Source organism: Rhinatrema bivittatum, chromosome 2, assembly GCF_901001135.1.
Source record: "Rhinatrema bivittatum chromosome 2, aRhiBiv1.1, whole genome shotgun sequence".
Taxonomy (NCBI): domain Eukaryota; kingdom Metazoa; phylum Chordata; class Amphibia; order Gymnophiona; family Rhinatrematidae; genus Rhinatrema; species Rhinatrema bivittatum.
In genome coordinates, this window is record NC_042616.1 from 376,407,168 (window position 1) to 376,695,525 (window position 288,358).

The window sequence follows — 288,358 nt, forward strand, 5'->3', positions numbered from 1 at the left end:
AAACCTTAGGTTTATCCCTTCACACTTCAACTCATCCTCCTCTCTTGAATTTGCTGTCTTTAAATCTCCTCACCTGCAAATAGGTCTCATATATGCTCCCCAGGCCGTTTAGATTCAGACCGATTGCTATCTCGAATGCCGGTATATAATCTCGAATGCCGTATATAAAAATCCGAAATAAATAATAAATAAATAAATAAATAATTGAATATATCGCCAACACATCAACACAGACACTCCAGCCATACTACTGGGAGATTTCAACCTTCATGTAGATGCTGCACCTCGTTCCCCTAATTGCGAAATATTCTTCAACACTCTAAACCTCATAGGATTTCAACAATTAATAAATGAATCCACTCACAAAGCAGGACATACGCTCGATCTTATCTTCATCAATCAATTTCTCACCATCTCTTCTCAAGTAGTGTGCTTACCAATCCCTTGGTCGGATCACAAATTAATCACTACTTCTTTATCCATCTTCCATCAAAACCCTAAAACCTCACAGAAAACTTCAATTCAGTTCAGAAAATTATGCAACCAGGAAACCCTCAACTCACATCTATCGGAAGAACTAAAACTCCTCAATATAACAGATGCTGACTCAGCCCTCTCTTCCTGGTCCACTATAAACAAAAAAAGTTGCAGACGTGACTTGCCCTCTTGTAATTAAAACCATTACTCTAACAAAGAAAAGAAAAAAGCCATGGTACACACCAGAACTGAGACACTTAAAGCGGGAGCTCAGAAACAAAGAACTCATTTGGAGAAAAACCCAACCAGTGCTAACATCTCAGCATTCAAAACCATCATGCACCAATACAGGATCTCCATCCTTCAGACAAAAAGATATTTTTATTCTCAAAAAATACCCATTTCATTTATGACCCAAAAGCTCTTTTCACCTTGGTTTCTTCCCTCACCAAACCACCTTCTACTGTCATTCCAGAAGAAAATGCTGCAAACAAAGCCGAGGAACTGGCCATTTTCTTTAAGGAAAAAATATCCAACCTACTTAACCCATTTAAAAGACCTTAAAATCCTCCCCCCCATAATTTTCTCCCTGCCTCTCCAACTCTAGCCACAAGTCTGGAAGCTTCGACCTAACATCCCTCCCTAGAGGTTGAAAACATCCTCAAGAAACTTAAACCAGCTTCCCACCCCCTTGATTCAATTCCTGTCAACCTTCTCATAGCATGTGCCAAAGTTATGTCTAAACCAATAGCTCAAATTGTTAATGCCTCCTTAATGCAGGGCTTAGTGCCTACCCCTCTCAAACTAGCCATTCTGAAACCTCTTTTAAAAAAACCTAATCTATCTCCTGAAAATTTATCTAACTTCCGTCCAATAGCAAATCTCCCTTTTATTGCCAAAATCCTTGAAAGAATAGTAAATCATCAACTTTCTGAATTTTTAAAACGACAACAACATTCTTGCACCATCACAATTTGGCTTCCGCAAAAACCGAAGTACTGAATCTCTACTAATTTCCCTTGCTGATAATCGCGAGAAAAAACAACCTTGCCTTCTCATCCTCCTTGATTTATCAGCTGCATTCGACACTGTGAACCATGACACGCTCCTTGTCCGACTAACAGAGATTGGAATCAAATCCACCGCTCTCAATTGGTTTAAATCCTTCCTCCATGACAGATTTTATAAAGTCAAAATTAACAACAATGAATCACAGCCCATCCGTTCCACTTTAGGAGTCCCTCAAGGATCCTCCTTGTCTCCAACTTAACATTTACCTACTCCCCCCTTTGTCACTTATTATCTAAGCTGAATCTAACCCATTACCTATACGCGGACGATGTCCAAATACTTATTCCAATTACCAAATCTCTGCAAGATACTCTTCATTTTTGGAATTCATGTTTACCTCCATTTCCAATCTCCTTACAGACCTTTGTTTAATTCTTAATACTAATAAAACTGAATTCCTCCTCATTACCCACGATGGCAACTACCAAATTTCTAACTCTCACCCAATTCCACCACCTTCATTTTCTCCTATGGTCAGAAACTTAGGAGTCATCATGGACAACCAGCTCAATTTCAAAAGCTTCATCAGCAATACAGTGAAGGATTGCTTCTTCAAACTTCAAGTTTTAAAACGACTCAGACCCCTACTTCACCCCCATGATTTCAGATCAGTTCTGCAAGCGATAATATTTTCCAAAATTGACTATTGCAATGCCCTTTTAATTGGTCTCCAGCGATTCCCCTTAGACCTCTACAGATGCTGCAGAATGCCACAGCTAGGATTCTGACAAAATAAAAAAAAAGTGACCACATCACTCCAATTCTGAAGAAACTCCACTGGCTCCCTATTAAATATAGAATTCTCTATAAAACCTGTTCTATCATTCACAAATCTATATATAAATCCTCCCCTCTTGACCTCCGGATTCCTTTACAACTATATTCTTCCTCCCGCCCTTTGAGATCTGCCCAAAAAGGCTCTCTAAAAACACCTCCAATTAAATCATTTTCAAATAAAAGAGCCTTCTCTACAGTCGGGCCCGAATCATTGGAAACTCTCTCCCTTCTGAACTTAGACTTGAACAATGTCCAATTACTTTCAAAAAAGACTCAAGACTTGGGATCTTCTCCTTAGCTTACGCCTAATTCGTTCTTATCCTTCCTACCCACTGGATGCAAATTTTTTTATGTTTTTCATTACCAAACAACCACAGATAATATCTCATTTTGCTCTTTTTTTCTCATACAATCACCTGTTAACATGTTTTATTACCATTCTTTTACTATTTTCTGTTATTTAAAGGCTCTATGTCATTTTTGAGTTTAATTGTATATCCAAGTTCTGTATTTCCTGTTCCTTGTAAGACTCAAGTCAGTCATTTCAATAGTTACATGTAAACTGAAGTGCTTAGTGATTCTGTCTCTAGAACCTCGGTATATAAAAATGTTAAATAAATAAATAAATAAGGGCCATTGCTTCAGGTAGTGAGGAATTGTTTTTCATCAGAAAAAGCCTCACTCAGACTTCAATAAAATCTACAGTACATTGGAGATTTTGTATGTAAAAACCAAAACAAGAGAGAGCAGATCCAGAGAGAGCAGACTTTCTCTCTCTCTCCAGTTCTTTGTCCCACCCTCAATAAAACATGCATCTGTTTCTTTGCTGCCTTTCATCTATGAGTCTTTGTTTGTATTGTAGCAACTATAAAAGCTGACATTCCCTTCCAGGACTGAGTCTTACTGCTAATTCTGATTTATACCTTCCAAAATGAATCATGCAAATCCCTGCCAAAAACATAAAAAATAAGAAGGTTGGAGGGAAATGACTTTCTTTATTCCACAAATGCTTGCCATTAGGCTCTTTTATCACAGACTATGATAATAAGTAAGAGTGCCACTACTAATTTACATGGTTACACAGAAAGTAGACCAGAGGTTTATCAAGTCCAACTTTGATGGGGTTAGAATAAATAAATAGGGAACATTACTCTTTAAATAGTACAAGGACAAGGGGATAATCCATGAACTAAGTCAGGGGTGCACAAACTACTTTGTACATGTTTGCTATTGGATCGGACTGCTGTGCCGCCAGTGTCCTGCTGCAGCTTGCCCTACCTCATCAGTGATGGCCCACAATGACATGTTGATCCATGTGATGTCAAGCCATCACTAATGACATCAGGCTGTTGCTGAATGGCGACATCATGGGGAAAGTGAATGGGTCGGTATTGATGTCTTCTCCACTTGGCGCAATCGTTTGCTGGTGGCTAAAGAGAAGGGGAATGCCTGGAGGCCAACAACAGAACTCATCCCACGATTGGTCAAAGAGGGTCACCAGTAATGGAGGAGTAAAAGTGAGAGAGATAAGGTGTATGAGTGGGAGTGTATGTGGAATGTGAGATAGGAGAAAGGAAGAGAAAGAAGGAGAAAGAATGTATAAGTGAGGAAGATAGATATTCAACAGAGCAGCACCAAAAGGGACCCCTCCCTACCTCCCACTCAAGAAGCTCCAAGGAGCACACCCCCCTCCTTCAACCCCTATTACAAACAAAAGCCAATAATGTGTGGTCCCAGTTAGAAAAGAAGGTTTGCCCACCCCTGAACTAACTGATAGGAGATTTAAAACAAATTGGATGAAGTATTTTTTTTTACTCCCATACACATTATGCTGTAGAATTTTATGTTGGAAGATGGTGCTTAATACATCTAGTAAGGTGGAAATTAAAAGTGGTTTGGGCAAGGTCCTGGACGAAAACGTCATATACAGTTATTAACCAGGTAGACCTTGGTAAGCCACAGCTTATTTCTAGGAGTAAGCAATAAGAAATTGATCTACTCTTTGAGATCTATCATCTAACAGGTATGTCCTAGAAGTCCAGGCTGGCCACATTCCGAGGTAGGATGCTGGGCTCAATGGATCCTTGACCTGATCCAGCATGGCATTTGAACAGTAATTTTATAATTGTGCAGGTAGGGTTAAAAGCCTACATGCAACTTGTACACCCAGACTTTAGCCAGCATTTTCCAAAAGAATTTATGTGCATAAAGGGGTCATTTATCAAAGTGCTATATGGCATTAGAGAGAGCAAGCGAGCGAGAGCGCACCTAGCAGCCATAATTCCCTCACACTAGAGGTATTTATATCTCTATGGGAGGCCCACCTAGTAACTCGAGGTGAGGTTAGGTATAAGTGTAGGGGTTAGGGGCCACTTTGACATTCAAAAGGGAGCCGTACGAACAGAACAGGTACTCTCTTTGTGAAGATTTGATGACCTTCGGAGAGAAGAAACTCACCCAAAGATGAGATTTGTGCAATGTTCTCAACCTAGCTTGATGTTACCCAGGTAGAGAGTCCATCATTTTCCTTCATAATAGCCCTAAATTTTGGGATTATAATATTTAGCATTTAGCTACAAAATGTTCCAGAATGTTTAGATCACATCTTTCTAAGGTTTACAACGTGAAGCTGAGAGTGATGGAGGCTTAAAAAAAGAATTAAACCATGAAATCTCAAATATAAAATTCTTTTGATCATAAACTTTTAAAATTGTTTTGTGGGTTTTATAATAACAAAATGTTCATTCATCTATTTTTTATCTATATTATATGTGTACCCTTCAACTATGAGAACTGTTTCCCCTCTTCACAAGAGATGGAAAATAGCAATATTGCTTCCATTCATGGAAGTACTGAGGTATTATTAATCTGCTGTCCACTTGCATGGTGAAAAGATAGCTGGGAAGCACATGATTTAATATCATAATTCATAAAAATAAATACGATTGAACATTGCCACCCTGTGGCACAGAAGAAAAAGACTCAACAACATTATTGGTGTATGTAGGAAATTATCTTTTTAACAAAAGCTGTATCAAATTTACATGGGGAATATGTCGTCAGGTTCCACAGTTTACTGTATATTTTAGGTTAATCTTACATTTAAAAATAAAATTGTGAATGATTTTCTATTTTTTTTCAAATGGGAGCAAAATGAATGATGCAGGTTTAACAGTGATATTTCCATTCCAGTATACTGTGTTACCCAGTAATTATTCCAACAAAAGAAATCCCTAAACAACTTATGGTTTATCTGGTTCATCTCATGGATTCCTACAGGAACACTTCTGTTAATGTGCTAATATAAACCCATTGGGGCCGATTTTCGAGGATTTACACGCGTAGGGGGCTTACACGTGCTGGGCCTATTTTCAAAAGGTCTGGCGGCTCGCATAAAGCCCCAGGATGCACGTATGTCCCGGGGCTTTTCTGAATGGGCGGGCAGGGGGCAGGACAGGGCGGGGGCGAGGACTCCAGCACAGCGGCCAGGGGATCGTGTGCTGGCACAGCACTCGGCCGGCAGGCATAACTTCGAAAACAAAGGTACGGGTTGGGGGTTTTTTTCGGGCTGGGGGGCGGGACAGGTAGGGGAAGGTGATGGGGGGTAAAGGAAAGTTCCCTCCAAAGCCGCTCCGATTTCGGAGCGGCCTCAGAGGGAACGGGGAAAGCCAGCTGGTCTCCCAGAGGGCTTATTAGAGAGGAAATGTCAAATCTGCAAACAACTAAATCTGTTTCTTGCAAGCTAAATTGATTAACAAGCTCTTCAAAGGGAAGAATCTTATTATATTGGCAAAGCTGCTTCTTTTGCTTTAAACCCCTTAATGCCTACATCTTCCCTTGGGGGAATGGGGTCTCTTCCAATCTGACACATTCGCTCATTTCATCGGAGGTAAGAGGGGAAAAATGCATAGATCTAGTCAAAACCACTCTGTTTCTTTCCCATATCTGACAAGTATGAGATATGAAGGGATTAGATATTCATCTCCACCAATTTCTTGGGTGTGGTAGCCATATTATAGTTTGAAAAGAACATTATAATGGAGAAATTACTTACCTGATAATTTCATTTTCCTTAGTGTAGACAGATGGACTCAGGACCAGTGGGTTATGTGCTCTTCTGCTAGCAGATGGGAGACTGAGTCAGATTTCAAAGCTGACGTCACCTTAGATATACCCCTGCAGTGAGCTCAGCTCTTCAGTATTCTCTTCGAAAAAACCATTGTGGATATATATTTGCTTAATTAACTTGATTAAAATACCAGATCGAGGTTCCATAGGGGCACCAGCCACTTTAGGGGTGGCCGAAGTTGCTTAACCCCTTTTAGGAAGCGGGTCAAATCTGGATGAGCTGATAGATGGATTCCATTCTCTTCGGGTCTGAAGCAGGAGAGGGCTGCCACTTGGACCTTGAGGGAGTTGAGTGACAACCCCTTCTTCATACCGTCCCTGTAGGAACTCCAGAATCATGGGGATCTTGGCCGTCCACGGGAGTATCACGCAGTCCTTGCACCAGGCTTCGAATATTCTCCAGATCCGAATGTATGCCAGAGATGTTGAGAACTTGCGCGCGCATAGCAGGGTGTCAATCACGGCCTTCGAGTAACCGTGCTTCTTCAGGCGAGTCCTCTCAAGGGCCAGATGTAAGAGAGAATGGAGATGGATCTTCGTGAAGAATCGGGCCCTGCTGGAGATGGTCCCTGTGTGGAGGTAGGCACAAAGGGCTCCCCCCGCAAGGAGTCTTTGCATGTCTGCGTACCATGGGCATCTTGGCAAATCCGGGGCCACTAGTAGAACTAGATCCCTGTGATGTTCTGTCTTGCGGATGACCTTGCCCAGTAGTGGCCTTGTGGGGGGGGAAGGCGTACAGTAAGTCTTCCTCTGGCCGGGTCTGGACGACAGCGTCGATACCTTGGGAGTGTGGCTCTCATCTGTGGCTGAAGACCCTGGGGACTTGGGCACAGAGAGGTGGCCAGTAGGCCCCAGCAATTTACTATCATTTGGAAGGCTGAGGTCGACAGCGTCCATTACCCCATGTCCAGGATCTCTCTGAGGACGTTTGCTGAGACGGTGTGTTTCCTGTGATGTGGGAGGCAGAGATCCCTTGTAGGTTTATCTCCGCCCATGCCATGAGAGGGTCTATCTCCAGAGACACCTGCTGGCTCCTGGTTCCTCCTCCTTGGCGGTTGATGTAGGCAACCGTTGTAGAGATATCAGACATTACTCGAATCGCTTTGCCTCGGAGTCTGTGGCTGAATTGCAGGCACGCTAGTCTTACTGCTCAAGCTTCTAGGAGGTTTATGTTCTATCCCACCTCTTCCTTGCTCCATTGTACCTCGGCTGTCAGTTCCTGACAGTGGGCTGCCCACCCTCGTAGGCTCGCATCCTTGGTGAGCTTGATCCAGTGCAGTGGGGATAGGATTACTCCTCTGATTAGGTGGTCTTCCTGTAGCCACCACTGAAGCTGAGAACGAACCTCTGCTAGGAGCTGGAGGTGAATTGAGTAGTCCTGGGACAGTGGGTTCCAGCGTGACAGTAAGGAGCACTAGAGTGGTCGCATGTGGGCCCTTGCCCACGGAATGACCTCCAGGGTTGATGCCATGAACCCGAGGGCTTGAAGGTAGTCCCATACCTTGGGATGTGCAGTCATCAATTGTCGTAATTGTTCCATCAGCTTCCTTCTCGGGGGAGAGAGGAAGACTTTGTTCTGTTTGGTGTCGAAACAGGCCTCCAGGTACTCTAGAGACTGAGAGGGCTGCAGACTGCTCTTGATTGTGTTCACGACCCAACAGAGATCCTGCAGTAGGTTCTTGACTCTGCTGGTCACCTGCCGGCTCTCTTCTGAAGACTTTGCCCTGATCAGCCAGTCGTCCAAGTAAGGGTGTACCAAGATCCCTTCTTTCCTCAGTGTTGCCACCACGACCACCATAATTTTGGAGAATGTTCTGGGGGCGGTTGCTAGGCCGAAGGGTAGCACTCTGAATTGATAAAGGTGACCCAGTATCACAAAGCATAGAAAACACTGGTGATCTTGATGGACTGGAATGTGAAGGTAGGCTTCGGAGAGTTCCAGGGAGGTTAGGAACTCTCCTGGTTGTACTGCCATTATTACGGTCCGAAGAGTCTCCATGCGGAAGTGTTGTATCCGCAGATGACTGTTGATGTTCTTGAGATCCAAGATGGGTTGGAATGATCCTTCTTTCTTGTGAACGATAAAATAGATGGAATAGTGCCCCATATTTTGTTGGGGCGTAAGAACCGGACTTATTGCCTTCAGACTGAGTAGTCTTGTCAGAGTGGCTTCCACTGCCAGTCTCTTGGTGTGGGAGTGGCAGGGTGACATCATAAATTTGTCTTGAGGGATGCTGCAGAACTCCAGAGAGTAACCTTCTTGAATGTTTATTACCCATTTGTCTGACATGATCTCAACCCATCCTCTTCCTGTGGATGAGTCGTCCCATTCTCATTGGGGAGTATGGCCGGAATCTGCCCCCGGGCCTGTTCCTCTCTTGGTTTGTCTGTTCTGAAAGGGCTGAGACCTTCCTGAGGGACGAGGTGCCTGGAACTGCGAGTTCCTGTAGGAGCGAAATCGTTGAGAGCCTCTGCCCCTAGTTCTTCTGGGGGAGGGGTGCTGGGATCATTTACCCCTGTCCTCCGGTAGCAGAGGCACTGGAGTTCTTCCCCCTCCAGCAGTCTCTACATCAGACCCGTCGGCAGCATGTATTTTTTTTTATCCGGGTAGCCGCCATGTTGTGATCACAGCCCTGCTTTGAGCCAGCAGTGCTCCCTGTATACGAGAGCTCATGAAGATCCATTGCTTTCTTTTGGTTTGCCATAGCCCCACAGTATTAAGGTAATCAGCACTGACCTTTTTATCGCTATTGTGCACTGAGAGAATTCATATTTATGTCAGCAGAAAGATGAGCTCATCAACTATACAGCCTTCATGGTCAGGCGACATCACTTCTTCTCGCAGAACTGCCTTTTTATAAATAGGGTTGTTTGAGTCTTGAGATTTAGTGCTGTTATGGTATGGAAGCTTTGCTATATAGATTTTAAGTGACTTTCTTGTAGGGTTTTGTTTACTTCACACAATGCCTGCTCCTGGAGGGAATTTACCTTTTTTTCTTGTTGTAAGAGAATATCTACTACTTCTGCTCTATACCCATTGTTGCTGGGGCTAGGTCAGATAGGGATTGGGCTAAGTGGCAGAGGGGAGGCAAGATCATTGAAGAGGCTGCAGGTGGTGGTGCAAGTGAAGCCAGTATGTTTTCACATAAGATGCCATTAGCCTAAAGCTGGCCCTGCCCACCCATACATGCTTGAATTCTGATACTATTTTGACTGCTATAACCACCACTGGAAGTCTGTTCCAGATGTCCACTACTCTCTCAGTAAAAATCTATGTTCTCATATTGCTCTTCCCCTCAGTCTCATGATAAACCTTTGTGCTTGAGCTTTTCAGTCTATGGAAAATGCTACTTTCTGGTACTTTATTGAACCCTGCTAAATATTCTTTGTAGCGTATCTTCCCTGTCCCCTCTTTCTTCATCTTTAGCTCCTGTCTCTCTGTATGTGACTTATATTATGCACCAGTCTGGTGACCTTCCTTTGAATTACCTCTACCTTGTCAACGCCCTTTGTAGAAGGTCTCTCCAGAAATGAATAAAGTTTTAAGGTAGGGTTGCATTAGCGACCTGAAAAGAAGTACTATTACATCTTCTTTCTACTGTCAATACATCTCTTAGTATCAAAGTATATTATTAGTTTCACTTCCAAAGAGACATTGGGCCCTTGGATTTTTGCATCCGAAATGTATAATTTTTAAAATTCTATTAAACCCTATTTGACATATCATTTTTCAAAGTCTTTAGTCATCTTTAATTTATCTAGCCATTCTAGCATGAAGTGGCATGTGATCAGAGCCTTCATGGGATTCGGTGAATTCCCAGCCCTGGACCTTTTTTCATTTTAATTTTTTTTTCAGCTGCAGGTCTGTGCTGCCAATAAAAACAGTAGCCTTTGGCTGCCTGCAAGCTGCACCTAAGAGGGAGCCAATAAAAAGGTTTGTGAGCTGCAGAGCAGATAGTGGATGGGACCAATCAAGGGGAGTGGATGCAGGCAAGTGGTAAATCAAGCACTGATGGAAGCAGCAGCAGGAGGTAGAAGGCAGGACTTTGCTTCGGCTGGAAGAAGGTCCCACCTTCTCCACCATGTGAAAAACAGGCCAGCAGGGAGTGTGTAAATGCACTTTCTCACAGGACAAGCAGGATGGTAGTCCTCACATGTGGGTGACATCATAGGATGGAGCCCAATCATGGAACAATTTTGACTGGCCCCTATTGGGCATGCCCAGCATGGCACCAACCCTGAAGCCAACAGGGGTCCCCCTTCAGTCTTATTTTATTCTCGCAGCAGTAGCCATGCAGTTAAGGAGCTCCACAGAGATTCCTGACAGGAATTTTCGTCACGGAATTACTACAACTTTTCTTACCCCCCAGAGGTCCCCTCCTTCAATTTTTTCAAGCTGTGGTACTCCGGTAACTTTTCTACCCATTTTCGGTCGATTCCCGTCGAGTTTGTCCCTCGCGGCCTACTGGCTGTCGACTGTACTGCGGCTCAAATCTTTCATGGCGTCGGGGTTCCTTTTGTGCCCGGACTGCAATCGCACCATGTCCATAAGAGATCCTCATAAGGTCTGTGTAATGTGTCTCGGATGTGAGCACGATGTCCTGACCTGCACCAAATGTGCCCTAATGACACCAAAAGGTCGCAAGGCCAGAATGGAGAAGATGGAACTTATCTTCCATGCTCAAACCCCGACGCTGTCTATTGCATAGACGGTCAGAACTGGCAGAGTCAACTTCGCGCCAGTATCGACCACCGACCGGTGACCATCCGGCATCGATGACTTCTCGGCCTTCAACCACCTCTACTCTCCCTCAGGACAGAGGGGATCGCAGAAACATCGCCACTGACAGCGGAGGTCTCGGACCATCGAGGGAGCAAAATCATCGACCTCACCATCGTCCGAGCCGCCCGTCGAAGAAATCCCATCCAGAAAAGGCACCAACCTTTTCGGCGACCAGGTCACTGAGGCAACCCTCACCCGAAAGGGGATTGGGAGCCACGACTCCACCTTTAACGGTGGTCCCTCTGGCTATGCCTCTGCCTCCTTCTTCTGTTCCGGAGCCGGGGCTGCTTGCTCCAGGGCTCCGAGAAGAACTGCACCGGCTGGTTCAGGAGGCCATCGACAAGGTGATGCATCGACTCCAAGTTCCTCCGGCACCAACACTGGTACCGACCGTGGAACAGACCACTGACCCAATTCTGGCAGCGTTGGCACTAGAGATGTGAATCGGAACCAGAATCGGATCCGATATCAGTTCCGATTCACATCTCTATAGATGTGAATCGGAACCAGAATCGGATCCGATATCAGTTCCGATTCACATCTCTAGTTGGCACCGCTGCTCTCGAGGATGGAAGCACTCATTGCCGCTTTGCCACCGATGGATCCCAGGTCACTGATGGCTCCGGTGCCCTCTCCGCTTACCTTATCATCGGGAGGAGAAACACCGTTCCGCATCCCTCCACTGGGAGTCCTACCGATGCCTCAGCCATCAATGCCGATACGTCCATCGACGCCAACGATACATTCATCAATGCCCTCGATGCCTGCACTGGTGCCTTCGATACCTTCATCGGTGCCTCCAATTATTCCTTCGATTCCTTCGGAGCATAGACCAGGACCTTCAGGGATTACACAGTCCTGTTCCCCTCTGGCTCCTAGAGGGGCAGGTGCTGATCCCTATGATACCTGGACTGATGATTCTTCACAAGACACCGATGACCTGCTTTCACCACCTTCTCCTACTGAAAGCAGAAAGCGTTCTCCTCCAGAGGAACTTTCCTTCATAAATTTTGTGAAGTAGATGTCTGAATTGGTTCCCTTCCAATTACAGACTGAACAAGATGACAGGCATCAAATGATGGAGCAGTTGCAATTCCTGGATGCTCCCAAGGAAATAACCTCCATCCCTATTCACCAAGTTCTTCTGAATCTCCTCAAAAAGAACTGGGAACACCCTGGCTCTGTTGCTCCAGTCAACAGGAAGGATGACACCACTTATTTGGTACAGTCAACCCCAGGTTTTCAAAAACCTCAATTGGATCACCAATCTGTGGTTGTAGAATCTGCCCAAAAGAGGGCAAAGAGATAAAAAAAAAACCCCCACACTTCCTTTTCCCCAGGCAAGGAGCAAATATTTCTAGATGCCATTGGGCTCTGGGGCTTCCAGGGCTCAATGCTCATCTCCTGAATCACCTCTTATCAGCTCTATATGACCCAATATAACAGGGTCTTATTTAAGCAGATACAAGACTTGACAGACTCCCTGCCTCAGCAATTTCAAGATGAGCTCCAAACCCTAGTAAACAAGGGTTTTTGAGGCGGGCAAGCATGAGATAAGATCATCTTACGATATCTTTGACACTGCTACCAGGGTATCTGCAGCTGCTATCTCGGCAAGAAGATGGGCCTGGCTCAAGTCTTCGGATCTTTGCCCTGAAGTGCAAGACAGATTATCTGACCTGCCCTGTGTAGGAGACAATGTTCGGCGAGCAGATTCAACGAACGGTGGCAGAACTCAAGGACCATCATGAGACCCTGAGACAGCTCTCTCTGATGCCTTCTGAGTACTCCTCAAAACAGCCTTTCCGAAAAGACAGTAAGAAGTCCTTCTTCTGTCCGAAAAAAATCCTACCCGCCACCGGCTAGAACTCGCTCTAAGAGACCATTTCAAAAAACCCAGTCTCGTCAGATACGAAAACAAAAGCTGCAAGCAGCTCCTCAGCCGGGCCCTGCTTCCGGTTTTTGACTCCTGCATAGAGAGCAGCAGCCAGCTTCCACTGCCTCCCATACCAGTGGGAGGTCGATTGTGCCATTTCAACAACAGGTGGCACTCAATCACCTCAGACCAGTGGGTCCTAGTGATAATCGCTCAAGGTTATCATCTCAACTTTCTCTCCATCCCACCAGACTCCCCACCTCTACTGACATGGAGAACATCTAATCACTCCATCTTTCTGGAACAGGAGGTCGCCCTCCTTCTCCAGTCCAAGGCAATAGAACCAGTACCCTACTCTTAGCACGGCCTAGGGTTCTATTCCCGGTACTTCCTAATCCCCCAAAAAACGGGAAGCGTTCGTCCAGTTCTGGATCTACGTGCCCTCAAACAAGTACCTCCATTGAGAAAAGTTCAAAATGGTAACCTTGGGTTCTCTTCTTCCTCTTCCACAAAGAGGAGGCTGGCTCTGCTCTCTAGACCTCCAGGACGCATACACTCATATTGCGATAACTCCATCTCATTGCAAATACATGGGATTTCTGGTAGGCACCAAGCACTATCAGTACCGAGTACTTCTATAAGGCCTCGCGTCTGCACCACGAGTCTTCACAAAATGTCTCGTAGTAGTTGCAGCCTTCCTCAGGACTCAAGGTGTTCACGTCTACCCCTATCTAAACGATTGGTTGATCGGGTCTCCCACTCAGCAAACTGCTCTGTCATCCCTACATCTTACCTTACACACTCTGATTTCGTTAGGATTTCTCGTCAACTACGACAAATCCTACTTAGTCCCATCTCAAACTTTATTCATAGGGGCAGACTTGGACACCTTGCAGGCAAAAACTTTTCTACCTCGACAATGAGCTCTCACTCTAGTCTCTCTCGCACACCAGCTTCCAACCTCGGCTGGGGAGCCTATGTGGCCAATCTGCAGACACAAGGAACTTGGTCTCCAGAGGAAGCCAAATACCAAATCAATTTCCTGGAGCTTCAAGCAATCAGATATGCTCTCAGAGTATTTCAAGATTGCCTCTCCAACCAAGTCATCCTGATTCAGATGGACAACCAGGTGGCCATGTGGTACATCAACAAACAGGGAGGCACATGCTCCTAACTCCTGTGTCAGGAAGCTACGCAGATATGGGAGGAGGCCCTCTCCCACTCGATGTACCTCAGGGCCACCTACTTGCTGGGAGTGGACAATGTGTTGGCAGACAAGCTAAGTCGCACCTTTCAACCGCACGAGTGGTCTCTCAACCCCTCAATAGCGGACTCGATCTTCCAACAATGGGGTAACCCTCAAATAGACCTCTTTTGCATCACCTCAAAACCGCAAAGTAGAGAACTTCTGCTCTCTCACTCGCAGCCAACGCTATCAGCCAAGAGATGCGTTCTCCTTCTCATGGGCAACCAGTCACCTATATGCATTCCCTCCACTTCCACTTCTCTCAAAGACTCTCGTGAAGTTACGTCAGGACAAGGGAACCATGAATCTGATAGCACCTCACTGGCCACGCCAAGTGTGATTTCCAATACTTCAGGATCTCTCCATTCGCAGACACATTTCCTTGGGAAAGGACCCGCTTCTGATTACGCAAAACGACGGGTGCCTGCGCCATCCCAATCTTCAAGCCTTGTCCCTGACGGCATGGATGTTGAAAGGTTAATCCTTCAGCCACTTAACCTTTCTGAATCAGTTTCCCGTGTCCTGATTGCTTCATGGAAGCCTTCCATGAGAAAATCTTATTCTTACAAATGGAACAGGTTTCAGTCATGGTGCTCTTCTCAATCCCTTGACCCCTTTACCTGTCCAATCACGAAGTTTCTGGACTATCTCTGGTACTTGTTTGTGCCAGGTCTAAAAACTTCCTCCATCAGAATGCATGTTGATGCGGTGGCTGCCTTCCATAAAGGTGTCGGGGATGTTCCCATATCAGTACAACCCCTTGTAACACGTTTTCTGAAGAGCTTACTTCACCTCAAGCCTTCACTGCGTCCTCCGGCCCCCTTCTTGGGACCTCAACCTGGTTTTGGGTTGGCTCATGAAGCCACCATTCGAGCTTCTCCAATCCTGTGAACTTCGCTATCTCACATGGAAAGTGATTTTCCTTTTAGCAATCACTTCGGCTCGCAGAGTTAGTGAGTTACAGGCCCTAGTTTCCTATCCGACTTACACTAAACTTCTGCAGGACCAGGCAGTACTCCGCACTCATCCTAAGTTCTTGCCTAAGGTAGTATCAGAGTTTCATCTCAATCAATCCATTATACTACCTACCTTTTTTCCCAGGCTCCATTCCAATCCAGGAGAGCAGGCTCTGCATACCCTTGACTGTAAACGGGCTCTAGTGTTCTACCTAGACCGTACAGCTGCCCACAGGAAAAGCACTCAATTGTTTGTCTTTTTCCATTCCATCAAATTGGGGCAGCCTGTGGGTAAGCAGACTCTCTCTTCCTGGTTAGCGGACTGCATATCCTTTTGCTATCAGCAAGCAGGCATTTCACTTCAAGACCGTGTTAAAGCACACCTACGCTCGGTGCCACTTCCTGACATTTGCAGGGCTGCCACCTGGATTTCTCTCCATACCTATTCAGCCCACTATTGCTTGGACAAGGCTGAAAGACAAGATTCCATCTTCAGCCAATCTGTCCTGCGTAACCTATTCACAACTTGACGTACCAACACTTTTTCGCCTGCCCGGTAGGGTTCAGGATGCCCTCGGCCAAATTTCACCCCAGTCCTAGTGCCTTGCACACCTGGGTACATTTGGTGCATACTCTGACATCCTCAGCTCGGTACTCGCCCATATGTGAGGACTACCATCCTGCTTGTCCTGTGAGAAAGCAAATGTTGCTTACCTGTAACAGGTGTTCTCACAGGACAGCAGGATGTTAGTCCTCACGAAACCCGCCTGCCTCCCCATGGTGCTGGGTTCATTACGTTTCTTATTTTATTTTTCGGCACTTCCTGTAGCTTTTTAAACAAGACTGAAGGGGCAACCCTGCTGGCTGCAGGGTTGGTGCCATGCTGGGCATGCCCAGTAGGGGCCAGTCAAAGTTCTAGAAACTTTGACAAAAATGTTCCGTGATTGAGCTCCATCCTATGATGTCACCCATATGTGAGGACTAACATCCTGCTGTCCTGTGAGAACACCTGTTACAGGTAAGCAACATTTGCTTTACCTGTAAGTTGTTTTTTGAAAATTGCTTCAATGCGCGTATACTATCAGTTTTGTGTATCTACCTTGTAAAAAATAGTTAGAGGTGTCTTTTTGCATTTTGTTACATAATGTTTTCCACCATCTCTATTTTTTTGGGGGTGGTATTTGAGGTTATGATTTTCTCTGTTGTGAGGCATTTAATGCACACTGATGCATATGTTACTCATAATGTCGGTATATAAAACTAAAAATAAATAAATGTTCTGTAGTTAATAGATCCCATAATGAAAAAGTGATAGTTCCTACTGAAAATGCCCTCTGTGCGGCTTAGTGGGGAGGGAAGAGGGAATGATTCCCCCCCACCCCCCGAGTTTGAAGTGATCACACTAGAAGACTCATTTGATCTCCTATGTTCAACTCAAGTAATCATCCTGCCATGGGGTAATGCTCTTTGCTTCATAAACTTTGTTTCTGAGAGGCTCTTATTTCTAATTTATCCTGAGTTTCACAAAGGAAAAGAATAACTAGGGAGATTAACAGAGCAGTGTTGGCTTTTTCAGAGCATCTTCTGAAATTGAGTACTAGTGTCAGATACTGTAACTAGTGAGTGTTTTAGGGATACCATCTGCTCCTCTCTAGGACTTGTACTAAATGTCAGGAACATTTGAACCATGACCAGTATGGCTCTCTGACCATTATCAGACTGCATCAAGACCTGCACTGAACAATGCAGCACAAAGAGTTATGTTACTATAAAAATCTCAACTGCACACAGGTTTACACTCTAGCCAGTCTTATTCTCCTTGGAGGTCCACCTGCTTCTAGGCTGATTTCTCTCCTAGCTTCAATGCATCTAGCTGAAGAACAATAATCACAATGGGCTGTAGTTCAGCCCTCAGGACTCTAAATGTATGTATCCCTTCACAGCCATGGTTTTCACAAGAGGTTGCCAAGTAGGGTGACAACCCTAACTGCCAAGCTTCGGAGATGAAGTACAGCAAGCCACCCTTTTGCGTCAATCTGCAAGCAAGCGAGCCTCAAAGGAAAGTGGTGGGCAAAAGGCAGGGGCAAAAGCAATTCTTGCCTTGGGCTGTTTTGTCCAGTAACTGCCCTATTCACAGCACTGCTCAAAGCTGATGGGAATTGCATCTGAGGATGCTTCAACTCATTTTTTTCCAAAGGATTCCAAGTTATTTTTATAGTTTGCAGACGTTAGAAGGGCCCAGGGTATCTTAAGTCTCCCGAAATATGTGGAAAAATGTGAAATATGCCTGTCCATCTATTCTTAGATACAATCAATCATGAGAATGCTGCAGCTTCTAGCTGAATTCAGGGCATTGTCACTACTACTTAATTCCTGGATATCTGCTGTACATTATACTTCTACTCACCATACAGTACAGTTAATATTTATAAATGAAATGGAAGCTAAAAAATAGCCCATATGTATGCAGAAAAGGAACAGAAAAAGAAACATTTGCAAGCGTAATTTTAAAAATCGCCAAAAGGAACAAGACTATGTAAATGGACAATATAAATTTTAATTTTGCTAACATTCACTTAATTTTCCTATATAAACCTCCATATACAGTTATAAGGATCACAATAGTTCAATAGTTCATGTCCAATAATATAAATGGATGTCTGAGTAATATAAATAAGTCTTCTCCAGTGTTTCATGAATATTCATGCATGTTATCCAAAACTCCTGAAAATCAAGAAACATTTCTATATATATTCTCCTAGACCACTTCACCTCTCCAAACATACACATCTTTAAATGACAGGTCACACATTACAGTCCATGACTTAGAAATGATAGGCACATATTTTGGAACATCCACAACAAAAAATGCAAATCTTTTTTTTTATTTATTTAAAAAAAATTTTCTATACCGTCGTTAAGTTAAATACCATCACAACGGTTTTACAGAAAGGCACGATAAAGAGAAATATGGGTGGTATAGATTACAAATTACTCGTGTGCCATCATAGTTCGGTAACAATTTAAAATAATAAACTAAGTGTGTAAGTTAAACCTGATTGTTAGGAACAAATTAGGCAGATTGATTTTAACATTAATATGCTTATGTAGGTTACTAAAAACTTCTAGCCTGGTGCATTCCTTATCGCTCAACTGATCAATCTCAAATAAAAAAGAACAAGAAAACATAGTGAAAAATACCATTCTATTTCATATAAATAGTGTGTGTGTAAAAATATATATATATATACAAAAAAAACCCCAAAACCAAAATCTTTGGGGAGAAAAGGAAAGCACTATTACTTCTTATATACTTCAACCAAAAAACTACATCATTCAGTTAAAAATTATTATGCTTTATTGAAAGTATAACAGTGTCAATTTTACTTTTTTTGTAAAACATACCATCATCTAATAAAATTTTTTTTTACTATTTAAGTTAAACCTCAATATCAGTATCCACAAACGTACAGTTTTAAATCCAACTGATATTTTCCTCAACTCTATACTACCTCTAATCTGAATCTGTCCCTCAATTACCCAAATAACACCAAAAATTAATCTTTTTACTAATATAACTGTTGGTCTTCTTTGGTGGGAAACACCTCTGTGTTTTCAAACCTTTATGCTAGGAATCATCACTAATGTTTCAAGATGTTATAATGCAATAGAGACTAAGTCATAAAACTTAGTCTCACTTAACTCTTTTGAGTATTAACATAGATAATACTCAAATCTTCTTAGCGGTGTGTCCCACTTATAGACTGTTTTCTTGTGTCCCAACAAGGGCCTTGTTTCGCCAGTCAGGCTTCTTCAGGGGAATTAACTCAAAAAGACCAGACACCATATATAAAATGGTGTCACAACTGAGATTTTAGTGTTGGTGACTATCCATATAGCAGCAGGGCAGGTTTTATTAAGGTTTTTTTCATCAATTATTCAGTGTGGTTTTAGACATTTCTAGTGCAAAGACAAATGCAACATAACACTAAAAAAAATACTGACATTGGGGTTAATGATAGAGAGGACTGGCGTTGGCTATAAGTTACAACCAGATGGCCTTTACCAGTTTGCTAAACCCCCCCTTCATTTATATGACAGAATGGCATTGTTCATTATTCTTTTTTCTTGTTCTTTTTTATTCAAGTACAAATTTTGGAGTCAGATGAGTGTGTTCAGAACTATGGACTATCAACCAAAACACGTATGCTTCAGTTCCAGTTCAGACAAGCATGCCAAGAGAGGTCAAGTACTACTTTTAGATGCCTGATAAGCAATGGTCACAGCAGCAATGGAAATGGTGCATCCAGGTTGCCTGAAATGTTCCAGTCTATACTGCTCCAGCTGTCAAGCATACAAGCTTGACACCTGCAGGATATTGTTTCTAATCCAAGTCACTTCTGCTGTCTTCATTTTTGGTCTTCTATCAGGCCAATGCAGAAAAACGTGCGGGAGAGCCGGCGAGCGCACGCTCTCCTGGCGCGCGCATAGGCCACTCTTCTGGGCGCACGATTCAGGAGGGTGGCCTATAGAAATTAGGGCCCATGGTAAAAAGAGGCACTAGGGACACTAGCGCGTCCCTAGTGCCTCTTGACAGGAGCGGCGGCTGTCAGCAAGTTTGACAGCAGACGCTCAATTTTGCCGGCGTCGGTCCTCAAACCCGCTGACAGCCATGGGTTCGGAAAACGGACACCGGCAAAATTGAGTGTCCGTCTTCCGACCCGGGGCCGATTTAAAATTTTTTTTATTTTTTGTCCAGAAAAGCAGTTTTTTCTGCTTTTCTGTACACGTCCCCAGCGCCGGCAGAAATTAACACCAGCCTTTGGGCAGGCGTTAATTTTTGAAAGTAAAATGTGCGGCTTCGCTGCACATTTTGCTTTCTGGATCGCACGGAATAACTAATAGGGCCATCAACATGCATTTGCGCTATTAGTTTCGGGGGGGAGGGGGGGTTGGCCGCGCATTTTTACCCCTTACTGAATAAGGAGTAAAGCTAGCGCGGCGGCCCTCACCCCCCATGTCTTTTACCCAACATTTCAATTCTGTTCTGACCACAGCTCCAAGCATTCTTACATTTTTACATGCTATTGGTTCCCATTATATCTGTTAGCAGGTTATTTCACACATCTACCATCCTTTCAGTAATATTTCCTCCAAAACACTGTCCCTACAAAGTCATTTTATAACCCCTTCCTCCTTGAATTTTTCTATAACAAATTGTACCTGTATGTACTTTATTGTAGCTTTTTAAAGATTTGAATGTTTCTAATCATATTTACTATTCGTCTTCCTCTTAGTCAGTATATTCTGAATACCCAAAACCTGTGTAAAAGTCCTGTATTATTTATAGTATGTCTTCTCTGAACTGCTTCCATCCTCTCAATGTCTTGCAAAGATATAGCCTCCAGAACCGATATATAGTATGTAAGGTCAGGTCTAATTAGTGATCTGTACATGGACAGCACTGTTTCCTTTTTCATGCTGAATCCTTTCCTTAAGCACATGGAAAGTGATAGCTTTATCTATGCTTTATTAACTGACACAAACCATTCTCCAGATTTTTAAGTCCCTTTTCATTTTTTCTACATGCACCCCCCCAGAGTTTAACCTGTTAGATTTTTATGTCATCTGCAAACAAGCATATTTTCTCCTTAAATCCCTTCTGTAATGTCACTAATAAAGACAGTGAAAAGAACTGACCACCCCTTTGGAATGTTCTTGCTCATCCAGTTCCTTACCCAACAGTTTTTTTCAGCCCTAGTCCCATACTGGCTAGTTGGCCTATTAGTCTTATATGGAACAGTTACAAAGTCCTTACTTGAAAGCCAGAGAGGCAACATACACTGTACTCCTGACTCATTACCTTTGTCACCTTGCCACTTCTTTAAAAAACTGAATCAAAATTTGTCCAACAGGATGTTCCCTTTCTCAAGCAGTTTTTCATTATCTTTTCCTTTAGTAGTGTTTCCATAGCTTTGTACACTACTGTAAATTGATAGCTCTGTAAACTCCCTAACTTCTCCTTCCTCTGCTTTTTTTTTTTTTTTTAATCTGTTCCTCTCTAGTCTGTGGAACCATGTGTATCCAAAGAGAAACTGAAAAGAGCTGTGAGGGATAAAGACTGCACTTGCAAGTCTTTCATATATATTCATTGTGGGGATGCTGAAAACCTGACTGGCTTGGTGTGCCCTGGAGGACTAGGTTAGAACCACTGCCACAAAGGACCAGATTGATTTTTTTTTATCTTCCTTTTGCTAACCTACCTTACAAAGATTTGCTGCCTTCTCAATGCTCCCTTTTATTGCAGCACAGTTCTACAGCACCCTTCATATCGTGGATTGACAGGGTTTCTTCAACAGTACCACTTAGCACCCTGAAAGTCTGTGAGCCTAGCCTAAGTATGGTTTGGCTGAAATCGGAGTTTAGTATTGAACCATCATTAGACTCTAAATTTTTCCTTACCTTGAAGTCAGTGTCTTTATTCTTTAGCACCAGATCCAGTCATCTTTGAGTTGTCTTTAGTTGCTTGAGTACTCTTTATAGGGCATCCAGGACATATCTAAACTGATGCTGCTGCCAACTGAGGTTGGCTCCAATATACATCCAACAGATTGTAAACCCGTCCAAGCAGAACTTTCCCATGTATGAATCTACCTATTTTCCCTATACTAAAGGTCTGTATTTTATACCCATGTATGTAGAAATCTTCCAGGGCAACCAATAATTCAATTTCCTAATATAAATGAGTTCCTCCTTTTCCTGATTTGGTTCTTCTGAAGAAATATCATGGGATGGTCACCTCAATCTGGATTTCTATTCCACTGGTACTTGGCAATTTCAACCACATCCAAAGTCTACTTCTTATGATTTTGATAGACTTAACCATCTGTTCACTTGACTAGTCAAGATAATGCCCTTTCAAGCTCTATTTCTTTAGTTTATTCATTATCTATTTTATCATCTATCCCTCCTCTACTTCTGATTGTCTCTCCATATATCAGATGGCTGATTTTGAGCTTCTGATTCTTCAGAGCTTATATTATTTATTTTATGTATTTATCGAGTTTTATATACTGTTTGGTTTCGCCATCACAATGGTTTACAAAGTTTCAATGTTTAACAGAGTGTTCAAAAATTCATATGCTTGTTAACGGTTATCTTATTCGTTATACACATAGCTTGGTTGTATATTGTACAGGTTAAATTACATGTTTTGGATTCGGTCTGCATGTTTATATGGGTCGATTGGGAGGGAAGAAGTATCAAAGAGTTATTTTGGTAGGCTCTGGTGAACATCCAAGTTTTTAGTTCTTTTTTTGAAGGTTTTTACATTTTGTTGTGTTCTCAGTTTGGTTGGGAAGAAGTTCCATAGTTCGGGGCTTCCAAGAGATATGGCTCTTTTCCGAGTTGAGGTAAGTTTGTGATGAGCAGGTGGAATTTTTAATACACCTTTGTTAGCTGAACGGAGATTTTGGTTTCGTGAGTGTAGTTTTATGGATGCACTTAGCCAATTTGTTTTTCATATATTATTTTGTGTATTATGGATAGCAAATGTTGCTTACCTGTAACAGGTGTTCTCACAGGACAGCAGGATGTTAGTCCTCACATATGGGTGACATCATCAGGATGGAGCCCAATCACGGAAAACTTCTGTCAAAGTTTCCAGAACTTTGACTGGCCCCTACTGGGCATGCCAAGCATGGCACTAACCCTGCAGCCAGCAGGGGTCCCCCTTCAGTCTTATTTGATAGCTACAGGTAGTGCCGAAAAATAAAACAAAACGTTACGAACCCAACACCGTGGGGCGGCGGGCGGGTTTCGTGAGGACTAACATCCTGCTGTCCTGTGAGAACACCTGTTACAGGTAAGCAACATTTGCTTTCTGACAGGACAAGCAGGATGGTAGTCCTCACATATGGGTGAGTACCGAGCTAAGGATGTCCGAACATGCACCAAATGTACCCAACGGTGTGCAACAGGCACAACAACTGGGGTGGAATTTGGCAGAGGACATCCTGAACCCCACCGGGCAGGCGGAAGGGTGTTGGTACGTCATATTGGAAATAGGTTACGCAGGACAGATTGGCCGAAGATGGAATCTTGTCTTCCGGCTTTGTCTAGGCAATAGTGGGCTGCGAAAGTGTGGAGAGAACTCCAGGTGGCAGCCCTACAAATGTCAGGAAGCGGCACCGATCGTAGGTGTGCTACTGAAGTCGCCATGGCCCTCACAGAGTGTGCTTTAACATGGTCTTGGAAAGGAATGCCTGCTTGCTGATAGCAAAAAGATATGCAGTCCGTCAACCAGGAGGAGAGAGTCTGCTTACCCACAGGTTGCCCTAAGTTTGTTGGGATGGAAAGAGACGAAAAACTGAGTGCTCTTCCTGTGGGCAACTGTACGGTCTAGGTAGAACGCTAGAGCCCGTTTGCAGTCAAGGGTATGCAGAGACTGTTCCCCTGGGTTGGAGTGGGGCCTGGGAAAGAAGATAGGTAGTATGATGGATTGATTAATGTGAAACTCCGAAACTATCTTAGGCACAAACGTAGGGTGAGTGCGGAGTACCGCCCGGTCCTGCAGGAGTTTAGTGTAAGGCGGATAGGTAACTAGGGCCTGTAATTCACTAACCCTGAGAGCTGAAGTGATAGCCAAAAGGAAAATGACTTTCCATGTGAGATATTTTAGGTCACAGGAGTGAAGAGGTTCAAACGGTGGTTTCATGAGCCACCCGAGAACCAGATTAAGGTCCCAAGAAGGATGTAAAGGAGGCTTGATATGGAGTAAGCCTTTAAGAAAACGAGTTACGAGGGGTTGTACTGATATAGGGACATCCCCGACACCTTTATGGAAGGCGGCTACCGCACTGACATGCATTCTGATGGAAGAGGTCTTTAGACCTGATTCCGATAAATGCCAGAGATAGTCCAAAAACCTTGGGATTGGACAGGAAAAAGGATCAAGGAATTGCGAAGAACACCATAATGTATACCTTTTCCATTTATAGGAATAAGACTTTCTTGTGGAAAGCTTCCGTGAAGCAATCAGGACATGAGAAACCGAATCTGAAAGGTTAAGTTGTTGAAGGATTAACCTTTCAACATCCATGCCGTCAGGGACAAGGCCTGAAGATTGGGATGGCGTAGACATTCATTGTTCTGAGTGATCAGAAGCGGGTGCGTTCCCAAAGGAATGTGCCTGTGGATGGAGAGATCCTGGAGTATGGGAAACCACACTTGGCGTGGCCAGTGAGGTGCTATCAGGATCATGGTTCCCTAGTCTTGATGAAGCTTCACGAGAGTCTTCGAGAGAAGAGGAAGTGGAGGGAATGCATAAAGCAGACCGGTTGCCCACGAGAGGGAGAATGCATCTCTGGGCTGAGAGCGCTCGCTCCGAATGAGGGAGCAGTAATTGTCCACTTTGTGGTTCTGAGGGGACGCAAAGAGGTCTATTTGGGGATAACCCCATTGTTGGAAAAGAGAGGTCGCTACCGAGGGGTTGAGCGACCACTCGTGTGGTTGGAAGACACAACTCAGTTTGTCTGCCAAGACATTGTGTACTCCCGGCAAGTAGGTGGCCTGAGGTACATCGAGCGGGAGAGCGCTTCCGCCCAAATCTGCGCAGCTTCCTGACACAGAAGGAAGGAGCCTGTGCCTCCCTGCTTGTTGATGTACCACATGGCCACCTGATTGTCCGTTTGAATCAGGATAACGTGATTTGATAGAGAATCCTGAAAAGCTCTGAGAGCATATCGCATTGCTCGAAGCTCCAGGAAATTTATCTGGTGTTTGGCTTCCTCTGGAGACCAAAATCCTTGTGACTGCAGATCGTTCACATGAGCTCCCCAGCCAAGGTTGGAAGCATCGGTGGTGAGAATGAGTTGAGGATCTGGCAGACGAAAAGGCAGTCCCTGGAGGAGATGGTTCTGATCTTTCCACCAGGTGAGAGACAGACGGAGTGAGTCGGTGATGTGGACAATGGTTGACAGAGGCTGAGTCGCTTGAATCCATTGTGACCTCAGAGTCCAATGCGTGACTCTCATGGCCAGGCGGGCCATTGGTGTGAGATAGACTGAGGACGCCATGTGTCCGAGAAGGATAAGGAATTGTCGAGCTGTTGCTGTATACTGAGACTGCAACTGGTGAGCGAGAGATACGAGGGTTTGCACTTGATGAGGTAGAAAGACTTTTGCCTGTAAGGTGTCCAAGTCTGCCCCAATGAATGACAAGGTTTGAGATGGGACTAAATATGATTTCTCGTAATTGACGAGAAATCCTAGAGAAATTAGAGTGTGTAGGGTCAAATCCAGGAACGATCGAGCGGCTTGCTGGGTTGGGGCCCTGATTAACCAGTTGTCTAGATAGGGGTAGACGTGAACACCTTCTTTCCTGAGAAAAGCTGCGACCACCACGAGACATTTGGTAAAGACTCGTGGTGCTGATGCTAGGCCGAATGGAAGCACTCGGTATTGATAGTGCTTTGGGCCTACTAAAAACCTGAGATACTAGCGATGAGCTGAAGCTATCGCAATGTGGGTGTACGCGTCCTGGAGGTCCAGAGAGCAGAGCCAGTCTCCTCTTTGTAGAAGAGGTAGAAGCGAGCCCAAGGTTACCATCTAGAACTTTTCCCGCTGGAGGTACTTGAGGGCACGTAGGTCCAGAATTGGACGAAGCCCCCCGGTTTTTTTTGGTGAATCCGGTGGAAGAGCAAGAAAGTGCAGGTGGTAACCCTGAGCAATGATTGCTAGCACCCATTGGTCGGTTGTGATTGATTTCCACATGCTGTGAAAATGGCACAATCGACCTCCCACTGATATGGCTGGCAGAGGGATCAGGCTGCTGCTCTCCAAGGGAACATCAAAAACCTGAAGCAGGCCCCGGCTGGGGAGCTGCTTGTGGCTTTTGCTTCTGGGGCTGAGATTTCTGATAAGGCCTCGTAACTCGGGACCTTGTTGGTGGAGGATAATACTTCCTTGGGCGGAAGAATGACTTCTTAGAGTCCTTCTTGAAGGGCTGTCTAGAAGGGAAGTCAGAAGGTATCGATGAGAGCTGTATGAGGGTCTCATGATGGTCCTTTAATTCAGCCACTATTTGCTGAATCTGTTCACCGAACAGATTATCTCCTATACAGGGCAGGTCAGAGAGCCTGTCTTGTACTTCTGGGCGAAGGTCAGAAGACTTGAACCAGGCCCAGCGTCTTGCCGAAATGGCAGTTGCAGACACTCTAGTGGAGGTGTCGAAGATATCGTAAGCTGTTCTTATCTCATGCTTTCCTGCCTCAAACCCCTTGTGGACAAGGGTTTGAAGATGCTCTTGAGATTGGTCAGGCAGGGTTTCAGAGAAGTCCTGTATTTGCTTGAAAATGACCCTGTTGTATTGGGTAAGAAGCAATCCTGGAGATAAGCATGGCCCCTTGGAACACTTGACGACCAATATTGTCGAGGAACTTGTGTTCTTTGACAAGAGGGGTAGAAGAGTGTGGTTTTGTCCTTTTTGCTTTCTTTTGAGCCGATTCCACCACAACTGAGTGGTGGTCAAGCTGAGATTTTTGAAAGCCAGGGGCTGACTGTACCAGATAAGTAGTGTCAGCCTTTCTGTGTACTGGGGCAATGGATCCAGGATTTTCCCAGTTCTTTTTGAGGAGGTCAAGAAGAACTTGATGAATGGGAATAGAAGTGATCACCTTAGGGGCATCCAGGAATTGGAGAAGCTCCATCATCTGGTGCCTATCATCTTGCTCCGTCTGAAGCTGGAAAGGGACTAATTCTGACATTTCCTTCACAAAATTAATGAAAGAGAGGTCCTCTGGAGGAGAACGCTTTCTACTTTCAGTAGGAGAGGGAGGTGAAGGTAAGTCATCGGTGTCTGTGGAAGTATCATCACCCCAGGTGTCATAAGGATCAGTAGGCTGACTTGTAGGACGAGAAGGGGGTTGAATACCCAAAGGCCCCGGCTGAGGCTCTGAGAAAATCGAAGGAATCGCCGAGGGCACCATGGACGGCATCGGTGCCGGGATCAAAGGCATCGATGGCGCCGATGTGCGTATCGCTCCCGATGAATGAATCTGTGGCGAGGGACGACATGGCATCGATGGCTGAGGCAGAACTCCCGAAGGAGGGATGCGAAACGGCGTTTCTCCTCCCGATGAGGCTGTCATCGGGGAGCGCACCGGGGCCATCGGAGACCTGGGAATCACCGGTGGAAGGGCAGTCATGAGCGCCTCCATCCGGGATAGCAGCGGTGCCAGCGCTGCTGGAATTGGGTCGGTGACCGGTTCCACTCTCGGTGCCGATGTCAGTGCTGGAGGGACCTGGAGCCGTTGCATCGCCTTGTCGATGGCCTCCTGGACCAGTCAGTCCAGTTCTTCCCGGAGACCTGGGGCAATCAGCTCCGGCTCCGTGACAGAAGAGGGAGGCAGAGGCACAGTTGGAGGGACCACCTTTACAGGCGGAATCGCGACTCCCAAACCCCGATTGGGTGAGGGTGGCCTCAATGTCCCGGTCGCAGGAGTGGTTGGTGCCGTTCCTGGACGGGGCTTCTTCGATGGTGGCTCGGATGGTGGTGAGGTTGATGATTTCGCTCCCTCGACGGTCCGAGACTTACGATGCCAATGGTGATGTTTCTCCCTTCGATCCCCTCGATCTTGAGGGGGAGAAACGGGAGTCGATGGCCGTGAAGACATCGATGGCGGGCAGTCACCGGACGGTTGTCAATGTTGGTGCGACTTCGACGGTGCCGGTTCCGATGACGTTGATGCGATGGACGGTGTCAGGGTGTGAGCACGGAAAAAGGAGTCCCATCTTCTCCATTCTGGCTTTGCGACCTTTTGGTGTCATGAGGGCACATTTGGTGCAAGTCAGGACATCATACTCACGGCCTAAACACATTACACAGACTCTATGAGGGTCTGTGATAGACATGGTGTGAGTACAGTCCGGGCACCGCCGAAAACCCGATGTCATGGCCATAGAAAAAAATTGAGCCGCAGTACGGTCGACAGCCAGTAGGCCGCGAGGGCCAAACTTGACGGTAATCGATGAAAAAATTTACCGGAGTACCGCGGCCAGAGAAAGTTAGAGGAGGGACCCCTGTGGGGCAAAGTTATTTTAAATAAGTCCGTGAGGAAAATTCCTGCCAGGAATGTGTTCAGAGCTCCTAAACCGCGAGGCTACTGCTGCGCGGAAAAAAGAAGACTGAAGGGGGACCCCCCTGCTGGCTGCAGGGTTAGTACCATGCTGGGCATGCCCAGTAGGGGCCAGTCAAAGTTCTGGAAACTTTGATAGAAGTTTTCCATGATTGGGCTCCATCCTGATGATGTCACCCATATGTGAGGACTACCATCCTGCTTGTCCTGTGAGAAAGTATTTTATAATCTATCCTGTATTTTATTGGGAGCCAGTGTAGTGATACAAGAGTCGGGGTAATGTGATCGTATTTTTTCGTTCCTGTGAGTATTCTGGCGGCTGTATTTTGAAGGATTTGGAGTGGTCGGATGGTGGTGAGAGGTAGGTTGAAAAGCAGGGTGTTGAGGTAATCCAGGTTGGAGAAGATGAGTAGTTGGAGGACTGTTCTGAAGTCATTGGGGGAAAGGAAAGGTTTTAGGTGACGTAGGTTTTGGAGTTTGTGATATCTGTCTTTGATTTTTGCGGAGATGTGGTTCTTGAATGATAGTTCCTTGTCAATTATAACTCCTAAGTTGCGGGCATGGGTGCCAGGGGAGATTGCTGACTTGATTCGATATGTTGAGTGGTGGTATATGCGTAGGGTTATTCTTTCTATCCAGCATGATTATTTCTGTCTTATCAATGTTTAGGATAAGTCTCATGTTGGTTAGTAATTGTTTTATTTTGGTGAGGTAGTTGGCTGGTTTTTTTTGTAGGTGTCTTCCAGGGATTTGTGTACTGGGATAAGTATTTGGATGTCATCAGCATATATGAAGTGAGTCAGTTTAAAGTTTGAGAGAAAGTGGCATATCGGGAGAAGATAAATGTTGAAGAGTGTCGCCGATAGTGCAGAGCCTTGGGGAACTCTAGTATCAAAGTTTATTTTCTTTGAAAGGGTATCGTTGATTGACACCTGGTAGGTCCTTTGTGATAGGATGTGAACCATTGTAGCTCTTTTACACCGATTTCGGATAGACGTTCAATCAGAATTGAATGGTTTACAGTGTCAAAGGCTGCTGATAGGTCTAGTAGGACTAGAAGGAAGCTGTGGCCCTTTGTCAAATCCTTTGAGCACAGTGTCGTTTAATGATAGTAGTAGTAATTCAGTGTTTGTTTCCTGAAGTCGAATTGCATGGGAAGTAGGGTATTGTTCTGTTCCAAGTGGTCACTTAGTTGGGAGTGGATGATTATTTCAATGATTTTGGCAATGAATGGTAGGTTTGATATGGGTCGGTAGTTTAGTGGGTTTTCTGGGTCCAGGTTGTTCTTTTTCAGTATGGGTTTAATAATTGCTGATTTTAGGCAGTTGGGGTAATTTCCTTTGGTGAGGGATAGGTTCACAATGTCGGTTAATGTTTTAGTTATTGATGGCTCAATGTCTTGATCGTATTATGGGTAATGCTATCGATAGGGTGTTTAGCCGGATTCATTTTTTTTTTTTTTTTTTTAATGATTTTTGGATTTCCAGTGATGTTACTGATTCAAAGTTGGACCAGTTTGTTGATTGCTTGATTTGTATTTTTGGGTCTTGCGTGTTGAGGTTGTTGCTTATGAGGTTTTTGATTTTTTTGTTGAAGTCTGCAAAGTTGTTGCTTGAGAGCTTGGTGATGTTTGGTCATTGGAGGATTTGGTTAGGCCATGTATGATATTGAAGAGCATTTTTGGGTTGTGTTGGAATTTATTTTTTTTTGAGTAGAAATCTTTTTTTGCGTTGTGGATAGGTTTTTTGTAGCATACTAAGTGTGATCGGTATGCTACTTAGTTAAATGCTGGTCTAACTAGAACTTGAAACCATAACTAATGACTAGAGTACATTTTCTGGATGTATGAAAAATCATCCCTTCTATATAGATCCAATTATTGATATACCTATAACCACTTTCTCTGCACCAATATTTCAGCCATGAATGAAGTTCCTGAGATAATTCTTCCTGTTCCCCTGCTATAGATCAGAATTTATTTCTTCTGGGTACACCTCTGCAATACTTTTCAAGCACCTTTGATTTAGGGGACCCCCTCACTGACTTTAAAACCCTTTTCTGGCTGTCCCCAGAGGATGTAACTGCATAAGAGTATGGTAAAATCTTTGCAGAAGAGCAGGACATAACAGGTATTTGCCATCATAGTCACAGTTCTCTCATCACCAGCAGTAGCAGAACAATTTGGAGTCCCCTGTGCCAGCAATACTGGATAAAATGGTCCCAGAGTTGCTTTTATAACCCACTTTAGTTGAGTCCTTGGGCTGGTAATTTCTAACGCAGCACCATAAATGGGGCAACATCAAAACTGGAACCCAGTAATATAGCACTACACTATTTCTTCCATCCTTCCATTTACTGTATAGCAATTACCCAAAATATATCAAACGTTTGCTTTCCCTCAATGAAGAGGTACCATAGATGTTTCTAAGCAGTGTGGGGAGAGGGAAAGATCTACCATGAAATCAGAATTTACTTACAGAAGCAGAAAGAACAAAGACTTACAATGAATTATAAGCAATTTAGGTTTAAAAAAAATGCTAGAAATTGGAGCTCAAATTCTCTAATAAGAAAAAAAAAATCATGTAACATAGCTCCAGTAAGACTTTTGACAAATCTTAATTTATTCTTCTCATTTTGACAAAATATGAATGTTCGTAAAAAAATAATTTTAACTTAACAGGTAAAAATCAACTGACCATCATGTTGGGTAAATAAGTTCCAGTAACCACAATGGTCCTGGATTCTTTGTAGTATTATGATACCTTGTAATGAATCAACATAAAACTTATCCAGAGATGATGCACATGAGCTTTTGATATTACATAGGTCTATCATTCTTGGTTACATCAAAGAAAGAAACTTGAGCAGTCTTACAATAGTTCAGTTAGTTTTTACAACCTATTATGAATCCAGCTACAAAAATGATAAAATCAAACATTTGGCAAAAAAGTAATTCAAAACCTATAAAACAATTTGTAAGCACATTCATTTTTGGCACAGAACTCAATTTTTGTGCAGGGACTGAACAACACATTTTAAGTCTCAAATTTTTAGGAGCAAGAGAACCTCCTTGGAAAATTAGTTCTATCATTTTTTGTTTCCTGTTTTGCTTTATTTTTGCTCTTTGCATTTATTGTTTCTCACTGTCCATTTTCTTCTCATTTCTATACTTGCTCCCTTTCTTAGCCTCTTTTTCCTCCCCCCAGCCTCTTCTAATATATAACCATTAGTAGCTATGGGCTGAGGTAGTTCCCCCTTGGCTTCAATAGCTCTTCTCAGGTCTGGTTCGGCACTGAATTTAGGCACCTAGGCAAGCTGCACCCAAGATTTTAACAATCCTGTCAGGATGTGTGCTCACTTGAGGGGATAGGTATTCATCTACAGCGTGCGGTAACTTTTTACACATTGGGCGTACTAGCTAATAGCCTTATCAACATGAATTTACATATGATGAGCGCTATTAGCTACATGCTGGTTTGGATTCGTGTTTTGGACGCGCTAATCCCGGTATTTCATCGGGCTTAAGTCTAGCATGTCCAAAGGCGCACTGATCTTTGTGTCCAATATTGCATCGGCTTGTATGTTAGCTGCACAGTATACCTTAACTTTTAAAACACAGGTATATACATATAATAAACATGCCTACCTCAATGTTTGACTTTTTATATCTCTAAAATAAAGAGGTAACATAGCATTAAAATGTGTTTTAAATAGCTGGTATACAAAAAGATTAACACTAACAAACTTGGATTTTTGCTTACAAAAAGTAAAATGCAACTGAATCTCTGTTTGCTGGATTTAGTGGAAAGACTTCAGGTGTGATTAGGTTAGGAATTGAAATTGGTTACTATTAAGCCCTGTTATTACTGTGCTAATAGTTGACTCATTACTCAGTGTAAGATTAGTCAGGCAAGTAGTAACCTCTAGTTTCATGCCTGATTATCAAACAGGTTCTCAGACTGTTTTGTTACTTTCACATAGTGAGAAGACAACTGATATTCTGCTCTTATCTCAAATCTGATGCCTGACCTTATGCCCAAAATCCCAGGGCCTTTGATTGAACAGTGAAAGAGCATTTGTTCCTGCAATTAACTCGTATTAATGGGGTGGACAGTAAAGAAGTCCCACTGAAGCCACTTGAGAATAGTGGATCAATACAGAGAACTGGTTTGGATTATAAGTTCAGGGCAGTTTTGAATTTGAGAAGAAAATTGTATCCATTTCAGTTACAGGAGTGTTGTATTACTAGAAATAAGGGGCCATCACCTCCCTGAGTTATTATTAATTTCAAGAACTTGGGAGGCAGAGAGGGAAGAGAAATCAGGACAACTGTGTGTGCCTTAATGACTGAAATCACAATGTGCCGGGTAATGCTCATGGAAATCTGTATTATAACTGTATAGCCAGCTACAAAAACCACCAAGATTCTGTTACTGCTTTATTGAGTTTTGTACTTGGTTATTGAAGCTCTTAAATGCTAATAACGATGATTCATAATTATGTGATTACTATGACACTTAAACCTTTAAAATCCAAAGGAGGAGGGAATTCACCTTTGTTGGAAAGAAAAGGCATAGGGTCACAAAATGCAGCAATATTTTACTAACAAAAATGTACAAAGATTAAACTAAGTAGGATTTCTACATATGAAAAGTTTGTTTACAAAGTTAAAACTTGTTAAAGAAACTGGCACATTATTTTTTGGCAATGGATATTCAATAAAATAAATTAAAGTAACATGTCAGTATGTACATTGTCACAAATTCTTTTCTTAACCAATGTAAGTGCTGCTATTCTGAACTACAAACCTTAAGAGCAGCTAATTCAGTGCATACCAATTAAAGCCTTTACTTTGAAAGGCTAGAAAACTAAAATCCCCTGGCTGTAAACAACCCTACAATGTGAACAGCAATAACGCGTTTAAAAAAAACAAACAAACAAAAAAAAAACACCCACTTGCAATTTCTGTAATGAAATGCCAAAACTAGTAACAGTATATTACAGATTTATGTGAAATACAATTCTATGTTCAAGACTGAAATATTAGTATAACACCAAAACCTAACAGATTCCAGCATTCTGTAACAGAAAGTATCCCCAGCGGCTGCAACCATGATCGCTAGCGTCATTATTGCAACATCTCAGGCATCTAAGGAAAGAAAGATAAATTTATATAAGACATTTCACAATAGCAAGCAAGTTAGCATACTTCTAAACAAGGCTCTCTGTAAAAGCAGTATGAATCAGCCATAATGCGTGGCTGTTATCTGACATGGACCCAGCTCTCAGAGCTCAGTAAACGCCTTACTGAACATGCACAGGAGTTCGCATGTGTTGCTTCATGAGCCCAGTCTCTTTTCAGAGATTATATATAAGCCAAGTAGTCAACTCTCCAGGAAGGCATATGGGTATAAGTTTGGCTGATTCATTCTTACTGTCTATAGAGAATCCTGCTTACAGGTAAGCAAACTTGCTTTCTCCACTGACAAGCAGGCATGAATCAGCCATAATGCATGGGGAGTCCCTTACCTGAGGGTTGCATTGTGGAGCAGCTACTGAAAAGACAACCTATTACCCCCCACCAGTGGGCTACCGGGTGAACAGGGTGCGCAAAACTGCTTATCCAAAGCTCCTGTTATGTTAGACATGTTGCTAGACAGTTGTGGGTCAAAAGGTGTAAGTGAATACCAAGTAGCAGCTTTGCATATGTCTTCACTATGCAAAGCTGAAGACATATGAGCCACTGAAGTTGACATGGCTCTCACTTGATGAGCTTTGACAGTCCATAATCTGTAAACCAGCCAACTTCTGGGCTACTGGAAGACATATCCAATAGGGTTTGCCACAGCCTCATTTGCAGATCCTTTAGAAGACTATGTATCAGGATGGATGTGGAACCTGTTGAAGAAACTGTGACAAACCAAAAACAGCCATTATCCGGTCATGTTTCTTCTTCACACTGACAGACATTTCTTTGCTAACTTATCCAGAAAGTAAGAGTATCTGAAGTCTTCTGGAATGGATGTATACTGGGGCAAGTGAGGAGGGGGACCTGAAGGAATACTTACCTGAACACAGAGAGATGCTTAACTAGGTTCTCAGGGCTTAAGGAGTAAAGACATTTTTCACTAACTAAGACAGCTGAGCTTCCACCGATTGTGGAACCCTTAACTGCTAGAGTTAGACAGACATCCTCCGCAGGGACGCATCTAGGCTCATCCTCAACTGTTGATGCTAGCTGCACAGACAGGAACCTGGAGCCACAAGAGTAACAATTGTTGAGGCAGCAGGAATTGGCACACACTGTGCCAACTTCAGAGTGTCCCACTGACTGATACAGGACTGGTCGCTGGTGCTAGCAGGGCTGCCTTTTGCATTTAAGCTCTATCCTCCACAAAAGGATTGCCTTTGTTCACTGAAGTGATCCAGAAATTGAAGGCATCATAACTTTCTGCACAGAGGGAGCAAACTGAGTCTTGGAATAAATGTTCCATGCCAGAGCAGACTGTGCCTTGGTTAGCATCGGCTCTGGATACAATAGATAGCTTGGCACCATGGAGATCTTCCACACCATGAAAAACTAAGGCATCTGTGCTGAGGACAGAACTGCACCGGCAGAGCCCTTTGCCAATGATGCTGGCTTCTTCAGTGCCGAAGGAGATGACTCCTTGTGCCCCTTGGTTGATGTTCTTGGCACTTCTGATGTCATGGTCTTCCACACCACGTTCAATCGGACTTGTGATGAATCTGGGAACTAGTACTATGGGGGAGGGGAGGGAGCCTTCCATGGTCAGCAGGAAAGATGGGAAGAAGAATACCAACTTGACTTCTTGCAGCACTGAGAATTTGATGCTGAACCTGAAAGAGGAGTGACTTTTGTCCTACCTTGAACCAAGGCTTTGGGCTCTTAACTGATGGTGCCTGCCACAGAACCTCCATTTTCCAGGCATTCTAATGCTGCACCTTCAGAGACATCTGACCATAACTAACAATTGAAATCATCATGATCCAGCAGAAAACAAGGCTGATAAAGGCTAGAAAACCAAAACTGTAGACAGACTGGAACAAGTCTGTGCAGTAGCTTAGACAAAAAGACTGAAGGGCTCATGAGGCAGCATGCATGCTGAACTTCCTCTCACGCTCAGTAAAGCTTTAACTGAGCTCTGGGTCCATGCTCATGGTTGATCCATGGCTGCCTGTCAATGAAGAACATCAGTCACTGAACTCAGTGAAGCCAGTCCCCATCTTAGCCACACCACTGAGGAGTGATTTGCAAAGATGCAAACCTCTGCTAACAAGCACCAACAAAACATATCTATTAAAAGCAAGAAAACCATTATGGGGGTAATCAAGTTTTTATGAGAGTAAACAAGTATTTACCCACGTAAAAATTTTATTGCACATCACCCGCCCTCAGAGTGCAGGTAAAAACTACTTAGCCCCTGGGGAAAAAAGGGGTAGCAATTTCAAATCCTCTGCATACTTTTGTGTTTTGTACTTTGTACTGCTCCAACGAACATGCAAAATACTTGGGTACAAGAGTGCCTGCATTGTGCATACCATCTGCATTTTCATAGGGAAAGCCCATGATGTGTTTCCCTTTGAAAAATTGCTTGCAGACCCACCTGCAAGCTGCCCACAGGCTTTCAAAATTGCCCTCTATAAACTTACTCTCAATTTATAAGCCAATAAACCATGAAGGCTTCTGTTAACTGGCTATATATTACATATCTCATCCAAAAAATATACTTCTGGTACTTTTAAGTATGGGCAGACAGAACCAATCTGCGCACACTGCTTGCCCTGTGATCCTTTGTCCCAAACAATTGTGCAAGGTTTTGTGTCACAAAGTATATATAGGGAGAGTAATTTTGAAAGCCATTTCTGTAGGTAAAACCAAGCTTTATCTACAGAAATGGTCTTTAAAAAACTGCTCTTCCTGTGCATGGGTAACCTTACTTGCAGTGCATGACTCCACATGTAATTTTACCCACAGAGAGAGGCATTTCCGGAGGCGAGGATGGATATGGCCTTGCACTTAGATTCACACCTTTGAATTTTCAAAGGTACATTATTTTTCTTGGATAACTACTATTAATTCTTCTGGGAACATCTGCATAGAAAATTATTTCACTCAATGCATAATTAAGCTTTGCATGCTGGTCCTCCCTAACCCATTCCCTGGCAGTGGCGGAGGGACGGGCTCAGGCTGTTGTCAGCCCAACTTTTCACTGCTGTCCCTCCCCAGTTCCCTCCCCCTTCCCTGGCGTCGGAGGGACGGGCTCACGTTGTAGGCCCGTTTTCACTGCTGTCCCTCCCCCCTTCCCCGGCAACGGACAGACGGGCTCAAGTTGTCGGCCTGACGTGCTCTCTGGGGGTCTCTCTCGTTGCTGGCCCACCCGCCACTGCTCCTCCCTGCCACAAAACGCTGCGTCCGTCGCTGCTCCTCCCTGCCGCAAAACGCTGCGTCCGCCGCTGCTCCTCCCCCGCACCCGCTGTGACTGGCGTGCAGCGGGGGTGTTCCTATTTCTTACAATGAAACATAATAAACATCTCCAAAAGGAGTTTTAGGAAATTTCTCTGATGAAGTCTTTCCTGAGCAGACCAGAGGCCCTGGGTGCAAAGTTCCTCAGCCCAGGCGGGATGCATTTGTAGTAAGGACAAATTGCATTGGAGAAATTTGGTAAGAGATTCCTTTGTCCAGATTTGACTGATTCAGTCAATAAAAAAAGAGAATTCTTCAGTTGCAAGATGGTATGGATGCTGTCTCAACAATCTGGCGTGGCCTGGCTCCACAGGGCCCATCTCATATGAAGACATGCCAGGGAACAGATAAGTATTGTTAATTTCATAAGGTTCAACATCCTCAGCATGTCCCATGCTGATATCTGCAGGTCTTTTGGATTGAGCCTCTCCCCCACACACAATTATTTATATTCTTCTCTTGGGGACACTCGTGGATTGGATCTCATTTTTTGTTGAACTGAGTTCAGCAAAAAACAATAAGAATTGTTTTTATCTTCAGATTTTCTTGGCATATGACTGTTTGTTATTTCTAAACAAGATTTCTTCTTGCAATTATATGAAAAGTCAAATACAAACAACAAAAAAGCAAGTTTGATTTCTACAAATGTTATCCCATAGATAACAGGATGAAATAGCCATAACAAATGGTGACTGTAAACTGGCGGAACTGAACAGACCTCTCTCAGCTAGCAGATTTCCCGCTCAGGTGTCGCCTCGCCAGCCCCCCACTTAGCAAAAGATCTACTAGCTAAGAGAAAGAGGCCGGATCAATGTTGGCAGATAACATCACCTACAAGTAATGGCAAATTCAGCCCTGCTTATTGATGGAAAAAATCTCTTCCCTCTTTCCCTGGAACAGGTTCGATCTCGCTGGCAAAGAGAGTGAGGAGAAAGCAAAATTGCTTACCTTGTAATAGGTGTTATCCCAGGACAGCAGGATGTAGTCCTCACATATGGGTGACATCAGTAATGGAGCCCTATGTACGGAAAAACTTCTTTCAAAGTTTCTATGAAACTTTTGACTGGCACCAGAGTGCCTACTGAGCATGCCCTGCATGCCATGATATTCCCTGCCACAGGGGTCTCCCTTCAGTCTGTTTGTAGCAATTAGCATTAGCCAAAAATCTACTAGATAAGGGAGCCCTGACCGACGTGCTGCAAATGCGGCACGTCGGTCAGAGCGGAGTGTGCCCGAAAAAAGAAAATGGCGCCTGCTCCTTAAGAGCAGGAGCGGCGGCAGCAGCAACGAGCAGGAGGAGCAGTAGCCGTGGCGGCGACAACAAGCAGGAGCGGGAGGAGCAGCGGCGGCGACACGCACGAGGGAGGAGCAGTAGCTGCGTGCGCGCGAGGGAGGGACACCCCCTGTCTGTCGGGTGTGGATGAGCTGAAAGGGGAGGGGATTGAGAGAGGGGGAGTGAGGGTAGGAAGGAGAGAGTGAGCTGAGAGGAGGGAGGAGAGAGTGGGGGAGGGGTGAGAGTGAGGTGGAGGGAGAGGGAGGGGGTGGGGGTGAGAGTGAGGTGGGGAGAGAGGAGAGGGAGGGGGGGTGAGAGTGAGGAGGAGGGAGGAGAGGTGGGGGGAGGGAGGTGGGGAGAGGGAGGTGAGAGTGAGGTGGGGGGGAGGGAGGAGAGTGGGGTGGAGGGGGGAGGGAGACTAGAGGGGGGAGGAAGTGGGAAGGAAATGGACCGAAAATTTTTTTTTAAATGTAGCCCGTTGTTACGGGCTTAACGGCTAGTAAAATAATAAAACGTATCAGACCCAACTCCGCGGGGTGGCGGGTGGGGTTTCGTGAGGACTACATCCTGCTGTCCTGGGATAACACCTATTACAAGGGTAAGCAATTTTGCTTTATCCCAGGACAAGCAGGATGCTAGTCCTCACATATGGGTGATTAGCAAGCTAGAGGCTGAATCATTTGTAGTGAAGCAAACTTGCTGTCTTGTTGATGGAAATGAGTCAGCCGAAGATCACAGCAGGTTGGATGTAGAAGGAGTTGGGATTACACTGGAAACAAGTTCTTTAAGACAGATTGTCCATAGGCTGAATCTTGTCTTCCTTCCTTGTCTAAACAGTAGTGAGCTGCAAAGGTGTGAAGAGAACTCCATGTTGCTGCTTTACAGATGTCTAGAATAGGTACAGAGTGAAGGTGTGCTACTGAGGTTGACATGGCTCTGACTGAATGTGCTTTTACTTGGTAAGGCCTGCTTTCTCATAACAAAACTGTATGCAATCTGCTAGCCAGTTTGACAAGGTATGTTTTCCCACTGCTTTACCTGGCTTGTTTGGATCATAAGATACAAATAGTTGACTGGATTTCCTTTGGACTGTAGTGCGGTTTAAGTAGAAGGATAGTGCACGTTTACAGTCCAAGGTATGTAAGGCTCTTCTCCCTGGTGAGAGTGAGGCCTTGGAAAGAATGTCGGTAAAAACTATAGATTGGTTTAGGTGGAATTCCGTTACTACCTTAGGAAGGAATTTGGGATGAGTACGGAGGACCACTCTGTCATGTAGGAACTTTGTAAAGGGTTCGTATGTGACAAGTGCTTGTAGTTCACTGACTCTCCTAGCTGATGTAATGGCTATGAGGAAGACAGTTTTCCATGTAAGAAATTTAATGTCACAGGTGTCTATGGGTTCAAATGGGGAACGCATGAGCCTGGTTAATACTACGTTCAGGTCCCACTGAATGCTTGGGGAATGAATTGGAGGTTTAAGGTGAGTTAAACCTTTCATAAACTTACCGACGAGAGGCTGTGTAGAGATAGGTGTGTCTCCTAGCTTGTCATGATAAGCTGAGATTGCACTCAAATGTACTCTTACAGAAGAAGTCCTAAGGCCAGAGTCTGAAAGATGGTATAGGTAATCTAGTAGAGAGGTAGTGGGGCAGGTGAAAGGATCTAAAGACTTCTGAGTGCACCACAAAGTAAACCGTTTCCATTTGTAGGAATAATTCTTTCTAGTGGAAGGTTTACGTGAAGCTATAAGCACCTGAGATATAGTGGTTGGAAGGTTGAGTGGTTGTAAGATCAAGCTTTCAACATCCATGCTGTCAGGGACAGGGATTGAAGGTTGGGATGGCGCAACTGACCCTGATCCTGAGTTATATGATTGGGAGCTATTCCCAGGCGAATGGGATCCCTGACTGATAGATAGTATGGGAAACCATACTTGCCGAGGCCAGTGTGGGGCTATGAATATCATGGTCCCTTTGTCCTGTTGTAGTTTCACCAGAGTTTTGGTTACGAGCGGTATCGGTGGATACGCATATAACAGGCCTGAGTTCCAACGGCGAGCAAAGGCGTCCTTTGGTAGGCTGTTCTCTTGCTGGAGCAGAGAGCAGTAATTGTTCACTTTGTAGTTCAGGTGAGATGCAAAGAGGTCTATTGTTGGTTGACCCCAGCGTTGGAAGATCTTGGTTGCTATCGCTGGATCCAAGGACCACTCGTGTGGTTGGAACTGACGACTTAGGCGATCCGCCACTATGTTGTGGATGCCTGCTAGGTAAGTGGCTCATAGAAGAATGGAATGTGCTAGGGCCCAGTCCCAAATCTGAGCTGCTTCTTGACATAGGAGGTAGGAACCTGTTCCCCCTTGTTTGTTGATGCACCACATGGCTACTGTGTTGTCTGTTTGGATCAGAGCAGTCTTGTGTGAAAGGCAGTCCTTGAACGCATGTAGCGCATAACGTATAGCTCGAAGCTCTAGGAAGTTTATTTGAAAAGAGGCTTCGAGTTTTGTCCATGTTCCCTGTGTCTTTAGATGACCAATGTGTGCTCCCCAGCCCAAGGTGGACACATCTGTAGTTAAAGTCACTTGGGGAACTGGTTGCTGAAAAGGTAGGCCTTTGAGCAAGTTGTTCACTGATGTCCACCAGAGGAGGGAGGAGTGTAGTTCCTGCGTTATCTGAATGGGAGTGGACAATGGTTGAATGGCTTGAATCCACTGAGATTTGAGTGTCCATTGCATTAGTCGCATGGTCAGTCTGGCCATGGGAGTGACGTGAACTGTGGAGGCCATGTGACCGAGTAGGGTGAGGCACTGATGAGCTGTAACTTGAGATTGAGTTCGGAAAGAGTGTGCCAGGAGAGTGAGTGTTTGAGCACGGTCTCTTGGAAGAAAAGCTTTTGCTGTGATGGTGTTTAGGTCTGCACCTACGAATTGTAATAGGTGAGATGGTGTGAAATGGGATTCTGGTAATTGATGAGAAACCCCAAGGAGTGAAGCAAGTTGACTGTGAGCTTGAGGGAATTGAGAGCTCCTTCCTGTGTCTGACTCCTGATGAGCCAATCGTCCAAGTAAGGGAATACATGCACTCTTTGTCTGTGAAGATGTGCCACCGCTACTGCTAGACACTTTGTGAACACTCGAGGTGCTGAGGCTAGGCCGAATGGGAGTACTCGGTATTGAAAATGTTGTTCTTCGACCAGAAATCGCAGGTATTGGCGATGAGGAGGAAAGATGGGAATGTGAGCGTAGGCGTCTTGAAGATCCAGAGAGCAGAGCCAATCCCCTTTTTGAAGTAGAGGTAGCATGGTGCCTAACTATACCATCCTGAATTTTTCTTTTTTGAGAAATTTGTTGAGATTTCTGAGATCCAGGATTGGACGTAGGCCTCCAGTTTTCTTTGGAATGAGGAAATAGCGGGAGTAGAATCCTCTGCCCTGCTAAGGCCTGGGAACTGGTTCTATGGCCCTGGCTCTCAGAAGGGTGGATAATTCTGTTCTTAGGATTTTGGAGTGGTGGGTCACTGTCCAAGATGTGATGGGTGGAGTTTCTTTTGGCACAGTGAGAAAATCCAATCGGTACACTTGAGCTGTAATTGAGAGTACCCATTGGTCTGTTGTTATGGAGGTCCAGGTGTGATGGAAATAGGTTATGCGACCTCAGACTGGTATTTGTGGAAGTGGATTGTGGGAGGGTCTCTGCTCTCTGGTTGCATTTCAAAAGCCTGAGGTAGATGCAGTCTGAGCAGGTGGTTGAGGCCTAGCAGGCCTTTGCCGAGACTGAGGACGCTGAGTTGGACGAGCTTGTCTTGCCCGGCTTGTTAGTGGGTAGTAGCGTCGTTGGCGGTAGTAAGGCCTCCTGACATCTCTTCTAGGAAGTCTTCTAGAAGGTGGTTGTGACTCGAGGAATCCGTGATAATTGCTTGAGAGTTTCCGTGTGGTCCTTTAAGGTGGCCACTGCCTCCTTAACCTTGTCTCCGAATAGGTTCTCACCCAAACAAGGAAGGTCGGCTAATCTCTCTTGAACTTCTGGCCGTAACTCAGAAGCTTTCAGCCAAGCCCATCTACGAGCCGTGATTCCTAAGGCTGACAATCGAGAAGCGGTCTCAAAGCTGTCGTATGTAGCTCTGACTTCGTGCTTGCCTGCTTCTAGGCCCTTATGCACGAGTTGTGAGAAAGGTTCTTGAAATTGCTCTGGAAGATCCTGGGTAAAGCCTTCGACCTGCTTCCAGATGTTGCGTTGATATTGGTTCATGAATAACTGGTATGAATTTATTCTTGAAACCAACATAGCACCTTGAAATACCTTTCTGCCTAGACTATCCAGGAATCGACTTTCTTTTCCTGGTGGTGTGGAAGCATGTGTTTTAAGCCTTTTAGCCTTTTTCTGGGCTGACTCAACTACCACAGACTGGTGTGGTAGTTGAGATTTTTGAAATCCAGGAATTGGCTGGACTAAGTATGTAGCATCTGCTCGCTTATTAACTGAAGCTACTGATCCAGGGTGCTCCCACAATCTGTACATGAGCTACTGCAGCACCTCATGTACTGGTACAGCCAGTATTTCCTTGGGTGGATCTACAAACTGTAGCACCTCTAATGTCTTCTGTCTGGAGTCAATTTCAGAGAGAAGCTGAAAAGGTATAGTCTCCGACATGTCTTTTACAAAATTGGAGAAAGAAAGATCTTCCGGAGGTGACTTTCTCCTATCTTCTGGAGGTGAAGGCTGAGATAAGATGTCCTCGTCTGTAGAGACATCTGTGTCAGAATCAGTTGCAGTGTCTCTTGGATGACCTGATGGCCTAAGAGGCATCGATGGAATGGAAGGAAATCCTGGAGATTGTGGTCTCCGAGGTGGGACAATGCCAGAAGGACCTGGTATTGGTTCTGGCATCGTGTCCTCATCCATATCTTGGGGCTTCTTGGATACAGCCTGGATTAGGGTGTCCAACTTCTCCATCAGAGGCTGAAAAATAGAGGCCTCTGGAATCGGCATCGATGGTTTCATCGGTGCTGGCGGTGGAATCGGCATAGAGGGCATCAGTGTTGGAACCGGAATAGGCATCGACGGCATCAGTGCCGGAATAGCCGGTGACATCGGTATAGAGGACGGAATATCCATCGGTACCAGAATCGGCATCGATGGCATCGCTGGTGTCGAAGGTTGTGGCCTCGGTATCACTTCGAGGAATGCGTCCCGTACCGCTTGACGTATGTAAACATCAAGTTCCACCCGCATGGATGGTGAGATCAGAGCAGCCATGGGGGGAGGCGGTAGTGGCGATGCCAGTACCTCCTCAGAGCCCTGAGAAGGTACGGTTCCCTGCACCGGTATCGGCGGGGATCGCCTTGGTACATCCAACCGAGGTTTCTTAGCCGTCGATTCCATCTCCGATGGCACCACGGGTATCAGGTCGGTGGTCGACGTGTGCGGCCTTCGATGCCGATGGCGATGCTTTTCTTTTTCTTTGGCCTTTTCGCTTCCCGATGTCGATGGATAGGGGGAGGAAAGAAAAGCATCTCCCGACTCACCTGGGACTCGCTTCTTTAACACCACCTTACGAATCGATCCAGCCGGAGACAATTGCATTGAGGATGATGCTGCAGGTAAAAGCTGAATTTTGAACAGCTGTTCCAACTGAACTGAACGGGACATGGAATAAGGAAGAAGCATTATAGGCTGTCTTAAAAAAAAAAAAAGAAGATGCAGCTTCCATTTACACTGGTGTGGTCTACAGGCCAATGACTCAAACAGAAGAGCTAGATAGAGATCTGGTTGAAAACACCCAAAAGGTGGGAATGAAAGGAAGAGTGTTGCTCAATGGAGATTTTAATCTGCCGGATGTAGTTTGAAGTATCCCCTACTGCAGAATCTGCAAGTAGTCGTAAAATAGTGAATGCCCTTCAAGGAGCTCTGCTCCAACAAATGTTACTGGAACCCACAAGGGAGGGAGTGACACGACCTAGTGCTCACAAATGGGGATAGTGTCTCTGATGTCCAGGTAGGGGCTCACATGAGCACAAGTGTTCAATAGATGATATTCTATATCGCAAACAGAAGAAAGAAGTCACACGAAGATCCAGACTTTGAACTTCAAAAATACAGACTTTGTCCAAATATGGATGTACCAGGAGGAGGAACTAGAATATTGGGAGGAAATGGGAGAGATGGAACAGTGAGCCAAATTAAGAGGAGCTATTACAAAGGCAACAAAATCTATATGTTCGAAAATTAAGCAAAAGTAAAAGGATAAAGAAAATTATTTCATTCTCACAGGAGGTGGCTGAAAAATAAAGGCAAAAAGAACAATATTCGAGAAGTACAAAGGATCCTAAACAAATGAACACAGGAAAGAATATCTGGTGAAGCCAAAGGAGATAAAGAAAGAAATCAGGAAAGCAAAAGATTAGGTGGAAGAAAGGATTGCCAAAGAGGTAAAGTGAGGAAACAAAACATTTTTCAGATACATAAGAGAAAGGCCTGAGGTAGTATATAGTGAAACAAAGGTGAAAAAGAGCAATATGGTGGAAAAAGACAAAGATATATCAGAAATATTAAGCAAATACTTCACTTCAGTGTTCACTAAAGAAAACCCTGGGGACTGTTGCTGGTTGACAAGACCATGGATGTGACTGGGGTACATGTAATCCCATTTACAGAAGAGAGTGTCTGGGAGGAACTAGGAAATCTGAAAGTGGACAAGGCCATGGGGCTGGATGAGGTACATCTCAAGGATACTAAAGGTCCTCAAAGATATGCTGGTGGGTCTCCTGAAAGACCTGTTCAATACATTCCTGGAAATGGGAATGGTGCCACAGGACTGGAGAAGAGCAGTTGTGGTCCCATTCCACAAGAGCAGTAGCAGAGAGGAGGCTGGAAACTATAGGCCGGTCAGGCTCACTTCGTGGTGGGAAAATAAATGGAGACTCTGCTGAATGACAGGGATAGTGAACTATCTTAAATCCGGTGGGCTGCTGGGCCCAAGACTGCATGGATTCACCAGGGGAAGGTCCTGTCAGACAAATCTGATTGACTTTTTTGATTGGGTGACAAGAGAACTGGATCAAGGAAGAACACTTGATGTGATTTACTTGGATTTCAGCAAAGCTTTTGATATGGTCCCACATAGGAGGCTCATGAATAAAATGAGAAGCTTAGGACTGGGTGCCAAGGTGGTGGAGGGTTTACAAACTGATTGACTGAGAAGACAGCGTGTAATGGCAAATGGATCTTACTCTAAGGAGAGAACAGTGTGTAGTGTCTCAAGGATCAGTTTTAGGACCAATTCTATTCAATACCTTCATGAGCAACATTACGGAAGGGACAGAAGGTAAACTTTGTCTTTTTACGGGTGATACTAAGATCAGCAACAGAGTAGACATGCCTGAAGGAGTTAAGAGAATGAAAATTGATTTAAGAAAGCTTGAAGAGCGATTGAAGATTTGATAGCTGGGATTCAATGCCAAGAATTGCAGAGTCATACATTTGAGGTGTGGTAACCTGAAAATCGTATGCAATGGGTTGGGGGAGGCGAAAGACTGATGTGCATGGACCAAGAGAAGGACCCTGGGGTAATATTGTATGGTGATCTGAAGGCAGCAAAGCAATATGATAAAGTGATAGCTAAAGTCAAATGCTTGGCTGCATAGAGAGAGGGATAACAAGTAAGAAAAAGGAGGAGATAATGCCCCTGATACAAGTCCTTGGTGAGGCCTCACCTGAAGTACTGTGTTCAGTTCTGGAGACCTAATCTCAAAAGAGCTCGAGAAAGGATTGAAGTAGTCCAGAGATAGGCAACCAAAATGTTGTGAGATCTATATTGGAAGAATATGAAAAGAGGCTGAAAGATCTTGGTGCAAGGGAAATATGATACAGATCTTCAGATACCTGAAAGGTATTAATGATGCACAAATTGCAAACCTTTTCTGTTGGAAAGCAAACTACGGGGGAGGGGGGGGTGATGACTCTGAACCAACATTAGGAAATGTCTTCACGGAAAGGGTAGAGGATGCCCGTGAAGAGGTGGTAAGGACGAAATCTGTAAATGACTTCAAAAGGGCATGGGATAGATATTGTGGATCGGTAAATACTAGATATTGGAAATGAAGAAAAGCAGAACATGGGGGTAACCTGTACAGAACTGAAATTGCTACCTTTAACAGAAGGCATGGGGGTAACTTGAATGGAGCAGTAGTTACTATCATAAGCAGCTTACTGAGCAGACTGGTTGGACCATTTGGTCTTTATCTGTAATTCCTTTTGTACTAGTTCCTAATGTTAGAAGCAAAACAAGAGCTTCTCACTGTCAGGCAGATACAGCACTGTTAACCGACATTTGGACGCGCGTTTTCGACGTGCTAGCTTTACCCCTTATTCTGTAAGGGGTAATAGTGCGTCGAAAAAATGTGTCCAACCCACCCCCCGAGACTAATAGCGCCCGCAACGTGCAAATGCATGTTGATGGCCCTATTACTCATTCCCGCGCGATACAGTAAGTAAAATGTGCAGCCAAGCTGCACATTTTACTTTAAGAAATTAGCGCCTACCCAAAGGTAGGCGTTAATTTCTGCTGGCGCCGTGGAAGTGCACAGAAAAGCAATAAAAACTGCTTTTCTGTGCACCCTCCGACTTAATATCATGGCGATATTAAGTTGGAGGTCCCAAAAGTTTAAAAATAAATAAAAAATTTTAAAGCAGCCTGCGGTTTGAAAACCAGACGCTCAATTTTGCCGGTGTCCGGTTTCTGAACCCGTGACTGTCAGCGGGCTCGAGAACCGATACCGGCAAAATTGAGCGTCGGCTGTCAAACCCGCTGACAGCCGCCGCTACTGTTGAAAAAAAGGCGCTAGGGACACGCTAGTGTCCCTAGCGCCTCTTTTTACCATGGGCCCTAATTTAAATATTATAGTTTACTGAATCGTGCGCACAGGACACTGGCCTGTGCGCTCGCCCGCTCTCCCGCGAAATTTACTGTATCGGCCCGTGTGTGATTTGGCAGAGTTTCAAATAGATGTAATCTGAATCCATTCTACACTATGCTAAGACTCTGAAGTTACTCTAGGTCAATTATGAAAATCTCAGCCTTCCCCCAACAGGAAGGTTCTCTGGAACAGACACTAGGATCTTGGCTGTGTCTTCCTTTATCCAGTGAAAACCCTAAGGTTTTGGTTGAGATACAGATTGTGGTTTTGGTGCTCTCTGCTAGCTGGAATACGAAGGCAGAAGATATCTCCTTGGTGCTCCATTTTAAAACCTCTTGGATGAAGAGGATGGGGTTTGGAGTGGCAGTGGTCTTCCATTTGAGCCACTATTTCCTTTACCTTACCTCCAAAAAGATTCTTCCTATTACAAAGCACATCAGCGAGCCTGTCTGAAACCCACAGTCATGCAAGTCTGCGGGTGGCAATACCCACTGCAGAGAGACTCTTTAGGTCATCTCAGAAACAATGAATCAACTGGACCATGCGTTTTCCACACTCTGTCAATCTGTCCAGTAGTAACTCCCATTCATCAAGGCAATACTTTGTCAGACCCCTAACATCTTTTAGGATGTTTCGAATGTATTGATTCATAAGGAGCTGGAGGAAGCTTTGTGGGCCCCGAACATGGTTCTCTAGGTCAAGGGCAGAGAAATCATTCCTTGGGTCCTGGACATTTTCCCTTCTTTAAAGTGGAATCAACCGCAACAGATTGATGAGGCAGTGGCTGTTTCCCAGGAATCTTCCAGATGCAATATATTGTGGTCGCCTTCTTATTCACCGAACACACAGAGATAAGAACATAAGAAAATGCCATACTGGGTCAGACCACGGGTCCATCAAGCCCAGCATCCTGTTTCCAACAGTGGCCAATCCAGGCCATAAGAACCTGGCAAGTACCCAAAAACTAAGTCTATTCCATGTTACCATTGCTAATGGCAGTGGCTATTCTCTAAGTGAACCTACTAGCAGGTAATGGACTTCTCCTCCAAGAACTTATCCAATTCTTTTTTAAACACAGCTATACTAACTGCACTAACCACATCCTCTGGCAACAAATTCCAGAGTTTAATTGTGTGTTGAGTAAAAAAGAACTTTCTCCGATTAGTTTTAAATGTGCCCCATGCTAACTTCATGGAGTGCCCCCTAGTCTTTCTACTATCCGAAAGAGTAAATAACAGATTCACATCTACCTGTTCTAGACCTCTCATGATTTTAAACATCTCTATCATATCCCCCCCCTCAGCCGTCTCTTCTCCAAGCTGAAAAGTCCTAACCTCTTTAGTCTTTCCACATAGGGGAGCTGTTCCATTCCCCTTATCATTTTGGTAGCCCTTCTCTGTACCTTCCCCATCGCAATTATATCTTTTTTGAGATGCGGTGACCAGAATTGTACACAGTATTCAAGGTGCGGTCTCACCATGGAGCATTATGACATTTTCCGTTTTATTCACCATTCCCTTTCTAATAAATTCCCAACATTCTGTTTGCTTTTTTTGACAGCCGCAGCACACTGAACCGACGATTTCAATGTGTTATCCACTATGACACCTAGATCTCTTTCTTGGGTTGTAGCACCTAGTATGGAACCCAACATTGTGTAATTATAGTATGGGTTATTTTTCCCTATATGCATCACCTTGTACTTATCCACATTAAATTTCATCTGCCATTTGGATGCCCAATTTTCCAGTCTCACAAGGTCTTCCTGCAATTTATCACAATCTGCTTGTGATTTAACTACTCTGAACAATTTTGTGTCATCTGCAAATTTGATTATCTCACTCGTCGTATTTCTTTCCAGATCATTTATAAATATATTGAAAAGTAAGGGTCCCAATACAAATCCCTGAGGCACTCCACTGTCCACTCCCTTCCACTGAGAAATTGTCCATTTAATCCTACTCTCCGTTTCCTGTCTTTTAGCCAGTTTGCAATCCACGAAAGGACATCGCCACCTATCCCATGACTTTTTACTTTTCCTAGAAGCCTCTCATGAGGAACTTTATCAAATGCCTTCTGAAAATCCAAGTACACTACATCTACCGGTTCACCTTTATCCACATGTTTATTAACTCCTTCAAAAAAGTGAAGCAGATTTGTGAGGCAAGACTTGCCCTGGGTAAAGCCATGCTGACTTTGTTCCATTAAACCATGTCTTTCTATATGTTCTGTGATTTTGATGTTTAGAACACTTTCCACTATTTTTCCTGGCACTGAAGTCAGGCTAACCGGTCTGTAGTTTCCCGGATCTCCCCTAGAGCCCTTTTTAAATATTGGGGTTACATTTGCTATCCTCCAGTCTTCAGGAACAATGGATGATTTTAATGATAGGTAACAAATTTTTACTAATAGGTCTGAAATTTCATTTTTTAGTTCCTTCAGAACTCTGGGTTGTATACCATCCGGTCCAGGGGATTTACTACTCTTCAGTTTGTCAATCAGGCCTACCACATCTTCTAGGTTCACCGTGATTTGATTCAGTCCATCTGAATCATTACCCATGAAAACCTTCTCCATTACGGGTACCTCCCCAACATCCTCTTCAGTAAACACCGAAGCAAAGAAATCATTTAATCTTTCCGCGATGGCCTTATCTTCTCTAAGTGCCCCTTTAACCCCTCGATCATCTAACGGTCCAACTGACTCCCTTCACAGGCTTTCTGCTTCGGATATTTTTTAAAACGTTTTTATTGAGAGTTTTTGCCTCTACAGCCAACTTCTTTTCAAATTCTCTCTTAGCCTGTCTTATCAATGTCTTACATTTAACTTGCCAATGGTTATGCTTTATCCTATTTTCTTCTGTTGGATCCTTCTTCCAATTTTTGAATGAAGATCTTTTGGCTAAAATAGCTTCTTTCACCTCCCCTTTTACCCATGCCGGTAATCGTTTTGCCTTCTTTCCACCTTTCTTAATGTGTGGAACACATCTGGACTGTGCTTCTAGAATGGTATTTTTTTTTAACAATTACCACGCCTCGGACATTTTTTTTTTTTTACTTTTGTAGCTTCTCCTTTCAGTTTTTTTTCTAACAATTTTTCTCATTTTATCAAAGTTTCCCTTTTGAAAGTTTAGCACGAGAGCCTTGGATTTGCACACTGTTCCTCTTTCAGTCATTAAATCAAATTTGATCATATTATGATCACTATTGCCATGCGGCCCCACCACCGTTACCTCTCTCACCAAGTCCTGTGCTCCACTGAGAATTAGATCTAAAATTGCTCCCTCTCTTGTTGGTGCCTGGACCAATTGCTCCATAAAGCTATCATTTATTCCATCCAGGAACGTTATCTCTCTAGTGTGTCCCGATGATACATTTACCCAGTCAATATTGAAATGACATGTACCAGCGCACCCAGGATACTGTATAGGCGCTGTATTAAGCGCCTATAAAGTAAAATGGGTTGCGCGGGCCTAACGCTTCGCCTAACGCTTCGCAGACGCGGCTTGCATTTGCAAGTAATTTAAATAGAGTATCGAGCGGTATGTGATCAGAACAGTGCGTGGGGCAAACGAGGGTGCGCCGGGCACTGCCGCACTCTTTGTAACGCGGCCTTACTGTATCGATCTGTAAGGGATGCTGGCAGCACTGAGGAAGAACTCTGCGCACTATGGTGGCTGCAGAAGAGAACATTAAGTCTATTGGATGATATCAGCCCACATGTGAAAATGTCACATTCTGCTTGTCCTTGGAAAAATTGCATAACCCCTTAAAAGGAGCCCACCCACCTCTGTTTAAAACACTCTTAGAACCTATTTAAAAGCACAATATTTCTGTTGCTGGTAGGAGCTCCTCTGAATGGCCCCTAACCCAGAATTGTTGCTGTATTGTCTGGACTACAGTACGTTGGGAGGGGGACAAAATTGCACCAGAACCCAGCCCAGTTTCTGATTGAACTGGAAGCCCAAAGGAGAAGGAGGAAACTACCAGATTAAAAAACAAACACACAGAGGACTAGTAAAATGTCAAATACTGGGGAATTCTGCGATAATTTTTGTGAAAATTAGATTTGGAAACAGAAAAAAGAACCATCTCCTCAAGCAAACATGTGGCTAACAGAAAAATCATATCTGACATGTTCAGAGAACAAGAAGGAATCAAGGGGAACCACAGGGCCTCTCCAGGGCAGAAAGCTCTGCAAAATTACATGTCCATTCTGCACAATGCATGGTGATGTACTCATTTGTGTGACAAGTAATCTGTTCATCTTCGGAGAAAGAGATATTTTAGATATTACATAAAGTATGGAAAATAGAAAAACATTTTTAGGTACTTCTCCTTTAAACAGATTTCTGGTGCTATTTAAAATATACAATTTTATAAGTGATTGTACTCTCAACAATAAAGTAAAGTTGCTTACCTGTAACAGGTATTCTCCAAGGACAGCAGGATGTCAGTCCTCATACATGGGTGACATCATCGGATGGAACTTTGATCTCAAATTCTTGAGCTTTCAAACATGCTCTACTGAGCATGTGCAGCTGTAGTTATCACTCTGCCCCCTAGGCAAAGTCCCTCAATCCATGATATAGATAATTCATGGAGAAACCAACTCCCAGGGGAGGTGGGTGAGTACCAACATCTTGCTGTCCTCAGAGAATGGAGAACACCTCTTACAGATAAGCAGCTCTGCTTTCTCCGAAGACAAGCAGGATGGCAGTCCTCACACATAGGTGATTCCCAAGCTATAGGCTTCCCGCACAGGACCCCAAAGTGCTGAAAGCACCATCTTTCTCCCATTTGCCTGTGAGGCAGCTAACCTAAAAATGGGTCTAGGTGGGAAAACAGTTGGGTTCTACAAAATAAAAGCAAAGAACAGACAGATACAAATACCCTGATGTATAGCAGAGGTGCCTAAGGCAGGATCGGTATGATGCAAAGTCCAGCAAGAAGCATACTTTTCCTCACAGGACTATTATAGTCAGGATTTTGGATCAGTGAACCCTGACAAGCAAGGAGGTCTAGATCCTCCTAGATATAGGAAAAGGCCTAGAGAATCAACTAAGAGAAGAACTCTTGGACTAAGACAGCGCAGTTTCCTTCGGTGTCACAAGACAATTGAAAAACCAACTGGGGCCAGAAAGCCCTCCAGAAAGAAAATGCAGGCCTCTAGCATCTGAAGGACAGAGTGCATTTGCAGAAGTGCACCCAATGACTGGCTGACAGACACAATGGGCAGAAAAACCCAAGCAACACTTAGAAGAAGCAGCAGCAGCAATAATGGCCAGGTCTGTGGCAGATCTTACTTCCCAAACTACCAGATGGACCTGACTCCCAGGACGGATGTCAAAAGTGTCAGGGGGATGAAAGGCAATCCCTTAAACGATATTGCTAGCCCAAAAACCTCTGAGTAGGGCGTTAAGCTAGGCCTGAAGCTCACCCACGCTCCACCATGAAAAGTGTAAGCCTATTCATCCTGTACACGGGATAACTCAAGTAAGCAGGGAGGCACTCTGGTCAACACAGTTAAACATGAAAGGCTGAAGGCAGTACTGGCGAGAAGTTGGTGAAAAAACAGGGAAAAGGTGGTATACTAATCCCTGCAAGTATACCCTAAAATATACCACAAATGTTCTAGCTTTTTTCCACCACCCCCTCCCGACAAAGTAAGACGGAGTGAAAAATACAAGGAGGCAGACCCTGGGGCTACAGGGATAAGAAAAAGCCATTAGGCTATATTTATCAATCCCAAACAAACAACTCATTGATCATTCCGTTGCGCACCCCCCACCCCCTGATAAGCAGCATGATAAGAACAGCCAAAACAGACAGCAAAACTCCTGGGGAAGAAATCCACTATGAGACAGAAAGCAGGGTTGCCGCAAGTGCAAACCCCTGCAGAAACATGATTTCTTTACCAACCTGGCACCTGACCTCAGAATAGACTGCCCATGAACCTGGACTAGGTATCAATATCCAAGTCCACGATTATGTATACTTTCCCCTAGGAATCATGTGGTTCAGTAAGTGGAACAATGGTTGCATGAACCAGGACCTCTCTGACTACTGACAGTGTTATCCCTAAAAAGGGGGGGGGGGGGGGGAGTATAGCTCGCAAGCCACCGCAACAAAACGTGTAGCACCTCTGTTGTGGTATCCTTCATCCCCTAAATCATGCTGCCAAGGATATGGCGAAAGGTTGAAAGACATACTTGCCAACTGGGATACATATGGACCAGAACTCTCTTCACTAAGGTAAGATCCAGCATGCGAGAATGACTGGCAAGAGCTGTCATGTGCGAAAAATGCACATCGTGCTCAGCAGATATCAAAAAGGTGACTTGTGTGAGAGAAACCCCTAATCTTTGCCGAGGAGCTGCCCAGAAGGGGAGAACCTGAGTACGACAAGGAGACAATCTGGAATAACTCTCTCACGAAATAGACCTGTTGTGCCCTTAGCTGACCTAGGAAAGAGTGCTAATCCCTGTCTTGCTTTCGAATCCTGTAGGGAACAAAGAGCAACTGCCAGTCAGAAGTAATGAAATCCCTTTTTCAGGAAACTGAGAATGAATGCCACCCCCTTGTAGAGGTGGACAAACTGGCGTCCAAGAGAGAACCATTAAGGCTCCGTGTCTCCCTTTTCCGAAGGGTGAGGAAAGTAACGTGAATCAGGGCCTCCCAATCCCAAAAAACCGTTCTACTCTCCAGGAAGCGTGGGTTATTGTCACTGATTGCTGAGGTTCTTAAGGACCAAATCTGTCACAGGTGGCCACTCCATCAAACAGGGAAGGCCACCACAATAATCCATGGATCAAGTAAGAATGGTTCAATGATCGCCACTTCTATCCTTACAATGCTCACAGGTCCTGGTCTACAAGGAGGTGCACTGATACAAAAGAATCGAGGCTCCAGCTTGGCAACAGACCTCTTTATATATTTAAAAATTTTTCTGTACCACTATCTACGATGCACAAAGCGGTTTACAATAACACATAATAAATAAAACACAGAACATGTCATTAAACATTAGGTTAACACTTCAAACACACCATATAATAAAGCATTGCAGTAGCAGACCTGCACGAGATGGAGCCCCAGAAGCTTCTGCTCTAAGAGGTTCAACATAAGCTAACATGGGAAGAGTTGAAAGACATACCCCTCTTCTGTGGAAGGGAAAGACTCTTCCACAGTACCCTTCTGGTATTTACACCACTAGTGGTTTGACCAGAAATGCAGTCTTAGGTCAGTCTTGTGGCAGATGCACACAACCTATTGGGCTCGTCATGAAGCAAACACATACACAACCACACTAGAGGGCAACTGGAACCCCCTGCTTTTAAAAGTGCGATGACCAGTACCTCATCCAGTGGTACCCCCATCTTACAGATGGTGGCGCACATTTAAGTCACACTTGTGGGTAGAATTCTACAGCACAGCAGGCACCATTTGTTAGAGTCAGTGGTTGCGCACTGCCAAAAACAATCCAAGAGTGTGTGAGGGCTCCCTCCTTGCTAAAGTCCAATTGTACTCTAAGGTACGAAACAGACGAGAATGCTGATACTTTGGCGCAATGATAGCGGTCCTGCTATCTCTGGTACGGCTGCGCAAGGCAACAGACAATGCCGCCCACCAACATCTAAAGCACTTGAAGTAGGAGACCCCTGCCATAACCAACTGTTTATGAAGTGTTCCACGGTTGCACTAACTTCTAATGGAGTCAGCATATACAGTGTAATAACAGCATCTCCAGTGCCATTGGGGTTCTGACTATCGCCGTCCCTGGTGGTGGGCAGAATTGTCCCCATACCTATGGCACCTGACAATGCTCACCACCCTTTCCATCGCAAAACGGCATAAGGGAAGCCCATAGTAATTAATGGTGCCCATGGTGCTCTGTGGTGGTGCCTTGCAGCATCCTACCATGTCCACTGGTGACACAGTGACAATGGCAAACTTGGCATTCACTAGCAATGGATCATATCAATGGCACTAATGATGCCACGCCCAGGACCCCGACGGTGCTCAACTGCGCCACTGGTGCCCGGCATGCCCAATGGAATGTGGCGCCTGTAGATGACAGTGGGTGGCACCCATGTACATGGCGCCCGAAGGTGCTGATGACTCACATAATGAAAACGTTCATGGGTCTGTGCCACCGATGACGCCTGAGGTGCCCAAGAGCGGAGGCCCCTCGGCACCAACACACCACTTGTTGCCCCACGGAATCAACATGCCAATCAGTGCCCAAAAGAGCCAATGACTGCTGGTGTCCTCACCAATAAACCTCGGCTCAGCTATGTACACAAAGGCATCAATGCATCACGTTCGATGGCATCTATGCCAGTGCCAATAGCCGATGCTAGCCTCGATAGCAACTCTGGTACTTGGCAGCACTGATAGTGCTCAGAGCCCCACAGGGCCTGATGCCTCAATCTAAGTGCATTTGCCGCTGTACAGTGGCTCTGAACACCTTAGAATGTTAGCAGCTAGGGGACCAGACAGACTTCCGCCATCAATGGCATACCTCAATCCCCCTTGGTGTCCCTTCCTGGACACCACCAAGGGAGCTTATCTGTGCCCCCAACGCTCGATATCCTTGAAGGCACTGGCCCATGATGCACCCTTGATGCCTTAGCACTCCAGGGTACCTCAGGTCAATGGTGACCCCGGCACTTGACAGCACCATGGTCACCCCATGCCCAAAACCTGTCAGCCAACAGTTTCCATGGCGCTCAAGGACTCTCAGGACCCCCATGCTCTGGCAGTTGATGATCTCGAGGGTGACCAAGTGCTCAATAGCGACCCCCGGTGCCTCCTGGCAGCGATGGTGCTTGACAGTGTCAAGAGCAGCCATGAATGGCATTGCTGGCAAATACACCCAATAGCCTCAATGGCAATGGCGCTCGAGGGCATCCCCCACCTCAATGGCCTCGAGGACGGCTCCAATGGCGGCGAGGGTGACCATGGCGCACAATGGCAGTCCTGGTCCCTGATGCAGTCAGACCATGATACTAGAGGTCGGGGATGTTACTCCATGGCGCTCGATGACGCTCTGGTCAATGCCGTTCCTCTGATGCATCAAGAGCCCTTGGTGCACGATGACGTCTACAGCACCTGCTGACACCTATGGCACAGAAGACCCAGCTAGGGCAATCGACAGCATGTGCACAACACTCTATGGCACCCATGGTCAATGGCCCTTCAGCACTGAGGGTGGTTGAGGGTGGTTATGCACCAGGGCACTGGCACCTCAAAGGCATCAAGGGTGACCATGGTGCTCAATGGCAGTCCTGGTCACTGACACGGCCCTGACCGACTCGTCAGACCACTGGTGCGCTGGCACAGGTGTGCACGGGCAACCATTACCTGGCATGACCTCAAAGATGCAGCAGCAATGCTGATTACGCAGGCTCCTGCTCACCATCCCAGAAGGAGGCTGCACTGCCATCGCCAGCAAGCAGAAGGAGAGGTTGTGTCATCCAGGGCTCCTGCCCGTGGAGACTAGTTCCTTAAAATGTGGGAAAGAAAAGCTCTCCCCCCTACAGGAACGGTGCGGTCCTCAATCCCTTCACTGTCCGTGCCTCCATCGATGCCAATTGATTGGTGAAATGACAAACTCCTGCCTGGGTAGAGCTCAGGTGAGTCCCTAGGCTCAGTGGCTTACATGGATCACCCACGGAATACATTCTGTCAGTCTCGTCAGCAAAAGACAAAGGCACCAAAAACAGAAAGAACAAGGAGAGGACACAAACTAAACTGCAGATGCAGTATTTATTAAGGAATAGAATTAGACTCTGCCAGGTTGTATAGCGACTAAGGTCAGCCATGCAGCTGTCAGGAAGTTGAAAGGAAGAGAAAAACAAAATAAGAAAAAAAAAACCCCTACCATAAGGAAAAGAAAAAGAAAAATAGCTGCAGCTCCAAAAAAAAAAATCACAACAAAAACTGTAGAGAGCGCAAAGCTGAATACCATGACCACATGGCTCCATGGAAAAAAAAAAAGGACTGAAGGAATCTGCCTAGTGGGCTGGGTGATAACTACAGCTGCACATACTCAATAGGGCATGTTTGAAAGATCTAGAATCTTTGAGATCAAAGTTCTGGGCTGGGCTCCATCCAATGTCACCCAGGTGTGAGGACTAACATCCTGAAGTTGCCATACTGGGTCAGACCAAGGGTCGATCAAGCTCAGCATCCTGTTTCCAACAGTGGCCAATCCAGGTTACAAGTAACTGATGCAATTACCCAAACATTAAATAGATCCCATGCTACTAATGCCAGTAATAGCAGTGATTACTCCCTAAGTCAACTAGATTATGGATCTCCTCTAGGAAATTATCTAAACCTTTTTTAAACCCTGCCACCCTAATTGCCCTAACACATCCTCTAGCAACAAACACCAGAACTTAATTGTGTTGAATGAATTTTTTTATTTTTTTTTAAACTGTGCTACTTGCTAACTTCATGGAGTGTCCTAGTCTTATTATCTGAAAGAATAAATAACCAATTTACATTTACCCATCCTCGGCCTCTCATGATTTTATAGATCTCTATCATATCCCCCTCAGCTGTCTCTTCTTCAAGCTGAACAGCCCTAACCTCTTTAGCCTTTCCATTTTCCTTTATCATTTTGGTCACCCTTCTCTGTACCATCTCCAATGCAACTATATATTTTTTGAGATGCAGCAACTAGAAATGCACACAGTATTCAAGGTGTGGTCTCACCATGGAGCGATACAGATGAATTATGACATTCTCTATTTTATTCACCATTCCCTTCCTGATCATTCCTAATATTCTGCTTGCTTTTTTGACTGCCACAGCTGTTTGTAATAGTTTATTCTTTCTCAGCAATGTTATGCTATCTTCCATGGCATAATTTTTTTTATATAGAGAGGAGTAGTACAGCTGATGGCAGAATAGGGTCACCTAGATAAGATTCTAGAGTGCTGGGGAGGAGCAGAGTGCCATGGTCCATATGGGTACCAATAACATTTTATTTTATTTATTTGTGTTTTTCTATACTGGCATTCACGGAAATTCGTATCATGTCGGTTTACATAAAACAAGGGGTGAGTAATACATTATAACGTACATAACTAAAACATAAGAGTATACATTACAAAGTATAACAAGTGCATGGAAGAAAAAGTTACAATAAAACAGGGGTTATTCTAACTGGGATTGGAGTTAGAGGAAAGATAAAAAGTTTAACAAGAAGTAAAACATTGTAGTGATTGGTTGGTAGTGTCTGTTTCAGTTTAATAGAAAATGTTCTATTAGATAAATGTTCTATTAAATAAATTTTCTATTTGATAGAAAATGTTCAGTATTGCTGCATTTGATGGAAGTGAATCATTAAGGGTCTGGAAATGCTTTCATGAACAGCCATGTTTTCAGTCTCTTCCTGAAGGTTGGGAGACATGGTTCCTGTCTTAATTCTAAGGGGATTGAGTTCCATAGTGGGGGACCTGCTGTGGAGAAGGCCCGATCTCTCAATGTTATATGTTGGGTGGTATTGTTGTGTGGTACCTGTAGATATTCTCTATATGCTTCTCTGATGGGTCTGTTGGAGGAGTGTTTTTTGAGAGCTATTTGTAGATGGAGTGGAGCCAGTCCATGGATATTCTTGTAGATTGTGGTGAGGGACTTATGAATTATTCTGTAATGGATTGGTAACCAGTGAAGGTCTTTAAGGACTGGTGTAATGTGATCTCTTCTCCTTTTGTTTGTTAGAATTCTTGCTGCAGTGTTCTGTATCAATTGGAGAGGTTTAGTATGTGATGATGGGAGGCCTAGTAGGATCGAGTTGCAGTAATCAATTTTCGCAAATATTATTGCTTGGAGCACTGTTCTATAATCATGGAAGTGAAATAGGGGTTTTATTCTTTTTAATACGTGCAGTTTGTGGAAGCAGTCTTTGTTTGTTTGGTTGATAAACGATTTTAAATTTAGCCGGTTGTCTATAGAAACTCCTAAATCTCTTACTTTTGAGGTTTGCAAGTTGGCTGGCGGGTTTGTGGTGATTTTGCAATTGTCTGGAGAGATTAGCATGAATTCGCTTAGAATTAGATTTAAACTGGATAAGAGATCGTTAATTTCTTGAAAACAATTTTCCCAAAGTTCTAGAGCTTTAGTGATGGATTCTTTGATGGGGATCACAATCTGGACATTGTCGGCAAATATGAAGTGTTTTAGGTTCAATTTGTTTAGCAGTTGGCAAAGCGGGAGAAGGTATAAGTTGAAAAGTGTCGGTGAGAGAGAGGAACCCTGAGGAACTCCTTGTGAAGATGGGTATCTGGGGGATTCTTTGTTGTGGATTTTAACTTTGAAACCTCTGTTTTCTAAGAATGTCTTGAACCATGTTAGTGCTGATCCTGCAATACCGATGTTCGCCAGTTGTTTTAGTAATATGGCGTGGTTAACAGTATCGAACACTGCCGATAGATCCAATAAGATCAGTAGGAAGGCTTGTCCTTTATCGAGGCCCAATATAATGTAGTCAGTCAGTGAGATGAGAAGGGATTCGGTGCTTGATGCCTTTCTGAAACCGAATTGAGTAGGGAATAGAATTCCGTGTTCCTCTATGTAATCCGATAGCTGTGTGTTAACTAGTTTCTCCATCACCTTGGCAATGAAAGGCAGATTGGAGATTGGACGGAAGTTGTTAGGATCTTTGGGGATCCAAGTTAGGCTTCTTAAGGAGCGGTTTGATGGATGTTAGTTTGAGGTCGTCTGGATAGAAACCCTGGGTGAATGAGCAGTTTATGATGTCCGCTAGGGTTTTGGTTATGGTGTCTGGGATTAGCAGTAGTAATTTAGACGGGATCTGGTCTAGTGGATGCGATGAGGGTTTCATTTTTTTAAGAAGTGTTTGGATCTCTGAGGAAGTGGTGAGTTCAAGAGATTGGAGGGAGATGTCTTTATTATGGAGAACGTAATTGCTGGCTGGTGTGCCTGTATTGGGCTTTAATTGTGTTAGCAGGTTCGTGATTTTCTTACTGAAGAAGAGTGCCAGCTCATCAGCTTTTGTTTGAGCTTGGTTAGGTGGTATGTCAGGAGGGTTTGCCTGAGTTAGATTGGAGACAAATGTGAATAGCGCTTTGGAGTCGAATATAATGTTATGAATCTTATGTGCGTAGAAGTCCCTTTTTGTTTTTAGAGTGGAGCTCTTGTATGATTGGAGGGCGAGTTTGTATGTAGAAAGTGTGGAGGGGGAAGGGGCTTTACGCCATTTACTTTCTCTTTGACGCAGGTTAATTTTAAGGTTTTTAAGTTCGTTAGTAAACCATGGCTGCCTTTTTGACGCACCTTGTTTGACTTTTTTTGTTATCCACGGGCACAGTTTGTTTGCCACAGTTTCTGTTATGGTGGACCAGGAATTTACGGCTGCATTAGGTGATGTGACGTCTATGTGTGAGAGTTCCGTGATTAGATGATTGCTGAGTTCATCCGAGGCGCATACTTTTCTGTAAAGAAATGAGTGTTGAGGGGAGTGTTTATTGTTCATTTGGGTCATTGAGAAGGTGGTGGAGATTAAAGAGTGGTCTGACCAGGGAACTTTTTTGCATGTGGGTTGTACTGAATGTGTTATACCTGAGTTCACAAAGATTAGGTCCAGTGTGTGACCTGCCTTGTGGGTAGGTTCATTGATTATTTGTTTGAATCCCATTGCAGACATGGCTGAAAGAATGGTTTCGCAGCTGGTTGAGAGTGTGGGGTTATCAACGTGCAAGTTGAAATCTCCTAGGATTATCGTTGGGAAGTCTGGTTTTAGATAAGATGCTAAGATTTCTAGGAAGGGTGATGGATCTGCTTCTAGAAATCCTGGGGGGGCATATACTAGAAGGATTTGTAGAGAGTCTGATTTGAAAAGACCTGTTTCCAATTTCGAGTCAGATTTGATTGGGTGATGAGAGAATCTAAGATCTTTCTTAGCTGCTAAGAGAATGCCCCCACCCCTTTTTTTTCTGTCGTGGGATAGAGAAAAAGTCGTATGTCTGAGTTGGTAGTTGATTAATTAAAGCTATATCTGTAGATTTAAACCACGTTTCTGTTATAGCACAGAGGTCTGGGTTTGCATCTAGGAGAAGATCATTTAAAATCAGAGATTTCTTGGATAGTGATTGAGCATTAAATAATATCAGTGAGAACAGAGTGAATCCTAGAAGTTGTGTGATTGGAGTAATCATGATGGGGATAAGGGATTTGTAGGTGCGTTGATTGTAGAGTATGTTTGGTTTTCCTGCGAGTAGCGTAACATAGAAAGATGCAGGACAGAGTTTCTTGAGGCTAAATTTAGGATCTTAAGTAGGAAACAAATCCAGAACCTCCAGAGTTGCATTCTCAGAAATGCTTCCCATCCATGCACACGACCCCAGAGGCAGGCTGAGCTCCAGAGTTTCAATGCTTGGAGGTTCAAAAAACCTGGAGGAACAACAAAACCACCACACTACTGAACGCCTACCGATCACATTTAGCATACTACAAAAAAACCTTATCCACAACGCAAAAAAAATAAATTCCAACACAACCCAAGAATGCTCTTCAATATCATACATAGCCTAACCAAACCATCCAATGACCAGACATCACCAACCTCAAAGCTCTCAAGCAACGACTTTGCAGATTTCTTTAACAAAAAAATCCAAAACCTCATAAACAACAACCTCAACAACAACAAGCAAGACCCGAAAATACAGATCAAACAAACACCAAGCTGGCCCAACTTCGACTCAGCATCATCACTGGAAATCCAAAATATCATCAAAAAAATGAACCCAGCTAAGCACCCTATCGACAGCATACCCATACAGATGATCAAAGCCATCGAAGCATCAATAACAAAAACGTTAACAGACATCGTGAACCTATCCCTCACAGAAGGAAACTACCCCGACTGCTTAAAATCAGCAATTATCAAACCCATACTGAAAAAGACCAACCTTGATCCAGAAAACCCATTAAACTACGGACCCATATCAAACCTACCATTCATTGCCAAAATTATTGAAAAAATCGTCCACTCCCAACTCAGTGATCACCTTGAAACGAACAACATCCTACTCCCCACTCAATTCGGTTTCAGGAAATAACTAAACACTGAATCACTACTATCTTGAAATGACAACATGCGCAAAGGATTTGACAATGGCCAAAGCTACCTTCTAGACCTACTAGACCTATCAGCAGCCTTCGACACGGTAAACCATTCAATACTGATTGACAGTCTATCCGAAATTGGTGTAACCGAAAAAACCCTTCAATGGTTCTCATCCTATCACAAAGGACTTATCAGGTGTCAACCGACACCCTATCAAAGAAAATAAACCTTGACACTGGAGCTCCCCAAGGATCAGCACTATCAGCGACACTCTTCAACATCTATCTTCTCCCGATATGCCATTTCCTATCCAACCTTAAACTGACTCATTTCATATATGCTGACGACATCCAAATCCTTATCCCAATACACAACTCTCTGGAAGACACCTACAAAAAAAACAGCCAATTACCTCACCAAAATAAAACAAGTACTAACCAACTTGAGACTTATCCTAAACATTGTGTGATGTAGCGCAGCCCAGCCGCAGGCAGGAGCTGACAAGCTACTATAAGTGCAGCAAGAATACCAGAGCCAGACAGCAGGGGGCGCAGGGGAAGAGAAGGACTACGAATCCCAGCTTCCCTGAAACACCACCAGACAAGGGAAGAAAGCCTGAAGGCGAACAGGTGGCAGGCATAGACCTTAATGAGGCAGACACAGATGAGCCCATGGAGGTGGAGAAAGAGGGCGTGCCCCCTTGGTGGAACTGGCCACAAAAACCCAGCTCTTCGGAGTCAGAGATGGAGGTAGGTTCAGGGGGAGAGGAGTCCTCCAGTTCATATATGGATACTGAGTAAGCTGTGCGGGGTAAAGGATACTCCTTAGCCTAAAGGGGAAGCCCGGGAGGAGGGCTCTAAAGGGGCCTGTGGGTTAGCTCCTGTGATAGAGCTAAGCATAAGAAGTAAGAGGGTTACTCTGTAATAGCACTGCTTGTAAGAGAACCGGAGGGTTGGAGGGGGATGGGACAACCCTCATGTAATGTTTCCAGGTGGTACTTGATAAACTGCTTTGAAGGAACTAGCACTCTCTCTCTCTGTGTTGTCTTTGGGGGGGGATCGGGGGCTTGCTTACCCCCAACCCTGCTTGAAGTGAACTTAGGAGCCCAGTCAAACCAGGGCCAGCGGAGGCCCAGACCCCGGGATTTACTCGAGCCTGGCGAACTCCAGGAACCTTGGCCGCGGGTGGCGGCACAGGACGGACGACGGAAGGGCGACGCCCAAGGCCTCACGGACGGTGAGCCATCACACATGGTGGCAGCAGTGGGATCGATGGAACTCGCTGTCCAGAGGACCTGGAAGGAGCAGCTGGACATACCAAGGCATTCATTAGCCTGGGGGAAGGTAAAAGTACCTCGGCAACACTAAAAAAATAAAAAATAAAAATTTGTGTTTTGTTCTCTCTCACTCTCTTCACCTGGCTGTTTTCCGGCGGTATCGCCCTGCTTGGGGACTGGGGGGGGGCTTGAGTGTTGAACGGCCACACTTGGGTCTTGCTGTTGTTGTCTTCCAGAGATGGCGTCGGAGGAGGTGTTAAAGTGGCTAACTGCACAGATGCAGCAGCAACAGGAGGGCATGCAACAACTGATGAAACAGATGATGGAACAGCAGCAGCAGCAACAACGACCCCTGCTACAACTTCTTGATGAGCAGCGGAAGGTCACGCAGCTATGGGCGGCCCAGCTTACCACAGGACCCTCAGGTACCTCCCAGCATGTTCCGGGAGCAATGGGGCTTGCACGGATGGAAGCTCCCTTGAACATTCATTTAGAAAAGATGGGGCCTGGTGATGATCCCGAGGCCTTTCTCGTGACTTTTGAGAGGGTGGCCAGCGTTGCGGGTTGGCCCCGCGAACAGTGGACTGCCCGATTAGCACCCTGTTTAACAGGAGCAGCCCAGGCGGCCTACAGGGCCCTGGCACCGGACCAAGCTGCCAATTACTCGGTCTTGAAGGCTGCTATATTGGACCAGCTGGGAGTGACCCAAGACTGGTATCGCCGGCAATTCAGGGCTACGTGTTTTCAACCCAGGGATCGACCTCGGGCCCTGGCTCAGCACCTGAAGGACTTAGCCTATAGGTGGCTAGAGCCCGAGGGTAAGACGGTAACAAAGATTATGGAAATGATTATTCTGGAGCGTTATATAGAAGCGCTACCTGCTCAGATGAGGAGTTGGGTGGTACGTCAGGGGGTAACTGGGCTCGAGAGGGCCATTGTGAATGCAGAGAGGTACTTAGAGGCCGAAGCCACAGTGGCCGCTAGCCCTGCCTTAACAAAAATAAAAGCCCCTAGGGAGTTAGCTCGGGAAAAGGGAGAGGGCTTGGTAGGCCCTGTAACCGTGCGAAACCGATCCCCAAAGCCAGAGGGGCAAGGCCGGGGCTGGGAACCCCCTAGGAGGTCTGGGACCCTCAAGTGCTTCCATTGTGGGGAACCGGGGCACTTCCAGAGGGAATGCCCTCACGTGACGGTAGGCTATGTGCAACCCCCGAAGTCAGGTGGAGGGGAAGCCTCCCGGGAAAAGACCCCCTATTTTCAATGGGTTAGGGTCAATGGCCATAGAGTGCAAGCTCTCCTAGACACCGGCACAAGTCAATCCTTAATTTCGGGAAGAACCGCAGCGCAAGTGGGGCTAAATGCATCTCGGGTCCCAAAGGGAGAAGCTCAGGTACGTTGCGTACATGGGGACGTAAGAAAGCATCAGGTGTATGAGGTCCTTTTACAGTGGGGCCCTTATGAGGATATGTTGGAAGTCGCCCGGGCCGAAGCATTACCCGTACCCCTCCTATTGGGGCGCGACTGGAAGCCTCTCGCGGAGGTATTAGCCGACAAACAAGCCCTGGTGACTACTAGAGCCCAGACCCAGGTGCAGGGCGCTTCAGACGCTGAACCCGGGATTGGGGAGGTTTTTCCCTTCGGGGAGGGGGGAGTAGTGGAGGAACCAGGGCCGAGTCGCAAACCACGCGCTGAGAGAAAGAAGGAAAAGCGAGGTCAGGTAGACTTTTGGGAGGGAGAAGAGGAGCCCCGCACGAATCAGATAGTGGGGACATTGCTGGGACGGTTTCCCGAATTCAGGGAGGAACAGCTCCAGGATCCGGCCCTTAAGGAGGTGTGGAAACAGGCAAAAATGCCCACTCCTCCTATTACTAATAAAGGAAATACATTATACCCTTATTTCATGGTGGAAAAAGGTTTACTCTATAGGGTAGAGGAAGGATTGGTAGGGCAGGGTGCTCACAAACAGCTTTTGGTGCCCCTGTGCTTCCAGAACGATGTTCTGGCCCTAGCCCACGAACATCCCCTGGCGGGCCATTTGGGCATACATAGTACTCTAGCTCGGCTTAAGAGGAGGTTCTTTTGGCCGGGCATATACAGGAACGTTAGGAAATATTGTTCTTCATGTCCCAAATGCCAATTAGTCTCAACAAGAGCTCCGGCTCGCACGCCACTGGTACCCCTCCCCACAGTACAGGCACCCATGGACCGCATAGCGGTAGACATGATCGGACCGTTAGAAAAGACCAAGAGGGGACACCAGTACATTCTAGTGGTGCTGGATTACGCCACTAGGTATCGCTGGGCCGTCCCCTTGAGGTCCACAAGAGCCTCAGTGGTGGCGCCCGAGCTAGTAAAAATCTTCTGTGAGTTCGGGTTCCCCAGGGAAGTATTAACAGATCGAGGCACCAACTTTATGTCCCGGGAGTTGGCGAACTTGTGGAACCAGTTTGGCATAAAGCACACGCGCACCGCTGCGTATCATCCCCAAACTGATGGCTTGGTTGAACGCTATAATCAAACCCTGAAATCTATGATGCGGGCTTGTTTGGAGAGGGATTCGGGGGATTGGGACAGGCTTATCCCCTTCTTATTGTTCGCCTCGCGGGAGGTACCCCAGGCCTCTACTGGGTTCTCCCCATTTGAACTAATCTTTGGGCGACAACCCCGGGGTATGCTGGATGTCATTCAGGAGAAATGGAGTGGGGTAGAGGCAGAGCCCCAAGACGTAATAAGTTACGTGGATGGTTTGAGGCAGCATGCAGAGGTTGCTTTGGGGATAGCCCGAGATAACTTAAGGCAAGCCCAAGAGAAGCAGAAGCAGTACTATGACCGAGGGGAGAGGGAGCGGGAATTCCAGGAAGGGGATCAGGTCCTGGTACTGGTACCCATGTCCCCCAATAAGCTCCTTGCCAAGTGGAAGGGCCCAGGGGTCATAGTAAAACGTTTAGGACCCCTGAACTATCAGGTTAAGGTTGGTCACAAACGCCCGCAGGTTTATCACATCAATTTGCTCAAGCCCTGGATAGAGAGGGAAAGTCTGTCAGCAGGTCGGGTACCCGAGGACGACGGGGAGCTGGGCCCCCAGGTAAGGGATCTTGATCTTAAGGAAGGAGTAAAAATAGGAGCAGACTTGACCCCATTGCAAAGGGCCCAAATAGAGAAGGTAGTGAGCCAGGTGGGGGATGTGTTTTCCCCATTACCGGGCCGTACAACCTTAGTCACCCACACCATAGAAACACAAACTGGGAAGGTGGTCAGGAGGAGGCCGTATCGGTTGCCTGAGGCTATGCAGACAGAGGTCACAAAGCAAGTAGAGGAGATGTTGCAGTTAGGGGTCATTGAGGAATCTAGCAGCACATGGTGTAGCCCCATAGTCCTGGTACCCAAGCCCAATGGCACCTTGCGCTTCTGCATAGATTTTAGACTTGTAAATGCCATCTCTAGTTTCGATGCATATCCTATGCCCCGAGTGGACGAGCTAGTGGAAAGGCTGGGGACAGCCCACTATCTAACCACCCTAGACCTCACAAAAGGGTATTGGCAAATACCTTTAGATCGGGGGTCGCGGGAAAAAACAGCATTTGCCACCCCGTCGGGCCTATATTACTTCGTACGCATGCCTTTTGGGTTGCAGGGCGCTGCTGCCAGCTGTCAGCGCCTTTTGAATATAGTGCTACGCCCCCACATGAACTATGCCGCTGCGTACATGGACGACGTCATAATTCACTCTACTGATTGGGCCTCCCACCTGGTTAAAGTCAAAGCAGTGCTCTAGTCATTAAGGGAAGCAGGTTTGACGGTCAACCCGGCGAAATGTCGCCTGGCGCAAAGAGAGGTCAAGTACTTGGGGCATGTAGTGGGGAAGGGGGTGGTTAAACCCTTGCTGGACAAGATACAGTGTATTCAGGATTACCCTAGACCTGAGACGCAGAAGCAATTGAGGGCCTTCCTGGGTCTGGTAGGCTATTACAGACGCTTCATACCGCGGTTCGCCGACCTAGCATGTCCTTTAAATGACATGCTAAGGAAAGGAACACCGAATCGGTTAGGCTGGGAGCACCCTGCGGCAGCCGCGTTTGAGTACCTTAAGAGAGCTCTATGCCGAGATCCAGTATTAAAAGCCGTTGATTTTGCCCTGCCCTTCATATTGCAGACAGATGCATCGGGGACGGGATTAGGGGCCGTTCTCTCGCAAAGCGAATACGGGGAAGAACACCCGGTACTCTACCTTAGTCGTAGGCTGCATGAGCATGAACGCAAATACGCCACCATCGAAAAAGAATGCTTGGCGGTGAAGTGGGCGATTGATTCCCTGAAATATTATTTGGCTGGGCGTCCCTTTGTCCTAGTTACTGATCATGCACCCTTGAAATGGCTCCATGTAATGAAAGAATCCAACGCAAGGCTGACCAGATGGTACTTGGCGCTACAGCCGTACTGTTTTGAGGTCCGTCATAGGGCAGGTAGGGACCACGTAAATGCAGACTTTCTTTCACGCCTGGGGGAGGGAGCTGGAACTCCGGTACCCAAGAGTTCCAGGGTTTTTAAAAGGGGGGGGGGGGGGTGTGTGATGTAGCGCAGCCCAGCCGCAGGCAGGAGCTGACAAGCTACTATAAGTGCAGCAAGAATACCAGAGCCAGACAGCAGGGGGCGCAGGGGAAGAGAAGGACTACGAATCCCAGCTTCCCTGAAACACCACCAGACAAGGGAAGAAAGCCTGAAGGCGAACAGGTGGCAGGCATAGACCTTAATGAGGCAGACACAGATGAGCCCATGGAGGTGGAGAAAGAGGGCGTGCCCCCTTGGTGGAACTGGCCACAAAAACCCAGCTCTTCGGAGTCAGAGGAGGAAGAGATGGAGGTAGGTTCAGGGGGAGAGGAGTCCTCCAGTTCATATATGGATACCGAGTAAGCTGTGCGGGGTAAAGGATACTCCTTAGCCTAAAGGGGAAGCCCGGGAGGAGGGCTCTAAAGGGGGCCTGTGGGTTAGCTCCTGTGATAGAGCTAAGCATAAGAAGTAAGAGGGTTACTCTGTAATAGCACTGCTTGTAAGAGAACCGGAGGGTTGGAGGGGGATGGGACAACCCTCATGTAATGTTTCCAGGTGGTACTTGATAAACTGCTTTGAAGGAACTAGCACTCTCTCTCTCTGTGTTGTCTTTGGGGGGGATCGGGGGCTTGCTTACCCCCAACCCTGCTTGAAGTGAACTTAGGAGCCCAGTCAAACCAGGGCCAGCGGAGGCCCGGACCCCGGGATTTACTCGAGCCTGGCGAACTCCAGGAACCTTGGCCGCGGGTGGCGGCACAGGACGGACGACGGAAGGGCGGCGCCCAAGGCCTCACGGACGGTGAGCCATCACAATTGATAAGACAGAAATAATCATGTTAGATAGAAAGAACAACCCTACAAACTTACAGCCACAACATAATAAATCAAAAGACTGCAATCTCCCCTGTCACCCATGCCCGCAACCTAGGAGTCATAATCGACAAGGAACTATCCTTCAAGAACCACATCTCCGCTAAAATCAAAGACGGATATCACAAACTCCTAACCCTATGCCATCTAAAACCTTTCCTTTCCCCTAATGACTTCAGAACAGTCTAACTACTCATTCTTCTCCAACCTGGATTACTGCAACTCCCTGCTATTCAACTTACCTCTCACCACCATCCGACCTCTCCAAATCCTTCAAAATACAGCTGCCAGAATACTCACAGGAACGAAAAAATATGATCACATTACTCCAACTCTCATCTCACTACACTGGCTCCCAATAAAATACAGGATAGACTACAAAATACTATCCATAATACACAAAATAATATATGAAGAACAAAAACTGGCTAAGTGCATCCATAAAACTACACTCACCAAACCGAAATCTCCGTTCAGCTAACAAAGGTGTATTAAAAATTCCACCTACACGCCACATACAACTTACATCAACTCAAAAGAGAGCCATTTCCCTAGGAAGCCCCGAACTCTGGAACACCCTCCCCACCGAACTGAGAACACAGCAAAACTTAAAAACCTTAAAAAAAAACAAACTAAAAACTTGGATGTTCATGTTCACTAAAGCATACCAAAACATCCAATGACTCTATGCTACATAAAAACACGAAGAACCAATCCAATGAACGTAATTAACCTGTTCAGTTTATCAAATGAATTATGCTTATAACGACTACGATAATAATGTTAACAAGCACGTGAATTTCTGTACACTCTGTTAAACATCGATACTTAGTAAACTGTTGTGAAGGTGAAACCGGACGGTATATAAAACTCGATAAATAAAAATGGATGAAACAAAGGTGGAAGGAAGGTGGGGAACAGTTTGGGGCAAGGGGAGCTTAGTCCAATGGGATGTGCTCCACCTTATCCAGAGTGGATCCAGGCTGCTGGCATTAACTTTTAAAAAGGAGATATACCAGCTTTTAAACTAGATTGGCAAAAGCTGACAATCACTCAGAATCGCATAGTTTGGAATAACGTATCTTTGAAGGATACTAACAAAACAGGAAAGTTAGGGCATCCCAATAGAGAGCTTGCAATAAATGCTAAATAGCTCAGGTACCTTTAAGTAAAGAGCAGACAGAGCAGAAAATTCCAAAATACCCCTGTCCATTAATAAACAAGTTAATACAAACAAAAAACATTTTGAAATGGCTATATACAAATTACTCCTGGGGGAATTTTGCGCAAAAAAATTTAAAATTCTGTGCACAAAAACGTAAAATTCTGCAAACTTTATATTGGTCAAAATAACAATTTACATGGCAGTCTTTAAGTAATTACATTTTAAATTAATACAGAAAAAAGTTATTAATTGGAGATGCAGAATTTTAAATATTTTGAGCAGAATTTCCCTAGAAATTCACTGTAAGAATGTCCATTCCACTCGCTCTCCCTACTCCCCTGGCCACTTTGTCCTCTTAGGCCCCAATTCCTCCACCTGCCAGTATCTCTCCCCTCCACATCTTGGCTCAACCCCTTCCACTCTATCGCCAGTCCCAGTGTTTGACCCCGTTCCCAGTACTGCCTCTCACACAGGCTCCCCTCTGTCCCTCCCTCTCTCACACATGCTCCCTTCTCTCTAGTACACATAGTGTCATACAGGCTCCCTCACTCTCACACACACATCTCCTCATACAGGGTCCCTCTATCTTGCATACACACCCACACAAGCTCCCTTTCTCTCTCACACACACATCCTCACACAGGCTACTTGTGTCTCTCTCTCATGCACCCCTTCACACAGGCTCTCTCACATATACACAATCCCTACACACAGGCTAGCACCCTCACATACACATGATCCCTTTTTCATACACACGCACTCCCAATCTCACATATACACACACACACACACCTTCACAATCTCCTCATATAGGCTCCCTCTCTCTGGCACCCATACTCAAGCATCCCCCTCACCTCCCATGCTCTCACACTCTCCTGCTCACCCCCCTTGCTCTCTCTCTCACACCCCTTTCCGCTCCCCCACACCCCCTCCCCGCTCTCACACATTCACACTCTCTCTGGGGCCTTCATCTTTGCCACAAGCGGAGCGCTTCCCACAGCACATGGGGGCCTTCATCTTCGGTGCGAATGGCGCACCAGGGCTTTCATCATTTCTGTAAACGGAGCGCATCCCGCAGCACATGGGGGCCTTCATCTTCGCCGCAAACGGCGCATGGGGTCTTCATCTTCGAGCGCTCCGTTCGCGGCATGCCAGTGTTTACTCTGCCATTTTCTGCATGGGGGCGGGGATTCTGCGCTCCACAGTAGCACAGAATTCCCCCAGGAATAACAAATGCTAGAAGTCTTTAGAGAATAAGAAAAATTAGAATGTATAGTACTGAAGAGACAGATATAATTAGCATCTCAGAGACCTGGTGGAAGGAGGATAAACAATGGAACAGTGCGATACCAGGGTAGAAATTATATCGCAATGATAGGATGGACCAAATTGGTGGAGAGGTGGTGCTTTATATTACCGAGGTCATACAGTCAAACAGAATAAAAGTTCTGCAGCAAACAAAATGCAATGTAGAAACCTTATGGCTAGAAATTCCATGTGAGAAGGATAACAGAATAGTAGAGTGGGTGTACTACTACTATCCACCAACCCAGAATGATCAAATAGATGATGAAATGCTAACAGAAATTAGTGAAGCTAACACAATTAGCAACACAATAATGATGGGTGATTTCCTTTATTCCATTATTAACTGGATAAATATCATATCAGGACAGGCTAAGAAGGTAACTTTCTAGATAAAATAACTGATGTCTTCATGGAGCAGCTGGTACAAAAACTGACAAGGGAGGAGCTATTTTAGACCTAATTTTTCGTGGAATGCATGACAATGTGAGAGGCAACGGTGTTGGGGCCACTTAGCAATAGTGATTATAACATTTTATTTAATTTTTATTATTTAAATACCTTTTTTCAGGCTCTTCACCATGATCAAATTTGACTTGATAACTGGAGAGAGGATACTAAAGAAATGTACTGCAATAGCATTTAACTTTCAAAAGGGAAGCAATAAGAAAATGAGAAGTCGTTAGGAAAAAAACAAAAGGAGTAACTGAGAAGGTGAAGAGTTTCCATCAGGCATGGACACTGTTTAAAAATATCATCTTGGAAGCCCAGATAAGATGTATTTCATGTATTAAAAAAGGTGTAAGGAAGGCCAAATGACTGCAAGAATGGTTAAAAGGTAAGGTGAGAGAAGCTATTCTACCCAAAAGAACATCTTTCAAAAAAATGGAAAGGGGACCTGAATAAAGAAAAAACAGCAAACAGCATAGGCAATAGCAAGTTAGATACAAAACATTAAGAAAGACTAAGGCAGAATTTGAAAAGAAGCTTGTTGCGGAAGCAAAACTTTTAATAAAATCTTTTTCAGGTATACTCAAAGCAAAAAGCCTGCAAGAGAGTCAGGCAAAAGGGGCACTAAGGGATGACAAGGCCATAGCAGAGAGATTAAATGAATTCTTTGTTTCAGTCTTCACTGAGGAAGATTAAAGCAGATACTCATGCCAGAAGTGATATTTAAAGGTAATGATTCAGAGGAAATGAAACAAGTCTTAGTGAACTTGGAAGATGTAATAGGGCAAATTGAAACTAAATCACCTGGATCAGATAGTATACAACCCAGAACTGAAAAAATGAAATTGCGACCCTACTATTAGTAATCTTTAAACTATCGAAATCACGAACAGCAGCTGAAGACCTGCGATGGCAATGTAACGTAGGTTTTTAAAAAGAGATCTGGGGTGATCCAGGATACTACAGACCAGCGAGCCTCATGTCAGTGCTGAAAAAAAACTGTTGAAAATATTATAAAGAACAAAATTACTGAACACAAAAAATCATAATTTAATGATACAAAGCCAACATGAATTTAGCCAACAGTCTTGCCTCACCAATCTGCTAGGTTTTTTTAAAGGCATGAACAAGCATGTGGATAAGGTAAGAGTTAATATTGTCAGACAGCTTTTGCAAAGTACCTCATGAGAGATTTTTGAGGAAATTAAAACATCATGAGATAGGAGACAATGTTCTATTGTTTGGTAACTGGTTAAAAGATAGAAAACAGAGTAAGACTAAATGTTCAATTTTCTCAATAGAGAAAAGAAAATTAGGTTCTTACCTTTTGGCTAATTTTCGTTCCTGTAGTACCGAGGATCAGTCCAGACACCTGGGTTTTGCCCCCCCTCTAGCAGATGGAGACAGAAGTTTACAAACAAAACTCCGCCTATATCTAGGCTGGTGCCACCTACAGTCTGGCAGTATTACGGAATGTCAAAGCAGCAGGACAACTTCCAAAATATAAAACTTCAAACTCTTACAATTTTCTCCTCAAACTATGCAAAACTAAGCATAACTCCACCCAACTGGGTACCGAACTCGAGGTAATCAACAACAATTCTTCCTGATTTTATTTAACGCACACACAGACCACACATCCTCTCCCAGCAGAAAATCCCAACACTGGGCGGGACTCTGGACTGATCCTCGGTATTACAGGAACGAAAATTAGCCAAAAGGTAAGAACCTAATTTTCTTTTCCCTGTACGTACCAGGATCAGTCCAGACTCCTGGGATGTACCAGAGCTTACCTTACATAGGGTGGGAGCCGGAGAGGCCTGCTCTAAGCACCCCTTCTCCAAACCCCGTCGACCCTGGCGCTTTCACATCCAAACGATAGTGCCGGGCGAAAGTGTGGACCGACTTCCAGGTGGCTGCCCTACAGATCTCTTCTGTAGGAATATGATGACATTCCGCCCAGGAAGCAGCCTGGGCTCGAGTAGAGTGGGCTCGCAGCCCCGCGGGCAACGACCTCCCCTGCATAAGATACGCTGAACGAATGGTTTCTTTCAACCACCGCGCAATCGTAGTCTTGGAGGCCGCCTTACCCCGCCTTGAACCACCATAGATCACGAATAGGTGGTCGGATTCTCTAAAGGCATTTGTGACTTCCAAAAACTGTAGCAGCGCGCGACGCACATCTAACTTACGAAGATCCTTAGCCATAGGATCCGAAGCCTGCACCTGCCCAAAAGATGGCAACTCTACCGTCTGATTCACGTGGAACGAGGAAACCACCTTGGGTAAAAAAGACGGTACCGTTCGCAACGAGATACCCGAATCCGAAATCCGTAAAAAAGGCTCCCGACACGACAGAGCCTGGAGCTCCGAAATCCGTCGCGTCGAGACCATGGCCACCAAGAACACCACCTTTAGAGTTAAATCCTTAAGCGTGCTCCTACGAAGGGGCTCAAAAGGTGCCGCACACAATGTTCTAAGGACCACATTTAAATTCCAGGACGGACAAGGCTGCCGAAACGGAGGCCGCGGCTGCCTCGCCCCTCGAAGAAAACGCACTACATCCGGGTGCGCCGCCAACGATGTGCCATGAATCCGACCTCTCAATGAGCCTAACGCCGCCACCTGCACCCGCAATGAACTACAGGAAAGACCCTTGGACAATCCCTCCTGAAGAAAAAGAAGTACGTCCGTTATAGCAGCCCGGGTAGGCACCACCCCGTGCTCAATACACCAGGACTCAAAAACTCTCCACACTCGCACATACGACAGCGACGTAGACTTCTTCCGCGAGCGCAGTAGGGTAGATACCACCGTATCCACGTAACCCTTGGCTCTCAACAGTCGTCTCTCAAAAGCCATGCCGCTAGACAAAAGCGATCCACCAGGTCAAAACAAACGGGACCCTGGTGCAGGAGGTCCGGAACATACGGAAACCGGAGAGGTCCTTCAACCGCCAGATTTAGCAGGTCCGCGAACCACGGCCTCCTCGGCCATTCTGGGGCGACGACTATCACTTCCGCTGGATGCTTTTCGATGCGCAGTAGCACTCTTCCTATGAGTGGACACGGAGGAAACACATAGAGTAAGACATCCGTCGGCCACGGCACTACCAGCGCATCTACGCCTTCCGCTGCCGTCTCCCGACGGCGAGCAAAAAACCGGGGAGCTTTCGCATTCTTGAAGGTCGCCATCAGATCCATAGCCGGCGTGCCCCACCGAGCGCAAATGAGTTGGAATGCTTCCTCCTCGAGCTCCCACTCTCCGGGATCTAGCCAATGGCGACTGAGAAAATCCGCCTGGACGTTTTCTACCCCAGCTATGTGGGAGGCAGCAATGCTGCTCAGATGGGACTCCGCCCAAACCATCAACGCCCGAGCTTTGGACGCTACCGGCTGACTCCTGGTTCCCCCCTGTCGATTGATATAAGCCACCGTAGTCGCGTTGTCAGACAGTATCCTCACTGACCGCCCGCGGATCAGCGGAAGGAGCCTCAAAAAGTGCCAGGCGCACCGCTCGAGTTTCAAACCGATTGATGGACCACAACGCCTCCCGGGCAGACCATTTCCCCTGTACTGACTGCCCGAGACAGACTGCCCCCCAACCGAGCAGGCTGGTGTCCGTGGTAACCACCGTCCATGAAGGCGTTTCCAACGAAACTCCTCGACTCAAATTGTCCGGGCAGAGCCACCAAGGCAAACTGTCCCTGGCGTCCTGGGTCAGCGGCAATGGGAGGAAATATTCCTCCGATAGTGGGCGCCATCGGGAGAGCAATGCTGACTGTAAAGGACGCATATGAGCGAACGCCCATGGAACCAACTCCAGCGTAGAGTTCATAGACCCCAATACCTGCAAGTAATCCCACACTATCGGTACTGGCTTGCTTAACAACCGTTGAATCTGAGCTTGCAACTTGATCATACGATCCTTCGTGAGGGACACCGTGCCTTGACACGTGTCGAACAAAGCTCCCAAATATTCCAGGAACTGCGACGGCTCCAGATGGCTCTTGGCTTCGTTCACCACCCAGCCCAGGGAGTGCAGCAGCCGCAGCACCCTCTGGACCGCTAGGTGACAAAACACTTTAGACTTGGCCCGAATCAGCCAATCGTCCAAATACGGATGCACCAACAGTCCCTCTTCGCGGAGCCTCGCCGCCACCACCACCATAATCTTGGTGAACGTGCGAGGGGCCGTTGCTAGGCCAAACGGCAACGCCTGGAACTGGAAATGCTGTCCCAGCACCGCAAACCTGAGGAACCGTTGATGCTCCTGACGAATACCGATGTGAAGGTATGCTTCCTTGAGATCCAGGGAGGCTAGGAACTCCCCCTTCCTTACGGACGCGATCACCGAACGCAACGTTTCCATCCGAAACCGAGGGACCCGCAGACACTTGTTGACTCTTTTCAAATCCAGAATGGGACGAAACGTTCCTTCTTTCTTAGGTACCACAAAATAAATGGAATACCGGCCCTGCCGCAGCTGGTCGGGAGGAACCGGTACAATTGCCCCGAGATCGCGCAGTCGAGCTAGGGTCGATCGCACTGCTCTGCGCTTCTCTGAAAAACCGCAAGGCGACACTAGAAACCCCTGGGGTGGCCGGCGTGAAAAATCTAAGGCATAGCCGCGTCTTATCACCTCTAGCACCCACTGATCCGACGTGATTCTGGTCCATTCCTCGTAAAACCGGCTTAACCTGCTGCCAATCTTGGGCACGAAGGAATGGACCGGCCTCACATCATTGTGCTGGCTTCCCTGCCTGCACACCTTGACCGGCTCCCGGACGACCGAAACAGCGCCCGCGAAAGGACTGAGAATAAGCTTGTTGACGAGTAGCACTGTGGCGAAAAGAAGAATTGGATCCTTGAGACGTTCTTGACCTGCAGCCGCCGCGAAACAGAGGACGAGCGGCCGGAGCCCCCCTATACCGCGGTCTATCCTCTGGCAACCGATGCACCTTATTCTCTCCTAACGATTCAATCAGGTCTTCCAATTCCTTGCCAAACAACAACTTCCCCTTAAAGGGTAAGGAACCCAACCGAGCCTTGGAGGTCCCATCCGCCGACCAATGACGGAGCCACAGCAGGCGTCGCGCAGCCACCGCTGACACCATCGTTCTGGCGGAGGTGCGCAAGAGATCATAAAAGGCATCCGCACTATAGGCAATGACTGCTTCTAAACAACTTGCTTGCCGTACCTCATCAGAAGACAGGGACTCATTAGCCAACAGTTGCTGTGCCCAACGCAGACCAGCCCTCAGTGAAAAATTACTGCAAACGGCCGCCCGAATTCCGAGCGCCGAGACCTCAAAAATTCGCTTAAGTTGAACCTCCAACTTCCTATCCTGAATATCTTTAAGAGCAGTCCCGCCAGTTACCGGAATAGTGGTCTTCTTTGTTACCGCTGCCACCGCCGAATCTATCCTCGGCAAACTCAACAGCTCCAGAACGTCTTCTGGCAGGGGATATAACTTATCCATGGCCTTTGCTACTTTCAGCCCCAGCTCCGGAGTATCCCACTCCTTAAATAACAAATCTGAGGCCGAGAAATGTAACGGAAAGGCCGAAGGTGGTCCCCGAAGACCTAACACGACGGGATCCGTCTGACCGAGCCGAGACTCAACCTGCGGGAGAGGAATCCCGAACTCCCCTAGGATTTCCGGAATGAGGGGTCCTAACTCGTCCTTCCGGAACAATCTGACCACTTTTGGATCATCCCCCTCCGCTCCGTGCAACGTACCGGAACCCTTGGCTCCCGGCTCCCCGTCCCCCTCAACCCCCCCTCGGGGGTTGGGACGGGAACTCCGGATCCTCTGATTGCTCCTCCGGCTCCTCGGAGTCTGAAGAGGAGTCCTGACGACCCCCGTCCCCTCGGGACCGCAGGGGCCTGGACCTCGGCGGGCCCCCCGCCCCCGGACCGGACCTCGGCCTTTTCTCCCCCGTGGGGGTTATCTCTGAGGGTCCCTCCGAGGGTGGGGTCCCTTGGGCCCTTTTTCGAGCCATGCGGCGGGCCTTAAAGGCCTTGTGCATCAAGAGCACAAACCGCGAATTAAACGAATCTGACGAGTCCTCCTCGTCACTGCCTTCCCCAGAGTCTCTAGGTACTGTGGGGCCTGTCCCCCCCATGGAATCTCCGCTGGGGGGACAAACGCGGCAGGCGAACCCGTTCCCCGCCTTCCTGTAGGCCCGCGTTTGCCTCGGCCCCCCGAGGCAATAAAATGGCCGCCGTTCCCGCCAAAATCGCCCCTCCCGGGAGCGGCAAAGACGACCTCCCCGGAGAAGCAGCGGGCGCCGCGGCAGACCCGAACCGAGGCTTCCTATTTCCCCGGGTCCCCGACGCCTCCGACGATCCTCCCTCTCCCCCTTCCACGCAAGCGGAGCAAAGGCTGTCCCGTGACAGCCGCGCTGCCGCGGACTCACAGGCCCGGCAAGCAGCTTGCCGCAGCATGGCCTGCCGCGCACAGTAGAGCAGGAGCCCGCGAACGAAAAAAACAAGCAAAATTCACCACGAACCCCCCTCAAACCGCCGCGCAGAGCCGGCCCTGAACGAGAGAGAGAGAGAGAAAACGGCAGGAAAAACAGCACACAGGCACAAGACTTTTTTCTTTCAGTAAGAATCCAGAAAAACTGTACCTCTGATCCGGATTCAGCTGGGGGGAGTGAGCCGGTTTTCCCGGTATCACCCCCAGGACGGGTACGCCGGTACGTGGGGCTCCCCCACTTCTCGGCGGCCTCAATCAGGGGGAATGGTCCCCTCAGGACCTAAGCGTCCCCTGGGAGGCGGGGATTAGGACTCGCAGGGAAGCCTCTGCGGTCCTTCCCCTACACTAAACACCACCTACTTTACTTTTTTTTTTTTTTTTTTTTTACTTCTAGCACCTCTAAACTAGGTTCAATACAGACTGTAGGTTTTGCATCCTCTCCACTTGCTAGGAGACAGAAGAATACTGGCAGACTGTAGGTGGCACCAGCCTAGATATAGGCGGAGTTTTGTTTGTAAACTTCTGTCTCCATCTGCTAGAGGGGGGGGGGCAAAACCCAGGAGTCTGGACTGATCCTGGTACGTACAGGGAAAGGTGAATGGTAGAGTACCCCAGAGATCTGTACTGAGACCACTGCTTTCTAACATTTATAAATTACCTAGGGATGGGAATAATGAGTGAAGTGATCAAATTTGCTGATAAAAAATTATTCAAAGTTATTAAATATCAAGAGGATTATGAGAAATTGCAAGAGGACCTTGCCATATTGGAAGACTAGGCATCCAATATGGACAAATATGGACAATTCCAAAAGGATGCATGTAGGGAAGGGCAACCCAAATTATAGCTATACAATAATAAGATTCCACATTGGAAGTCAACACCCTATAAAAGGATCTAGGCCAGGGCTTCCCAAACCTTTCCTGGGGACCCCACAGCCAGTCGGGTTTTCAGGATTTCCACAATGAATATGCCTGAGATACATTTGCATACCATGGAGACTCGGTATATGCAAATTTATCTCATGCATATTCATTGTGAATATTCTGAAAACCCGACTGGCTGTGGGGTCCCCAGAACAGGTTTGGGAAACCCTGATCTAGGCGTCATTGTGGATAATACTTTGAAATCTTTTGCTCAGTGTGTGGCAGCAGCCAAGAAAGCAAATACAATGCTAGGAATTATTAGGAAAAGAATGGAGAATAAAACAGTGAATATCATGCCTCTGTATCGTCCCATGGTGAGACCACTCCTTCAGTACTGTGTGCAATTCTGGTCATTGCATTTTTGAAAAAATATATATAGCAGAATTAGAATATAGACAGAGAAGGGTGACCAAAATGGTAAAGGGGATGGAACGATTCCCCTATGAGGAAAGGCTAAAAGAGGTTGGAGAAGAGATCATAAGAACATAAGAAATTGCCATGCTGGGTCAGACCAAGGGTCCATCAAGCCCAGCATCCTGTTTCCAACAGAGGCCAAAACCAGGCCACAAGAATCTGGCAATTACCCAAATACTAAGAAGAACCCATGCTACTGATGCAATTAATAGCAGTGGCAATTCCCTAAGTATAATTGATTAATAGCCATTAATGGACTTCTCCTCCAAGAACTTATCCAAACTTTTTTTGAACCCAGCTACATTAACTGCACTAACCCACATCCTCTGGCAACAAATTCCAGAGCTTAATTGTGCGTTGAGTGAAAAAGAATTTTCTCCGATTAGTCTTAAATGTGTTACTTGCTAACTTCATGGAATGCCCCCTAGTCCCTCTATTATTCGAAAGTGTAAATAACAGAGTCACATCTACTCGTTCAAGACCTCTCATGATCTTAAAGACCTCTATCATATCCCCCCTCAGCCGTCTCTTCTCCAAGCTGATCAGCCCTAACCTCTTCAGCCTTTCCTCATAGGGGAGCTGTTCCATCCCCTTTATCATTTTGGTTGCCCTTCTCTGTACCTTCTCCATCGCAACTATATCTTTTTTGAGATGCGGCAACCAGAATTGTACACAGTATTCAAGGTGCGGTCTCACCATGGAGCGATACAGAGGCATTATGAAATTTTCCATTCTATTAACCATTCCCTTCCTAATAATTCCTAACATTCTATTTGCTTTTTTGACTGCTGCAGCACACAGCCGACAATTTTAAAGTATTATCCACTATGATGCCTAGATCTTTTTCCTGGGTGGTACCTCCTAATATGGAACCTAACATTGTGTAACTACAGCAAGGGTTATTTTTCCCTATATGCAACACCTTGCACTTGTCCACATTAAATTTCATCTGCCATTTGGATGAGATATGAAAGGGGAGATATGAAAGGGATCTTTAAAATGAGTAGGAACAATTATTTATTCAAAGTATAAAACTAGGGGACATAAACGTATTACCTAGTAACTAAATTGTAAGACAAAAAGGAAAAAATATATTTTTACTTTATGTATAAATTTGGAATTTGTTGCTGGAGAATGTGGTAAAAGCTGTTAATATAGCTGGGTTTAGAAAAGGTTTGGGCAAGTTGCTGGAAGAAAAATCCATAAACCATTATTAAGATGGACTTGGGGAAATCCACTGCTTATCCTTGGGCTAAGCAGAATAGAATCTATCAAACCATTGAGATCCTGCCAGGTACTTGTGATCTGGATTGACCACTGTTGGAAATAGAATATTGGACTTGGATAGACTTGGTCTGATTCATAATAAATATTATGTAAAAATTTCAATAAACTTATTTACAATGAAAATATTAATATTAGAAGTTCTATACTCACCATATCAACAAGAGCTACATACATGAATAAGCCCGCAGTAAGTGCAAATATCCATAAGGTAATATTCTCTGCATAGTGGCCAACAAGAATTCCAGTAATCATTCCAAAGTATGCTAGCATTGTAGACAATAAATTATAGAAAACTGCTTGCTTTACAGTCATGCCGGCGTTTAGAAGTACAGCAAAATCACCTGCAGAGAAAGAATGCAAATTAAATATCTGCATTTTTATGAGTCATTAAAAAGAAGACAACCTAGAAAAATATTTTAGATAATTCTGCAGACAATCATTTAGCTCTCTTTTGTTCTGTTTTTTTATTATTGGAAATGTCAGTGTTTAAATTATTTCAAAGCTGCTTCCAAGTCAGTCCTATCACTCCTAAGTAAACTAGAGAACTAATGTGCTGATCATGCATGTAAAGTCCATACAGGAATCACACTGATACCAGTAAAACAAGAATATAACATGACCAAGTCAAAAACAGATTTGGGGAATTTTTTTTTAAACAGATATGGTCAGAAAGACCATTATTTTTCCATTAAATCTGAATAGTCGGGACTATTGAGAAATGCCTGTATTTGGGAGCATAACAGACGAGGGCCACTGCTAGAATGCAGAACTCAACTATGCCTCAAGCAGCCAGCAATGTAGCTCTTTCCTGTGCTACACATATATAGAAAAAAAATTCAATGAGAGAGTCTATGTAGATAATACACTGAAATCCACAGCTCAGTTTACATTAGTCAAAAAAGGATGTTAGGAATAATCTAGCAAGGAATAGACCATAACATAGTAAATAACGGTAGATAAAGACCAAAATGGTCCATCCAGTCTGCCCAGAAAAGTATTGTAACTGCTGTACTATACAGGTTATCCAGATACACCACAAGTTACCTTGCTTTTTTCCTTTCCTTCCTCTAACCACTAGACATCTGTTTATTCCATGGCCTTTTGAATTTAGTTACCATTCTTCTCACTTACATCTGTCTTTTATGCATATTCCTGTTGTACCTCCCTCACCCACCCTACATTTCTCTTGCACATCCTTATACCTCCCTCTCACTCTCCTAACTTCCCTCAGATATCCTTACACCTCCCTTCTCATCTTCCTTCACATACCCATAATAACCCTCTCTTCCCATTTTTTTTCTGCTCTCTAATTTTCGATTTTCCCTGATCCCCTTTCACTGATGGGGATTTCAGCAATGCCTTTCTTCCCAAGGAATAATGGCGCTAAGTCTTGTGTGTTCATTATTTACCTGATGCTGCTAGACCACCAAGTTCATCCTGAAGTCCACTCTCTCCCACTGTACAGCAGGTTTGCTTACTGTAAATGTTCTCCATAGAGAGCAGGATTATTAGCTATGACATGAGGGTGACATCATTCAGCGGCATCAAATGGATTCTTCTTTTTAAGCTCGTAAAGTTTTGCTGTACTGAGCATGTGTGGGAATTCCCGCATGGGCGTTGCCTCAATCCTCCTCAGTCAATTTTAGAGCTAATCCTAGCTAAGTAGTCGACTTTCTAGGTAGGCAGGCATTTACCATGGCAAGTTCATCCTATCTACAAAGAACACCGTTTATGGTAAGCAGCCTTGCTTTCTCCATTGACAAGAAGGGCTGATTAGCTATGACATGTGGGAGTCCCAAACAGAGTTGCAGTGCAGTGTTTACCGAATAAGCAACCCAGAACCCTCATGGAGAGTAGACTACCAAAACTGTCCAAATTTACTGTCACTCTTTGAAAGACTGTCCACACAGTAATGGGATAAAGGTTTGTACTGATGACCAAGTAGCAGTTTTGCAGATGTCTACGAGAGGTATAGCTCATAGATGAGCCACTGATATAGCCATTGCTCTAACTTGATTATTTATTTATTATTTTTTATATACCGACATTTGATCTGAGATATCACATTGGTTTACATTCAGGTACTGTAGGTATTTCCCTATCCCCAGAGGGCTTACAATCTAAGTTTGCACCTGAGGCAATGGAGGGTAAAGTGACTTGCCCAAGGTCACAAGGAGCGACAACAGGACTTGAACCCTGGTCTCCTGGTTCGTAGCCCACTGCTCTAACCACTAGGCATGCAGCAGTGCGCTATACAATCTGCTAGCCAGTTAGACAATGTATGTTTAGCTACTGCTATGCCTAGTATATTAGGATCTTAAGAAAGGAATAGTTGAGAAGTATGACAATGGGATGAGTTTTTGTTTTTTGGTTGTTTTTTTTTAGTAAGCCAAGGCTCTTTTATAGTCCAAGGTATGAAGGATTTTTTTCTCTCACCTTCATAGCTCGTGTGGCCTTGGGAAGAACATAGCCAACACGATAGTTTAATAAATAAGGAAAGCTATTACTAGTTTAGGCAGAAACCTTGGGTTGAACTGCATATAAGGAGAATAATGAACCAAAGCCTCAAGTTTGTTGACTTCTGGCTGATGAGGGTGAAGGAGAGAGAATTTTTTTATTTCCTAATGCTACATCTGATACTAAACTGAATTTTGATAAAAAGAGCTGAAGATTTGGGAGTTTCTGCATATGCTCACATACAAGACAATGAACCAGCAAAATGCTAAAAATTGATAAGAATTGATAAGAAGCTGAACAGCAGGAAATATGCTGACTTCAATGAAAATAAATGCAGACACCTGACTAACAAAAATGCTATAGAGGGTCACCTGTTGAGTACTGCATAAAAGCCATGATTGTATATGGTCAACATTGTATAGCCTAGCTATTTATATAGGATGTTGTTTATACAGTCCTTTTATGAGAAAGAATTTGAACATACATCAAATCAGACAGACAAGTGTTAACTACATTTTCAAGGCAATTAAAAAATAAAAAAAAGGCATTACTGAATGTATAATCGGAGACAGAAAAGAACAAAAAGAAGAAGAAAGAAGAAATTCTGTATCTCAGGACCAGATACTTCCCACTGAATTTCTAGTCTGGCCAACTGATAAAAAGTTTAGATAGCATCTGATGCAGAATTAAAGCTACAGGAATTTATTCTCTATTTCCCTTAAGGTTCCCAGAAGATTATGAAATATACAAATATTGTTTAATAGTATTATTTAGCTCAGATGAGAGATATTGTAAATGTTCTTTTGACGAAGTAGTTTCACCCATTATATTTGGTTGTAAACAGGTGCCATCTAACACCCTGAGAAAATGTAGCAACTAAACTATTTAAATAAAAGACATTGTACAATTTGATTATATCTATTATAAATTAATTCTTTACAATATTACTGCTTCAAATGGTGGCTTCATCAGTTGTGCCAGAACCATGTTTTAGTATTCTATAATTCCTTCATGAACTTGGATACTAACTTACCCTCAATTTGAGTATAGTAAGCAGCGATTACACAGAGATAAACTCTCCGATGATGTAGTAAGACCTGAAGAAAAAAGAGCAAATAGGTCAATAGCACTTTGGGTTTGCATGTGAATGGATCCAAGGAACACGGACACCATGTAGAGAACAGTTTCTATTTAAATCCGTAGGTTCTCCTTGTTGATGGTTTCCTGGTAGACACCATTATGTCCTCAAGTTCCTTACAGAGGAACAATTCAGGAATTGACCACTCAAAATCCAAGCCATCGAGTTGAGGGAGGGAAGGTTCCGCTGATACAGATGCCCCTCTTCTTGCATTAATAAAGGATGGATCTGAGCAGATAGGGATCGGAAGACTGCTGGAGGATCAGCCGGGCCCAGTCTTTGAGAACTTTTTGCAGAATCTTTGAGTCTTGGATATTGCCAGATACAGCTATATGATGGTTTCTCTTCCTTTCCTTCTCTAGCATATTTTTTCTTTGGCTTGAGAATTCCTCAAGACCTTTAATTTCCTTAAATCCCAGTTCATGAACCCTTGTTAATTGTAACTGCTTCTCTTCTCCACGTTTATTTATGTTTTCGGTTAGATTTTTGCACCCCTGTTTTCTGTAAACCGACATGATGAGAACGAGTTCTTGAATGCCAGTATAAAAAAACCTTAAATAAATAAATAAAAATAAATAATGTTCCCTGCCTTCCTCACAGACTGTCTAGTGCCTGAACGAAGAGTGGGCAATGAGCCCAATTCCCTAGGAATAAAGACTCTTGGGATATATTACAACTGTTTAATCCCCAAGAAATCTTGGAACTGAGGTCTTTGAATCTCCATCATATTTTTGAGAATTGTAAAGATTGATGCAAGTTGTTACTAATTTTGTGAATTTCTCTGATGAACTGGCACATTTTCCAGTCAATAAGCAGGTTGAATTAGCCATGCTTTCTGGGTGACATCCTCTGGCAGCACCCGGGGGGGGGGGGGGGGGTGTTACTCAGTGTACAGAGCTTTGCTCTGCACTCATGCGTGGTGGTTACCTGCGCGAATCCATCTTCTCTTCAGTTTTTTTCTTTCCGTGAAAAGTTGGATGGCAGCGCGGCCAACTCTCTTCAGTCTCGTCACTTACAGTGATCCACAAAACAGCACTTTTAAGTACTAAAATGGTCCCAAAAACACCGGGGTTCAAGTACTGCCAATGCGGTAAGATTATGTCCTTAACAGATGGACATAACTATTGCTTCCTCTGTCTAGGCCCGCATCACCAGCAGGAGTCTTGCCAGGACTGTGGACAGATGTCCCTGAGAGCCAAGAGACAGAGGGCAGCCAAAATTGAGAGACTCCGACAAGGTCAGTGGGACCCATTGACACCTGTTTCAGGCACGGCCAGTTGGAATTAACTTCCACAGAGCCAGAACCAAGGCCAGGGCAAATGGAGGGCAAAGCTGAAGCATCGTTTAAGCTTGGCCCGTGGCCCTTGAAGCACACAGAGTCAATGGCGTCATGCACAACTAATGACACGCCGTCTGAATGAACCACGAAGAAAGCATCGAAGCAAACTGCATCGACACAAGTCGAAGCTGATGTACACACAGAGACCAATGCATAAGTCAAAACTGATGCATGATACAAAGTCAACGCTCAAGACAAAACCAAAGCAGTCAAAGGCAACTCAAACCTCCAGTCAATTGATGCAGAAGACTCATTGCACGAGGAAAAGGGCAGACAAGATTCCATCATCACTCTTGATAGAAACTTATTCCTCCAAACCTGACGTTGACCCTCAAATAGTGTTTCACCCGAGGAGCTCGTGGGAGTTTGCCTCTCGGATGAGGAAGTCAGGTCTTCTTGATCGGAAGTTGAGAGATCTCTGAGATCTCCCTCAGAAGATCTCTGAGATCTCCCTCAGAAGATCTCTGAGATCTCCCTCAGAAGATCTCTGAGATCTCCCTCAGAAGATCTCTGAGATCTCCCTCAGAAGATCTCTGAGATCTCCCTCAGAAGATCTTCCCTCAGAGTTTACTATTATCTGTCATCCCAGTGTCATAAGAAGAGAATCTCCTCAGTTGCAGGAACCAATTGCTAAGAGGCATAAAGTAGCTCCCTGGAATTTACCACCGGTTGAGCACCATAGAGGACCAGATTCCTGCATACTGCAGGCGGCTCTGCCTATGCCTCGTGCAGAGCACAGGAAATCTTACTTCAAGACACAGTCACATACTGAGCCAGCTTCCACTCCGCAGAGGGAAAAGTACCCAGACACGTGAGAAAGGGCCATGTCTCAAATATTGCACATACTTAAAGCATTCTTCTCCTCACTCGACACACAATAGAGCCATCCTTGGTACCCTAGTCCACCAGGGGAAGAAGATGTCTCACCCCTGAGTCCTTGTTCATCCCCGGAGCAAGAACCCAGTATGCCCTCTGGATGAGAAAGCAGACCCAGATCCAAGTCCTTCCCTAGAGCCAGTTGTCGATGTTTCTCTACAGACTTCTCTGGGAAGCTCTACTGGCATTCCATCTGACCCCCCTGAGGATCTTCTGGAGCAGTCATCACCTCCAGAAGATTTAAGCTATTCCAAATTTATAGACAAGATGGGGTTGACCTTTAAAACAGAAACCAAGAACTTCCTGATCTGAGGTCAGAAATGTTGGGTATTCTTGAAATCTTCGATTTCCCTGTGGAGGCAACGGCAATGCCATCCCATCCGGTATTGGATGCAGTCATGGATAAGGCCTGGGAGTCCCCATTCATAGGGCAAGCAGTTTCCTGGAAAACAGACAAAGTTCCGGATGTGCAAATCTAATCACTATGGAATAGCGAAACTCCCCCATACGTCAGTAGTAGTGGAATCCGCGATGCGCAAGGCCAAGAAATCTCATCTGCATTATAACACATCTCCTGGAAAAGACAAGATCTTTGAGGAGCTCGGCAGAAAGTTTTTCCAAGGGGAGATGCTGAATGCCAGGATTCAACAGAATCAATTTTATATCATGCAGTATTTGTACAGATGTGTACAATCCTTAAAGCCATCTGCCTCAGGAGGCGCAGGTGATCAACCCCCTCACAACCCTTAATAAGTGCAGCAGACCTGGAAGAAAGTCTGCAGCACTTAAGAACCATATACGAAGCCACTGACACATTTGCTCGAACGTCAGCAGATTCAGTAGTGGCTAGAAGATTAGCCTGGCTCCATGCGAGTGCCATCAGGGAAGATGTCCAAGGTAAGCTGGAGGACTTACCATGCAAAGCACACAACCTGTTTGGGGACAAACTTAGGAAAACTGTCTCCCAAAATTAAAGATCAAAATGTGGCAGTTCTCTCCCTCACTCCTACACCAGAGCAACAGGGCTTCTCAAGGCGCTATTATGTGCAATATAAGAAGCCCCACTATCCCGTGCACCCCTACTGACAATATCCCTCATTCAGGCCACAATACCAAATTTACCAACCGCCCAGACAGAAGCAACAAAATCAGACCAAAGGTCGCCCAAGGGGCCAACGACCTCAGAATCAACAGGACCCACCCCAAAAACCACAGCAGAATTTAAGGTACCTGGGCTGCAGCTACCACTCAAAGTGAAGGGCAGGGTAGCTCAGTTCTATCATTCCTAGGAGGCCATCACATCTGATCATTGGGTTTTGAGCATCATTCGAGAAGCTTACAAGTTGAATTTCAAATTCCATCTAACTCGCACACTGTAGTTCAATTTTGGAACCAATCACAAACTACACTGTTACAACAGGAAGTGGGGTCAGTCGTTGCTCCATCACGGGGCAATACACAAGGGATTCTACTCCCAATACTTTCTCATCCCAAAGAAATCAGGGGGCCTGCTTCCAATCCTGGACCTTCGTTCTCTCAAGTTTCTTTCAGAAGGAAAAGTTTAAAATGATCTCCCTCAAACCAATTCTGCCATTTCTCCAACCCAATGATTGGATGTGCTTACTAGATCTCAAGGATACATATTCCCACATCCAGATTCCCTAACCCCAATGGCGTTACCTATGCTTCCAGGTCAATTCTTTCATTACCAATACAAGATTCTCCCGTTTGGCCTTTCATCTGCCCCACAAATTTTCAACAAATGCCTTGCCGTAGCTGTGGCTCATATCAGGAAAAAGGGAATATGGATTTTCCCCTGTCTGGACTGGCTGATGGTGTCTCCAAATTTAGAAACACTGTAACTGCATCTAATGGACACAATTATCTGCCTAGAAAATCTAGGCTTCATCATAAATTATGAAAAATTAGACTTTCACCTTACTCAGATCTTACAGTTCATAGGAGCAAGGATAAACACTGTACTGTGCAAAGCCTTTCTTCCATAAGATATACCATACTGGGTCAGACAAAAGATCCAAGCCCAGTATCCTGATTCCAACAGTGGCCGATCCAAGTCATAACTACCTGGTAAGTACCCAAACATTAGACAGAACTCAAGCTACTATTGCTTATTAATTACCATAATGGAGAAATTACTTACCTAATAATTTCGTTTTCCTTAGTGTAGACAGAAGGACTCAGGACCAGTGGGCTATGTGCTCTTCTGCTAGCAGATGGGAGACGGAGTCAGATTTCAAAGCTGACGTCACCCTAGATATACCCCTGCAGTGACCTCAGCTCTTCAGTATTCTCTTCAAAAAGCCATTGTGGATATATACTTGCTTAAATAACTTGATTAAAACTGATTAAACTTGATTCAACTGATTTAAAAAACTGGAGACTGCCAGTGCACTTAACAAATTTACGCCGACACCGGACAAACTGCGGGTGTCTTGAACTAGGGGTAGGCAACGGTTTACCCGTATTAGCTTAATCTCGAGGTTCGCTTCCGGAGGTCCTCCTTTCTCTGGGGCAGCCGTGGGCGGGAAGCTGAGTCCATCTGTCAACACTAAGGAAAACAAAATTATCAGGTAAGTAATTTCTCCATTTCCTAGCATGTAGCCAGATGGCCTCAGGACCAGTGGGATGTACAGAAGCTACTCCCGGACAGGGTGGGAGGCTGCCCGTGGCCCACTTAGTACTGCCCTTGCAAAGGCTGCGTCTTCTCGGGCCTGAACATCCAGGCGGTAGAACCTGGAGAAGGTGTGTAGGGAGGACCACGTTGCTGCCCAACAGATCTTGGCAGGCGACAGCAGCTTGGTTTCCTGCCCAAGGGCCTGGGCCCTAGTAGAATGAGCCTTAACCTGTAGGGGTAAGGGCTTTAATGCCTCTATGTAGGCCGCCTTGATTACTTCCCTGATCCAGCGAGTTATGGTCGCCCGTGAGGCCGCTTCTCCTTGATTCTTCCCGCTGTGGAGAACGAACAAGCAATACATTTTGCGCACCGGTTCAGATCTTTCTAGGTAGCGCACCAGGAGTCTGCCGATATTTAGATGGCAAAAAAGGCATGAGTCTTCCGAGTCCTTATGTTCATCCAGAGATGGTAGGGAGATGGCTTGGTTCAAGTGAAACTTGGAAACCACTTTTGGTAGGAAAGAGGGGGACAGTGTGCAGCTGTATGGTTCCAGAAGTGAACCTAAGGAATGGTTCCTGGCAGGATAGTGAATGTAGTTCGGAGATACGACGGGCTGAACATATTGCCACTAGGAATACCGTCTTTAATGTTAAGAGGCGTAGTGACAGACTGCGTGTTGGTCTGAAAGAAGCCCCCGCTAGGAAGTCTAATACCAGATTGAGGTTCCATAGGGGCACCGGCCACTTTAGGAGTGGCCGAAGTTGCTTAACCCCTTTTAGGAAACTGGTCAAATCTGGATGAGCTGATAAGACTGATTCTGTTCACTTCGGCTCTGAAGCAGGAGAGGCTGCTACCTGACCTGGAGGGAGTTGAGTGACAATTCCTTCTTCATTGAGATTCGCTTTAGAGGTCGCATTAGCAGACCAATTCCACAACCATAACTGTCTTCGGGCCGCCACTACCGAGGCAACTGCTCTGGCTGAGTTACACACCAGATCTGAGCTTGCGTCCGTCAGGAAGGCTGCTGCAGGTTCAATCGTTTCACCAGTATATGTTCCTGCGTTGTTTACCTCTCTCGAGAGGAGCAAACAGGAATGTGCCACCAGAGCTCAGCAGGAAGCAATCTGCAGTGTCATTGCTGTTGCATCAAAGGCCTGCTTAAGGATGGATTCTAATTGTCTATCCTGAGTATCCTTCAATGCAGCCCCCTCCCTCAGCGGGAATGGTTGTTCGCTTTGAGATGGCACAGACTATGGTGTCCACTTTTGGAAAACGCAGGCGTTCCTTGGTCGCTGGCTCCAGAGAGTATACAGCTTCCAAGGCCCGACCTCCTTTAAAGCAGGCCTCCGGGGCATCACACTTCAGGTCAATCAGTTCATGGATGGCTTCCATCATTGGGAAGTAGCATGAGGTTTTATGAAGGGACACCAAGATGGGGTTCTTCTTTGGTTCCGCCATAGGGTCCGTGCCTGGGATCCCCAGAGTCTGGGAAACAAGGGCTGGTAATTCATCCCTGTGGAAGAAGCGAAGCATGGTTCTGTATGGTTCCAGGCCTGGAGGGATTTCTACTTCTTCCAGAGAGCCACCATCATCTGAGGTATCCGTGTCCCCGTCCGGGAAATTCTTGGTTAGGCAAGGCACCCGAACAGGGCTGGGAGGATCCTGTGCTTCAGGCAGGGGTTGTACCCGGGCCGCAGCCGGGGCTGATTGTGCCTGAACAAAGGCGTGCAGCCCCTGGAAACATTCTAGCCAGGAGAAGGTCCCTGGGTTCAAGTTAACCCCAGGGGGAGTCGGAGTAGGGGCCCCTGAGGTGTTCTCTTGTGGAGATGTCATCTCTGATTTGCATAGATCCGGGGTGCTATCATATGTAGTAGCTCCAGACCCATCCTCCGACAGTGAGGGACCAGGTTTTGGTCCCCCTGGGCTTCCTCGCAATGACAGACAGGACTCCAATTCAGGCTGTGCGGCTCTGAAGTGACAGGCTGTGCAAAGAGTGTGTCTTCTGGGCTTCATGGACACCGGTGCCATTGCCTCTGTATATAGTTGCAAAGATAATGTGCTGTAATATGCACGCAGTTATTTGCTTGAGCACTGTGCGCGCGTGTAATTTTGTGCGCGGCAATGCATGTAGATAAGCGCGCAGCTAAGTTAGAGGTGCACAAGTTGGGCGCATTGACCGTCCGGCCTGCCCCGTGCATACTGACGGCCGAGAAGAGAAGATGGCGCCGACACCCCCGCGTGCAAGATGGCGCCCCCGAGGGTCTCCACGTGTCTGGATCCCCTGCACCGGACCAGGGACTAGCCCAATCAAGGCTGCTCAACCCGACTGGTGCTCCCTTCTATCTGGCCGGGTGAGGAAACTGAGTTGGTACGGCAATCCGAGCCCCGGAGACCTTAAGTTAAAGTTTCCTGCTTACCGTCGCATGCAGGAATGGTCTCCAGCTGCGGGGGGGGGGGGGGGGGGGGGGGGAGAGGGCTTTACCTTCACTGCCTCGCTCGGATGCGCACTCGCTGCCTTTCAGCCGCTCTAGGGCTAAGTCCACGCTGGAGGCCAGCTACCGGACCAAGGCACACTTCTGAGGGATATATGAAAATTGGTTCTTACCTGCTAATTTTCGTTCCTGTAGTACCAAGCATTAGTCCAGAGAAGTGGGTTGTGTATCCCTAGCAGCAGATGAAGTCAGAGAGTAAAACTTTGGGCACTGCCATATATACTATAGTGCCACCTGCAGTCCCTCAGTATTGACTTGTACCCAAGCCCACATGTACCGAACTAACATAACTAACGGACGAAGGGAACTCAGCCAAACGGAACAGCCCTTCGCCCTCAAATTACCTAACCGAACCAACCACTAGAAAACTGCTCCATCAAAAACGGAGCTCTGAGCAACCATCAGCACAAAAAGAAAAAACTCAGGCTGTCTTTCGGTAGCTGAAGAAAGGGGCGGGCCTCTGGACTGATCCTTGGTACTACAGAAACAAAAATTAGCGGGTAAGAACCAATTTTCATTTCCTTGTACATACCAGGATCCGTCCAGAGAAGTGAGATGTACCCAAGCCACCCTACACTAGGCCGCAACCTGAAAGACCCACAAGCAGAACACTGTCACCGAAGGTTGATCCCTCAGTAGCATTCATGTCCAGACAATAATGCTTAGTGAAAGTGTGCAACTAAGACCGCCCTGTGACAGCAACTGACATTCTGCCCAGGAAGTAGCCTGGGCTCTAGTGGAATGAGCGCGCGGAGACCCAACGGAACTTGGCGCCCGCGGGCTATGTATGATGAACAAATGGCCTCTTTAATCCAACGAGAGATGGTTGCCTTAGATGCTTTGTCCCCCTTTCCTGGGCCACCAAAAAGAATGAACAAATGATCGGACCGTCGAAAATAATTGGTAACTTCCAGGTAACACAACAAGATGCGCCGCACGTCCAGCATATGCAGATCCCTGCCCTGGGAGGACTCACGAGACCACTGAGGGAAGCTCGGAAGCTCCACAGTCTGACATGAAAAGCCGAAACAACTTTCGGAATGAAGGACGGAACCGTGCGCAAGGACACCCTATCGTCGTAAGTGCGAAGAAAGGGATCCCGACACGACAATGCCTGTAACTCTGAAATCCGACGCGTCGAGCAAATGGCCACCAGCAAGACAGTTTTTAAAGTTAGATCCTTCAACGAAGCTCTGCAGAGGGGCTAGAAGGGGGGACAGGGACCACAGAGTACTCTAAGCACTAGATTCAAACTCCAATCAGGGCACACAAAACAGATGGGAGGCTGCAAGTGTTTAACCCCCTTGAGAAACCTAGCAATATCCGGGTGCACTGCCAGCGAGCAGCCGTCAAACTTGCCAATCAAGGCACCAAGTGCTGCCACTTGAACACGAAGGGAATTGAACAATAACCCCTTAGCGAGTTCCTGTTGCAGAAACTCCAGGACCTGTGGGACATTCACTGCTAACGGATCGCAGGAACACTGTTGGCACCATGCCTCAAACAGCTTCCACACTCTCACATAGGCCATAGAGGTGGCTGGGCATCTCACCTGTAGGAGTGTAGAAATTACCTGTTAGGAATAACCCTTCAAGCGTAAATGTCGCCTCTCAAAAGCCAAGCCGCGAGAGAGAAGTGATCCTCCCGATCCGAAAATACTGGACCTTGCCGAAGTAGCCATGGTAGATACGCGAGTTGCAAAGGGCCCTCGAGAGCCAAGCGAACCAGATCCGCGAACCACTCTGGGGCTAAGAGCACCACCCTGCCTGGATGGAGTTCTATGCGACAGAGGAGCCAATCGATGAGGGGCCAGGGAAGGAAGGCATAAAGTAGTATTCCCGTGGGTCAAGGGCACACCAGAGCATCGAGACCCACCGAGCCCTGCTCCTGTCGACGACTGAAGAAGCGTTCCGTCTTCGCGTTTGCCCACGTTGCCATCAGATCCAACTGCGGTACGCCCCACCTGGCGCAAATGAGGTTCCAGGCATCGGGAGACAGCTCCCACTCTCCCGGATCGAGCTGATGTCTGCTGAGAAAATCCGCCTGCACGTTCTCCACTCCTGCGACATGAGACGTGGCAATCCCCTTTAGATGATGTTTCGCCCAGGCGAATAGGAGTCGTGCCTGGAGTGCTACTGCAGGACTTCTTGTCCCGCCTTGTAGGTTGATGTAAGCCACTGTTGTCGCATTGTCTGAGAACACCCTCACCATTCTGCCCCGGATCCAGGGTAGGAATGCTTGTAGGGCCAGCTGAACCGCTCTTGTCTTGAGTCGATTGATGGACTATGCGCCCTCAGTCTGTGACCAGAGACCTTGGGTGGATTTGTCCGCACACACCGCTCCCCAACCGGATAGGCTGGCATCTGTGGGGATCATCAGCCAATTCGGGGTTTCCAAGTCCACTCACTGCTCCAGATTGGCGTGCGATAGCCACCACGACAGACTGACTCTGCACTCTGGAAGCAACGGCATTGGTAGGTGGATTTGTTCGGACACCGGATGCCATCGAGATAAAAGCGCACACTGCAACGGTCGTAAGTGAGCGAACGCCCACGGCACAAAATCCAAGGTTGAAGCCATGGACCCCAGAACTTGTAGATGATGCCACACTGGGGGTCTTCCTCCAAAGGAGAGAAAATGGATCTGGTTCTGTAACTTTGTCATCCGGTCCGCTGCCAGAAACATCTTTCCGCGCAAGGTGTTGAACTGCGCTCCCAAGTAAATCAATCCTGACTCTTCTGCACATTGATGACCCACCTGAGCGACTGTAAGGTCACCATCACCATGCACACTGATCTCTCGCAGTCCTCCCTTGACTTTGTGCGAATCAGCCAGTCGTCCAGGTATGGATGGACCAAAATCCCCTCCTTGCGAAGGAAGGCCACTACAACCACCATCACCCTTGGTGAACGTTCGAGGGACTGTTGCGAGACCAAACGGAAGGGCCCGAAATTGGAAGTGCTGACCCAAGACCTTGAAACGCAAAAACCGCTGGTGGTCCTGCCGGATGGGGATATGAAGGTACACCTCTGTGAGGTCCAGGGAGGCTAGAAACTCCCCTTTCCGTACAGCAGCCATTACCATCCTCAGGGTTTCCATTCAAAAACGAGGGATCCGAAGACAGCGGTTCACCTTCTGAAGATTGAGGATGGGACGAAATGTGCCCTCCTTCTTGGGAACCACAATGTAAACAGAGTATCTTCCCCGTCCCTGCTGCGTATCCAGAACTGGGATAATCGCTCGCAGCTCGAGAAGACATTGCAGAGTTACCTGAACCGCATTGCGTTTGGTGCGAGAGGCCACTCGGGACTCCACAAAAACCTCCCGCACCGGTTGCGAGAACTCTAAAGCATATCAGTCTCTGATCACCTCAAGAACCCAGCGGTCTGAGGTAATCCTTTCCCATTCCGTGTAGAAGTTGGCGACGGAATGGGTGCTCGTGGCTTCATTGGGCGGGTTTACTGGTTCATGCACCAAGGTGTCCAGAGTCTCTACCGGCGCGACGACCCCTGCGAAAGGACTGCTGACATCCCGGGAGCTTGTTGGAAGCTGAAGGCGTGAAATATCTGCCAGTACGAAAACGGTGGTACTCCCGAAAGTGAGACCGGGATGGAAAAACCTTTTTAGAAGACCTCCTATCTTCCGTAACTTATTGCCCTTAGACTCCCCTAGCAGTTTAGCCAGCTGATCAAGTTCCTCTCCGAAAAGTAGCTTGCCCCTAAAGGGGAGATTACAAAGCTGGGACTTGGAGGACAAGTCCGCCGCCCAATTTCGAAGCCAGAGGAGTCGACGTGCCAACATCACGGACACCATACTCCGTGCAGAGGTCCGCCCCAGATCATACAGCACATCTGCCACATATGTGATGCCTGCTTCCAATCTTGCGGAACGCAGGGCATCACTGCCAGCGGCCCCAGAATTGGCAGCAGAATCTTGTACCCAGCAGAGGCACGCCCCTCTGCATAAGGCTAGAGCAACCGCCGCCCGCAGGCTCAATGTGGCCACTTCAAAGACCTGCTTCAACTGGATCTCCAGCTTGCAGTCCTGTATGTCCTTCAAAGCGGCCGACCCCACCACCGTGATCGTGGTCTTCTTTGTAATTGCAGACACCGCCGCGTCCACCTTCGGGATCTTTAGGAGGTCCAAAACATCTGTTGACAGAGAATATAGTTTTGCCATAGCTCTGCCCACCTTCAGGCCCGCATCAGGAGCATCCCCCACTCGCGGGTAACCAGCTTGCGAACCTTCTTAGGTAATGGAAAAAACATTGTGGGGCCCCATATCCCATCAAGGACTGGATTAACCCCTTCGTTGTCGGAATCTTCTTGGGAAACCTTCAGGCCCAGGATATCCACCACCTGGGGGGGGGGGGGGGGGTTGGTAATCAGTGGACACAGCTCTTCCAGCTTAAACAGACACACCACACTGGGATCGTCCCCTTCAGTAGGCTGGATGTCATCGTCACCATACGGGTCCATCCAGATCACATCTCTCAAATCCGGGATCGGATCCAGATCTGTTGGACCCACGGCCGAGGCTGACGCAGCCCCCTGCCCCAGAAGCTTGATCCTGCAACTCTCGGGCATCCTCCACCGGACAAGGGCACTCTCCCGGCCGTAGTTGCGGGTCCATGCTCTGACCCAGCTTTGTAGGCGGCTCCGACCGGTCTTAAATGCTGCATGCTTCCTTACCAAAAAGGCTTGATGCATCAGCAAAAAAAATTCAAGGGAAAACCCCTCCGGGTCCCCCTCCCCCTCTGGGCAATTGAGTGGTGCTGGATCGCCAGCTTCAAGGGTGAGATTAGCCCCCACCGGGGGGCTAAAATGGGGGAAGCAACCTCTTCCACTGATCTGCGGCGTGGGGCCTCTGTCCCCTCCCCGCGGGAGGGAGCAGCCGATTCAGATGAGCCTTCCATCTCCAAGGCAGCTGCCTAATATAGGAAGGCCAGATTAAGGAGGTGCTCAAGTGCCCACACACACGGTAGTCTGACTGCCAAGATTGCGGGCCCAACGGCAAAACCGCGCCACCACACAGCCCGTGCTGAGGAGGGAGGCCTAGTCGGAGAAAATAGCGCGCTGTTCTGACGCGGGGGAAAAAATGGCGCTCCGGACCCCGCCGAAATCACCGAGTTGCTAATCATGGCGAGACGCACTGACCGCGAAGTCACAGTAAAAAACACTTACCTCCTCCCTCCAGACGCACCCCGTGGCCCCAGGAGTCGAGGAAATGTACAGCTAAGCTCCCTGAATGGCTGCCGAAAACGCAGGCCCTCCCACCCCCCACCGCACAGACTCCTCACCTCAGCTGAAGAAAGCCGGTAAAACTGTTTTTATTTATTTAAATAGACTTTATGGAGAAATCTTCCCTCTTGCAGGGGTTAAGGGAGCAGCTGAAACAGCTGTGGAGGTGAGTAGCCAGGAGCCCCTGGCCTTCACCCCCCAAGCTGGAATGGACGAAACCCAGACAGGGGTATCTAACCCCCCAGATGCTCGGCTTCAACTGAGAGATGGCCCACAAAGGTGCCTAACACCTCAGGAAGCAATCACAGGGAAAAAGGAAAAAAATCTAACCTGAAAAAACAAACTAAAAACACTAAGACTGCAGTTGTATCTCTAACCATCTGCTGGAGTCAGAGAAATACTGAGGGACTGCAGGTGGCACTATAGTGGCAGTGCCCAAAGTTTTGCCTCTCTGACTCCATCTGCTGGTAGGGATACACAACCCACTTCTCTGGACTGATCCTGGTATGTACAGGGAACGGAGATCACCTCAGGAATTCTCGATTGGGGAAAGGATCCTGGCTCTCAGAACGAGTCCGATCTCTGGAGGCTAGAGTGGCAGACCTGGAGGAGCTGAGGCAGACAGAGAGGTATATAGATGAGACCTTCCGGGACATAGTAGCCAAGTTCCAACTTCAGGCTGGCAGCCCTGGTGCTGCCTTGGAGGAAGAAGGTCTCATGATTGGAGAGCATCAACCTGGTGTAGCAGGAAAGGATCCTATAGCAAGGACCTACTCTCCAGGGTGATGCACTATCCTTTCGTACTGAGGATATCTCCCCAAGGCCTACTGCCCAGGAAGGAAGGGTTAGGTCGGCCGTCATAGTAGGTGATTGATTATAGGAATGTAGATAGCTGTGTGGCTGGTGGGCGTGAGGATCGCCTGGTAACATGCCTACCTGGTGCGAAGGTGGCAGACCTCACATGTCACCTAGATAGGATTTTTAGACAGTGCTGGGGAGGAGCCGGCTGTCGTGGTACATGTGGGCACCAACGACATAGGAAAATGTGGGAGGGAGGTTCTGGAAGCCCAAATTTAGGCTCTTAGGTAGAAGCTTAAATCCAGAACCTCCAGGGTAGCATTCTCTGAAATACTCCCTGTTTCACGCGCGAGGTCACCAGAGGCAGGCAGAGCTCCAGAGTCTCAATGCGTGGATGAGACGATGGTGCAAGGAAGAGGGATTCAGTTTTGTTAGGAACTGGGGAAACCTTTTGGGGAAGGGGGAGTCTCTTCCGAAGGGATGGGCTCCACCTTAACCAGGGTGGAACCAGACTGCTGGCGCTAACCTTTTAAAAAGGAGATAGGAGCAGCTTTTAAACTAGAACAAAGGGGAAAGCTGACAGTCGCTCAGCAGCGCATGGTTTAGGAGAGAGGTATCTTCACAGGATACTAATGATGCATTAGAATTAGGGCATCCCGACAGTGAGGTTCCAATAATAAGAAAGTAGTCCAAGTGCCTGTAACTAAAAACTCACCTGAGCTAAAAACTTCTAACCTATCCCTATCAATTAAAAAGCAGAATGAAAATACAAACAAAAAAACAAATTTTGAAATGTTTGTATGCTAATGCCAGAAGTCTAAGAAGTCAGATGGGAAAATTAGAATGTATAGCAGTGAATGATGACAGACTTAATTGGCATCTCAGAGACATGGTGGAAGGAGGACAACCATGGGACAGTGCTATAATAGGGTACAAATTATAATCGAAATGACAGAGAGGAGCACCCAGGAGGCGGTGGTGGGCACTTGATGTCCGGGATGGCATAGAGTTCCAACAGGATAAACTTCTGCATGAGACTAAATTCACAATTGACTCTTTATGGGTAGAAAGCCCTTGTGTGTTGGGGAGACTATAGTGATAGAAGTATACTACGTCCACGCTGGTCAAGATGGTGAGACTGGACAGTGAAATGCTAAGAGAAATTAGGAAGCTAACCAAATTGGTAGTGTGGTAATAATGGGAGACTTCAATTACCCCCAATATTGGACTGGGTAAAATGTATCATCGGACACGCTACAGAGATAAGTTCAAGGATGGAATAATGATAGCTTTATGGAGAAATTGGTTCAGGAACCGACGAGAGAGGAGCAATTTTAGATCCAATTCTCAGGTGGAGCACAGGACTTGGTGAGAGAGGTAACTGTGATGGGGCCGCTTGGCAATAGTGATCATAATATGATCAAATTTAAATTAACAACTGGAAGGGGGACACTAAGCAAATCCACGGCTCTCATGCTAAACTTCAAAGGGAAACTTTGATAAAATGAGAAAAATAGTTAGAAAAAAACTGAAAGGAGCAGCTACAAAAGTAAAAAGTGTGCAAGAGGCGTGGTCATTGTTAAAAAATACCATCCTAGAAGCAAATCCAGATGTATTCCACACATTAAGAAAGGTGGAAAGCAGGCAAAACGATTACCAGCATGGTTAAAAGGTGAGGTGAAAAACTATTTGCAAGATCTTCATTCAAAAATTGGAAGAAGGATCCAACATAGGAAAATAGGAAAAATGCATAAATGTTGGCAGTTAAATGTAAGACATTGATAAGACAAGCTAAGAGAATTTGAAAAGAAGTTGGCCATAGAGGCAAAAACTCACAGTAAAAACTTTTTAAAATAAATCCGAAGCAGAAAAGCCGTGAGGGAGTCAGTTGGACCATTAGATGACAGAGGGGTTTAAAGGGGCACTTAGAGAAGATTAGGCCATCTCGGAAAGATAAATGATTTCTTTTTCTTCGGTGTTTACTGAAGAGGATGTTGGGAAGTACCCGTACTGGGAGAAGGTTTTTCACGGGTTAATGATTCAGATGGACTGAACCAAATCACGGTGAACCTAGAAGATGTGGTAGACCTGATTGATAAACTGAAGAGTAGTAAATCACCTAGACCGGATGGTATACAACCCAGAGTTCTGAAGGAATTAAAAAATGAAATTTCAGACCTATAGTAAAAATTTGTAACTTATCATTAAAATCATCCATTGTATCTGAAGACTGGAGGATAGCTAATGTAACCCCCATATTTAAAAAAGGGTCCAGGGGAGATCCGGGAAATTATAGACCTGTTAGCCTGACTTCAGAGCCAGGAAAAATAGTGGAAAGTGTTCTAAATATCAAAATCACAGAACATATAGAAAGACCACGGTTTAATGGAACACAGACAGCATGGCTTTACCCAAGGCAAGTCTTGTCTCACAAATCTGCTTCACTTTTTTGAAGGTGTTAATAAACATGTGGATAAAGGTGAACCGGTTAGATGTAGTGTACTTGGATTTTCAGAAGGCATTGACAAAGTTCCTCATGAGATGCTTCTAGGAAAAGTAAAAAGTCATGGGATAGGTGGTGATGTCCTTTCATGGATTATAAACTGGCTAAAAGACAGGAAACAGAAATAGGAATTAAATGGACAATTTTCTCAGTGGAAGGGAGCGGGCAGTGTGTAAGGGTTCAGTACAGATCCTCAGGGATCTGTACTGGAACCCTTACTTTTCAATATATTTATAAATGATCTGGAAAGAAATACGACGAGTGAGGTAATCAAATTTGCAGATATAAAATTGTTATTAGAGTAATTAAATCACAAGCAGATTGTGATAAATTGCAGGAAGAACTTGTGAGGCTGGAAAATTGGGCATCTAAATGGCAGATGAAATTTAATGTGGACAAGTGCAAGGTGATGCATAGAGGAAGAATAACCCATGCTATAGTTACACAATGTTAGGTTCCATATTAGGTGCTACTACCCAAGAAAGATCTAGGCGTCATAGTGGATAACACATTTAAATAATCGGTTTCAGTGTGCTGCGGCAGTCAAAAAAGCAAGCAGAATGTTGGGAATTATTAGAAAGTGAATGGTGAATAAAACGGAGAATGTCATAATGCCTCTGTATCGCTCCATGGTGAGGACCGCACCTTGAATATTGTGTACAATTCTGGTTGCCGCATCTCAAAAAAGATATATTTGCGATGGAGAAGGTACAGAGAAGGGCTACCAAAATGATAAAGGGAATGGAACAGCTCCCCTATGAGGAAAGACTAAAGAGGTTAGGACTTTTCAGCTTGGAGAAGAGATGGCTGAGGAGGGATATGATAGAGGTGTTTAAAATCATGAGAAGTCTAGAACGGGTAGATGTGAATCGATTATTTACTCTTTCGGATAATAGAAAGACTAGGGGGGCACTCCATGAAGTTAGCATGTGGCACATTTAAAACTAATTGGAGAAATTTCTTTTTTACTCAACGCACAATTAAACTCTGGAATTTGTTGCCAGAGGATGTGGTTAGTGCAGCTGTGTGTAAAAAGGATTGGATAAGTTCTTGGATGAGAAGTCCATTACCTGCTATTAATTAAGTTGACTTAGATAATAACCACCGCTATTTACTAGCAACGGTAACATGGAATAGACTTAGTTTTTGGGTACTTGCCAGGTTCTTATGGCCTGGATTGGCCACTGTTGGGAAACAGGATGCTGGGCTTGATGGACCCTTGGTCTGACCCAGTATGGCATGTTCTTATGTTCTTAGGTATCACTGCAGGAGAGCAGGACTCAATCCTCTAAGGTAAAAAATGTTTCTTCTTCTTCTTTGCTGTAATTTCTTAACACTAGTGTGTGGGGGTAGTGTCCACATCTGCTAGGAGACTGAGAGATACTGAAGAGCTGAGGTCACTGCAAGGGTATATCTCGGATGACGTCAGCTTTGAAATCTTTCCGTCTTCCATCTGCTAGCAGAAGAGCACATACCCTACTGGTCCTGAGTCCATCTGGCAACATGCTAGGAAATAGCAGTTTATGGATTTATCCTCTAGGAACTTATCCAAACCCAGTTACACTAACTACTGTAACTACATCCTCTGGCAATGAATTCCAGAGCTTAACTATGCGCTGAGTGAAAAATAATTTTCTTCAATTTGTTTTTAAATGAGCTACTTGCTAACTTCATAAAGTGCCCCCTGGTCCTTCAATTATTGGAGAGAGTAAATAACTTATTTACATTAACTTGTTTAAGTCCTTTCATGATTTTGTAGACAAGAACCACCGGAAGACTGAGTCGGTTCCTTACAGTCTGTTGCTCTTTACCTATACCAACAATCCCATGCCTCTGCACGGGAGGTTTCTCACGTTGTTGGAGCACATGGCCACAGCAGGTTTATGTTGTCCCACATACTCGCCTTCATATGTGTCACCTTCAGTGGGGTCTAAGTCACAATTGGTCCCAGTTCCATCAACTAATTTCCAACAAAGTGGCTTTAACGAAAGCCATGAAGCTAGACATAGCCTGATGATTAAATCTATCAATCCTGACAGTAGGGGCATCATCCCCCCACCCCCGGGCATCACCTTATACTAACAATGGACACATCAAAGAAAGTGTGGGAAGCGCATATGCACGGGCTAAAAACTCAGGGCTTATGATCTCAGTCAGAGAGCAGATGTCAAATCAACCTGGAGTTAAGAGCAATTAGGACATGCTGTTTATACATTAACCCCCTCCGCCTCCAGTGACAAAGTTGCAATGTTCTAAGTAAACAAGAAGGGTCAGGTTCCAGAACCCTGTACAAGGAAGTGGTCCAGATTCTAGAATGGGCAGAGGCTCCACCTCATCACATTGAAGGGGCCTACCTGCCGGGAATTACAAACATAGAAGTTGACAGGCTAAGCAGGATATTCCATCATTATGAGTGGGCCCTACACCAGTCAGTAGCGGACTACCTCTTCCCCAGTTGGGGAGACCTTGGATAGATTGTTCGCAAGGAGCACAATGTGAAACCACGCTGTTTCTGCTCAATTTATCCGAGCCCCAGGAGATATTCACAGGATATGTTCCTCATTCTCTGGCAGAGTGGCCTATTCTATGCGAACCCTTTGATACCCCTGATATCTTGGACAATACAGAAGTGCCCACAGCAGATGGCACAGATCTCATATTAATTACTCTGGACAGTTGTAACACCTTGAATCAAGTAAATTAGGACCTAAACATCTTGAATTCACTTTCACAGGGGGAATATCTTGTCAAACAAACCTGATTGAGTTCTTTAACGAGGTGGGTGACCCAAAGTTATGGACCTAGAAGTCATCTTCTCTGATGTCTTGAAGGTTACAAATTCAATGTGATAAAGTAATGTAGAAAGTTAAACAGTATGATGGGGTACATAATATAACTAGTAGGAAAAAATCTGCCAATACTGCCTTTGTACAGGATACAATGAGACCTCCCCACCCTTTGAGCATTGTGCATGTTTTGAGGCCACACCTTTTTAAGGCCAATGCGAATGAGAACCTAGTGGTTTTAAACAGCAGGTTGAGAGCCAGAGGAGCCAGGGTTCAATCCTGCTGACGTCCTTTGTAACCTTGGGCAACTTACTTCTCCCTCCACTGTCTCAGGTACAAACAGACTGTGAGCATTCTGGGGGACAGGGGAAATGACTGCAGTACCTGAATTGTAACTTGCCTTAAAGCTACCAATAAGAAGGCATGGACTAAATCTAAATATATAAAAAACAAAACAAAAGAGAAGGCCAAACTGTATTCTCTGAGTAAAAAGATAATGGGAACAATATGAAAGATTTAATATTTACCAGACTTCAATAAAGATAAGAATATACAATTTGCCACAGAAAAAGAAAAACAAGAGCAAGATATCATGAATTTGAGGAAGTGTCGAGATTACTTACCTGATAATCTCCTTTTCCTTAGTGTAGACAGATGGACTCAGAACGAATGGGTATAGTATGCTCGTGCTAGCAGTTGGAGACGGATCTGACGTCAGCACGGGTGTATATATACCCCCACAGGAAGCGTAGCAACTTAGTAATCTTCTTTGCAAAAGCTGTTATGGATGTGTGTACTGACGCTCAGTGAAAAGTGAAACAGGATTCCCCTGACCGCTTGATAGTAGCTGGAGATCGCCAGCATTTCCAACCGGAAGGCGTTGACACCTGGTAGAGTGTACGCTCTTATGGAAACAGATGACATGGCTTACCTTGAATCGGTTGAAATCCATGTACACAGGCAGCTGGGGGGGATGCTGAGTCCATCTGTCTACACTAAGGAAAAGGAGATTATCAGGTAAGTAATCTCGACATTTCCTGGCGTGTAGCCAGATGGACTCAGAACGAATTGGATGTACAAAAGCTTTACTCCCAGCCTGGGCGGGAGGCTGCCTGAGGACCATGTAGGACGCCCTCACAAATGCTGAGTCCTCCCTGGCCTGGACATTCCAGACGGTAGAATCTGGAGAAGGTATGGAGGGAGGACCACGTCGCCGCCCGGATGCCGCTTGTGCTCTGGTAGAATGAGCCTTGATTTGTAGAGGCGGGAGACTTCCCGGCCTCCACGTAAGCTGCTCTGATAACTTCTTTAATCAAGCGGGCGATGGTGGGCCGAGAGGCCGCTTCCCCTTGTCGTTCCCGCTGTGCAGGACGAACAGATGGTCCTGTCTGTCGTGTCATTTCCAGATATCTAGGGCAACAGTCTGCCTATGTCGAGATGGCGTAGCAGACGCCCCTTCTTCAGATTTCTTCAACCCCCGCCGTAGTAGGCAAGGATATAGTTTGGTTAAGGTGAAACAGTGAGACCACTTAGGTAGAAAGGAAGGAACCGTGCAAAGATGGATAGCCTCTGGAGTGATACGGAGAAAGGGATCACGGCAGGACAGTGCTTTGTAGCTCTGAGACGCGGCGTGCTGAACGCACCGCCAATAAGAACACCATCTTCAAGGTTAGAGAACGAAGAGACAGGCCCCGAAGGGGTCTGAAGGTGGATCCCGCGAGGAAATCCAAACAAGATTAAGGCTCCACAAAGGCACTGGCCACTTCAGTGGCGGACGAATGTGCTTAACTCCTTTCAGGAAGCGAGACACATCTGGGTGTTTGGCAATGGTCTTGCCATCCCTCCTGGGACCACAGCAAGACAGCGCAGCCACCTGAACCTTGTTGAAGCTGAGGGAGAGACCCTTCTGAAGTCCATCTTGCAGGAAATCCAACACAATAGGGATCGTGGTCGCATGTGGATTGGTGCCATGAGTGTCGCACCATGCCTCGAATACTCCTCCAGATCCTTACATAGGTGAGGGAAGTGGAAAACTTGCGAGCTCGGAGGAGGGTATCTATCACGGGCTCCGAGTAACCTCTTTTCTTCAGTCTAGCCCTCTCAATGGCCAGACCGTAAGAGAGAATTGAGTCGGATCCTCGTGGAGTATGGAACCTTGACGTAGAAGGTCCCGAAGAGGAGGCAGGGGAAGGGGCTCCCCTGCCAGTAGTCTTCTCATGTCCGCGTACCAGGGTCTTCTTGGCCAGTCTGGTGCCACTAGAAGAACTAGGCCTCGGTGTTTCTGAATCTTGTGGATGATGGCGCCCAGCAGAGGCCACGGAGGAAAGGCGTATAGCAGAGTCCCTGGAGGCCATGGCTGAACCAGGGCATCATTCCGTGTGAGAACGGTTCGCGCTTGCGGCTGAAGTATCTGGGTACTTGAGCATTGGACTTGTCCGCCAGTAAATCCATGTCCGGAATCCCCCAGTGATCTACAATCATCTGGAAGGCTGTGGGTGACAGCTGCCACTCTCCCGGATTTAGGCTCTTTCTGCTGAGGAAGTCTGCCGTGGTGTTGTCCTTCCCGGCAATGTGGACGGCAGAGATGTCCTGAAGATTCGCCTCTGCCCAAGCCATCAGTGGGGCGATCTCCAGAGATACTTGTCGACTTCTGGTTCCGCCCTGACGGTTGATGTATGCCACTGTGGTGGCGTTGTCGGACATCACTCTGACTGCTCTGTTGTTCAGTCTGTGAGCAAATCGAAGGCATGCCATTCGGACTGCCCGAGCCTCTAGACGCTTGATGTTCCACGCTGACTCTTCTCTGTTCCACCCGCCCTTGTGCGGTGAGTCCTTCGCAGTGTGCTCCCCAGCCGCTCAGGCTGGCATCTGTGGTGAGCAGAGTCCACGTGGGGGAGGACATCTTCAACCCCCTGCTCGTGTGGTTGGACTGCAACCACCACCGTAACTGGGTCCGTATTCTGGCAGGCAGAGGTAGGTGCGTGGAATAGTTCCGGAAATGGGGGCTCCAGCGAGAGAGCAGGAAGCGTTGCAGAGGTCTCATATGGGCCCTTGCCCAAGGTACCACTTCCAGGGTGGATGCCATGAGGCCGAGAACCTGCAGATAATCCCAAGCTATGGGCCGACTAGCTCCCATCAAGTACCGGATACGCGTCTGACGTTTTAACCTTCTCTTGGTAGTGAGACTGACTGTGTCTGCCTGGGTGTCGAACTGTACTCCAGGTATTCCAGCGACTGGGAAGGCTGTAGGCAACTCTTGCTAGGTTGATTACCCAGCCCAAGCTTTCCATAAGGGTGATCACTCTGTCGGTTGTCTGATGGCTCTCCTCTCGTGATTTCGCCCTGATCAGCCAAGCGTCTAGGTAGGGATGGACCAGCATTCCTTCCCGCCTGAGTGCCGCTGTTACCACTACGACCACCTTGGTGAAGGTCCGCGGTGACGTGGCCAACCCGAAGGGCAGAGCCCGGAATTGGAAGTGGCGTCCTAGAACCTTGAAGCGTAGGTAGCGCTGATATCCGGATGGATCGGGATATGCAGGTAGGCTTCCGACAAGTCTAAGGCCGTGAGGAATTCTCCTGGCTGTACTGCGGTCTTGACGGAGCGCAGAGTTTCCATGCGAAACCTCGGGACCCTTAAGTATCGATTGACTGACTTGAGGTCCAGTACAGGCCAAAAGGTACCCCCTTTCTTGGGTACCATGAAATAAATGGAATAGTGTCCAGAATTCACTTCCCATGCAGGTACTGGGATGATGGCTTTCAAGGACAGGAGCCTCGCCAGGGTAGCTTCCAATGCTGCCTTCTTGTGCATGGGACATGAAGATTCTACAAACTTGTCCGGAGGGAGATGATGGAAGTCCAGATAATATCCCTCTCGGATAATGGCGAGGACCCACTGGTCCGACGTGATCTCGACCCATCTGGGGTAGAAGAGGGTTAATCTGCCCCCTATGGCTCCGTCCCCCAGATGAATCGGCGGATTCTCATTGTGAGGCGCGGCCGGGACCTGAGCCCGGGCTTGCTCCCCCTTGCGCTGCTTGGTCCGAAAGGTCTGATTCCTGGCCTGAGGACGTGGCGCCTGGTAGCGACTCCTGTAAGGAATGAAGCGCTGTGAACTCCTGCCCCTGGAGGGCCTTGGAAAGGCGCGCTGGTTCCTTCTGAACCGATCTTCCGGCAGCCTAGGCACTGGAGAGACGCCCCATGTACTGGCTAGTTTATCAAGGTCGCTGCCAAATAGGAAAGAGCCCTTAAAGGGCAATCTGGTGAGGCGTGTCTTTGAAGGCGCATCAGCTGACCATTTCCGGATCCAGAGCTGCCTCCTGGCAGCTACGGAGGATGAGATCCCCTTGGCTGTTGTTCGGACGAGGTCTGATGCAGCATCCGTGAGGAAAGAGAGAGCTGACTCCAAGTCTGTTGCTGGAGCATTGTTCCTAACCTGTGACATACAGGAACGCGTCACCACTGTGCAGCAGGTTGCGATCCGCAAAGATAGAGCTGCCACCTCAAAAGTCTGTTTCAGAATGGCATCCAGTCGCCGGTCATGAGGCTCCTTAAGGGCCGCCCCCCCTCAACTGGAATGGTAGTGCGCTTGACCACCGCGCTAATCAAGGCGTCCACCTGAGGGCATGCCAGCAGCTCCTGGATAGCTGGTGCTAGGGGTACATGCCCGTCAGGGCCCGACCCCCTTTGAATGAGGCCGCTGGTGCAGCCCATTCTAAATCTATCAGTTGCTGTGCTGCTTGCAGGAATGGAAAATGGCGGGCTGTAGGACGAAGACCTTCCAGCAGGGGGTTCTGCGCAGAGGGTACCGTAGCGCTGGGACCTGTAATATCCAACTCCGCCAGACACTGAGACACCAGGTCGGAGAGATCCTCCTTAGGGAAGAACCGCCTCATGGTTCTATATGGCTCAATCCCCGGGGAAGTTCCCCCTCGTCCGGGAGTTCGGACTCGTCCGGTGAAACCTCCTGGTCTGACTGATCTGGGCCGTCCAGCGGCGGGAGGTCCCGCTCACGATAAGGGCGTGAGGGTCCAGTAACAGGATCCGCAGGAGCCACCGCAGCGGCCGCCGCAGTCACAGCCACCACAGGAACCGCACAACAGGAACAGCAGGAACCGCAGGGCCTGGACGGGAAGCCGTTTGCATCTGTACAAAGGCATGAATCCCCTTAAAGAGATCCACCCAGGAAATTGAAGCAGCCTCTAATCGCCGGGGTACAAGATCCCCCGGGATTCCAGATTGGTCGAGACTGCCCGCTAAATCCGGGGTAGCCCCTGGGGAACTGTCAGCAAATCGTGGCTGAGACTGGTCCTGGCCCGAGGGTCCCCCGGCCTCCTCACATTGGGCACATAGGGAGTCTGGCTCTTCACTGTGCGTGGCTCTAAGCTGGCATGCGGAGCAGAGGCCGAGGGCTTTAATGCCGGAGGCAGGCGGCGCCCCCGCTGAGACGCTGAGACATTCTGTTCCATTGAAAAGTATGCGCTTAATGAACAGGCGCGCAATAATAATATGGGCAGCAATATGCGCTTAGTACAACAGGCGCTTAATAATAATATGCGGCAGCAATATGCGCTTAGTACAACAGGCACTCAATAATAATATGCGGCAGCAATATGCGCTTAGTACAACAGGCGCTCAAAATAATATGCGGCAACTATATACGCTTAAGACAACAAGCGCTCAGCCATATGCGGCGAACAACATACGCTCAATGATATGCAAGATGCTCTCAGCAATGCGGTCATGAAAACACGCTCAATTGTATGCAACATGCTCTTAGCAATAATCGTTAGCAACATGCTTCAATGGTATTCAATATGCACTCAGCAATACACGCTCAATGGGATTCAATAAGCTCTCAGCAATAGGCGGTTAGCAATACACGCTCAATGGTATTCAATATGCTCTCAGCAATAAGCAATTAGCAATACACGCTCAATGGTATTCAATATGCTCTCAGCAATACACCTCAATGGTATTCATATGCTCTCAGCAATACAAGCTCAATGGTATTCAATGGTATAAAAGTCTTGATAAAGGCCAAACATGTATTCTGGCCATGCTAGACATCTCTGCGGCCTTTGATACAGTTAGCCACAATATACTATCGACCGGCTCTCTGACATCAGTATCTCAGGCCCAGCACTGAGTGGTTCACTTCCTTTCTGGCGATCGCCACTTTAAAGTTAAATTCGCAACCACGAATCAAACCCTGTTAAGCTATCCCATGGGGTCCCTCAAGGCTCCTCCCTTTCCCCAACCCTCTTCAATATTTACCTTCTTCCTTATGCCAACTCCTTGCAGACCTAGGACTCACACACTATGTCTATGCAGATGACGTCCAGGTCCTCATTCCTGTCACCGACTCTGTGACTAACGCCCTCAAAACCTGGGATACATGCCTCAAGTCAATCAACAGCCTCTCACTAACCTCAGGCTTGCCTAAACACTCAAAAACAGAACTACTTTTTATCTCACCTTCCCGCCACATATCCCCACTCTCCCTGTCCCTCCAACCCCTCTCACTTCATGTCAGGGATCTAGGGGTTACCCCGACAACCACCTCAATCTCCAAAAACACATCTAAATAACAAGGGACTGCTTCTTTAAACTTCACATACTGAAGAAACTAAGACCCCTCCTTCACTTTAGTGACTTCCGAACAGTCCTCCAAGCCACCATATTCACAAAGTTAGATTATTGTAACGCCTACTCTTGGGTCTACCTTCAACCACAATCAAACCGCTGCAGATGCTACAAAATGCAGCAGCTAGAATCCTCACAAACTCACGCAGATCGGACCACATAACTCCAATACTCAAAGAACTTCATGGCTTCCAATCCCTGCCAGAATCCAACATAAATGCCTAACAATTATCCATAAAACTCTACACAATAAAGAGATGATTTGGCTAAATGATTCACTCCAATATCACTCCCCCAAGAGACCAACCAGATCCCTATTTAGGAACTCTGTCAACCCCTTCCAAAACTTCACAGCTCGCCTCCACCCGAGAAGAGCCTTTTCCATAGCAGGACCATCTCTATGGAACTCGATGCCTCCCGACTTACGTCTAGAGCAGTGCACAGCAACCTTCAAAAAAAAGTTGAAAACCTGGCTGTTCAAACAGACATTTACCTAACCGTAGCATCCCTGGACAACTTAGCTCTGTAATAAAGTCTGTAATTGCAATGTAAATAATGTAATATACCTTCAGATAATGTTACACAATACACTACACTACTGTACCGCATTATAATGTGGCTGTAATGTAATATAGTTGCCTTCTCTATTAACTTTAATTTTAATCCTCACTAAACTCTGCTTTTATCTTCCTCGCTATCCCGTTCCTTTGAATTCCCCTGTTAGATGTAATTATTATTTCCTCCTACTACTGTTAATTGTTACCCCTGTTAATATGTAAACCGATGTGATATCCATTTGAACGTCGGTATATAAAAGTTTTAAATAAATAAATAAATTGCTCTCAGCAATAAGCGGTTAGCAATATACGCACAATGAGGAATACAATATGCGCTTAGTCATAGACCTGCGCCTATTACGGGCGCTCAATACCTGAACAAGGCCACAAAATGGCGCCCTCCACGGCGTGCCACGCCGCCAATCCTCGATTCCTCGGAGACCAGAAGTAAAAAGATGTATGCCTTACCTGATCCTCGGCGCTTCCCGGCTGGAACCCGGGCGGTCTCCGGCTGCGGGGGGAGAGGGCAAGTACCTTCACCGCCGCGTTTGAGGATATGCACCCGCTGCCTCGTCCACGCCGGGACCGAGGCGCCTCGTATGCCTCACCCGAACCTCGCCCGGGGGCTACATCCCTGCCGCGATTCGGCCACCGGACCGAGGACTTAAACCTCCGGGGATCACGGAAATCACCCCGGGAACTCTACTGGGGGAGGGACCTTAGGGTATCACCGCAGGAGTGCGGGGCTCGATGGTGCTGTAGAAGTTTTAGCGAAAGAAGTAGAAAATAGAAAGTAGATTTGGAAAACACGCTCAGCGAGCGTGCAGGCTCTCCAAACTGCTTTGGAGACGGAAATTACTAAGTTGCTACACTTCCTGTGGGGGTATATATACACCCGTGCTGACGTCAGATCAGTCTCCAACTGCAGCACGAGCATACTATACCCATTCGTTCTGAGTCCATCTGGCTACACGCCAGGAAATCAGACTTTCCCCTGATTTATAGGATCATCTTATGCCTGCAACCATCTATATACTGGTCAATAAAGTAATAAGATGTGAAGTATATTTTATAATATGGCATGAAGAATCATGCCTAGGAGACACTCACTCCTTATCTGCATTACCACAGGCTAGACTGTCTTTACTGGGTGACCACTGGCCTCTGAAATTCATATTCATCAAGTCTTAATGTCACACGGGCCACGTTTACTTTTTGCTCTGAACTTTGAAATTAATACCCAGCACACTTTAAATTAAATTACTTTTAGAACATATTCACAATGTTCCAAGCAGTTTTCAAAAGTATTACATACCTAACTCATGAGGTAGCTCATGAAAAAAAACAGCAAGAAGTACTCAAGCCACTTGATAAACCTTCAGTAAAGGCAGCACCTATAAAAAAAAAACAAAATTAAATAAAATCAAGTTATAGCCATAGTTCACAGGATTTGTAAAAAGCAGCAGATAAAGTAGACAGGGATACTGTTTACTGCACAGAAAGATCTTATAGATACTCTAGATTAAAAATGTCCCTTGTTAAAAAAAACGAAAAAAAAAAACACTAGAGGGTTTGAAATTCTTTCAGCTTTTACTGGAATGACATGGAGCCAAGTACTTCCAAGTAACAACTTATAAAATGTATTTTTAGCTGAAATTATATTGTACAGTGACTGCTGAAGATGACTCAGTGAGCTGTCCACCAAGTCCAGCTGGCTGCAGCCTTCAGCAGCATGTGCAAGTTGCCACTTCTCTCTGGACACACAGTTTATTTGTTTTATTTGTAGATTTTTCTATACCGATATTAGTGGAGACATAATATCTGTTTACAGCAGAACTATAGTATGGAAATTATAATGAACAGGTATTGGCGGAGGGATTATAGAGGAACAAGGAAATAGCAAAGCAATGCTGGAAGCCACCTATGGCTGCAGCTGTCACTGATATTTGGCTAGTTGCGTTTAGCATTTACTTTGTTAAAACCTCATTTAGGCCTGAAATAAATTACTGGGAGACACACTTCTGCCAGTAGTAATTTAAAGGGTTGACAACCATTGTATTTCTATTGAAGTGACTTGGAAAAACAGGAAATTAAACACCAGGGAATGGAGTTTCATGTTATCTCTGTACAAAGATGTAGGTTAAGGACATTTGTTTAAGCTCAATTCATATGGAGGAAAAACTAACTTGCTTACCTGTAAAGGGTGTTCTTTATAGGCAGCAGGATGAGTCACAAGAAGATAAGGTCATTCAAGAAGGTCGACATGGACAAAGTTCTGAGGCCTTTCCAAACATGTGCAGATGTTCCTGCACAGCTGTCATAAGAATATAAGTTGCCATACTGGGTCAGACCGAGGACCCATCAAGCTCAGCAACCTGTTTCCAACAGTGGCCAACCCAGGTCACAAGTACCTGGCACAAGTACCCAAACATTAAATAGATCCCATGCCACTAATGGTAGTGGCTATTCCCTAAGTCAACTTGGTTTGGGAACTTACCCAAACCTTTTTTTAAACCCAGATAAGCTAACTGCCTTACCCACATCCTCTGACAACCAGATTCCAGAGCTTATAATAGGTTGATTGAAAAAGAATTCTCTCCAATTTGTTGTAAAAATGAGGTACTTAATAACTTCTGGGAATGCCCCCCTAGTCCTTCTATTATCTGAAACAGTAAATAATCGATTCACATCTACCCATTCTAGTCCTCTCATGATTTTGTAGACCTCCATCTATTCTCCCCTCAGTCATCTCTAAGCCGAACAGCCCGAACTTCTTTAGCCTTTCCTCAAAAGGGAGCCATTCTACCCCTTTTATCATTTTGGTCACCTTCTCTGACTTTCTCCAGTGCAACTATATCTTTGAGATGCAATGACTAGAATTGCACAACAGTACTCAAGGTAAGGGTCTCACCATGGAGCATACAGAGGCATTATGATATTCTCTGCTTTATTCACCAATTCCTTCTTAATAATTCCTAACATTCTGTTTGCTTTGTTTGACTGTCACAGCACACTGAACTGACAATTTCAATTATTAGTCCACTATGTACCTAGAAGAGGTTTTCCTGAGTGGTAGAGCTCCTAATATGGAACCTAACATGTTACAGCATGGGGTATTTTTACCTATATGCAGCACTTGCATTTGTCCACATTACATTTCATCTGCCATTTGGAAGCCCAATCTGCTAGTCTCGCAAAGCTCTCCTGCAAGTTATCACAATCCACATTGGATTTAACTACTGTGATTATTTTGTGTCATCGTTGTAAAACCTTTCCATGATTATTTATAATATATGCAAAGTAACAGTGTCCAAGTACAAAGCCCTGAGGTACTCCACTGTTTTACTTTTTCCACTGAGAAACCTGACCATTTAATCCTACTGTTTCCTTCCTGTCTGTTATCGGTTTGCAATCCACGAAGGACATCACCTCCTATCTCATGACTTTTTAGTTTTCTTAGAAGCCTCTCATGAGGGACTTTATCAAATGCCTTCGAAAATGCAAATACACATCTACCCCGGTTCACCTTTATCCACGTTTATTAACCCCTTCAAAAAAAATGTAGCAGGTAAATCCATGCTGGCTGTGTTCTTTTAAACCATGTCTTTCTATATGTTTGTATGATTTTGTTCTTTAGACTAGTTTTCATTATTTTTCTTGGCACTGAAGTCAGGCTCACTTGTCTATAGTTTTCCCAGATTGCCTCTGGAGCCCTTTTAAAAATCAGGGTTATATTGGCCAACCTTCAGTCTACAGGTACAATGGTTGATTTAATGATAGGTTACAAATGTTTACTGAGATGAAAATTCATTTTTGAGTTCTTTCAGAACCCTGGGGGTATACCATCTGGTCCAGGGTGATTTGCTACTCTTTAGTTTGTTGATCTACCTTACATCATCTTCCAGATTCACAGTGATTTGATTCAGTTCATCCGAATCATCACCCTTGAAAACGGTCTCCAGAATGACCATTTCCCCAACATCTCCATACAAGCTCCCTCATTCTTATCTAAACTAATCAACTCCAAAAGGAGAAAAGGAGGAAATGTGCAATTCATCATCTTGCTGTCTATGGAGAACACTCATTGCAGGCAAGCAACTCAATTTAATTCTGTCAACAAGCAGGATGATGTAACACACGTGGGAATCCTTAATGACCGTATTATATTACAAAGAGGGAAATAACTAAAGCGAAAATGGGCTTTGAATTTTTTGGATGGTATTAGTGAGTGGTCCGAATATGTGGAATGTTTGAGATCAATAATTGTCCATTTTCCTGTCAGTCTGTGGTCAGAAGTCCTACTTGCTCATTCTCAGGCTGGTTGCTCTGCCTGACAGGAAAACTCTAGGTAACCCCCTCCTGGTTTTGGGCCACCTAACTGAAGGATTACAGCAAAGTCCCAGGGCCACAGTTTGTCTCCTGGATCTCTCACTTGCTCCAAACACATCAGACTTCAGTCCTGGGTGCCACGGTTCACCAGCAGGGAGGAGGTATACACCTCCGGCACCCTAGATGCAGTAGTGGGGTTCCGTATCATAGTCGCTTGTTCACCCCAGTCAAACTCACTGTTCAGCTTGTATTCACAAGTGGAGGAATCCTCTGGCAGAAGCAGTCACATTAAATCACAGAAAGGAATCTTCTGTGGTGTTCAGCTCAAAAAATATTTACTTATGTTTGAAAAAGCAAGTTTGCTTACCGTAAACGGTGTTTCCATAGCTAGCAGGATGAATTAGCCATGCTGTCATGGGATCTGTCAATCAGGTCCGGGAGGCGGAGTTGTTAAAGCACAGATCAGAGCTTTGCTCTCCGCGGCTGCGTGTGTGTTCCCGTGCAGGAAAGTAACGGAATCTCCTCAGTCTGTGATTAAGCTGTATTGTAGTCAAAGACTTGGTGACTGCCAGGGAAGAGGGTGGGTCAGCATGGCTAATTCTTCCTGCTAGCTATGGAAACACCGTTTACAGTAAGCAAACTTGCTTTTTCCCCGTCGATAGCAGGGCTGAAATAGCCATGCTGTCATGGGAGTCCCAAGCTCCCGATCACCTAAGGAGCGTGACCAAGGAGCAAGCCCCTTGGTGCGCCCCTTAGTGCAGCCACTCCTCACTCCTCTAAACCCCTGCCCTCTCTTTTTTCACTGCTGTCCTATAGACAGTCTTACTCCTCTTTCACCCAGCTAAACTATTCAAAGCTCCACCTTAAGTCCCTTACCCTCTCTTCCACTTTCACTCGGTATAAGACTCCTCTACACCCATGGAATCCTACCCATTCCCATATTGAGACTCCAACATTACTTCCAAAAAATGTTTCCCCACCTCCCCCCCTCCCACTTGAAATCATTGGTCCCGGTCATGATCTCCCCCCTGGCACAATTCCTCTGCCTAACCACACTCTCACTCCTTCTCTTCAATTCCCAATCCCTCGCTAAAAAAACCCCAATCCTAAACGATATGCTACTTGATCTCAGCCAGACCTCTGTGCCATCACAGAAACTTGGCTTAAACAAACCGACACAGTTCTCTGAATCAATTACCCACAAACCTCTATGACATCCACTCCCTTCCAAGACACAAAAAGAGAGGGGGGGCCTCCTCCTGGCTGCCAAAAAAGAACTGAAACTTGTCCCTCAGACAGTCAACCTTCCGCATACTTTCGAAATTGGGTTCTTCAAATCCCCACAGCTTCAAGTCTGCCTCGTTTACACTCCACCTGATCTCCTTAACAGAAACGCTTCCCCCTAATTGAGTTCATCGCAAATAGTATAGACATGGATGTCCCTGCCATCATCTTAGGAGATTTTAATCTCCATGTTGACCGCATTCCCCCCTCTCCTCCCTGTGAAGCCTTCCTATCAGCTATCACAGCATTGGGATTCACCCAACAAATAACCAACCCCACACATAAGGCTGGTCATACATTAGATTTATTATTCACTAATTCCCACATAAACACCACCGAATCCCCCTCCTGCACCCCAGTCCCTTGGTCTGACCACTCGCTCATTTCTGCCAAGCTCATCTTCATTAAAGCCCCTCAGCCCAACAACAATCAAAGCAACCTCATCCACTATAGGAAACCATGCTCTCAAGAAGATCTAGTCCTTGCCCTCACACCAAACTTGAAAAGCTGGACCTTACAAATATAGACAATGCCCACCGATCATGGAATAGAATTACAAAGGACATCGCTGACAAAGTCAGCCCCATCATTTCTAAAGAAATCAAGCCACTTAACACAAAAAAACCCTGGTTCACGGCAGAACTAAAGTCCCTTAAACAACAGCTAAGAACCAAAGAAAGGAATTGGCGCAAGAGCCCCTCCACTGCCTCCCTCGCAGACTACAAGAACACTCTCCACACATATAGATCCTGTATACAACAAACAAAAAAGATTACTACGCGAAAAAATACACCATTATCAATACAACGCAAGGCCCTCTTTTCTTATGTATCGCTCCTCACAAAACCATCTCCCCCCCCTGTAGCTGACAATGACTCAAACGACAAATGCAATGAATTAGCAACCTTTTTCCATTCCAAAATCACTAACATCATTGCAAAGTTCCCCCCCTCCCTGCCCCCCCCCATTCACCAAATACAAAAACTCCAGCCTCTCCTTAGACTCTACCTCTGTTTTGGAGATTTCAACTCTACTAAAGATGAAACCCTCCACCCACCCTGAGGACTTTATCCCCATAAAAACCCTTTTAACCATACCAGAGACGATCGCCAAACCCCTTTCTGAAATTATAAATTGCTCTCTCTCAACAGGCCAGGTCCCACCTCCTTTGAAACAAGCCATACTCAAACCCATATTAAAAAAACCCAACCTAGACCCTTTGGTTCCAGCTAATTTCAGACCAATTTCTAACCTCCCATTTCTGGCCAAACTCATGGAGAGAGTTGTCAATTCCCAACTCATAGACCACCTTGAGAACCACAATCTATTTCCCTCCCAATTTGGCTTCAGAAAATTTTTCAACACTGAAACACTTTTATTATCCCTAACTGACACCATTCTCAAAGGTATGGATAAAGGCCAATCGTTTATCCTAGCCCTACTAGACATATCCTCAGCGTTCGATACTGTCAGCCACAATATTCTTATTGATCGACTTACTGACATAGGAATCTCAGGAACAGCATTAAATTGGCTTGTATCTTTCCTAAACAACCGGCAATATAAAGTCAAAATTGGTACCCATGAGTCAGACCCCATTAATCTAACACGGCGTACCACAGGTTCCTCCCTATCCCCGACCCTCTTCAACATATATCTTTTGCCTTTATGCCAACTTCTGGCAGACCTTGGACTTACACACTTCATCTACGCAGATGACGTACAGATCGTCATCCCCATCACTGACTCAGTACCCAATGCTCTGACAACCTGGAATAACTGCCTCTCTGCAATTAATACACTCCTCACCAACCTCAAACTGGCATTAAATCAGCAAAAACAGAGCTCCTTTATATTTCTCCAGCTCGCCTTATTCCCCCTCCTTCTGCGCATCCCTGTCCCTTCGCCCAACACGTCAGGGACCTAGGCTTCACCCTTGATAACCATCTCAATCTCCAGAAACATATCCAACAATATGACCAAGGACGGTTTCTACAAAACTACAGATTCTAAAGAAACTAAGACCTCTTCTACACCACTGACTTCCGTACAGTCCTCCAAGCTTACCTTATTTACAAAGTTTAGACTACTGCAATTCTCTACTCTTAGGCCTTCCAGCATCAATCAAAACCCCTTCAAATGCTGCAAAATGCGGCAAGAGTCCTAACCAAACTCGCGCAGAGCTGACCACATCACCCCAATACTTAAAGCTCTCCATTGGCTCCCTATCACATCTAGAATTCTGCACAAGGACCCTCACCATTATCCATAAAACCCTGCACAATAATAATGTACAATGGCTCAATGATACCCTTCAATTCCGTACTTCCAGCAGACCAACCAGAACTGCTTACAAAGGATCCTTAGCTACTCTCCCACTTCCAATCTACCACAACTCAGTTCGACAAAAAAAAACATGCTATATCTTTAGCCGGTCAAATCATATGGAATTCCATGCCTCCTGATCTCAGACAGGAGCACTGTATGGTCACTTTCAAAAAAAAACTAAAGACCTGGCTATTTGAACAAGCCTATACCTGAAATACCCGCACCCTGCCATTCCGCATCACCAATCTATTTCAACCTTAGTACCCCCCTACAATCTCCTCCACCCTGATGCCCACTATCCACAACCCCGGTTTACAAATCCCTGTCTCTGGAGTACAATATTTGTTTTATATTTTTTATAACATAATATATTCTATTATATTTTATTTTATATTAACTGTTACTCTTGGCTGCTCCTCTAGGCCACCATTTGTTTGAAAAAAAATCTCGTTCTATGTTTCTGTAACTCTTTACTATCTTCCCTACAGCCCAAGTTCGCGTATGTCCTGTTTATTGTAACTTTATGCTTCTTCGTTCATTTGATTTACCCCTGTTGCCTGTAAACCGATTGTTGGGATTACTACCTGATATCCCCTTTTCCTTAGTGTAGACAGATGGACTCAGAACAAATGGGATAGTATCCGCGTGCTAGCAGTTGGAGACGGATCTGACGTCAGCACGGGGGTGTATATATCCCCACAGGAAGCGTAGCTATTCAGTAATCTTCCTTGCAAAAGCTGTTATAGATGTGTGTACTGACGCTCAGTGAAAAAGTGAAACAGGATTTCCCTGACCGATTGATAGTAGCTGGAGACCGCCAGCATTCCCAACCGGAAGGCGTGGACACCTGGTAGAGTGTACGCTCTTATGGAAAGCGATGACATGGCTTACCTTGAATCGGTGATACCCATGTACGCAGGCAGCTGGGCGGAATGCTGAGTCCATCTGTCTACACTAAGGAAAGGGGATTATCAGGTAGTAATCCCAACATTTCCTGGCGTGTAGCCAGATGGACTCAGAACAATGGGATGTACAAAAGCTTTACTCCCAGCCTGGGCGGGAGGCTGCCCGAGGCCCATGTAGTACCGCCCTCGCAAATGTCGAGTCCTCCCTGGCCTGGACATCCAGCCGATAGAACCTGGAGAAGGTATGGAGGGAGGACCACGTCGCCGCTTTACAGATTTCCGCAGGCGATAGCATCCTGGATTCTGCCCAAGATGCAGCTTGTGCTCTGGTAGAATGAGCCTTGACTTGTAGAGGCGGAGGACTTCCCGGCCTCTACGTACGCTGCTTCTGACAACTTCTTTAATCCAGCGGGCGATGGTGGTCCGCGAGGGCCGCTTCACCTAGCTTCTTCCCGCTGTACAGGATGAACAGATGGTCCGTCTTTCGTAGGTCTTGTGTAAGTTCCAAATATCTGGGCAGCAATCTGCCAATGTCGAGATGGCGTAATAAACGCCCTTCTTCAGATTTCTTCAGACCCCGCCGTGGTAGGCAAGGATATGGTTTGATTAAGATGAAACTGTGAAACCACTTGGGTAGAAAGGAGGGAACCGTATGAAGATGGATAGCCTCTGGAGTGATTCTGAGAAAGGGATCACGGCAGGACAATGCTTGTAGCTCTGAGATGTGGCAGGCTGAACATACAGCCAGCAAGAACACCATTTTCAAGGTCAAAGAACGAAGAGACAGGCCCCGAAGGGGTCTGAAGGTGGAACCCGCGAGGAAATCCAAAACAAGGTTGAGGTTCCACAACGGCACAGCCCACTTCAGTGGCGGACGAATATGCTTGACTCCCTGCAGGAAGCGAGAAAACATCCGGGTGCTTTGGCGATGGTCTTGCCATCCCTCCTGGGACCATAGCAAGACAGCGCAGCCACCTGAACCTTGATGGAGCTGAGGGAGAGACCCTTCTGAAGTCCATCCTGCAGGAAATTCCAACACAATAGGGATTGTGGTTGCATGTGGATTGGTGCCGTGAGTGTCGCGCACCATGCTTCAAATACTCTCCAGATCCGGATGTATGTGAGGGATGTGGAAAACTTGCGAGCTCGGAGGAGGGTATCAATCACGGGCTCGAGTAACCCCCTCTTCTTCAATCTAGCCCTCTCAAGGGCCATACCGTAAGAGAGAATTGAGCCGGATCCTCGTGAGAATGGGGACCTTGATGTAGAAGGTCCCGGAGAGGAGGCAGGGGAAGGGGCTCCCCTGCCAGTAGTCTTCTCATGTCCGCATACCAGGGTCTTCTTGGCCAGTCTGGCGCCACTAGGGACTAGGGCCCCGGTGTCTCTGAATCTTGCGGATGACAGCGCCTAGCAGAGGCCACGGAGGAAAGGCGTACAGTAGGGTCCCTGGAGGCCATGGCTGAACCAGGGCATCGATTCCGTGTGAGCACGGGTTGCGCTTGCGGCGGAAGTATCTGGGTACTTGAGCGTTGGACTTGTCCGCCAGTAAATCCATGTCCGGAATCCCCAATGATCCACAATCATCTGGAAGGCCGTGGGTGAGAGCTGCCACTCTCACGGATTTAGGCTTTCCCTGCTGAGGAAGTCTGCTGTGGTATTGTCATTCCCGGCAATGTGGACGGTGGAGATGTCCTGAAGATTCACCTCTGCCCAAGTCTCAGAGGGGCGATCTCCAGAGATACCTGTCGGCTTCTGGTTCCGCCCTGACGGTTGATGTATGCCACCGTGGTGGCGTTGTCGGACATCACTCTGACTGCTCTGTTGTTCAGTCTGTGAGCAAATCGAAGGCATGCCAATCGGACAGCCCGGGCCTCTAGACGGTTGATGTTTCACGCTGACTCTTCTCTGTTCCACCGCCCTTGTGCGGTGAGATCTTCGCAGTGTGCGCCCCAGCCGCTCAGGCTGGCATCTGTGGTGAGCAGCGTCCACGTGGGTGAGGACATCTTCGACCCCCTGCTCATGTGGTTGGACTGCAACCACCACCGTAACTGGGTCCGCACTCTGGCTGGTAGAGGTAGGTGCGTGGAGTAGGTCCGTAGAAGGGGACTCCAGCGAGAGAGCAGGGCGTGTTGTAGAGGTCTCATATGGGCCCCTCGCCCAAGGTACCACTTCCAGGGTGGATGCCATGAGACCAAGAACCTGCAGATAATCCCAGGCTGTGGGTCGACTGGCTCCCATCAAATACTGGATATGCTGCTGAAGTTTCAACTTTCTCTTGGTTGTGAGACTGACTGTGTCTGCCCGGGTGTCGAACTGTACTCCCAGGTATTCCAGTGACTGGGAAGGCTGTAGGCAGCTCTTGCTGAGGTTGATAACCAGCCCAAGCTTTCCAGAAGGGCTATCACTCTGTCGGTGGTCCGAAGGCTCTCCTCTCGTGACTTCGCCCTGATCAGCCAGTCGTCTAGGTAGGGATGGACCAGAATTCCTTCCCGCCTGAGTGCCGCCTCTACTACTACTACCACCTTGGTGAATGTCCGTGGCGACGTGGCCAACCCGAAGGGCAGAGCCCGAAACTGGAAGTGGCGGCCTAGAACCTTGAAGCGTAGGTAGCTCTGATGATCCGGATGGATCGGGATATGCAGGTATGCCTCTGACAGGTCTAATGCGTGAGGAATTCTCCTGGCTGTACTGCGGCCTTGACGGAGCGTAGAGTTTCCATGCGAAACCTCGGGACCCGTAAGTATTGATTGACTGACTTGAGGTCCAGGACAGGCCGAAAGGTACCCCCTTTCTTGGGTGCCATGAAATAAATGAAATAATGTCCAGAATTCACTTCCCAGGCAGGTACTGGGATGATGGCTTTCAAGGACAGGAGCCTCGCCAGGGTAGCTTCCAATGCTGCCTTCTTGTATATGGGACACGAAGATTCCACAAACTGCACTTTCATCCAGATATTATCTGGATGAAAGTCCAGATAATATCCCTCCCAGATAATGGCGAGAACCCACTGGTCCAATGCAATCTCGACCCATCTGGGGTAGAAGAGGGTCAACCTGCCCCCTATGGCTCCGTCCCCCAGATAAATCGGCGGATTCTCATTGGGAGGCGCGGCCGGGACCCGAGCCCGGGCCCGCTCCCCTCTTGAGCTGCTTGGCCCGAAAGGACTCCTGGCCAGAGGACGTGGTGCTTGGTAGCGACCCCTGTAAGGAACGAAACGCTGGGAACTCCTGCCCCTGGAGAGCCTTGGAAAGGTGCGCTGGCCCCTTCGGAACCGATCTTCCGGCAATCTGGGCACTGGAGAGGCGCCCCATGCACTGGCCAGTTTATCAAGGTCGCTGCCAAAGAGAAAAGAGCCCTTGAAGGGCAATCTGGTGAGGCGTGTTTTAGAAGGCACATCAGCCGACCATCTTCGGATCCAGAGCTGCCTCCTGGCGGCTACGGAGGAGGAAATCCCTTTAGCTGTTGTCCGGACCAGGTCAGATGCCGCATCTGTAAGGAACGAAAGAGCGGATTCCATGTCCGCCGCTGGAGCGTTGTTTCTAACCTGTGACAAACAGGCACGCGTCACCACCGTGCAGCAGGTGGCGATCCATAAAGATAAAGCTGCCACCTCAAAGGCCTGACGCAGAATGGCGTCCAGTCGCCGGTCATGCGGCTCCCTGAGGGCCGTTCCCCCTTCAACCGGAATGGTAGTGCGCTTGACCACAGCGCTAATCAAGGCGTCCACCTGAGGGCACGCCAGCAGGTCCTGGATAGCCGGTGCCAATGGGTACATGCTCTTCAGAGCCCGACCCCCTTTGAAGGCAGCCGCTGGTGCCGCCCATTCTAAATCGATCAGTTGTTGCGCCGCCTGTAAGAATGGAAAATGGCGGGCCGTAGGACGAAGACCTTCCAGCAGGGGGTTCTGCGCAGAGGGTACCGAAGCGCTGGGACCTGTAATATCCAATTCTGCCAGACACTGAGACACCAGGTAGGAGAGATCCTCCTTAGGGAAGAACCGCCTCATGGTTTGATATGGCTCAGTCCCTGGAGGGAGGTCCCCCTCGTCCGGGAGTTCGGACTCGTCCTGTGAGACCTCCTGGTCTGACTGATCCGGACTATCCATCGGTGGGAAGTCCCGCTCGCGATCAGGTCGTGATGGTCCAGGAACCGGATCTGCAGGAGCTGCTACTGCAGCAGCCGCCGCAGGCACAGCCACCGCAGGAACTACAGGAACAGCGGGAACCGCAGGGCCTGGATGGTTAGCCGTTTGCATTTGTACAAAAGCATGAATTCCCTTAAAGAGATCCACCCAGGAAATGGAAGCAGCCTCCAATCGCCGGGGTACAAGCTCCCCCGGGATGCCTGATTGGTCGAGACTGCCCCTAACTCCGGGGTAGCCCCTGGGGAACTGTCCACAAATCGTGGTTGAGACTGGTCCTGACCCGAGGGTCGCACGGCCCCCTCACATTGGGCACACAGAGAATCTGGCTCATCCCTGCGCGTGGCCCTAAGGTGGCATGCAGAGCAGAGGCCAAGGGCTGCAATGCCTGAAGCAGGCGGCGCCGTCGCTGAAGACTCTGCAGTGTTCTGATCCATTGAACAAAAGGCGCTAAATAATAATATGCGGCAGCAATAGGCGCTTAATACAACAGGCGCTCAATAAGAATATGCAGCAGCAATAGGCGCGTAATACAACAGGCGCTCAATAATAATATGCGGCAGCAATAGGCGCTTAATACAACAGGCGCTCAATAATAATATGCAGCAGCAATAGGTGCTCAATACATCAGGCGCTCAATAAGAATATGCGGCAGCAATAGGCGCTTAATACAACAGGCGCTCAATAGTAATATGCGGCAGCAATAGGCGCTTAATACAACAGGCGCTCAACGTGTGTACCGCAATAGGCGGCCAAGACACCAGCACAATGGTATGCAATAAGCATACAGCAATATGCAGGTAGCAATATATACGCAATGGCCTTCAATAGGCATTCAGCAAGAAGCGGTTAGTCATATACGCTCAATTTGCATTCAATAGGTATTCAGTAATAAGCGGTCAGCAATATGCGCTCAATGTGCATGCAATAAGCTTTCAGTAAGAAGCGGTCAGCAATAAGCTCTCAATGTGCATTCAATAAGCTTTCAGCAATGAGTGGTCAGCAATATGCTCTCAATGTGCATTCAATAAGCTTTCAGCAATAAGCGGCCAGCAATATGCTCTCAATGTGCATGCAATAGGCTTTCAGCAATAGGCGGTCAGCAATACACGCTCAATGTGCCTTCAATAGGCTCACAGCAATAGGCGGGCAGCCATATATATTCAATTTGTAGTCAATAGGCTTACAACAAGAAGCGGTCAGCAATATATGCTCAATTTGCATGCAATAGGCTTCCAGCAAGAAGCGGGCGTCAACATATATGCTCAATGTGCATTTAATAGGCTTTCATCAATAAGCGGTCAGCAAGATACGCTCAATGTGCATTCAATAAGCTTTCAGCAATAGGCGGCCAGCAATATGCGCTCAACAATACACCGAAACCAAGCCAAGGAGGAGGAAAGCTGTGCCTATTACGGGTGCGGAGTACCTGAGCAAGGCCCCACAATGGCGTCCTTCCCGGCGTGCCGCGCCACCGATCCTCTGCGCTTCGGAGACCCGCAGGAAGAGATGTACTCCTTACCAGCTTCGGTGCTTCCCGGCTGGAACACAAGCGGTCTCCGGCTGCGGGGGAAGGGATCACCTCACCACCGCAATTGAGGATATGCACCCGCTACCTCGTCCACGCCGGGACCTAGGGCCTCGTATGCTACACCCGAACGTCGTCCGGGGGCTGTGTCACTGCCGGGCTGTGTCACTGCCGCGCTTCGGCAGGACAGAGGACTTTCACCGCTGGGGGAGCACGGCAATCACCCCGGGAGCTCGCTGTGGGAGGAACCCTTGGGTATCTACCGCAGGAGCGCGGGGCTCTAAGTCGAATAGATAGAAAAAACAAAGTAGAATCTAGAATGATAAGAAAAGAGAAAAATTAAAGTAGTCTTGGAAAGCACGCTCAACTAGCGTGAAGGCACTCCAAACTGCTTTGGAAACGGAAATTACTGAATAGCTACTGCTAGCACGCGGATACTATCCCATTTGTTCTGAGTCCAGCTGGCTACACGCCAGGAAAGTGATATTGCTATGAACGTCGGTATATAAAGTGTTTAAATAAAATAAAATAAATAAACCACAAATAATATCAACAATAAGTGCTTACCTTTGCAGTAATCATAAAATGCAGCTTCTGAGAGAGGGTCAGGAGCTCCTACTCCTGGGGACATGGGGCCCCCTGATCACAGCTGGGCTCTGCCCCTTAACCTGCCCACAGAGCTCTTTCTGCCGAGCAGGATCCTGCCCATTGAGATCTCTCCCTCTGAGATTTAGGGTGGACCAGGTGTCTAGCCTGGTCCCACATAGGATAAGGAGAGGTAGTAAGGCCACTCCTTCACATCATAGTACCTGAATTTATTTATTTCGAGGTTTTATATACCATTGTTCCAAGTAAGAATCACCAGATCACAACAGTTTACAGTTTAAACATTGACAAATATGAGAGACCAGAAAGAGGGACAGAAAACACATTTAGAATCCTAATTGAGGAATGGTTAACAGGTATTAAGTGTAAGAGATGGTAAAGTCTCATCATATAATTGATTTCATAACTATGATTTATGAGGGCATCATTCTATTAGAGTTTATTTAGATATTATGTATTTGAGAAATTGGACAGTTTATTTTATTATAAGGTTAGTAATCAGACAGTTTATGTGCATTTTGGAATAGCCATGTTTTCAGGTCCTGTTTGAGATGGATGACCTGTTCGGGGAAACGATTTCAGGACACAGTAGGTAAACTGAAGGAGGAAGCTCTAGCAGTACAATCATTAACATCACAACCTCATTATTCGACCACACGTCGTTATATGGGATCTACTCGTCGGCAATCATATGCCAGGAGACCTTACAGGTCTTACCAGTCCTTTCGTATACACATACCCTTCTTACCAGCGTCATGCTCCACAATAAAATACCTCTAACCAACAAAGGGGTAAAATACGTACCCAGATACAGCAGGCTCAACAGCCGGCTACTACAGTAAAATCGACTCCATCTTTTTAATTACCCAGCCACCATCACAATATCAAACACCACCCGGCAGGATTCATTCTTGCCTGACAGCCTGGGAAAGGATAACATCCGATCAGTGGGTTTTGGAGATAGTACGACACGGTTACCAACTCCAGTTTGTCACAAAACCCACATTACCTCATCTTTCCACTTTCAAGACTCACGACTTCCAACCACAATTGGGGGAGGAAATTGCTTTGCTCCGCAAACAACAAGCAATTAGAATTTTTCAGGGAAAACAATCAGTAGGATTCTATTCCCCATATTTCCTCATACCCAAGAAATCGGGTGGCCGTCGTCCCATACTAGACCTAAGGGGATTGAACAAATTTCTCAAAGAGAAATTCAAAATGGTATCATTGAAATCAATCCTTCCTCTGATTCAAACCGATTGGATGCGTTCCATCGATCTGAAGGATGCCTACACACACCTTCCAATCCATCCATCCTCGTGGCGTTACCTATGCTTTCGCTACAAGCATCCAACACTACCAGTACAAGGTTCTTCCCTTTGGACTATCGGCTGCACCCAGGGTTTTCACCAAATGCATGGTTGTGATGGTGGCTTATCTCAGACAAAAAGGTATAACCATCTTCCCATATCTGGACGATTGGCTCAATCGCCCCAGCTCCAAACATCTTACCCGATCACCTCCATCGGGTGATACAATGCTTGCAGGAATTAGGATTGGTGATCAATTTTCAAAAATCACACCTACAACCCACAGTGCCAGTGCCACCATCAGAGCCATAAAGCCCAGTCTCACTGGTTAGGTCAGCATGAATCTGTATCTAAGGGAGAGGAGAAAGGAAAACTGGTTCTTACCTGCTAATTTTCGTTCCTGTAGTACCACATATCAGTCCAGACTCCTGGGTTTTGCCTACCTGCCAGCAGATGGAGACAAAGAAAGTTTTGCTGACACTGTACATAACCTAGTGTGCCACCTGCAGTCCCTCAGTATTGACCTGTACCCAAGCCAAGATGACAACAATCTTAAATTTCTAAGCAAACTTCTAAGCAAACCTGCTCCCCTCCAACGAGCCGGAAACAGGTGAAGTTGCCCAAAAGACAATGGAAAACTCGTTTCCCAAATTTAACATAAGCAATCAGCATTGAAAAATCTCCAGCTCGCACTATATACAAAGCAACAGTATGAGCAGCGGACTCTCTCCTCCAGTAAATGGAGGAGTCTCTGGACTGATCTATGGTACTACAGGAATTAAAATTAACAGGTAAGAACCAATTTTCCTTTCCCTGTACATACTCAGATCAGTCCAGACTCCTGAGATGTACTTAAGCTCCCCTTAACTCAGGTGGGACCTGGAGAGTTCTGCTCATAGAACACTAACTAAAGCACATGGAAGCTGTATCCCCCACAGCCAAGCGATAATGCCTAGAAAAAGTGTGCAACAACTTCCCAGTAGCTGCCCAGCAAATTTCATGCAGACACGCCTGTTGTGACTTAGCCCAGGCAGTTGCCTGAGAACGTCAAGTGAACTACTAAACCCCCTGAGAGCAGGAGCCCTTTAGAAATATAAGTCAATTCGATCGCTTCCTTCAGCTACTGCACAATTGTAGCCTTAGGCCCTTCTTTGGACCACTCCACACTACAAAGAGGTGATCCTGTCTACAAAGAAGTGAGGCGATCTACAGAAATCATTAGTGACCTTTAGATACCTCAGTAATGCATGCCTCCAATCTAAGAGACTAAGCTCCTCCATGTGAGGTATAGTTGCCCCTAGTCAGGGGCAGGACAAAGACAGGAGGTATAGAATTCAGCAGCCAATGAAATGATCCGTACACACTCCCTGAGCTATGCTATTCTACAAGTTATATTATATTATTGTTTTAATAATTCTGTTGTATACTAGTTTTATTTTTCAGATCTGTGGTCCTCATGTCTTAAGGAAACTTCAGTTTTATTTTCTTTCACAAATTTTATACAGAATTCTGAACCTTAAAATTTTTACTGACAGAGGTTGCTACATCTAAAGCAATCCCTCCCAAGCCTTTTCTTGCAAATCCAAATTGATTTTATTAAATTGAATAATAGAATTGATTTATCCAAGGTTAAGAAAGTAAGAACTTCACTTTAATCCTTACCTTAGTAAATTTTTTGCTGTATGCCAGTTTTTAATATTTTCCAGATTGACACTGCCATGAGGAGATGTGAAGATGAACACTTTGCAGCTTATTTAAACATTTTTCAAACATTTTTCTAACACCTTTTGACTTTTGATTTTTGATCCTTGATCTAATTTTGTTTTTGATACCTTTTTGATAAGATTTTTAGCTCATATTATGTGTTATCTGTTGTCTGTCTTGATGTCAAGAAGACTATGAATGAACATTTGCAGGATGGATGAATATGTGTCAGTTTTGTGTAAATTAATATTTGCAGGATGAATGAATGTGTCAGTCTTGTGTAACATATGTTTAATGTAATGTCTAATATACTTGCCATTTGTGATTCAGCTTACTGCAAATGACTTTTCCTTTAAACGATTAAATTTACATGTATGCTATTTTACTGAATGAAAATTGATCACTGCATAAAAACTTTCTTGATAATGGGACTACCCTCTGTTCTGAAAAATGGCTCTGCTTACTGCAGCCATTCCTTTGCATGAATTTTGTCAATAATTGAACATTAAATACTTATTTGGCATCCCCTACAACACCACAGGGCAAGCCATTGTGGAGAGAGCCAACCATATCCTTAAGAGCTCTTGACAAAACAAAAACAAAAAGAAGGGAATGCCCCTGGACTTCCCCCTAAACAGGACTGGCTGAACAAAGTATTGTTCACATTAAATCATCTAAACATATCAAATTCAAATAAGACCACAGCCAGAGTCCTTGTTCTGAAATCGCCATAGCTGGAGAAATAAGGCAAAGGATGAGGGTGCAGAACACAATTGTTAATGAGTTGGCATTCAGGCAAGAAAAAGCGGCTAATAAGTTCTCTGGAGTTTTCTCAAGGCCTTGCTGTTCTAAGAGTTGTGCAGATTGGTTGGATAGGGCCTTGATCTGTCCCCAGGTCATGTGGTGCTGCTTTTTGCAAGGAGTCCGGTCTCTGTCCTTCTGAGGGCTGTGGAGGCTCAGGGAGAAGTTGGGGATCGGGTCCTGTAGACCTGGACACCTTTCCATCTTTCCACGGCTTGATACCTGTGGAAGCAAGCAGAGAAACATATCCTCGTTCCCCATTTTAAGGGAACGGGACCGTACCAGACATTAAATATTCTATACAAAACTGATGGCTGTGGGTGACTAACCCTAGTCCCATAATGATTACTCATGGCTGTGGTCTTAAATTTATTTTAAGTGATTTAAAACAATACTTTGTTCAGCCAATCCTGTTTAGGGGAAAATCCAGGGGCAATCCCCCTTTTTTCTTTTTGTTTGGTCCAGAGCTCTTAAGGGTATGATTTGCTCTCTCCACAATGGCTTGCCCTGTGGTGTTGTAGGGGATGCCAAATAAGTATTTAATATTCAATTAACAAAATTCATGCAAAGGAATGGCTGCAGTAAGCAGAGCCATTTTTAGTTTTCAGAACATAGGGTAGGCCCATTATCAAGAATTTTTTATGCAGTGATCAATTTTCATTCAGTAAAATAGCAATAAATGTAAATTAATCATTTAAAGGAAAAGTCATTTGCAGTAAGCAGAATCAAATGACAAGTATATTAGACATTACATTAAACATATGTTACACAAGACTGACATATATTCATTCATCTTGCAAATATTAATTTACACAAAACTGACACATTCATCCATCCTGCAAATATTTCTTGCATCAAGACAGACAACAGATAACACATAATATGAGCTAAAAATCTTATCAAAAAGTTATCAAAAACAAAATTAGATCAAGGATCAAAAGTCAAGTCAAAAGGCGTTAGAAAAATGTTTGAAAATGTTAAAATAAACTGCAAAGTGTCCATCTTCACATCTCTTCATGGCAGGAAGGCTGTAAATCTGGAAAATATTAAAAAATGGCATACAGCAAAAATTTATTAAGGTAAAGATTAAAGTGAAATTCTTACTTTTTTTTAACCTTGGAGAATCAATTCTATCATTCAATTTAATAAAATCAATTTGGATTTGCAAGAAAAGGCTTGGGAGGGATTGCTTTAGATGTAGCAACCTCTGTCAGTAAAAATTTTAAGGTTCAGAATTCTGTAAAAATTTTGTGAAAGAAAATAAAACTGAAGTGTCCTTAATACAGAAGGTCTGTAGGCCTGAAAAATAAAAACTATTATACAACAGAATTATTAAAACAATAATATAATATAACTTGTAGAATAACATAGCGCCTCCTAGTGGAGACCCCATCATTACTTTATAGATTGCAACTATTGTTCCAGGTTGCAATCAATAATACTCTGAGCTTAAATTCAATGTGGAGTATCAGAATAGAATTTCTTCTTATAATTATTAGAATAGGAAATTAAACACGCTGTTTGCTCAGCTCTGTCTGCTGCATGCTAAAGTTTGAAAGTATTAAAAGATTAAAAACATATAGAAAGTAGAGAGAGAAATTGCAGGACTAAGTCCAGGTTTTTTTCTTTCTTTTCAAAAGTTCTCCCTCCCTCCCCCATGAGTGGCTAGCAAGAGTTACAGAAAAAGGGGGGGAGGAGCAGTGTTTCTCAAAAGAAAAGAACTACACCCAAGGAGTTAATCCTTCAGTCAATAGAAACTTAAAGATAGCATTGTTTAACAATTGACCACAGACAATGGCTGGCCCAGGATTTGCTGATTCTTTGCAGACAGATACTATTTTTCTCCTGTAGAGAAAATTGCAATAAGAATCTGAGCGCTGGCAATTCAAGCAATTGCTTATAAACTTAAATCTCAGAGAAATGGAGTCATTTTTAAATGCGAGCCAAATAAACTTTGCAAAAGGGAAACTTTCACATGTAATTTACACAGAATATTATTCAAATCTCAGTACAGTTTTTAACATAAGCTCTGCATACACTTTGTGGGGGAAAATATTCTCAAAGTATGCAGATTTTTTGTAACTGAATTAAAATACTAATAGAAACCATTTTTTCCAAATTTGTACTGTCTGCACAGTTACTTTGCCTAATCTGTTCTGCAAGAGGTCATTGAAGTGTATAATTAAATCAATTTTTTCATAGTGATATTTTCTTTGCTTGTAACGCAGGAGTCTAATTAAATCCTTTTTTTCATAATGATATTTTCTTTGCTTGTAACACAGGCCCAAGGTCTTACACGCTGATTTCTTTGAAGACCTGGGGGCATAGTCACTGCACATGGCACTCAACTCTATTGCTGCCACACCTAGTTCTTTGTTTCTTTCTGTAATGGGAAGGGCTTGAATCCCTTTCAATAATTCCTCTCTTGTGAGATTTCCATGTTCTAGGTGAAATCCCATGGTGGTTGGTGGGGGAAGGGCTTGCAGGCAAGATGGAGGAAGGCTAGTTTTTCTGACCTCAGTGTTTTCTATTTCCTGGGGTCTTTTCTCTGAGGTGGATGCAGAGGAAGCCACAGGAGCCATGTGAGTGTGTGTCCCCAGATGTTCTATTTCATTTTCTGTCCCCCTTTGTTCATGGTTCTTTTCTGAGATGGGGAAGGCTTGAAGTCCTTCTAATAATTCTGTTTCTGTAAGGTTTTCTTTCTGCAGTTTCTGCTGAAATTCAATGCTAATCGCCCCACCCAGGCCAGGTGGTGGCTCTATTGTTCTCAAGGGTTGCTTTTCTGAAGAAATGGGGAAGGTGTGAATTGCTTGTGCTTTGGGTGTAGGTATGGGGAGCTGAGGATACAAAGAATTTGCTGTCTCTGAGGAAGACTGAGAAGATGGGGGAAGGGTATGTCTGCCTGCTTCTAAAAGCACATGGTTTGAAACTGCTGTTTTTAAACCTTTTTTTTCTTTGCATTCGATGGCTTCTGTACATTTTTGCCAGATTAATCTTAGCTTTATGGGAGCTCTGGGAGCCGTATGAAGATAATTGCCGATTGAGATCCAATTCTGGGTATTTAGAGTTCCAGACTCCATGGAATACCAAGGGCAACGGCAAGCTATTTCACTTATTAATTTTTCTAAGTCCCCCAGGCTGACTTGCGCTATTTTTCTTCTGGTGATGAAATAATGATTATTGATGATTTGCTGCAGCTTTCTGGCATGTAGCCGCTGCTGTACAGTCAAATCATTACCCATTCTTACGAGTGTGGGGAACAAACTTGCTGAGAAATACTTAAATATACTAAAAAGTACTTTAATATACTTACGATTGCAAATCTGTTGAACGATACGTATCTAGGCTATGACCAGCCGAAATAAGCATGGAGTTTATCATCACTGTCGCGGGTCACCAGATGTTGCGGTAATGAATAGGCATCAGACAGCAGCATTCATGGCAGGCAGGAGGAGGGAAGGCAAAGAGGGCAAAGAGGGTTTGTCCTCCCGAGCCTCTTCCTTTTATTGTACATTCATACAAAGGCAGATGATGTGTCATTACATGATTGGCTACTTTCCCATAGCAACAGAAGAGTCATTACACCATTGGCTTTGGCTCAGGGGGTGTGCACGGATCATTTCATTGGCTGCTGAAATCTATACCTCCTGACTTTGTCCTGCCTCTGACTAGGGAAAACCCAGCCCTTCTTTCAGGCTAACAGGATTAATTATAGGCCAGAGAAATACATGAAGTCAGGTATCCTCTCCTAGGCAGAGGGGCTTAAGCACAAGTGATGCTTTTATTCAGGCAAATGTCAGGGAGAAGGGAAGTTAGTGTTTAACCCTGAAATGGCTTGCTGGCAAGCGCATATTTCCCACAGTGTTTGTGCATTAATTGGATCTCATTGCTGTGTGTACATATCAGACTATAAAGCAAACCTCACACATACCATAGAGCAGATAGAAACCATGGTTGCTGATGCACCACCACTTTCAGACAGAATACCAACTTCTCCATGGGATTGGCTATGGTCTTGGCTCCCTGATATTTCTGGTCTCAAAAGGGTGATTTCTATTATAATTACTGTAATTGTGTTAATTATTTGCCTGTGCTGCTGTATTCAGTGCATACCCAACCTCATATCCATATTGAAACCTTGCTCTCAGCCCGGATACAAAGATGTCTTGTATGATGCTTAATAGGGAATCCTGAGCCCTGCAGGGGTTGGCACACCACGCTGCACCAGCTCTGGGTGATGTGGAGATTCAGGAGCTCATCGGTGGCTGGCACACCACGCCGACTCAGCTTTTTCTCTCCATATCCCCCTTTTCCTATTCCCAGCCCATACCAAGACATAACAGATTTCAGTAAGGGTCTAAAGATTTATTGAGCTGCCTAAATAAAAACAGAAAGGGTGAGATGTGGGGATTGTGAGCTTTGCCAGCAGGCCATTTCGGGGTTTAACACTAACTTCCCTTCTCCCTGGCCTATGCGCTGAATAAAGCATTACTTGTGCTTAAGCCTCTCTGCCTAGGAGAGGATACCTGACTGTAATGTATTTCTCTAGCTTATAATTAACCCTGATTGCCTGAAAGAAAAGCTAGTTGCCCCTAGTCAGGGGCAGGACAAAGACAGGAGGTATAGAATTCAGCAGCCAATGAAATGATCCGTACACACTCCCTGAGCCAAGCCAATAGTGTAGAGTCACATCTGTTGCTATGTGGAAAGGAGCCAATCATGTGATGACACATCATCTGCCTTTGTATGAATGTACAATAAAAAGAGCACCCTTGGGAGTGCTCGGCCCTTTTTTCCTGCCTGCCATGAAAGCTGCCTGATGCGTATTCATTGCCTCCATATTCAATACGAAAGAGTAAATAACAGATTCACATCTACCCGTTCTAGACCTCTCATGATTTTTAACACCTCTATCATATCCCCCCTCAGCAGTCTCTTCTCCAAGCTGAAAAGTCCTAACCTCTTTAGTCTTTCCTCATAAGGGAGCTGTTCCATTCCCCTTATCATTTTGGTAGCCCTTCTCTGTACCTTCTCCATCGCAATTATATCTTTTTTGAGATGCGGCGACCAGAATTGTACACAGTATTCAAGGTGCGGTCTCACCATGGAGCGATACAGAGGCATTATGACATTTTCAGTTTTATTCACATTCCTTTTCTAATAATTCCCATCATTCTGTTTGCTTTTTTGACTGCTGCAGCACACTGAGCCGACTATTTTAAAGTATTATCCACTATGACGCCTAGATCTCTTTCTTGGGTTGTAGCACCTAATATGGAACCTAACATTGTGTAACTATAGCATGGATTATTTTTCCCTATATGCATCACCTTGCACTTATCCACATTAAATTTCATCTGCCATTTTGATACCCAGAACTCCTTTCAGAAGCAAAGCCATGAGACAGAAGTGAGCCACCTGATCCAAACATATTGGGCCCTGGTGGGAAAAAGTCGACCAATGTCTGAACCTCAGGGGCCTGTCTATGGCAATATTGATCAGATCTGGGAAGCATGGTCAATGTGGTAATTCTGGAGCTGCCAGGATCACGTTGCCTGGATGTTTCTCTATCCACCGTATTCCCTTGTCCACCAGAGGCCACGGGAGGAAAGACAAAGAAGAATCCCTTGAATCCATGGCAGAACCAGAGCTCCAATTCCTTTATACCACTGTTCAGTGGCTGTAAAACTGACACCTTGGTGTTCTCTTTGGTCAGGATATACCCATCTTCTGAGAATGAGACACATCGCTGCCTCTGACAGCTCCCCTGGGGGTCTACTTTATCTGACTGATAAAATCTGCCTGAATGTTGTTCACTCCAACGATGTGAGACATGGCCAGCCATTCCAAGTGCTGCTCTTTCCAGAGTATCAACTCCGGGAAATCTCGAACCACTGCCTGATTCTTGATTCTGTCTTGATGGTTGATGTAGTCCACTGTCGTCGCATTGCCCGATAGGATCTGTACTGGATTGCCACAATCTTGGCAGACAGGCAAGCAATGTGAAATGCACTGCTCACGTCTCAAACCGACTGATAGGCCATGAGGCCTCCTGTTTCAATCACTGGCCTTGCGCAGACTGATCTGGAGAGGCTTACATTGGTGGTGTCTATTATCCAATTTGGAATCTCCAATTTCACACCACACTAGAGATTGGTGTGAGTAAGACACCACAAAAGACTGTCCCTGGCTTCCCTATCTAATGGAAGAGGAAGATGAAACTCCTCCAATAATGGATTCCAGCAGGAGAGAAGAGCCCCTTGCAGAAGAAGCTGCATATGTGTGAACACCCAATGCATTAATTCCAATGGTTGATGCCATAGAACCTGTAAATAGGCCCAGACCCTGGGCACTGAAAGCTCTAATAGAAGCCTAATCTGACTCTGCAATTTCAGCAATCTCCCTCAGTGAGAAACACTCTATCAGTGTGTCAAACTGAGCTCCCAGATATTCCAGAGTTTGTAAGAGAACTAAATGGCTCATTGCTAGGTTCACCAACCATTCTTGATACTTCAAGTGCATCAGTACCTTTTGTACTGATTGTAGACAGAGGTCATCTGATTTTGCATGAATGAGCCAGTCATCGAGATACAGATACACCAACACACTCTCCTTTTACAATGCGTCCGCCCCCAATACCATTACCTTGATGAAGTGTACCTTCATCAAGGTAATGGAGTCATCACCAGCCAAAGGGAAGAGCTCGAAACTGAAAATGTTCCCTTAGGACCATGAACCTCCAGAATCTCTGGTGCTCTGACCTGATGGCTCTGTGCAGATACGCTGAAGCGGCTCTCAATGATAAGCAACTTCTCCCAATTCCCTATCGGAATCATTCCGATGTCTCATGATTCACATCCCCATAAACATTACCAGGGACAGCCTCCCTGCAGCATTTGCCCGCCATGACAGAGGCCCGAGCACGCGATCCCTACATAGTATGTTGCGTCACCTTTGCTGGGCGCCCCTGAAGAAAGGTCTGCAGGCTCTGAAAACATTCCACCAGGAGGAGGATGGATCTATACCAGAGCCTAGAGGCCCAAACTTGCTCTCTCCAAACTTTCTCTCTTAGGGAAGCTTCTGCCCTCGGGAACAAGAGAGGAGGAGAACTGACCATTGCCTAGCCTCCCACTCCACTCCCCTCCAAAGACACCATAGGACAAGGGGATGTCCCAACATGGGCAAAAGCTGTAGTATTCAAATTGCTTTGAGCTTCTAAACAGCATTGACACAAACGGAGAGAGTGTGAGGACTGAATTGCTATCAGATGGCAAGCATCACAGATAGCAAGGCCAGTTTGTTCCTGGTGCTTAGCTCTCCTGAACTTCAGCTCTATGCAGCATCCAATGTCACCTGGGCGTTGATGCGTACCCCTCCAGGATGCACACAAATACGCGCTCAAGACTAGGTCACAGTTGTACGCACACAAGTACATGCACAAATACGCGCTCAAGTACCTGCACAAATGCGTGTTGAAGTCTAGGTTGCAGACATACGCGCTTAAATCTAGGTCATGGCCTTATGCCCATAGGTCCCTGCGCATGCAACCGCCACATGGCGAGAATGCGTGCACATGCCAACGCATGTGGGGAAAGAAATGCTGCCGTGGACTAACAGACGGCTAAGCAAAGCCTGCCTGCAACTTCAGCACATTGAGGCCCGGATCCGTTTAACATCCGGCACTGAAAATCATCGGCCTGAACAGCTACTCAACAGTTTAGGCCTCTTTGGCCGAAAAACCATGGAGACTGGGCCAAGAGCCAGCATTCTGCTAAACACGCTTTGCGCATAAGCAAATTAAAACCAGCAGGAGACCTCTACCAGAACCTCCTCCTCTGCACCTCTGTGAGACAAGGAACCACCAGCGACAATCGAGGCAGGGGATTCCCCTGCCTCTCCTGCTAGGGGATCGAAAATGGCCGCTGTTTCTGTCCTGACAGTGAAAGCCTCAGGATTAGACCCTGTCACCTGCAAGGCTTGTTCTACTGGTGCGGTCATGCTCGACGCAGACCCCTGAACACCATGCCGCTTTTTCCGTACGCACATGCTGTTCCTTCCCACACCTGTGGGACATCTAGCACCTCAACAGCAAGCACCTCCCTAGAAGCACGCTGCTGCATAGATTCCACTAACTAGTTCCTTGTTCTCTCTTTTTTTTTTTTTTTTTACTCTCTGAGAACAAATAAAGATACTTAGAAACCAATACTTTCCTTTGGTGCAGAGGTTCATGTTCCAGGAGCACAGGCCGCATGGCAGATCAGAAAAGAGCCAGACCACTGGCTATATCCATCTCTTTTTGCCAAACTTTAGTGACCCAGCCCAGGACAAACCATATAAAAGGGATACTTCCCTGCACCACTGGGCTTGCAGTGCAGAACTGCCAGCAGATTCCACCACTGTCTCATGGGGGATGAGATCTGGACCACCAGATGTCCACCCCACATCCGCCTCAATCCAGGGGCATTGGCCCCACCAGGACTTCACAACCCACTGAGAAGATCCAGAAATAGAAACATAGAAATGACGGCAGAAGAAGACCAAATGGCCCATCCAGTCTGCCCAGCAAGCTTCGCATTTTTTTTCTCTCATACTTATCTGTTACTCTTGGCTCTTAATAACCTTTTGGTTCTATTTCCCTTCAACCCCCTCCATTAATGTAGAGAACAGTGTTGGAACTGTGAAATATCTAGCTTAATTAGTTAGGGGTAGTAACCGCCGCAATAAGCAAGCTACACCCATGCTTATTTGTTTACCCAGACTATATAATTCAGTCCTTGTTGGTTGTCTGTAAATAGATCCACTTTTCTTCATTCCCCCTGCCATTGTAGCAGAGAGTTATGCTGGATATGCATTGAAAGTGAAGTATCAGACTTTCTCCCCTGCCACTGAAGCAGACAGCTATGCTGGATATGCATTGAAAGTGAAGTATCAGGCTTATTTGATTTGGGGTAGTAACTGCCGTAAAAAGCAAGTTACTCCCCGCTTTTTTGTAAATGCAAATCTTTTTTTCCACATTCATTCACGTCCTCTAGACTTTATGGATCCACAGTGTTTATCCCACGCCACTTTGAAGTCTTTCACACTTCTGGTCTTCACCACTTCCTCCGGAAGGGCATTCCAGGCATTCACCACCCTCTCCATGAAGAAATACTTCCTGACATTGGTTCTGAGTCTTCCTCCCTGGAGCTTCAAATCGTGACCCCTGGTTCTGCTGATTTTTTCCCCCCGACGGAAAAGGTTTGTCGTTGTCTTTGGATCATTAAAATCTTTCAAGTATCTGAAGTCTGTATCATATCACCTCTGCTCCTCCTTTCCTCCAGGGTGTACATATTTAGATTCTTCAATCTCTCCTCATAAGTCATTCGATGAAGACCCTCCACCTTTTTGGTCACCCTTCTCTGGACCGCTTCCCATCTTGTCTCTCTTTGGAGATACGGTCTCCAGAACTGAACACAGTATTCCAGGTGAAGCCTCACCAAGGACCTGTACAAGGGGATAATCACTTCCCTTTTCTTACTCTATATTCCTCTCTCTATGCAGCCCAGCATTCGTCTGGCTTTAGCTATCGCCTTGTCACATAGTGTCTGATGATCTGAAGTCAGCGAAACAATCACCCCAAGGTCTCTCTCCTGCTCCGTGCACATCAGCCCTTCTCCCCCCATCAAATACAGTTCATTCGGATTTCCACTCCCCATATGCATGACTCTGCACTTCTTGGCATTGAATCTCAGCTGCCATATCTTCGACCACTCTTCCAGCTTCCTTAAATCCCGTCTCATTCTCTCCACTCCTTCCGGCATGTCTACTCTGTTGCAGATCTTAGTGTCGTCCGCAAATAGACAAACCTTACCTTCTATCCCGTCCGCAATGTCGCTCACAAAGATATTGAACAGGACCGGTCCCAACACCGATCCTTGCGGTACACTGCTTAAAACCGCTCTCTCTTTAGAGAGAGTTCCATTTACCATCACACATTGTCTTCTGTCCATCAACCAGTTTGCAATCCAGGCCACCACCTCGGTACTCACTCCTAAGCTTCTCATTTTATTCACCAGTCTCCTGTGCGGGACTGTATCAAAAGCTTTGCTGAAATCCAAGTAGATGACATCGAGTGCTCTTCCTTGATCCAATTCCTTGGTTACCCAGTCAAAAAAGTCAATCAGATTTGTCATAGAAACATAGAAACGACGGCAGAAGAAGACCAATCGACCCATCCAGTCTGTCCAGCAAGCCTCACACTTCTTTTTTTCTCATACTTATCTGTTTCTCTTGGCTCCTAGTAACCTTTGGTTCTATTTCCCTTTCACCCCCACCATTAATGCAGAGAGCAGTGATGGAGCTGCATCCAAGTGAAATATCAAGCTTGATTAGTTAGGGGTAGTAACCGCCGCAATAAGCAAGCTACACACATACTTATTTATTTACCCCGACTATGTTATTCAGCCCTTATTGGTTGTTTTTCTTCTCCCCTGCCGTTGAAGCAGAGAGCTATGTTGGATATGTATTGAAAGTGAAGTATGCATTGAAAGTCACATTATCTATCAACAAATATTGAATAAGCCTAATAATTGGTAATACCTATAGCTTATGAACTCTTCGTTAATTTTACATACTCTTGCCCACCCCTGTTTTTTTTTTTTTAAATATGGAGATGGCAGGCCTCCATCCTTCCGCTCCGTGAAGGTGGAACACCAGCCACTGGCATCCCGCTCCGTGAATGCCTCTGTGGCTACTGCCGCTCCATGCAGTGTTTTGCTGCCTCCTCTTTATACACTTCCTCTAGACCTGATGGATCCACAGTGTTTATCCCACGCCCCTTTGAAGTCCTTCACAGTTTTGGACTTCACCACTTCCTCCGGAAGGGCATTCCAGGTATCCATCACTCTCTCCGTGAAGAAATATTTCCTGACATTGGTTCTTAGTCTTCCTCCCTGGAGCCTCAGCTCGTGACCTTGTCTGACAGGATCTTCCCCTGGTGAATCCATGCTGCCTCTGGTCCATCAATTCTCCCGACTGTAGATAGTTCACTATTCTCTCTTTCAACAGTGACTCCATTACTTTTCCCACCACCGAAGTGAGGCTAACCGGTCTGTAGTTACTAGCCTCTTCTCTGTTTCCACTCTTGTGAAGTGGGACCACCACCGCTCTTCTCCAATCACTCGGCACCACTCCCGTTTCTAGGGATCTATTGAACAGGTCACACAGCGGACCCGCCAGCACATCTCTAAGCTCCCTCAGTATCCTGGGATGAACCTCATCAGGCCCCATGGCTTTGTCCACTTTCAATTTCTCCAGCTCTTCCCATACATTTTCTACTGTAAATGGAGTTACATCTACTCCACTCCCCTCCAGTTTCTTATTAACTAGGGACGATCTTCTCCAGGGTCCTCCTTAGTGAACACAGAACAGAAGTATTTGTTTAATATTTCTGCCATTTCTTCGTCTCTCTCCACACATTGATCCTTTCCACCTTTCAATTTCACTATACCACTTTGAACTTTTCTCTTTTCACTGATGTATCTGAAAAATGTTTTGTCACCCCTCTTTACCTCCTTGGCAATCCTCTCTTCCGCTTGACTTTTTGCCTTCTTGATTAATTTCTTCATCTCCCTCAGTTCTATCAGATATTCTTCTTTGTGCTCCTCCCTTTGGGATCTTTTATATTTCTTGAATGCTGTTCTTTTAGCCCTTATTTTGTCAGCCACCTCCTTTGAGAACCAGATAGATTTCATTTTTCTTTTGCTTTTCTTTACTTTTCTAACATATAGATTAGTTGCCTTGGTAATTGCTCCTTTTAGATTGGTCCACTGTTGATCCACATCTCTCTCCTTCTCCCAGCCTTTTAGTAGTTCTTCCAGGTACTTCCCCATTTCATCAAAGTCCGTATTTTTGAACTGCAAAACTCGGGTCTTTGTGCTTCTTTCCCGTATCCTTTTTGTGATATTAAACCATACTGTTTGATGATCACTGGTGCTGAGGTGGGCGCCCACCTGGACATCAAAGACATTATCTCCATTAGTGAGCACTAAGTCGAGTATAGCTCCTTCTCTGTGTGTTCCATAACCATTTGTTTGAACAAAGCTACTTGCAGGGCATCCACCATTTCTCTATTATTAGATTCTGCAGATGGGATTCTCCAGTCTAAATCTGGCATATTAAAGTCTCCAACGATCACTTCTCCCTTCTTTCCCATCTTTTGGATGTCTTCAACCAGATCTCTGTCCAGCTCTTCTTTTTGGTTTCGAGGCCTGTAAACCACTCCAATAAAAAAGGATGTCCCATCTTTTTTTAGGTCAGTCCATAGTGCTTCTTCATTGCCCCATCTTCCTTGCAGCTCAGATGCTTGGATATTGTTTCTGACATAAAGAGCCACTCCTCCCCCCTTTCTTATCCTCTCTTTCCTTAACAACTTATAGCCTGGTATTGCTGTATCCCAGTCATGAGATTCCGTAAACCACATTTCCGTGACAGCAACAATGTCCAAGTCCGCCTCCCCCCCCCCTCACACAGGGCATTGAGGAACTTAAAAAACAGTATTACAGTGGGTTCTGGTAGAATTAGACCTGTGATCCGGAGAGACACACTGTATCAAGTACAAAATGCCTTCTTTGTATTAAATACTGAAGAAGTTCGAGAAAAAGATTGAAATGTTATCTGAAAAGAGAAAAGAAACCCAATGCATACAGAAATTCCAGATCAGAAACCAAAGAAAAAAGCTCACTGTGAAGGATGACTCTGCCATCAGAGGCACTAATCCTTTCCCTTGCACAAATGCAAAGGGAAAAGTGGATAACAAAACTCAGCTAAAGAGGTCACAAAAGGAGTCCAGGAACAGCAGTAACCTGAACAAAGAAAGCTGGTGTTTGCCCACCATTGAATGTCTGTGCGCATTTGTGTGGTAAGACATACTCTGGTCGAGAGTGGTTGCCAGTACTGAGACCATTGATTCTTTAGGTCCCATTGTAGGCGGCGCATGTTCAGTCTCGTGTAGGGAACAACATGGATGGCTGCCATCATATGACCCAGCAGCTGAAGGATTTGGCGTGCCGATGCATGCAATTGCTTGAATAGACGCTGAGCAAGTGAGCACAGAGTTTGAATCCTGTCTTGTGGAAGGTATGCTTTCTGTTGCGCTGTATTGATGAGCATCCCAATGAACTGTAGAGTCTGAGTCGGTTGTAGGTTGGACTTTTCGTAACTGATTATAAACCCCAATGTCTGAAGACAATTGATTGTTTGAAGCGTGTGAATCTTCAAGGTAGTCTGATCCGAGGCTACCAACAGCCTGTCGTCAAGATAGAGAAAAATCTGGATCGAGAGCTGTCGGAGGTGAGCCACCACCACCGCTAAACATTTCATGAATACCCTCGGGGCTGAGGACAGGCCAAAGGGTAGAACTTTGAATTGATAGTAGTTGTTTTGAACTTGGAAGCAATGGTAGTACCAGGAGGAAGGGTGCATGGGTATATGGGAATAAGCATCCTTCAGGTCTATGGAACATAGCCAGTCGTTGGGTTGTAGAAGGGAAATACTACTCGAGAGGTCATCTTGAATTTTTCTTTTTGGATGTTTGTTGAGATTCCACAAGTCTAAGATTGGTTGAAGACCTCTGGCCTTTTCTGGAATGAGAAAATAGTGGGAGTAGAACCCCTGATTTTTTGATGATATAGGGATAGATTGAATTGAGTTCTGTACCTGTAGAGTGAGTAACTGTTCCTGAAGGTACAGAGCATAGTTTGATGTATCCTTTTGAGGGGGTACATGAGGAAGGGGTGGAAGAGTCAGAAAATTTATTTGGTAACCTTCTGATGATGTTCCGTACCCAGTGATCTGAAGTAAACGCCTCCCAATTGGCATAAAAATGCTAGAGGTGATCTCCTATGTATAGTGGTGGAGGTGGCTCGAGGTAGCTCAAAAAGATTAAGTCTGCTTTGGAGGAGCTGCTGGAGTCTGCTTTTGAGAGTGGGTTGGTGAGGTCGTCCGCGGGAGGGATGAGATTGTGGTTGGTATCGCTGGTGAGGATAATTCTGCCCCCGATAGGTGCTGTATGGCTTGAAAGGTGCCCTTGCATAAGGTCGACTCCCGAATGAAGGGTAGAATCTTCTAGAGGAGGCAAGGGGGGTCTGCTGACGAAGTCAAAGACTATACAGCAGTATTCTGTTCCTTTAAAAGGGTAACGGTTTCCCCAAACTTATTTCCAAAAAGATTGTCCCCAAGACAAGGTATATCCACCAACTTGTCATGGACATCGTCATGAATTGAGCTCGCTCTCAACCTTGCCATGCACAGTGCTGCTATTGCCGTAGCTGAGGATCTAGCAGAAGATTCAAATGATTCGTAAACAGAACGGAGTAAATGTCGAAGACCTTCCTCCATGTCTGTACACGACTGTGGTAATAAGTTATCCGAAGCTAGACATATGGGATGTAACCTCTGGAGACATTCAAACAAATATTGGATCATGTAAAACTGATGTTGGATTTTTGTGGTTTGCATGGACGAGTGGTACACCTTTCGGCTGAAGTCATCCATTGATTTATGGCCTTTGCCCGGTGGTAAATTTGCATGTAATTTTGATCTTTTGGCTCGTAGTAGTGCAGATTCCACTACGACGGAGTTGTGGGGTAATTGTGTAGATTCGTAGATCATGGAGTTTCGCATACAGTATTTTAAGTCGGTCTTTTTTGATGCAGCTGTAGTGGTAAAAGGTTTCTCCCACATTTTATGCAGAACTGCATCTAGTACAGCATGTGGTGGCAGAGCTGTGGGTTTTGGTAGCATTTCAAATATCTTCAGAATCCAAGAACCCCTGAGCAAGGGTTGGGTACCTTTCCCCTTTCAATATGTAACAGAGATTCCACTTTCGATGAACTTTGCGTAGGATAAGTCTTTGGGAGGGGAATAAGGTTCCTGGAGACCCTCAAGAGGATCTGATGGGAATCCAGTGAAAAAGAACATAAGAACATAAGAAAATGCCATACTGGGTCAGACCAAGGGTCCCATCAAGCCCAGCAGCCTGTTTCCAACAGTGGCCAATCCAGGCCATAAGAAACTGGCAAGTACCCAAAAACTAAGTTTATTCCATGTAACCATTGCTAATGGCAGTGGCTATTCTCTAAATGAACTTAATAGCAGGTAATGGACTTCTCCTCCAAGAACTTATCCAATCCTTTTTTAAACACAAATATACTAACTGCACTAACCACATTCTCTGGCAACAAATTCCAGAGTTTAATTGTGCGTTGAGTAAAAAAGAACTTTCTCCGATTAGTTTTAAATGTGCCCCATGCTAACTTCATGGAGTGCCCCCTAGTCTTTCTACTATCCGAAAGAGTAAATAACCGATTCACATCTACCCGTTCTAGACCTCTCATGATTTTAAACACCTCTAGCATATCCCCCCCTCAGTCGTCTCTTCTCCAAGCTGAAAAGTCCTAACCTCGTTAGTCTTTCCTCATAGGGGAGTTGTTCCATTCCCCTTATTTTGGTAGCCCTTCTCTGTACCTTCTCCATCGCAATTATATCTTTTTTGAGATGCGGCGACCAGAATTGTACACAGTATTCAAGGTGCAGTCTCACCATGGAGCGATACAGAGGCACTATGACATATTCCGTTTTATTCACCATTCCTTTTCTAATAATTCCCAACATTCTGTTTGCTTTTTTGACTGCTGCAGCACACTGTACTGACGATTTCAATGTGTTATCCACTATGACGCCTAGATCTCTTTCTTGGGTTGTAGCACCTAATATGGAACCTAACATTGTGTAACTATAGCATGGGTTATTTTTCCCTCTATGCATCACCTTGCACTTGTCCACATTAAATTTCATCTGCCATTTAGATGCCCAATTTTCCAGCCTCACAAGTTCTTCCTGCAATTTATCACAATCTGCTTGTGATTTAACTACTCTAAACAATTTTATATCTGTAAATTTGATTACCTCACGCGTCGTATTTCTTTCCAGATCATTTATAAATATATTGAACAGTAAGGGTCCCAATACAGATCCCTGAGGCACTCCACTGTCCACTCCCTTCCACTGAGAAAATTGCCCATTTAATCCTACTGTTTCCTGTCTTTTAGCCAGTTTGCAATCCACGAAAGGACATCGCCACCTATCCCATGACTTTTTACTTTTCCTAGAAGCCTCTCATGAGGAACTTTGTCAAACGCCTTCAGAAAATCCAAGTATACTATATCTACCGGTTCACCTTTATCCACATGTTTATTAACTCCTTCAAAAAAGTGAAGCAGATTTGTGAGGCAAGAATTGCCCTGGGTAAAGCCATGCTGTCTTTGTTCCATTAAACCATGTCTTTCTATATGTTCTGTGATTTTGATATTTAGAACACTTTCCACTAATTTTCCTGGCACTGAAGTCAGGCTAACCGGTCTGTAGTTTCCCGGATCACCCCTGGAGCCCTTTTTAAATATTGGGGTTACATTTGCTATCCTCCAGTCTTCAGGTACAATGGATGATTTTAATTATAAGTTACAAATTTTTATTAATAGGTCTGAAATTTCATTTTTTAGTTCCTTCAGAACTCTGGGGTGTATACCATCCGGTCCAGGTGATTTACTACTCTTCAGTTTGTCAATCAGGCCTACCACATCTTCTAGGTTCACCGTGATTTGATTCAGTCCATCTGAATCATTACCCATGAAAACCTTCTCCATTACGGGTACCTCCCCAACATCCTCTTCAGTAAACACCGAAGCAAAGAAATCCTTTAATCTTTCCGCGATGGCCTTATCTTCTCTAAGTGCCCCTTTAACCCCTCGATCATCTAACGGTCCAACTGACTCCCTCACAGGCTTTCTGCTTCCGATATATTTTAAAAAGTTTTTACTGTGAGTTTTTGCCTCTACAGCCAACTTCTTTTCAAACTCTCTCTTAGCCTGTCTTATCAATGTCTTACATTTAACTTGCCAATGTTTATGCTTTATCCTATTTTCTTCTGTTGGATCCTTCTTCCAATTTTTGAATGAAGATCTTTTGGCTAAAATAGCTTCTTTCACCTCCCCTTTTAACCATGCCGGTAATAGTTTTGCCTTCTTTCCACCTTTCTTAATGTGTGGAATACATCTGGACTGTGCTTCTAGAATGGTATTTTTTAACAATGACCACGCCTCTTGGACATTTTTTACTTTTGTAGCTGCTCCTTTCAGTTTTTTCTAACAATTTTTCTCATTTTATCAAAGTTTCCCTTTTGAAAGTTTAGCACGAGAGCCTTGGATTTGCATACTGTTCCTTTTCCAGTCATTAAATCAAATTTGATCATATTATGATCACTATTGCCAAGCGGCCCCACCACCGTTACCTCTCTCACCAAGTCCTGTGCTCCATGATGTAGACCAATGAGAATGCTGGGACTCTGGTCGATCTGGGATTGGAGACTGATCTACCGGTTGAGTTGGAAGGAGAGCACTTGGTACCACAGGTGGTAAAGATGGAGAAGGTTGGATTGGGAGCTGAGGATGTGCTGCCTCCAGATCCTGGAAAAAGGTATTCAATGCCAATGTAATTTGTGACATCGCTTTTGATGCAAGGTGATGCTGTGAAGGTGCTGTAATTGGGGTTGAAGGTGGAGGCAGTGCTCCTAGAAGCAAATCTTGAGAAGACCAGCGCGGTTACAGGAGATGAAGTTAATGAGGTTTACTAAGAGAAGAGCAATCAGATTGAGAACCCTCTGCACTTGAAGAGTCATGTTCTGAATCAAGACCCACCTGTATGTCAGAATCCATTTGTGGAGATTTAGATGACTGGCAATGTTTTGTTTTGTGCGTCTTCTTGGCATGGTGATAACCTTGTACTGAAGGCAGTGGCGAGGCAGGTGTTGGAGTTTTAAGTTGAATGGAGCATTTCATACGTTTTGCATCACTATGTTTGGACCTGTGACGGTGTGAATTGCTTAATTTTGATGCGACATGCTGTGATGCTCCACGTAGTGATACCGCTTGCCCTGATGCACAGTCTGATGCGCCGTGTATTGGTGTGTCGTGTCCTACTGTGCCGGTGCGTCATTCTTCGATGCTCCGTGTCTTGCGCCGAATGTCCCGGCCATTTCGATTTTTCATGCTCTGAGCGCTGCGGCGTCGAGGAACGGGAGCGAGAGGGTACAGATCCCTGAGACCCGAACGGCGCATGAGGGGACTTCTTTTTGAGGAGAGTCGAAGCCTCAACATCCTTCAGAGACCCTGGTGGTAGCACCGACCTGGCCGAAGCACCTTCCAGCGACACTGACCGATTGGTGGTGTTTTCTTTGGTCTCTTTGCCGGACCCGGCGAAGAGTGAGGTGACCTTAAACACGCGATTTTTTCAGCGCGTTGTCTTCGGGCCCGGGGCGACATACGACCACAGTCTCGACATCAGGCTTGGTTGTGCTCCGGGCCCAAACAAATATAACAATAATTATATCCATCTGTAATGGACATAATTTTCCCACATTAGCAGTATTTAAACACCGATGGTTTAGGAGCCATCACTGCCAAGGAAAAGGGAAAAAAATTGAAAAAAACTTTCTTCAGAGACGAGGTGAGAAAAAAAATCCGCATGCAGTCCTGCTCGTGGAAAAAAAAAAGAAAAAAAGAGACTGAGGTAAAAACTGCAATCGTGCGGGAACCTCACCGCGCAGCCGAACAGAGTTCAAAACTGAGAAAACTCCACCTACTGACCCGGTCGTGGCGCTCACAGACAGCATGGCTAATTCAGTCTGCTATTGATGGGAAAGTGATATTTCAGGGGGGTGTTTTGTTTTGTTTTTTTTTTTAAATTAAATTTGCACAAATTTTTACAAACCTGATTTCAATTTATTATGAAGTACTGTATATAGACTGAGGAAGGAAAAATGCATAATTATTCATTTTAGAATAAGGCTGTAATGTAACAATTTGTAAAATGTGAAGGGGGCCTGAATACTTTCTGAATGCACTGTAAATAAGTAAACTGTTTGCTTTCACTATTACATATGCCAGTCTATACAGGCAAGGGTTTTGTATCATTTTGGGATGTAACCTCTTTTGATCATGGCTACCAGAGTACAGAAGGAAATATTCTTGGTAAAATACCATATTTGTTACTTGTCTTCTGTACTGCTACAGTGATCATTCAACTAGAGCAAATTTCCTTGGCTGTTGCCCATTTATAGTAGGTATTCAAACACAATCCACTGCCCTCCTTCCACAACAATTTCACCTTAACCAAAAGAACTGTGGCTCTAGACATCAGTCTTGGAGATTATCAGAAAACAAACCACTTCACTATGATATGGTCTCAGTTCATACTAGCTAAGTAGAAAATCTGTTTTAGATTTACATTATCTAAATCCCTCATATTAACATACACATATGCTTTGTTTCAAATTGCTCATAACCAGTATTTATTACAATACAGCTATTTTCTCCAGTTTCTGAAAAACCTTAATCTTCACAGTTTGATCATACCTCCATAGCTGTCACTGTAATCTATTGCACAGAAGCTTGATTATAGAGCTACCTTCATGCCCTGTCACTGATGCTTTAATTAGCATAGAACAATTTTTAAATCTATCACCCAGCCCCTGGAGGGCAGTGTCAGAGCAATCTTGTTTTCACCTCAGAAGCTGCATGTAGTTTATAAAGCAATTAGTGATACTGCATATATTGCTTAACGTCAAAGGCAGCCTAAGAGATTTTAGCATGCGACATTACTAATCAACATGAATACGCAATTCTATATGTTAAAACACTAACCTATTGCTAGTCCATCACTCAGGTTGTGCAGTCCATCGCCCACAATCACCATCCAAGCTAAAGTGGCAATGCCAGCCTCCTTCAACTCTTCTCTTGAATAACGCTGGGTATGGCTGTGGGGGTGGTGATTCTGGTGATGGTGGTGGTGCAGAATATGGTGATAGTCATGATGGTGATGAATGAGGTCATCAGACTGGCCAAGGGTGTCATGCAGATGTGAATGGCACTTGTTTTCACACCCTCTGGGCAAATATTCATTATAGTTTTCTTCTGGGTGGGAGTGAGCAATCATGACTTCTTCCTCCTCTTCATCTACAGGTGTAGGTGTAGATTGCAACTTGCTCAGAGACTCAGGCCGTAGTAAACTTTCCACATCTTGGCAACAAATAAGAGGAAATATATTCAAATAAGCAGAATGCAACAACTCTTATTATTCATACAATGAAACCCAAATCCTGCATCACGTTGGTCAATATGTTCTTAAAAAAATTCAGTTCTGGCTAACCTAGTAGTCTAGTGGTAGTGTTGTGTACTGCCATGCAAAGGACTTGAGTTCAATTCCCAGTACAGAACTCTACTTCCCAAACCAGCAGGGGATGCTGTGGAGACAGTGTTCACATCGACTGGGGTGGGGGGGAGGAAATCCTATTCATTGCTCAATGGCGATGCCTAGTAGTCAGACTCAGTCAGGGTCCCCATTACCACATTCTGGAAGGAGCTGACTTGTGCAGCCCTTTGACTGTTGCAATGACTACCCTAATAAATTTGTGAGGGGGATATAAAACATGGGGAGGAGGGGAACCCAGGTAGAGGCAAATGAAAGCTCATAGCACCATAGTTCAGAGGCTAGTTTCGATTGAGCTGAAAGCCCAGCTGAGCAAAAGGAAACAGCTAGGTCAAAAAATGAATCAAGACAAGTTTCCTAGAAAAAATTAAATTTGTTTAATCTGCCATGAATTTAATGACATTTCATGGCCAAGAAAATATCAGTAAATATAATTCTCACTCCCTATTTATACATCTACAATATTTAATGAGGATGTTTTTCTAGGATACAATCTCAATGAGTGCGTTTCTACTGACACTTAAGTTTTCCATTAGGCTAATACAATAAGGAGTATAATATTAGCATTGCAAATATTTAGTCCACATGCCTGTGTAGCAGGTAAAATTATTATTAGTGTTCATGCATATAATAAATTAATGTAGCACTTTTCAAGCTGACTGAAGTATTGCACATTCTCATCCTCCCTGGGTGGGAAACAAAGGAACACTTTATTCCTGTGTGTTTAATTCTGACAGTCATACATATAACTTATTTGCCCTTCCCTCCAAGTACTGCAAAAAGCAGGAAAGGCAGTCAAACCTGTCAACCCACAAACAAAAAAAGATAGCTAAGGTAATAAATCAAAGTGACAAGAATTGTTTCTGACATGTCAAATAAGAAAGGGTAAAGATGGAATTGAAAGAGAAGAGAAAAGGATGTATATGTGGAAGATAACAAGGAAAAAAAAAAAAAGCAGATATGACACTAACAGCAATAGTAAGTCTGAACATAGCTTCCAAGAATGAATTGAGAAACTTGCACAAAGGAGTGGTTAGGATGGTTGCAGACTGTTAAGAGTGACTTTGGTTATTTCAAAGAGCATGAGGAGGCCAAGTTGAACAATCACTTTGCTGGTTTTGGTGGCAGTGTACATTGTTTGAAAGCTTGGCATGGAAGGGGACCTAGCTGTTGGATTAAGCATTGGTCTTTTAAGAATCAAGAGAGGAAAATAAGGCCTGAAGTGGTCTACCAGTGCATATGGTGGAAGCCAGGTATATTAATAGATTATGGGTTAGCTTGGGACTGACTTGGAGAGCAGTGGTAGAAAAGGGTTGAAGGATGAGATAAGACAAGGGGGGAGGGGTGGGGAGATAGTAATGGGCTGCATGCTTATCTAACCAAAGAGAAAGAGCCTTAACTGGGCAGACTGGATAGGCCATCTTTTGTCTTTTTCTGCCATAATTTACAAAGTTATTATGACACTTGAAGAAAAAATTGGGTGTGGAAAGAGCCCCCAGGGTTATATAAGGTAGTGGGCTGTTGTATTGTTTTGTTTTTAATTCATCAGTATGATAAAAAAAAAAAGTTATCAATGCAGCATACAAACATAAAACAATACAGTTGTAAATATAAAAATACCCTGTATGATGCCATTTTGTTTTACAACAAATGTGATTAATTTAATTATGTATGTTACTTTTGTAAATCATTACAATCTTTGGAACAGGTGGTATAGAAATGTGTATAAATAAATACCATCGTATTTACAGAAGAGAAAATTTGCATGGAACTAAAGTTATGGGACTGAATGAGATACATCCTAGAATATGAAGGGTGCTTAATAATAATTATAATATTACATGAGCTGTGGGGACTGGACAGCTCAGAGAAATGGTCCCAGCATTTGAGTCTCATCTCTAGGTTACTAGCTCAAATCCCAGATAAGGTGGCCTATATGAAATGAGATGGTGATTTCAGTCCAGTTCCAGGATCCATAGCAGAAGCAAGTCACTTTACCCTCCATTGCTTCAGGGATAAATTTAGATTGCGAGCCCTCTGGGGAGAGGAAGTACCTCAGTAACTGAATGCAATCTGCTTTAAAGTGCCAAAAAGCAGAATATAAATCAAATAAAGTTACTCCATAGCTCCTGTCAGATTCATATGAAGTTGGGCATTCTGTTGCACACCTTATTACTTACTGTACTTGTGACAAGGATACAATTTGAGATTAGGAAGTTCAGAGAGGTTCTGGAGTCACCAACAATTCCGTTCAACTGGAGGTCAGGAGAAGGATGGGTGTCATCCCTGTTCTTAAAATTTGTCATGGACAGGGAGTTGGAAGAAATCAGGTTAGCCTGATTTTGGTTGTGGGTAAGTTAAGGTGAAATTTAAACTTACCTGTTAATTTTCTTTCCTTTAGTTCTGCCAGACCAGACCAAATAAGTGGGCTATGTCCTACCCCCCTCTGCCAGCACATGGAGACAGAAAAAAAAAAAGCTGATTTCACTCCCCTTATAGGGGTCTGGTGCTGTCTTCAGCATCCTATGTCAAAGCTAAGACAACCAAAAGCAATTGTTTGTTTTGGCTTTCAAATCACCACCACAACCAAAACCTGATGCAGTCAAGAAACTTTACACCATGGTCATTAACCCAGGAATTAGATAATCCCTACATCAAGGTCATGATTAGGCCAACTACCTTCAGAGTGGGCAACATACTTGCTGCTAGTTTTCTGAACTTATCAGAAAAAGTCCATGATCTTGTGGCTTCCCTGGGTGGGTTTTAAACTGGTCTGATAGGACAAAAAGAAAGGAAATTAACAGGTAAATTTAAATTTCACCTTCCTTATCATCCATGCCAGACTAGTCCAAACAAGTGGGACGTACCATAGATCCATCCAGTCCAAGCAGGAGGAAGACATAATAGCTTACAAGATTCCTGCATCCAGGGTATAGCCTTTTCTGGCTTGCACACAGATTTTCAGAGAGAACCTCAGAACAGGAATGAAATAGAGCCAAGGCACCGTTCTGCCATTATCCTCTGGAATGACAGGTTCTGATTCTGCCTACGAGGAGTCTTGCACCCTCATCAAGTGGGCTTGACAACCCTCTGAAACTTGCAAACTCTTGCTGGAGCAGGCCAGTGCTCATTGCCTTGATTCCACCTGAAATCAATGCCTTAGAAAACACTGTATTTTAATAGGACACATCAAAGACATATCCAAGAAAAAATTGGCAAAACACAGAAGGATGCTTAGGTGCAAAGGGAGAGGAATAGCCAGCAGGAAAAAAAGAAGAGATATTTTCTCTGTATAAGTCTCAGGTGAGACCTTATTAGAAGTATTACACACATTTCTGGAGATCTCACCTTCAAATGAATATAACCCAGACTGAATCGATCCAGAGAGCAGCTACTAAAATGGTCATCATAAAACATATGGGGGACTGACTTAGAGATGTAAACAGAAGGCATGGAGAAAGGGGAGATATGAAAAATATTTAAATGTCTCCAAAGAATGAAAGCTGGCCTCTTTCAATGGAAAGAAAGCTCTAGAACGAGCGTTATAGGCAGTAAAATCAGGATAATGTAAGAAAATATTTCTTTACAGAGAAGGTGGAGGATGCATGGAATAGCCTCCCAGTAGGTGGAGACAAGGACAGAATCAGAATTCAAGAAAGCACATGACAAGCTAAGAGGATCTGAGGTAAAGGAAGGGATAGTAAAGCTGAGTGGGTAGTATAGATGGGAAGAGTTGATGAGCCATGTGGTCTTATCTGCTGTCATGTTCTATGTTTTATTACAATTTGCTTGATTTTTCTTCTTTTCATCTAGTTTCTGTATCCCTTTAGCTTATTTTCGGTGGGGGTTTTTTTTTTTTTGTTTTTACTCCAGATGCTTCCTTCTCATGCCTCAACTGTCTCTCTATACCTCCCCTCTTCTTTTACTAGAAGCTCCTCCTCTGTGCATCTCGGTGGCAAGATGTGACAAATGCCAATATTTTAGGCACCCAGGATTTTTTCAACCCCAGATAAAAGTCATGGAGTAGATGGAAATAAATACCTATATCTTCAGAGTACAAACTGCATAACCAAGAAAAATAAGCTACAACTAAGTCCCCTGATAAAAGACAAAATGACTACAGTAAGACTTTTGTAATGACAGATGTATAAATTCAGATTTAAAAAACAGAGACTTACGAACAGTTGCATCTGAGTCCGACTTTTCTTCGTTACTTGAAGGGTGTAAATCAAAGTTAGACAATTGCTTCTTAATCTCCAGATCATCTTCATTTTCTGATTTTTTCTGGTTCTAAAAGAACAGCAGCAAAGGAGTTTGCTTTAGACCAGGGCTTCCCAAACCTGACCTGGCAACCTCACAGACAGTCAGGTTTTCAGGATATCCACAATGAATATGCATGAAAAATATGTACATCATGTAGACTCAGTATTGGCAAATTTATCTCATGTATGGGGATATCCTGAAAATCCAACTGGCTGTGGGATCCCCAGGACAGGTTTGAAAAGCCTGCTTTAGGCCATTCATGTTTGAACACATGTTGAATGAATTAATAGGACAGCACAGCTGAGCAAAGGACAAACTAATAAACAATTAGACATTAATATGCAAATCTGTCAAACAGAAGCAGCCACTAGGTAGGGAGGTCAGGAAACAAGAATTCAGCAGCCAGTAAACACTAAGGTCAGAGCACATTACTTTCCATTAACTGTTCAAAAATTTGCCACTACTAAATGAGCTTCTATTCAGATGTGATAAATTATACATTTACTATGGATGAAACCATTTGCCTAAATAATATAGTAATCACATCAACTAACCCACACTAAAAAATGTTTTTCTTTTTTTTTTTTTTATAAAACTTATTTTAGTTTTCAATTTTTTTATATATAATTAACTGGATTCATCATACTTGTATATCCCACTAAAGTGTTTAAAAATCTTTTTTTAAATGTTTAAAAGGTGTAAAGGTGTAAAGAACTTCAGGAGCACTATCCAGTGTACCTTACTTGGTTTATTTAATCATCAGCACCACCATCCACCCTACAGTCCTTTAATTATTTTTTCAAAAAACTTTTTTATTTGTTCTACTGTTTTTCTATATTCAAAAAACTTTTTTTATGTTCAAAAACTTTTTTATAAATACAAGTGTGACCAAACAGTTTAAAACAGAGGAACTCAGGTCGCCAACCCGTCATTCAAAAAACGGAGCCAGTCTCAAATGTCACTTATCTCCAATTCAAATCCTCAGGCTTCAGTGTAATCCTTAGCGGCATGTGCCCCAACAAGGCCAGGTTTCGAATTGCTTCTTCATCAGGGGAAGCCACTTGATCGCTACACATCCCAGCTCGACCTCTTCTGTTGTTTCAATCCATTAGAAAGCTCGCAAAACGCTGCTCAATCAATGCTCCTCTCGAAAAAATGGCGAACCTGCTCTCCCCTGTTCGGCGTCCCCATTTAAAGGGACTCCAACACATGACTTGAAACATGGCTGCAATGTGTTCCACCTCCCCCTTAAATCAAATTTAAAGGAGGGAGAACCAGTCAATTTGATCGTTCAGCCTGGTCGTGCTTCAGTTTTTAATTTAAAAATCCAGTATTGTTCCTTCCGATTCAACGTTGTCCCGACATCCTCCCAAGTTGCATTCCTTACAACTTGTTCAATAACTGTCCATTTCAAATCTTCAAAATTATGGCCATATTCAACACAGTGGCTTACCAATGGAGCTGTCAAAACTTTATTGTTGATACACGATCTATGTTCCATTAAGCGAAGCTTAATGGACCGACTTGTCCGTCCCACATACACCTTGCGACAATTGCATACAATGGCATATACCACATTGATGTACAATCAGTAAAAACCCTGCGTTTTATTATGTATCCCGTGTTAGTATCGGTCCAGCAATTCCCTTCAATAGTGTTTGCACAAACTGAACAACCCCCACCCTGCTTATGCTCACCCATATTTTCAAAAAAATGATGATCCTTATTCAAGCTAGCCCGTACAACTTTGTCTCTTATATTAGAGCCCCGGCTTGTGGCGAACAACGGTAACTCCTCAAATACCTTGTGGAGACCTAATACATGCCAATGTCTTTTAACGGCATTGATAATAGCAGTAGTGGAAGTACTTTGTTGCAACAGAAAAACTAATTGCTCTTGGGATCTTCTTTCCTGGTAGGTTAATAATTGCATCCGGTCACTGTATTTGGATCTCTTATAAGCTTGTCTAATGACCTTAGCAGGGTAACCCGGATCTTTAAACCTCTTTGCGAGTAATGCTGCTTGCTTTTCAAATTCAGTGTTGGAAGAACAAATTTGTTTGATTCGAAAAAATTGTAACACCGGAAGCCCTCTCTTAAAAGCTGCAGAATGGTGACTATGGTACCATAATAAGTTATTTTTCTCTGTTGACTTCCTGTTAACAGTGGTAACTATTTGGCTGCCCCTAATCTCAACAACTACATCCAAATACACGATTTTAGAAACACTGTACTGAAATGTAAATTTCTAATTTTGGTCCACCCCATTGATCCATGCCATGAATGCCTCCAATTTTTCTTTTGAGTCATTCCAAATCACAAAGATGTCATTGATGTATCTATACCAAGCCCCAATCATGGGCCACCATTGGGACTCATAGATGACTTTCTCTTCGAAATCTGCTACAAATAAATTTGCAACCGCTGGAGCCAATGAGGACCCCATGGGAATACCATGGTTCTGATGGTAAAATTTTCCATCAAAACTGAAATAATTGTTGAATATAACCAATTCGGCACGCATGTTTAAGAATTCAGCCTTAATCCGACTGGGACCTTGATGTAATAAAACAGCTTCTTTCACTATATCCACAGCAGCTCGTTGTGGTATGCATGTGTATAATGAAACAATGTCCATAGTCACCAACAATATCGGACTCTGTCCAACCTGAATTTCCATTAATTTGTTCAAAAACTGAATGGTGTCCTTCAAATATGAACGTTTCATTTGAACCAACAGTTGCAGGCACTTGTCCACGAAAATTGCTGGAGGTTTCAATACTGAACCCCTTAAGGAAACAATAGGCCGAATAGGTGGATCCACCAAATCTTTATGTATCTTAGGAAGACCGTATATAACCGTTATCCTAGGATGTTCAACAACCAAAAAATTATTTTCTTTTTCTGTTAAACATCTGGAGGATAAGACAACATCTTTAATCTGATTTTTCAATTCCATTGTGGGATCTTCAGAAAGAATGCTATAAGTGACTGTGTCATTAAGATGTTCCAACATTTTTAATTCATACATTCTCCTATCTTGTATGACCGTTGCACCCCCCTTGGCGGGTTTTATTACCAAATTTTCACAATCAATTAGATCTCGTATCGCTTTACGCTGAGCTGCAGGAAGATTACAAAAAACTTTTTTGGCAGAATGTTGAAATGTCTCAATGTCCCAAAGCACCAATTTTCATAATGCATTTGATAGCAGAATTGCTTTACATCGATTCATTAGAAAATTGAATTTGCATTTGTATTTTCAAGAGAATACCGATGGGCAAGATTTGTCAATAGTTAAGGGTAAATCTAAGTGGAATCCACCTGGTCCCATTGATGCTTATGTAGCAACTTTTAGAGATTTGGTGCTTCAATGATGTTGAAGCCAAGGAGACTGATTGCCACTCCAGAACCTTCAATTTCTTCTGCGGCAGCTATTGAAGAGTCAATTTGGTCTTATGTTTGCGATCATTGTCATGTTGGAAAGTCCAAGTGTGCCCCATGCTCAGATTCCTGGCTGATGAATGCAAATTATCTTTCAATATTTTCCCGATAAGATGCTGCATTAATTTTGCCATCAATTTTGACTAAATTCCCTATCCCGCTATAGCTCACACCCCCCCAAAACAGCAGAGATCCATCTCCATGCTGTGTCTCTCTTCATAGGCCTTGTTAACGCCTCTCCCAAATAGCATTTATGGTTGTGACCATACAATTGTGATTTCATCACTCCAAATTATTGTAGTCCAGAACTTTTGAGGCTTCTCTAGGTGCTGTTTGGCATATTGTTAAGTAAACTGTTTTGTAGCATTGGTGCAGCAATGGATTTTTTTTCTGGCAACACAGTCATGAAGCCCATTTTTGTTAAAGTATCTCCTTATTGTACTTGAAACACCCACACTACTGTGTTTCAGAGAAGCCTGTATTTCAGTAGAAGTTGCTTATGTTTTTTTTTTGTTTTTTTTGCATTCTGACAAATTTTCCTGGCAGTTGTGTCTAAAATTTGTCTTGGTCTACCGGACCGTGGCTTGGTATTAATAAAAGACCGACAAGCGCCTGTGGGGAGGTCACCCTTAACAGGGCGCTTGCCGGAGCAGGTGCCCCCCTCCCCCGCTTCGCCTCGGCAAGGGGTCCGTCAGTCTCCGGGGGTCGGGCCGGGACGGCCCGACCAGGCGAGGGTGACGGCATCCGGATCGCCGTTTCGATGCGCAATGACGTCATCACGTCAGCGCCTATCGACGCAGCGAGACCCTGGGCTTTAAATCCGTGGCGAGCGCCGGGCCAGGCCTCTTTTCGCTGGCCGGCGCTCGCGTTTGATAATGGCTTGGTATTAATAGAACCCATAATTTTCCACTTCTTGATCAGCGTTTAAACAGTACTGATTGGTACTTTCAAATCTTTGTATAACCTTTCCCTTATTTATGAAGTTGAACTACTTTTATTCGTAAATCATTTGACAGTTCTTTTGCAGCCCTGGGTTTCTCAAGAACTAAGAAAAAAAACCTAATTGACTATTTATACACAGACATTAATTACAATCAAACAAGGCACAAGTGTGGATACCTAAGCTTCATTGCCACCTCAACCTGTGTGTGTCACCTTACGTGTATATTATAAGCACAAACATTCAAGGGTATGCAAACTTTTGAACAGAACCATTTTATTATTTCCTTTATTGCTATGGTTTAATAACTGTGCTATTCTGTGATGAATAGTTTAATTTGGAACACATTAAAAATAACACCTTTTCTTAAAATGCTACACATCTTACAAATTCTGCCAGGGATATGTAAACTTATGATCACATCTGTATGTACATGCAACACCAGAAGCTAAATTAAATACCATATTTTAACAATATCATTTATCCTGCTTTAACAATCTGCCTTTCAATAAAATAAATCCTTAAGTTGAAGCCATTAAAGCAGTGCATCTGGTTATCTCATTGCCCTTGCTTGCCACTAGCTTCATAATTTGGTGTTTAGTTTGCAGGGGAAATATAGTAACAGTCTCTCTCACACACACACACCATACCAGTCATGCCCCCATGACCAGTTTCTGTCTCTCACACACCAATCATCTCCCAACAGTCTTTGGTACACACACACACCAGTCACCTTCCTGAACAGTTTCTCTCATGCCATACACACACACAGGCTTCCCACTCCCATGTTCTACTTACATGTACGGGTTTCTCACTCTCATAATCACTTTCTCTGTCTCACACACACTCACCAGTCTCTCACTCCCATGCTTGTTCTCTCCACATGCACAGGCTTCTCATTCCCATAATCACTTTCTTTCTCTCACACACATACACAAAGGTTTCCCACTCCCATGTTCTCTTTCAGATATACAGGTTTCTCACTCCCATGCTGTGTCTCACACACACACACCCAGGTTTCTCACTCCCATGCTCACTCTTCATATGCACAGGCTTCTCATTCCCATAATCACATTCTCTCTCTCATATTCAAACACACCAGTCTCTTTCTCTCACACACACCGTCACCTTACCAACCAGTCTCTCTCTCTCATGCCTGCACGCACACACACACACACAGGCTTCCCACTCCTATGCTCTCTCTCACATAATCAGGCTTCTCACTCCCATGCTCTCTCTCTCACACACACACTCACACACACACACCCCTCCCCCCAACCAGGCTTCTTACACCCATGCTTTCTCACATTCCCAGATTTTTCACTTCCATGCTTTTTCTCTCTCACACACATACACATCAGTCACCTCCCTGAGCAATCACTTTCATTGTCTCTCACATATACACACACACACACACATCAGCTCTCTATCCAGTTTCTCTCAATCACACACATGCTCTCAATCACACAGAGGCAGGCTGGCTGCTTCTTTCTCTCTCTCATTCACTTCCTCTCCCCCCCCCCCCTATGGTAGCTGCAGCAGCCTCCTCCTCCAGCCCCCGCAGGCCAAGAAAGAAGAATCCCATCGGTCGCGGGAGGCTCATGCTGCTGTCTCCTTTCCCGATTACCGGCTGCTTTGATTGCTCGGGGACTGATGCTGCTGCCGCCGATAAGAACATAAGAAATTGCCATCCTGGGTCAGACCAAGGGTCCATCAAGCCCAGCATCCTGTTTCCAACAGAGGCCAAAACCAGGCCACAAGAACCTGGCAATTACCCAAACACTAAGAAGAACCCATGCTACTGATGCAATTAATAGCAGTGGCTATTCCCTAAGTATAATTGATTAATAGCCATTAATGGACTTCTCCTCCAAGAACTTATCCAAACCTTTTTTAAACTCAGCTACACTAACTGCACTAACCACCTCCTCTGGCAACAAATTCCAGAGCTTTAATGTGCGTTGAGGGAAAAAGAATTTTCTCCGATTAGTCTTAAATGTGTTACTTGCTAACTTCATGGAATGCCCCCTAGTCCTTCTATTATTCGAAAGTGTAAATAACCGAGTCACATCTACTCGTTCAAGACCTCTCATGATCTTAAAGACCTCTATCATATCTCCCCTCAGCCGTCTCTTCTCCAAGCTGAACAGCCCTAACCTCTTCAGCCTTTCCTCATAGGGGAGCTGTTCCATCCCCTTTATCATTTTGGTTGCCCTTCTCTGTACCTTCTCCATCGCAACTATATCTTTTTTGAGATGCGGCGACCAGAATTGTACACAGTATTCAAGGTGTGGTCTCACCATGGCGCGATAAAGAGGCATTATGACATTTTCCGTTCTATTAACCATTCCCTTCCTAATAATTCCTAACATTCTATTTGCTTTTTTGACTGCTGCAGCACACTGAGCCGACGATTTTAAAGTATTATCCACTATGATGCCTAGATCATTTTCCTGGGTGGTAGCTCCTAATATGGAACCTAATTTCGTGTAACTACAGCAAGGGTTATTTTGCCCTATATGCAACACCTTGCACTTGTCCACATTAAATTTCATCTGCCATTTGGATGCCCAATCTTCCAGTCTTGCAAGGTCCTTCTGTAATGTATCACAGTCTGCTTGTGATTTAACTACTCTGAATAATTTTGTATCATCCGCAAATTTGATAACCTCACTCGTCGTATTCCTTACCAGGTCATTTATATATATATATATATATATATATATATTGAAAAGCACCGGTCCAAGTACAGATCCCTGAGGCACTCCACTGTTTACCCTTTTCCACTGAGAAAATTAACCATTTAATCCTATTCTCTGTTTCCTGTCTTTTAACCAGTTTGTAATCCACGAAAGGACATCGCCTCCTATCCCATGACTTTTTAGTTTTCGTAGAAGCCTCTCATGAGGGACTTTGTCAAACGCCTTCTGAAAATCCAAATACACTACATCTACCGGTTCACCTTTATCCACATGTTTATTAACCCCTTCAAAAGAATGAAGCAGATTTGTTAGGCAAGACTTCCCTTGGGTAAATCCATGTTGACTGTGTCCCATTAAATCATGTCTTTCTATATGCTCTACGATTTTGATCTTGAGAATAGTTTCCACTATTTTTCCCGGCACTGAAGTCAGGCTCACTGGTCTATAGTTACCCGGATCGTCCCTGGAGCCTTTTTTAAATATTGGGGTTACATTGGCCACCCTCCAGTCTTCAGGTACAATGGATGGTTTTAAAGATAGGTTACAAATTTTAACTAATAGATCAGAAATTTCACTACTTTTCCACGCGGCACAGCCTTTCTCCTTCCCGCGCACTGCTCTGTGTATCACTTCCTGTTCCGTGTCCCGGGGGGGGTGCAGGTGCGGGAAGAAGAAAAGGCCAGCCGCGGGATCCACAGCTTCCTCTAACACCGCTGCCGTTCCCATTGGGCTTGAACGTGCTGTTAGCCAGGCAGGAACGGCAGCAGGGATGGAAGAGCAGCGGGAGAGACCGGGAGCACGCGACACATTGCCGGTGCTTGGCGGCACCGCGGACTGGCAAAAAACCCCCAATGGCCCGGTCCTGGTCGGCGGACCGGTGGTTGGGGACCCCTGCTTTAGCACAATGACAACTGTTCTGCTTCTGCATTGTGTATATATACATATACACACATACATTTTTCTTTTTTTTTCTTTATTGTTATCTTTGGTGTCATCTTGTGATATTGAATAGCTTAGATTTTATGCAGGCTTTAAATTCCCTGCCCTGGCTAGTTATTGTTTGAATGTTTTTGAACATCCCATTGGGTCTGTTCCAGTTTGCTCTATTTCCCCCTTTGCCTTTCTCCTCTTCCTATTGGTTCCTTCACCCAAGAAATGCCTGGGACAGTTTATTTCCTGTAGAGACTATCAGTTGGAAGTAGGCACTTGGCAGGCTAACAGTTTCTTCTTATTCTCTTTCAGGTTCTGAGAGGCATCACCTTTTCACCTCTTATTTACTATTAACCCACAGCTGCTGTCAACTTTCAGAGAAACTTTACAGCTGTGTCAATCTTATCTATCTACCTTATAAATGGGCTCTGACTGACGGCCCGCAAATGCGCAGTAGAGAGCAGCTCTACTGCGCATACGCGGAACAAAGAGCTCTGCCTGAAGTGCCGCTCGGGCGAGAGAGCATGTTGGTTAGAGCGGCAGACGCGGCGTTGAGGAGCATTGGCGGTATGTGAGCATCGGCCGGGCCAGCAATGTAGAGTGGCGGAAGCGGCGTGGAGGAGCAGCGGCGGTGGTAGCTGAGCATCGGTCGGGCCAGCAACGAGCCCGGTGGTGAGGCGAGCGCGAAATCGCCGCTCCAAGAAAAGGCTCCTCAGACATGTTACAGCCTGAGCCCGGTGCTCCGTCGCCGGGGAAGGGGGGAGGGAGTAGGAACGGCGACAGAGGGACGGGCTCAGGCTGTTAACATGCTGCAGTTTCATCAGCAAAATGCCTCCTCCTTTAGCCAGATCCCTCCCAGCCAGTCCTGTAGAAGAGAAAAAGAGGGAGTGGAGGAGGGCTGAGGGAGAGGGAAGGGGTTGTGGATGAGGTGAGAGGGGAATGAAAGAGAAGAGAAGATGAGAGGGGATGGAAGGAAAAGGGATGAGTAAGTGGGAAAGGTAAGAAGTTGTGCAGAAGAGAAAAAGAGGGAGTGGAGGAGGGTGGAAGGGAAGAGGATATGAGTAAGTGGGAAGGGTAAGAAGTTGTGGAGGAGATTAGAGCAGGTGTGACAGACGGAATCTCGCCCATTTGAAAGGGCTTAACGGCTTGTAAAATGACAAACGGAATGGAACAGGATATACACAAATTGGTTGTTTACTCTTTCAAAAAGTACGAAGACTAGAGGACATACAATGAAGTTACTGAATAACACATTTTAAAAATTTGAAGAGGTTTTGTTTTTTTGGGTTTTTTTTTTTTACTTAGCACAATTAAACTCTAGAATTTGTTGCCAGAGGATGAAAGCTGTTAATGTAGCTGGGTTTAAAATTGGTTTGGACAAGTTTCCTGGAAGAAAAGTCCATAAACAGTTTTTAAGATGGATAATCTACTGCTTATCCCTGGGATATGCAGCATGGAATCTATTTACCTTTTGGGATCCTGCCAGGTACTTATGACCTGGATTGGCTACTGTTGGAAACAGCATACTGGGCTTGATGGAACTCTGGTTTGAACCAGTATGGCAAATCTTATAGTTCTTATGGTTTATGGCATTATACCAAGAAAAAATTGTGTAGATTAAATGGGTCTAGTGTGCCTTATCTACTGTTATATTCCATATTATTAATTTTCCAAGCTTCTTTTTCAAAATAGGACATGAAACAAAATTTTCTTCTACTACATCTTGTGCTCTAGTGCAGGGACAAGCAAATTGGGGGGCTTGAACAATCCTAAGGAGGGCACACTGGCTGCCCAATCAGGGAAGAAAAATTACTATGCTGTTGAATCTCTGTACCAGGGAGGAACTGCAAGCTCAGGAGGGAGCTGCTAGAACAATGGTTCTCAACCAGTGTGTCGCCAAGAACACGCAGGTGTGTCGCCACACTTCCCGGCCCCCCGGTCCTCCTCCGCCCGGGCTTAAAATGCTGTCAGCCTGGGCGAAACGCGGCAGAAAAGAAAATTATTCCTTACCTGCTAATTTTCGTTCCTGTAATACCATGGATCATTCCAGACGGTGGTTATGTTCCATGTCCAGCAGATGGAGTCAGAACACAAAATTCCCAGGGGAGGAACCATATAACCACACCTCCCCTGTACAGCTCTCAGTAACTAGACTAACAAAGCCCAAAAGAGAGAGACTAAAAACAGAGGGTTCAAGTAATCAAAGAAGGAACTGAAATAACCGCTGTCCAAATAAACAGCAACTAAATTCTGAAACAGTGAACTTGCAAAACAGCAGTGTGTGAACAAAAAAGATGCGCAGTATTCGAAATACAGAGTAAAAGATTGTTAAGACAGGTAGGCAGGGATGTCCCACAAGCAAACCCCCAAACCAAGGGAGGATGTCTGGAATGATCCATGGTATTACAGGAACGAAAATTAGCAGGTAAGGAATAATTTTCTTTTCCCTGTACATACCAGGATCATTCCAGACAGTGGGATGTACCAAAGCTTTCCCATCACGGGTGGGCCGCAGACAGCCCTGCTCGTATTACCTTGTCTCCAAGCTGACCACCCGACGGAGCACAGACGTCCAGGCGATAATGTCTCGCAAAAGTATGGATCGACTCCCAGGTGGCCGCCCTACAAATCTCCTGAGTGGAGACGGAGGAGCTCTCCGCCCAAGATGTCGCCTGGGCTCGAAGAGAATGAGCCTTGACAACCAGCGGAGGGGACTTACCTATGTCAAGGTACGCCGCTATGATTGCTCCCTTCAACCACCGCGCTATAGATTGTTTGGAGGCCATGCAACCCTTCCGGGGTCCGGACCAGAGGATAAACAGATGATCGGAGAGCCGAAAATAATTAGTCACCTCCAGTTAGCGTATCAGAGACCGCCGTACATCCAGTCTATGCAGGTCTCCAGACTCAGAAGAGGCAACAGATGGTAATTCCACCGATTGGTTGAGGTGGAATGCCGAAAACACTTTAGGGAGAAAGAAGGAACCGTCCTCAGCGAAACCCCTTCAGGCGTGAAACGAAGGTATGGTTCACGACAGGATAGGGCCTGCAGCTCGGAAATACGTCTTGCTGAACTGATTGCCACAAGAAAAATGGTCTTGAGAGTGACGTCCTTGATGGTAGCCGAGCTTAGAGGTTCGAACGGCGAACCACAGAGGACTCGGAGCACCAGATTCAGATTCCACGACGGACAAAGTGGGCGAATCGGAGGATTCAAGTGTTTCACTCCTTTAAGGAAACGGGAGACATCCGGATGCGAGGACAGAAACTCCTTATTTCCACTGTGAAGAAAAGCCCCCAAGGCCGCCACCTGAACCTGAAGAGAATTGTAAGCAAGACCCAAATCCAAACCTGCCTGCAAGAAGGAAAGGACTTGTGGCACTGAGGCCTGCATGGGAAGAATGTCATTCGCTCCACACCAATCCTCAAAGACCTTTCAGACTCGAACATAGGTAACAGAGGTGGACATCTTACGAGCTTTCAGTAGCGTTGAAATAACAGGCTCCGGATAACCGCGCCTCCTCAACTGATGCCTCTCAAAAGCCAGGCCGCAAGACAGAAGCGATCTGCCTCCTTGAAAAATATTGGTCCCTGGCGTAGAAGACGTGGCAGCTGGCCGAGACGAAGGGGACCCTCCACCGTCAAATTGCGCAGATCCGCGAACCACGGTCGTCGGGGCCACTCTGGCGCCACAAGGATCACCGGCCCTTGGTGTGTCTCTATCCTGCGGATAACCTTGCTGAGAGTGTCTGCCTGTACGTTGTCCACTCCCGCTATACGCGAGGCCGCTAGTCGTTGGAGGTGAAGCTCTGCCCACTCCATCAATTTGTCGGTTTCCAGAGAGACCCACCGACTTCTCGTGCCTCCCTGGCGATTGATGTACGCCACTGTAGACGCATTGTCTGATAGCACCCTGACTACTTGATGGCATACTATGGGGAAGAAACCCTGTAACGCCAGACGGACCGCCCTGGTCTCCAAGCGGTTGATGGGCCACTTCGACTGTTCCTCCGTCCATCGACCCTGGATTGAGCTGTCCCGACAGACCGCTCCCCAGCCTGTGAGGCTGGCGTCCGTGGTGATAATCACCCAATCTAGGTCCTCCAGCGACACACCCTGAGTTAGGTGCCGCAGTTCCAGCCACCAATGGAGACTGATGAAGGTTCCTCTCTGAATCGGAAGGATTGCCTGAAAATCTCTCGACACCGGCTGCCACCGGGAGAGTAGGGATCTCTGCAGAGGCCTCAGATGCGCAAATGACCAAGGAACCAGATTGATGGTCGAGGCCATGGTCCCCAGTACCTGCAGGTAGTCCCAGGCAGTGGGCGTCTCGAGCGCCATAAATCCTTGAATCTGCTGACGCAGAGAATGAGCTCTGTCTGGATGCAGAAAAACCCTGGCATTCTTGGTGTCGAAGTGAGCTCCCAGAAAATCCAACGACTGGGACGGGACCAGGCTGCTCTTGGTGAAGTTGACAATCCATCCCAGAGATTGGAGAAGTTGTACCACTCTGTCGACTACGAGGATACACTGCGCTCATGACTTTGCACGGATGAGCCAATCGTCTAGGTAAGGATGTACAAGGATGCCTTCCTTGCGCAAGGTTGCCGCCACTACCACCATGATCTTCATGAAAACCCGTGGAGCTATGGCCAGGCCAAAGGGAAGAGCGCGAAATTGGAAGTGACCCAAAATTTTTGAAGCGTAGGTAACGCTGATGAGCTTGACAAATTGGTATGTGGAGATATGCCTCCGTGAGATCCAACGAAGCCAAGAATTCTCCCGGATGAACTGCCGCTAACACTGAACGGAGTGTCTCCATGCGGAAACGAGGAAACTGAGGGACCGGTTGACCTGCTCGAGGTCCAGGATAGGATGAAAAGTACCTTCCCTTCTTGGGAACCACAAAGTAGATTGAATAATGCCCCCAGTCCAGTTCGGCGGCTGGCACCGGCACTATGGCCCCCAATTGAAGGAGACGATCGAGGGTCTGCCGCATGGCTCCCTGTTTGCTTAAGAACCCGCAAGGGGAAAACAGGAACCAGTCCAGAGGAGCGCAAACAAAATCCAAAGTGTAACCGCATCTTAGAATATCCAGAACCCATTGATCCGACGTGATTTGGACCCACTCTTCGTAAAAGAGAGCAAGGCGACCCCCAAGTCGAGGGACCACCTCGCGGGTCCGTCTGGCATCATTGGGTAGATTTAGCGGATGTACCAGCACTCTGCGCTTCCTTACCCTGGCGGCGCCCACGAAAGGGCCGGTTCCAGGAGTGCGAATGAGAAGAGGGAGCCCGAGGTGGCTGTTGCCTTTGAGGACGCGCTCTCCGCTGGTTACGATAACGGTTTCTGGAGTAATTATATGATCTTGACGAACGGGGTCGATCTTCGGGCAACTTGTGCACCGCGTTCTCATTAAGGGACTTGATGATCTGATCCAAGTCTTCACCAAAAAGATACCTACCCTTAAAAGGAAGGGACCCCAAACGTGTCTTGGAAGAGGCATCAGCCGACCAAATGCGACGCGCTGAGACCGCCGCCACCATGGTTCGGGCTAGGACCCTTAAAAGATCATATAAAGCATCCGCTCCATAGGCAACCACGGCTTCCAGTCTGTCCGCCTGGTGAGCCTCAGCGTCTGGTAAGGACTGGGAGGTGAGAAGCTGCTGCACCCACCGAAGACCCGCTCGCTGTGCGAGGGAACTGCAGATAGCCGCCCGCATCCCTAAGGCCGAGACCTCAAAGATACGCTTGAGGTAAACCTCCAGCTTCCGATCCTGCATATCCTTCAACGTCGTCCCTCCAGTGACAGGAATAGTGGTATGCTTTGTGACTGCTGATACCGCAGAATCTACGGCGGGAACCTTGAGAATTTCCAAAAAAATCGGCGGGCAGAGGATACAATTTTTCCATGGCTCAACCGACCCTAAGGTTGGCCTCTGGGGAATCCCATTCCCGAGTGATCAACTGCAAGATCTTGTGATGAGTGGGAAAAGACTTGGCTAGAGGCTGCAGTCCTGCTAGGAGGGGGTCCCCCTTCTTGAGAGCCAGGTCAGGCCCCACCGGTTCCGGAGGTGGATCAATATCCATTTCCTGGAGGATGTAGGGAATGAGGTCATCTAACTCCGCCGCTTGGAAGATGCGGAGGACCCTAGGGTCGTCGCCCTCCACCTGGGCCGCCAAGGTGGGGTCGTCCACGTCAGGGTCCTGGGATTGTCCTTCCCCCGACGAAGTCTCCCGAAGGTCGTGTCTCTGCTCTGAAGAAAAGCCCTGTGCATCAGGACTATGAATTCAGGGGAAAAGGCCTGGCATCCTGAGGGGTCACCCTCCGGGGGATCCCCCCTCTGCCTACCAGGATTAGACTCTGAGTAAGGGTCCAAAACGGGCCTAGAAGTGGGGAACGGATTATCCGTGTCCTCCTCAGAAAGCGCGGTATCAAATCTTGCAACAAAATGGCCGCCGTTCCCGCGTTGAGAGGGAACAGGGCCTGGCGCTTCCTTCCCACGTGGTCTGCAGCTCGAACGTCCTTGTTAGTAGCTGGCGCACATTCCCCCTCGGGGAAACAGCCTGAGCACAGACCCTCTTCAGAAAATAATCCGGCCCTGTCGGAGCCCTCACAAGGCGCCGCGGACTGCATCGCCGCAGGGAGAGAGAGAGGGGGGGGAAGCTCTACAGGTGGCTCGCGCCTAAAATGAGCGCCGACCCGGCAACGGACGCTTGCCGCGGTCCCCCACCGACCTGAAGAAGAACTGACGGGGATTTACCCTCCCGACAGCAGGCGGCCCCGGGGAATGGTGCTTCGCGGGGCCGCAGGTCGGGACGTCGGTCGCTCCCCAAAAGGGAGGGGGGAAAACCTGGGTCAGGAGGGAGAGGCCGGCGCTACCGACTTTCACCTCAGAGAGCCGAACGGAGTCCAAAAAATTGCAGTCTTCTGCTGAAAAAGAAGATGAAACAAAATATACACTTACTCCAACTGAGCCCTCAGTGAGGAAAATGAAAAAAGAAAGAAAGAAAACAGGCAACAGCCTGTCAGCAAGTCACCAGGCTAGAGAGCGATGAGCCAGCACCAGCGGAGAGCTCTCCCCCTGCTATAAGAGGAGCCTTAGCAAAGTGACCTAAACTGTAAATTTAAAACTTTTTTTTTTTTTTTAAACTTGATCCCCCCTGAGGAGGTAGCCCTAAGCTAACAAGCTGGGGACCACAAGTCCCCTGCTCACATCTGCTGGAGTCAGAACGTTACAGAGAGCTGTTACAGGGGAGGCGTGGTTACATGGTTCCTCCCCTGGGAATTTTGTGTTCTGACTCCATCTGCTGGACATGGAACATAACCACCGTCTGGAATGATCCTGGTATGTACAGGGAACAGGTGGCGTCAGCAGTATCAGCATCGTCTCTTCTTTGCCCCCCCCCCCCCTGCGACCCGGAAGAGGAAGTGGTGAGCAGCGGGTGCGTGCGCAGGAAGAAGAGACCATGCTAGTACAGGCAGCGTTGGCTCGAAGAAGAGAAGAGAGGCGCAGCCGGAGGAATGAGCAGCACGGCTCAGAGAAAAAGGAAGAAGAACGTCAACCCCCGCGACCGATGGGACTCCTCCTCCGCGAGGGCTGAAAGTGAAGGAGGTTAGGGTTGGGAGGAGGCTGCTGCTGCCGCTAGTTCCGGGGAGGGAGAGTGAATGAGCAAGCAAGTATGTGTGTTTGAGATCCTGTGTGTATGAGTGAGATGGCATGTATGTGAATGATTGAGAGCCTGTCTGTGAGAGAGAGAGAGCATGAATGTAAGTTTACAATTGGGAACCTATATGTGTAAGTTTGTGATTGAAAACCTGTTTGTGTGAAAGAGTATGTGTGTATGATTGAGATCCTTTGGGTGTGAGAGAGATTATGTGTATGTATGATTAAGAGCATGTGTGTGTGTGAGATTGAGAGCTGGTTTAAGTGAGGGAGCACGTGAGTATGTGATTGAGAGCCTGTGTTTAAATGAGAGAGAGAGAGCATGTTTGTAAGCATGTGAAAGAGAGTGTGTGTGAGAGAAAAAGACAGCATATATATGTGTGATTGAATGCTTGATGGACCCTTGGTCTGACCCAGTATGGCATTTTCTTATAAGATAGACAGCATGTGTGTAAATGTGTAATTAAGAACCTATATAAGTGAGAGAAAAAGCATGTGTATATGTGAGTGACTGAGAGCATGTGTGTATAGGTGTGTAATTGAGAGCCAGTGTGAGAGAGAGTGCTGGTATGTGACAGAGAGGAGAAAATTCCAAGCAAACCACCCCTCCTCCTGCTAATTCAAAACAATCTCAGGACACCTGGATATCAAACGTTTCCAGGTATGCAGAGCAAAAACATTTTTGTATCTTTATTTTTCATTACTGGGTCTTTGTGTCTGCTATATTGAAATATTTTATTGGTATCTAGAAATTTTTTATATGATTTTTTAATTATTGGATATTCCACTCATCAGCTGTTTCGAAATAATCTGTTCTTTTTGTTAGTATGGTTTTACTGCTACTGATTTTATATTTCTTGGTTTGTTTTATAAGGATGGGTGATGTTTCTTTTTTTCCTTTGTTGCACTGCATACAGAGACTCTGGCTTGTTGCAGTTTCCAATTCAGTTTTTTCTGCATGCTTCTAGTTATGTGTTTTGGTCTCTTTATTCTTTATTAGGTGAGGGTCAGTACATGTGACTCAGGTGAGGTTTTCTGCTGGCGTGTAGTTTCTGTGTAGGGCTCTATAGCAGCCTGACTTGGTCTGTTTTCCTAATAGAAGATGTATTGGTGTCTTAAGGCCTGGTGTAATATTTCAGTGTTGCCTTTTCTTAGGTAAGGTGGTTACTGTTTAAGTGCTGGAAATTGGTGCTGTTTTGGTGTGGGATGTTTACTATTTATGCAATTTCTGTTCAGACAGAATATGTATCTTTTGCTTGTGTCATTTTAAATAATAAAAATAATTACTGGACCTTTACTTTTTATTTTCACTGTGAATTGTAATGAGCAGTGTGTCACACATATGAGCATGGCCTGTCCGGTGTGTCACGATGGGAAAAAGGTTGAGAACCACTGTGCTAGAAGGTAGTGATGACATCGCAAGCAAGCCATGGCTTAGCCATGTGTCTTTTGGTGGGCCATGGACAGCAGCTGCTTCTGCTGTGCTGGTCCAGTAGGGGAGTTGCTTACTCCGTGGCAGAACTGGATATGGGAAGAGCCACTGTAGTATTCCACAGCCTAGGAAGACCTGCCACCCCCTCAAGCCCCAGGCTCGAAGGAGTTCTGCTGCTGCTGGGTCCCTACCCAGGAAGAGAGATCACAGCTGTTACCCACCAGGGGAAAAGAAGTGGTGAGGTTGGGAAGGGAAATGTGCACAGATGCCAGAAAATGAAGAAACAGAGCGGATAGAGGGAAGAGGTGGGAAAGGGTGAATAAGGCAATGAGTGCATAAAAAAAGTTAAGTAAACCAAAACATGAGAAAATAATGAGCCAACTAAGAAAAATACAAAAATGGAGGGAAAAATCAGTGAAACCAGTAAAAGATTAGCTCAAAGCCTATTACCTCTAAACTCACAATTCTTAACAGTAGCAAACAAATACTAATTTATGCAACCTCTCAAAATAACCCTATATCTAAAATACACACAATTCTTAACACTTGCACACAAACACTGCCAGTATTTAATGTAACCCTTTTTCTAAATTTACTTTATTTTATTTATTATTTTTTTTTTATATTTTACACTTTCTTTCTCAGCAAGTCCATACCAACAGCACATATATGAAGGTTCTGCAGTAAGCACTCTCTCTGGACCATTGAATCTGGCTTTTCCTTCACTACTTGGCAATTAGAAATCTGTGCTTATCCCACTCCTTCCTGAATTTTGTTACTGTTTCCGTCTCTACCACCTTCACCGGGAGGCCATCTCATGCATCTACCATCCTTTAACTGATGATGTATTTCACTGTAAAACAATGAATTCCCTTTCTTCTGTCCTTTAAGCTATACCTTTCCTCAAAATACAAATTTAAAAAGCACATTCACAAGACAATAGTGCAATTTGGTGCCTTATCCTTAGTGGGATGGTAATGGTGAGTAAACACTTGATAGAATTACTGCTACTAGAAATTACTGCCTGCACTACAATTTTACTTGCTTCTGATCGTGCAGAAGTTTGGTTAGAGCCAATTAAAACAAGTTTGAAAAAATACTGTACTTCACATTTCTATTAATACTGTATAAAATACTGCATTCTAGGATTTGAAAGCATGTAGTATATATATAGATATTAAGTTGCACTAATATTCTTAACCATTAATTACAAGATGCAAGGATTCAGGTTATTCCACTACCTACAGGAGAGATACTGAATCAGTCATTCATACAACTGAACTATAAATATCATCGGAACTTTTCTTTATTCTAGGTAATTTTTCTTAGACAGTGCAGGTGTTCCTACCTTTTGCTTCTTGTCCTTATACTGCTTGACCAATGTGATTAAATGTTCAACCAGAAACATGAAATAAAGCCCTCCAAGAGCAGTCAGTCCCTTCCATGTGGCATCCAAAGGACCACTTCTATAGGCAGCAAAATGAAAATCGATTTTTGGATCATCTTCCTTAGGAAAGAGTGATGTCTCGTGGCTATGGTGATTTCTTGCATGCGACTAAAGGGAGACAAAATAAAAATAAGGACCTCAAAACTGCCCTTATAGAAGCATGTTCTTTATCACTGAACAGCTGAGCCTGGATGATTTTTTTTTGTTTTGCTTTTTTTTTTTTTTTTAGTGAAACCAGTATTGTGCTTATATACAGAGCATCTTACCTACTAAAGTCAGATAGGTACTTTTCTGCAATTCATATTTTCACAAATCATTTTATGTCCAAGGACTTGGACATATAGTAAAATATGGTTGTTATAGGGTTGGGGAATTAAAAATATACTTTAAAAAAATCTCACAAAAACATTTTCAAAAGGTTAACTGTTACATTTGTAGTCAGAAGCAGGTATGCTCTAGAACAGTGGTTCTCAACCTTTTTTCTGTCAGGGCACACCTGATAAGATAGTTCTCACATGTGTGACACACTGAACACTTGACAGTCACAAGGCTAAATGTAAATGTAAACTTTGCATCTACAGGAACCCCCCCCCCCACTTCCTGACCCTCAGCAATGAGTATAAAGCAGAACTAGAACATTCCTCATACAACTCACCATACAAAAAAAGATATTCTGGTGTTCTCAATAACAGCAACACAAACTCCCTCTACTACCAGGTACAATAGCCTTACTTATCAAAAGACAGCAGTTCACCACCAATGCATGACCTATTGAGAAAACACAACAAATAAGCAGGACGACACAGTACAGTGCGCTCCAGCGGAGCACACTGTTAACCCGCATTTGGACGCGTGTTTGACGCGCTAGCTTTACCCCTTAATAGTGCGTCGAAAACGCACGTCCAACCCCCCCAAAACTAATAGCGCCCGCAACATGCAAATGCATGTTGATGGCCCTAATAGTTACTCCCACGTGATTCACTAAGTAAAATGTGCAGCCAAGCCGCACACTTTACTTTCAGAAATTAGTGTCTACCAAAGGTAGGTGTTAATTTCTGCCGGCACTGGGAAAGTGCACAGAAAAGCAGTAAAAACTGCTTTTCTGTACACCCTCTGACTTAATATCATGGCAATATTAAGTCAGAGGTCCCAAAAGTTAAAAATAATTTAAAAATTTTTTAAAAAGTGTTAAAATCGGCCCGCGGCTTGAAAACTGGACGCTCAATTTTGCCAGCGCCTGGTTTCCGAACCCGTGGCTGTCAGCGGGTTTGAGAACAGACGCCGGCAAAATTGAGCGGCGGCTGTCAAACTCGCTGACAGCCGCCGCTCCTGTCAAAAAAGAGGCGCCAGGGACGTGCTAGTGTCCCTAGTGCCTTTTTTACCGCGGGCCCTCATTTGCATGCGGGCCGATACTAAATCGCACGCACAGGAGAGTGCGCCGGGAGAGCGGGCGCTCTTCCGCTCCTTTTACTGTATCGGCCCGAAGGTGAGGTATTTTATTAGCCTACATGTTAGTTAAATACCTCACCTCAGTGTCACACACAAAAATTGACCTTGACCAAGTACAAAAAGACCATAAATTATAAATATGGAGACAAACTGAAATGGAAACCCAAAAAAATCCACTCTGCATGCAATATAAAACTGGAGAAATGGAAACAGAAATATAACACCTAACAAAGTCCCAGGATCTGTAATAATGCAGACAAACTAATCCGCACAAAGTTATACCTGCATTATGGCATGCACTCAAATAGAACAACCCTACCTTTAAAAAGGCAACACTACGAACATTAAACCAGGTCCTAAATACCAATTAAGGAAATAAAAAGCCAAGTTGCTATAGATCCCCACATAGTTTTACAACTATATAACTATATGAATAAATGTTTCAAAGAACATCATCCTACTCCTTTCCCTGGCAGGCCATGCCAGAAGCAGCAGTAGCTGCTGAAGCTGTCCTCTTCCTGAGGGACCACAACTAGTCTATCTGACACACACACACACCTGTCACACCCTCAAGATCCGTTTCTGTCTCTCACACATACACGTCACCTCTCTTACCACTCTCAATCACAGAATGTACTCTCTCTTACTAAAACACAGGTTTTCAATATCACACACGTTCTCTCTCTCTCTCACACACACAGAATGAAGCACCCTCCCTGTCACACACATACCACACACACAAAGAAGCACCCTCCCCGTTTCAAATACACACTACACACACACACATTGGCCCTCAGCTGAACAGTTCAGTCCAGACCCTGCCGGCCTGGTCTCCGGTGGCAGCAGTGCTCCGATCTTCGGGCCCTGCTGGCCTGGTCTCTGGTGATGGCCTGTACTCTGATTTTTGCCCTGCCGGCTGCGGGTAGCACGTGGACACACCTGCCAGTGCTTGGCGACACATTGGTGTGTTGCAACAAACTGGTTGAGAATCGCTGCTCTAAAGTACTGGTTTTCAACCCAGTCCTTGAGGGCCCCTGGCCAGTCACGTTTTCAGGATATCCACACTGAATATGCTCGAGATAATTGCTCTAAAGTACTTAATGTTCGAGAAGTATGAAGATGAGCCTTTCAATGGCTCATCTTCATACTTCTCACAACAGACTCCTCCAGAGAATACTGCGAACTGTATAGGCTTCAGCTTTCACAGCCCCTGCACTCTAGCAGCAGAAGACTAGCAGTTTGTTTACTGTAAATATTTTCCGTATATAGCAGGATGAATTACTCATTACATGTGGGTGTCATCCGGCAGCACTGAATGGACTCATTTCTCCAAGATAGTAAAGTTTTCAGTGCTGAGCATATGCGTGAAGCCTTGTGAGCCTCCTCTGTCAGTACCAGAGCTAACTATTCATTATAAAAGATTTATATCCCATTTTTATAAGGTTTGATGTGGGTTACAAGTATAAGTATTCATAACCACAGTTAGATCGAAGACATCCAAAATAAAAACATAAAAGACAAAATAGCTCAGGGCTTCTGGTGACCAAGTTTTACAGAAATGGACTAATATTTGACCTGCATCCTCCAGAATTCAAACAAACAGATTTTGACCCAGGATTAAAAGCTTCCTTAAATAGAAAGGTTTTTAATAGGGTTTTTTTTGTAGTATTGTTTTTAATCTTGCTTTATCCTTCATCAGCCCCATTTCTTCAGGAAGTAAATTTCACACTAGTGGATCAGAAACGAGAATGCGTGATCTCGGGCCTCAACTACGTGGGCTTTCTTTACAAAATGAATCCCTAGAAGGCCTTTATTTGCTGACCTCACAAAAATAGATAGTTGGTAAATTTGAAATAAAGCATTTAACCATAGATTTTCTGACTTATGAGTATTAAGCAAGCTGTCATATTTTACATGCCAATGGCATGGTAACAAGTGGAGAGATGGGAGTATACAAGCTAGCCATGTAGCCAACTCTCCAGGGAGGCAGGTGGATATTCCATGGCTAATTCATTCTGCTATATATGGAACCATTTACGGTAAGCAATTTTTTCCATCGATAAGCAGGCTGAATTATCCATTGCATGTGGGGAGTCCCAAGATTAAAGCAGAACATTTACTTAGTAAGCAACCTAGTCCCCAGAGTGGAAAGTGGACTACAGTGAAAACAGGTTTCGCAAAACTGCCTGTCTGAATTTTACTGTCAGCCTTTGAAAGGCTATCAAGACAGTAATAGCATATGAAGATACGAACTGAAGACCAAGTTGCAGCTTCACAGATGTCCTTAATTTATTTTATTTATTAAAATCTTGTATTTTGCAGCTTCCCAAAAGAAAAATTTTAGTTCACTGTGGATCACATGCAAACTCTCATAATATAAACAATTCATGCATAATCTCAGATACGTACATCAGATAAAAACAGTTAAAATAGTTATCACAATTAAAACAAATAAAAACAAATAATTCTCATCCATATGCCTCTTTAAAAAATATTTTCAACTGCTTTTGAAAGTTTCATACATCTACTTCACTTCTTAACTGCACTGAAACTGAATTCTGTAAGACTAGGGCAGCCCAAGAATAAGTTCTAGCACAGGTTGATACCTTCCTAAATCCTCGGGCTGCGGGTAACTAAAACTAGCACCAGCAGAGCATAAAACCCTCACTGGCACATACTATGAGAGTTTTACTCTGCGGGAACATGTTTCATCTAAAAACTGTAAATTATGAACCATTAGCAGCATTCTAAATTTTATTCTCCATTTTACTGGAAGCCAACGTAATTGCTGTAATGCTACTGAGGCAGCCCAAACAACATTCAGGCAGCATTAATCTCTATCAGTTGAACTATCCTAAGCATCTCATCAGAAAGGCCTAATAACAAAGTAGCACAATAGTCAATATGTCCAAGAACCAGGGATTAAAGCACATAATAGCCTTACCATCTTAAATGTAAAGAAACGTGATTTGAACAGATGTCTTAGACTCCACCTTAACTGTGAAATCTTACCTATCTGGATTCCTAAACTGCAGACTTCTGACAAGATGGCAATAGTTTCTACAGCAAACTGGAAACTATTAATGCTATTTGACTGGCTTTTCAACCAATCCAAAACACCTTGATTTTTTTTTATTATTAAGTAACCCATTTTCAAGGAGCCAGGCTCTAATGTCTGTCATATATTCACTAAAAACTGAGCAATGGCAATACTCTACATGTCACCCTTGGAATGTACATTTGGTCCATCAGCATATATATAATAGCAAACACTCATTTGTTGTAGTCTTGTGCCTAAAGGGGCTAAGCAGAAATTAAACAAAATTTCAGAAGGTGCTCCACAAGGATCGGTCCTACTTTCAGAGGCTATCAAGATGAACAATCTATACCTAACATGACCCATCTGTCCTGTAAGAGAGATATAAATCAAACTAACACTTGTCCATCAATGCCAATAGCCTGCAACCGAGCAATAAGAATGTCTCGACTATCACTGTCAAAAGCTACAAATACATTAAGTTGTACTAAAATCCCAGTTTCTCCAAAATCTAAACACTCTAACAGAGTATCAAACAAAGAAAGAAGCATTAATTCCGTATTATGTGCTTTATGAAACCCAAACTGATCAACAGAGTACATTTTTGCTTCTCAAGTATTACTCTAGCTGTAATAAAACATACTTCTCCAAAATTTTGCTAAGGTTGGAAGGTTAGATACAGAATGCTAGTAATTACAAAGGCAGATTTCTTTTAGGATCTTTTGTAAGAGGTCTAATAGTAGCTTTCTTTAGTAATCTAGACACATCCTTCAACAAGAAAATTATTAATTTGGCACACATCTTCACGAGCCAACTATATTGTTAAGTTCTTCCAATGAACTAGTATGAAACTATTTCTAAATCTCAGAAGGGAAAGATATCACAGAACTAAGTGGTTCAACAAATGGTATTACAATGTTCTGGATGTTATCCAATTTATTACTAAAAAAATCAGCAATCACTTCACGAACGTGAGCAACAAAATAGGCTATAGCTCTCACTTGGGGGCGGATGCAATAATTGTGTGTAGAAAACAGGCGCTCAGTGTTGAGCACCCATTTTCCTAATTCGCACCCAGTCACCTCTCCTGGGTGCATGATTCAATATTTAAATGAAGAGGTCACACTAAAAAGGGTCCCGACGGCCCTTCCTCATCTGAGGAATCAATCACCGGAATGGGAACTGGTGGCAGCAGCAGCGATACTCCCTTCGGCCAGCTGCGTCGACAAGACACCAAGCAGTAAATCCAACCACTCTAGAAGATGCGCAAGCACCACTGGAGCGGGCTCCTATGGCGGTTTTGGTCCTGGTGGAACCAGAGGCTCTATGCCCTGTGGGGCTCAGCCGACCGCCAGGGCCTCTCCAACTCCTCCCCAAAACTGAAGAGGATAAAAACAGGTTGAGGAGGCGGCAGCAGCAGAATCGGAGTGACTCCCAAGTCACAGGGAGACACCGAACTCTCCACCGGTGTCGATGGAGGCTGAGAGTCCTTGGAAGGACCGGGAGTCACTTCCTCCACATGAGACCGCTTTGGGGGAGGCACTGATGCAGTCAATGTATGCCCATGGTCCAACTTGGAGGAAGATGAGTGGTGGCGATGTTTTCTCCAGATGCTCACCTCGGTCTTTACCTAGAACCGATGGTGATGGAGAAAAGCCCAACCTAGAACAGGAAGACATTGAACGCGCTTGGTCTCCCGCTCCCACCTCGAGACCAGCAGTGGAGGCGACCCCGAGGGGGTTGAGGCCGGGGCTTCCTTTGCTAGCAGGGTAGAAGTCCCAGACGCAGATGACTGATCCGAATGTTTAGGGCTGAACAGCTTCGCCATCTTGTCCAAGCATGCCCAATGGCCCTTGGACAAGATGGGCACAGAGATCACAACCACTGACATCATGTGATGCCCCCAGGCAGAGAACACAGACCTCGTGGGGGTCTGTGATGGACATAGTCCGGGGGCATCAGCGAAAGCCGGACAATGCCATAGCAAAAAGAACGTGGCATGCGGTCAATGGCCGGCAGCCAGGGGGGGGCACTGTCTTTGATCGACCGTGAGAACCTGAGAAACTTACCGAGACCGTAGGGAGAAACCCAGAGAAAAGCAAAGGGACCCGATGCTGGCAATGAAAAAACTGCAAAAAAGCAAAGAAACAAGCACGAGTTCCACAACTGCGAGGCGAGAGCTTTGCGGAAAGGCCGAGACTAAAGAGGGACCCTACGTGGACCCGTGGTTAGCAGCATGCAGGGCATGCTCAGTGTGCCATTCAAAGTTTCTAGAAACTTTGACAAAAGTTTTCCGTGCTGGGCTCCATCTGATGATGTCACCCATGTGTGAGGACTACCATCCTGCTTGTCCTTGGAGAATGGGAGATTTCAATTATCCAATATTGATTAGATAAATGTGACATCAGGACAGGATAAAGTTCCTGGATGGAATAAATGACAGTTTTATAGAGCAACTGGTTCAGGAGCAGATGAGAGAAGGAGTTATTTTAGATCTAAATGGATTTGGTGAAAGAGTTAATGGTGGTGTGGGCCGCTTGCCAACAGTGACCATAATGATTGAATTTGAACTAATGACTGGATGGAGGACAATAAGTAAATTCACGGCTCTAGCCCTAAATTTTCAAGAGGGAAACTTTGATAAAATGAGAAAAATAGTTAGAAAAAAACTAAAAGGTGCAGCTACAAAGGTTAAGAGTGTAAAACAGGTATAACATAGTTAAAAATTATCTTAGAAGCGCAGCCCAGATGTATTTCCCACATTAAGAAAGGTGGAAGGAAGGCCAGACAATTGCTGGCATGGTTAAAAGGTGAAGTGAAAGACTATTTTAGCCAAAAGATCTTCCTTCAAAAATTGGAAGAAGGATCCATCTGAAGAAAGTAGGAAAAAGCATAAGCACTGGCAAGCAAATATAAAACATTGATAAGACAGACTGAGAAAATTTTAAAAAGTTGGCAAGAGAGACAAAAACTCTAAATAAAAAATGAATAAAATATATCTGAAGCAGGAAGCCTGCAGGGGAGTCTGTTGGACCATTAGATGATCGAGGGATTAAAGGGGCACTTAGAGAAGCTAAGGCCATCGAGGAAAGACAATTAATTCTTTGCTTCAGTGTTTAGCGTTGAGGATCCTGGGAAGATACCCGTTCTGGAGACAGTTTTCAAGGGTGACGATTCAGATGAACTGACCCAAATCATGGGGAACCTGGAAGATGAAGTAGGCCAGATTGACAAACTGAAGAGTAGCAAATCATCTGGACTGGATGGCATACACACCAGGGTTCTGAAAGAACTCAAAAACAAAATTTTAGATCTATTAATTAAAATTTGTAACCTATCATTAAAATCATTCATTGTACCTGAAGGTGGCCAATGTAATCCCGATATATATAAAAAGGGTTCCAGAGGTGTTCCAGAAAACTATAGACTGCTGAGCCTGACTTCAGTGCCAGGAAAAATCGTGGAAACTATTATAAAGAATAAAAATCACAGAAAATATAGACAGACATGATTTAATGGGACATAGCCAGCATAGATTTTCCAAGAGAAGTCTTTCCTTACAACTCTGCTACTTTTTTTGAAGGGGTTAATAAACATATAGATAAAGGTGAACCAGTAGATATGGTGTATTTGGATTTTCAGAAGGCATTTGACAAAGTCCCTCATGAGAGGCTTCTATGAACACTAAAACATCATGGGATAGCAGGTGATGTCCTTTTGTGGATTGCAAGGTTGAAAGACATGAAACTTTTCAGTTTCCACTGTCAAAACAGAAACATAGTCCTTTTTCACAGTGGAAAAAGGTAAATAGTGGAGTGCCTCAGGGATCTGTACTTGGACTGGTGCTTTTCAATGTATTTATAAATGATCTGGAAAGGGATGCGATGAGTGAGGAGATCAAATTTGCAGATAACAAAATAATTCAGAGTAGTTAAATCACAAGCGAATTGTGAAAAATTGCAGGAGGACCTTGCAGACTGGACATCTATAGGGCAGATGAAATATAATGTGGACAAGTGCAAGGTGATGCATATAGGGAAAAATAACCTATGCTGTAGTTACACAACGTTAGGTTCAATATTAGGAGTTACCACTCAAGGAAAATATCTGGGCGTCATAGTTGATATTACATTGAAATATTCATCTCAGTGTCATGTGGCTGTCAAAGTTTCTAGAAAGCTTTGACTGGCACAGCGAGTGCACTGAGCATGCCCAGCATGCTATGATTTCTGTGTCTACAGGGGTCTCCCTTCAGTCTCCTTGGTAGCAAAAAGTGCAAACGAAAAATAAAATAAACGTTAGCGGACCCAACTCCGTGGGGTGGCGGGTGGGTTTCGTGAGGACTACATCCTGCTGTCCTGAGAGAACACCTGTTACAGGTAAGCAACTCTTTCTTTTTCCCAGGACAAGCAGGATGGTAGTCCTCACATATGGGTGATTAGCAAGCTACAGGCTGACTTGTATTACAACAGGCCAATAGCAGACAACTCTTGTGGAGGCACAATAATTGGGGTGCTAGTGGCAATGATGCAGCAGCCTGACATCACAGCAAGTGGTTGTGGAAGAAGTTGGGGATTATAGTGGAAGAAAGCTTTTCAAGACAGGTTGGCCAAAGGCAGAGTCTTGACAGACTTCAATATCTAAGCAGTAAGGGGTTGTGAATGTGTGAAGAGAGCTACAAGTCGCAGCCTAGGAAATGTCGGCAATTGGTACTGAGCATTAGTGTGGTACCGATGTTATGGCCGTTACAGAATGTGCCTTCACCCACCCCTGGAGAGGAAGGCCTGCTTATTCATAGCAGAATTCAATACAGTCTGCTAGTCAGTTGGAGAGAGTTTGCTTGCCCACTTGAACTCGCAGCTTGTCTTTGTCAAAGGAGGAAAGATTTGGGGGTATTGTACATGGAGAGCAGTGCGGTCTAGATAAAATGCAAGTACATGCTTACAGTCCAAGGTGTGGAAAACACTCTCACCCTTGGGAAAAAGTGGGCAGAATATATTTTGAGTAAAGTGAGCGTCTACCTTAAGAAGAATATAGGGGTGAGTACGGAGGACCACTCAGTCACGGGGGAACCTAGGGTCGGCATAAAGGGCATAACGCATGGCTGGAAGCTCCAGGAAGTTGATCTGAGACTCTTCATGGAGCAGAATAGTCGCAACTTGGGTTGGAAGGATGTGGATTCAAGCTCTCCAACCCTAGTTGAACGCGACCATGGCCAAGAAACATAGAAATGACGGCAGAAGACCAAACGGCCCATCCAGTCTGCCCAGCAAGCGTTCACACTTTTTTTCTCATACTTAGTAACCTTTTGGTTCTATTTCCCTTCCACCCCCACCATTAATGTAGAGAGCAGTGTTGGAACTGCATCTAAGTGAAATAGCTTAATTAGTTAGGGGTATTAACCACCGCAATAAGCAAGCTACACCCATGCTTATTTGTTTACCCAGACTATGTAATTCAGTCCTTGGTTGTTGTCTGAATAGATCCCCTTTTCTTCATTCCCTCCTGCCGTTGAAGCAGAGAGTAATGCTGGATATTTATTTTAATTTATTACTTTTTTGTATACCGATATTCAACATCAGTCATCATATTGGTTCACATATAATAAAACAAAATGAAAGAGAAATATAATGTGTAAAGTTGAACGAAAATATACAAAGTGATTAAGAATTAAAAATGATAGAAAAAGGAGGAAAAATAAAATAATTGAGATTAGGATATCATTGTTATGTTGAATAAGCTTTTAGGAAAAGCAAAGTTTTTAATTCTCTCTTAAATGTTGTTGAAGAAGACTCAAGTCTTAATTCGATTGGAAGGGAATTCCATAATATCGGGCCTGCGATTGAGAAAGCACGTTGTCTTGTTGAAATAAGACGGGATATTTTAGGAGATGGGGTTACAAATAGACCCGTATTTGTGGATCGTAAAGATCTTCTTGATGTTTGAAAAAGAAGTGATGAATCCATCCAATCAGATTTATTATTATACAATGCTTTATGAATGAGTGTTAGGGTCTTGTATTGTACTCTGTAAAAAAAAAATTGGTAACCAGTGAAGATCCTTTGAGTAGTGGAATAATAAGATCTGATTTTTTGATGTTACTAAGTAGACATGCTGCCGCATTTTGCAATAGCTGGAGTGGAGTAATGGTAGATGCAGGTAATCCAAGGAGAATAGAGTTACAATAGTCTAATTTGGAGAAAAGTAGGGCTTGCAATGCAATACGAAAATCATGATGGTGAAGTAGAGGTTTGATCATTTTTAAGATTTGAAGCTTGTAAAAACCTTCCTTAATGATGATGTTAATGTGTTTAAAACTGAATTCTGAATCCAAAGTGATTCCAAGGTCTCTTACATTAAATAAAATGTTATTATTAAAGATGGGAGTTAAAATCAGGGGAGGATTTATTAGAATTGTAAAGTATCTCTCTTTTATTATGATTAAGGTTAAGGGATAATTGTGTTAGTAATTGTATTGAGTTGAGATAGGAGTTACAAAGATTTAGTGAGTTAGTAAGATTAGAATTTATTGGCAAAAGAATCTGAACATCATAAGCATAAATATAATATGTTAATTTAAGATCTGTCAGAAGTTTACATAATGGATATGCGTGAAGTATCAGACTCTCTCCCCTGCCTTTGAAGCAGAGAGCTATGCTGGATATGCATGAAGTATCAGACTTTCTCCCCTGCCATTGAAGCAGAGAGCTATGCGGGGATATGCGTGAAGTATCAGACTTTCTCCCCTGCCGTTGAAGCAGAGAGCTACGCTGGATATGCATTGAAAGTGAAGTATCAGGCTTATTTGGTTTGGGGTAGTAACCGCCGTAAAGCAAGCTACTCCCTGCTTTTTTATGAATGCAAATCCTTTTTTTCCACATTTCCTCTTGCTGTTGAAGCTTAGAGCAATGTTGGAGTCGCATTAACAGTGTGTATGTTTACCGAAAAAGGGTATTTATCTCTAGGTAGTAGCCGTCATTCCCGCGAGCCACCCGCTCTTCATTCACATCCTCTAGACTTTATGGATCCACAGTGTTTATCCCACGCCCCTTTGAAGTCCTTCACAGTTCTGGTCTTCACCACTTCCTCCGGAAGGACATTCCAGGAATCTGAGGATTTGGTACTGGATCGGTTATAAGGATCAGGGAAAAAAAGCAGTTGAATGGCTTAGAGCCCCTGAAATTTGAAAATCCACTGAAATCTTACTCATGGCTTGTCTGGCCATAGGAGTGACATGGATAGTGAAAAACCCTGTGGCTCAGCAATGAAAGAATCGAAAGGCTGAGGCTATGCTGCACGTGCGCAGAGATGTGAAGAATTTAAGAGGATGTCTGCGCGGTTGTTGGGCAGGAAGTCCTTTGCGAATGTAGAGCCCAGAACTACTCCATATGGGATTTATGGTAGTTGATCAGAAATCCCAGCCAAATTGAGAAGATTCATAATGGGTCTTGGAGAATTTAGAGCTCCTTGCTTGAATTGACTCTTATTAGGCAGTCGTCCATAGAATGAAAAGCGTGAATGCTGTTTTGCTCCGTAGAGAAACAGCAGTCACTGCTAGGCATTTGGTGAAATACATAAGTTGTCGAAGCTAGTGCGAACGACAGATCTTGCTATTGGAATGTTGTTGACTCACTATGAAGTGCATAGAAAGACCATAGGAGAGAGGCAACCCACTTATTGTAGTAAGGGAAGCACGGTGACTAGAGACACCATTCTGACCATTCCCTTCTGAAGAAAATTGTTGAGATTTCTGAGGTCCAGGATGGGCGGAGATCGCCTGCTTTCTGTTGAAAGGAATAGCGGGATTAAATCCCCCACCCTGTTGAGTCCGGGGAACGGAACTCCGAGCCCTGGTTCTCAGTGGGATGGCCGCTCTAATGTCTGGCAAGGTTGAAAAATCCAGGAGCCTGCCCAACTGGCGGAGCTGGTGTAATCTGGATATCAGTTGGGTTCATGCGGGAGCGTAAGCGGTAAAAGTCCTTCCCGCATCACTCTCTGCTGTCCATGAAAACGTAGAGAGCTGTCGCCAGGTCTCGAGGTGGGTTTGCAATTGAGGCACTGTCTGCTGGATGTTGTGCATGGCAGATCAGCTAGTGTATCTAGGACTTCTGGCCATAATCAGGATCCAGAAGCCAGAGTATTATCGAGTATGAAGTCCTGTTGCTGGCAACGGGAGGACATCTCGAAGCAATCCCAAGTTGCTGGTAGAGAGGTTCCCTTGGTGTTGTGTCAAACATAGCTGGTAATAGCAATATGTGACACCAATATGGTTCTTGTAAGGTAACACGACCTAGAACCTTCCGAAAACATCTGGTCCGTTTTAGTGACCAGGTCTCGATGGGATCGTTGCTGAAGTGGGATTAGAGTAGAGTACTCACTGCCCTTCGTGGTGGAGGCATAGAAGGACAAGTCAGCAGCGATGACTTAGGCTGTCGTTGGTAGGTATTGCAATGAGGCGGTGCCACAATGGTGCGAATAGCGATGGCTCCAGTGCTAGTAGATTTCGGGACCACAAGAACAATGCACAAATATCTTTTCGAAGGATATAATTACCATAAACAAATAGACAAGATATCACCTCTAGTAAATCATGTTATTGTTCTCTAAACATCTTCAAAAGGGAGACTGTCTCCAAACAATTAATTAATTCTAAATCTCTCGGAGAATTGGAGAGCTGAATTTTCACCACAAAAAATTGTTAGGAAAGAAGAGGAAGGTTTCATACAATTTCATTATACCACTGCATCCAGCAGTGTATAGCAATTTAATCATAAACCGACCTACTCCAACCCGTAAATTATTTTTTTTGTTTTGTAGCGTGTGTAAATTTATAGTGAGTATTGTGAAATAAAAACTCTTTTTAGGGCTATATGTACCCCAAATTGGGTTTTTATATAGAATATTCTTCACGAGATGCCGAACTGTTCCCAAAAACGCCGACACATAATTTTCTCACATATTAACAAGATGCCATTGTAAGGGATGACTTCCCTTCAACTTATCTGAATGTGTATTTGTTTATCAGTGTCCGTATAGATGTCCCAACAGGGCCTTGTTTCGAATCCTTGATTCTTCGCCAGGGGAACAGATGTTTTAATTCGGTGGTTGGTAATGTTCGGCGTTTCCTCAATCCTTAAGCCGCCATCAATATGGTCGCCATTTTGATTTAAATGTCCAGGTGGGCGTGAGTCTTATCCGTACCACTACTCCAAATTTAACCAATCCTGAAATGCGTTGTGGACATCACGTAATATACATGGGATTGCCCTCAAGATGTACACTATCGTTTCATTGTCTCTGGCACAAACATGACATATAGAAATATAATCACCATTAATAGAAGAATACTATCTGGAACCTGATTTTATATTGCGATACTAAATAAGGGTGTTCCATTCTAATTCCTCGTTTAATCCCCCTAGGAGACTGTGTGCCCAAAGTGAAAATCCAATAGGCTTTCCTTAAGTCCAACAAGTGTTTATGGTCACCACCACGTGAGGTTGTCAACACTTGATCTATAATAGTCCACTTTATTTGTGTGAATGAATGCTCATATTGGACACAGTGAGATACTATCGGAGCCGTTAAAGTCTGGGTATGTAACCGGGATTTGTGCTCATTTAATCTTGTTTTCATATTTCGAGTTGTTCTTCCAATATATACTTTAGGACAATTGCAAAATAAAGCATATATCACATAGCTGGAATTGCAAGGCAATGAGGACAGCCTGAGGGACGTAGACGTCCGGCTCCACTCTGTCAGCTGGTATGGTAGCGCAGCTACAGAGTAGACAGGCTAGGCATTACTGGTGCTTCCACATTACTTTGTGATGGCTCAGTACCCGGCACCGTTGTTGGTGGGGAGCGCCTCGGGTGCAGAGGAGTACAGGACTCATGTACCCAGGCTCACTTTGCAACTGGCACAATGGATATTGATGCCGGTGCGGAATCAGTGCCAGAACCGAACGTGGAACCACGTCTGTGATGGCTGTTTCCCTCTGAGCTCGGCCAGGTCATTCTCCAGCACCGAGGAACAGCAATAGATGTCCAGAATGGCATCGGCGACGTTGTTTACCATGGCAGTAGCGATGTTTCCCTCGGTTCTCGGCCGGTCTTTCCCCAGCACCGAGTAAGATGCCACAGATGTCTTGGATAGTGGTGGCGGATGGTCACAGTGCCGGTGACTATTCCCACGGTGCTCAGCCCGGTCATTCCCCAGCGCCGAGATAGATGTCCTCGATGTCTCGGATGGCGATTGGTGACGGACTGTCACCGTGCCTTCACTGCTCCTGGCACTGTTTAATCGCCCAAGAATTACACGGGGCTTTGGTTAAGAACCCGAAGTATGAAGCGTTTTGTTTAGTCGAGGGCATTGATTTTATGTGTTTTGGGAGTATCGGACGGAATCGATGCGGGCATGGATGGCATCGACGGGGGCACAGAGGGAATCGATGGGAACATCGGTGGCATCGAGGCAACGGGACCTGTGGTCGTCCCTATCCCTCTAGCCCCGATAACCCGGTGGAGGATCGCAGGAAGGACACTCGCAGGCATCGTGGGGCTGACAGAGGATGATAAACATAGGGAGACAGAAAGCCGCAATTCAGTTGGTAACTCGGGGAAACTGTTAGTGAGGTGACAGGAACCGACCGAAAAAACAGGGCAGAGTACTCACTGAGCGTCAATGAAATGTATGCGAAGGGAAACCTGTGTAGGGAAAAATTATTTGTGAAGTAAAAACTCAAAGGGTTTCCGTGAGGAAAAGTTGTGAGAAATCTCACAGAGTTCCTGAATGCGAGGCAAACTGCATCGCAGAAAAAAAAAAAAAAGTGACTGAAGGGAGACCCCTGTGGACACAGGGATCATAGCATGCTGGGCATGCTCAGTGCACTCAGCGTGCCAGTCAAAGCTTTCTAGTAACATTGAAAGAAATATTTTCCGTGATAGGGCTCCGTCCAGTGACATCACCCATATGTGAGGGCTATCATCCTGTTTGTCCTGGGAGAAAATTATTTTTCATTCAATGCACAATTAAGCTCTGGAATTCCTTGCCAAAGAATGTGGTTAATGGAGCTAGTGCAGCTGGGTTTAAAAAAAGTTTTGGATAAGTTCCTGGAGAAGAAGTCAATAAATTGCTACTAATCAATAGGGAATAGCCACTGCTTGTTGCCGGCATTAGTTGCATGGGATCTATTTAATATTTGGATACTTGCCAGGTTCTTGTGACTTGGACTGGCCACTGTTGGAAACAGTATGCTGGGCATGGTGGACCCTTGGCTGATCCAGTATGGCATATCTTTTGATCTTACGAGCACAGGACCTTATAGGGGCTGATGCCACAAGCCTGTTCTCTGCCTTCATCTGCTGGTAGGGGAGTGTAAAGCTACTTATCTGGACTGGTCTGGCTGGTTGAAGAGGAACGCATGCTAAATTCTTAAATTAAACAACAGCAACATGTTTAACTGGTAGTCTAATTCACGTGTGCCATGTACTTTTGAAATACAGTACAAAGTATGGCTTCAAATGTGGATACACAAAAAAATTATAGCTAATGGAATTATCAGATGTAGAAAATAACTGTCAATATACGCTTAAGTATTTCCAACCACAAACACCAAGAATGCACAAAAATTAGTATTTACATACAGTCTAACAAGTTCTTGAACAAATTTGCATGCACACTAAAGAAAAAAGTTAGAATTGTACTCTGTATATTAGAGAGAAAGATGAATAAATCAACTGGAAAAAAAAATTCACTTACATGTGGGAGGAGATGCAAAAACGCATCCCCGCTAAGGGCCCCCACTGCCAATGCCACAAGAAAACTTTGCAGAAACTTGAAAAACACACGATTCATCATACGTACAAAGATAATACCCAACAGAGACAGGAAACTGATGATAGAAATGGCTACGACACCACCAATCCAAGCTGCAATGAGAAAAAGAAAGATGCATAATATTGTTTGCAAAACCCTTCCAGTTTCTAGGCATTTTGAAATTGTAAGCACTGAGAGCATCAATTCTAAATAATTACAGCATCTGGGAGTAACTCAAGATCATTGCTTAATATTCTGATTCAATAGTTAGTGAATAATAAAATGCATAATCACGTTTTTTTGTTTTTTTTTAAACACTCCTAGCACTGCCAAGCAGGAGTTCAGAGTTTAATTCCTAAGCCAAATTTTTTCTTAAAGTGGTCAGGTATACTGCCAAAACAGCAATAACAGTGACATCTATTAGCTTGGTTCAACTTGTGTGCTATTTGTGCCAGTTTATTGAGGGAATCGAGGTCTATGACTTTCAGCCATAGGACTGTCACTAACGGCTGGGCTATACAGAGCGTTAGAAAAGGCAGATAACATCTTGGCAGCTGCAGTCTCGTGCAACTGTTGCCTAGGAGGAGCTGAGAAGAAAGCCCAAAGGAGCAGATGAAAATGCTGAAAGAAAAATGCATTCCAAAGTATCTATTAATAATTTTCTTTATATTGGCATAAAGTTTAAAAAGATGTGAAAACAGCATGAAAATCACATATTCCACAACTAGGACTATTTGTTTTCTTCGGACCAATGGCAATAGCCAAATACTTATCCGCTATTACAGTAAAAGTAAACTTATGTAATTAAATTATTGGCACAAATAGGCATGTTAAAATGGTACTGTGGGTCTATTAAAATAGGGAATAAAAGCCTTGGGTAGCTGTGAACGAAGGTCCATGGCACCAGGATACCAGCACTGCTCCAAATGCATGAGAGGAAAAAGGTGAAGAGAAGGAACTACAAAGCAAAAGGAACCAGACCTTAAAAACTTAACTGCTGCAAGGGTAGCTATTCAATGAAACAAGTTGTCTAGGCATATTTATTACCTACAATAAGTATTTCTCTGACTACAGCAGTTCACTTGTCACACAACTGGGTCATGTGACTGCAAATGGCACCAAGTACAACAAAAACCACACAAAAAAACGGTGGACCAGTACACAACACACACACATGTAAGGAATCAAAAAATATAATCCTGTGTTGCGTTAACTTTAAATGTGGTTGCATAACAAGAAATTTAGGAGACTTCAAAGAGATGAAGGCATCTCATTAATGAATTGTAAATGTCCTTATAATCAGAGAATATCCTTTACAAATATCAATCTATTGAAGCAAAATCCCTACATTGCACAGGTTGAACAACTGTTCAATAATAAATGGATTTCAAACAATTCAGTCCCCCGACATGGAACCATGTTTCACAAAGCTGCATTGGGAGGGACAAATGCAAACTGAATGGTATCAGATATTCTCTGATTAAAAAAGAACAATACATAGTATAGAGTATAGACAATCTTTGACGCTCGTTGCAGCCCCTATTTACAATTGCTCAAAGCTTTTTGAGCGCCTAATGAGTATCTACTTCAAGCCTGCAGTCAGAATCGTCTTTATAATTTACTGCTTTTAATCAGGGAATTGTTACTTTGTATTTAAACCTGTTATTGGTATACCTTTATAATACTATATATAGTACATACTACCACACTGCTGGAATTAAACAGTTAAGGTTAATCTTCAATTTAAAAAAGGGGGGGGGGGGGGGGGGGGAGCATATAACAAGAATCTACAATACATGAAACATTTTGAATAGAGAAACACCTTTATTCCCCAATAAAGTACCCAAAGGAAAATAACTCAAAACAAAGAAAGATCCTCGAAGGGAGATGGTTGAACTCAACATCTCAAAAATGCTATGAAGGACAAACAATACAGACTTAGCATCCCAATGGAAGGTGAACATTTAGACTTAACTCCAAGTTGCAGCATTGCAAATTTCCTCAAGGGAGGTTGACTTTTGATTAGCAAATGATTCTACCATGGTCCTAACATGATAGGCCTAGAGGCCTATAAGATCAGTCTTGTCAGGGCATAACAGAAGAAAATGCAATCTGCTACCCAATTGAAATGATACACTTCATTACCACTGTGAAAAACTCCGTCCGATGACCGAGTTCTCAGCAACCAGTCGTCCAGGTAAGGATAGACATGAGTGCCCAGCCTTAAGTATGCGGCTACTACCGTCAGGCATTTCGTGAAGACCCGAGGGGCTGACGCGAGGCCGAAAGGAAGGACCCTGTACTGGAAATATTGATCTCCAGCAAGGAAGCGGAAGTATTTTCTGTGAGACGGGATAAATGCGATGTGCATGTACGCGTCTTGTAGGTCGAGAGAGCAAAGCCAATCCCCTGTTGAAGAAGAGTAAGTAAGGAGCCCAAGGTTACCATCCAAAACTTCTCTTTGAGATGTTTGTTTAGGGCCTGAAGGTCTAATATTGGGTGAATGCATCCCGTCTTTTTTGGGATTAAAAAGTATTGGTAGTAGAAGCCGCATCCTCTCTGGGAAAGAGGAACTGGTTCTATGGCATTTGCTTGCAGGAGGGAAGTTATTTCCTCCTGCAGCTGATGATAGTGGTCGGAGGAAGTCCACCCCGGCCGAGGTGGCGTGGCCGACGGGACAGAGAGGAAGTTTAGATGGTAGCCTTGAGCTACAACCGACTGTACCCACCGATCTGTGGTGATATTTAGCCACATGGTGAAGAAGTGGCATAGCCGGCCGCCCACAGACAGATTGGGCAGAAGGGGATGAACTTTGCTCTGGAGTTGGAAGTCAAAATCCCACCACAGGAGTAGGCTGGGCAGGAGGTTGAGATTTCTGAGCCTGTGGCTGGCGTGGTGCAGACTTCTGGAAGGGCCCGGATGGGCGAGCCAGAGTCTCTGGTGGGTAATATTTCTGGGCTTTGTATGTTGCTCGTCTAGCTTCACGTCTGAACGGGCACTTGGAGGGAGCCGAAAATTCAGCGTGAGCGGCCGACAGTTGACGGAGTGTTTCATTGTGGTCCTTTAATTGGGCCACCATCTCTTGTATTTTTTCACCAAACAGGTTATCCCCTGTGCATGGGAGGTCAGCCAAACGATCCTGCACTTCTGGTCAGAAATCTGAGGACACCAGCCAAGCCCAACAGCGAGCGCTAATGCCAGCCACTGATAATCGGGAGGCCATATCGAAGACATCATACGCTGATTGGACCTCACGTTTTCCAGCGTCGAATCCCTTTTTAACGATGGAATTCAGCTGTTCTTGAAGCTGCTCTGGAAGGGACTCACCAAACTCCTGTAGTTGTTTAAATAGGTTTCGGGTGTTCTGTATCAGATATATAACTGATATGACGCAATACGCAAGATGAGCATGGCCCCGTGAAAAACCCTGCGGCCTAAGGCATCGAAAAACTTCTGTTCCTTCCCAGGCGGAGCCGAGGAATGGGGCTTTGGACGCCTGGCCCTCTTTCTGGGTGGACTCCACCACCACCGAATGATGAGCTAATTGCGTCTTCTGGAAACCCGGGGAAGGCTGGACTAGGTAGATAGCGTCCGTCTTACCGTTCACTGGAGGAACCGTTCCAGAATGCTCCCAGTTTTGCTGCATCAAATCCTGTAGAACTTGATGGACTGGGACGGACATGATTTCTTTTGGAGGATCCAGGAACTGAAGTACTTCCAGCATTTTATTCCTGGAATCCTCCTCCGTCTGCAGTGTGAATGGAATAGTCTCCGCCATCTCCTTGATAAAGCTAATAAAGGAGAGATCTTCTGGCGGAGACTTGCATCTCTCATCCGGAGGAGACTGCTCCAACAGGACCTAAGTTGAGTCCTGGGATTCAGAGGAATAGTCTGTCCGTGGATCATAAAGGTTGATCCCCTGCATCCATCGGTGGTCTTATTGGAAAACCTGGAACTCCTCCGGCCGGAGGAGGTCTTGGCATCGAAGGTATCAGTGCCGGCATCGATAGACCTGGCCTTGGCATCGAGAAATTGAGGACCAGTATCGGACACAATGGCATCGATGGCATCAGGGACTTCACCGGTGGCCTCGGAGCGGGGACTCCCGAAGGCCCCGGGAACAAGCTCCGGCCTCAATGCATCCTCTTCTCCCAATGAAAGTGGGATGGGCGTCGATGGAGCCACGGATAATGGTGATTTTCTCGGTGCTCCTGGTAGGGCACCGATGAGCAAATCCAGTTTATCCAGGAGAGGAAGCAGCATCGGTGGGATCGGTGCCGGTTCCGGCACAGGCACCGATGCTGGCGTCTGTGGTCCGGGAGGCCTTGGACAGCCTGGACCACTGCCTCTTGCACCATCCGGTGCAACTCATCTCGGAGCGCCGGGTTGGTGCTCCGAGATGAGTTGGTCCGGAGTGGGAGGCATGGTGGGCGGTCCCGGTGGAATCTCAGTGACCACGCCCACTGAAGGTGAGGGACACCTCTGTGCATCCAGCTTCGAGGGCAAGGGACGCTTCTCGGCCCGGGACTTCTTCGTCGGTGGCTCGTTCAAAGACGCCATCAGTGTTGCGGAAGTTGAAGGCACCGGTCTCTGATGCTTCTGTCGGTGCTTCTCCCGGTGCTCCATTTTACCCGACTCCGGCATCGATTAAGGAGACGCCGAAGACAGACACCAATCGGGAGTCTTCTGCCTCGGAGCAAAGTCGATGCTTCGCCGGGGGATGGCGTCGATGCTGCCCGTAGAGACGGACGCTGAAATAAAAGCACCATTTTTTGGAGTCGTGCCCTACGACCCTTCGGGGTCATTTGGGCACAATTGTTACATGTCTCCACGTCGTGTGACGATCCGAGACATAACACACAGACCAGATGAGGGTCCGTGATTGACATAGCTCTCGGACAGTCAGGGCACAGACGAAAACCCTTTGCCATCGTAGCCGTCGAAAAATTTAGGCCAGCCGCAGTCTGTGCCAAGGCCCACAGTGCTCCCTGCCAGGAACAGACCAAAAAACGAGGTAAACTTACCGTACGACTCAACACTTGACGGCAGAGAAGGGAGACCCTTGGGGGTATAAACCTTTGCAAGTTTGTAAAGAAAATTTTTCTGAGGAAAAAATTCCTGTCAGGAACTGTGAAGAGCTCCAAAAATCCACATGGCTATTGCTGCGCAGAATAAAAAAAGAGACTGAAGGGAGACCCCTGCTGGATGCAGAGTTAGTGCCATGCTGGGCACGCCCAGTAGGTGTCAAAGTTCTAGAAACTTTGACAAAAGTATTCCGTGATTGGCTCCATCTTGATGTTACCCATATGTGAGGACTACCATCCTGCTTGTCCTGTAAGAAAACCATAAACTTGATCTGAGATTAGGGTGACATTATACCTTCGTATACAAAGTTTCATGTTATTGACAAATAAGCAGACAGAACAAAGGACACCATTCAGAAAGAAATCACAGACTATGACCCTCTCACTATCTCGAAGAAAGTGTTGTCTCCTCTGATTTTTAGAAATTTGCTTCGTAGAGAATCATCAAGTTAACAGTTGCCATGTCATAATCCTGGTTATGTGCTGTACTAAAGGAATACATCAACCTCTTAAAAGAAAAATAAATTGGAAAATTGAAAGAGCAGGGAAATATCACCTTCAAGGAATGCTCTATTATAATTATCCTTGCCTGAACTTCTGATATTTCAAACTTTCATCTACACTCTCAATGATTTCACTACTAAGCTTCTACCTTATTCAACATTTCTATGTACCACTTTGGAATTGTTGTCTGTGCTTTAAAAGTACCATTTTCAGGTGTGTTTGGACTGGATACTGGCAATGCCATAACAAGTAAATGGGAGCAAGAATGAAGAGAGTCCAACAAAGAACTATTAAGTCACAAATGAAGCACTTCTCAGTATGAATCCTCAACTAGAACTGACCAAGTCAAATACACCTCTTTTTAACTGCATACAAGAATAAGAAATAAAGCATATTAAAGCTTTCAGAAGGGGGGGGGGGGAAGGACTATGGACTTAATATAAAAGGAATTTTGCCCATTTTGTACTAAGGAAAAAAATTATACAGGGTGGCTCATGGAAAAGTAGCCTGCCTCCAATGCACTGGTATTGGAGGTGGGCTACTTTTCCATGGGTCAAGCTGTATATTGAATACCCTAAAGAGTATCAGGGGTCAACTATCAATATACACATTAATCAAGTGCTACAAGCACAAAGGGCATTAGGAGCCTGTTGAACTAGAAAAAAAAATGTTAAATTTTACTTATGACTTTCTATTTTCTATATTATCTTAATGATGACCTTTATTATGTACCAAGGAGACAGTGTCACATAAATCACAATAAAATGAAGATTAATATAAAATATAAATTTAAAAAAATGTATCACAAGCCAATGGCTATCCAATATTGTACATAATTCTTTAGTTAAAAACAGACATACATTGAAAAAAGCCTTTCATTAAATTTACCTATATGCACAGAATATGTTTTCTGAGGGCCTTCGGTCATCTTCTCTTCAGATGCATGTATCAGACAGGACCTACTATCAATCTGGTTAACAATAGCTGGGCAAATGTAACCGAAATCTATTTCGGTCATGAGCACCTGCTGATTCATTCCATGGGAGAGTAACAGTCGAGATGCATTCAAACACTGTGGAAATCAAAAGGAAAAAAAGGTTAAGAGTATAAATAGTTTAAAGATATACAGTAAATAGAAAAATTCTATTTTGTGGGGAAGTTTAAGAGGGTATTTTATATTTGAGCGCTTCCTTAGAAATTGTTTTGAAGAATGTTACTCCAAAGTACATCTACTCTTGCATATGTTCTATATTCAAGCTTCCTTCCAACAGATCCTTGGTCCTACTATAGGTACTACTAGCTCTAAGGAATGACTCAATCTTTCTCTCCCTCATCCAAATTATGCTTCTACAACCAATCAAATACACACAATTCTCATTTTCAGCCTGGTCTGTACAAATTCCCTACCTTTATGTTCTTTGTTCCAGGATAAAGAAGAAAAATCTTGCAATGCCACCAACAGTAAATTTGATTTAGTATGATTGTAAATGATTTTTTATTAATTTATTGTAACTGATTTAAATTTGTTGTAACCACAAAGTCATTCTTAAAACAAGGCAGAATATCAAATGTTTATTTATAAAGTGAACAATACTTATTTAACACTTTTCTATACCGACCTTCATGGTTGGGACCATATCAGACCGGTTTACATCGAAAGGGGGAACTGTAACCAAAACCGTAGGTAAAACAGGAAGAACAAAGTTACATTCAACAAGGGTGGTAAACTTGGAAGCAAAGATTGCTAGAAAGAAAGGTCTAGAGCAGACATGGGCAAGGGGCGGCCCGTGGGCTGAATCCGGCCCGCCTACGGTCTGTGACCGGCCCGCCCACTGCTGAGAGCAGACGGGGAATGAGGCACGCTGCCTTCCCTTCTCCGCTCCCTCGCCGGAGAATGAACTGTTTTGTTTTTTTTTTTTTTTTTACAGCGTCCGGTGGGGGGGGAGGGAGTGACTAGAGCGAAGGCACGCTGTCCGATTGGCCGGTGCTGGGCAAACATACCGTATTTTTCGCTCCATAAGACGCTCTTTTTTCCCCCCAAAAGTGGGGGGAAAATGTATGTGCGTCTTATGGAGCGAATATTAAAAAAAAAAATAAAAATCTAACAACCCCCCCACCCTCCTGACCCCCCCAAGACCTGCCAAACGTCCCTGGTGGTCCAGCTGGGGTCCAGGAGCGGTCCGGAAACGATCTCCTGGGCGTGGGCCGTCGGCTGCCAGTAAACAAAATGGCGCCGACGGCCCTTTGCCCTCACTATGTCACTGAGACCGACCAATAGCAGCAGTCTGTCCCAGTGACATATTGAGGGCAAAGGGCCGTTGGCGCCATTTTGTTTACTGGCAGCCGACGGCCCACGCCCAGGAAATCGTTTCCGGACCGCTCCTGGACCCCAGCTGGACCACCAGGGACGTTTGGCAGGTCTTGGGGGGGTCAGGAGGGTGGGGGGTTGCAGTAAATTAAGTCGGCAGGTCTTGGGGGGGTCAGGAGGGTGGGGGGTTGTAGTAAATTAAGTCGGCAGGTCTTGGGGGGGTCAGGAGGGTGGGGGGTTGTAGTAAATTAAGTCGGCAGGTCTTGGGGGGGTCAGGAGGGTGGGGGTTGTTAATTTAAAGGGTTGGGATGGGGTTTTTTTGGGGGGGGAGGGGTTCCCAGAGAAAGAAAAGTTTTCTGATGTGGGGAGTGGACCGAAATGGCCCTCCCCAGACCCGAAAACAAAATGGGGAGGAAAAAAAAAAAGCTATGCACTCTCCTAATTTGCTCCATAAGACGCCCAGACACAGAGCCGGTTTAGCACAAATTTTTTTCCCCCTCTGAATCCTAGGTGTGTCTTATGGAGCGAAAAATACGGTATGTCACAGTTCCGCCTTTCGTGGTCTTTTTTCAGGGGTCCTCAACCACTGGTTGGGACCGGGCCGTGGAAGTTTTTTGCCGGTCCGCGGTGCGCGCTCCCGGTCTCTGCCGCTGCCGCTGGGCTGTCAGCACGTTCAAGCCCAGTGGTAACGGCAGCGGTGTTAGAAGCTGTGGCACCCGCGGCTGGCCTTTTCTTCTTCCCGCGCCTGCACCCCCCCTCCCGTGACCTGGAACAGGAAGTGATACACGGAGCGATGCGCGGGAAGGAGAAAGAGCCGTGCCGCGTCGGCTGCAGCGTTGGTCCCCGAGCAATTGAAGCAGCCGGTAATCGAGAAAGGAGTCAGCAGCATGAGCCTCCCGCGGCCGATGGGATTCTTCTTTCTTGGCCTGCAGGGGCTGCTGCAGCTCCCATTTGTGCTCGGGGGGGGGGGGGGGGGGGGGGGGGGGGAGGAAGTGAGTAAGAGAGAGAGTGAGAAGCAGCTAGCCAGCCTGTGTGTGATTGACTGGTCAGAGAGCTGATGTGTGTGTGTGTGTATGTGAGAGACAATGAAAGTGATTGCTCAGGGAGATGACTGATGTGTATGTGAGAGTGTGAGACATTAGTCAGGGAGGTGACTGATGTGTGTGTGTGTGTGAGAGAAAAAGCATGGAAGTGAGAAGTCTGGGTATGTGGGAAAGCATGAGCGTAAGAAGCCTGGAGTTGTAGGAGTGAGAAACCTGGGTGAGTGTGCATGCATGAGAGAGAGAGACTGCTTGGTAAGGTGACTGTGTGTGTGAGAGAAAAAGACTGGTGTGTGTGAATGTGATTCAGGGAATGAGAAGCCTGTGCACGTGGAGAGTGAGCATGGAAATGAGAGAGACTGGTGTGTGCGTAACAGAGAGAAAGTGATTATGGGAATGAGAAGCCTGTGCATGTGAAGAGAGTGAGCATGAGAGTGAGAAACCTGGGTGTGTGTGAGACACAGCATGGGAGGGAGAAGCCTGTATATCTGAAAGAGAACTTGGGAGTGGGAAGCCTGTGTGTGTGTGTATGCATGAGTGAGATCAGGTGGCTCTTTTATTTTTATCGGGGGGGGGGGCGGCGGCTTAATGCAGCTCTTTTCATTTTACTGGGGCAGCGGCTGAGCGTGGCTCTTAATTTTACCGGGGCAGTGCCGCCCCCGGGAAGCTGGCGCCCTAGGCGACCGCCTAGTGCTTCCGCCGGCCCTGGGTACACACAGCATGCTCCCCTCACCCCCTACCAACAAGAAAACACCACACACAATTAATGGATTTACAAAAGGCCACAATTTATTATTAAACATAACCCGAAACCCAATGGCACATTTAGATGACCTTCACTTGTGAAAGGCCTCAGTCCCACCCCCGACAGCTCCTCGCTGCCTACTGGTCCTCACCCAGCCACATCCCAGCGAGGGAGTACTTGCAGCCTGAGCAGCAACCCCCACTGCCCTTCAAGCTGCCTCATGTAACAATCCCCGCAGTTACACGAGCCCCTCGCCCTTGTCAGCCTGGAGGTCAACTTAACTCACTGTAGAATTCTAAAACTTTAATTCTAAAAGGAACATAAGAAAATGCCATACTGGTTCAAACCAAGGGTCCATCAAGCCCAGCATCCTGCTTCCAACAGTGGCCAATCCAGGCTACAAGAACCTGGCAAGTACCCAAAAACGAAGTCTATTCCATGTTACCACTGCTAATGGCAGTGGCTATTCTCTAGGTGAACTTAATAGCAGGTAATGGACTTCTCCAAGAACTTATCCAATCCTTTTTTAAACATAGCTATACTAACTGCACTAACCACATCCTCTGGCAACAAATTCCAGAGTTTAATTGTGCGTTGAGTAAAAAAGAACTTTCTCCGATTAGTTTTAAATGTGCCCCATGCTAACTTCATGGAGTTATACACAGTCCCTTATTGAGTGTATAATTTGCAATACTACTTATTATGTTCTTCTGTTTTCCATCAGGTACTGTTCCTTTTCTCCTCTTCCTGTTTTTCCCTCTCTTCTCTCGCCCCTTCTCTCTCCCTATCTGCTCCCACTCCCCCCACCCTGTTTTTTGTAATTTCCTCCTTCAGTTATATTGTAAACCGGCATGATGTACCCACGAATGTCGATATATAAAGCTAATAAATAAAATAAAACTTGGACTCTAGTTTCCGCCCCCCCCAACTGCAACATCATGCCTCAGAACAGAAACAGCACTTTGAATATAACAAACTGGAAGGGAGGGAAGGAAATAATGTCCCGTTTCACCCGCCTGCACCAGACTGCCAAGAGTGGTGCCTAATGCAGCCACCAGGAAAAAAAGCCTGCCAGTGCTCAGATAACCAATTGTACAGCAGGATTTAAAAAATTTGTTGCCACAAAGCAACAGTCCCCAAGATGCGCCCCCCCCCCCCCTCAACAACCCTAGAAAAGGGACACAATGCCACTACCACCACCATGTTAACAGCGGCAAGGGGTACCAGGCCCCCCAGCCTTTTACATAAATATTAGACATGAATGGAGAAATTACTGCTTACCTGATAATTTCCTTTACTCTTAAGGAGGGCAGGTCAATCTACACCAGTGGGTTATGCAGCTCTACCAGTAGATGGAGCAAAAGCTTATGTCACAGACATATAGCCCCATCAGCTTGCCAGTATTCTCTGGAAAAGCCAAACTGTGGACAAATTGGTTATTTAAGAACATGATTATTAACAGTGAACCAGTCATGTTTTCACCCAATCATGAAGCCAAAACTCAGACAAAAGCATTAACATGCACTAATCTCAGGGATCGGTCATGTGACTTACCAGTCCTTTAAGGAATGAACAGAACAACAGTTTGTATTGCCCTCAAGAAGGGAGAAGTTAAAAGCAAATAGGCAGTCGAAGGTGGGTTGTGGATTAGCTTGCCCTCTTAGAGGAAAGGAAATTATCAGGTAAGTAATAATTTCTTCTTCCTCTGTACTTAGAAAGGCTATTCCACACCAGTGGGATACCAAATCTATTTATTTATTTAAATCTTTTTTTATATCGACATTCATGTAAACTTATATTTGTTCACATAGAACAGGGGTAATATAATATTAGAAAGAAGGTTAAATTACAGGGTCATGAAACTAGGATAACAGAAAGCGCAGGAAGGTGTAGAAGGTCGAATCTAGTTACAGATATAGTATTTAACATAGAATTTAACTGAGTTTAGCATAGCATATAACAGAATTTATGACAAATCTACTCACGAACAGGACGGGAAGCTGCCAGCGGTGCAGTCAGCACAAATCTGCTTCACTTTTTTGAAGGAGTTAATAAACATGTGGATAAAGGTGAACCGGTAGATATAGTATACTTGGATTTTCAGAAGGCGTTTGACAAAGTTCCTCATGAGAGGCTTCTAGGAAAAGTAAAAAGTCATGGGATAGGTGGCGATGTCCTTTCGTGGATTGCAAACTGGCTAAAAGACAGGAAACAGTGAGTAGGATTAAATGGGCAATTTTCTCAATGGAAGGGAGTGGACAGTGGAGTACCTCAGGGATCTGTATTGGGACCCTTACTGTTCAATATATTTATAAATGATCTGGAAAGAAATACGACGAGTGAGATAATCAAATTTGCAGATGACACAAAATTGTTCAGAGTAGTTAAATCACAAGCAGATTGTGATAAATTGCAGGAAGACCTTGTGAGACTGGAAAATTGGGCATCCAAATGGCAGATGAAATTTAATGTGGATAAGTGCAAGGTGATGCATATAGGGAAAAATAACCCATGCTATAATTACAGAATGTTGGGTTCCATATTAGGTGCTACAACCCAAGAAAGAGATCTAGGTGTCATAGTGGATAACACATTGAAATCGTCAGTTCAGTGTGCTGCGGCAGTCAAAAAAGCAAACAGAATGTTGGGAATTATTAGAAAGGGAATGGTGAATAAAACGGAAAATGTCATAATGCCTCTGTATCGCTCCATGGTGAGACCGCACCTTGAATACTGTGTACAATTCTGGTCGCCGCATCTCAAAAAAGATGTAATTGCGATGGAGAAGGTACAGAGAAGGGCTACCAAAATGATAAGGGGAATGGAACAACTCCCCTATGAGGAAAGACTAAAGAGGTTAGGACTTTTCAGCTTGGAGAAGAGACGACTGAGGGGGGATATGATAGAGGTGTTTAAAATCATGAGAGGTCTAGAACGGGTAGATGTGAATCGGTTATTTACTCTTTCGGATAGTAGAAAGACTAGGGGGGCACTCTATGAAGTTAGCATGGGGCACATTTAAAACTAATCGGAGAAAGTTCTTTTTTACTCAACGCACAATTAAACTCTGGAATTTGTTGCCAGAGAATGTGGTTCGTGCAGTTAGTATAGCTGTGTTTAAAAAAGGATTGGATAAGTTCTTGGAGGAGAAGTCCATTACCTGATATTAAGTTCACTTAGAGAATAGCCACTGCCATTAGCAATGGTAACATAGAATAGACTTAGTTTTTGGGTACTTGCCAGGTTCTTATGGCCTGGATTGGCCACTGTTGGAAACAGGATGCTGGGCTTGATGGACCCTTGGTCTGACCCAGTATGGCATTTTCTTATGTTCTTAAAGTCTGAGCCCTTCAGAGGCCGAATGTCCAAGTGATAATGCTTGGGAATGTGCGTAAGGAAGATTACATCGTTGCTCGGGAAATCTTGTCAGGAGAGAATAACCAACTCTCCACAAACGATACCACCGAAGGTGCTCTAACCTAGAGAAGAAAACTTCAGCATCTGGGCTATAGCTGTCCGTATTGCTGTATCCCCTTTATACAGGGATCTTCAAGTATCTCAACTCATCTCATCTGATGCCACTTGACATCCAATGCATGCAAAAAGACAAGACCCACTCTCCTCATGAACCCTCTCCAGTGTGGGCAGGGGAATAGAGCGAATCAAGTGAAAGTTCCAAACCACTTACGGCAAGCAGGCAGGCATAGCCTCAAGTTACACAGACTCCAGAGGTAAGCACAAAGACAGCTCATGCAAAAAAGATATCGCAGCCCAGAAACCCAACGTACTGAACAGATTGCCACAAGAAAAACCTACTTCAAAGCCAGTAGCTGCAAGTAATGCCCACACAGTGGATGAAAGGTGGAACTCACCAAAAACAGTCAAGACCTTATGAAGGTCTGCAGTGGCACCAGTAGCTGCACGGAAGGTTGAAAATGTTTAACTCCAGTCAAGAACAGAGACACCTCTGGATAAGAAGATAATGGTCCACCGAAGACACGCCCACTATAACAAGTGAGAGTTGCTACCTAAACCTTCAGGGTGGTAAATACCAAACCTGTAGGAAAATCTTCCGGCAAAAATTCCAAGAGTAAGGAATTTCTTCTTGAGAGCTTGAGGACCTCAGTCCCTACACCAGGCCCCGTAAATCTCTGACTCTAAAAGAAGCCAGAGAGATCCCTTTGTGGCCTGGAGCAATGTGGAAATCACCATAGAAGATTACCACACTTCAGCAACTGAACTCTCTCAATGGCCAAACTATAAAACAAAAGAGACTCAAAACTTGAATTAGCATGGGTCCCTGAAGCAACCGATAGCTCATGAACCACAGGCTGAGAAAACGGTCCACTGGCAGCCTCTGCAGATCAGCAAACATAGCCTCCAGAGCCAATCAGCAGCAACCAGCTTTGGTATGGCTAGCAATCTTGAGAGAGATGATGCGTACCTATGTTCCTGGTGGAAAAGTTTATACTAGCCTACTCCATGGCCATGCCTGAATCTTGGACCACTGACTAAAGAATCACAGTACTTTCGCAATATCAGACAACTCCACCACACTAACAGGAGTTGAAAGGGTTCTGGGCCATCTATAGGCTTGATGCAGACCACTGTCTACGCATTGTCTGACAGTACTGTGACCAGAATTTCCAGCCATTCAGAGAAGCATAAACATGCCAGCCAGACTGCACGCTTCCAACTCCTGATAGCGAGTCCCATAACTCAGACAGTTCGCATTAGATATGAGAACCAAGCAGAGCAGTGCCTCCAGGGAAATCTCTTCCTGAGATGATCCGCTTGTAGTCACCATTGCAACTGAACTTTCATCCTCAGGAGCAAGAGAAACCACACTATGCGCTCCTGAGACTGCAGATGCCACTGGAAGAGCAACACGCGATGAAGAGGCTGCAAGTGTGACTACTCACTGGGGACAATGTCCAAAGTGGTCACCATCAACCCCAGAAACTGGAGAAATTACTTACCTAATAATTTCGTTTTCCTTAGTATAGACAGATGGACTCAGGACCAATGGGTATAGTGTACTCCTGATAGCAGTTGGAGACGGATCAGATTTCAATCTGATGTCAGCCCTAGTACATATACCCCTGCAGGAAGTGCAGCTCTTCAGTATTCTCCTCGAAAAGCATTGTGGATATACATGTGACTGACTAAATTGAATAACTTCATAACTTGATTAACTTATAACTTGATTAATTCGAATTGGTTGAATTGGCTATAGCTGGAGACCGCCAGTGCCCTCAACCAGGAAACGTCGACACCCGGTAGGATGGGTGTCCTAGATGAAGGAAAGCATGGCTTACCCTTGAATCACTCGCTCCCGGGGATGTCCCCTGAGAATTCCATGAGTAACGGCAGCCGTGGGTGGGATGCCGAGTCCATCTGTCTACACTAAGGAAAATGAAATTATCAGGTAGGTAATTTCTCCATTTCCTAGCGTGTAGCAGATGGACTCAGGACCAATGGGAGGTATAAAAGCTACTCCCGAACCGGGTGGGAGGCTGGCCGTGACCCACTTAGTACTGCCCTTGCGAATGCTGTGTCCTCCCGAGCCTGACATCCAGGCGTAAAACCTGGAGAAGGTGTGGTAGAGGACCATGTCGCCGCCCTGCAGATCTTGGTGGGTGACACATCTGGTTTCCACCCAGGAACCGCCTGGGCATCTAGCTAGCAGAATGGGCCTTGACTTGTAGAGGCAGCGGCTTGCCTGCTTCTACGTGGGGCCGCCTTGATGACTTCTTTGATCCAGTGGGCTATGGTTGCATCGCGAGACCCGCTTCCCCTTGCCTCTTCCCGCTGTGAAGGACGACAGTGTGGTCCGTTGTTTTCGTACGGGATCTGACTTTTCCAGGTATCTGGATAGGGAGTCTGCCGATGTGAGTAGAGACTTCGAGCCTCTTCCAATTCTTATGCTCATTGGCGATGGAGCGACACCACTTTGGGGAGGAAACGACGGAACTGTACGTACTGGATGGTTCCCGGTGGTGAGTCTGAGGAACGCTCTCACCAGGGACTGTGCTTGTAACTCAGATATACGATGGGGCTGAACAAACTGCCAGCAGGAAGGCTGTCTTCAATGTTAATAGTCAGAGAGAAATCTGAGCCACGGAGACGTCTGAAGGAAGCTCCTACTAAGAAATCTAGGATCAAGGTTAAGGTTCCAAAGGGGTACAGGCCACTTTAGGGGTGGGTCGGATGTGCTTGACTCCTTTCAGGAAGCGGGAAACATCCGGGTGAGAGGCTATGCTGTCGCTCTCTGTTCCGTAGCATGACAATGTGGCTACCTGTACCTTGATGGAGTTGAGGGACAATCCGTTCTGTAGGAATTCCAAGATAACATGAATTTTGACTAAGCGTGGTATGATGTCGTGGTCCTCGCACCAGGCTTCGAATATTCTCCAAATCCTTATGTATGTTAGAGATGTGGAGAACTTGTTTGCTCGGTGTAAGGTGTCCATTACAGCCGAGTATCTGCTCTTCCTCAAGCGAGCCCTCTCAATGGCCAGACCGTAAGAGAGAATCGAGCTGGATCGGCCCCTTGTTGGAGCAGGTCTCTGTGTGGAGGCAGTGGCAGGGGGGTTCCTGTCAGTAGTCTTCACATGTCCTGCGTACCACGGTCCTTCTTGGCCAGTACGGGGCCACCAGAAATACTGGTCCCTTGTGTTGTTCTATCTTGTGAATGATTGCTCCCAATAGAGGTTGCGACAGGAAGGCGTATAGCAGAGTCTCCTGTGGCCATATCTGTACCAGGGTATCGATTCCCTGGGACTGAGGTTCCCGCCTGCGGCTGAAGAAACTGGGCACTTGGGCGTTGGACCAGTTTGCCAGAAGGTCCATGGTTGGTGTTCCCCAACGGTTCACTATCAGTTGAGTGGTCGATAGCTTCCATTCCGCTGGGTCTAGAGACTTTCTCTGCTGAGGTAACCCGCCGTGATGTCTTTTCCGGTGATGTGGATGGCCGAGATCTCCTGGAAATTCACTTCCGCCCATGACATTAGGGGAGTCTATTTCAGAGACACTGTTGGCTTTTGGTTCCTCCATGACGGTTGACGTGGCCACTGTTGTGGCGTTGTCCGACATTACTCGGACCGCTTTGTCTCGGAGTCTGTGACTGAACCGTAGGTAGGCTAGTCTGACTGCCCGGGCTTCTAGGCGATTGATGTTCCATCCAGACTCTTCTGTGTTCCACTGCCCTTGGGCAGTTAGCTCTTCGCAGTGTGCTCCCCATCCTCGCAGGCTGGCATCCGTGGTGAGCAGGATCCAGGTCGGTGAGGACAGTCTTGTTCTCTGGTTCAGGTGGCCGTCTTGTAGCCACCATCGTAGTTGGGTCTGAACTCTGCCCGGGAGCTGTACACATACGGTGTAGTTCTGGGACAGTGGATTCCATCGTGATAGAAGTGAACGCTGTAGTGGTCTCATGTGAGCCCATGGCACTACTTCCAGTGTGGATGCCATGAGACCGAAGACTTGTAAGTAATCCCATGCTGTGGGGCGAGGTTCGCTCAGCAGGGTTTGCAACTGGTTCATCAGTTTTGATCTCTTTGTCGGTGTCAGGATGACCTTGTCGTGTTTGGTGTCGAATCGGACTCCTAAGTATTCTAGAGACTGTGAGGGCTGCAGACAGCTTTTGTTTGTGTTGACCACCCATTCGAGGCTTTCCAGTAGAGTTTTGATTCTGTTGGTTGCCTGGTGACTTTCCTCTGGGGATTTCGCCCTGATCAGCCAATCATCTAGGTAAGGGTGCACGAGGATTCCTTCCTTCTTCAGTGTTGCCACCACAACCACTATGATCTTGGTGAACGTCCGGGGTGCTGTGGCTAACCCGAAGGGTAGTGCCCGGAACTGGTAGTGACGGTCCAGGATTTTGAAGCGTAGGAAGCGCTGATGTTCTTGATGAATCGGAATGTGTAGGTAGGCTTCCGACAGATCAAGGAATGTGAGAAACTCTCCCGGTTGTATCGCCCAGAGCGTAGGGTTTCCATGCGGAAGCGGGGGATCTTCAGGTGACGGTTGACCGACTTGAGGTCCAGGATGGGTCTGAACATTCCCTCTTTCTTGGGGACGATAAAATAAATGGAATAATGCCCAGTATTTATTTGTTGTGGAGGCACTGGGGTTATGGCCTCTAGGGCTAGTAATCTGGTTAGTGTAGCTTCCACTGCCACCCTCTTGGAGGGGTCGTGGCAGGGGGGATTCCACAAACTTGTCTGGAGGGGTTCGGAGGAAATCCAGGTAGTACTCCTCTCGAATGATGGTTAGAACCCACTTGTCCAAAGTTCTCTCGACCCATGTTTGGTAGAATAGGGCAAGTCTGCCCCCTATGGCTTCTTCCTTTGGACGAGTCGGCTGATTCTCATTGTAGGCTGCGGCTGGGGCCTGGTCCCGACCTGGTTCCCCTTTTGTTGTCCTTGTTCCGAAAGGAGTGGTTCCTGCCTGTAGGACAAGGCGCTTGATAAGTGTTTCTGTACGGGTTGAAGCGCTGTGAACCTCTGCCCCTGAAAGATCAGGGGAAGGGTCGCTGGTTTCTTTTATTCCTGTCCTCTGGTAGCCGCGGCAGCGGTGACTCACCCCATTTGTTAGACAGTTTCTCTAGTTCGCTTCCGAACAGGAGGGATCCCTTGAAGGGCATTCTTGTGAGTCTTGTTTTGGAAGACGCGTCAGCCGACCAGCTTCGGAGCCAGAGTTGCCTCCTGGCTGCCACGGCTGATGACACTCCTCTAGCTGCGGTGCACACCAGGTCGGAAGCAGCATCCATGAGGAATGATGCTGCTGGTTCAATGGCTTCCCCAGGAGTGTTGCTCCTTGTCTGTGATAGGCAGGCACGGGTCACCACTGCGCAGCAGGCCACTATCTGTAGGGACATAGCGGCGAAGTCAAAGGACTGTTTGAGGATGGATTCCAAACGTCTTGTCTTTAGTATCTTTGAGCCCTGCACCTCCCTCCACTGGGATAGTAGTGTGCCTCGAGACTGCGCAAAGTTGAAGGCAGCGGGAAAGCTGCAATATTTAAGGTCCCATATTTATTATGGATATCCTGAAAACCAGACCAGATTATGGAGTTGTCTATATCTGCTCCAATGATCAATTTGAACCTAAGAAAAATCAGGAAAAGCTTACTGAAACAAATACGCTTTCAGGAGCCACCTGAATTTCAAATATTCATTTTCCAGCCTTAATTCCTTTGAAAGTGAATTCCACAGGGCTGGATGTAGACACAAAAAGATGTGATGATCGCCTCACTAAATTCATTTTATTTAAATGGACTTCAACAAGAAATATTAAAATGGTTTTCATCACAGGACCAGAGGTCTAGCAGGAACATATTTAGACAGCTTAGTCAATAAATAACTGGGGATTTGACTATGCAATGCCTGAAAACCAAGACAGTGAATCTTAAACTTTGATCTAAAAATAAAAAAGGTAGACAACTGACTTGGAAGAGAAAGGGAAAATTACTTATTCAGTCACATGCGCTCTGCAGACAACAGGGAATGGATTTCACAGGATCAGATTAGGGCTCAGTGGTCAACAGATCTGCAAATCATCTGTTTAGCAATTATAGTTGTGTGCACGAGATAAAAAAAGACAAAGGCAAGTACGTTCTTTAGTGTCTTTCTTTCCCTCCCACCCACCGCCCCACAACTACCATGAACCCCTAGGCTCATTGTATTATTTATAAACTCTTATCCTATAAGAGGACATTTTCACATCAAAAATCAACTAGGATTTTATCTAAAACATGGGATTGACCCAGCCCTTATCAACAATTAAGTATTCCCTTGCAGGTCATTGTCAAATTATCATTAAGCATACATACATTTAAAGGTCTTTAGTTTAAACATCCCTACCCCCTTAGCAACCTAAATTAACTAGGAACTTAATATGAAGATGCAGATAGCATTACATCAGCAAGGCTCCATATGAAGATGAAGATAGCAGCAAGGCTCCATATGAAGATGCAGATAGCAGCACATCAGGCTCCACATTCTCGAAGTGCAAATGAGACAATGGTACAGAGAAGAGGGCTTTAGTTTTGCTAGGAAGTGGACAACATTTTGGGGAAAGGGAAGCCTATTTTGAAAGTATGGGTTCCACCTTAACCTGCTGGTATTAAACTTTAAAAGGAGACAGCAGCTTTTAAGCTAGAACAAAGTGGGAAGCAGTCACTCAACAGTGCATGGTTTGGACAGAGATATCTTTGAAGGATACTAAAGAATCATAGTTACAAATGACAGAGGTTCCAAAAAAAAAAAAGTAAATATAGGCACATGGGCTACTTTTTACTTTAAGAACAAACAGAAGATTCCAAATTGCTCCTGTCAACTGATAAGCAGATTGTTAATCCTAACAAAAAACATTATTTGAAATATCTGTATACTAATGCCAGAAGTCTAAAACATAAGATGTGAGAGTTAAAATGTATAGCACTAAATGAAGTAGAAGACATAACTGGCATCCGTGGAAGGATAACCATTGGACAATGCTTTATCAGGGTACAAACTTCTTAAACTATATTGAGAGGGAGAATCATCTTAATGGGGGCACAGGCTTTATGTCAGGGATGGCATAGAATCCAACAGGATTAAGATCCTACAGGAGACTAAAGGCACAGTCAATCTTTTAAAATGGAAATTCCTTATGATGAGGAAGAGTATCAAGGTGAGAGTATACTACTGCACCTGGCCAAATTGAACAGATGATGAAATGTTCACAGAAATTAGGGAAGCCGCCTTGGCAACAAAGTAATAATGGGAGATTTCGATTACTCCAATATTGACTGAGTAAATGTAATATCACGCCAAGCTAGAGGTTACATTTCTAGAAGAAAAATAACTTCATGGAGCAGTACGTCAAGGAACCGACATGAGGAGGAGCCGTTTTAGACCCAATTATTAGTGGAACACAGGATTTGATGCAAGAGATAAGAGTGGTCATAATGCAATCAGATCTCGGAATTTAATCATTGATTGAGTTGATATATGGAGTTTCCAACTGATTTACTAAGATTTTTTGTGGTTCTCTCACACAATTTCAACTCTGGATGAGGGGATATCAAAAACTAAAACTATCAAAACAATCCTATTTTTGTATGATCTTAGCTTGAGTGTGTGGACTTTGAATAAGATACAAGGAAATATGCGACTTGTTTTTATTTTATTAAAAAAGGGATAATATAATGTAAAAAAATGGGTGATTTTAAAACATTTTTAAATTGAGAGCTTCATTAATAAAAGTACATGAATTTTCCAAAAAACAAAAAATTTTGAAGGAGGTGGAGGTTTTGGACTAATGATTGTACAAGGAGTATGCTTAAAGTGAATATTCACATGCATAGTGTCAGAGGTCTTTTCCTCCTCAGTTACAAATTAGTTTGTGCGTTTAAAAATGCTTATTTAATTATTGAAGGTTTTTTTTGGTTGGTAATTTGATAAAGTGCCCTATAAGAGATTCTTGAGAAAATTTTAATAAAAGTCATAGGATACGAGGCAATGTTCTGATGCCGATTGCAAACTGGTTAAAAGTTATAAAACAGAAAGGAGGACTAAATGGTCAGTTTTCTCAGTGGAGAAAGGTAAACAGTGGACTGCCTCAGAGACCTGTACTGGGACAGGTGCTTTTTAATATATTTATAAATGATTTGGAAAGAGGTAATCAAATTTGCAGACAACACAAAACTTTTCAAATGGTTAAACAGCAAACAGATTATGACAAATTGCAGGAGGATCTTGAGAGACTGGGCATCCAAATGGCAGATGAAATTTCACATGGACAAGTGCAAAGTAATGCACAATGGGAAAAGTAATCTACACCGTAGTTAAATATTAGGTTCCACATTAGGAGTTACCACTCAGGAAAAGAATCTGAGAGTCATCATGGACAATACTTTAAAATCATCGGCTCAGTATGTGTAGGTGGTCAAAATAGCAAACAATGTTAGGAATTATTAGGAAAGGAAAGGGGGAAAAAATGGTGTGCATCATAACAACTATCTCTCCACAGTGAGACCGCACCTAGAGTACTGTGTGCAATTCTGATTGCTGCATCTCAAAAAAGATATAGTTGAACTGGAAAAGGTACAGAGAAGGGCAACCAAAATGATAAAGGAAAAGAACAGCTCCTCTATGAGGAAAGGCTAATTAGGACTTTTCAGCATAGAAAGAGACAGCTGAGGGAGGATATGACAAGTCTATAAAATGAATGGAATAGAATGGGTAAAAAGCAGAATGAAAATACAAACAAAAAAACAAACTTTGAAATGTTTGTATGCTAATGCAGAAGTCTAAGAAGTACATGGGAGAATTAGAATGTATAGCAGTGAATGATGACAGACTTAATTGGCATCTCAGAGACATGGTGGAAGGAGGACAATAAATGGGACAAATTATATCACAATGACAGAGAGGAGCACCTGGGAGGCGGTGTGGCGCTTTATATCTGGGATGGCATAGAGTCCAATAGGATAAACATCCTGCATGAGACTAAATGCACAATTGAATGTTTATAGGTAGAAATCCCTTGTGTGTCAGGGAAGACTATAGTGATAGAAGTATACTACAGTCCACCTGGTCAAGATGGTGAGATGGACAGTGAAATGCTAAGAGAAATTAGGGAAGCTAACCAAACTGGTAGTGTGGTAATGTTGTGAGATTTCAATTACCCCAATATTGACTCGGTAAATGTATCATCGGTACATGCTAGAGATATAAAGTTCCTGGATGGAATAAATGACATTTTTATGGAGCAATTGGTCCAGGAACCAACAAGAGAGGAAGCAATTTTAGATCTAATTCTCAGTGGAGGACAGGATTTGGTGAGAGAGGTAACGGTGGTGGGGCCACTTGGCAATAGTGATCATAATATGATCAAATTTGAATTAATGACTGGAAGGGGGACAGGAAGCAAATCCACGGCTCTCGTGCTAAACTTTGATAAAATGAGAAAAATTCTAAGAAAAAAATTGAAAGGAGCAGCTACAAAGGTAAAAAGTGTGCAAGAGGCATGGTCATTGTTAAAAAATACAATCCTAGAAGCACAAAGGGGGAAAGAAGGCAAAACGATTACTGGCATGGTTAAAAGGGGAGGTGAAAGAAGCTATTTTAGGCAAAAGACCTTCATTCAAAAATTGGAAGAAGGATCCAACAGAAGAAAATAGAATAATGCATAAAAGTGCTGGCAAGTTAAATGTAAGACATTGATAAGACAGGCTAAGAGTGAATTTGAAAAGAAGTTAGCCGCAGAGGCAAAAACTCACAGTACAAACTTTTTAAAATATATCCGAAGCAGAAAGCCTATGAGGGAGTAAGTTGGACCGTTAGATGATCGAGGGGTTAAAGGGGCATTTACAGAAGTTAAGACCATTGTAGAAAGATTAAATGATTTCTTTGCTTCGGTGTTTACTAAAGAGTATGTTGGGGAGATACACATTCTGGAGAAGGTTTTCATGGGTAATGATTCAGATGGACTGAACCAAATCACGGTGAACCTAGAAGATGTGGTAAGCCTGACTGATAAACTGAAGAGTAGTAAATCACCTGGTCCGGATGGTATACACCCCAGGGTTCTGAAGGAACTAAAAAATGAAATTTCAGACCTATTAGTAAAAATTTGTAACCTATCATTAAAATCATCCATTGTACCTGAAGACTAGAGGGTAGCTAATGTAACCCCAATATTTAAAAAGGGCTCCAGGGGCGATCTGGGAACCTACAGACCGGTTAGCCTGACTTCAGTGCCAGGAAAAATAGTGGAAAGTGTTCTAAGCATCAAAATCACAGAACATATAGAAAGACATGGTTTAATGGAACAAAGTTAGCATGGCTTTACCCAAGGCAAGTCTTGCCTTACAAATCTGCTTCACTTTTTTGAAGGAGTTAATAAACATGTGGATAAAGGTGAACCGGTAGATGTAGTGTGCTTGGATTTTCAGAAGGCATTGTAAAGGTTCCTCATGAGAGGCTTCTAGTAAAAGTAAAAAGTCATGGTATAGGTGGCGATGTCCTTTCGTGGATTACAAACTGGCTAAAAGACAGGAAACAGAGAGTAGGATTAAATGGACAATTTTCTCAGTGGAAAGGAGTGGGCAGTGGAGTGCATCAGGGATCTGTATTGGGACCCTTACTTTTCAATATATTTATAAATGATCTGGAAAGAAACACGAGTGAGAATCAACTTTGCAGATGATACAAAATTATTCAAATCACAAGCAGATTTTGATAAATTGCAGGAAGATCTTGTGAGACTGGAAAATTGGGCATCGAAATGGCAGATGAAATTTAATGTGGATAAGTGCAAGATGATGCATATATGGAAAAATAACCCATGCTATAGTCACACAATGTTAGGTTCCATATTAGGTGCTACCACCCAAGAAAGAGATCTAAGAGTCATAGTGGATAACACATTGAAATCGTCGGTTCAGTGTGCTGCGGCAGTCAAAAAAGCAAATAGAATGTTGGGAATTATTAGAAAGGGAATGGTGAATAAAACGGAAAATGTCATAATGCCTCTGTATCACTCCATGGTGAGACTGCACCTTGAATACTGTGTACAATTCTGGTCGCCGCATCTCAAAAAAGATATAATTGCGATGGAGAAGGTACAGAGAAGGGCAACCAAAATGATAAGGGGAATGGAACAGCTCCCCTATGAGGAAAGACTAAAGAGGTTAGGACTTTTCAACTTGGAGAAGAGACTGTTGAGGGGGGATATGCTAGAGGTGTTTAAAATCATGAGAGGTCTAGAACGGGTAGATGTGAATCTGTTATACTCTTTCGGATAATAGAAAGACTAGGGGGCTCTCCATGAAGTTATGTGGCACACTTAAAACTAATCTGAGAAAGTTCTTCTTCACTCAACGCACAATTAAACTCTGGAATTTGTTGCCAGAGGATGTCGTTAGTGCAGTTAATATAGCTGTGTTTAAAAAAGGATTGGATAAGTTCTTGGAGAAGTCCGTTACCTGCTATTAATTAAGTTGACTTAGAAAATAGCCACTGCTATTACTAGCAACGGTAACATGGAATAGACTTAGGGATAGATTTTAAAAGCCCTGCGCGCATAAATCCTGCCGGATTTACGCGCGCAGAGTACTCGCGCACCGGCGTGCCTATTTTGCATAGGCTTCGTAAGGGAGGTGGCGTGTCCGGGGGCATGGGGGTCAGGGGGCGGTCCCGAGTCCCCCGGCACTGCGGCCTGTGCCGGGGGATGCCGAGGCGGCGCGTGCAAGTTTGGCAAAACTTGCACACCAAAGGTGTGGGGGGGGGGACGCGGGAGGGAACGGAGGCAGGCTGTTTGGCTCGGCGCGCGCAGGCTGCCGATTTTGCACAGCCTTGCGAGCACCGACCCCGGATTTTATAAGATATGCGTGGCTACGCGCGTATCTTATAAAATCCGGCGTACTTTTTTTTTTAAGATCTACCTCTTAGTTTTTGGGTACTTGCCAGGTTCTTATGGCCTGGATTGACCACTGTTGGTAACAGGATGCTGGGCTTGATGGACCCTTGGTCTGACCCAGTATGGCATGTTCTTATGAATCAGTTATTTACTCTTTAAAAAAATACAAAAAGACTAAGGAACCCTCCATAAAATTAGCAAGTAGCATTTAAAATAGGAGAACATTTTTTCATTCAATGCACACATTAAGCTCTGGAATTCATTGCCAGAGGATATAGTTAAGGCAGTTGGGTTTAAAAAAGGTTTGGACAAGTTTCTGGAGAAGCCATAAACTATTAACCAGGTGGACTTGGAGAAAACCACTACTTATTACCAAGTGTTAACAATATGGGATATAGTTACTGTTTGGGATCTTGCCAGTTACTTGTGATCTGCATTTGTCACTGTTGGGAGACAGGATACCGGGCTGATAGACACTTGATCTGACCTCATATGGAATTTCTTGTTAGTAAATATAGCATAATATTGGTGACAAAATAGCACCTCTTCCCCCAGTGGTACTTCACAAGGTAAAGAGCCTGTAGTAGATATAGATTTACAGACTAACAGTAACTTTCAAAATGTATACAGAAGTACTCTGGCAACCCCCCCCCCCCCAAGGTTCACTTCTCCGTCTCCCCCCTCAGTGATCTCCAATTCCCCTCTCCCTCACACACACTTGCACATCCCTGCACACAGGCTCCCTCTATTTGTCCCTCCCTTATACATAAACCCCTTCACACAGGCTCCCTTTCACACACAAACACTCTCTCCTCCATACACACACACAAGCTCCCAGTCTCTTACATACACACACACTCCCATACACACATGCAAGCTCCAAATCTCTTACTCATATAGACACACAAACCCTCAACTCCCATACACACCACACACAGGCTCCCAATCTCTTACTCACATACCCCTTCTTCTTTCAATCACATAGGGTCATTGTGGCTCTCTCCCTCTTCAGCTGCCCGCAGCTATCTGGCCGCTGTCTTCACTGTCTTCCTCTACTCACAGCCCTGTGGCATTCCCCTTCTTCTGCCATGAGTGGTATGGACTAATTTTGCTGCCACTGACCTTCCTGTTGATGGCACACGGGACAGGCCGCACCTCCTCTTAGCACGCCACTGACTTCCATACCATTTAATTTTGGGGAGGAAAATCCTATGCACCCAGTTGCCTGAGGCACCAAACTTTGCTTGCTGGTGCCTACTCAGGTTATGCTGAGAAGAAAGCATGTCTCCAGTCAGCTGCTGTTGACATGCCATTTAGGAATGGAGATGTGGCTGTGGCCCGAAAAGCTGTTGGGGGAGGGAAAGTTTGAAACAAAACAGAGGGAAAACCTCAAAAAAAGAAAAATTAGTCTGGGCTTCTACCTTCCACCCCAGAATATTAAGTGCGTTAAAAAAAAAATTATATATATATATATATATATATATATATATATATATATATATAGTTGATAGAGAGGACGTTGAGGGAAAAAGCACTGAAAAGAAAAGCAAATTAATTTATAAAGGAAGAACACATTTTCTCCTGGCTGCTAAAATATTTTGGCAGACGCCCAAAGTTATCTAAATATTTTTACACCCTCATTTACTTTTATATTTAGATATTCTTCAGTTTGCATTGATATGACAAAAGGGATATAATTCCTAAAAGCCAGTCAGAAATGTATTAAGTTGTTGGTGGTTCAGTGGCAGCAGGGCCATATAGAGAGGTGCTATCGTGTCATTCATTTCATTTGCTAAGCACACATTACTTTTATACATAAGTATGACTATTTGCATAAAACTAATTTTGTTTGTGTAAAGTAACAAGAAGAGATAACAAAAAAATAAAAGAACGAAATGACCCAAATACATTTTTGCCCATGCAGGAGCTTTGGGTACAGTTTCTTAGCCTGGCTTATCAGATATTTTACCCTCATTAGCCCAGGCCCTGGGCTGCTTTTCTAGCCAGAAGCCAAGAAAGAATCTCAAACAAGCATGAAATAATATATATTTATTAGCAACTGTACCCGTTCTACGCCCGGGCGGCGAGCCTGTTTAATGGCACATATGCTCTTGTATGGAAGCGCTAGCTGAAAAGGAAAAACAAAATTGTTTTCACCCAGGGCAAGGGACGTAGAGGCACATTTGCTAAAGCCAGGGCTGGCAAAGTTTATTTACCAAGCTGTCTCTCGCACTCCCCCACACCCCCTCTCCTACCGGCATCCCCCTCCCCTCAGAGGCTCCCTCTCTCTAAAACCCACACTCAAGCATCCCCCCCACCTACCCTCTCTTACCTCCCATGCTCTCTCTCACACCCTCCCCACCCCCCCTCTTACCAACCATGCTCTGTCACCCCACTCTCTCACACACACATTCTCCCTTTACCGGCATTCCCCTGCCCCCCAATTCTCTCTCTCACACCCTCCCCTCCCCGACACACATTCTCTCTCACTGGGATAACACAGGACGCGCGCCGTTCGCGAAGATGAAAGCCCGGTGCGCCGAAGATGAAAGCCCAGCGCACCGTTCGCGGCACACAGGGGCCTTCCATTTTCGCCTTGAGCAGAAAATAGCTGCGGAGACCCCAACATGCTGCGAACAGAGCGCGTCCCGCAGCACACGCTCCGTTCGTGGCGAAGATGAAGACCCGGGCGCACCGATCGCAGCACACGGGGTCCTTTCCTTTTCGCCGAACAGCGCACCGGGCCTTCATCTTCGCCGCAAACGGAGCATGTGCCGCGGGATGTGCTCCGTTCGTGGCATGCCAGGGTCTCCTCTGCTATTTTCTGCCTGTCCAAAGATGGCCGCTGTCCTTCCGGTTTTGAATAGTCTTCCGGCGAGGGAAGAAATCGGCCAGGTGAGGGAGGAAATCTGCAGGAAGAATGAATTCTGTGCAAATTCTGCATGCCGCAGTAGTGCTGAATTCCCCCAGGAGTACCTCTTGTACTCCTGGGGGAATTCAGGCCATGTCCTGGTTTTGTGACATGGCCGCTGTATGGCGTGTTTGAGCCGCCTGCGCCATCTATCGGCGGGCTGGGGAACATGCGTGAGCACTGAGAGACACACTACCAAGCCCGATATATTATGGATATATACACATCATACAAATTTGTTACAGATGCCCTGTTTGCCGAAATAGAGAACTGGGCTTGCAGACCCCTGATGGAAATGGAAGGATCCTTGTTGGGTTGTGTTTCATTTTTGGGTTTTGGGCTTGTTTTTAAGCTTGTTTTGTGTTAAAAACATATTTTAATATAAATATTATTTGGTTGAATCTGTTTTAGCTTTAGAAGAAATGTACTCGATCAGATGTAGAGCAAAACCTCAATTGCCGATCAACTCACAAAACATCTGGAAATTCTGTGTACGTCAAAAAAACAAATATATTCTTTGAAGCTTGCTCAGTAAGGTAAGGTTCATAACCTCTCTTTAGCTGCAGCTTGTGCCATTTGTCGCCCTCTCCCAACATGTCACTAATCGCACAACTCGCTATCCTTTTACAATTTTTTGCAGCTTTCAAAACAAAATACAAAACACTGTAATAGCTCATTTTCAGGCCAATGCAATATGGATGCGCTAAACCGGGTGCCGTTTTCCTAACAAGCACCCATCCACCTCTCGTAGGCGCACGATGTGATATGCAAATGAACAGCCATGTTAAAAAGGACATGCTAGGGGAAATGGTGCATCCCTAGCGCGGCCTTGGCATCAGGCACCAGGAGATGTGACTTGTGCATAGCCACGGCTTAGGAGAACGATCAATTAACAGGCATCCGTTTCCCAAGCCACACACAGCCATGGGTTAGGGAATGAATGCTGGTAAATTGAAATTCCGTTTTCCTAACCTGATAGCAGTCAAAACTTTTTTTTTCATGTTACTGCTTTCTGTAGTTCCTCAGACTTGATATTGCAACAATATTAAATCAGATGGTTTGTGGCATCTCAAGACTTAACACCAACTCTGGGGCTGGCGCTAAATTTTGAGGGTTAAAACGTGCACGTGCCTAATCAACATGGTATTTACATGTGGTGAGCACTATTAGCTACACGCAGGTTTGGACATGTGTTTTGAACGCACTGATACCATTATTGCATTGGTAGTTCTAGTGTGACCAAAACACACGTCAAGCTGTGAGCTAATCTAAGCGCTATGTATTGCATCAGCCCCTTTGAGCAGGCTTAAAGAAGGGAATAAACACTTAAAAGCTAGTCACAAACTGGCCAATACAATTCAGTGTGCTCGGCTGTAAGGGGTAATAGCTGTAAGGGGTAATAGCGCCTCGAAAACATGCAGCCACTCCCCCGAAAACTAATAGCGCTCATCACATGCAAATGCATGTTGATGAACCTATTAGTCACCCATGATACTGAAAGCAAAATGTGCAGCCAAGCATTTTACTCTCAGAAATTAACGCCTGTCCCAACTGGCCTGAAGTTTAAGACAACCAGGAAAAGGTTACAGAAAAGCAGAAAAAAACAGCTTTTCTGTACACCCTCTGACTTAATATCACAGCAATATTGTCAAAGGAACCTAAAATTTAAAATACACATTTTTTAAAAATCTAACCCGTTGCTGTTAGCAGGTTCGAAAACAGACGCCGATAAAATTGAGCGTCGATTGTCGGAACCTCTGAGAGCCGCCTCTACTGCTACCGTGATAAGGAGGCACTAGGGATGCGCTATTGTCCCTAGAGCCTCCTTAATAGTGTGACACCCAATTTGAACACAGAATCACACACCCAGGAGAGGTGCCTGGGTGCACATCAGGCGAGCAGGAGCTCAAAACGGAGCACAGGCTCTCCCACTCTTTTTACTGAATCGGCCTGAAATGCATGAAATTAATTCAACAAAAAAGTGTCACCAAAATTAGTTATTTAATTTTTACTTCTATTGGACCAAGCTGAAAAGGATGCAAAAATGCTGCCTAGTTTTGTTTGTCCTAAGTAGTTTTTATGTAGCCTTATAAGTTCACATGCCTCTCGTCTGGATAACTTTACGATGGGATAAAAACCATTACATCCCTGTATATGAATCCTGTATACTCCAAGCCCATTATTGCCACTAGGACCCATACGCCCACAGAAAGTCTAGCAGAAGACAATTGATTTCCACCAAAATCTCTTACAGGGATACAGCTAACTTTTACAGCCATAAATTTCGCTTCCTCAAAAACAATCTCTCACCTCCTGGGGTTCCGCTAAGCCAGGGGCGGCCTTGTGCTGTGTGGGGCCGGTGGTTGACTCGGGGCTGCTGGGTGCTGTAAGGGATAAGCTGCGGAGGGCAGCGGGTACAGGACAGCCAGAGGCGCCATGCACGCCGTGCTGATCGTCGTCATCGTCGTCTCCGTGCCGGGTCCCCTCTTCCTCCTCTTCCCACAGCCACCGGACCTGTCCAACGCCGATGCTGCGCAGGAGCCGACGAAAACCCTGCACCGTCAGCGAGCTGTTATCGCCGTAACGCGTGAAAAGCGTGTGAAGCTGCCGCCGCTGCGCCAACACCGCTTGCTCCCGATCCACGACTGCCAACTCCAGCTCAACCCCGCCGACGTCGTCGCCGACACCACCACCGGCAACACGCGCGGAAAACAGCAGGAGCGGCGAGAACAGCAACAGGACCACCTCGCCGCTCATTGTGCTCTACTGCTGCCGTTGCTTCAGAAGGAACGTGCTGACGTAACACACATGCATTGCGTCTGCTCAGCCCTGCCCCCAGAATCCCCTGTGTTTGGGGTTCCGAATTCTACTGTTTTCCCAAGATCCAAGCAGACAGGCGCGGTCTGACGTCACAGCAGTGGTGGTAATTCCCGCCCCGAAAAATCTCCAAGGCAACCGGGCCCATCTTCTGAGGGCTGCTGCACGTATTCTCGAATTCATAAACCTAACTTGTAATAAGCCCATACTACTGTACGCGCTAGAGCCCGCGAAAGAAAAAATGTCCACCAATGTTGAGTCCAGCAGTCTTTTTGAATGACATTACCAAAAGGGTCGAAGTAGCTGTGGCTGTGTGCACATCTAGAAACACTAAGTGGACATCATATAAAGCTATCTGTGGTTTGGGTTTATTGTTGCCTCTTTTGCCTTATTTTAGTTCTTGCATTTGTAGAACGCAAAAACATGAGAAATTGCATACTGGGGCAGACCAAGGGTCTAAAGCATCCTGTTTCCAACAGTGGCCAATCCAGGCTACAAGTACCTGGCAAGTGCCCAAAAACTAAGTATATCCCAAGCTACTGATGCTAGTAATAGCAGTGGCTATTCTCTAAATCAACTTGATTAACAGCAGTTAATGGTCTTCTGCAAAAGCTTATCCAAACCTTTTTTTTTTTAATTAATATTTTATTGAACAGTAGAGAATGCCAATAAACAGACCTATTTGTATAACAGAAATGTTATGGGGTGGGAGTGCCCTAAAGCAGTGTGTACCTGGGAGGGGAGTTAATAATCCAAACCTTTTTTAAACCCAGCTTCATTAACGGGCCGATACAGTACAGTCCGTTGGAGTGCACTGTTAGCCGGCATTTAGAGGCGTGTTTTGGACGCGCTAGCTTTACCCCTTATTCAGTAAGGGGTAATAGCGGGTTTAAAACGCGCGTCCAACCCCCCCGAACCTAATAGCGCCCGCAACATGCAAATGCATGGTGATGGCACTATTAGGTATTCCCGCGCGATTCAGAAAGCAAACTGTGCAGCCAAGCCGCACACTTTGCTTTCAGAAATTTCTCCGGGCACCAGGAAACTGCTTTTCTGTGCACCCTCCGACTTAATATCATGGCGATATTAAGTCGGAGGTCCCGAAAGTTTAAAAAAGTAAAATATTTAAAAAAATATATTTAACGAACATAAGAACATGCCATACTGGGTTAGACCAAGGGTCCATCAAGCCCAGCATTCTGTTTCCAACAGTGGCCAATCCAGGCCATAAGAACCTGGCAAGTACCCAAAAACTAAGTCTATTCCATGTTACCGTTGCTAGTAACAGCTGTGGCTATTTTCCAAGTCAACCGAATAAATAGCAGGTAATGGACTTCTCCAAGAACTTATCCAATCCTTTTTTAAACACAGCTATACTAACTGCACTAATCACATCCTCTGGCAACAAATTCCAGAGTTTAATTGTGCGTTGAGTAAAAAAGAACTTTCTCCGATTAGTCTTAAATGTGCCTCATGCTAAATTCATGGAGTGCCCCCTAGTCTTTCTATTATCCGAAAGAGTATAACAGATTCACATCTACCCGTTCTAGACCTCTCAAGATTTTAAACATCTCTATCATATCCCCCCTCAGCCGTCTCTTCTCCAAACTGAAAAGTCCTAACCTCTTTAGTCTTTCCTCATAGGGGAGCTGTTCCATTCCCCTTATCATTTTGGTCGCCCTTCTCTGTACCTTCTCCATCGCAATTATATCTTTTTTGAGATGCGGCAACCAGAATTGTACACAGTATTCAAGGTGTGGTCTTGTAACCGTCTCTTTTTAGTCAGTAAGGAGGTCCAGACAACTGATCCGTAAAGATAGACTTTTATTGCCAGCAAGATGCAGCTAAGACAAAGGCTCAGTACAACTGCATGCCCCTCCCCTCCAGGAGCAGACTCTTATGCACTTTACAGTTCTTATCTTTTACACATGCGTTCTAAGCATTGCTGAGCAAGCATATTCCGGCTGAAGGGGCTACTGACCCCCTCCCTAGACACCCTGGAACTTTCGTGAAACTTCTCCCATGTTCTGCAGGAGAGGCTGCTGGGACTTGCAGTTCTGGAAAGGAATTCGCGAGTCTGCAGTAATACAGCCCATCACATAATACATCCATTGTTCTAATCTAGGTTACAGCAGTGAAAGCTTATCAGAGAATAAGAACAGCGAAGCCAACAAAATGAAAATGTGCAATGTGCTGACAGAAAGTTTCTCAATGTCCTAATTACAGCTGTATTGCAGACTGTAAGTAAACCCGTCATGAAGCAGGGAATTCTGGTACATGAAGTCCTTTGTCAGGTTGAAGCGTTCAGACCCCTTCATTCCCCCCTTTGATACTTATCATTATTTATGAAAAGTATCACACCATCACAACGCAACTGTGGAGCTGAAAGAAACAGAAACAAGAAAAATTAGCAATTTGAGTTCTCAGGGGGCCCTAATTTCCCAAACAGTCCGATGGTTTCTTCACGGGTTTGAGACGGATGGGCCCTAATGGCTCCACCCCCCTTTGTAGCCCGAACTTGTCATGTATGGGAAGATGGCCCAGGATAAAACATGAGGATGGTTAATGTACAGTGACAGAAGCTGCGTGGCTGTTTTGCGTTCAGCAATGTCCTTCATCACCCGACGAAGGCGGTTTGAGCAAGAAAGGAATAATTCAGGGTCCTAAAAAACAAAACAGAATTAAACTGGCTGGGATAACAAACAAGCTCTTAAATCCACCGATCATGGAAAACCAACCACGGAATCCATTGGTCCAGTCCCAAGCACTATTCCATTGCTGGACAGGGACGTGTGCCATCTTGACCATGCGATCAGTGATGTCTTGGATAACCTTGTTTTGGTCATCTACCTGTAAACAACAATTGGAGAGGTTAAATGTTCCACAAACCCTCCTTCCTGGGCCAGAGGGTAATCTAAAACCAATCTATTCTGGTACACTGCAGTCATAATTTTGGTATTTTGTTTTGCCCAGAGTTTAAGAGCGAAAGCAGTCGTTGGTGATGAGCTCCAGGACTGCCTGAAGCCTGATGATTCGATGCAATTAATACTGCTTGGAAGGGTTCCCGAGTTGCCCCTTTTTGCTGCTTCATCTGCTCTCTGATTTCCTTGACAATAGGGTTTGATTTCCTGGTGTGTGCTTTGCAATGCATTACAGCCACCTTGCGAGGAAGCCAAACTGCGTCTAGTAATTCACGTACTTCTGATGCATTGTTCAATTGTTTTCCCTCTATAATGCTCCATGCACTTGAATTGTAAGGAAGGCATATTTAGAGTCTGTATAGATATTTACAGTTTGTCCTTCTGCCAACTGCAGAGCTCGAGTAAGGGCAATTAGTTCAGCTTTTTGTGCAGACGTTCCTGGGGGAAGAGGTTGAGCCTCAATTATTTCATCTTCGGATACAACAGCATATCCAGCAGAACGTATCTCATGAATGATTTGGCTGCTCCCATCAGTGAATAAAGTCCAAGCTCCTTGCCAGGGTTGATCCCTCAGGTCTGGTCTACTGGAATGTATTGTAGTCATGACTTCTTCACAATCATGGGCAACTGGTTCAGGTGCCGGCATAAGAGTGGCCGGGTTCAAGTTTTTGCTGTCTTGTATTTGAATTTCAGGAGTTTCACATAACAGAGCTTGATACTTTACAAGACGTGAATTAGTCATCCATTTTGGCCCATGAGTTTCTAGTAGTCCTTGGATAGTATGAGGAGTTGTTACGTTCAAGGTTTGTCCAAAAGTTAATTTGACTGCTTCTGGAATTAGTAAGCATGCAGCCGCAATGCTTCGAAGACAACCTGGCCATCCTTTTGCAACATTGTCCATTCCTTTTGACAGATATGCAACAGGTCGTTCCTATGATTCTAGAGTTTGAGTCAATACCCCAATGGCCATTCCTTTCTTTTCATCGACGAATAGATGGAATGGTTTCATTACATCTGGCAATCCTAAAGCAGGTGGTTCAATTAAGGCTTCTTTTAGTTGACGTAAGCTTGCCAGTTCGTTTCCTTCCCATTGGAAGGGTTGAGATTCTGCCTCTTTACCCCGCAGCTTGTCGTACAGGGGTTGGGCAATAACTGCATAGTTAGCAATCCACAGCCTACAGTATCCTGCAGCTCCAAGGAACGCCCGGAGCTCTTTCTTGCAAGTGGGTACAGGTTGATCTCTTATAGAACTGGTGCGAGAAATCCCCAGACATCGGGTTCCTCCACGTATTTGGAAGCCTAAATACTCTACTTCCAATTCACAGATTTGCGCTTTCTTTTTACTTGCACGATACCCTTTTGAGTACAACGTCTTTAGCAGCTGAAGAGTGGATACCGCACATTCGAGGTACGTCTCTCGAAACAACAGAAGGTCATCCACGTATTGTATGACTGGCCCATACTTTACTTGATACATCTTTAAATCTTTTGCCAGTTGCTCACCGAACAGCGTAGGTGAGTGCCTAAACCCTTTAGGCAACCGAGTCCATGTGTACTGCTGCTTTACTCCAGTATCTGCATCTTCCCATGTGAAAGCAAAAATCTTTTGACATTCCTCCGCCACCGGGACGGAGAAGAAGGCATCTTTGAGATCAATGACACTGTACCACTTTGATGCAGGAGAGACTTGAGCCAAGATTGAGTACGGATTTGGGACGAGGGCTACTAGATCTGCTACTTGACTATTCACTTTTCTTAAGTCTTGTACTGGTCGATAGTCATTAGATCCAGGCTTCTTTACTGGCAACAAAGGGGTGTTCCAAGCAGATCGGATTCGCCGAAGAATGCCCAAATCATACAGTCTTTGCAGGTGTATCTGGATTCCTTGTCTGGCCATATATGGAATGGGGTATTGAGGTTGATTAATCACCTGTGCATTCTGTTTCATCTCTATCCATATGGGGGGTAGCGTCGATAGCTATTCCACCCGGGTTCTGTTCGGACCATACTTGGGGTACACTATCCATCAGTTGTCTTCGTTTTTGTTGAGGGGGGTGTTGTTTTCATATCGATGTTCGATGGTTCGTTCGACTATGGGAAGATGTAGTCTCCATTCTTCTTGGAGGGGACAGATGAGTATCACTGGATGGTCCCCGAAGGAGGCTTTAACTTCCCCTGTTGGTTGAAATCTCAATGTGGTCTGAGGCTTACACAGCAGGTTCCATCCGATAAGGGATACCATGGTCCCGCCTACTTGTATACTTCATTCTTTCTGCAGAGGGGCAGTGAGTACCTAACCTGAGGCACCCACTATAGAAACAGTCTCTTTCGTCGGGGGGGCCGATTGGTGCAGTCATGACAGATCGTTGGCCTCTGAGTCCAACAGGCCCCTGATTTTTGTTGTGTTACCTCGTGGATCTCCACCAGAGGGGTCAGTGGGGATTCTTCCCTCCCGGTCTCTTCAGGCTGTATGCTCCTTGTCGCCTCCCCCGCCATCTGCCAGTGGGGGTTGTCCGATCTCCTTCCTCCTCGGCCCCTTTGTGTCGGTGCAGGTCCATTTTTGTCGTTAGTATTCACTGCAGGGCTCCCGTATTTCTTTTGCCATTCTTCACAGTCTCTCTTCCAATGGCCTTCATTTTTGTAGTACGCACACTGATTCTTTCCCAAAAGGGGGGGGGTCTTGTTCCCCCTCCTCTTCGCGGTCTGCCATTGTCTTGGCTCCTTCCCGTCCGCGTGTCCTCGAGAGCGGCGGCTAACAGTCACTTTCTCCTTCATGTCTCTACTTGCTTCTCTCTTTTCTCTTCCACTTCTCTATTTCCACATACTTGGTCTGCTATAGCTTTTAACTGGCTGAGGTTCATGCCCTCAAAGCCTTCGGCCTTCTGCAGGTTCTTTCGGATGTCAGGTCTATTATTAAGTTCCTGGTTGCAGGGACGGGCCCCTTTTCTTCTCTTCCTGATCCTTGTTCCCATACATCTCAAAATACGATGAAAAGATCACAATCCATCTGGAAATTGAATAGGTGACCTGCGCCTGGAGGCAAATCAGTTCTGACGAGGCTGAGAAGCTGCAAAACATTGCTTCCTTCATACTTGTAAGTTTGGCATTGGGTTAATTCAATAAAGTAAACCTGGATCTGCAGGCAAGGATCCAAGGGGGGCGCTTTAGGTGTGCAGGAGTGATGATCAAACCCTTGGAAGCCTTGTATCAATTACATTGCAAACACTAAGAACATATGGCAATAGCCAGAGCCCAGCCCCCACCAGTGGTAAAAGAACATAATTGCAATATATATATATATGTGTGTGTGTGTGGGCTACTACTTTATCATTTGGGCCGACTCATATTTGCTCTTGTTCCTAATCTTGCATAGTGGCCCCTTCTCTTGCCCACAACTTCCAATAATCCTTATCTTGCGCCTGCCACTGAATCAAAATTTTTAATATTAAGTCTTTGTTTTCTCTGTGGTTTTTTTTTTTTTTTTTTTTTTTACAAACGGCATCCTGTAATTCCCACAGTCAGAACTGCAGCTGTCTTATCTTGCCGCTTGCTATGCTCTGTATATTTAACAAAGCTTTAACAAAGGTCCCATTCTTAATCATTTCTCCTCTAATTTCCCAGAGACAGCTTCAAAATAAACTGCGTCAGCAAAAGAGAGTTCATACTTTATCATGCGTTCCAATGTAACTTTTAAATAACAGATAATATATAGGAGACAAGTAAGAACAATAATTAACATGGTATTAGAGAATAGAAAGATAAGCATAGGGAGGACACTGGGATAGAAGATATGAGAAAACTAAAACTTCTGATTAGCAATGCCAGCATGAAACGCACAGCCATATTGAATGCCTACGCACTACGTACTGACGCGCAGTGGGACGCACCACCATTCCACTTTGTACTGTAACAATTAATTTGCTGCTATAAAATGTCTTAAAAATAGCCTGCATCATAAGGCACTAAATGATTTGTAAGGGACCCTTGGTTCTGGTATTTCTTTGCAAGTAGCAATCCTTTGTCAGATTACAGACAGTTTTAGCAAGGACCTTGGAGAATAAATTTAATCAGCAGAAACTCTGAGCTACAAAAACTTCAACTTCTGTGAAACAGCCACAATTCTATCTTTATTCACATACGCACACCATCAACTAACTTTCAATAATGTTCTGTTAAAACAAACGAAACAATTTTTCTTTCTCTTTGTCTTCATTCACCCAGGCTAGCCCAATGTCCCTTTTTTTTTTTTTTTTTTTTCCTTTCTCTTCTCTCTCTGGTTCGATCCCCTCCTCTCTCCTGTAATTATCTCTGCCGTTAACCCTTAACTGCCATCAAGTTCTAAACTTCAACACCAGTAAATGCATTCTCAGTAATCAAATCAGTATTTTAACTTAACACTGTACATTAATTTGTTGTATAGTAGTCTTGTGCAGCATCTGTAAACCAAAACTCTTCTTATTAGGGTTTAAAACAATTAAAAAAAATCCCTGGTAAATGTGCTTGCAATTCACAGATAGCAGTTATCAAAAGAAATAATGCATTTGATCACAAAAAGAAATTTGTCTAACCGATCTACCACAGTAGAATTTTTTTTTTTTTTTTTTACAGGTACCTTACAGACAGACAGACACTGGGGACTTCCGGTTCCCCATTTTGCGTACTTGAGTTACCATTACGAGGGCGGCTCCCTCTACTAGCTTCTTTGCCCACGACGGAGGATTTTCAATAACTGCAATCCAAGCAGTTATGTACGGTTAATCCTCAGGGCAACCCGGATTCCCTTCTCGTATAACTATATTCTGGACCCTTGTGGCCGTTTGGAAATCGAAAGTCCCTACCGGAGGCCAGTTTACACACAAACTGGGCCACCTATGGGTACATTGTTGAATCATTCCGGGCTTTGTACATTTATGTCTATCGAACACTTCCCTATAGTGTTCCGTCATGACTTTTAATGGAGTAGAACCGCCCCCTCCCATTAGGATAGAGTCACAGACAAAGGAGGGAAGGGAAGACGGATAGGTAAGGGGTCCGTATCCGTCAGACACAAAAGGGTCACTTTCACACAACAAGAAACCTATTCCCACTATCGTATGCGTTACTTCTTTTTCCTCTTTTTATGCGCGTGGCTTTCGGAATGCAATTCCTACCAAACCACCGCTTGGGGTGTGATCAAAGCCCCCTCGGTCCCCTCACGGATGGACCGGTTATTTGCTACTCTTTTAGCTATTCTTCACTTTTCCCATCATTCCCATAATACTCGCCTGCAGGGTTCTTCCGATCGTCACGAAAGCCTTCTTCCCGGATCACCAGCCCAAAGGTCTCAGAGGATCTCCGTGGAATGACCCCCTCGGATACCTGATCACTGAACTCAGCGGTGGCCACTCACCAGGCAAGTCTGGGGGATCACTCCGCCACAAAATCCCCTGGACCAACTGGGGGGCTAAAATAGCGTCCCCGGTACCTCCTGGCTGGCTCGCCAAATGTAACCGTCTCTTTTTAGTCAGTAAGGAGGTCCAGACAACTGATCCGTAAAGATAGACTTTTATTGCCAGCAAGATGCAGCTAAGACAAAGGCTCAGTACAACTGCATGCCCCTCCCCTCCAGGAGCAGACTCTTATGCACTTTACAGTTCTTATCTTTTACACATGCGTTCTAAGCATTGCTGAGCAAGCATATTCCGGCTGAAGGGGCTACTGACCCCCTCCCTAGACACCCTGGAACTTTCGTGAAACTTCTCCCATGTTCTGCAGGAGAGGCTGCTGGGACTTGCAGTTCTGGAAAGGAATTCGCGAGTCTGCAGTAATACAGCCCATCACATAATACATCCATTGTTCTAATCTAGGTTACAGCAGTGAAAGCTTATCAGAGAATAAGAACAGCGAAGCCAACAAAATGAAAATGTGCAATGTGCTGACAGAAAGTTTCTCAATGTCCTAATTACAGCTGTATTGCAGACTGTAAGTAAACCCGTCATGAAGCAGGGAATTCTGGTACATGAAGTCCTTTGTCAGGTTGAAGCGTTCAGACCCCTTCAGTCTCACCACGGAGCGATACAGAGGCATTATGACATTTTCCGTTTTATTCACCATTCCCTTTCTAATAATTCCCAACATTCTATTTGCTTTTTTAACTGCCGCAGCACACTGAACTGACGATTTCAATGTGTTATCCACTATGACTCCTAGATCTCTTTCTTGGGTTGTAGCACCTAATATGGAACCTAACATTGTGTAACTATAGCATGGGTTATTTTTCCCTATATGCATCACCTTGCACTTATCCACATTAAATTTCATCTGCCATTTCGATGCCCAATTTTCCAGTCTCACAAGGTCTTCCTGCAATTTATCACAATCTGCTTGTGATTTAACTACTCTGAACAATTTTGTATCATCTACAAATTTGATTATCCCACTCGAAGTATTTTTTCCAGATCATTTCTAAATATACAAGCCGTTAAGCCCGTTAAAACGGGCTACATTACATTTTTTTTCAGTCCATTTTCTAACACAGCACCCTTCTACACTTTTTCTCCCTCTCTCCCCCTTCCCCGTTCACTCCTCCCCTTCCCTCCACTCAGTCTTACTCACCCTCTATCTCCCACTGCCTCCTTCCCCTCACTTTCACCTCCCTCCCCTTCCCTCAGTCACTCCCACCTCTCTCCCCTTCCCTCAGTCACTCCCCACCCTCTCTCAATCCCATCCCCTCCCCCTCAGCCCTCCTCCACTCCCTTTTTCTCTGCTCCACAACTTCTTACCCTTCCACTTACTCACATCCCTGTCTCTCACCTCTCCCTCATTCTCCCTCTCCCCTCACTCTTCCCCACCCCCTACCTCCCTCCCACATACCCACTCCTCCCTCCCTCTCACTCAGTCCCTCCCCCTCCCTCAGTCCCTCCCTCCCACTCAGTCCCTCCCTCCCTCTCACTCAGTCACTCCCTCCTTCCCTCCGTCCCTCCCTCTCACTCAGTCCGTCCCTCCCTCTCTCTCTCTCCTCCCTCCCTCGCTACTGGCCGCCGCTGCCGCTGCCACCCGCCGCCGCTGCCACTCGACGCCACCATGTTTTTTTTTCTGCCGCCGCCGCTGCCACCCGACGCCACCGCCGCAGCCAGCGCCACTGCCACTCGACGCCGCCATGTTTTTTTTTTTTCTGACGCTGGCTGAGACCGACATGCTCGCCCGCACATGCGCGGTAGAGCTGCTCTCTACTGCGCATTTGCGGCACGTCGGTCAACCTTCATTTATTAGGTTGATTGAAAAGTAAGGGTCCCAATACAGATCCCTGAGGCACTCCACTGCCCACTCCCGTCCACTGAGAAAAGTGTCCTTTTAATCCTACTCTCTGTTTCCTGTCTTTTAGCCAGTTTGAATTCACGAAAGGACATCGACACCTATCCCATGACTTTTTACTTTTCCTAGAAGCCTCTCATGAGTAATTTTGTCAAACGCCTTCTGAAAATCCAAGTATACTACATCTACCGGTTCACCTTTATCCACATGTTTATTAACTCCTTCAAAAAAGTGAAGCAGATTTGTGAGGCAAGACTTGCCTTGGGTAAAGCCATGCTGACTTTGTTCCATTAAACCATGTCTTTCTATATGTTCTGTGATTTTGATGTTTAGAACACTTTCCACTATTTTTCCTGGCACTGAAGTCAGGCTAACCGGTCTGTAGTTTTCCGGATCGCCCCTGGAGCCCTTTTTAAATATTGGGGTTACATTAGCTATCCTCCAGTCTTCAGGTACAATGGATGATTTTAATGATAGGTTACAAATTTTTAGTAATAGGTCTGAAATTTCATTTTTTAGTTCCTTCAGAACTCTGGGGTGTATACCATCCGGTCCAGGTGATTTACTACTCTTCAGTTTGTCAATCAGGTCTACCACATCCTCTAGGTTCACCGTGATTTGATTCAGTCCATCTGAATCATTACCCATGAAAACCTTCTCCGGTACGGATACCTCCCCAAAATCCTCTTCAGTAAACACCGAAGTAAAGAAATCATTTAATCTTTCCGCGATGGCCTTATCTTCTCTAAGTGCCCTTTTAACCCCTCGATCATCTATAATGGGCCCGCGGCTGGCGGGTCGAAAACCAGATGCTCAATTTTGATAGCGTCCAGTTTCCGAACCTGTGGCTGTCAGCGGGCTCGAGAACCGACGCCGGCAAAATTGAGCGTCGGCTGTCAAACCCGCTGACAGCTGCCGCTTCCGTCAAAAAAGAGGCACTAGGGACGTGGTAGTGTCCCTAGTGCCTCATTTTACCGCCGGGTCTAATTTAAATAAAATACTGTATCACACGCACAGGAGAGTGGCCTGTGCGCGCGCTGGGAGAGCGCTCGCCCTCTCACTCGCTCTCCCATGATTTTACTGTATCGGCCCGACACTGCACTAACCATATCCTCTGGCAATAAATTCCAGAATTTAATTGTGCGTTGAGTGAAAAAGAATTTTCTCCGATTAGTTTTAAATGTGCTACTTGCTAACTTCATGGAGTGCCCCTTAGTCCTTCTATTATCCGAAAGACTCACATATACCTGTTCTAAACTTCTCATGATTTTAAAGACCTCTATCATCTCCCCCCTCAGCCGTCTCTTTTCCCTAACCTCTTTAATCTTTTCTCATAGGGGAGCTGTTCAATCCCCTTTATCATTTTGGCCACCCTTCTCTGTACCTTCTCCATCGCAACTATATCATAAGAACATAAGAAATTGCCATGCTGGGTCAGACCAAGGTTCCATCAAGCCCAGCATCTTGTTTCCAACAGAGGCCAAACCAGCTCACAAGAACCTGGAATTTCAAAGGGGCGTGGGATAAACACTGTGGATCCATAAAGTCTTGAGGATGTGAATGAAGAGGCTTGGGGTTGGCTTGTGGGAATGTTGGCTACTACCTGGTGATTAATACCCTTATTAAATAAACATACACACGGTTAATGCGACTCCAACATTGCTCTATGCTTCAATGGCAAGAGGAAATGTGGGAAAAAGGATTTGCATTCACAAATAAGCGTGGGAGTAGCTTGCTTGTTGCGGTGGTTACTACCCCAAACCAAATAAGCCTGATACTTCACTTTCAATGCATATCCAGAGTAGCTTTCTGCTTCAATGGCAGGGGGGAATGAAGATAAGAGGATTTACAGTCAGACAACCAACAAGGACTGAATTACATAGTCTGGGTAAACAAATAAGCGTGGGAGTAGCTTGCTTGTTGCGTAGGTTACTACCCTGAACCAATTAAGCCTGATCCTTCACTTTGAATACATATACAGCGCAGCTCACTGCTTCAACGGCAGGGGGCATGAAGAAAATAGGATTTATATTCAGACAACAACCAACAAGGACTAACTTGCACAGGCTGAGTAAACAGATAAGTGTGGGAGTAGCTTGCTTATTGCAGCGGTTACTACCCCTAACCATTTAGGCGTGATACTTCACATTGATGCAGCTCCAGCACTGCTCTCTACATCAATGGTGGGGGTGGAAGGAAATTAGAACCAAAAAGTTACCAATAAGGGCCCTGACCTCAGTGGTCAGAGTAACAGATAAGTATGAGAAAAATAAGTGTGAAAGCTTGCTGGGCAGACTGGATGGGCCGTTTGGTCTTCTGCTGCCATTTCTCTGTTTCTATGAAGGGGGCATAAAGCTGAAAACGTGGCAAAAAAATTCACAATGTATAGATAAAGGGACCAAGCATCAGAAAGAGTAGTATCAAGGTTTGAAAAGCATAGGAGAGGTGCACAGATGCACCCTAGATTGGCAAGAAGACCTCAGAGTATAAGAGCTGGAGTATGCCAGAAAGATACAGTGGCAGAAAGAAGTGAAGAACCCCAAAGTGGAAAATCTGCACAAGGCAGCAATGCCAAGTGGCACAAGGATCCGAAGGTGTAGGATGAGGGGCAAAGCATTCAGGTAGAGTGACATGAGAGATGCCAGTCACTCCACTGGAGCATTCAGACAACTGTAGAGGGGGATGCCTCTTCCTGTCAAAGTATGGCTGAACCTGGCTGATCCACCAGTCCAGTAGGATATGTTTGTGTCACGGAGTAAGCCATGCATGTCATAGGTAGGTAGTAGGTAGGTACCCAGGGGTGCAGATTAGTGGAACTATGAGTGGGCCATGAAATCAGTTACGGTTCATGGAGTGGTGATTCAAGTGTACAAAAGAATGGATAGCCATGGCAAGAAATGGCAAGAAGGTGAGTACCATGGATGAAGAATGGTATTAAAATCCTAGGGAGTGTTTCAGTATGTTTGCAAAACAATGTATGACTAGCACACGACAAAAAGTGGGCAGGTACTGTAGGGAAAGGATATTTGGCAAGACCCTTGAACACAGCTGGAGTAGTAGGAAGTAAGCACCCTCAGATACTAAGACCAGTTTGGAATGGCAGCGGCAGCAGTGATGCCGGTATATCTTAAGAACTTGAATGGCAGGAGCAGACCAATGCAGTGAGAAGGGTATCTGTATAATACCCCCAAAGACATTTGCCAGTTCTTACACATGCACAGAGAAGCGGAGTGAGCAAGCACCGACTCAAACGGAAGAACTAGATAGAGATCTGATCAAAGACATTATTAAAGGTGGGAAAGAAGGGGGAAGTGTTGATTGTTGGTGACTTTAATCTGCCGGACGTGGATGGAGCATCCCTTCTGCAGAATCTAACAGAAATAGAGAGATAGTGGATGCCCTGCAAGGGGCTCTGTTCAAACAAATGGTAATGGAACCCATGAGGGAGGGAGTTTTACTTGACCTAGTGCTCACTAATGGGGATAATGTCTCTAATGTCCGGGTGGGTGCCCTCCTCAACACCAGTGATCATCAAACAGTATGGTTTGATATTGCAAATAGGATCCGGAGAAGTATCACAAAGATCCGAGTTTTGAACTTCAAAAAAACAGACTTCGTCGAAATGGGGAAATATCTGGAGGCAGAACTTGTTTGGGAGAAAATGGGAGAGGTCGAACAACAGTGGGCCAATCTAAAAGGAGCAATTACAAAAGCAACATATCTGTATGTTAGAAAAGTAAACAAAAGTAAGAGAAATAAGAATCCAATCTGGTTCACAAAGAAGATGGCTGATGTAATAAAAGCAAAAAATAAAAGCAAAAAAAAAAGCTTTTAAGGTGAACAAAGCTCTCAAGGTGCCGCGTTTTCGTATGGAAACTCTATGTTCCATCATTGCGGCAGTGGGAGGCGGAGAGCCTTTAGCTTCACTGGATTTGACGGAGGCATATCTGCATATCGGAATCCGCAAAGATCATCAGAGGTTCCTGCACTTCATGATCCTCTGGAAGCATTATCAATTTCGGGCCCTCCCGTTCGGGTTGGCGACAGCTCCTTGCACCTTCACCAAGGTAATGGTGCACCCTAGATTGGCAAGAAGACCTCAGAGTATAAGAGCTGGAGTTTGCTAGAAAGATACAGTGGCAGAAAGAAGTGAAGAACCCCAAAGTGGAAAATCTGCACAAGGCAGCAATGCCAAGTGGCACAAGGATCCGAAGGTGTAGGATGAGGGGCAAAGCATTCAGATAGAGTGACATGAGAGATGCCAGTCACTCCATTAGAGCATTCAGACAACTGTAGAGGGGGATGCCTCTTCCTGTCAAAGTATGGCTGAACCTGGCTGATCCACCAGTCCAGTAGGATATGTTTGTGTCACGGAGTAAGCCATGCATGTCATAGGTAGGTAGTAGGTAGGTACCCAAGGGTGCAGATGGTTCACCCGTATTTGGACGATGGTTCACCCGTATTTGGACAACTGGCTCATTCTGGTAAAGTCGGAAGACCTCTGCAGGTTGGCAGTGCGCAAGGTGTTCCATCGCTTGCGCTCTCTCAGTTGGGTCGTCAATCTTCACAAGAGCCATCTGCATCCTTCCCAGGTCTTGGAATTCTTGGGAGCATGGTTCGATACTTGGGTCAGCAAAGTCTTCCTCATGCAGGAGTGGATTGTCGAGCTGAAGACTAAGGTTCAACTTCTCCGGTCGCTGCCAGAACCCAGGGTCTGGGATTACTTGCAAGTTCTTGGCTGTATGGTGTCCACTCTGGAGGTGGTCCCCTGGGCCTTCTCTCATATGAGACCTTTACAGAGAGCTTTGCTTTTCCGATGGGATCCAAAGTCGGAGGAATTCCAGGTACCTTTGCCACTCACGGAGTCCGCCAGATCCAGTCTTGGTTGGTGGCTGGTCCTCAACCACTTGCAGTGGGGTGTGGACCAAGAAGTACCTCAGTGGGTGACTACGGATGCCAGTCTTTCTGGTTGGGGGTCGACAACGTGCAAGCAGACTTTCTAAGTCGTCGACGTCTGAACCCTGGAAAGTGGGAGTTGTCCTTGGAAGCAATGATGCTTATCTCTCGTTGGTGGGGTACCCCCCACTTGGACTTGATGGCAACTCAGAGAAATACAAAGGTATCTCACTTCTACAGTCGGAGAAGGGAACATGGGGTGGAAGGAGTAGATGCCCTGGTCCTTCCTTGGCCCCACGATGCACTACTTCTATGTGTTCCCTCCATGGCCTCTCGTGGGCAAGGTTCTGAGGAGAATAGAGTCTCACCCGGGGATGGTTATCCTCATGGCTCCGGAGTGGCCCCGAAGACCATGGTTTGCGGACCTAGTCAACCTGGCTATGGACGGGCCTCTGCGCCTAAGTCATCTTCCAAACCTGCTGCGACAGGGTCCGGTATTTTTTGATCAGGCGGATCTCTTTTGTCTAGCGGCCTGGCTTATGAGAGGAGGCACTTGAGAAAGAAAGGGTATTCCGAGGATGTCATATCCACTCTGTTGCAGGCGCGGAAGACCTCTACTTCTCTAACTTATGTCAGGGTGTGGAAAGTGTTCGATTCCATGAAGTTAGCAAGAAGCACATTTAAGACTAATCGGAGAAAATTCTTTTTCACTCAACGCACAATAAAGCTCTGGAATTTGTTGCCAGAGGATGTGGTTAGTGCAGTTAGTGTAGCTGGGTTCAAAAAAGGTTTGAATAAGTTCTTGGAGGAGAAGTCCATTAACGGCTATTAATCAAGTTTACTCAGGGAATAGCCACTGCTATTAATTGCACCAGTAGCATGTGATATTCTTAGTGTTTGGGTAATTGCCAGGTTCTTGTGGCCTGGTTTGGCCTCTGTGGGAAACAGGTTGCTGGGCTTGATGGACCCTTGGTCTGACCCAGCATGGCAATTTCTTATGTTCTTATAAAGAATCACGAAAAGTGGAACACAAGGAGGATTATCTGGTGAAACTGAGGGAGATGAAAAAAGTAATCAAGAAAGCAAAAAGTCAGGCAGAGGAAAGGATTGCCAAGGAGATAAAGCGAGGTGACAAAACATTTTTCAGATATATCAGAGAAAGGAGAAAAGTACATAATGGTATAGTGAAATTGAAAGGGGATAAGGATCAATGGGTGGAGAGAGATGATGAATTAGCAGAAATATTAAACAAATACTTCAGTTCAGTGGTCACAAAAGAAGACCCTGGAGAAGTACTATCATTTGTTATCAAGACTGTAGAAGGGGGTGCAGTAGACGAAACTCCATTTATGGAAGATAATGTATGGGAAGAGCTAAGAAAACTAAAAGTGGGCAAAGCCATGGGGCCTGATGAGGTTCACCCCAGAATACTGAGGGAACTCAGAGATGCGCTGGCGGGTCCACTGTGTGACTTCTTCAATAGATCTTTGGAAAAGGGTGTAGTGCCTAGTGACTGAGAAGAGCGGTGATGGTCCTGCTTCACAAGAGTGGGAGCAGAGAAGAGGCTGGAAACTACAGGCTGGTTAGCATCACCTCGGTGGTGGGAAAATTATTGGAGATTCTGATGAAGGAAAGGATCGTGAACTATCTATAATCCGGTGGGTTGCTCAATCAGAAGCAGCATGGATTCACCAGGGGAAGGTCCTGTCAGATGAATCTAATTGATTTCTTTGATGGGGTGACTAGGGAACTGGATCAGGGAAGAGCGCTCGATGTAATTTACTTGGATTTTAGTAAAGCTTTTGATTCAGTCCCACACAGAAGACTCATCAACAAAATGAGAAGCTTGGGAGTCAGCTCCAAGGTGTTGGCGTGGATTACAAACTGGTTGACGGATAGAAGACAACGGGTGATGGTTCTGTTCAACATCGTGAGCGACATTGTGGAAGGGATAGAAGGTAAAGTTTGTCTATTTGCGGATGATACTAAGATCTGCAACAGAGTGGACATGCCGGAAGGAGTACAGAGAATGAGACGGGATTTAAGGAAGCTGGAAGAGTGGTCGAAGATATGGCAGCTGGGATTCAATGCCAAGAAAGGCAGAGTCATTCATCTGGGGTGTGGTAATCCAAAAGAACTATGTGTTGGGGTGAGAAGGGCTGATGTGCACGGAGCAGGAGAGAGACCTTGGGGTGAAAGTGTTTAATGACCTGAAGTCGACGAAGGAGTGTGACACGGCGATAGCCAAAGCCAGAAGAATGCTGGGCTGCATAGAGAGAGGAATATCTAGTAAGAAACGGGAAATGATAATCCCCTTGTACAGGTCCTTGGTGAGGCCTCACCTGGAGTACTGTGTTCAGTTCTGGAGACCGTATTTCAAGGAAGACAGAGATAGGATGGAGGCGGTCCAGAGAAGGGCGACCAAAATGGTGGGTGGTGTCCATTGAATGACTTATGAGGAGAGGTTGAAGAACCTGAATATGTATACCCTGGAGGAGAGGAGGAGCAGACCTTTCAGATACTTGAAAGGTTTTAATGATCCATGATCATCAACAAACCTTTTCCATTGGAAACAATTGAGTAGAACTAGGGGTCATGATTTAAAACTCCAGGGAGGAAGACTTAGAACCAATGTCAGGAAAAATTTCTTCACTGAGAGGGCGGTGGATGCCTGGAATTCCCTTCCGGAGGAAGTGGTGAAGACTAAAACTGTGAAGGATTTCAAAGGGGCATGGGATAAACACTGTGGATACCTAAAAGACTAGAGGAAGGGAATAAATAAAAAAGCTTAACTGGCACGGAGCGGCAGTTACTACCCTTAAGAGAAACATGGTGGTAACCTGCATGGAGTGGCAGTTACTACCCTTGAGAAACATGGGGGTAACCTGCATGGAGCGGCAGTTACTACCTTGGGAAGCTTGCTGGGAAGACTAGATGAACCTGTTGTGCCTGGTCGCAGACGGCCGCACCATCTATTGCTCACCTTTTTTCTACCTGACTCAGTTCATTTCGGGAAGATGGCTTCCTCCGCTTCTCCTCATTGTACCCTCCGGCGTCCCCAGTCCAGCATGGGCGATTTCGTTCGCCATCTTTCTCCAGGACTCACCTAGGGCACTCGCGCGTGTGCGCAGCCCCATGCTTTACGTGCGTCATGGCGGGAACCTCGGGGGCGTCCCCACCGCATGACGTCACTAGCTCTGGTATTTAATCTCCGCTTACGATTCCTTCTACAAGTTAGCAAGGAATCCTCCATGCTGATCTCTCCACGTTACCAGATGCTCCCGCTCTGTGACTCTCGCTCCAGAATGACTTCTCGGGGGGCCTTGCCTTGCTCCTCCTTAGCCTCCGGGGTTACCTCCTACCAACTAGGACGCCTAAGGTACCTGCTCCTCGGGGGCCTTGCCGTGCTCCTACCTACCCTTCTGGGTTGCCTACTCAATACCAGGATGCCTACGGTACCTGCTCCTTGAGGGCCTTGTTCGTCTTGGATCTTCGCTCCTCGGGGGTTCCTTTCTACTACAACTACCAGCATCAGAGTGAGTACTGCTGCTCCTGTTCTGTCTCTGCATTGTCTCATTTCTCTCTCCATAGATCCTCGGTCTACCCTGCACCACGGCCCACTACCGGATCTATTGGCTTCTTCATCTGAACTTGGGTTCTTGGAGTACCCCGCTTTGCGGACCACCACCGGACCCATCTCCCTCTTGGGACCTGGTGAGAGTATGGAACTGTTTTTTTCCACCCTGCAACTGATGGAACGTTCACACCTGGTTCCTCATCTCCTGGCTGAAGTCATCACCTGTTCCTCGGGTTACCATCTACGTTGCAGTACAATAAAGCTAATTCTCTGTGTTCATTGTTATGTTTTCGAGGTGTTTGAGTGGATTCTTGGGTACTGCGGAGATGGCCACTCCCATGGGGAGGAGCCCCATGAGGAATCGCAGTACTAGGCTAGAATCTATACACGCAGACACAGAGAATTCGTGTTTATTATACAGCTTGGTGGTACTGCCCAGGAGGTGGCAGCAGTGAAGTAACCCAATAGAGAAGTCCAGGGGTCCTCAGCAGAGGAAACCCGTCCCACACTTTAATGATGGTAGGCTGCGCTGGGTAGAGGAGAGAGTCCCGGATGTACACTCACAGCGCTGAAGCTGAGATAAACTGACAAGGTTATTTTACTCACTGAATAGATAGCTGTATTAGATGACGATCCTGGCAGGCAGAAGTAGTTGGATTTGCAGGAACCAAGGTAGGGAGGGCAGGCCCTCGAGGAGCGAGTACCTGGTATCCCAGATAGGCACCTGAAAGAAAGCATAGGGCCCCTGAGGAGCGGGTACCCAGGTTAGAGATGAATGGCCCCAAAGGGCAGAGAGAACTTCCAGCGGCAGCCTTGCTAACTCAGTTTGTTAGTGTTGCGACCGTCGCTGCCCGACGTCTCCACTCCGCCCACCTTACCGCATTGGCGACACGCTCCAGGGTTGATGGAAGGCTGGCGTCTTTCGGCCTCCCCGGAATGGCACGACGCTGCAATCCGCCATGTTGACCTGATGCCTAGGGGCGCGCACGAGGCGCGGCCCCGCCTCAAGTACCAGAAGTGGCGAGAACCTCAGGGGCGTTCCCCTGAGATGACGTCATCTGCTTCAGATATTTAAAGGTCTCTGAATTGCTAACAACTCGAGTTAGCAAGGATAAGGATTCGTTCTATCTACGCTACTCTGCCTCCTTGGACTAACCAGGGGTATCCACTCCTCGGGGGCCTCGTTCTCTCTTACTTTGTAGATTGCAGTCTGGAACCGGTACTCGCTCCTCGAGGGCCCTCGTTCCCGGACTTCTTCGGAATTCACTTCTGCCTGGAAGTCATCGCTGCCTACTACATCTGTGAGTTACCATCGCTCTCTCAGAGCTTTCCCTGGAACCAGGTACTCGCTCCTCGAGGGCCTACTTCATTCCAGCTCCTGGGCTTCTATGAGACATTATGTGAGTGTTACCATCAGGTTCTGTCCATGAACTCTGCATACCCTGCCTACTCACTATATTTCAGTTTCTCTACAGCTCAGCCTCCAGGGATCGCTGTTCCAGTATCTGAGGGACTGCAGCCCAGCCGGGCATTCCAGCTCACTGCTGCCATCTCTGGTGGTTTAGTATACTGTTTAATAAAAGAACTAGTGTGTGTCTGTCTCCTAACTCTGAGCCTGACCGGTGGTCCCTCTCGGGATCTACCCCCGGGGGCGTGGTCATCTGCCATCGGCCCAAGGATCCACCCACAACTCTCCTAAATAACAGTTAGCAAACGAAGGACAGGCTAAATACCCAGATGGCGTGACATCACTCGGAGGGGATACCCCCAAGGTTCCCGCCATGACATGGATAAAGACGTGGGTGGCGTGCGTGCGCGCACCCTAGGCAGCCCTCAGGAGAAACATGGCGAACACTGTCGCCATAGCCGTTCCGGGGACGCCAGAGAGAGCGGCTTGATGATGCGGCAACAGCCATCTTCCCGAGGCTTGTGGAGAGAGAAGGAAGAAAGATGAGGCACAGAGGTCGAAGCCGTCTGAGACCGACGGACGCAACATTCATCTCTGCCTTGAGCTAGCCTGTGGGAGGTGCCATCTCTTACAGCGACCAAGGGCCCACGCTTCAATGTCCAAAATACAACAGAACCATTTTGGTCTTTTTCTGCCCTCATTACTATGTTACTATGTAATGCAGCAAGAATGGGTTGGAGCAGCGGCAGCAGAGATGATGTTGGTTAATAATTTTAAAAAATTGGAATGGTGGGAGCAGAGCAATACAGCGAGGCGTGTAGCTGTAACACACCCAAAGTTGTGTTGTCAGTTTTAGGTCCATGTAGCATTTGAGAAATACCTTTGCAAGTAAAAAAATGTAGCATCCTTAGGGACTGCAAAGTTTATTGAAAATAATTAAGGATCATTTGCCTTGCTAAGACTGTTTTGATATGGTTGGAGGATGACATGCTGATGCTGGAAGTGTCAGGTCCCAGAGGTTGTGGCTGGAGCAAGACAGGCTTATGCAGGATATGTAAGGCCTGAGTGGATATGGTGGAGCATGGGATTCTGGAGCTGAAAGTGTCTGGCCATGAAGGACATAGCTGCAGCAAGACAGGCTTATGTAGGATATGGGATGTTGCATTTGGAGGAGTCAGGCAAGACAGGCTTATGCAAGATATGTTAGGCCTGAGTGGATATGGTGGAGTATGGCATGCTGCTGCTGGAAATGTCAGGCCACAGTGGTAATGGCTGGAATATGGTTTGCTGTAGCTGAAAGTGTCAAGCCACAATGTTAATAGCTAGAACATGTTATGCCACAGCTTTGTCAGGCCATAGTGTTTATGGCATATCCTTTATCAGCCTGTCTTACTCCAACCCTAACCACTGTGGCCTTACACTTGCAACTGCAGCATGCCATATTCCAATCCTAACCACTGTGGCCTGACATTTACAGCTGCAGCACTCCATATTCCAAACATTACCACTGAAGCCTGTTAAAGTTACGGCATGCCATTTGCAAACCATAAACAGTGGTTTGCAAATGGCAAATGGTGGTTCTTCAATGGTGGTTTTTGAGAAGAGGCAGAGTATCTCAGTGGTATCATGCCCCAGTGGTATTTTCTATACACCACCTGAGGAATGACTTCACTGTCTTCCCCTGCCTGTTGCTCCTCATCAACTGTTTGGGGTGAAAAAAGCAGGGGAAGTCAGTGAAATCAGGCCTTGGTGGTGGCATTTGGAGAAAAGGAGGCAGAAGAACTCAGTGGAGTCATGCCTCACAGATTGCATCTGGGAAAAAGGAGGCAGAGGAACTCCAGTCATGACTCGGAGATTTCATTTAGGGAAGAAGAGGCAGAGGAACTCAATGGAGTCATTACTCAGTGGTGACCCAAGAGGAACAGGGACTCAGTGGAGTCATGACCCTGCAGTGGTACTTGGAACATGGCAGGCAGACAAAGGATGTATCAAACTCATGAGGTTGTGTGAACTGTATGGCATTGTAAGTCTGCTGCAGGATGTGCTGCTAGACCCCCTGTGCTGTTGGCGTATGGTAGTGAAAGGCTGTTACTGGATGTGCTGTCAGACCCCTACAGTGTTAGGTCCCAGTGTTATTGTTGGGGGACATATCAGGAGGAAGCAGGAGGATTGAAGCCACAAAGTTGTTGTTGGGGACGTATCCAGCTTTTCTAACAGGATGTTTACTATAGGGATGACATCTCCCAAGGTGGAGCTTGTGGCACTCAGCTCCTCTGTGGCATCCTTAAATTGCTTCAGGATTTTCACAAGCTGTCTCAAGACTGACCAATCATGATGCCCTGGGGGAGTCTGCACACCTTTTTCCATTTCCTGAGAGAGATCATGCAGGGGTGTCTGCAGCTCCACTAGCCTCTGTAGCATTATGTAAGTTGAATTCCAGTGGGTTCTCACACCTATAATGAGATGCTTTTGAGGCATCTCTAATTCCTCCTGCTTTTCATGGAGAAGGACCCATGCCTTCACACTTCAGTGGAAGTGCCCAGCTATTTTCTACACTTCTCTAGTTAACCATGCAGATACACATTCTCTGGGTTCCTGGACCCCAGCCCCAGGGCCTTCTTCACTGCTAGGTGCAGGGTGTGAGCAAAGTACTGTACATCCTAATATCCCCCGTCGGATACTGCCTTTACCATATTAAAGCCATTGCTGATGACAAAGAACCCTACATTAAGTCTTCTGGCTCTCTCCAGCATTTCTCTAATAGTTGCTAAAATATTGGCAGAGGTATGGGAACCATCTGTCAGGTGAGTGTGCAGCAAAGCCCACTTGTGTCCTATTGCTCTGACCCCTGTGGATCTGCTACTTGCCCCTACTTCAGCCAGGTCACATCAATGTGCCATCAGAGAGAGGAAGTTTGTGCATGTCCAGATGTTGCTTGTGAAATGCACATTACTCCCCTGTGCCTTCGCCAGCTGATGGCTATAGGAACTCAATACAAGCTTTCGCTTTTATCCCGCTTCTTCTGGCTGATTTTGCTGAAGTTGCTGAAGACACCCATAGCTAAATACCCCTTGCTATGGGCATCTAAATTGTGCATTAAGAAGATTTTTTTTTTTTTTTAATAAAGTTGATATATATTTATTTGTCAAAACCACAAGCAATATATTTAAATGTCACATCAATACTAAGTAGGAGGAACCACGGAGGACCATATTTTTAAATTTCTCATAAGCCCTTGACTCGCAGATTGATTTAGTACCACCTCTGGGGCTGGAGTTAATTTTGCTGCCTTATAAAAGGTGCGTTGGGCGCCCAGGGATTTTTTGCATCGGGGTAATAGCTAATTGCCTCATCTATATGGAATTTACATATGATGAGCGCTATTGGCTATGCATTTGTTTGGGTGCGTGCTTTGGACCCACTAATCTCCTTATTGCTAGTCTGTGTATCCAAAATGTGAGTCCAACTATGCGTAAACCTGTGCGCTAGGCTGGGCGCTCTTTATTGCACTGTCCTCAGAGAGTTAGAACAGCCTCTCTATCTTGGGTAATGTGGCAGAGCTAGTAGCAATGGTACTACACTGGTTCACCCGGCAACATGTTTAAAATTTTATATATCACTGCAAACACAGCAACTACTAGGCAGCAGCCTGCCTTCCCCCAGGAGGGGAGAAGAGGATGATGGAAAAGACTAACTTTCCTCTAGATCAGTTGCAGTGACAGTGAGATGTTAAAAAAATAAAAATAAAAAACCTGTGCAGATTAACACAATGTGACAGCAGCTAAAAGGATTAGAAAAGATGGAATGTTTATTTCTTTTTATTAAATTTCAATTTAAAGCAGGAATTTAACCTTACTTACAGAAAAGAAGATGACAGGTCATTACATTTGAAAATAAAAAGAAGAGAAAAAAGAATAATAAAGAGGAAATACACCCAATTACAAATCATCTTTGCAGAAAAATCAATACACAGATGGGGCAGAAATAATTAGAAGAAAAAAGGAAAAATAATATTGGAAACTAACATAACATGTATTATGACAGCAATAAATTTATGGGATCAATACAGGCCTATTAATTCCCAGGAGGAAAAGACAGCGTACTTCTGGTGTTGATAAAAGACTTAAGTTGTTCCAGCAGGAAGAAGACAAAACATTCATTGTGAAATCAAATTAAACATTTACAGGGATATCTAAGCACAAAGGAACTCCCCAAAGATACAGCCTGAGACCTAAGAGCAAGGAAGTCTTTCTGCCTCTCTTGTGAAGAGCAAGCAAAATCAGGAAAAATATGAATCATCTGCCCATAAAAAAAGAAAGGAGATATTCCTAAAATATGTTTTCATCACCTCACTTAATTTTTGTTCAGATATAAAGAAAACAAGAAGGGTGGAATGTTCATATATCTTGGCATTGGAGTCCTCCAGAAATTCAGTTACATTTTCAAAAGACATCAAGTGGTTGAACAGATTGAGCTTGGGAGTACCTCGTTTTATTAACCACTGGAAGAAAAAAACATTTTATTTACTGAAGGAACTTTATCAGCATCAAACTGAAGAATTTCAAGGAAATATTTCCTCAAGGTATGATAGGGGTCCTCCCCCACTACTTTTGGGAAATTCAGGAAATGAAGATTTAGATGCCAAATATGAGTTTCAAGGTATTTTAATTTATGAGAAAAATTATTTCTATCCTTAACCACCATCGCATTGAAGGACTGAATGTTCGAGATAGCAGTCTCAGAAGCTGTAACCTAAGATTTTAAATCACCAAGCTGTACATCATAATTTTTCCCCATAGTGTCAACTTTTCTTGATAGATAATCAATTTTTGAGTTACAGTCCTTCAAGGAGCAGCTGAAGCCTATGATCAGGTTCCATATGGCTTCTAGAGTTACCAAGGCCAGCTTCGTTGGTAATGTAAAGGACTCATCAAAGGACCCAAGAACTGAAGTGCCTTGGACTACAATTGCCGTTGATGCAGCAACCTCCACCAGCTTCTCCTGGGTCTCAGCAGGGGAAGAAGAGGCCAAGCATGGAGCCAGACCAACACTCCCCGAGTCCTTGAACATGGGAAGAGACAGTGGGAGCTGAGGCAGCGAAGCTCCACTCTGACCCACCTCCTGGCATCGACAGCGCATCATGTGGCGCCAGGATCAGCAGTGGGGAAACAGAGATTCCAGGAGCTGATGGGAGCTGTTGAGAACGGGGTGTTTCGTGTGCCCTTGGGCCTCAGCCCAGACCCAGACCTTCAGGGCCGAGCCAAGGGTTGACGGTGGCTCCGCATGGCTGACGGTCTTACCCTCTGCCAGGCCGGCAAGCTCCCAAGGCCAACATCCGAGGATGTTGGAAGGTGAATGGTCCTCCGACCATTCCGAGCCCTTTCGGACCTGCTGCGAGCAGCATGGAGCAGCAGGCCTGGCCTGAGGTTGAGGGCAGACGGAGACCTTGACACGAAGACAAGACTATGAAGATTGATGCAACGGCATCATAGGACACGAAGACTTGGGTTGATGCGACGGCATCACATGACACGAAGACTTGGGTTGAAGACATGACACCAGGACTATTGAAGACGTGACACCAAGGCTGATGCGAAGACATCACGGACCAGTGGTCGATGCGACGGCATCCCGGACCAGGGTCGATGTAACGACATCAGAGACATGACGCTGAAGTGCAGACATAACGAGGAACTTGGAATCCAAACAAGACGAGATGTAGGGAAGGTGGACATTGGCACTGTCTCTCAGGGCCCCCTACTCAGGCCACCCGCGGGACTGAGTCGCGGACCACCCTGTCCCACTGCGTGCCCTACACAGCCCTTGCAGGCTGGTCACGGACCATGAGAAGAACAGGACAGCGCAGGAAAGATCCAGGACATGACGACTCGAGAGCGCAGGACACCAGTCCACCTGCAGGCCACTCCAACCCAGGAAAAACATCGTCCGAGGGAGTCCGGCCCACAGGACCAGAAGGCTCAGGAGCGTAGAAGACGAGACGCAGGAACGAACATCCAGGAAGGCAAGAACACCAGGACGTAGAAGATCATCAAGACACCAGGACGAGGACCTCAGGCTATGAAGACATGACGTGGCATGACGAGAAGACAAGACGAGATGAGGAGCTCCACAAAGACAATAGAAGACCTGACGGAGCTCTGGCAGGCAGGAGCCTCCAGAGTGAAGTAACTCCGGTGCAAGGCCAAGAACAGACTGACGGAGCAGCCCTTATAGGGCTGAAGCAGGAAGTCCAATGACAGGTGGGGCTAGCACACTTCCTGTGCCTGGCCCTTTAAATCTAGAAGAAAGGCGCGCGCCGGCGCCTAAGGGAAGCAGGAAGAACTGTGCAGGACCGCAGACAGCGGCCTGCACCGACGACTCCACACACAGACTCAGGCAGGGCCTGAGGGGCAGGCCCTGACGTTGGCAGCGGCTCCAGCCGCTGCGGGGAGCCCCGGGGGCGGCTCCAGCCGCCGGATGGCACCAGGACTTGCGGCCTAAACGCCGCGAAGATGGAAGCAGCGTTGGGGGCGGTCCCGGGCCCCGAAGGAAGCTGGAAAGTCCACGGCTCCGGCCGCAGTGAAGACTAGAAGCACAGGTGGCCTCCGGGCCGCATAGGGAAGGAAAGTCCGACCCGCGGGCAGCGTTCATAACAGGAGCCGAATATCCGGGGGACTCAAGGTGACTTCCCCAGGCGAAATGGGTGCTCCCTGACTTGAGAATGCAGAGGGGCTGGCTACCCCCTTGTCACTGCCAAACTGGACACAAAAGATGAAATTAACTGCAGCCCAGGACGGAGGTAAGTGTTGGATGGGAAGACTTGCACCTTCCCCTTTTGTTTAGAAGGCATAATTCAAGGGAAGAGTAGAAGGTAACAGAGAGCCAACTCTCCAGTGTCCAGTTCACACTGCCATCTTGCCCCGTGTGGAATGTTTTTAATGTTGAACAAAAGCTCTATTGATACAAAAGACTGTAAGAAAGTACAGAATTCACACACTACAGCAAAGCACTATGTATCCTCCATGAGAGAGAGATCCAAATGCAAGCTGTAACAATCTGGGAATACTATAAGAAAAATAGACAGAGCAGTGATTCGCTGACTTAGAAAAATGCTTCCCTCTGATACTTTCCATTGCTTTGTCAGTCTGGTTTCCTTGACAATAGATCTCGGGTCTTCTCTGACCTTACACCTAAGTCATAGGCATCAGGGCTGGTTACTATGGAAACTCCCACATGACCTGCCCAGCCTCAGGCTCTATCTTTCCAATGCAGCCAATGCTTTTCAATGGGAAACATAAATGAATGAAACAAATTACATATGTTTCAATTGTGGTACTTGGTCATTCATTTTTGGGGGTAAATGAATCAAAAGAATACAAACATATTTGTTGCAGACTGGCCATTCGTTTTAAACGAATGCACATCCCTACAGGTCACTGACATCCCTCTTTGTAATCAGGGCAGGAGGGAAAGGCAGCATCTTATCCTGACCTCTCACAGACAAGGGTGAATCCTCCTGGGGCAGGACCAGCCTCCCAAAAAGTTAAAATCTCAGACAAAATAAACAGTTCTTTCAAAAAACTATTCTTCACACTTCCAAGATAGGGTGGTGGGAGGGGGTACTGACCAAGGAAGAGTCTCATCCACTAGGATTAGGATGTGGGGCCTAAAAATGGGGATCACTGCTACTAGTTTCCTCCTGTTAACCCTCCAACTCATACATAGCTTGCTTTTAAGAAGACTGCTGACCAAGCCAGGCAAGCCTCTCTGAAGATGTCTCCAGGGATGGTCTGCAAACTACTGAATCCTCAAACTACTGAATCCTAGCCTAGGCTTAAGCTAGGGAAAATTTAGCTAGTGAGGGACCTAGGTGGTCCCATACATATAAATAAAACTCCTATAATTCAAAAGAAGCGAAAAAGCCATGTTTATTGAAGCCAATATGTGCACTGATAAAGGCTATCAGGAGCATTTGGCTTACAATTTAATCATTACTTAAAAAAATACTTCTTTGACTTTTGAAATGACTAGTTTTTTTACATATTAATATATTTCTACTACTCTCTCACACTCAAACACACACCTTCACACCCATACACACACACACACGCTCCCAGATTCTTCCTTACACACACACTCCCATACACACATGCAAGCTCCCAATCTATTATTCACACACACACACTCACACCTCACTCCCAAATACACACACAAGCGGGTAGATTTTAAAAGGGTTACGCACATAAGGTAAGCGCGTTACCCTTTTAAAACGCCCCTGCGCGTGCTGAGCCTATTTTGCATAGGCTCAGCGGCGCCCGCAAGCCCCGGGACGCACATAAGTCCCGGGGCTGCGCGACGTTTGAGGTGTTCCGGGGGGGCGGGGCGGGGGGCTTGGTGCCGGCCCGAGGGCATTCTGGGGGCGTGGCTGAGGCCTTCGGAACAGCCCGTGGGTCGGGAGATGGCGCGCCAGCAGCCCGCAGGCGTAACCTTTACAAGGGTAGGGGGGGGGGGTTTAGATAGGGCTGGGGGAGTGGGTTAGGTAGGGGAAGGGAGGGGAAAGTGCGGGGGGGGGGAGGGAATGAGCAGTGCGCGCGGGGCTCGGCGCGTGCAAGTTGCACAAATGTGCACCCCCTTGCGCGCGCCGACCCCGGATTTTATAAGATACGCGCGTATCTTATAAAATCCTGTGTACTTTTGTTTGCGCCTGGTGTGCGAACAAAAGTACGCGCGCGATTTTTTAAAATGTACCCCAAGGGCTCCCAAGCTCTTATTCACATACATTCACACACCCCTTCCTCTCTCAATCACATAGGCTCACGTGTGATCATTCTGGCCCTCTCCCTCTTCAGCTGCCTGTGGCTAATCGGCCGCTATCTTCACTGTCCTCCACTGCTCGAGGCCCGGCAGCCTCTCTCTTCTTCTTCCGCAAGCAGGATGGACTCCACTCACGGCCCAGTGGCCTTCCTCTTTTTTTGTCGCAAGCGGGATGGACTATGCTTGTGGCTGCCGACCTCCCCCTCCTTGCTGTCACCTGGGGCGGACTGCACCTCCCCCCTTAGTACGCCACTGCTGGTAATTAACAGATACAACCCCTGATCAATTCTCAGTTTGGTTTCTGGACTGGTCTGTAAGGAAAGACAATTAGCAGGTAAGAGAAAACTAAACCTTCCTCATTGTCCTGCAGACCAGTCCAGATTAATGAGATGTACCTAAACAATACCTATCCTGGGTGGAGTGCATCCTAGAGTTGCCTCTAAGACCCCTTTGGCAAAAAATGTATCTGCTCTCTCTTGAAAATTCAGCCTAAAGTGCTTTGAAAATAAAAGTAGTGATAACCATGTGGCTGTCCTTTTGTGGAGTGGGTCTGCAATTCCTCTAGTACTTTATTATATATGCTGATGCAATTGCTTCTTTAATTCATCTAGCAATTGATGCTTTTGAGGTAGCTTCCCCTCTGTGTGCTTCTGCAAATAATACAAAGAGTCTGTCTGACTACTGGTTTTTGGAAGCACCAAAATATTAAAATACTTTTTCTAACTTTGACACAGTGAGATGGGGTTTCAATCGGGGAACAACTTTTACACTTGTTTTGCTTGACTGGTTCACCTCCTATCTCTCAGATAGAGTCCAATAGGTCAAAGTCAGCTCAGAACCTTCATCTTGGATTCTTCTGAGCTCTGGTGTATCCCAAGGTTCTGCATTATCAGCTATACTTTTCAATATCTACTTGACCCCTCTATGCTGTCTTCTTGCAAGCCTTGGGGTATACTATAAGCTATAGGCTGATGATATTCAGTTCTTTGTTCCTCTCAAAGTCTCATGGGCAATAAAGAAGAATTCCTTATTTGTTGCCTCTCAAACATTCAAAGCTGGCTTAATCAAAACAAACTAGCCCTTAATGTCAAGAAAACAAAAATCATTATATTATCTCGCTTTTCAGTATCTGGCATTCCTGAAAGCGTCCCTTTCAAAAATAAAAATATTATCATATCAAAAGTTATTCGAAACCTTGGCGACCTCATTGATCCTGTTCTCTCCATGCAAGATCACATTAAAGCTGTAACCCAATCTTCCTTTCACAAATTACAATTATTATAGCACTGGAAACCTTTACTGTATCCTAATGACTTCTGTACTGTCTCCTATTTTCCAGTATTCACTATTGCAACTCTCTCTTCATCAGCCTCCCCACTTATGTAATTTGCCTCCTTCAAATTATACAAAATTCTGCTGCCTGACTGTTAACAGGAGTCCCTACATGTAACCACATTACGCCAGTTTTACAATCCCTTCACTGGCTCCCAATTACATACATTCACTCTCCTTGGATTGCAGCAACCTTGAGCATTCATACACCATCCAGATCACTAAGATCTTCTAGTCAGGAACTCCTAGATATCTCCTCACCAAAAGTATTCACCTTGATGAGACTAGGGATGTGCTTTCTCCTCGGCCAGCCTTCTCCTCTGAAATACTCTCCCAAAGGAAGTTAGAACAATTAAACAACCCAAATTCTTTAAAAAAGCTCTAAAAATATTCCTCTTCCAGAAGGCATATCTGAGCTAACTAGCCAGGATATCTCTTAGATTCCCAGTATTATGTCCTCCTCTTGCTTGACATATGACTGATGTCATAGTAATATTATTTTATCTCACCTTGTTTGTTAATTTGTTTTTAAACTGATTATGTATGTTTGTTGTATCTCATTCTGAATGTAGGAAGGGCGGGCAACAAATGTTTTAAAATAAATAAATACTAAACTGATTTGTAGCTTCTAGATATCTAATTAGACATTTCTTCATATCCAGAAATCTAAGATCCTTCTTCTGTTCCTGACATTGTTCCTTTCTGAAACCTAGTACAGCAACCACTTGATTTACGTGTATTTCTGTCACTACGTTTGATAGAAAGGATGGTGCTGTCCTGATTGTGCATTTTTTTTTTTTTTTTTGGCAAAGGAGAGCTAAAGGTCTCTGCATGACAGAGCCTGTATCTCAGAGATTCTTCTGGCCGAATATACTATCTTTAGTATTATCTTTAGTGTTAAGTCTTTTATAGTGGCTCCATTGAATGGTTCGACTGTGACTTTTGTGAATGCCCTCAGGACCAAGTTTAGGTCCCACAGTGGCACGGGTGGTCTTACTGGTGGCAGATCTTTGGCTGGGTTGACAGGCAGGGCTGGGTTGACAGGCAGGGCAGATGCTGGAGTTAAAGTAGGCACAGGTGATAAGACAGGAACCAGAGACAAAGCTGGAACCGGAGGCAGAGGCTGTAACCGGAGGCACAGAAAGGTACTGAAGGCAGGCAGGAGCTGGAGACAGGGCTGAAACACAAGGCAAGGGCTGCCCTGAAAATAGGGCTGGAATGGAGACCCGGATGGAACTGGAGGTAAGGGCTGGAGAGGGAGACACAGAAGGCCCACTGGGAACTGAAGCAACAGACAGGATGAGACAAGGACTGGACAAGACTAGATGACAAAAGAATAAAGAAGGCCAAAGGCCAAGGCAGGGCAAGGAAATACAAGAAGGCCCGAGGGCCAAGGGCAAAGCTGAACAGGAAGAGGCTCAAAAGCCAAAGGGTAGGGCGAGGAGGCCAGAAAGGCCACAAACAAGAAAAAAGGCCAAGCAAGGCAGAAGGCCACAAAGGCCACAAGCAAGGCAGAAGGTCACAGGGGGCCACAGGGCAAGGCAGAAGGCACAGGGACCATGCAGAAGGAAAGCAAGGCAATGTGGGCCAATGCCACGAGCCGATGTGACTCGATGAAGAGGCACCGACTTTTGGGAAAGGCAGGGCTAAATAGGGCCAGCCCTGCTGCATCATGGGAGCAGGAAAGAGGGTGGCTCCATGAGGACCTCTGCTAGCAGGGAGGCTGCCCAGCAACCTGGATTGTGACAGTTCCCATTCTTATGGGTCCAATTTCTGGCGGCTTAAGAAACCTGATTTCATATTGAGTGTTCCGGCTATGTGTATGGCTAATATATCCAGCAGATTTGTTCTGCCCTTTTATGAGATGTTCTGCTTCTCTTTTCACCTGTAGGCTTCTCAGTCCCCCTTGCCTGTTGACATACCCTACTGCTGTAGCATTGTCCGATTGCACTTTTACTCCTTTGTCCTTGAATATTGGTAGGAAGTTTTTCTGTGCTAGTCAGATCACTCTGGTCTCTAGATGATTCATTGAGAGCATTTTTCCTCTTCTTGACCAGAAAGAATCCTTGTGCCACATTTTCTTCACAATGTGCCCCCCAACTTAGCCTACTTGCATCTGTGATCACTGTTGGGCGAGTCCAGACTGATTCTCCTTGATAAGTTGTCTCTGTCTAGCCACTGCTGCAAGCTTTTTTGGCCTGTTTTGTCAGGGGTAAAATCCTGTTGCATTCTTGGCTCTGTGATGACCATGGGAACAACAAAATATGATGTAAGGGGCGCAGATGGGCTCTTGCCCAGGGTACCACCTCGATTGTGGCTGTCATCGAGCCTAGAGGCTGGAGATATTTATAGGCTACCGGGAAGGCTGTGCCTAGCATTCCTATTTGGGCTTTCAGTTTGAAGATTCTCTTTTGTGTGGCAGGAATACTGGCCCTATCTTCATACTGAAATGGACTCTCAGGTGGGTCTGCTGCTGTGACAGCTTTAAGTGACTTTTGTTCTTGTTCACCAACCAGCCTAGGCTTTACAACTTCACATCACTCAGGTGCCCCTCCTGTAATGAGTTTGGTCTTATTAACCAATCGTTCAGATACAGGTGTACCTGTATCTGAACGATTGGTTCAGTAATATTTCACACACCCCATATGGATATGGGGTGTGTGAAATATTAGTGCTGCGGCATAGTTGACACAGTCTTGAGCGCGAACCTCCGAGGCTTATGAAGGCAGTGGGTGAACGGACTTGATAATAGGCCAGAATGGAGCTTCATCTATACCAGCCGCCTCCCCCTTGGGTTCTGGTGCCCGGCAGGACTTGGGCAGGGCCCTGGACAGAGGTCGTAGCTACAGTCCAGGAGGCAGGCAATCATGGTCAAGTCCAAGCGACAGGTCAAGATCCAGGCAGCAGGCAATGGAGAAATTACTTACCTGATAATTTTGTTTTCCTTAGTGTAGACAGATGGAATCAGGACCAATGGGTATTGTGCTGTTCTGCTAGCAGGTGGGAGATGGAGTCAGATTTCAAATCTGACATCATCCTGAGTACATATACCCCTGCACTGACCTCACTTCCTCAGTATCGTCTTTGAAAAGCCAATGTGGTTATATCTTTTGCTTAAATAACTTGCTTAAACTTGATTAAGACTTGACTGGTTCAACTGATTTCCAAACTGGACACCGCCAGTGCACTCAACCAATTAACGCCGACACCGGATAACTGGGTGTCTTGAACTAGTGGTAGGCCGTAGCTTACCCGTATTTGCTTAGTCTCGAGGTTTGCCATCTGAGGTTCTCCCTTTTCTGGGGCAGCCATGGGCGGGATGCTGAATCCATCTTTCTACACTAAGAAAAATGAAATTATCAGGTAAGTAGTTTCTCCATTTCCTAGCGTGTAGCCAGATGGACTCAGGACCAATGGGATGTACAAAAGGTATTCCCGAACAGGGTGGGAGGCTGCCCGTGGTCCACTTAGTGCTGCCCTTGCGAAAGCTGTGTCCTCCCTGGCCTGAACATCCAGGCGGTAGAACCTGGAAAAGGTGTGTACGGAGGACCACGTCGCCACCCGACAGATCTCGGCTGGCGACAGCAACTTGGTTTCCGCCCAGGAGACTGCCTGGGCCCTCATAGAATGAGCCTTAACCTGTAGAGGTAAGGGCTTTCCTGCCTCTATGTAGGCTGCCTTGATTACTTCTTTGATCCAGCAGGCTATGGTCGCCCGCGATGCCACTTCCCCTTGTTTCTTCCTGCTGTGAAGAATGAACAGATGATCCGTTTGGCGCACAGGTTCAGATCTTTCCAGGTATCAGACAAGAAGTCTGTAGACATTCAGATGGCGAAGAAGGCGTGAGTCTTCCGAGTCCTTATGCTCATCTGGAGATGGTAGTGAGATGGTTTGGTTCATGTGAAACTGGGAAACCACTTTCGGTAAGAAGGAGGGGACAGTGCACAGCTGTATGGTTCCAGGCATGAACCTAAGGAACGATTCCCGACAGGATAGTGCCTGAAATTCAGAGATGCGATGAGCTGAACATATTGCCACCAAGAATGCCATCTTTAAAGTTAAGAGGCGTAGTGACAGACCGCGTGTTGGTCTGAAGGAGGAAGTCTAGTACTAGTCTAGTACTAGATTGAGATTCCATAGAGGCACCGGCCACTTTAGGGGTGGTCGGAGTTGGTTAACCCCTTTCAGAAAGCGGGATACATCTCAATGAGTTGATTGTCTGATACCATCCGCTCTGAAGCAGGCCAGTGCAGCAACTTGGACTTTGAGGGAGTTCAATGACAACCCCTTCTTCATCCCGTCCTGCAGGAATTCCAGGATCATGGGAATTTTGGCTGTCCACGGGGGAATCCCGCGGTACTCACACCAGGCTTCAAATACTCTCCAGATCCGTATGTAAGACAGGGATGTGTAGAGCTTGCACGTTCAGAGCAGGGTGTCAATCACGGCCTTTGAGTAACCGTGCTTCTTCAGGCTAGTCCTCTCAAGGGCCATACCGTAAGAGAGAATTGAGATGGATCTTCATGGAGGATCGGGCCCTGCTGGAGAAGGTCCCTATGTGGAGGTAGGCACAGAGGGTTCCCTGCAAGTAGTCTTCATATGTCTGAGTATCATGGTCATCTTGGCCAGTCCGGGGCGACTAGTAGAACTAGCCCCCTATGATGCTCTATCTTGCAGATGACCCTGCCCTGTAGTGGCCATGGAGGGAAGGCATACAGAAGATCTTCCTCTGGCCAGGTCTGAATGAGAGCGTCGATTCCCTGGGATTGTGGTTGCCTGCAGCTGAAGAACCTGGGAACTTGGGCATTGAGACAGGTTGCCAGTAGATCCATGGCTGAGAGGCCCCAGCGATTTACTATCAGTTGGAAGGCAATGGTCAACATCGTCCATTCCCCTGGGTCTAGGCTCTCTCTGCTGAGGTAGTCTGCTGAGACGTTGTCTTTTCCCACGATGTGGGAGGGCAAGATTCCTTGTAGGTTTATCTCCGCCCATGCCATGAGGGGGGGTCTATTTTCAGAAACACCTGCTGGCTCTTGGTTCCTCCCTGGCAGTGGATGTAAGCAACTGTTGTCTCGTTGTCCGACATTATCCTGATTGATTTGCCACGGAGTCTGTGGCTGAATCGCAGGCACGCTAGTCTGACTGCTTGTGCTTCCAGGCGGTTTATGTTCCATTCCGCCTCTTTCTTGTTCCATTGACCCTGGGCGATCAGTTTCTGACAGTGGGTTTCCCATCCTCGTAGGCTTGCATCTGTGGCGAGCAATATTTTTTATTTATTTATTTATCAAGTTTTAAATACCGTCCGGTTTCGCCATCACAACGGTTTACAAAGTTTCAATGTTTAACAGAGTTCCAAAGATTTTATGTGACTGTCAACATACAATATTGTAGGCTATAAACGTAGATCACATTTCAAACTGTGGGGATAGGCTTAATCCTCTGCTTAGGTGGTCTTCCTGTAGCCACCATTGGAGCTGAGTCCGAACCTCTGCTGGTAGTTGGAGGTGAATTGAGTGGTCCTGGGACAGTGGGTTCCATCGTGACAGTAGGGAGCGCTGGAGTAGTCGCATATGGACCCTTGCGCACGGGACAAGCTCCAGGGTTGATGCCATGAGGCCAAGGACTTGAAGGTAGACCCATACCTTGGGACGTGCATTGGTCATCAAGCGTCGCAATTGTGCCATCAGCTTTCTTCTCCTCGGAGGGGAGAGGAAGACTCTGTTCTGTTTGGTGTCGAACCAGGCCCCCAGGTACTCCAGCGACTGAAAGGGCTGTAGAGTGCTTTGCTCGTGTTCACGACCCACCCGAGCTCTTGCAGCAGGCTCTTGACTCTGCTGGTCATTTGTTGGCTCTCCTCTGGAGATTTCACCCTGATCAGCCAGTCGTCCAGGTAAGGGTGTACCAGTATCCCTTCCTTTCTCAGCGCTGCCGCCACGACCACCATAATTTTGGTGAAGGTCCTGGGGCGGTTGCCAGGCCAAAGGGAAGTGCCCGGAACTTGTAATGGTGACCCAATATCACAAAGCACAGGAAGCGCTGGTGATCCTGATGGACTGGGATGTGAAGATAGGCTTCGGAAAGATCCAGGGAGGTTAGGAACTCTCCCAGTTGTACTGCCATTATAACGGAGTGCAGAGTTTCCATGCAGAAGTGTAGTACCCGCAGATAACGGTTGATGTTCTTGAGATCCAGGATGGGCCGGAATGACCCTTCCTTCTTGAGAATGATAAAATAGATGGAATAGTGCCCAGTATTTAGCTGGAACGTGGGCACCGGAGTTATTGCCTTCAGACTGAGTAGTCTTGTTAGTGTGTTTTTTACTGCCAGTCTCTTGGAGTGGGAGTGGCAGGGTGATCTCATGAATTTGTCTCGAGGGATGCTGCAGAATTCATCGAATGATGTTTAGGACCCATTTGTCCATTGTTATCTCGACCCATCTTTGGTAGAAGAGGGTTAGTTGACCCCCTATGTTTTCCTCCTGTGGATGAGTCGGCCTCTTCTCATTGTGGGGCACGGTTGGAGCCTGACCTTGGTCCTGCTCCCCTCTTGGTCTGTCTGCTCCAAAAGGACTGGGACCTTCCGGAGGGGCGAGGTGTCTGGAACTGCGTGTTCCTGTAGGGTCTAAAGTGCTGTGATCCTCTGCCCTTAGGTCTTCTGGGAGAGGGGCGCCAAGATCTTTCATTCCTATATTCAGGTAGTCTAAGGCCCCATTTGTTTGCTAATTTCTCCAATTTGCTTCCGAATAAGAGAGATCCTTTAAAAGGCATTCTCGTGAGATTTGCTTTAGATGTTGCATCCGCAGAACAATTTCGTAGCCATAGTTGTCTTCTGGCTGCCACAACCGAGGCAACACCCCTGGCTGAGATGTACACTAGATCTGAGCTTGTGTCAGTGAGGAAGGATGTGTAATAATCCGCTATGCTGATGGGAGGAGCAATCAGATAGGGGAGTTATCAATCTGTTAGTTGTGGGTGGATCCTTGGGCCGGTGGCAGGTGAGGCCTTACAAAGTGACACCAAGATGGGGTTCTTCTTTGGTTCCACCATAGGGTCCATACCCGGAATACCCAGTGTCTTTAGGGTCTGAGAAACAAGGGCAGGTAATTCATCGTTGGGGAAAAAGCGAAGCATGGTTCGATATGGTTCCATCCCTGGAGGGATTTCTCCTTTCAGGGAGTCACTCATCATCAGAGGTGTCTGGATCTCTATTAGGGAAGTTCTTGGTTAGGTGTCCGAGCCGGACCAGGAGGGTCTAGAGCTCCCGGTGGGAGATGAGCCTGGTGCACAGCTGGGGCTGGTTGTGCCTGCCCGAAGGTTTGCAGCCCTTTGAAAAATTCCACCCAGGAGAATGTCCCTGGGTCCATGTTGATCCCAGGGAGAGGTGGAGTAGGGGTCCCAGAGGCGCCCCCCTGAGGGGCACTCATGCCGCAGATACCTGGGTCCTGGGAGCAATTGTCCATAGTTCCGGACTCTTCTCCTGCCAGTAGGGGTCCAGGTTTTGGTTCCACCTGTGCTTCTTCGCAGTGCTGGCATAGGCAGGACTCCAATTCAAGCTGCGCGGCTCTTATGTGGCAGGATATGCAAAGGGAGTGTCCCTTGGCCTTCTTGGGCGGCGGTGCCATTGTTTTCCTCGAGTTTGCGCGCGTGGTTGCCCTGAAAAACTAGTTTGTGTGAACGTTTCAGTTTGTGCGCATCGTTGTGCAAGCAGCTATGCGTGCGGCAATATAGGGCACGCGCAAGTTAGGCGCATCGGCCGCCCGGCCTGCCCCACACATACCGCTGGTCGAGGAGGGAGTATGGTGCCGACAACCCCCCTGAGGGTCTCCACGTGTGGATCCTTGCACCAGATAGGGGCCTAGCCCAAGTCGGGCTGCTCAACCCGATTGGTGTCCCTTTAAACCTTGCTGGAAGAAACGATTGGTACGGCAATCCAAGCTCTGGAGACCAGAGACCTCAGTTAAAAGATTTTTACCTTACCTGGTCTCGGCACTCACTGGCCACATGCCGGGCGGTCTCCAGCTGCGGGGTGAGAGGGAAATACCTTCACCGCCGCGCTCAATTCTGCACCCGCTGCCTTTCAGCCACCCTGGAGGCCAAGTCCACGCCAGGAACCGGCTACCGGACCAAGGCTCACCTCTGAGGGATCTCGTAAATCACCTCAGAAATTCTTGACTGGGGAGGGACCCTTAGGTTTCACCGCAGGAGAGCAGGGCTCAATCTTTTTTTTTTTTTAATCAAAATAATTTTTTATTAACCGAAAGACATTACACACACATGGGATAACAATAGCATATGCAACACAGAAAACAGCGTACAATACAAGCATTGCATATAAATGTTCGGTCCAACAACCGATCCCATGGTAAACGTATTCCCTGGTTTTCTTTTTTTATCCCCTCCATCCAATCCTGGCCCTACCACCCCCTCCCCGCAGAACCAACTCCAAACATTCCCATTCACACCGCATGCATACCACATACAAACCTCCCTTCCCCCCACCTCGGAACCTCAGTTAAGACCATATGGGCGTATATCCAGTGTTACTGAGCTCAGTTTGTAGAGCAATAGGAAACAGGGCATAACAGGCATTCCAACAAGCACTATATATCTTGTCCGGTTTTCTCTTGCCCGAGCGGAAGTCCATATATTCCATCTGTAGTAGAGAGGCCATCCTGCCAAACCACGCATCAACTGAAGGTTGCGCCAAGGGAATGGTCCAGATAGCCAAGATGGTGAGGCACACCATCATAACCACTAGGCATTCAAACATTGCTCTGGAATGTGTACCAGGACCCCGATCAATCTGTTGGTGAGCCAGTAAAAGGCAACCCGAATGAGAAATGACAGTACCAGTACTTTTATTAATCACATCAAGAACTGACTTCCAAAAAAGCTCCACACGTGAGCATGCCAACAAGCGATGATATAAATTGCCCTCAGCAGCGCCACACCGGCTACATAGAGGAGACTGTGTAATCTTCATATGAAACAGGCGAACATCATCACAGTAAATGTTATGAAGAATTTTGAATTGGACCTCACGTAGCCCCACGTCAGGCAGCAACTGGTAAAGAGCCGTAAATCAGCTCGTCAGGTAGTTCGGAGCCACTGGTGAGTCCAAAGCAGCAGTCCAGAGGGTCGTAAGATGCTGCAATTGGCCTGGGTAACCCAGTGATTGACTTACTTTTTTCCAACCAGTAATCATATTATTGAGGCAGGCAAAGTAAAAAATCTTGGTAGCAAATGTCGTTTCCTCTGTCAGGTCTTCTACAGACCATGCGAGGGACTGGATATAATGATGGGCTTGCAGGTATGCATAAAAGTACTTTGTAGGCAGTTGAAAAGTGCGGGCCAGAGTAACAAAGTCTTGGATGACGTGGGAGTCCGGTTCTAACAAATGAAATAAGTATACCACCCCATTATCAGCCCAAGCCTGGAAGACAGCCTTGCTGTCTCGCCCTGGCACAAAACTTGCATTCCCCAGAAAAGGCAAAAAAAGGGAGGCTGTGCCCCGCAAGCCCCATTGTCTCTGCAACCAGCGCCAGGCTCAGATACAAGGTTGTAAGAATATTCTGGGGTATGCCATGGTACTCTGCAGCCCCGGGAGCTAGGTTGAGACATCTTATTTAACATCCCTGGTGCACAATAGCAGTAGGTCTCCGTAATCCACTCAGCCACATACCGCAACTGACATGCCACATTATAAAGTCTGAAATCCAGCAAATTAAGCCCTCCCTGTTCCCGGGGGCGCTCCAAGACAGTATAAGCCAATCGAGCCCGTTTCCCCTTCCATAGGAACTTTTGTAAACTAGCACGCAATTGTTGGAGATCCCCGCTTTCAACCAACAGGGAATCATGTGCAGCAGATAAAGAAGTCGTGGCACCAGCACCATTTTGATAAGAGCACTCCTACCATGTAGGGAAAGTGGCAATGGGGTCCAGAGCAGCAGCTGCGCTCGAAGCTGAAGGAGACATGGGGCAATATTCAGCTCGTACAGCCATACCAGCTGTTGGGGTACCCATACGCCCAGATATTTGATCTTGTCAGGGGTCCACTGAAAAGGAAAGGGACCATTCCAAGAGCCAGGCAGGTGAGCGTTTAGGGCCAAAGCCTCTGACTTTCCATAATTGATTTTCAGCCCCGCCACCAGGCGAAACTTATCAAAAAGGTGAATAATAGAAGGCACACTGGTGCGAGGTCGTCCCACAAACAAAAGGATGTCATCCGCAAATAAAGTAGTTGTCAAAGGGTGGCCGCTTACACTAGTCCCAGTGAATCCCGGATCACCTCTCAGCCAGATAGCCAGGGGTTCTAAGGCCAGCACAAATAGCAATGGGGAAAGGGGACATCCCTGCCGGACTCTGCAATATAAAGGAATCAAAGGCCTTTTCCGCATCCAAACTCAAAACCAAAGCCTCCACTGTCCATTGATAGCTTAAGACCGCCAGCAAACGCCAGACATTACAGACCCCCTGCCACCCTTTGACAAACCCCGTCTGATCTTTATGAATAAGGAAGGGCAAAATTCCATTTAACTGAGCCACCAGTACAGCTGCCAGGATTTTTACATCTAAATTTAGTAAGGAAATGGGTCTATAGGAACCCACGTCCAAGGGGTCTTTTTCCTGGTTTTGGGAGGACAACAATGACAGATCGGTTGGATGCCTCAGCAATGCGGTCAGTGAGCAAAAGGTATGCATAGTATTTCTGCATTGGGGACAGAACTGTGAATTTCAGTATCTTGTAGAATTCGGAGCCTAGTCCATCTTGGCCCATTGCCTTCCCCAATTTAAGCTTGTGGATGACAGCATGGATTTCTCCCTCAGTGATGGGGCTGTTCAATGCATTAACCTGATCAGCAGTTAACGAGGGCCACGAGATCCCTTGAAAAAGGGACTCAGCGACATCAGCTTCCATAGGCTTAGAGCCATATAGAGACATATAATATTCCCTAAATCTACACGCGATGTCTGTGGGTGTACTCAAATAAACCCCCTGGCTATTTCGGATCCCCGTTACAGCTGCCCGTTGGCCCCTAGGCCTAATAAGATGGGTCATCAGTTTACCCGCCCTGTTCCCTTGTTTATACAAGTGGTACTGATAGTAGCAGAACGATTTAGATGCCCTTTGGTGAAGTAAGCCATTGAGAGCAGCCCTAGCCCTCTCAGCCACCGCTTTGGACTCCCTGGTCAAGGATGTCATGTGTTGTTGCTGAGTATGTTTAAGAACAGTAGTTAACCTCAAAATTTCAGCGTTGCAATTTTTTTTGCTCTGGCCACGTACGCTATTATAGCACTGCGCATCACGACCTTACCGGCATCTCACACGGTCACTGCGCTCATATCTGGGGTCGCATTATATTTTAAGTATTCCAGCCATTGGTTTTGCAAATAAGTATGGAATACTTTGTCCAGATATAAATCGGGGCGCATGCGCCAGGAAAATGGAGGACGAGCCCTGGAGCCACATTGTATTGTTACCGTCACAGGAGCGTGATCAGAGATAGAACTAGTACCAATACTGGCCTCTGTCACCCTCGGGAAACAGCAAACCGATACCAGCAAATAATCCAACCTGGAATAAGACTGGTGGGGGTTGAAAAAAAACGAAAAGTCAGAGTCTCCAGGATGCAATACCTGCCAAATGTCCATTAATTGCAATTCGTCACATAAGAGATTGACACCTTTACTCCTGTCCTGATTTTGCACAGGCTTGGGGGGTCTGATGTCTAGCTGCTTATTCCCGACTATGTTGAAGTCCCCCCCAAATACCAAACGATAATCAGGGAACTCAGCCAGCCGACTCACCAAGGAAGCAAAAAACATAGGAGAATATACATTGGGAGCATAAATATTACACAGTACCATTTTCTGATCATGTAATGTACCTACAACAATCACATATCTTACCTCTGGGTCCTGGTATGTTTGCACCAGCTGAAATGGTAAATTTTTTTGGATGATAATGGTGACCCCATGCTGCCTCGAACTAAACAAGGAATAGTAGCAGTGACTCACCCAGTCTCTCTGTAATTTAGCGTGTACCTTATCTGTAAGATGCGTTTCCTGCGGGAATACCACCTGGGCCCACATGCGCTTAAACATTGTGAATACCTTCTTTCGTTTAATCGGGGAATGGACCCATCCACATTCAGCGAGACGATTTTAACCTGCGCCATACAATGAACCCAGAAGGACACATAAAAAGATGACATTATTCACATTTGGGCTTCCAAGGCCCCCCAGCCTGGGCCTTAGAAAGCAGCTTGGCATATAATGAGACAGCCAGAAATACAAGACTTCCTGCAAACATAAAGAGGTTCCCCCTATACTCCCCTCCCCCCCCAGCCTGCTGCTCCCTCACACACACAAACCACAGCCATATCCACACATACCCCCCACACACCAAATACATCCAAACCCAGAACTCCTTGCTCCTCAAGAGGCACAAAGTACCCAGCATCCCTGGAGGGCACACTGGCTTTCCTCTGCCCCCCAGAACATCTCTCCCATCCACCCCCTGCTGCTGAACATAGAACTTCAGGTAGTTAGAACAGATTAAAGAGAACTTGGGAAATTAAACAGCCAACAGAGCCAGCCCCTGGACATCAGGAAAAAGAAAAAAAAAAAAGAAAAAAATGTAGATAACAGAGGCAATGTAGAGACAATGACTCACCCCCCTAAAAAGGACCAAGAACAGTCAGTTAGGTGTTCTGTTGGAAGGACCGAGAAAACTGAGGCGCTGGCATAAACAAATCCAGAACCCCCTGCCCTTCAAGTAACATTGCCTGGCTCTAGCGAAGATATAATATATATATATATTTTTTTAAATTATGTTTTTATTTTAATTTATTGGCTTTATTTTACTTCTTAATTTTAAATTTATAATTTTATCATATTAGTTATAATTTTTGTGTTTTATTTGAATTTAATTTTATTATGTAGCAAATAATTGTTTTATATTGATTAATTTTCAAAATTTGTTTTATTGTAATATTATATAGGTTTTTATATAATTGTGTACACCTCTAAGATTGTTTTATATACTGTCAAGCTGAAACAAACAAACAAACAAATAAATAAATATAAAGGAATTAACGTCTTCCTTTTTGAGGAAGAAGAAGACAGTACCATTATGTTGAACTCGTCTAGCAACGCAGAATTCTGTGCAGAGAGCGCTTGTACTTGCCTTTCCGCCGCATACAGCCTGTGCTCTGCTTCATCCAGCCTCAACACCGTTTACAACATCTTCTATGGAGGTTTGAATTTTGAGAAGCCTGGCATCCACCACTTTAGCCTCTTTTGCAGATATCTTACACAGGGCCTCCTCTGAGACTTCTGCAACCGGGGTTGTGTGGTCTCCCGCGGTTGCGGCCGCCATCTTGGGCACACTGTGATGGTGCTGGGAGGATCGTGCCGATCTATGGTGCATTACGGGCCCAGGAGCGCTCAATTCCGCCCCAAAACGCGGCGAATCCGAAGCCCCAGGTGTCCTCTACAACCCCCATGGATCCAGAAGCTAGATGCTTAAAAAGGTAGGGAGGATGGCCGCCGATTCAAAGGGAGGGAGCCTGGGCCTGAGACGCCGATGCTGTGGGGAAGGCCGCGCCATTTTTTGGTTCCTTACCAGCCTCAGAAGCTTCATTTTCACCGCAAATCACGACGAAACGGCTGCCCCAGATTTGCTGATCAGCCTTCCATCAAAAAATAAAGATATCAAATTTTTCCGGGGGAGGATGGCGTCCGATGGGGGGAAGGGGGGGTCTGGAGCGAGCTGACTACGCTGCCGACCCGGGTGATGTCATTCCGGAAGTCAGGGTTCAATGTTCTTAAAGATAAATTTGTTTCTTCTTTGCTGTAAATGTTAACACTATTCTAGTATGTGGTATAGTGTCCACATCTGCTTAGGAGACGGAGCGATACTGAGGAAGTGAGGTCAGTGCTGGGGTATTTGTACCCAGGATGATGTCAGTTTTGAAATCTGACTCCGTCTCCCATCTGCTAGCAGAAGGGCACAATACCCATTGGTCCTGAGTCCATCTGGCTAGACGCTAGGAAATCGTAGTCAGATCCAGGCAATAGGTCAGGTCCAGAGCAGCAAGCTGAGGGAGACATGGACACACAGGAGACACTGAGGATAAGAACAAGATAGGCTGGACAAGGCTGACCTAGATGACAAGAAGAGGTTGGGCTGGAAGTCAAGATGAGGCTGGACTAGAAGACAAGACGAAGCTGGATTGGAAGACAAGGCAAGGCTGGACAAGGCAAGGTAAGGCTGGATGAGGGAAGGCTGGAAGATGAGGCAAGGCTGGAAGACGGAACAAGGAACAGGAATGCTGGCAACATGCACTGCAGGGAATGCAGGAGACTCGTTGCTGAAGTGAAGACTAGCAGTCTGAGGAGCCGTTATATGTGGAGGCTGCATGATATCATCAGGAGGCGCCCTGGGGACTTTCCCGCCACATGCCCTTTAAGAGACTGTCGGGTATACACGCACATAATGGATGTATGCCCTGAAGCTGGGGTCATGGTGGGTGTCCTACTGCATTGGAATGGCATGGCAGCAGGGGTGAGGCATCTCAAGGAGCCATCCCATGAGCCGCTGATCGAAACAGTACCCTTATTCCTCTCTGCATAAACCAGCTGCTACTACCACCATTACCTTCATAAATGTTCTGGGAGCTGTTGCCGGGCCAAAGGTAATGCCTTGAAATGGAAATGAATTCCAAATATTGTGAAGTGCAAATACTGCTGATGTTGTTTCCTTATTGGTATGTGGAGTTAGGACTCCGATAAATCTATTGATGACAGAAACTCTCCCTTTCTTACTGTCTTTAATGTTTCCATCTGGAATTGGGATACATGCTGGGGCTGAATTAATACTTTCAAATTCAGTACTGGCTGAAAAGTTCATTTTTCAGGATGACAAAGTAAATTGAATAGCTGTCTTTTCCTCTCCCCTGTACTGGGACTGGTATTATCGCTTGTAAGTACATAACCTGTCTATTGTTGCTTGCACTGCTAAACTTTTGTGTCCCTTGCATGGAGACTGGTCAAAGACTTCCCTTATTGGGGCTTTTAGTTCCAATGCGTACTCCCACCGTGTCACTTCTAGGACCCATTGGTCCTTTGTTAACCAGGTCCACTTCTCAAATTTTTGCAGTTGGCCTGCTACTGGTGGGATTGAGGAGTACTATATCACACCAATACAAGAGGTAAATATTCTGTCACACATTCATAAAGATAAATATACAAAATATTGATCTACCTTGTGTTGCGAGCACGGCCTATGGCTGATTTGAGAGCTTGGAGGCACGGTCGCTAGCTCATAGGAGAGCGTGAGCCCCAGGACCACGGCACGACTCAGGGAGGAGCCTCAAGACACACCGTGGGAGGTGAAAGCATGCAAGCATGGGCAGAGCAGGAACAAAGTAGGACTGGAACTAAGGCAAGGAACTTCAGAGCAGGAACAAGGCAGGGTCAGCCCTCTGCTGGCCCTATATGCACCAGTGTGACCCAGCAATGCAATGCTGATCACAAGAGTAGACCTCTGGCCACTCGGTAGCCCTTCTGGACCTGCCGCTTGGTAATGACGAGTGCGTGAGGCCAGATGGAGGCTGAGGGCAGGAACAAGACAAGACAGGAACTCAGGAACTTGGAAGACTCGGACGAAGACTCATGGAACTTGGAAGACTCGGACAAGGATTCAGGTTACTCAGAAGGTCTCAGGCAAGGATTCAGGATTCAGACGAAAGTACTGGGTGAGAACTGCATCGCAGCGCGCCCTACACAGCTGCCCATGGCTGGTCGCGGACCACGTTGAACGCGAAGCAGACTCCAGGCAAGGAAGTGGAACTTGAGACCGGAACATGTCGAAGATTCAGTAGAGGCCTGCACTGTGGCCCGCCCTACACGGCCACCTGTGGCTGGTCGCGGACCATGCTGAAGTGGAGCAGGTTCTGGCAGAATCTTAGGCATGGAAGGAAGCAGGCACAAGGAACTCTGAAGACCGGGACAGGATTCAAGACTCAGGATTCTCAGAAGCAAGGCATTAAAAACAGGAGTCTTCCGGAGGCTTGCGCTGCAGGCATTGTGCCATGAAGCGCCCTACACAGTCCCCTATGGGCTGGTCACGGACCACGATGGTGGCACGCCAGGAAAGGTGGACACAAGGAACCTGGGAACTGGATGCGAAGACGAAGACATCAGGAACACGGAACCTCTGGACACGGAATATCAGGACATGGAACAGGCGATGAAGGAGCTCCGACGAAAGACAAGACCAGGAACATCAGGACGAGGAGACCAGGAACACCAAGAACTCGGAACACAGAGCCATCTAGGCAAGTGAAGACCATGGAGGACCTTGACCGGCGAGGAAGAACATGGACAACCATGGATTCCGATACGAAGGCCCCAAGGAACTAGAAGTGAGCCCTTTTATAGGGCTGAAGCAGGAAACAAGCTGAGACTGGCTTCCGGTGGGGCCTCGGGCTTTTCCCACCACTGGCCCTTTAAACAAATTGAAGAGGCGCACGCTGGCACCTAGGAAAGGGCCAGGAGTGGAAGCAGGACCGAGGACAGCGGTGTCCCTCCTGCGTGGTGGAGAGAGGTCCTGGTGGTGGCGCACAGGCTGCACAGATGGAGGCAGCGCCGGCGACGGCTTCCAGCTGCCAGAGGAAGTCCCAGCGACAGCTTCCCCCGCCGGAGGCAGAGTCAGCGGCGGCAGCTCTCCTGCCGCATAGAGATGGGTCCTGGTAGCGGCTACGCCACAAAGATGGGCAGCAGCAGCCTCCTGCTGCAGAGAAGGAAATCCGTGGTGGCTTGCAGGCCGCGAAGAAGGCGTCAGCAGCAATCCAAGGCAGCGCAGGCAATGGCGGTGAGTAGAGGGCCTGCTCGCGGGATGGGCTCTGCGAGCAGGATCGTAACACCTTGTTATTTATAGCAATACAAAACTTAGAGAAATACTTTTCAATATAATATATAATTGACAATACCAAAATGTAAATATTACATCATACCATTTATATTTATATTTTTTTGTATATATAAATACTGGTGCCTAGAACATTGTCCAACAAACCTCTTATATTAAAATACCCAAATACAAATCACTCATACATACACAATCATTCATACTTCATACTCAAATGAAAAATATAAAAAAAAAATATAAATGGTATGATATAATATTTACATTTTGGTACTGTCAATTATATATTATATTGAAAAGTATATTTATCTTTATGAATGTGTGACAGAACATCTTGTATTGGTATGATATAGTATTTGTATGACAAGAGGTCAAAAGTATTTCCTGTTTTTTTGCCTTATTGGATTATCTGATTGAGGGACTGAGGAGTAGCCATGGGCACCATCACTGGGCGCTTCTGCCTGCTGTGTGCTCCTTTGGTGTCCTCATCTGTGCCACTGCGCCTACTTTCTCGAAAGAGCTGTACTCATCCTGTCTATACTTTTGCTGTGCTATAGGTCAACCTGACTTGTACTGCCTATAATCCTTTGCCTTGGCCCTACTGGTGGCTCCTCTAAAACTAGTCCTACTCATCTTCGGGGAGCCTCTGTGGCTTCAATTTTCTCAGGCCTTTGACTAACTTCTCTAGCTCCTCCCCGAAGAGCTGTCTGCCTTTAAATGGGAGTCTACTCAATTTGGCCTTGGAGTTGGAGTCTGCTATCCAATTTTTCAGCCAACATCGTCATTGCAATTTGTTTGGATGATGCCTTGACCAGGCTGTATAGAAATCCTCTATAAAGGCCTATGTGGATTCTAGTACTGCTGGATTGTGATACATCTAGGTCCTTGCTCTTACCACATAGCCTCCATATATGGCTGTCTGGAATGAAAAGCTGGCTACTTCAAACGATCTCTTCAAAGCGGATTCCACCTTCCTATTCTGTGGGTCCTTCAGTGCAGGTCCTCCTTCAACCAGAATTGTGGTTCTCTTAGTGACTGCCGCTAAAGCGGTGTCCATCTTAGGAAATTAGCACAACTGCTCCTTTTGTTGTTGTTGTAGTGGGTATAATTTTTCCATAGCCCTTCTACACTTAAATGTTGCATCTGGGCATTCACACTCCAGTTCCAGCATTTCCATTATGGTTGCATGGACTGGGAATGCCTTAGGAGGCTTCTGTGTCCCTGCCTGGCCCTTCTGGCCTGGATTGGTCATCTTCCAACTTCAAGGCCTGAGAAACTTGAGCAATCAGCTGCTCTAATTCTTCACCCCTGAACAGCCAAACTGCTGCATCTTCTGCTTGCTCTAATATTTCCCCTTCCTTCTGTACCTTTAGTGAATCTACCAGATAAATTAATATCTTCTTTTTCTAAGAAAGCCTTCCTGCGGCTGAACCAATTGCTCTAGTAGCAATTTTGTCTTCTTCTATTACCTGGGCTTATCTGTCTTTTCCTCCTGTCTCTTCCTTCTTCAAGTCTGAGGAACAACCAGGGCTTCTGAGTTAGCGGCTCATATATTTGGATAGAAGTAGGCATACTGTGGAACAATATACATTTTACCTGAATTTTTGTGGAGGGGTTCCTAGGGCGGGGGTTAGACTGGTGGAGGAAAAATGTGCATAGCTTTGAATTTTAAAAACTGTGTATTCATTCGCTTTTTGTGGTTTACACTAGCTTTGCCTGGGAGAGGATATACGGTTGAGAGTTGGGGACCTAAACTGGGAGGGTCCTTTTCCCTTTCAAGTTCCTTACTTTCTCTTTTACTGGGGTTTAGTAGGGAGAAAGGTTAAATGTCGCAGAAAGGTTTCTGGATTTTCTCCTGGAATGTCTGTGGCATTATTTCTCCCATCAAAAGGGCTAAGATTGTATCTGCTTTAAAAAAGAAATTGGCAGATCTGGTGTTCTTACAGGAAACTCATTTAACGGATCTTGAACATAGCAAGCTCCACAGGGACTGGGTAGGTGCAATTCATTTTGCATCAGCCACCACTAAATCAGCAGACGTGGCAATTTAGTACATAAAAAAGTGTCACTAACCATCCAAAAAGAGATTAAGAACCCCTGTGGCAGGTATTTGATTTTGGTTGCTGAATCAGATCATAACCCCCTTTGTTTTTTTTTGTAATATATATGACCCTGCATTTTTCAGGGGCATTTATAATTCCTCATGTTCCTATATTGATCAAGGCATTATCTAGGGCAGGGATTTTAATACCGTAAGGGATCCTTTATTGGATAGATCCCATATAGTTATGGGGGAAAGAAGCATAGGTAAGGGGAATTCTTTTTTGGAAGACTCTTTATCCTTGATGGATACATGGAGGCTGCGCCATTCCTTGGAGAAAGATTTCACTCACTTGTCAAGAGCCCATTCCGCTTACTCCCAGTTAAATTACATTTTTGTGAATAAACACATTTTCTCCAAGATCACTGCTATGGGAATTGATAATATGGTGATCTCTAATCATGCCCCTGTGTGGATTCAACTTGCCCTTTGTGTAGCATCCCAGTTCCACGGTAGTTGGCGCTTCCCATATTTTTTAGCGGATAATATTCAATTCCAAGAATTTGTCCGCACAAAGTAGAAGGTCTATATAACTCATAAAGGGAATCACGTGGATGATCCTGTCTTCTTCTGGTATACTGCCAAAGCTGTTTTGCGGGGTAATATCATCTCTTACTTGGCTCACAGGAGGAGGGCTATTGACAAATGTTTGATATCTTTGAATGGTCAGCTTCAGCATGTTAAACGTTTTTTATTACAGTTCAACTCCCATATAAATGGAGAGTGCTTCCTGGCAATACAGGTAGCCATTAATTCTCTTATACATCAACGTACTAAAAAAAAGTATTGGATATTACCAATTTACGCTTTATCAATTTAGCAACAAGGCTGGGAAACATGACGAATCTTATTAGGTCCAATCGTTGTTCGAGATATATTTCGGCTCTTAGGTCTTCCTCGGGATGGATTACTAATTCTACCTGAGAGATTTTAGGATGTTTTCAACAATTTTATGCTGACCTTTATTCCTCAGAAGGGTGGGGATCAAAAGAAGTGTGAAAGTTTCTGCGAGCGATTGCAGATATCCCGATTCTCTGAAGAACACCTCACCTGGCTGAATCGACCAATTAGTGAAGAGGAGTTACGTGTTGGTATTTGTCAGGCTAAACATTTAAAAGCTATTGGTCCTGATGGGATATATGCAGAATTTTATAAAATTCTGATTGATTCAGTTTGTGTTCCTCTACGCTTGGTTTTTAATGCTTTGGTTAAAAATGGGGTATATCCTGCTCATGTTTTTTTTTTTTTTTAATAATGTTTATTAGGGATACTGTAGCAAAACAGATGACAATGATGAACAAATAACACACTGCAATACAGTACTCCTATACAATTTTTCTATTATAACTAACCTCCCCCCTCCCTACCACCTCCCCCCGACCCCCCCCCGAAAGCTAGGGCAGATATCTAAAAAAAAGGAGAGTGTATACTGGTAACAAGGGCTGCAGAGAAACACAAAGATACACGGAGTCACAAAACAGTCCATTTGCTACCTTCAAGAAGAGGTCACCATCAGGAAGAGTAACTGGTCCGGGGTCAGAAACATTCAGTAGAAAGGGACCCAAATGTCTTGAGTTTTTTCTTTCCATGTGGAAGAGACGAGTATTGTGAACCATATTCTAAATAAAACAACTCTGTCATTAACGCTTTCCATAGTTCCAGTTAGAGAAGACGATTCAACCCAATGCAATAAGATATATTTTTTTGCAATCAAACAAGACTTAGAGAGAAATAAAACATTATCTACATTGTTCGAGTCATCTCCACTATCATTGTTTAAAATACAAAAAGAGCTTGACCATTCACCTCTTTGTTCAAACAGGCCGAAAGCTGCTTCCCAGAAATTATGTACATGCATACAAGATCAAAAACAGTGAATAAGGGTGGCAGGGGCATGACCACACTTAAGACATGCACCAAAGGTGGATAACTGTGCTCTATATGCTCGTGAGGGGGAGAAAAAGGCCCTATTAACAACCCTGATTTGTATTTCTCTAAGATTCTCATTAACGGTTATTTTATTTATGGAGAGATAACACTCCCGAAGCATGAGCCCATCTAATACTTCTGAAAAGTCAGGCTGCCACGTCTCAAGGAGTGTAGAAAAAATAAAATAAGGATGGGCTTCCTGGCAAAAAGTGTATAAATTCGAGAGTGAACCTTGTTTAACCGCAAACAACTTTAGTAACAAATCATACGGTGGGTTCGTCAGTGAGCCCCCATGTTCTCTCAGTTGGTGTTGAATAAAGGTTTTCAGTTGGCCATATAATATAAAGTGGGTAGGTTGGAAAGCTAGAATATTTTGACATTGTGCATAGGAATATAATTGACCTGTGTGAGGATCTAATAATTCCCTGAGCTTCCACTCAGCAGAGATGCACGTGGTATGTGGTTAAGGTAAATTCAGCAACAGGATGAGCGGGTTCCCTTTAACGGGTAGTTCAGGGGAGATATGGGGAGAGTTTCAATGTGTGTCTCACTTTGTGCCATGCTTTTCTCATAATCTTTACTAGTCCTGAATTTATCCCCTTAGTCCCCGGATTTGGGACTAAGAGAGCCACACAGCGCAAGTAGCAATGTACTCTCAGTATACTCAGAAGTATTGTTCACCCAATCTCCCAAAAACCGAAGGTTAGCCCCCAATGAGTAACCCCGAAAGTTAGGAACATTCAACCCCCCCATGCACCCGTGGGGTCAACAGTGTGGTAATAGCTATGCATGCTCGCTTGCACCTCCAAATAAAGGTTCCCATAGCTTTCCGCAGCAGAAACTGTTCCCCGGAACGCAAAATAACTGGGAGCATTAGCAGGAGGTAGAGGAGTTTTGGGGCTAGTACCATTTTTATAGCCGCTATACACCCCAGGAAGGAAAGAGGGAGATTCTGCCAACTTATTAACTTCTGGTGCATTTTATCCACCATGGGCAAGATATTTATATGATACCATTGGTTAAGGTTTTTGTAATGTGGATTCCTAATTACTTGATGGTCTCCCCAGCCCACTTAACAGGGAATTCTAACCATTCCTGGCACAAGTGCCCATGGATGTCTAAAGCTTCCATCTTGTCCAAATTTAATTTGAACCCCGACACCTCTTGGTATCTTGAAAAGTGAAGAAAGAGGGCAACCTTGACGCGCTTCCCTGCATAGGGGAAACTCTTCGGATAGAAGGCCATTAAGTAATATCTAAGCTGTCGGGTTAGTATAAAGTACTTGAATATATTGATAATTTTCCCCACAAAGCCAAATTTCTATAAGACACCCCTCAAGCCAAGCCACGCGGTCAAAGGCTTTCTCCGCATTGCAACTGACCAAGAGCAGGTCTATGATATTATCAAGGGTGCATTTTTCTAAAGCCACCCAGACCTTGTGGATATTAATTGTCTACGTCTCTGATAAATGAATCCCACCTGATCGGGGGAGATAATTAGTGGCAAAAGGTATTTTAGAGGGTTTGCTAGGACCTTGGCGTATATTTTAATGTCAGTATTGAGAAGTGAGATAGGTCTGTATGAGGAGGGAAGCTGGCTGTCCCTACCGGATTTAGGTAATACAACAATTGTAGCAGATCTCATTGATACAGGCATATACCTCTGAACAGACATATTTTATATACAGCACATAACTTATCTGAAATATCAGGACACAAAGTGATTTTATGGCCACTGAAATTTTGTCTGGGGTTATGTCCTGATTTAGTTTCTGCAAGTGCTCAGGAGGCAAAGGGGGGTAGGATATTTGGTTTAAAAATTTGGTGGGGGTGGTTCAGGTGAGTCTCTGGAGTGGGTGGTTCAGCCGAGTAGAATTCTTGATAAAAAGTAGAAAATACTCGTGCTATGTCTGTAGCAGATGTTTTAAGGTGTCCGTGATGGTTTTTGTTGGTAGGAATAAATTTAGAAGATTCTTGGGAATTTAACAACCTAGCCATCATCCGTCCAGATATATTCCCAAATCGAAATAACTGGTATTTCAAACTTCATATAGACCCCATTGCCCGTTCATGTAACACGGAATTCAATGCCCGTTGAGTTGCCTTAAAGGCCTCCAGTTCCTCTGCAGAGGAATTCCTGATCAATTTGTGTTTCTGGTGTCTCAATTGTGTTTCTAAAATCGCTGCCTGCCTCTTTTTCATTTTATGTCTTACATAGCTGATTATATCACCACTGAGCACTGCTTTTGCCGTTTCCCAAAAGAGGATGGGTTGATTATTATGTTGTCTATTAAATTCTATAAACTCGGACCACTTATGTTGTAAATACTTCAGGAAATCAGGATCCCAGGCTAGCATAACTGGCATTCTCCATTGCCCCTTTGTCTGTGGTTCCGCCATTATCATGGTTCCAATCACCGGATAATGGTCCGAAATGATTAAATCTCCAATAGCTACCTTAGGGAATTTATGGAACAGAGATTCCGAAAATAATAGTCAGTCCTTGACCTAGTAGGGTGTGCTCGGGCGACATGGGTAAAATCACATTCCCCAGGGTGGAGCACTCTCCAGAAGTCTAGCATACGAAGGTTGTTGCACAGAAAGCGTGGCCCTTTATTTTCACTTAGAGGATAATCATGTCTCGGGGGGGGGGGTGGTATCTGTCCAATTGAAGGTCTATAATGCAATTTAAGTCCCCCCCCCTAATATGATGGGATATTTCCCTAATTGTGAGATTTGAGAAAATAGACCAGAAAAGAACAAATGATCATAATTGGTCTACTGCTGAGCCACATCTCGCTCGTTCTTAGTTCTTCCTCTAGGTACTTCCCCATTTCCTCAAAGTCCGTGTTTTTGAACTGTAAAACTCAGGTCTTTGTGGTTCTTTTCCATATTCTTTTAGTGATATTAAACCATACCGTTTGATGATTACTGGTGCTGAGGTGGGCGCCCACCTGGACATCAGAGACATTATCTCCATTAGAGAGTGGTTGATGTTCCACCTTCACGGAGCGGAAGGCTGGAGGGCTGCCATCTCCAAAAAAAAAAAAACAGGGGTGGGTAAGAGTATGGGGCAGGGGTGTGGCCTGCTTGTTACAGTGGTTGCTACCCCTAATTGAGCTGGATGTTCACTTGGATGCAGATCCGGCGCTGCTCTCTACATTGGTGGTGGGGTGGAGGGGAATTAGGGCTGGAGGGTACTGGAAGCCAATAGTAACAGGTGGGAGAGAGAAAAAGGGAAATAAAAAAATGGATAAAGTGCGTAGCTTGCTGGGCAGACTGGATGGGCTGGTTGGTCTTCTTCTGCCGTCATTTCTATGTTTCTATATGTTAGGGGCATACACGGATGCCAAGATAATTGTTACATTAATCAGTTTCCCTAAAAGGATAATATACCTCCCCTGAGGATCAGATATCGATTTGTGTAACTGAAAAGAAACCGCCTTATGTATAAGTATGGCGATCCGGCAGCTTTCGGAGGATCCATAGGCTGCATATGTTTGAGAGACCCATTGCTTTTTTAATTTGAGGGTCTCAGCCATAGTCAGATGGGTTTTCTGAAGAAAGCCCACTTTAGCGTGTAGCCTGCTGAGCCTTGATAGAATTCTCTCTTAACTGGGGTCCCCAGGCCAGCTACATTCCAGGTAATCACCTCAAGAGCCATGGTGACACTTCCATAGTAGATATGTACAAGATCGTTTCTTTTTCCCCTTCCAGAAGAAAAACATAAAAAAATGATATGACCCCTTATTAAGTGATTGCTTCCGAGTAGCGCCTTGTTTCCATGCAGGATTTACTCGTGTCTTTGATACCCAAACATGAAAAAATATTATCTTCCCCTTAACCAAAGCCCCAGCTCACTTATTACCCCCACCACACAACTGAGTAACCAAACAGTCCCAAACAAGGGGACCTGGAGTCATTGGATGTTAGATGTGCTCACTGCCATCCCATTAAACATGATAAATTCAAAATTAAAATATAATCGGATTATGCTGGCTGCACCCCAAGCGAAAGGGGCGGACACCCATAAGGGCGGCATCCCCCCCTATACTCGCAAGGGCAGGAGAAGGTAGATATAGGAAGTAGCCACTCTTAAGTTCTCCAACGCCTCATCTGATCTGTAGATGGCTGACAATTAAAAAGAGAAAAAAGATACTGCCCTTAAAACCATAGTACTGTTCTTCGTTGAAACGTGCGATCAAGCTCACTGCTGGTCTTGCAAATGTCCCTGCTCGTGCCGCACTCAGCCATGTTGATTTTCATCCGTAGGTATGGTGTTAGCAAAGTCTGTAGCCGCACCCTGGTGCCAGACTTTCAAATTTGCCGGGTATAATACAGAAAAGCGGATTTTCTTATTGAACAAGGTGGTGCAAATGTTCGAAAACTCTCGCCGTTGGCTCGACACCCGTGAGGAGGAGAAGTCCTGGAAAAGCAAGACCTTTTTGTTCTCAAAATGAAGGTCTCTTGCTTTGTGAAAGTGTTGGAGGACTAAGACTTTATGAGCATAGTTTTAAAGTCTAGCAAGCACCACGCATGGCCTCCGAGTTCTTTCTGTTGTGTCTTTTTTCCCAATTCAATGAGTTCGAACAATCAGGCACCCTATAACTGCCGGTAGGGTCAAAACTATAGAAGTCAGCCAGGTCTCAACAGTGCGTGGTAGGTTCATTTCCGGAACTGATTCAGGAATGCCAACAAATCTCAGGTTGTTCCTCCTTGAGCGGTTCTGTAAATCATCAATTTTTAAGTCTCTATTTAATGCCTCTTTCTCCAACTGCTCTATCCTCCGTTCCAGGCCGCCCCCCCCCCCCCCCCGTCACCCTCAACCAGGGCTACTCGACCCTCCATGCATTCCATTCGAGTGTCAAAGTCGTTCAGCGATGCTCTCACCTCTGCTATTTGTTCTGAAATCTGGTGTAATCGCAGATCCAACGCTGCAACCACTGCTTTAGAAATTTTGTCCTCTAAAAGACTCCTCTCCCCCTGTGTCGGGGAGTTCAGGAGGAGCGGCGGCCATTTTTTTTTCCAGGGCCTTCAGCTTGTCTTTATCTTTTTTTAAAGATTTTGTCGCCATTTGTCCAGCGATTCGGGGTTCTTCGCCCACCAGCAGCACTGCTAATAGTTCCCTTCCTCCAATTGACCACAGATTTCGTGGGTAGCGCAAAGTACCGGTTTTATCGGGGTGGCAGCGGGAGCCTGGTGTACATGCGGCTCACTGAGCCCACCACATCATGTGACTCCTGCTCATGTTTACTCAGCTCATATTACTCTCATACCAAAACTTGGTAAGGATCCTCTTTCCCTGGCCTCTTATAGGCCTGTTTCTCTTTTAAATTTAGACCAAAAGCTGTTGCCAAATTGCTGGCTGATCGTTTGGTGGTGATTTTGCCATCCATTATCAGGCCCGGCCAGGTGGAATTTGTTCAGAAATGGTATGCTCTCCCAAATGTTAGACTTTTGTTAGTGGCCATGGAGCTGTGGAAAGAGCCGATGAACCCTATTGGGTAGTCAGCTTCAATGCTGAAAAAGCATTTCATAGAACGGAATGGGGGTACTTATTTTACCTTCTCCGCCGTATGGAGTTGGATGATTTCTTCTTTGACGCGGTCCAGTTATTACATCATCAACTGAAGGCCTCAGTTATAGCCATAAATCTCCTTCCGCTTTATTTTCTATTGCTCGTGGTATAAGACAAGGGTGCCCATTATCCCTATTATTGTTTCTTTTGACTTTGGAGCCCTTGTTGAATTATATTCAGGTATCTGAAGGGATACAAGGGAAATAATTGGGATGTATGATGTTTAAATATGCAGCCTTTGCTGATAATCTATTGGTTTTCCTTACTGACCCCATCAAGTCATTGGGGTTTTCATTGGATGTTTTTAGGGATTTTGGTGTTTTCTCTGGTCTTCATTTAAATAAGGATAAGTCAGAAGCCCTGGTTTTTCCTGAATCCCTTAAAGAACGATGGGGAGTCCATTTTTCATTACATTGGCAAGATAGTAGTATTAAATATTTGGGTTTACAGGTTTCCATTAATCTGTCAGCTCTTTATCATATAAATATTTCCAAATTGTTGCATTTACCAGGGATAAATTACAGGCCTGGAAAGATTCACCTCTTTCCTTGGGTAGTCAAATTAACCTTTTCAAAATGATCATTTTTCCAAAATGCACATGCATCAAAACCTTCCCCTGAAGATAAAACAAAGTCCATCTACTTTTGGATAAACTATTACGCTCTTTTATTTGGCAGGGGAAAAAGTCGAGGATTCCCTTAGCCTGGTTGAAGGAGAATGGGATAGTGGCAGAATGAGGGCCCCAGATTTGGTGGTTTATAATTTAGATAGTAATCTATGCATTGTGTGGGAATGGTTATTAGATAAGTCCTTTTATGTCAACATTCAGGGTGAGAAGGCTCTAGTGGCTCCTTTGGATTTGCGTTTTGTGTTGCAAGCTCCACCAGTACAACTACCAAAATAGTATTCTCACAGTATTTGAATTGCCCCCATACTTTGGGCTTGGATGCACTTATCCAAGCTCCTGAATACTTAGTCTTCCTGTTCCTCATTGTTGCCTATTCGGGGTATCCTCGCCTTTATCCAAGGAACCCAATCTGTAACTTTTTATCAATGGGCGAGTAAGGGTATCACATAGTTGAGGCATGTCTTAGATGCAGAGGGTAAGATACTATCTTTCCAGGGTTTGAAAGAGAAATATGGGCTGGCTGATACTAATTTTTTTGCCTACCTGCAATTACATCATTATGTTAGCTCCTTATACAGTAATGGGTTTAACGCATCGAAAACGCGCGGTCAACCCCCCTGAAACTAATAGTGCTCATCACATGCAAACCTTCAGAAATTAACGCCTACCCAAGGGCAGGCGTTAATTTCTGAGCAACCCGGTAAAGTGTATAGGAAAGCATAAAATACTGCTTTTCTGTACATCCTCCAAATTAATATCCTAGCTCAATTTTACCGGCATCCATTTTCATAACCTGTGGCTGTCAGCGGGTTCGAAAACCAACACCGGTAAAATAGAGCGTTGGTTATCAGACCCGCTGACAGCCACCTCTACCGCTAATAAGGAGGCGCTAGGGATGCACTATTGTCCCTAGCGCCTCCTTATTAGTGCACCACCTCATTTAAATACAGAATCGCTCGCCCCGGAGAGGTGCCTGGGCACGCGTTGGGAGAGCGGGCGCTCAACATGGAGCGCCCGCTCTCCCACATTTTTTACTGTATCGGCCTGTATCTATACAATTTTGTTTCAAACATGTCAGATATCTCTACCAATATGTACTTCAGGGAAATGCAGTACAAATTTCTTCGGAGATCCTATGTATCTCAACATTTAGCTTTTAAAGCTGAACTCTCTCTGACATGTGTGAAAAATGTTCTGCAGGTGTGGGTACCCTATCCCGTGCCTTTTGGGCATGCGCCCAGATTACTCGTTTTGGGGGGAAATTGTGACCTATTTAGACAAATTACTGGGTGTTAAGATTCCTTTTACTCTGAAGTTATTGTTGTTTGACTGTATTCCCCCCCCCCCCCCCCCCCTACTTGTTCGGGGCTTAGGTCCTCGTTTGTTCGTCAAGTACGTGCTGTGGGGAAAAAGTTAATCCTTTTGTATTGGCAGGGGACAGAGGTTCCTCCCTTCTGGCATTGGAGGAAGCTGCTTCATAACATGATGCAAATGGATAATATAGTATCACATGTCTCAGTTCAGCACCGGAGATTCCTATCTATTTGAGAATGTTATATTCAATCTGCCACACAGATCCCGAAGCCTGATTTTGAATACTTGAGTGTTATGTCTGTATTGCTATATCTTTTAATTAGAATAATACTGGTGTGCTTACAATTTCTTCATTATGGCTTGGAGTGGTCTTGGGGAGGGTTGGCTGTTTTTGTTGTTTGTAATATGCTGTTTTCATTACTCGGGGTGCATAATTGTCCATGCATGCCGAGCATTGTTCTGTTATTTTTGCTTAATAAAAATGTTTGAATATAAAAACTGTGTATTCTTTTTCAGGGAAAAAGCATTCACAGAAAAAACAGATGCAAATTTCTGGGAGTACTTTTTCACTGCCCCCCACCATCTTTCTCTTTCCCCCATCTCCAGATCCCTACTGGCCAAACTGCTCTTAAAGCCTTTGATAAAATACACAGTTGCACAGCTACCTAAAGATTTTCAGGAAAGATAAGCAGGGATCTGAGAGACAGAGGGAAATCACCTCTGAAAGACTGCAAGAGAGACCTCCAAGAGCTAAGAAATTAGTGAGACAGATCCGAAGGAAGGAGATATCAGAGACACAAAGACCTAAGACAGTCAGACAAGCCCGAGAGGGACAGAGAAATGTGAGAGGCTCAGAGCATTAAGAGACAGCCAGAGATCCAAGAGGGACTGGACAAATCTGGAATACAGAGACCCAAGAAATCTGAGACAGAAACATGTCAGAGAAAGACAATTGAAACAAGGACCTGAGATAAACGGAGCACGGCTATAACTTACAGCCTGCCATAATTCGTGCACTCACTATTCCACTGTTGCAGTTAATTCTTTTTTTTTCTCTGGGTTGAGCTAGTTTTTGAACCGGGCGGGCCGAATGCTGGCAACCCTCGTTAATGTTGGCTTCTTTTTCCTTTGCAGCATGCAGCCTGACCAGCTGTCGCAAAGTGATGACTCATTGCAGTAGCCAATCAAAGGCTGCAGGAACGGCAGAAGGTGCCTGTGGTTGCAGCTTGCAGAAGGAGGAAGAGTTCTTCTACTACAGTGCTTATAAAACAATCTACTTACTTTTCTTAACAAGAAATAACATTTAAATGAAACTCAGACCTGGAAGGTAAGTAGTTTCTTTATAGCTTGTTCTTGTGCTGGTATCACTGACATTTTCTAGCAAGCCGTACCACTAAACATAATTAACTACAGGCAGGAAGTTCCACATAGAGAAAATATGGTGGAAATGAAAAAGTGTCAAGTCTAAATTTGAATACAGCTATCATTTTGAGGTGGTTGGATTTCTGGCTTTCATTTTTCACCACAAATATGGGTTTCAAAAATTGAGGATTAAGTGTTAGGATTTAGGGGTCAATGTTTTACGATAAAGTTCTCAAACCCCTACAAGAATAGGAGGTGGGCGACGGGACTAAGCACCTTGCAGTAAAGAGAGCATGAGGGGTGTTAGGCGACAACTTCGTGTAAAGCTCATAATTTTCTTTGCCTGCAAAAACCTGGGAATAGTCTTTTTCCTGGTTTTGATACTTTCTGTAATGTTATTTTACTGTCCCCCCCCCCTTTTATTTTAATCATTATTTATATTACTTTGGCAATACATGTAAAATTGTCATGCCAATAATGTTATCTGAATCTGCTTGCTGCCTGAATGGTGCAGCTTGTGAGAAAAAGGCGCAGACTGCCTGCACAACACAACCTATCTGCCCAACCCTCAAACCTGTATAAGTTGTCATTGTTGCCACTGAACTCTTCCTCCATCTTGGTCCTGAATCTGAAGGTGCTAACCTCCCCACTTCACCATGCTGAAGTTTCCTAACCCAGCTGCAGCCTGGGGACCAGAAACCTGAAAACCACCACAGGAAGTAAGAGACAAGACTAGGGGAAAAGTCTTTTTTTGGACTGGTGGTGAGTGAGGATTAGCCTCCTGAGGCGTTGGGGGGGGGGGGGGGAGGAGGAGAAAGGATGTTGAGCACCATAGGAAGGGGCAAAGACAGGAGTTTGGGTGGGGGGGGGGGGATACTGGTGCTATGTAGAAGGGGAGAGAGGTGTGGGGATAAGAAAGATGGGTTGGGGCAGAGAGAAGGGAGTGTGGGGTGAAAGTAGGTGGTAGAGAGAGAGGGGTGAGGGGTAAGGGCACAGAGCTGTGGAGGAGGGCAGGGTGCCACACCTGAAGATTAGGCAGCTGGAGGGGAAGTGAGGAGAGTGAATGCTCAGATGACAGATCAAAGCTGGTGACTGAGGACTGAATGCAAGAGTCAAAAGCTGCTGTAGTTTGGGTTTATGGTTGCCTCTTTTGCACATGAGATTCATTTTTGGCATGCCCATATTTTAGTTCTTGCATTTTTTTAATGGGATAGAGCTGTCTAATCTGGTTTGACTTTATTCCAACACAAGTAGAGCTATTTAGAAAAGAGGAGGAAGTGTGCAATGTAGCTGAAATTGGTTTAATCTGAGAGCCTGATTTTCTGTTCATTTTCTGTCCTGTATCTTTTTTCATGGTTCCCTATGCATTTATTTTAGGTTCAAGGTCACAAAATAACTCTTAGTTCCTTATGTTCCTGCTAGTCCAGTTGTGTCATGGAATTCACCCCCCCTCCCTTTACAGCTGATGGAGACAGAGGACATGCCTCTTTTTGACCACACTTTCGGTTTATAAGGGGTGTGTGGTTTTGGTCTAATCCCAGTAACCTACTGTCATAGCTCTGTGACCACAGGAAATCCCTCCCCTTAATGCCTGACCTAGGGTCTTTGGTATGAGTACTGAAGACCACTCTGTGTGAATTTTAATAGGTGAGGTGAGAGAAGGCGATAGAGATATACAGAGGTAGAGAAGAGTATTCCCTAGCTACCTTACTTAGCCCTGCTGATCCCCTGCGCCCTTGTCTTCCTGGGTGGACTCTGGACTGGTCTAGCAGGATTTGAGGAAAGAAAATTCTCAGGTAAGCATAATTTAACTTTCCTTATGTTCCTGCTAGACCAGTTGTTATGTATGGGATTTATCAAAGCTTGCCCTTGCTGGAGCAGACAGAAGACCAGGCTGCCCTCACTACTCCCACTCTGAAGACAGTCTGGCCCGTGTATCCAACCTGCAGTGCAGAGCTGACTATGTGGTGGCTCATTAGGGCTGCTTGTGCCCTCGTAGAATAGCTCATAGGCCTGCTGGGGACTACCTACCTGCTGGATAGTATATATGCTTAGGTTATCGTCTTTCATCTACCTAGCTATTGTGGCTTGGGATGCTGCTTCCCCTTTTCGGGGGCCACCGAACAGCACAAACAGAATACTTACTGGTAAAAGAGATCACATCACCCAAACACTTGCCGAACTACACTGGCTGCCAATAGAACATAGGGTACAATACAAAACACTTTGCACAGTTCACAAACTAATTAATGAAGAAAAAGCTGATTGGTTGAACACAGCGCTACATTTACATGTCCCCCAGAGAAATCTTAGATCGGCCAATAAAGCCCTCCTAACCATCCCTTCGGTCAGGACAGCCAGACTGACCCAAGTTAGAGAGTGAGCACTGTTCTTCGCTGGGCCAATATTATGGAACACAATGCCCCTGGAAATCAGATTACAGAGAGATTTAAAACTCTTCAAAAAAAGTTTAAAAACATGGCTTTTCAAACATTTTATAGTGAGAACGGAGAATAAGAAAAATGAACTAATAGGCAGCTGAACATCAACACACAGCACAAAGTCACCTAGATGCGTATTTTTATTATTTTACTTATACTTAACTACTAATACTAGACAAAGACAGTAGAAAATACTATACTTGTATGGTTATGCTATTAATCATATAAATGGACAAGATCCATGTCACTTATCATATAGCTTATATTTGTTAAAATATGTAACCAAAACTTTATTGGCACTTTGTTAGAAAGTATTACCCAACCTGAACATTACTATATGTGCCTATCTGTAAACCGTTGTGATGGTGCAAGACTAAACGACGGTATAGAAAAGATTTTAAATAAATAAACAGCTTATCTCTCTTCCTAAAGGCATTTGTTTTCTTTAGATACTTCAACAGTATGTCTTTCATCAAATCGATGTAGGTCTTTATCTTTTCCCTTAGCTTCTCTGCTGCAAAAGGCTGGCAGAAAAACAGACTGGTTGATATGAAAGGCTGATAACACCTTTGGTAGAAAAAATGGGACTGGCCAAAAAGTCACCGCCTCTGAAGAAAAAAACAGGCAAGCGTCGGTCAGTATGATATTGGACTCATCTATCGAAAATAAAAAATGTTTGAAATCTGTAATAAGAGGGAAAACGTAAGAAAGGTCCTGCAATTAAATTCCCCTCTCTCCTTTCCTACTTCTTTTTGGCAGCACTGAATTGAGCCAAGTACTTCTGACTTTGTTGAATGGTAACATATATACATAGTATCATCAAGGTCAATTCACCCCTGGCAGAGCTGAAGCCTCTGCTAGGCAAACAGCAGCTGAATATCATGTTTTCTTGAATATTTACCATCATAAAGGGATATCTGAGAAGCAACAGAGTTATTTAGTTATTTAAAAAAAAATTATATCCCATACACTTCATACTACTTGGTAGATTGCAACCTTTGCATAAAATGTATACAATACAGAATAGGCAAAAATAAGTCAAAGCAAATCTTGCTAGACAGCAGTACGAGACAAGTAGATTTCCTAATATAAGATCATTGCTGGGAATATAGGAGCTGGAGACACCCTATGTTCTCCCTTCTCCCCTCCAAAGGATTACTCACCACCTAAATGCACAGCTTTTATTGATGTTGCTGAGGCCTCTACCCCAAACTAATTTACTGTTGCTCAAAAAAGATGTAACCCTAGGCAGCCACTCTTGTGGGTGCTTATCTCCCATTCTTTCCTATGCTATATATAAAGATTAACAAAAAATAAATAAAAAAATATTTTTTAATTCAATAAAAAGGTATCACATTTTTTTGTTAAACTTTTATTTCCATGCATTCGAGTGTCTAATAAAACAACCATACTACTTTTTACATTGTTTCCTATTGGAGAAAATATATTTTTTGTTTTTCTCCTAAAGAAAATCATGCAACTCGGGTCATAACAACTTCTTTCCTTTTCCATTATGTAAAACCCCTTCCAATATCTTACCAGACAAGGCAGCACCTTTGGGAGCTGCTGGGTCATCATGCAAACCCATGGGGCTCTTCCAGCAGAAGGGAAACTTTTTGCTTCAGAGCCCTTAGGGCTATTAAAACACTTATGATCTTGAAATTACAACGCTACACCAGATTTTTCCAAAGAAAATAATTTACTGATTTGCTGAATAGTGATAAGTTGAGAAAAACACATTTTCTTCTGGTGCTATCCATATAGTAAATTTAACAAATTAAAGACATGGAGGGGCTTTCTTCAACTCTCGACACCACATTCCTTAAGGAATCTATCCTGGACTCCTTAGGATACTCTTTTGTACTAGAATATCTTTGTCTCCTTTTTGTGTGACTCTTCTTTCTTGAATCAAATACCAATGACAAAAGGTCCTACCGAACTCCTCTTTTGGTAACAGGTCCTCTACAAGTTTTAGAGACACTGCACCACATTGATCCATTGTGTCACTTCTACATCTCAAAACACGGGAAAAGAAAAATCCCAACAGAGCAAGGCATCTCTTATAAGCTTTCCCTCGAGGAATTCCTCCACAGACTAATTCAGGAGCATTCTGAGCCTTTGCCTTATTTACCCCTCCAAATCTCAAGGCACCACCCAGTGGGGTGTGTCTTCAACATTATTCCTCTTTCTCTGGTCATATGTGCCTTGTATCGAACTTTTGGACCCTTTACAGATCTGACATGTAATATACTTGAACAGTGCTAAGAAAATGGGAGATGTGAATTGCTTTCTACCACATAGGATGCTTTCTCAGCATGAATGATGGATGAGATGTACTAATACCTGCCTGCTGACAGGAGTGTCATTTATATGAAAGCAGAGTCCCCTCTAAAAGGGCTTGATTGCTGAGGATGCTCTATATAGAGTTCTGCAGGGAGCTATAATGGAAGTGGAAGCCTTGTGTTGGGTAGAGGAGGATCCTTTTTCCAGTGCCCCTCTCACTGTCCTGAATTGATGCATTCATTGCTATTGTGAGCTGTCAGGCCATGAACACAGTGCAGGGTTGACTATCATGAGATCTGTATAAAGGAAAAGTCTACTTTCATAGTTAAGTTCCTGCTGTAGAGATGAAAGAGCTATAAGCTAAAAACTTACTCTTAAGAACATAAGAAATTGCCACGCTGGGTCAGACCAAGAGTCCATCAAGCCCAGCATCCTGTTTCCAACAGGGGCCAAACCAGGCCACAAGAACCTGGCAATTACCCAAACACTAAGAAGATCCCATGCTACTGATGGGTCTGGTCCTGTTCAATATCTATGTGAGCGACATAGCGGACGAGATAGAAGGCAAGGTTTGTCTGTTTGCGGATGACGCTAAGATCTGCAACAGAGTGGACACAACGGAAGGACTGGAGAGAATGAGACGAGATTTAAGGATGCTAGAAGAGTGGTCGAAGATATGGCAGCTGAGATTCAATGCCAAGAAGTGCAAAGTCATGCATATGGGGTGTGGAAATCCAAAAGAACTGTATTCGATGGGGGGTGAAGGGCTGATGTGCAGGGAACAGGAGAGAGACCTAGGGGTGATAGTGTCTAATGATCTGAAGTCGTCGAAACAATGTGACAAGGCGATAGCTAAAGCCAGAAGAATGCTGGGCTGCATAGAGAGAGGAATATCAAGTAAAAAAAAGGGAAGTGATTATCCCCTTGTACAGGTCCTTGGTGAGGCCTCACCTGGAGTACTGTGCTCAGTTTTGGAGACCGTATTTACAGTACAGAGAAGGGTTACCAAAAAGGTAGAGGGTCTTCATCAAATGTCTTATGAGGAGAGATTGAAGAATCTGAATATGTACACCCTGGAGGAAAGGAGGAGCAGAGGTGATATGATACAGACTTTCAGATACTTGAAAGTTTTTAATGACCCAAAGATAACGACAAACCTTTTCTGTTGGGAAAAAAATCAGCAGAACCAGGGGTCACGATTTAAAGCTCCAGGGAGGTAGATTCAGAACCAATATCAGGAAGTATTTCTTCATGGAGAGGGTGGTGGATGCCTGGAATGCCCTTCCGAAGGAAGTGGTGAAGACCAGAACTGTGAAGGACTTCAAAGGGGCATGGGATAAACACTGTGGATCTATAAAGTCTAGAGGATGTATATGAAGAATGGGTGGCTCATGGGAATGACAGCTATTACCTGGAGATAATATTACCTTGCATTCTGACATTCAGAAAGAAACTCAAGACTTGGCTATTTCTACAAGCCTTCCCTGATCTATGACCTTCCCAACTACAACAACTCGCCATGGGCCTCCAGTCAATGTACCCCAACCCTGACATGGCTTCTGACTCTATATTAGTCAGTTCCGAGTTCTATGACCCGACACTATGTAGTCATGAATATACGTTATTATTACAATCCTGAGTATATGATCTTATTCAATAAACATATACACAGTTAATGCATCTCCAACATTACTCTAAGCTTCAACGGCAAGAGGTAATGTGGGAAAAAAAATAAAAAAGGATTTCCAGTCACAAAAAATGTGGGGAGTAGCTTGTTGGTTACGGCGGTTACTACTCCTAACCAAATAAGCCGATACTTCACTTTCAATGCCTATCCAGCGTAGCTCTCTGCTTCAACGGCAAAGGGAGGAAGACTGATACTTCACGCATATCCAGCATAGCTCTCTGCTTGAATGGCAGGGGGGAAATGAAGTAAAGTCTTGAGGATGTGAATGAAATGAAGAGAAGAGGCAATGGGGGTTGCTTGCGGGAATGATGGGTACTACCCTTACTCAATAAACATACACACGGTTAATGTGGCTCCAACATTGCTCTATGCTTCAACGGCAAGAGGAAATGCGGGGAAAAGGATCTGCATTCACAAATAAATTAAATAAATCTATTTATTAAATATAAATACATTATTTATATTACAAATAAAAAAACAAATTAAATAAAACAAATAGACTACTGTAATTCCATACTGCTAGGCCTTCCCGCCTCCTCCACCAAACCGCTTCAGATGCTACAAAATTCGGCCACCAGAATTTTAACAAACTCCAACAGAAGAGACCACATCACACCCATCCTGAAAAACCTGCACTGGCTCTCTGTAAACTTTAGAATTCTACACAAGTGTCTCACCATCATCCAAAAAGCTATTTACAACAGAACACCCATCGATATACACTACCCACTCATGCTGCACTTCTCTGCTAGACCCATCAGAGAAGCCTACAAGGGCTCGCTACACACCCCCCAAGCCAAATCCACACACCTCTCATCCACTAAAGATCGAGCCGTCTCGACAGCGGCGCCAACCTTGGACAAGAACCTTGCATTCTGACATTCAGAAAGAAACTCAAGACTTGGCTATTTCTACAAGCCTTCCCTGATCTATGACCTTCCCAACTACAACAACTCGCCATGGGCCTCCAGTCAATGTACCCCAACCCTGACATGGCTTCTGACTCTATATTAGTCAGTTCCGAGTTCTATGACCCGACACTATGTAGTCATGAATATACGTTATTATTACAATCCTGAGTATATGATCTTATTTATATAATTGATGGTGTTCGGTCCTGAGTACATGTTGTTATTATTATAGTCCTGAGTATATGACCAGATATTATTTTCTCTGAGTTACCCATGCCTCTAGCTCTTCCTCCTCCCAGTTGGAGTGCCCCTGTTTTATTGTAACTTTTATCACTTTTCTCCTATTGTTCATGTTGCTGTTAATGTTATTGCACCATTGTTTCTTGTAAACCGATATATGATTGGTATCATGAATGTATAATCGGTATAAAAAAGCTCTAAATAAAATAAATAAAATAAGCGAGAGAGTAGCTTGCTTGTTGCGCTAGTTACTACCCCCAACCCCAAATTAGCCTGATACTTCACTTTCAATGCATATCCAAGCAGCTCTCTGCTTCAATGGCAGGGGGGAATAAAGAAAAGAGGATTTATATTCAAACAACCAACAAGGGCTAAACTGCATAGGCTGGAAATAAAATAAGCATGGGAGTAGCTTGCTTGTTGCGGCGGCTACTACCCTGAACCAATCATGCCTGATACTTCACTTTGAATACATATACAGTGCAGCTCACTGCTTCAACGTCAGGAGGGAATGAAGAGGATTTTTATTCAGACAACAACCAACAAGGACTGATCTGCAAAGGCTGGGTAAACAAAGCGTGGGAGTAGCTTGCTTATTGTGGCGGTTTACTACTACTACTACTATTACTACTACTACCCCTAACCAATTAGGCTTGATACTTCACATTGATGCAGCTCCAGCACTGCTCTCTACATCATTGGTGGGGGTGGAAGGAAATTAGAACCTAAAAGTTACTAATAGGGCCCTGACCTCAGTGGTCAGAGTAACAGATAAGTATGAGAAAAATAAGTATGAAGCTTGCTGGGCAGACTAGAGGGGCCATTGGTCTTCTTCTGCCGTCAATTCTATATGATGCAATTAATAGCAGTGGCTATTCCCTAACTAAACTTGATTAATAGCCGTTAATGGACTTCTTCTCCAAGAACTTATCCAAACCTTTTTTGAACCCAGCTACACTAACTGCACTAACCACATCCTCTGGTAACAAATTCCAGAGCTTTATTGTGCATTGAGTGGAAAAGAATTTTCTCCGATTAGTCTTAAATGTGCTACTTGCTAACTTCATGGAATGCCCCCTAGTCCTTCTATTATTCGAAAGTGTAATAACCGATTCACATCTA

General features: G+C 45.3%; 2 protein-coding genes across 6 annotated transcripts in view; one reads left to right on the forward strand and one right to left on the reverse strand.

The window, feature by feature from the left end:
• Positions 1 to 31,041: 31,041 nt before the first annotated feature.
• SLC39A6 (solute carrier family 39 member 6) lies at positions 31,042 to 219,642 on the reverse strand. Its single transcript, XM_029589979.1, is given in 10 exon segments — positions 31,042 to 33,598; positions 81,092 to 81,282; positions 111,723 to 111,757; positions 111,759 to 111,801; positions 149,083 to 149,457; positions 153,826 to 153,937; positions 172,373 to 172,579; positions 188,718 to 188,887; positions 195,251 to 195,434; positions 219,084 to 219,642. Coding segments are annotated over 10 exon segments (1,785 nt in total). The 5' UTR covers positions 219,531 to 219,642; the 3' UTR covers positions 31,042 to 33,577.
• A 59,791-nt stretch (positions 219,643 to 279,433) lies between these two features.
• The window catches only part of ABITRAM (actin binding transcription modulator), a 124,518-nt gene continuing 115,593 nt past the window's right edge, over positions 279,434 to 288,358 (forward strand). For 2 of the 5 annotated variants that reach the window (XM_029589986.1, XM_029589985.1), the window contains exon 1: positions 279,434 to 279,639. The gene's annotated coding sequence lies outside the window, so the exon portion shown is untranslated. Of the gene's footprint in view, positions 279,640 to 281,321; positions 281,471 to 282,621; positions 282,750 to 288,358 lie in introns of all 5 variants that reach the window. The other 3 variants (XM_029589987.1, XM_029589984.1, XM_029589983.1) reach the window with 3 other exon arrangements.